General features: G+C 39.9%; 37 protein-coding genes, 2 long non-coding RNA genes and 3 pseudogenes across 61 annotated transcripts; 21 read left to right on the forward strand and 21 right to left on the reverse strand.

Moving 5' to 3' along the window:
* Positions 1-13,016: 13,016 nt before the first annotated feature.
* LOC117565329 (uncharacterized) lies at positions 13,017-15,471 on the forward strand. Its single transcript, XM_034244375.2, has 3 exons — positions 13,017-14,760; positions 14,812-14,908; positions 14,968-15,471. Exons 1-3 carry the CDS (start codon positions 13,177-13,179, stop codon positions 15,333-15,335), a joined length of 2,049 nt encoding a protein of 682 aa, XP_034100266.1. The 5' UTR covers positions 13,017-13,176; the 3' UTR covers positions 15,336-15,471.
* Positions 15,472-19,440: 3,969 nt separating this feature from the next.
* LOC117564775 (uncharacterized) lies at positions 19,441-20,475 on the forward strand. The gene is made up of 2 exons (XM_052003378.1): positions 19,441-19,728; positions 19,786-20,475. The coding sequence occupies exons 1-2, from the start codon at positions 19,539-19,541 to the stop codon at positions 20,370-20,372; spliced, it is 777 nt and encodes a 258-aa protein (XP_051859338.1). The 5' UTR covers positions 19,441-19,538; the 3' UTR covers positions 20,373-20,475.
* A 127-nt stretch (positions 20,476-20,602) lies between these two features.
* On the reverse strand, positions 20,603-22,493 carry LOC117564774 (uncharacterized). The gene is made up of 2 exons (XM_034243673.2): positions 21,468-22,493; positions 20,603-21,410 (listed from the first exon to the last, which is right to left on the reverse strand). The coding sequence occupies exons 1-2, from the start codon at positions 22,369-22,371 to the stop codon at positions 20,755-20,757; spliced, it is 1,560 nt and encodes a 519-aa protein (XP_034099564.1). The 5' UTR covers positions 22,372-22,493; the 3' UTR covers positions 20,603-20,754.
* Positions 22,494-22,526: 33 nt separating this feature from the next.
* On the reverse strand, positions 22,527-24,634 carry LOC117564773 (EGF domain-specific O-linked N-acetylglucosamine transferase). Its single transcript, XM_034243672.2, has 3 exons — positions 23,368-24,634; positions 23,094-23,311; positions 22,527-23,035 (listed from the first exon to the last, which is right to left on the reverse strand). Exons 1-3 carry the CDS (start codon positions 24,343-24,345, stop codon positions 22,657-22,659), a joined length of 1,575 nt encoding a protein of 524 aa, XP_034099563.1. The 5' UTR covers positions 24,346-24,634; the 3' UTR covers positions 22,527-22,656.
* Positions 24,635-24,997: 363 nt separating this feature from the next.
* Positions 24,998-31,833, forward strand: LOC117564042 (probable phosphorylase b kinase regulatory subunit beta). 4 transcript variants are annotated; one of them, XM_034242649.1, is made up of 12 exons: positions 24,998-25,156; positions 25,220-25,395; positions 25,926-26,278; positions 26,338-26,533; positions 26,595-26,746; positions 26,806-27,354; positions 27,778-27,804; positions 29,536-29,640; positions 29,703-30,275; positions 30,336-30,952; positions 31,008-31,280; positions 31,340-31,833. In XM_034242649.1, the coding sequence occupies exons 1-12, from the start codon at positions 25,137-25,139 to the stop codon at positions 31,623-31,625; spliced, it is 3,327 nt and encodes a 1,108-aa protein (XP_034098540.1). In that variant the 5' UTR covers positions 24,998-25,136; the 3' UTR covers positions 31,626-31,833. The 4 variants fall into 4 exon arrangements, with proteins under 4 accessions (XP_034098540.1, XP_034098541.1, XP_034098542.1 ...); XM_034242650.1 differs by lacking the exon at positions 27,778-27,804 and adding an exon at positions 28,542-28,556; XM_034242651.1 differs by lacking the exon at positions 27,778-27,804.
* Positions 31,834-31,925: 92 nt separating this feature from the next.
* Positions 31,926-32,603, forward strand: LOC117564043 (uncharacterized). Its single transcript, XM_034242653.2, has one exon. The coding sequence runs from the start codon at positions 32,116-32,118 to the stop codon at positions 32,485-32,487; it is 372 nt and encodes a 123-aa protein (XP_034098544.1). The 5' UTR covers positions 31,926-32,115; the 3' UTR covers positions 32,488-32,603.
* Positions 32,604-33,033: 430 nt separating this feature from the next.
* LOC117566187 (piezo-type mechanosensitive ion channel component) lies at positions 33,034-71,391 on the reverse strand. Of its 11 annotated transcripts, none has more exons than XM_034245705.2 (31): positions 71,031-71,391; positions 52,758-53,009; positions 51,718-51,982; positions 51,312-51,607; positions 51,126-51,252; positions 50,794-50,913; positions 50,558-50,720; positions 48,064-48,303; positions 47,323-47,520; positions 46,685-47,244; positions 45,983-46,628; positions 45,428-45,920; positions 44,567-45,371; positions 44,345-44,502; positions 43,480-44,156; positions 43,154-43,409; positions 41,711-41,856; positions 41,268-41,528; positions 40,537-40,905; positions 40,211-40,287; positions 39,459-39,758; positions 38,727-38,762; positions 38,185-38,388; positions 37,514-37,652; positions 37,050-37,411; positions 36,849-36,995; positions 36,647-36,791; positions 35,649-36,582; positions 34,935-35,460; positions 34,729-34,870; positions 33,034-34,671 (listed from the first exon to the last, which is right to left on the reverse strand). In XM_034245705.2, exons 2-31 carry the CDS (start codon positions 52,819-52,821, stop codon positions 34,453-34,455), a joined length of 9,075 nt encoding a protein of 3,024 aa, XP_034101596.1. In that variant the 5' UTR covers positions 52,822-53,009; positions 71,031-71,391; the 3' UTR covers positions 33,034-34,452. The 11 variants fall into 11 exon arrangements, with proteins under 11 accessions (XP_034101596.1, XP_034101589.1, XP_034101585.1 ...); XM_034245694.2 differs by lacking the exons at positions 41,268-41,528; positions 43,154-43,409; positions 43,480-44,156 and adding exons at positions 42,231-42,284; positions 48,977-49,033; positions 49,893-50,210 and having other exon boundaries at positions 33,037-34,671; positions 71,031-71,390; XM_034245698.2 differs by lacking the exons at positions 39,459-39,758; positions 41,268-41,528; positions 43,154-43,409; positions 43,480-44,156 and adding exons at positions 42,231-42,284; positions 48,977-49,033; positions 49,893-50,210 and having other exon boundaries at positions 33,036-34,671; positions 71,031-71,390.
* LOC127565288 (uncharacterized) lies at positions 38,743-38,998 on the forward strand. Its single transcript, XR_007954662.1, has 2 exons — positions 38,743-38,812; positions 38,882-38,998. It is a non-coding gene; the product is annotated as an uncharacterized LOC127565288 (long non-coding RNA).
* On the forward strand, positions 62,970-63,982 carry LOC117566190 (antigen 5 like allergen Cul n 1). Its single transcript, XM_034245709.2, has 2 exons — positions 62,970-63,589; positions 63,657-63,982. The coding sequence occupies exons 1-2, from the start codon at positions 62,994-62,996 to the stop codon at positions 63,877-63,879; spliced, it is 819 nt and encodes a 272-aa protein (XP_034101600.1). The 5' UTR covers positions 62,970-62,993; the 3' UTR covers positions 63,880-63,982.
* LOC117566189 (uncharacterized) lies at positions 66,933-68,667 on the reverse strand. The gene is made up of 2 exons (XM_034245706.2): positions 68,604-68,667; positions 66,933-68,549 (listed from the first exon to the last, which is right to left on the reverse strand). The coding sequence occupies exon 2, from the start codon at positions 68,516-68,518 to the stop codon at positions 66,962-66,964; it is 1,557 nt and encodes a 518-aa protein (XP_034101597.1). The 5' UTR covers positions 68,519-68,549; positions 68,604-68,667; the 3' UTR covers positions 66,933-66,961.
* A 517-nt stretch (positions 71,392-71,908) lies between the features above and the next one.
* On the forward strand, positions 71,909-72,589 carry LOC117564903 (acyl-CoA-binding protein homolog). The gene is made up of 3 exons (XM_034243856.2): positions 71,909-72,025; positions 72,101-72,215; positions 72,281-72,589. Exons 1-3 carry the CDS (start codon positions 72,011-72,013, stop codon positions 72,421-72,423), a joined length of 273 nt encoding a protein of 90 aa, XP_034099747.1. The 5' UTR covers positions 71,909-72,010; the 3' UTR covers positions 72,424-72,589.
* Positions 72,590-72,877: 288 nt separating this feature from the next.
* Positions 72,878-74,847, reverse strand: LOC117564902 (rabenosyn-5). Its single transcript, XM_034243854.2, has 3 exons — positions 74,005-74,847; positions 73,343-73,944; positions 72,878-73,242 (listed from the first exon to the last, which is right to left on the reverse strand). The coding sequence occupies exons 1-3, from the start codon at positions 74,666-74,668 to the stop codon at positions 72,994-72,996; spliced, it is 1,515 nt and encodes a 504-aa protein (XP_034099745.1). The 5' UTR covers positions 74,669-74,847; the 3' UTR covers positions 72,878-72,993.
* Positions 74,848-75,065: 218 nt separating this feature from the next.
* Positions 75,066-76,203, reverse strand: LOC117564175 (transcription termination factor 4, mitochondrial). Its single transcript, XM_034242843.2, has one exon. The coding sequence runs from the start codon at positions 75,998-76,000 to the stop codon at positions 75,131-75,133; it is 870 nt and encodes a 289-aa protein (XP_034098734.1). The 5' UTR covers positions 76,001-76,203; the 3' UTR covers positions 75,066-75,130.
* Positions 76,204-76,272: 69 nt separating this feature from the next.
* Positions 76,273-77,431, forward strand: LOC117564176 (androgen-induced gene 1 protein). The gene is made up of 2 exons (XM_034242844.2): positions 76,273-76,889; positions 76,949-77,431. Exons 1-2 carry the CDS (start codon positions 76,396-76,398, stop codon positions 77,280-77,282), a joined length of 828 nt encoding a protein of 275 aa, XP_034098735.1. The 5' UTR covers positions 76,273-76,395; the 3' UTR covers positions 77,283-77,431.
* A 133-nt stretch (positions 77,432-77,564) lies between these two features.
* On the forward strand, positions 77,565-82,064 carry LOC117564174 (probable serine/threonine-protein kinase yakA). The gene is made up of 3 exons (XM_034242842.2): positions 77,565-77,821; positions 78,210-79,522; positions 79,584-82,064. Exons 2-3 carry the CDS (start codon positions 78,383-78,385, stop codon positions 81,723-81,725), a joined length of 3,282 nt encoding a protein of 1,093 aa, XP_034098733.1. The 5' UTR covers positions 77,565-77,821; positions 78,210-78,382; the 3' UTR covers positions 81,726-82,064.
* Positions 82,065-82,438: 374 nt separating this feature from the next.
* Positions 82,439-84,150, forward strand: LOC117566117 (chitinase domain-containing protein 1). The gene is made up of 6 exons (XM_034245590.2): positions 82,439-82,534; positions 82,645-82,940; positions 82,997-83,192; positions 83,249-83,452; positions 83,504-83,903; positions 83,964-84,150. The coding sequence occupies exons 2-6, from the start codon at positions 82,677-82,679 to the stop codon at positions 84,103-84,105; spliced, it is 1,206 nt and encodes a 401-aa protein (XP_034101481.1). The 5' UTR covers positions 82,439-82,534; positions 82,645-82,676; the 3' UTR covers positions 84,106-84,150.
* Positions 84,151-84,407: 257 nt separating this feature from the next.
* On the reverse strand, positions 84,408-85,006 carry LOC117566121 (mitochondrial import inner membrane translocase subunit Tim17-A). The gene has a single exon (XM_034245597.2). It carries the CDS (start codon positions 85,004-85,006, stop codon positions 84,485-84,487), a length of 522 nt encoding a protein of 173 aa, XP_034101488.1. The 3' UTR covers positions 84,408-84,484.
* A 497-nt stretch (positions 85,007-85,503) lies between these two features.
* LOC117566118 (metallophosphoesterase 1 homolog) lies at positions 85,504-88,943 on the forward strand. Of its 3 annotated transcripts, none has more exons than XM_034245593.2 (4): positions 85,504-86,019; positions 86,086-86,590; positions 86,647-86,837; positions 87,046-88,943. In XM_034245593.2, the coding sequence occupies exons 1-3, from the start codon at positions 85,601-85,603 to the stop codon at positions 86,821-86,823; spliced, it is 1,101 nt and encodes a 366-aa protein (XP_034101484.1). In that variant the 5' UTR covers positions 85,504-85,600; the 3' UTR covers positions 86,824-86,837; positions 87,046-88,943. The 3 variants fall into 3 exon arrangements, with proteins under 3 accessions (XP_034101484.1, XP_034101485.1, XP_034101483.1); XM_034245594.2 differs by having other exon boundaries at positions 86,647-86,825; XM_034245592.2 differs by having other exon boundaries at positions 85,505-86,019; positions 86,647-88,943.
* Positions 87,434-91,916, reverse strand: LOC117566116 (sodium-coupled monocarboxylate transporter 2). Its single transcript, XM_052002982.1, has 8 exons — positions 91,408-91,916; positions 91,342-91,365; positions 90,129-90,223; positions 89,899-90,075; positions 89,645-89,804; positions 88,863-88,928; positions 88,743-88,794; positions 87,434-88,686 (listed from the first exon to the last, which is right to left on the reverse strand). The coding sequence occupies exons 2-8, from the start codon at positions 91,348-91,350 to the stop codon at positions 87,434-87,436; spliced, it is 1,812 nt and encodes a 603-aa protein (XP_051858942.1). The 5' UTR covers positions 91,351-91,365; positions 91,408-91,916.
* A 687-nt stretch (positions 91,917-92,603) lies between these two features.
* On the forward strand, positions 92,604-97,737 carry LOC117566115 (tripartite motif-containing protein 45). Its single transcript, XM_034245586.2, has 7 exons — positions 92,604-92,797; positions 92,854-93,983; positions 94,128-94,355; positions 95,277-95,504; positions 95,564-95,897; positions 95,952-96,100; positions 97,120-97,737. The coding sequence occupies exons 2-7, from the start codon at positions 92,868-92,870 to the stop codon at positions 97,735-97,737; spliced, it is 2,673 nt and encodes an 890-aa protein (XP_034101477.1). The 5' UTR covers positions 92,604-92,797; positions 92,854-92,867.
* Positions 97,738-97,786: 49 nt separating this feature from the next.
* LOC117566120 (heterochromatin protein 1) lies at positions 97,787-99,021 on the reverse strand. The gene is made up of 4 exons (XM_034245595.2): positions 98,805-99,021; positions 98,528-98,650; positions 98,356-98,472; positions 97,787-98,294 (listed from the first exon to the last, which is right to left on the reverse strand). The coding sequence occupies exons 2-4, from the start codon at positions 98,627-98,629 to the stop codon at positions 97,917-97,919; spliced, it is 597 nt and encodes a 198-aa protein (XP_034101486.1). The 5' UTR covers positions 98,630-98,650; positions 98,805-99,021; the 3' UTR covers positions 97,787-97,916.
* A 1,383-nt stretch (positions 99,022-100,404) lies between these two features.
* Positions 100,405-101,106, forward strand: LOC117566131 (DAZ-associated protein 2). The gene is made up of 3 exons (XM_034245612.2): positions 100,405-100,560; positions 100,617-100,675; positions 100,732-101,106. Exons 1-3 carry the CDS (start codon positions 100,542-100,544, stop codon positions 101,104-101,106), a joined length of 453 nt encoding a protein of 150 aa, XP_034101503.1. The 5' UTR covers positions 100,405-100,541.
* Positions 101,107-101,171: 65 nt separating this feature from the next.
* On the reverse strand, positions 101,172-102,617 carry LOC117566127 (eukaryotic translation initiation factor 3 subunit I). The gene is made up of 3 exons (XM_034245605.2): positions 102,478-102,617; positions 101,806-102,295; positions 101,172-101,744 (listed from the first exon to the last, which is right to left on the reverse strand). The coding sequence occupies exons 1-3, from the start codon at positions 102,478-102,480 to the stop codon at positions 101,257-101,259; spliced, it is 981 nt and encodes a 326-aa protein (XP_034101496.1). The 5' UTR covers positions 102,481-102,617; the 3' UTR covers positions 101,172-101,256.
* A 27-nt stretch (positions 102,618-102,644) lies between these two features.
* LOC117566128 (protein SCO1 homolog, mitochondrial) lies at positions 102,645-103,670 on the reverse strand. The gene is made up of 2 exons (XM_034245606.2): positions 103,100-103,670; positions 102,645-103,035 (listed from the first exon to the last, which is right to left on the reverse strand). Exons 1-2 carry the CDS (start codon positions 103,521-103,523, stop codon positions 102,674-102,676), a joined length of 786 nt encoding a protein of 261 aa, XP_034101497.1. The 5' UTR covers positions 103,524-103,670; the 3' UTR covers positions 102,645-102,673.
* A 192-nt stretch (positions 103,671-103,862) lies between these two features.
* On the forward strand, positions 103,863-105,575 carry LOC117566125 (DNA-directed RNA polymerases I and III subunit RPAC1). The gene is made up of 2 exons (XM_034245604.2): positions 103,863-104,115; positions 104,174-105,575. The coding sequence occupies exons 1-2, from the start codon at positions 103,979-103,981 to the stop codon at positions 105,036-105,038; spliced, it is 1,002 nt and encodes a 333-aa protein (XP_034101495.1). The 5' UTR covers positions 103,863-103,978; the 3' UTR covers positions 105,039-105,575.
* LOC127564989 (uncharacterized) lies at positions 105,012-106,162 on the reverse strand. Its single transcript, XM_034245607.2, has 3 exons — positions 105,710-106,162; positions 105,262-105,651; positions 105,012-105,201 (listed from the first exon to the last, which is right to left on the reverse strand). The coding sequence occupies exons 1-3, from the start codon at positions 105,965-105,967 to the stop codon at positions 105,106-105,108; spliced, it is 744 nt and encodes a 247-aa protein (XP_034101498.1). The 5' UTR covers positions 105,968-106,162; the 3' UTR covers positions 105,012-105,105.
* A 611-nt stretch (positions 106,163-106,773) lies between these two features.
* LOC117566129 (uncharacterized) lies at positions 106,774-107,862 on the reverse strand. The gene is made up of 3 exons (XM_034245608.2): positions 107,472-107,862; positions 107,026-107,412; positions 106,774-106,960 (listed from the first exon to the last, which is right to left on the reverse strand). Exons 1-3 carry the CDS (start codon positions 107,721-107,723, stop codon positions 106,865-106,867), a joined length of 735 nt encoding a protein of 244 aa, XP_034101499.1. The 5' UTR covers positions 107,724-107,862; the 3' UTR covers positions 106,774-106,864.
* Positions 107,863-107,983: 121 nt separating this feature from the next.
* Positions 107,984-136,487, forward strand: LOC117566124 (U2 small nuclear ribonucleoprotein auxiliary factor 35 kDa subunit-related protein 2). Of its 3 annotated transcripts, XM_034245601.2 has the most exons (6): positions 107,984-108,218; positions 108,277-109,074; positions 109,195-109,298; positions 109,425-109,581; positions 109,638-109,945; positions 136,305-136,487. In XM_034245601.2, exons 1-6 carry the CDS (start codon positions 108,205-108,207, stop codon positions 136,418-136,420), a joined length of 1,497 nt encoding a protein of 498 aa, XP_034101492.2. In that variant the 5' UTR covers positions 107,984-108,204; the 3' UTR covers positions 136,421-136,487. The 3 variants fall into 3 exon arrangements, with proteins under 3 accessions (XP_034101492.2, XP_034101493.1, XP_034101494.1); XM_034245602.2 differs by lacking the exons at positions 109,638-109,945; positions 136,305-136,487 and having other exon boundaries at positions 109,195-109,330; positions 109,454-109,553; XM_034245603.2 differs by lacking the exons at positions 109,638-109,945; positions 136,305-136,487 and having other exon boundaries at positions 109,195-109,330; positions 109,462-109,532.
* LOC117566130 (uncharacterized) lies at positions 110,108-116,273 on the reverse strand. Its single transcript, XM_034245611.2, has 3 exons — positions 116,145-116,273; positions 113,218-113,356; positions 110,108-111,045 (listed from the first exon to the last, which is right to left on the reverse strand). The coding sequence occupies exons 2-3, from the start codon at positions 113,354-113,356 to the stop codon at positions 110,483-110,485; spliced, it is 702 nt and encodes a 233-aa protein (XP_034101502.1). The 5' UTR covers positions 116,145-116,273; the 3' UTR covers positions 110,108-110,482.
* On the reverse strand, positions 130,749-147,220 carry LOC117565538 (protein bicaudal D). The gene is made up of 8 exons (XM_034244683.2): positions 145,882-147,220; positions 135,277-135,642; positions 135,081-135,218; positions 134,161-135,017; positions 133,876-134,093; positions 133,558-133,812; positions 133,325-133,499; positions 130,749-132,947 (listed from the first exon to the last, which is right to left on the reverse strand). The coding sequence occupies exons 1-8, from the start codon at positions 146,119-146,121 to the stop codon at positions 132,830-132,832; spliced, it is 2,367 nt and encodes a 788-aa protein (XP_034100574.1). The 5' UTR covers positions 146,122-147,220; the 3' UTR covers positions 130,749-132,829.
* Positions 147,221-147,531: 311 nt separating this feature from the next.
* LOC117565537 (S phase cyclin A-associated protein in the endoplasmic reticulum) lies at positions 147,532-181,821 on the forward strand. Of its 2 annotated transcripts, none has more exons than XM_034244681.2 (12): positions 147,532-148,259; positions 148,328-149,266; positions 149,327-151,006; positions 151,270-152,716; positions 152,776-153,033; positions 153,094-153,217; positions 155,304-155,443; positions 176,710-176,855; positions 176,985-177,077; positions 177,959-178,050; positions 181,190-181,516; positions 181,577-181,821. In XM_034244681.2, exons 1-12 carry the CDS (start codon positions 148,091-148,093, stop codon positions 181,736-181,738), a joined length of 5,577 nt encoding a protein of 1,858 aa, XP_034100572.1. In that variant the 5' UTR covers positions 147,532-148,090; the 3' UTR covers positions 181,739-181,821. The 2 variants fall into 2 exon arrangements, with proteins under 2 accessions (XP_034100572.1, XP_034100573.1); XM_034244682.2 differs by having other exon boundaries at positions 149,330-151,006.
* A 14,218-nt stretch (positions 181,822-196,039) lies between these two features.
* On the reverse strand, positions 196,040-196,317 carry LOC127565147 (uncharacterized). 2 transcript variants are annotated; one of them, XR_007954521.1, is made up of 2 exons: positions 196,240-196,317; positions 196,040-196,146 (listed from the first exon to the last, which is right to left on the reverse strand). It is a non-coding gene; the product is annotated as an uncharacterized LOC127565147 (long non-coding RNA). The 2 variants fall into 2 exon arrangements; XR_007954520.1 differs by having other exon boundaries at positions 196,040-196,193; positions 196,240-196,311.
* Positions 196,318-226,763: 30,446 nt separating this feature from the next.
* Positions 226,764-252,787, forward strand: LOC117565197 (insulin gene enhancer protein isl-1). Its single transcript, XM_034244201.2, has 9 exons — positions 226,764-227,711; positions 246,129-246,318; positions 246,999-247,129; positions 247,209-247,397; positions 250,157-250,277; positions 250,341-250,503; positions 250,567-250,782; positions 251,480-251,666; positions 251,755-252,787. Exons 1-9 carry the CDS (start codon positions 227,567-227,569, stop codon positions 252,030-252,032), a joined length of 1,620 nt encoding a protein of 539 aa, XP_034100092.1. The 5' UTR covers positions 226,764-227,566; the 3' UTR covers positions 252,033-252,787.
* Positions 252,788-253,565: 778 nt separating this feature from the next.
* LOC117564465 (39S ribosomal protein L13, mitochondrial) lies at positions 253,566-257,653 on the forward strand. 3 transcript variants are annotated; one of them, XM_034243252.2, is made up of 7 exons: positions 253,602-253,820; positions 253,884-254,007; positions 255,234-255,490; positions 255,649-255,797; positions 255,857-256,595; positions 256,657-256,985; positions 257,043-257,653. In XM_034243252.2, the coding sequence occupies exons 1-7, from the start codon at positions 253,797-253,799 to the stop codon at positions 257,509-257,511; spliced, it is 2,091 nt and encodes a 696-aa protein (XP_034099143.1). In that variant the 5' UTR covers positions 253,602-253,796; the 3' UTR covers positions 257,512-257,653. The 3 variants fall into 3 exon arrangements, with proteins under 3 accessions (XP_034099145.1, XP_034099143.1, XP_034099144.1); XM_034243253.2 differs by lacking the exons at positions 253,602-253,820; positions 253,884-254,007 and adding an exon at positions 254,818-254,947; XM_034243254.2 differs by lacking the exons at positions 255,234-255,490; positions 255,649-255,797; positions 255,857-256,595; positions 256,657-256,985; positions 257,043-257,653 and adding an exon at positions 254,250-254,689 and having other exon boundaries at positions 253,566-253,820.
* Positions 257,654-258,129: 476 nt separating this feature from the next.
* On the reverse strand, positions 258,130-269,252 carry LOC117565130 (uncharacterized). 2 transcript variants are annotated; one of them, XM_034244099.2, is made up of 6 exons: positions 268,902-269,252; positions 260,179-260,700; positions 259,907-260,101; positions 259,133-259,264; positions 258,782-259,067; positions 258,130-258,640 (listed from the first exon to the last, which is right to left on the reverse strand). In XM_034244099.2, exons 2-6 carry the CDS (start codon positions 260,500-260,502, stop codon positions 258,438-258,440), a joined length of 1,140 nt encoding a protein of 379 aa, XP_034099990.1. In that variant the 5' UTR covers positions 260,503-260,700; positions 268,902-269,252; the 3' UTR covers positions 258,130-258,437. The 2 variants fall into 2 exon arrangements, with proteins under 2 accessions (XP_034099990.1, XP_034099989.1); XM_034244098.2 differs by having other exon boundaries at positions 268,094-269,252.
* A 516-nt stretch (positions 269,253-269,768) lies between these two features.
* Positions 269,769-270,212, reverse strand: LOC117566019 (histone H2B). The gene has a single exon (XM_034245447.2). It carries the CDS (start codon positions 270,161-270,163, stop codon positions 269,792-269,794), a length of 372 nt encoding a protein of 123 aa, XP_034101338.1. The 5' UTR covers positions 270,164-270,212; the 3' UTR covers positions 269,769-269,791.
* A 161-nt stretch (positions 270,213-270,373) lies between these two features.
* Positions 270,374-270,915, forward strand: LOC117566016 (histone H2A-like). The gene has a single exon (XM_034245446.2). It carries the CDS (start codon positions 270,420-270,422, stop codon positions 270,792-270,794), a length of 375 nt encoding a protein of 124 aa, XP_034101337.1. The 5' UTR covers positions 270,374-270,419; the 3' UTR covers positions 270,795-270,915.
* Positions 270,916-271,296: 381 nt separating this feature from the next.
* LOC117566022 (histone H4-like) lies at positions 271,297-271,798 on the reverse strand (annotated as a pseudogene).
* A 1,821-nt stretch (positions 271,799-273,619) lies between these two features.
* LOC117566015 (histone H1-like) lies at positions 273,620-274,531 on the forward strand. The gene has a single exon (XM_034245445.2). The coding sequence runs from the start codon at positions 273,672-273,674 to the stop codon at positions 274,446-274,448; it is 777 nt and encodes a 258-aa protein (XP_034101336.1). The 5' UTR covers positions 273,620-273,671; the 3' UTR covers positions 274,449-274,531.
* Positions 274,532-274,918: 387 nt separating this feature from the next.
* On the reverse strand, positions 274,919-275,366 carry LOC117566020 (histone H2B). The gene has a single exon (XM_034245448.2). It carries the CDS (start codon positions 275,314-275,316, stop codon positions 274,945-274,947), a length of 372 nt encoding a protein of 123 aa, XP_034101339.1. The 5' UTR covers positions 275,317-275,366; the 3' UTR covers positions 274,919-274,944.
* Positions 275,367-275,544: 178 nt separating this feature from the next.
* Positions 275,545-275,995, forward strand: LOC117566018 (histone H2A-like; annotated as a pseudogene).
* Positions 275,996-276,487: 492 nt separating this feature from the next.
* LOC117566021 (histone H4-like) lies at positions 276,488-276,880 on the reverse strand (annotated as a pseudogene).
* Between the last annotated feature and the right edge of the window lie 1,091 nt (positions 276,881-277,971).

Genomic DNA, 277,971 nt, shown 5'->3' on the forward strand with positions numbered 1-277,971 from the left:
TCGAATGGAATGTCCAGTTTTAGTTTAAATCACAAAGACTTCGCTCCTCCATCAAGTATTTGAAATATTTGCTTTGAGCGTGAGATTTACGCTGCAAACAATCTTGAGTCCAACTTCCGTTTAATTAATTGCCAGACATTTGACAAACGAAAATAACTCTTCAAACCGCTAAATGAAGAAATCGAATTAAATTAATGTGCTGAGATAAATTTTATTTTGGCTTTGTGAATGGAAGAAATTTATCAACCTAATATTAAATTATTTTTTATTAAGGCAATTTTGTTTAATTCTAAGGACAGAATGGGAAAATATTTAAATTGGCTTTTGAAATAAATTAGTTAAAGGTTTAATTTTTAAATAAATAATGAGTGAGCGTGGACATTTGAATAGGGATTTAAGAGTATATACACAATATTGTTCTATAAACAATACAAAATAAAATCAAAACAAGTGTTTCATTTAGTTCGCAATACCACAATAACCAATTAGGTTAAATATTTATTAATAAATAACCCAATTAAAACATAAATTAACATAAACAACATGTTCAATAAAAAAAAGCTTCTGAAGTAAAAAGTTGTTGGTTCTTTTTATTTTGGGCTCTTTCAGCCGTAACGAGCTGCTTGCTAAAACTTGTCTATTTGATATGTGAAATACTAGGCGAACAGAAATCAGCAGCTTTAACTGCTTCGCCTAACAACTGAAAAAGTCTTAAGTCATCTTAGCAAATACCAGGCGAACAGAAAAGTGCAGCTAGCAGTAATAAAATTCAATAATACAGAAATTTAACTGTATAAAGTGCTGTCTCTATGAGAGGATCACAGCTATCTCTCATTCTCCTGCTCTTAAGATTCACATACTATAGCAAACCGTACCAGAAACTGACCAATTGAAACAAAGCGTTTTTGGCTTAAGCTTTAAAGTAATCCACTTGCTACTCTACAATCGCCGAAAAGTTGTAAATTATTATGGCAAATAGCAGGCGAACATAAATCAGCAGCAAACAATAATGTACAAAGGCACCACGTGCTCCCGCTCTGAGAGGATCAAATTTAAGCTCTCCTAAAAAACTGACCAATGGCAGCAAGGCATGTTTACATGCATATCCAAATCAATCCACTTACTTCTCGATTATGTTCGCCTGGTATTTCAGTGCCTCCACGTGGTATTTTGCAAGGAATCTTGAGTTTATTATAGTTTTTGTTTGGCGAATATAAATCAGCAGCAAGCAATAATACAGAAAGTCAATTCTACAAACTGCTCCTGCTCTGAGAGGATCACAGCAAACTCTCATGCTTCTGTAAGAGAAATTGACCAATCAAATCAAAGCATATTTGGCTGCATTTCTAGATTAATCAGCTTGCTACTCAGTTATGTTCGCCTGGTACTCCAGTTGCTCCAAGTGGAATTTTACAAGGGATCCCGTCCAGATTGTTGTAGTTGTTTTTGCGAACTTGCCTTCAACCAAATGTGCATAATGATGGAGGGAGGGTGGTGGGGGGATAACCTTACGATAGTGCAAAATATTACATGAGTAAGAGGATGACTTTGCACTTTTCCCTATGTCCGAGACCAGTCCTCCTATTGAGGTTTTGAGCCACAGTTTTTAAAATGCGCACTTTTTTCCTATGTATGAAATATCATTTACAACTGATTTTCTATTTTATGCAGAGTAAGTCTTTTTTTACTATATTATATTCGATTCGTACTTATTCGTCTCCATTGAAAATTCAACACAATATGCTTAGACGAAGAGCTTACTTTCGATAAAGGACTTAGGTTCTTTAGCCGTAGATCCTTAAGATCCTTAAGGATCTCACAATTTAATCAGGATAACCTATCGTTTAATGATTTTAAGGGAAATTATTGTAAAATTGACAAGAATTCCTAATTGTCAGTATCGAAAGGACCGTCGGTATTAGTTTTAGCATTCCTAAAATGAAAAATGTAGCATGCAAAAGCATTAAATATACTTATAACCTTAAATACCTCACTTACTTATCTTACATCTTTTAGTTACCAATATTTAGTTTCAGCTTGCGAAATAAAAACGCAAGCTCTAATTATATTTGATTTATTTAATGCCAATAAAACATATGTAACTAATAAGCAATATTATACAACACATATTTTCGTCATTGAGCACGTATCTTCAGCAGTCCACTTAAAGTAGCCAATAATCTAAGTTAACACTCAGCAACTGTCTCTATTCCCAGCATAATCCATACAACAAAACCTTTGGCTCTGAGAGGTTTCATCCCGTTTTCAGTTTTTCTCCGTTGATGGTGACCATCGTTGCTAATACGACGCATTGGTCTATCCCTCATAAGCATAGAGCAAATAGTCAAACAGTTGCAACTCAGCCAAAAGCTATAATAAAGTTGCGGAAGTAAACAGCAAAGCGAAATAAACAACAAGCGGCAGGCAGGCTTCGAGAAAATGGGAAATGAAATGAAAATCAACAAAAACATCAACGAGAGTCGCACAGGATTTTCACATATTTTTTTTTTTTGCCGCAATACAAAAAGGATACACGCACCAGGAAGCGAGAGGCTGCCAGACTGAAGGGCAGACAGTCATCAACAGCATAGACAACGTGGCGCCCACAACGAATAATATCTCATATTAAATTTCCAAGTTTTTCCACTTGTGCGTCGTTTTACTATTTAAACAAAGCGATTAAGGGTGCACATCCTGTGGCTAAAAGCATGCAGCAGAAATCACATTGATTGACATAAATGAAGAATAATCGAATTGCGCTCATAAAACTCTAAACTAAGTGCTCTTCCACGCCTCCACAGCCTCCTCCTCTTACTGGATGCGGCTCAAGTGTCAATCTGAAACACGCACAGTGGGACAGCAATTATAAATTGGCGCTTTATTATCTATAAAAACTTCAGCTTTGAAATAGAAGTAAAATAGATACTTTATATTTTTAGACAAAATTTGTAATTACAAATAATAGGATAAACATTTCTTCTATGCTTCCCACTGTGTTGAGTAGGCGTGGCTGCCTTCCCGCTCTCATAAATTGTGCGCAAAAAGTGTCAAACTTAGTTGACAGCCACGACAGCCGGAGTCTGGGAGCGAGTGAACGTCAGCGGTAATTAGTGCAGCGGCGCCCAAAAGTCAGCTTCAATTTCATCGTAATCATCATTGTGTGTTGTCTCCAAACTCAGTTACTTTGTAGCTTGTAGCTTCTGCACTAATTACAAAATAACTTTTTGCCGCCTTTTGCTGTGAGCGTTGTCATCTTTGTTGGGATTCCCCGTGGCGGATATGATGTATGGCTTTAGCCGACGGGGATGGAAGTTGGAGTTAGCTGACAGCAAAAGGCTTTCGGTTTTTAATTAACAACACTGTGCAGCTTTAAACCGCAAAGGACTATAGCAAAAATAAATCGCAAGGTTGGCAAAAGAAAAAGTTTCGCAACATCATCATCATCATCAACATCGGACTGGACAACGGTCTATCTGCTTGTTGATTTAGCAGATTCATGCTGTCAATCCACACGTCCACCCACTCAATCACAAAACTAAACGCTGCTCTACTCTCGATAAGCGCGTGCCACGTAAGTCTCACACCAAAAGACCGTAAACCGAAACCGAAGTCGAAGCTGAAACCTGGTAAAATGGTTTGGGTTCGCATCTCTTGCCTGGGGTGGTTCTTGCCGTGTCTATCGCAGTGGCACAAAACGATTTCGCTTTCGTCAGTCAGAGATTTAATATTTATTTTTGTTGTGTGCAAATAGCTGGAAGCGACACAGATATGAGGCAAAGAGGGTGCGGGGATGAGTGTGTGTGGATTGTCTGTTATTAGTTTTGAGACTGTGATAAAAATGGGCGTCTTATGGTTTCAATTCAACTGAAAGGCATCTAAGAGTAGAGAGAAGTAAAAGGTTATCATAGCTGTAAGAAATTTAAGTATCATAGTTAAATTGTAAATATATTCATTTTAAATAAAATAAATCATTTACATAAGTATTAAAACAATGAACATTTTCAATATACATATAAATTCATGTTTAGTAAAGTAAATTTAATCGACGTCTATATAATACATTTCAAAGTTAATTTCTATTTTTGTAAATTACTTTACTCATTTCGTTTAATTTTAAAATATTTTTCACTTCATTTTTTATAATTGTTCTTTCAAAGAGTTTCCTATTCAACACTTTCTGTATTTACGCTTGTTTAATTAGCATTTTGCCCATTTTGTGAATAGTGAACCCCATCAGACATATCCATTAGGCACAAACATGAATACATTCATATTTCTAAATGTGAACACAATGAATAACGACACAAAAGCCAAAGTGCCAACAACAAAGCGACGGCCGCCTGCAAAGCTGCAACTTTATTTTAAGCTAGAATGCACACACGTTTTGTCCTCCTCCGCCTCGCCACCTAACTTCTTCTCCTACCCTTCGGGCTTGCCACAACGGCGACACACCGGAAACGATGCTTTTGCGCCCCGGCGTGTGTCGGCTCTTTATGAGTTTTTGCTTTTTTTACCCTCAAAATGCATAAATACTTGTGTATATCTCGGTCTATAGAATGTCTTGATTAATGTTGGCGTACGTTGGCTTTTACCCCTACTCCGACTCCTCACCTCTCCGACAGTGGGCAATAAAATTGCTGTCACACATCATTTGGTGAGTAGATTATGTAAGCCTACGACTCTAGATCGAAGAACTGCAATTTACAATTTTGAAGCATTTAAAAATCAAATCGGAATAAAGCCAACCGGACACCTGATACACAGTCCTCTCTATAACTACGTTGCCTGGGTGCTTGATGTGCCTGCCTGGCATCATAATGAATCTAATCACTTACGCTCGAGTGCATCAATTATGCTGCCATCAAGCATCACGGCCTGAATGAGGCGATGACAGACAGACAGGCGACCAGACGGACCGTGGGCCAGACAACAGACTCTGACAGGCAGACAAAATGACTGGCGGGCTCACTCACTGACTCTCAGACTTCGAGACTCCCTGACTTCCTGACGCGCGTGGCGAATCCAAACAGGACGAAGGGAGCAACAGAAGCGACGCATCTATTCATTGTTAACTCACAAAATTTGTTTGCAGCGTCATCATCAACAACAAAAACGACAACAGCAGCAGCGACAAGCTCATCAACATCAAGTTGATAACTTTATGATATTGTAACTGCTGATGCCCGGCATTGTGAGGGATAACTTTGCGTATCTATGAAGAGTGATATAATTTGGAGCAGATTTGGAAGAACTAAAGATAAAATATAGCTGAGATAAGATTATATAAATAAAAAATGTAATGTAGTTTCTTTTCACTGCGAAAAGTTATCCCAACCAATTTAAATTTGAAATATTGTACTGCAGATAAATCCCAATTATGAAATAGTTTTGATTTTTAAATCTCTAATTCAATGTTTCTAATTACAATTAATTTTTAAATAATTTCAATGTTCCTTTTAACAATCATTCTTAAGACCCAGCAAAATCCCTTGCTTACTGTGGTCAGCTGTGTGATGAAACCACAAAAGTTGCCTTTGCGGCACTTTTGTGTCAAAGTTTTGCTCATTAGAAAAATATTAAATTTCATGGAAAGCTTTTGAAGTCAGTAGCTTGATACTAAGGACGAGGACCTTTAATTGTCGAGCATGTGAAGACTTAAAATTCGCCTTTTATGCGGTTGCCGTCAAAGCGAAACTCAATTAAGCTGCACAACTCCCCGCACTCACTCCTTGCCATCCGACATCCTCTCCGATTGAGACTTGTGCAAGTGATTTAAAACTGCTGATACGGCAACAAGGACATCAATGAGGATGCTTTGTGTCATGGTTGCCAGCCAACGACAAAATGCGTTGCGTTGCCCCCTTATTCAAAGGCATTTTTAATTGAAATTATCTGATGCTACCTTTTTCTGGCGCAAGTGAAATTTGTGTTTTTCTGCTTTGTTGCCTTCCCATTTGCATTCAGCACTTCGAATGTGATTGATATGTAGCCAAGGATGGAGGGAAATCTTTGCTCCGTGCTTGGCAAGTTGTTTACATCTTTTGGACGCTAATAGCGGCTTTAAGTCAGCCAAGGATATGCCATAAATCCATGTTAATAACGCCGAGACAGGCCGAGTCGATCGCCCCTTTTCAGTCTGCTATAAAATGTGCTTAGGCTGGCAAAAATCGTGCTCGAGTCTCCTTTGCCATCACCTCCTCTCTGTCACTATGTGTGTATGGTTTTTAAGAGGAAGACGCAAATTCAAAGACATTTAAGTAGATTAAGCGACTTTCATGTTGTCCTTCCTCAGTCGCCGTCGCAATCTGCCATCAACCCAAATGAACGTCGACAGTAAAACAATTCACGAGGCACGCCCGGTGCAAAGGACTTAAGCACGACGACTACAGCGACGACAGCAGGACATAAAGCCTGCAATATGCCCCGCCACTCCAGAGAGCGACTCTCAGATATGCAAATAGCTCTTCAGCGTGGGCGTGGCTCAATGGGCGTTGCAGCAGCAAACAATGAAAGTAAATGCCAAAACATTTTATTGATTATCAGCCTGAGTGAAAACTGAAACGACCGTAAAGTGTACTGCAAGCACAGTGGGGTAAGCTGTAAAAATCAAAAGTAGAAATATATTTTTGGATTTTCAAATACATTCAACTTTCAGTTCACATTTAAACTGCATGTATTATATACAACAAAAAGTATAACGGTAATCTAATATTTAATCCAAGATATTTATGGCAAAAATAATCAAATTCAATTTCCAAATAATGAGATTAAATATAGAATAAAATAAAATGAAGCATTTACAATTATTAATGATAATTGTAAAAAGAAAAAATGGAGTAAGCTATATACATTCGTAAGTTAGAAAATATATCCTTATTTTACACACTTCCCACTGTACTACATCCTTGTTGTCGCTACTTCAGTTGCCATTACGCGGCGCCGGCAAGTATGCTACACTTTTTGCCTTGTCTGACAATGAGTGAGAGGACTCTGAGTTGGAGTTCGAGGTGATGCTAGAAGTTGGAATTGGAGCTGGAGCTGGAGCTAGAAGTGAAGTCTGTGTGTGCGCGTGTGTTCTGGTTAGGGTAAGAGCATTGAGCATTTTAATAACCGCAGTGAAGCTCACAAACTCCAGCTGAAACGAGTGCCATAAATTATGCCACCCACCGACTAAAAAGCAGGAGCAACAGCAGCAACATTGACAATCGTGCCTCGCACTGTTTTGGCCGCCCGTCGAGCGATTTGTAATACACAACTCTACAACCGTGTCTCCCTCTTCTGCCTCTTCGAATTGCGCTTTTGGTAAGCAGAGCACAGTGGGTGCTTCCCCCTACAGTTTGATGTGCTTGATATATGGATGAAATTTAAACTTTGCAATGGTGTGCTCAAAGTGAAGACGAGGACAATGCGCATCAATTGATATTGTTGAGCACTTCACTGGTCAATGCGGCGTCATAATGCAATTGTATAATTTTCTTAAAAGCTCCACTCGATGTGAATACGCTCGTAGAGATGTCGCCAGGGCTCGAGTGCACTCAGGCAGAGAGCAGCAGCAAAAGATCACAAAAGGCATTAGAGAAATTAAAAATGCCCCAAATGGACGACAACTGGCAACTGGGTAACTGGTCAATGAACCCCAAATGTGTGATTGTCCAAAACAATCAGCCAAATGGCGTGAACTGGACACACACAACACACTTAAGGCCATTTTAGTTAATTGAAATGAGTGCAAAAATTGCGCCATGCAAATAGAAATTGAAACCGAAAGCAGCTTGCAAATATATAGTAAATAGAAATAAACGTGACAAATCCTTCCCAGGCCACAGCAGTCACGTTTCGCCGTGAGGCTTAGGCTTTAAGCTCGACCACCTGTGGCGCAGGACATGCCAGGACTCGGCAGGCGAGACCACACACCAAGGCAGCGCGTTCGCCGTATCACGTCTCAGGTGCAAATGAAGATTTATAAAATCGCAAATTGATTCAACGTGCAAGTCTTTTTTAATTTGTCGCAGCAGAAGACGCCAGTTCACTTAATCAAATTTTTATGCGTCCTTTGGGTACACACACATACAATCACACCCTGACACCTCAGTTACACACACACACACACACACACACTCATTCTATTTGTGGTCGTCTCGATTTCACCCCAGAGACCAACTGCCAGAAGCCACGTAATTGAGGGTTAAACTAGCGTGCGCCCATCAACAGGTAATTGCCGTTCAGATTGCCATTTTTATGACAACTTGTGGCTTGTTAGCGCTGCATAATTCATGAGTTCTTGCAGCAAGAACATCAGACATGAGACTTTAAGATTAGTAACAAAGCTCAGCCAATAAGCACTAACTGCTTGCTATTTATATGCTTCTTTTATAATAATGACTGCGTCTTAGACATTCTCATGTATTATAACTACAGAGAGAAGATTATTAAGTGTAGATTGAAAAATATACAATATATGTATGTAGAGAATACTAGATAAAAAAATCGTAGGTAAACAATATAATACCTTTCAAGAATGAGTTTTTAAATTTCAACCCCATTCAAAAATCAATTCGCTTTGTTTCAGCTCACACAAGAAATTCAAACCTGAATCGTCATAAGTTGACACAAAAGATTTGTTATCCTTATTGCATATATGCGTATTCCGTTATACTTTTCAGCTATTTTTTGTATGTAAATAATATTGGGAATCCTCCCCCAATTGCCAATTTGAGCAGCTTAGCGGCAAAAGGAAATTTGAATACGCTAACATTTTGTAGTGTCACGTTTTTTCTTTCATTTTCTCCAATCGCGCTGCGCATTTTTGATGATTTTTTTTCTCAGTTCTTTTTCTGTTTGGTAATTTAATACAATTTTTCTACAGTTTTCTCAACGCAATGCGAAAATTCAATTAAATGTAATCGCATCTACTTAGTTCGCCATAGATATGGGCATGACTGATTGGAAGCCGCAGAAAGTAAAAGAAAATTGAAAGAAACAAAAAAACGAAGAAAATTAAAATTGAATAAATAGCTAAATAAACACGCACTTTGAAAATAAATGCTAATTTCTTTTTCTCTTGTTTCTTGCTTCAATTGGCACTTCAAGAAGAAAACTGAAAATGCCAAGTGTCGATTCCTTGTAGCGTCTAGGATAATAATGTGCGAGCACGTGCCAGGCAAATCCTTTTAATGTGTCGCACAACTTCGAAATTCGATGAAATCCAACATTTTTTCATTTTTTATGAGTCTGAGTAGATTATGGCGGACGCTGACTAAATTGATGATTCATGAACATAATCGAATAGGGCATCAAACAAATATTCGCAGAATGAGAAATAAAAAAAAATTATTACAAATAAAAATTATGTAAATAATAATAAAACTAAAACTAAATTAAGTTTTGCTAACAATTTTTACACCATTATTTCCTTATAGAAATAAAGTCATTGAGTTCATATAAAAATTGCGAAAAGAGGTTTCATATATGCAAAATAAATAACTTCATTTTGAAATAATGCAACTATCAAAATTGAATTCAAGTGGCAGAACACATTTGCTTGCTGCTGAGCTTGCTTTCAGCTCTGGAAATCGAGTTATGTATGCTGAAAACATTTCAATTAGAGTCGAATTCAATTAATTACGTGGTAAATGATGACGGTATTTGGTGGCTGGTCTATTATGAGTTTGTCTAACCAGCTTAAAACCCGGAAAAAACGTTTTCAATTTAGTTTCGCAAGGGCAAAATACAAGGGAAGAGACGACAAATGGAAGCCAAGGACGTCAAGAAATTCAATTAACCTCGAGTGGTAGCTGCAGCATTGTGAGGCATAAAAACAAAACGCTGTGGCTTCAACGCGGTGGCATTCACATTCACATTCACATTCACACCTCATCAACATCAACATCAAGGGCACAACAACAGGAAGGACAGAGAGGGGAGGCAGTGTGACTTATAGTCACAGTCTCCCTCTCTCGTTCTCTCTTGACTGTTGTCCGTTGTTCCCAATTGTTAAAAAGCCCACGTTTGTTTGCCTTAACGCCGCACAGTTTAACCCCTCACCTCTCTTCGTCTTGTATCCAGGACCAGTAGCATCCCTGAGCTTAGCCTCAGGTTATCGTCGGCATATTAAACTTTGCCTTTGCCCGGGGTAGTCAATAAAAAGTGCTCAGAACTTGGTCTGATTAAGAGCTGAGCAAACAAATCAGATGCCGACAGTTTGTTTGCTTATCCTGTGTCTAAACAGCACTCTCGACTGTATTTTAAACTGTTTGCGATACCTCGGAGAAGAACTCTCCTTATGTGGCCTCAGCTCAGTCGTGTAATTAACATTTCAATTTTGTGCTCAGCGTTTCTTGTCCCCTTCCAAAATTCCCCCACTCCATTTGCATGCGATATCATCAGGCAAATGTATCTCTTCTGCTTCGGTACGTTCCGCCTCTAAGTTGACCCGCTATCCTGCTACTCCAGAATCCTCCTCCTTATGCGAATGCGCTGCGGCAATAAATAAATTGTTTTCCACAACGATTTCTGCCGCTGTTTTTGTTGACATATGCAAATTTCTGTTGGCTGCACGCGCACAACAAAGTTTTTTGATTGCTTTTAAGCGTTTCTCTCATTCTCTCTATCTCTTTGGAACTCCTTCTCTATTCGTCCTGTGGTGGCAGGGGAAGCTATGGATCAGTTTGACGTTTATACTCATTTTGCAGATGGAGTTCAATGGGTTTTGATTGTTTACACATTGCTGGTTTGCATGTTTATATACAGCTTCGATAAATAACTATTGTAACATAATATAACAAGCATTAAGTATACACCCGATAATTGCAATTACATTGCAGCAGCCCACAAACATTGCCAATATATGCATATAATTAAAAGCCTAAATATATGTAAAATATTACAGATTGGCCATGCTAAAGGTGTAAAATAATAATAAAATGCAAAAGCTTTAAAATGTTGTTATTAAAGAAAACTTGAAATACTAAATTACTTTCGATTTGAATTAGATATAATTCCAAACCTTATCAGTGATATAGCAAAAAATATAAAACTTAGAGCAAATATAAAACTTATCCTATAAATTTAATTCAATGTAAAACAAAGCGCAAGAGCATTCAATCAATATTAAATAAAAGTAAAAATTATTACAATATTAAATAAAACTGTATTTGTTTATAAAATTAATAAAAATAAAATTGGTAACTTAAAAAATTGTATACATTTTATTATTCCACAATAAAACATTAGAACACAATTGAGATTAAAACATTGAAATTTTTATTAATTTCGCTTCTGCATATTATAAGTACATTTTTATAATTTATAATTTTAATTGTATTAAAATCACGTTTCTTGCTTAATTATATACGATTATATTCAGCTTATCATTATTCGGATATGAATTGATATGATGTTGCTATGATATTCTTTAGGTTCAAATTTATTTAATTAGAAAATATAGCAATGTCATCAGATCCCAGATTGAGTAGATGACCGACGCTAATCTCTCCACTTCCATCACTTATAGCATCCTTTGATATCGCCTATAGCAGGCAAGCTCAACGCTCCAAGCGTCTGGAAGCTGCAGCTGCAGCTGCCTGCCAGATCTCGTCGAGCTGCTCCGTCGGCAAAGTTGTTGCCAAAGTTCGCGCCCGTTCCAAGCCATCGTGGTGATTGTAGTCGTGGTCGTGGTCTACTCCCCTGTTGGTGTTTGTGGTTTGTGTTTGGCGCCAGTCGCACGACTTACGCTTTTATAGCTGCCGCCAAAACCTGCAGAGCTTTCTCTATCAGCCACAACTCAACTCACCCCCAACTCAACAGCGTGTGTTGAGTTTCTCTCTGCTGTGTGCGTGTGTTGAGTTTGTGGGACGCAAAAGGCAACAATTGTAGCTGCCTAATTGGGTGTACGAGTATATAGAGAGATGATATGTGCTGTGTGTTAGGTAAACAGCTGCTGTCTATATAACGCCCCACGCTCGTGTGTTTTATCTGTGAGTGTGTGTGGGTGGCCTTTGCAAGGATACTCCATAGGAGGAGCTTCAATTTAAGCATTGCAATGGCTGCCGAAATGTGAAATTCGAAATGCGTTGGTTGAACTTCTCATTAAATGCTAAACGCATTTTTAAATACTAAAGACTCAAAATGCCTTCGCTGTCTAATCCTTAGCCCTGCCTGACTGTCTCTCTGTCTGTCTGTGAGTAAGTGATTAAAGCCATTAATGAAATTATCAAGGATTATAAAGATTTGTACTGAATTTGATGCGCTGCCACGTCCACCCATCTAACCCCTTTACTTCGCTAGCGACGCCGCGGGGTGTCTTGACTCAGAGACAATGCAATTTACCGTAATCCAAGGGCTTCAATTAATGGAGTGTCGACAACGTCGCTTCCCCAAAGGGGTTGCTGGGCAACCTGCTCACCACATCGACGTTGCTCAGAATGCTAACGCTGCCATACCGTACCGTAAACTTGATAATAATACAATGCAATGCATTAGGCTCGTCATCAGGGGGGTTGGGAGAGGTTTGTCACTCTTCTCCTCATGAGGCATTTCTTTCATTTGTCAGAATATTTGACAATTGCATTTTTGGCAAGCTCTACAGGCTGACATCACATCAGAAATGTTTCCACATTTGCTTCGCATTTGACGTCACCTTATGAAAAATTTCGTTGCATACTTTGCGGTGCCATCACGTTCAGCGTATAAAAATGGCATAGTTTGTTCGATGCCTAGTCTCTTGGCCAGCTATTAACTTTTATTGAAATAAATGAGAAAATTTCATTTACGAAAGGTCAACGCGTCACCGGCAAATGGAAAATAATGATCAAACTAAGTAAAACGCGTAATTAATCAAGCAAGAAGAACTATCTTCTAAGTACTGAATGAGGGCATAAAGAAAAGCTACAGAAAAGACTCTTGTCAAAAAATCAAATATTTCATAAAAAAAATACTATATAAACTATATAATCTTTGTAAAGATCTAAAACAAAGACTACACTTCATTGCAAACACATTCAAACTATGAATATCAAGTAACATAAAGGCTTATGTTCAATCTGAATTAACAGAAGTAAATAGAAACAATAAGTTGTAAAATACAAAACACAATATATAATACACAGACACAACATCACATATTAAGTTGTCACAATTCTAAACAATTTAATAAACGTAACATAGAAGAAAACAACAATGGAAGAAGTTGAACGTGAGTCAATAGCTGTCGCAGAAGAAGCTGGAGAAATTAGCGTCCCAGAGATGCCATCACTTCAAATTGACACAGGCATCAATGATGTTGAGCAGACCGAAGCAACAGTAGAGGGCGAAAATGTTGCACCTACTGGAGAAGGTGAGGACGTGGTGTCCACAACTGATGCTCAAACAGATCGCGAGAAGCGTCTACTGAGACGTGAAGAAAAGCGAAAGGCGCGTGCAATATTGGATAGACATTATGCAAAAACTGAGGAGACTGTGACACCGGCATCACAGCAGAACACAATATCGCAAACTTCGCAAGAGGATGATGGTGAGGGTGATGGTGATGCTAAAGATGATGGTTCTGGTGCTGCTAAAGATGATAGTGCTGGTACTGCTAAAGATGAAGGTGATGGTGATGGTAAAGATGATGGTGAAGGGGGAGAGGGCGTTGAGCCTTCATTATCTGTAGAAGAGACAAAACAATTAAGTCGTTTAGAAAGTACATTAATACCCGAATCAGACGATCTGCGAACAGGTGCCACCTCATCGGAAGAAGAAGACGACTATATGAGAGGACCACAGGGAGTATCCTTCAAGGATGATTTTCTGCAATACTTCTATATGCCCAGCATGTCGGACTTGAGTACAGAATCGGAGGAGCATGTAGAATCCAGCGTACTATCACGGCCTGGTAGCGCTGTGGAGGATGAGCAAGTGGATAAGGGTAAATTTGTCAATCCTCTAACAGGCCTCACCGAATCGTCCTCAAAATCGGTGGAGGAAGTGCCAGTTAAAGAAGAAATTGTGGAAGTCAGTACTTCATCATCATCCACAAGCAGTGAATTCGAATGGCCTTTCGACGATGACGAGGAAGAGTTCAAGCCGCAACCCATGATAGCCGATGCTGAAGATGTGGCGTTGGAAATGTTTCTCGATGTCCATACATCGCTCAGTAAGTCACGCGAACAATCGACCACAGCAATGGAAGCTTTGCGAGTCATACGCGAGACACGTCAGATTGCCTTTGAGTTCATAAACAAGATCATCGATCAGGCGGTGGATACAGCAGAGTATGTGGATCCAATCAAGGAGCTAGTTGGCAAACTGAACAAATCCAAACTGATGGCCCAATTGCAAAAGCTCTATAGTCAATTTCTAGTTGCGAAGCAATTTAACGTTGATGTGAATAACAAGATGTATGATTACTATCGTCGTGTGGGACAAACCCGCTGCTTTGACTCCTTGCCAGCCAAAGTGGAGCAAGTCGAGCACAAACGCTACATGGACGCCCTAAAGCTGCTGGATCACTTGAAAAAGAAAACTGAAGAGACGAAACGAACCAACAGCGAAGTCTTAGCCAGTGTCAAATTGGACATGGATTTTGTGAGCAACATTGCATTGTCCTCGGTCGAAGCACTTGAGAATCGTATGCGTGAGGTCCTGATTCGCAAGGATGCAGAGATATTGCCACGCATCGTGGAGAACGAGCTGCGTCGAATGCAACAAATGCGTAACGAAGTCAGCGATAGTCGCTTGTGGCTTATTACCAGACAGCATACGCTAGGCAGACTGGTTGAGGTAAGTCATTAGTCCTTATTCTTGAACTCTGGTTGAATGCTGCTTCCACAGCGCAAGCGTAAATTCGATCAAATTACTGAAGAGTTGACCATGGATACCTATCTGATGGCGCAACGCGATGTCACGGCACTAGGCACAAAGGTGGAAGGTAATCCTACATGAAAAAAGATTCAATTAAGATACTTGGTTAACAACGTCTTTTCTTAGAGCGCAATTACGATTTGAATCGCATGCGAGATCGTTGCACCAAGCACATGCATCAGTTGGCTTTCATTCGCGAAAAAACCAGCTTATCCTTAGCCACATTGATGCGCAAATCCATGGAGTTAAATGAGAAACTAAAGAAACGCGAAGGTCTGCGAGATGTGCTGCTCAAATTGAAACTCAAGCGCGCGCGTTTGAAGAACCAACAGTCCGATCTGCATGAGAAATGTGGCATTCTCCATAAGCCCGCACTTCTTTATGACTTCGATGCTACTGTGGAGTTCATTGAGACGAAGCGGGAAGCGGTCGCAAAACTGAAACAGACCATGCAAGATTTGGAGACACGCATTGCTGCTTTGGAGTGCATTTGACTTTTTAAACGACATACTATGACTCAACTAGCACACCTTCTTTTCTACACTAATACAAACACTAAGGCAAATTTTTCACCAGCTGTCAGTTTTAGTAAATAAACAGCTTCATTTAGATAGAAGATACACATACCTATTAAGTGGTCTTTTATTGATAAATTCATTTTCTATATTTCATCAATTAATTCACCTTGACAACAGTCTGCCACTTCAAAGCATTTATTCGCCATGGCCACCTTATTTTATTTAAGTATACATCTTTTTTTTTTGTCTGCATTATTGGCAGACTTCATGACGCTAAATTAACTTGCAGATATTTCTATTAGCTTGGCAATTGCCAAGCCAATTTACTCTTAATATATGCACGATGCTGTCCGCCTGATAACACTTGAAGTATATTCAGGGTAAGTCGAAGGGTCTGAGGGTCACATGGTTGCTGCGACAACGTGCTCTTCCTTATCTGTTCGCAGGCACGTGGAAAACTTTCTGGCTTTTGTCTAAATGAATTTAATGAAATGGAAATGAGACGGGAGATGGGAATTCAGACTGTAGATAGCCGGAAAAGTAACTTATATATGGCTTGGATCATAACTGGTAATGCAGCAAATGAGATGACATTTAAAAAAGTATTTATAATACAAAAAAATATATATAACATTACATATACATACAGGGAAAATAGTAAAGAAGTAATAAGTCAATTTACAATAACCCTTTTAAAGCGGCATCATGGAAAGAGCAACCGAAATAAACGTTGCCATAAATTACGCTTTTTTAATTATTACCTATTTTATAAAGTGCCATAGAAATCATCAACCGAAGAAGGCCAAAACGCGTTAAATCTGCTTCTGCAGGATATCTAATAGACAATCATTTACCTGCGGCAGCTGTCAATTGTACACATCAAGGCATCAGCGAGGATGCAACAGCAGCAGCAACAACAACCATGGAAATCATCCTGGGAAATGTTGCGCAGCAAGACGAACGCATAGAAGTCACCCAAAGTACCTTTTCACACATGAGTGCGCTGGGTATCCAGTTTGCCAACACCACAATCCCAAAGGGAGGCGGAGAGTACTGCTCTCCATTCTCATCTCTCTCGGTTGGCTTTTTGTTGTAAATCACAGAGTGAAACCGAAACCGTTAACGTGTTGCGGTTACGCTGCTGACTTTGCTGTGGCAAAGGCACAAAAAATGGGAGCAGACGAGTCGAAGGCGAAGGCGAAGGCGAAGGGAGACCAAGCGAGTCATTCCATTTGGGCTTTATTAAATGCGCCAGCGGGCGGGGCAGTTCCACAAGAGGGTTGTACATGTCCCCGTATATATATTTCTAAATTTGAGTGTGTTTGTGTGTGTGGGGAAGGGCAACGTCCTGTCTCACAGTTTTTTATTGCGAATTCATTTTTTTCTTCTGACTTTCTTTTTGCAATGTTTTGGTTTCGGTTTTTTTCTTTTTTGGGTGCGTGGAGTTTATCAAACTTCTTACATTTGTTTTGTTGTAAAATGGCAGCAACACACACATACTGAGAAACCATCCGATTTAATGATTGCTTTTGAGTGTTCCGAGTTGTGAGTTTGTCGAATCGATTCGAGGGGAAAGCCACACGGGTTTCACATTTCAACTGAAGAAATCTGAAATTGTTACAATTTTTTTTTTTTTTTTTGCCTGCAAAGATTTGTCAATTCCTTGACACAATGATGCATAACGTTATCTGAGATTTTGTGCCAGGCAAAACAACAACAACGACAGCTTTGCCGAATTAATCTTCTTAATGTTTTGCCGGGTTTGGGTTAAAGATGTTCGCCGGTTCCTAAGTAGAATACTTAGGTTTATTTTTCAATCACATAATGCGATTGTTGATTGTTGTTACGCAGCTTTAAAGTGGTCATCAGTAATGTGGGGGAAAGTGTAGCAGACTAATTGCGCTTGCCACACAATGTTTGCCTGCCCCAAACAAGTGCTGTTTGGTTTGGTTTTGTCACTATGGCCACGCATAATCATATCAGCTTCCACACGATTTAACAGCGACGCAATTGCGACCCGTTCGCATGGCAACTAGAGCAGCTACAATGTCCATATTCATGTTCTGTTCTGTCTCACATCCTGCTGCTACTGATGCTGCTGTTGCATTGCAAGCTGTCAACTTTCCTTCCTTCCGTTTGGCATTCGCTCAACACTTTTTATTTCCTTTGGCTTCCCATTGATTGCATGAAAATTGCGCAATTTCTGGCTAAAAGCATCGAACGAAAGCATTCTTGAATATGCCATTGTATCACACAAATTGCAGACTGCTTTGTTGCCATCATTTATTGTCGGAGTTCTTGATATTGTTGCTGTTGTTTTTGTTATCTTGTGGTGCTTCTCGCTGCCATGGAATTTAAGCAGCGATCAAAATTGCGTTCGATAAGCATTTTGTTTATAAACGGGGGGAATGAGTTCTGTTCTGTTGCGCGTGGCACAAAGCTGTTGTCGGGCAAACAACATTAAATCGATAGGAAAAGCAGCAGAAGAGAGGTCTGCTTCATGAAGGTTTACTGTAAATAGAGAAAGAACTGTAGTAAAAGAAGATATTCATTTGGAGCATTCTATAACTTGTTCGATTTCTGCAATTGTGTACCTATGGTAACTGTTACATTTACTAAATATTAACTTTAAATCATGTTAGAAATATAAATTATATATATTCTATGTTACCATATGTTATTTTCTTTCCATCATCATTGCTAATTGCAAAAGTTTCGCTTTACTTGTGCAAACTGTCGGCTACTTAATGCTTGCGCTGGAAAGTATGCAATAATTTGTGTCTAGCGAATTCGTATGGCATTTGTTTGGTGGCCAAGCAAAGCTTTGCTGGTCCAAGTCGCAAGCAAACCCAAGCCGAAAAACGAGCCCGCGTCAACCATGCATGTAGACACAGTCAGTCATAATACTCATTATGAACGGCTTAAGCGATTTCCCCTGGGTGCGCACTAAGCCTCTTCACAGTGATTGAGACTCCCACACAACAACATCTCCTGCTCCCACTTTCACTCTTACACATGCATATGCATACAATACACACTCGCACCCACACTCGCAATCATAATTTTTTCATTCATTTTTTCATTTTTTTGTGTAGTTGTCGGGGCAAAAGCAATCTGAATGAAATCCGATTTGCAGCCTGAGCATACTACAAAGTCAGCAAATTGGCAGCAGGCAAACGAATGCTTCGACTTTGATTGTTGTTGGTCGTCCGACACATCAATCAGTTGGCTCCCACACATATACATATATCTATATCCTGCCGCAGCTACAGCTTGCTCCTTGTCATGTTTTTTGACAAACATACAAAATGCGTAATAATTAACGTTCATAATTCTTACATGCCTTTTTTTAGCTCGCTCGGCACGTGATGGCCAAATGGACATCGTGGTTAATGAAAATAATCTGTCATCAAAGCCAACAAGAAAGCCAACCCTCAATTTCAACTGGAACAGGTGAGAGCTCTGCTCCAGTCACCCTCGCTTTGTGCTGTTGAATATGAAACTATTAACTCAATATATTAGAAAAAATTGCCGGGCTAAAAGGGTTGCGATTGCAGGAAATTGCATTTGCGCTGCCAAATCAGATAGCATTGAGCGTCGTCCTGTGCCAGGATATGACATTAAATGCGCATCACAAGCGGAAACTGTTGCTGTAATTACATTGCGTAGAGTAAAAAAAGCGAGTCAAGTTAATATAACACTCTCCCCAACCAACAACTTTCTTGCTGGTCATTTGCGCCCCATTCACCCAATCCCCCATGTCCGAAGAGCCGCTTTGTTTGGGCCATTAAATTAAATATCCTCGACCTTTGCTTCTTTGCAGTGTGCTGTGTGGACACAATGCGCGCAATTTCTGTCATTTCCTTAATAGAAATCTTATCTTTTGTGACGCCTTCATCGTCGTCGTCGTCTTCGTATTCGTTTTCGCATTGGAGTCAAGAGTGGAGCGTTAAGCCGGATATCGCACCTTTGACATCTGCTGCCAGCGGGGAGTCCAAGTGTGCCTAAGCGGACATTATGTCTCTCTGCTCTCTATCTATTTCTCTCCTTTTGTAGCAAAGCAACCCAAGTCAACAAAATCATTGTGGCATTTCTAGATTCCAGTTTCCAAGTTTCTTCAGACTGTTCAAATTCAGCAACATTTTTGCTAGACTGCTGCAAAATCTCTCGCTCTCTGAAATGAGCTGTCAATCCGCCCACACTGGCTGCAGTGGAGCACAAGCGTTGGCCACTGAGCAGCAGCATGAGGAGAACTGTTCGTATGCCTTAGGTCCGTATCCAGATGAAGTCATCATGTTGGCACTAGATCGCATACTTTACTATTCAGGCGTGACCAAAATCAAGCATTTGCTGCAGATGGCAAACTTTGGTAAGACATTAATCAAACAGTCTCCATCAACAAAGCGTCTTCAGTTTCCTCTACTAGGCACTCCCAGTCAGCTGGCGCCTCCAGTTTCCATTTCGACTCCTACCGCTCCGTCGGCACCTTGTAAAGTGAGCTGTGGCACTTCTACTTGCAACCTCATTGGCAAAATCGATGTTTCCAAGTACAACAGCAGCAATAGCAGCCTTTCGCACTTCACTTCGGCCAAGACGGGAAAGAGTATCAAAGGTTTAACACCCAGTTTACGCTCTCATACAGTGAATGTAAGCAATCTACGGCCCCGCACGCCTCATGTGGATTTTGCTAATCCGGTGGTTGACAATCGCCTGCCAGCTGGTCCTTCTTTCTCGACAAGTGTGAAGCAATCCTTGTCTGCTTGTTCTATTGCTTGTCGCCGGCTCAAGGTGAAGCTATCGGCGACGGCTCAGAACAAGGATCAGCGCTGGGTGTGGACACGTTTGGTCAGCTCTGCGAATGGCTGCAAAGTGTACGAAGTCTATCAAAACTCACAGTCCGATAAGAAGCCATGGAAATCGTGTGATCCTAAGCAACAGCCAGTCGTTGTCTTTCTGGTTATGCCCAGTGGGTATGTCATGGTCTTTGAAACTGTTTCGAGAAGCTTGTTATAATGACGCGAAATTTGTACGTATGTGCTTACCTTAAGAATCTAATTTTAATTCACACACAAAGTATTTTAGTGATATTAATGTAAATCTTAAATTTTAGCGAAAATTGGATTATAATTTATTTGATAATTGTTAAGATTAAAACACGGAAAGGAGTGTATAAATTACAATTAATTAACAAGTTTGGATATATACAAATGGTATGAATACAATTAAAAATGGAAAAGGAAAGGGAATCACTTGATTATGGACATGCTGGAAAATCGTTAAAATACATTACTTTTCTTCTTTAAATTCACACAAAATACTTTTAGCTTACAAGTTGTTAACTTTGTACTTAAGTGGTAAAAGAAAACTAACTTAAAATAGGAATCACAGCTTAGCTTTACGCTAGACGAATTTGCTTGCGAAACAGCACATAAACAACTCCTCCAGTCACCAGCATATACGAAATCAAAATAAATATTCCCTGCAATGAACTGCGCTGCATTGGCTCCAGAGACATGTTTACAAAGCCCGTCAAAAAGTTGGAAATCATAAAATGTGTTAATCCATTCATATTGAGCGATTCCACAAACGCTGGCAAATCCGTTGGCTTGCTCTGCGCCATCTGGGCAGGTCGCTTAATAGTATCCGGAATCAATAACGTATTTTGTCTAGCTATGACCAAAGCGAACTCAAAGAGGAAGGCGTAGAGCAGCATCAGGGACAGACAGATGCTAATCAACCAGATGACGTAGCCCGTGTTGAATGTAACTCGTGCAATGCCGCAGGTAAATGCACAGACGAAGACCAGCAGCCAACCAATAATGCAGAAGATGAACATGTGTCGCAGCTTGGAGCAGAACTGCACATAGTTGAGGTGATCTTGGGACATGTACCATTTGGCCACGTAAATGCTAAGCAAATAGAGCGCAATACAGCCAGGCAGAGCACTGAGTCCTTCGCGATTCGAGTCCAGCAAGCCTATGCGTTCCACACTTTGCATCACATACTCCGAGAGACTCAATTGTAAGATCAACTCATGCAGCCCCAAAACACCTGTTAAGAAATTAAAAATGTTCAATAAACTTTCATTTAAAGTACAGAATAACTCACCTAGACTGAGAGGCAGCAGCTGCTTATCACTTGGCGCAAGTAAGCTGACAATGCTTCCAAAGAGTTTCGTGAATCCCAGAGTAAAAAAGGCATTCAAATGCTTGCCATATTCACGCTCATCCTGATGGTAGTCAATCATGGTAATCACCAGAGTACGTGCTGAGCCAAGCACCAGCAATGGCAACACGACTTTGGGCAGCCTTTTAATATCCCCGAGGTGCCGAGATCGCTGCGAAACTAAACCCATGATGACCACAAACAAGCCAATTCCCATGTCCATGATAGTGGCACCAAAGTCTCTGCTTTTGCCATTGCCCACCAGGAAATGCTTGAAGTCAATGGCCAGGATGGCGGCACCAGTGCCCAGGTAAGCAGTGGCGCGTATTAGAGTGAATACAATGGGTCGCTTGCCCAGTTTAAAGCTGTAGTCCGTCGTCTCCGCTGGGAATCTTGACCAGACACCAGAGCGCCACAGCAGGTAGGCAATATAGGCGCCAACTAGTGTCACATAAAGCGCATTACATTCACTGGACAGCATCATATTACATACGGTGGGCAAAGAAACCACTATGAACTCCATGAGGAAACGTCGCGTCGAATGCAGATGTAAACGTTGGCACAGCAGCTGCGAAAGCGTAAAGCCCAGTAGTGTGGGCATTATCATGAGGAAACTGCTCAGACTGCTTCGAACCGACTGCCAGGATTTCTTGTCTGTGCGGTACTCCACCACTTCTACCAAGTCGATATCCACAACTGGAGTCCAACCAATTTTAGTCAAATAGCCTTCGAATATGTGAAGCGGCGCGGAGAGCAGGCAGCTGCCTGCAGGATTGTAGGCTTCGTAGTAATAGCCTTTGCCTGGCGTGGAACCAATGTCCAATCCCGGCCAGCTCATCGTCCGCATTTGTTAAGTTCACTTTGCTTTTGTAAATTGGAATTGTTGCGGCTTGGTCGCTGCAATGCGTTAGATAAACAAAAACAGCTGTTGCATGCCAAGTTGCCACCTTGGCAACTTTTATGTCGCGTTATGGGAAGTAAACAAAAACAGCTGTTATGCGGAGCGCTGCCACCTTGCGATGGTTAGCTCTTATACTGTTATCGATAACGATATATTGAAATGTCGATACTGTCGGTTAGTTTTTGAAATAAATAAATGCATTGGGTAAATCACAAAGCGCTAAAACCCTAACTAAAATTCGTCGTGCTGTGATGTTGGCGTTGTTGCTTGTGGAAAATCTTTGTGCGCACGCACTTCTGTTGCCGCTTGAGCCACAAGACGACCAAACTCCTGGGCGTCAAAGCGATAATTTGTAAACTTGGCATGAGCGCCGCCCTCAGGATGATGTCCCTCATCTTGTGGATACACCAAATCCGTTTGCTCCCAGGTTACATAGTGCACACCACGCAAGCGCGCCAGATCCTTGTAGCAATTGGGATCCTCGCAATTGTACAACTCAAAAAGGCACGCCCAATTCGGCAGAAAGAGCAAATGGGTCAAGCCAGCGCCATGCATGCCAATGAGTATATCGCTATTTCTGGTAATGGCCAATTGATCGCTGAAGGAAAGGCTGTGTAAGAGATCGAAAATTAAATAAAAGGTTGTTCGATTACGAATTTAATACTTGCCGCTCATAGGAAACACGTTGCACTTGATAATCTTCGTTGTCCTCTAACTGTGCCAGCAGTTCAGCTTCATTGAGCACCTGCCTGTATTTTGTGCGACGTGAAAGATAAGTGATCCTTAGCTTTCTCTTGGCCAGTGGCGGCTGATAGGGAATCTGCAGGCGATGTAATATGAACTCTGAGAAGGCGCGAAACAAGCCGCTGTTGGAGCAGCCCTGAATCTGCAAGAAGCAAGATAGATTACTAAACAGTTCTGGTCAATTAAATTGCTACTTACAATGGGTGTATTGTAGAACAAACCAAAGATCATGCGCGGCAGCAGCGGTAACACAACATTCCTAAAGCAGACCCGCTTGCCCTGCACATCACTCAACGTCCAAACCGGACGCTGACTGAATGCCTTGAATGTATCACGAAAAGGCGAATCATATGGATAAGTTTCCCAGATCAAAATCTGCACATCAGTGTTGAAGGCAGCAGGATGAGATTGGTTGACGAAGAGCGAGGCATACAGATTGAAGAAGTCACAGAAATGATGATACATATTGTAGGTGGCATCGATCTTCATGATGAACGTCGGCGCATTCACCACTAAGTCACAGGCGCCGCTCTCCAGCACCGGATGCGGGAGCACATCAAAGTTGCGCAGCTCCGGGCCCCAAGACTGCAATGCCGAACCAATGTGATCCATTTCAGCATTAAGGCGCGTGCGATTTAATTCACAATGGCCCAGCAGTTGGCCTGGTTTCAGAACATCCATGTGATAGCGTATACGCTCCTTGCGCTTCGGCACATCACGTAGATCGATTAGCAGATTCCTCCCGCGACAGAAGCGCAGATAACGTGTGCATTCCAACGATGAATCCGTTAGATACTTGGGCATACACTGAGGCGTCAATTCGTCCAGCTGTTGTTGAATGTAGCCAAAGTCCGCTTGGTAATAGAACGTTTGCACTTGCGCCTCCTTGCTCTGCACCCAGCCAGTGTGATCGCCGGGACAGTTGGGGGTTTGGAAACGTGCCTCAGGACTGCAGTTGTGCTCATGGCCCCAGCAGGCGCGAGATTCGAGTCGAGTTGTGGCATTTAAGGGCAGCTGGCCTTTCAGTTTGGGGAACGTGTTGAGGTAGCGTATGAGATGATCCGTGGGTAGATTTGGCAACGTCAGCGTGTGCTTCGTTTCGGCAAGTGAAGGGCGCAGTTGCAGCGCTAGCAGCGCGTTGAGTATTAACAGTTGCAGCATCATCACAAGACTCATTCAGTTTTCTTTTAAGTACTTCGTTTATTTGTGTGGCGCAGAGACTTTCTCATTGCGCTTGTAGCGGCTGCATTTTCACGGCCAACAATGGCATCAAGCTGGTCGATGATCTCACTTGCTCGACACGCTAATAGATGATTATGATTTACTTAATTCAAACGTCAAGCATCTGCCTGCCGTTCGTCAAAAGGTGCGACACCATAAAAAATAAACCTGCTTTGAGCGGGCAGCTGTTTTGCACAGCTGTTTGGCCCGGCCACAGGGTAATTCAAGCGCATCAAATAATAATATGTGGAAGATTACGCTGCAGTGACCCGCTGCTCGTAGTGTTCGCCATAAATGAATAAACAATAAATAACAAATATTATTAACTGCTTTTGCTGGAAATAAAATTTATAAACTGACACAAATGCACACACTACAACTTTTCCCGCTTGCTCACAATGACATGCATTTTGCAACTACTTTAACAGCACACTATCCTTACAGACTGTTAAGCAGTTGGTCTCTTTGCATATTTTAACAGCAACCAATTACAGCTGACTTAACAGCGTCTATGTAAATAAACATACTGTGACGTCACACACTCTTTCATTCCTATACACGCTATGCTACGCCACATCTCTTTACATTTTTGCACCCTTACAGTCTGTTAAGCAGCTGGTCTCATTGCATTTTGCGTGTTTGACTCTTTTGAAGGGTATATTTTTTTTCTTCTTTTGCGTATACATTTTTCTATGATTGCTGCGGTAATTAAAGCAACACAACGCGTTTAATTGACGACAACTACCATGCGTAATGTGCCGAAATCGTGCGTAATCTTTTCAACTCTTCAATAATTTCACAAGTGTATAAAGTATAATTTCATCAACAGTCTCGGCTTAGTAGTGACAACGCCAGGTGGAAGCGCGGCAGGCGGAAGTGCGGTGGACAGTGGCATATCGACAAGTGGGCGGCACAATAGCCTGGAAGACATCAATCTGGATCAGTTCCTGAAGACTATCAACTACGAGGATACAGTGAAGCAGCTGGACATTTACTATGGCATTGGTAAAGTTTCTTCATTTTTGCAAACTTCGAAATTCCAAAGTGCGACTGCTGCAATCCTTTAAATAACCTTGGGACACAACTGTGTAGGGCAGCCAATTTAGCATCCAATTGAGATGATGCCACATCGCATTGCTTCTATTTATAAACAGACGTGTAGCGAAGTCGTCGCAAAATTGTATCGGCAGTTGTTTGCTCGATTGATTGTTGCCTCTCTCTTGCCCACTCGCTCTCTTCCTCTATCTCTCTCGCGCGCGTTCTCAAGCGCTGTTTGGCGTTTGTTTATTTGCATATGTCAACAACAACATGTGCTTGAGGCAAAGCCATTGACAACTCTCGATTTTAATACAGCTGCTAATCTAATGTATACCCTGCACTATTTAAACGCTTTATGTCGGCATGCTAATAGAAAGTTAATGATGAAACGTAAAAGAAGGCATCTCCGGTCTCATAAAGTATACGTAGTATATAATAGCTCGGTTAATTCTTTTTAATTCGACTGCCTCCTAATCTTTACCTTGATCTCGTTTTAGTCAAGCGACAGCTGCTGCGTTATCAGAGCCCCATCACTGGCCTCTTTCCGGTGATGAGCACCGATCAAGTGGTGGGATCAGTTCGTGATAGCGTTTACTGTGCTGCCGCCGTGTGGAGTTTATATCAGGCCTACAGACGCATTGACGATGATCGCGGCAAGTCGTATGAACTTGGTCAGAGCACCGTCAAATGCATGCGCGGCATTCTGGAGTGTTGGGTGAAGCAGGCGTCGCGTGTGGAGCTCTTCAAGCAACGGCAATCCAATCAACATGCCTTGCACAGCAAATTCCAGCTGCATACGGGCGAGAAGATCTATCCAGATGAGTTCTACAATCATTTGCAGATCGACTGCGTAAGTAGTGAAATAGTTTTACAATATAACTTATCTGAACAAGCATTTTTGTCTTGCAGGTTTCGCTTTATTTGCTGTTCCTGGTGCAGATGATTACCTCGGGATTACAGATCATTTACACCCACGATGAGGTGGCTTTTGTGCAGAATCTTGTCTACTATGTGGAGCGCGCATATCGCACACCAGACTTTGGCATGTGGGAGCGTGGGTCCAAGTATAACAATGGCACACCAGAGATTCATGCCTCTTCCATAGGCAAGTCTAAAGAGTCACTTGCATTTATTTTGCTTATTAACTATTTGTACCCCGCTTATAGGCATGGCCAAGTCTGCTCTGGAGGCTATCAATGGCTGCAACTTGTTTGGCGAGAAAGGCGCCTCCTGGAGCGTTGTTTACGTGGACATTGATGCTCACAATCGCAACCGAAGCATCTTTGAAACAATGTTGCCGCGTGAATCGAGCTCCAAGGTAAATAAAACAATCAATCAAATAAAAATCTGTAACTAATACATTGCCTTTGCTTACAGGGCGTGGATGCTTCGCTGCTGTTGACGCTCTCCTTCCCAGCCTTTGCCTCACACGAAGATCGTCTGGTGGAGCAGACCAAGCAGAATGTTGTCAATCGTTTGCGCAGCAAAATGGGCTTTAAGCGATTCACGCGCGATGGTTTCCTGAGCAAAACAGAAGACAAAACACGACGCTATTATCAGGCAGGCGAGTTAAAGGAGTTCGAGGGCCTGGAATGCGAATGGCCGCTGTTCTTCATCACCATGATCATCGATGGCGTCTTCAAGAACAACAACGAACAAATCGAGGAGTATCAAAATGATCTGCGTCGTTGCCTGCACACTGATGCCAATGGTGATCCCGTGGTTACCATGTACTATGCTCCCGATGGCGACGGCTCCTATATGCGTGCTCCATCGCAGTCGCTGTTCCTGTGGGGCCAATCCTTTTTCATCATTGCCCAACTACTGACTGCTGGACTGCTGCACATTAATGAATTGGATCCGATTCGTCGCTACTTGCCCAGCTATAATCGACCACGACGTGCTGGTCGTTACTCGGCTTTTCAGGTGAGTTGGCTCTAAGAAGCGCGGGCGGAACTAAACGGGGAACTGATTGACAATGGGGAAATGTCACAGCAAAGTCCAAAGCTTAGCTGCCGACGCCGCTGCTGCGTTTCTGTGTCTGCTGTGTGTGTCTGCGTTCGCTGTCCAATTGGTATTAAGATGTATTTTTAATTGTAATTGTTTTCTTTCTATGGGTTAAATGACTTGATTGGCTGCAACTAAATACTACATACTATATTGTCTCTTTATATATACATATATTTTGTCCATTCTACTCTACTACCATCGTAAACTACTACCACTACTACTGCTACAAAACAATACAAAATCCCCTCGAAAAACTTTACAAACCTTCCACACTACTACATAAACGAAAATTAATTCCCAAACCTATTTTAATCGGTTGGCTTACAAAATTGTTAACAGGGCAAAGCTTTCGATGATAAACACAAAGTAAGTAGTCGATATTCCTATAAAAAAAAACCGTACCTAATACGATCTGTACATATAGATCAAATTGTCAAAATTCTTATAACTATTTTGTATACAAACTATGCTTTGTTTTTTTTCTTTAGATGTTTTGCACATTAGATCACTATTTAAATGCAAATTCTATTATTATTTGGCGACACACACACACGCACACACAAACAAAACCAAAAAAAAAATATAGAACTATACTACATATACAGATGTGACACTATTCCGATCCAGCCCAGCAGGAATATTCAACGATTTCAAGTTGACATAACACTTTAAGCTTAAAGGCTAAAAACATAAAGTATTTGGTTAATATTCAGGCTAATTGGCATGCAGTTATTAATTTAGAATTTTTATTTAAAGTGTTTTAGTAGATTTGAAGATTAATACAAGTTTATAATAACAATGTTCATAATAGATTTTCCTGCTGGGTTTCACTTCAAACACATAGACACGATCACACACACGACTTCAAAGCTACATACAAAAAAATTCAATTTAATAATTAGTTGCAAATTCTTATCAATGATATCATGGCTGTGTTTATTGTTTAACTGTATATAGTGGAAAACAAAACGAACCTCAACAAATTGTTGCTTATTTATTTTTTGTATCTAAATCAAAAGTTTTTTCTTTACTCTTTTCGGTACTGTTTCTTGTCTATAAATCTACTGCATATTTTGTTCCTACTACACACGCTCTATACATAGGCTAAACCGGGCACTGTAAGTAATGGATCACCACCACCAGATGTTGGGTTATTTCCTTCAACGTAGTTTTTCAGTTATTATCCTAAATTTAATATTATTCTGTTGTTTTTTTTTTTTTTTTTTCTTAATGGCTTCTCTTGATCTCGTTAACCGATTGTAGCTAACCATCACAAACAGCAAGCACTTAATAGCTAGAGACAAAATTTTGATTAATATGCAATTGTCTAAATTTAAATATATATACTATATATACTATTTTTGGGGGCAGCAACAGACTATCAAGTAGTGCGACCCAACAAATGTTTCTACTAATTAAAAGCCTATTGTTAAATGTTATTCTCTACTAAAAAAAACCAAAACAAAACAAAAAAACAAACTACAACAACATAATTATAGAAACCACGCATACCTCTAATATTGGATGCCAAGAAGGTAATTTGTGGTTGGATTGTCTGGGTCAGGGATTAATTTCCTAATGAAACGAATATTGAATGCGTTGTATAGGCAACAAATTGGCAGCTAAAAATGGAAAAGAAATTCGAAATTCACTTTCAACAATTCAACACTCTAATTTATTACTAAACTTTGTAAAACTCGCGAGTTGTATAAACATTTAAAATGCCTGAAAATACTTATTATTTTTATTTCGTATCTTGATTGTAAGTTATGTTATGTAAAACGTTTTCTCTCTCTCTCTCTCTTTTTATTTGTTATTGTTTGTGTCCGGCATGTCTAAAGTCCTGATCCTCCACACGAATTGATTTGTATGTTCCACATTCCCATCTCTCCCACACTCTCCTATCTCCCTCTTTGTCTGCTAGAATCCTTTATCCTTAAATTATTCCTTGCATTTTTGCATTTTGGCATTTGGTTAGTTCTCGTCATCACCTCGATGATAATTTCAGTGTATTTAATTGGCTGTATGCATTATCTAACTTCCTAAGCTTTCATACATATTTATCTTTGCTAATGATTGCTGTGTGCATCCTTGCAGGGCACCGCCACTGATTTGGTGGTACAAATTGTGCTGATTGCCGAGTCCATGCGCCTGCAGGCCATGATGGCCACCTACGGCATCCAAACCCAGACGCCACATGAGGTAAGCAATTTTAGATATTTATTTCAACTCTTTTGCTCACTTAATTTCTTGTCTTACTCAAGGTGGAACCCGTGCAAATCTGGAGCTCCACAGAGCTTATCAAGGTCTATCAGCATCTGGGCGTCAACAACAAGGTTGGCCTCTCCGGTCGTCCATCCCGTCCAGTTGGTTCGCTGGGCACCAGCAAAGTCTATCGCATCTGCGGCATGACTGTGCTCTGTTATCCTCTGATCTTTGAGGTCTCAGACTTTTATTTGTATCGCGATATGGCGCTGCTCATCGATGACATCAAGACGGAGTTGCAATTTGTGGGCAAATATTGGCGCCTCTCGGGCCGACCAACAGTTTGTCTGTTGATACGCGAGGAGCACATGCGTGATCCGCAATTCAAGGAGATGCTCGATTTGCTGGCCATGCTGAAGAAGGGCTATTGCGATGGCATGAAGGTGCGCATTGGTCGGCTGCAGAACCTCATCAGCAGCTCGTGCATTGAACATTTGGATTTCATGAACCAGAGCGATCTGACAGACAATGAGAATGCATTCTCGCAAATCAATCACGAGTACATTGGCTATCAATCCCTCACAGATGTGCCTAAGGCCTTGACCTATGTGGAGGAGAAGGTCTCCGTTGCAGTAAGTTAAACTATCAAATATGTTTGCTTCTCCTTGAAACTAATCTGTTTACTTCTACAGCACTTTGATAGCAAACCCACGCCCGATATTATCAATGCGCTGCGCAACACCGAATCCATCTATTGCCTCTGCCAGCTATGGGGCATTTTGCTGAACCGCGAGGGACCGCACTTTGAAGTGAATGGCCTGAATGTGAATACAGCTTTGACGCAGCTCTATCATCGCGCTGGTTCGCTGCGCTATTGGCGCGCCGTGCGCTATTGTTCCTCGTTGCTGCATCACATTGTGGACTCCATCAGTCCGTTTATTACCACCGTTCTGGTCAATGGCAAGGAGCTCACCGTGGGCATTATTGGTCAAAAGGAGACTGTCTTTGACAAGCCCATGACGCCAGCTGAGATTCAGAATGTCATGTACACTAGTGTGCAGCCGTACGATGTGATTCAGGCTGTGCTGCAGCAGGAAGTGGTTTTATATTGTGGTCGTCTCATTGCCACCAATCCGTCCATGTTCCGTGGTATTCTAAAAATACGCATTGGCTGGGTACTCGAGGCTATGCGCATCTACCTGCAGATCTCGGGTCAGCAGAGCATCGATGTGGATAATCTGTCGCCGTTCCAAGTGCGCATCCTACTGCAGAAGGTGCTCACAGTCAGCGAGTGGGCTGTGGAAGAGAAGTATGCGGAGGAAACTAAAATCAAGTAGGAAACTAATTCTAATCATCTCTTACAGATTGACAACGCTGCAGCGACGCCAACTCGAGGGCTGCTTGTGTCGTGTGCCTAAGCACTTTTATAACAAGATATGGGAAATTCTACAGCGCACACCTCAGGGCATCCTGACGCAAGGACATCATCTGCCTGCCACGCCGACACTGACAAGCATGAGTCGCGGCGAATTGACTTTCAATCTGCTCGTGGAGGAAACACTCATTTGTATCGATCGTCCGGAAAGGCGACAGATCACCGTCGAGCTGCTCTGCATTGTGGCCACGATTCTCAATCGGTAAAAGTAGCTTAATCTTGTGTAAGCGAACATAATACAAAGAGTTTTATATCTTACAGCAATCCGGAGTTGCACTTCAAGCAAGCACTCGATCTTGATGGCATATTAGCTGAGGCTTTTGCCATGTACTGCAAGGATAACAACATACAGCATCAGCCGCAGTCCACAGAAGCCAAGCAGGAGGATTTGACGGCCTTCTACTCGTTGCCGTACTCGGAAACAACTGGCTATTTGGCACGTGCTGCTGTTAACAAAGTGCTGCAGGGCGGGGTCTTCTCCACCGCCGAGGACGATGTGCAGCTTGATGGCGATCATCTACATGACGACAACTGCAAGGTGTCCTAAGCGTGCAGGCACAAAGTCAATGCCTTTGTATATAACGCAGTTTTTGCCATATCCTCGTTATTGTTGACCAAAATGAATTAAGCAACACTCTTAACTATCAAAGTAGCTCGAATTTGTAGCCTGTTCTAACTATTTTTATTGTATGTGTCCCGCTCTCCTTGTCTATGCCTTTAGTTGTTAATTAAATGTTATATATTATATTATATTATATTATTATATACTTTGTTGCAAACAACAAAACAAACGAGACAAGTAGTTACATCTACGGTCAGTGCTTAGTTAATAGGTCAGTACCATTTGGAAGGGTGGGAAACCCCATCGATTGTTGCATTTGACAAGGCCCTGTACCCACTTTATGCAATGACAACCGACAAATCAAGGTGTATCGATTATTGTGTCACTCTCGTCTCACACTGCACACAACTAACAACTATAAAAGCCAGTCCGCAAGTCTGTGCTCTGTTTACTACTATTCAAACATTTGGACGGCATGCGTGCACCGGAGTGGATGAGCAATGAAATGGCGCGGCTAACGCTCAAGCTTGAGCGTTACAAGCCAACAAACAGTGGATACAATCGCATACAATCCATTCGTCTGTCCAAGAGTGTGCAACATATGCTCAACAATCCATTGCCAGTTGCCAATTCAGTGAACGCAACTCAGAGGGATTCCCAGCAGCAGGAGAGCACCTTTACGACTCCACGTCGTCGGGGCGTGCTGAGCCGCAGTGAATCCCATTGGGAGGAGGTGTATCCAGCAGTCAAGTTCAGTCGGCAGCAGAGCAACGAGAGTGCCTCCAGCGCGGACAGCACAGAGAATAAATTTACACACTACCGGAATTGCTCGACTCGCATTACCTGAGCTCATCGTGGACATTTGGCAGCACCTATAATTCAATTTGCACTTTTGACGTAGTATCTAAGCAACATCATTTATAAAATTAAGTTATTAAAAGCAGTTGATTTGCGTTAAAGTTACATTATGATGATGATGATTATTATGATGGGGAAAATTTTAATTGTGAAGCAGGCATATTTATAATCTGGAAAATAAACAGATTGTGTAAGAAATCGAGAGAAATCAACTAAAAGATTTGCACTGAAATATGGGTCCATTATCTTTTAATATCACTCTGACATTTCGCTTCTTTGATATATTTTACACAACATTTGTCTCTAAAGTAAATTCCACTTGCCTATTTCGTCAGCCAGATCCAAGGTAAATATTCTGAAACCCTTTACAAATACCACACAGTGTTGGCTTTGTTAACTGTTTCACACCGCTAAGCACTTGAAACTAATCCGAGGGAATCCAAAAGAATGCAAATGTGTTTACCATTTAATACAATAAATTTTGATTCTCTATTTGTAATCATAGTAAGTAGTTTTGATTTTGTTTTGTTGTAAGCTAATTAAAATATTAAACGCTAAAAATAGGTACACTTTTTGTTATTAATTATACTTCTATGTTAATCTTTAAATATTGTTTGTTTCTTGGTACAAAAATTAGTTGATTTCTTTTTTGTTTCGTCAGTTTATTAATTCATTTCAATATGTATAAAATAGCACATAAAGTTTTTAGTTGGCGTGTGTGTGTGATGTGTATGTGTATTTAATCTAATGCTAATTGGAGATTGCCCATTTGAGATACATATTAGGTATACACAGGCTTATTTATTTCGGATTGATGACATTCAATTTTAATTAAGCAGAGCGTATTGTAAGCCTTTGAATTATTGCATTTTGATATGAAATTGCCGCTTATCCGTTAAGCAAATAATACAATTTGCATTCGATATACAAAAATATGTTAATGTGATATGCCTATAAATAAATTCAACGCTTTATATAAACATGCATGCAACATATACGCACTTTCCACTATATATCATTTTTTGTTTATATATGTACATAGCACTATAGATTATTTTCTTTTAACAAACATTTCCAACATATGCATACATAATATCAATTCAATTTAATATAGTTTTTCTAGACTTTTCATTTCAAAGGCAACATAAATATTTACGTACAAAATTCTTGAAGCTTGCGCACACGACACTTATTAAGTTTACATTTACATTTAATTCACTATTATTGTAAATACAAAACATTTATTTATTGTTATTTTTGTTTTTGATTTTGTTCACTGAACTGCTTGGATGCGTAGTTTAAGTTTTGTTAGTTGCAGTTGTTAGTTAGTTGTATTGATTTACAATTATGTTTGTTTTGTAAAATGCTAAAAATCCCTGAATATGAGTTCTCATTATTATTATTATTATAATTATAACAATAATTATTATAGAGTTTTTACACACATAAGTATATATGTAAGTATGACTTAGTTGATAACTTAAACAAATTATTACTCGTTATTATTTCGTTTATCTAATCGAACAGCAACACTTTTGCACTTAATAAATTAGTTACAATTGCTAGACTTAAGACATGCACTAGTTATATTTAGTTGGTGTATAGTTTTCGCAACGACTTTTACACAGTTTTCCCATTCACATGGCGGCAGTACTTGACGTTATTTAACTAAACAAATGTTATTATTGTAATTAACAGTAAGTGTGTTTTTCGTGTCGTTTCTGATGTGGTTGTTGTTGTTGTTGAGGGTTTGTTGTGTTTCTGTTTTCAGTTTTTGCATTTCAATATTCGATATTCGTTTATGTTTTTCTTTTTTCGTTCACGTTTTTTTAACTAATTTGCTGTATAAATTTAAAAAAGACTATGAAACCTACGTTAACGCAATAAATACGTACATCATTCATACGTAAACAAATTCCTAATTAACTCAAATATTTAAATTATTTAACCTATGTTATTGTTGCTGCTGCTGTTGCTGCTGATATTGATGCTGCTGCAGCTGCTCAGGGCGACGAACACTCATGCGACTGGGTATGGAGTCAGTGTCACCATCATCATCCAAATACTCCTCTTTGGGTCGCGTCCATTTGATCAGCGTTTCGGGCGAGCGATACAGGAAGAGCAGTTTGGCAAATAGATCCTCCTCTAGTGCAAACTCCAATGCCTCGCGCACCTGCCCAACAAAATGATTAATATTATGCGAATATTGAGTGATTAATAAAATACTCACCAAGTAGATGTCCAGGCAAAGTTGCAGCACACGATCCACGTAGGGCAGATCCTCGAACATGATCTTGCGATTCTGTCCACCAATAAAGGATTTCATGAAGCGCGAGGCCAATAACACAAACGTAGTGTAAAGACCAATGATGCTATAATCGAGAAGGAATAGATATGAAATACTTGATCGAAGATCGTAGCGCGCTCTAAACTTACCCGCCAGCTGTGAGGAAGCTGAAGGTCGATGGGAACTTCTTGTCGTTGAACGTGTACATCACAATGCCCGATTTGCAGTCGCTGTAGGCCAAATCCTTCAGCGTGTTATTGTAAAGGCTGTCATAACAATAGTCGCGAATCTCCCACCACATAGCCTTGGTGGCTTTGTCGCGATGCAGTTTAATGACCAGCGGTCGATACTCCTGCTCCTTGCCGCTCATCACAGTGGCAACAAAGGCGTCGCCCGAGTTCAGCACCTTGATAAACTTGGGTATCATGTTGGGCAGCACTACGACCACATCGTCCGCAGAACTGTTTGCGGATGTCGTGTTGTTGCCATTTGTGGTGCCATTTTCGTTGGTCTCTATTGGATCCAGGGTCTCATTCAGCATATTGATGAGTGCAGCGCGTCCCTCGAAGGTCTCGTCCAGCTTGATAACATGCTCATCGCCCACATTCTCCTTGAGACCCTTGGCCGGCGCTTTACGCGTCAGCGAATAGGAGAAGCGGGCTATTAATGTGTGATCTGCAAATAAAGTTGAATACAGATTTTAATTAAAACTCAGGTTACACATTTCTCGTAAATTGTGAAATTCAATGCAGAATTCAGTGGGGGATTTCATTTGAAAATCCCTTATCGAATTCAGTGAGGAATACTCTAACGAGTGAAGGATGGGATATAGGAAATGAAGGTACAGCAATTGGCCAACTTACTATTCCGCAGATCGTTGGTTAGCCGCTGCTTGTCCGGCGGCGCAATATTCCACAGCGAAGGCGAGTTGCCCGCCAGCTTAACTGCCGCCACATCGGTGGCATCGTAGCCGGCAATAAAGGTGAGCGCCTGCTTGTTCTTGAAGAAGGCATTTGTCATCTGAGTATACATTTTGGAGTCAATTTCAAAAATGCTATCGTAGTTGTTGGTCGTGTAGATGGGATCATAGGGTCCAATGCGAATGGACAATGACACCTGATAGGGCACATTGGAGCTGCCCACGGCATTGCCCAGGGCAAACAAGCAAAGCGGTCCCCAAATGCAAATCACAATTAGTAGCACAACAGTGCCACCCATGATAAGCTTGGAGAGTGAAGCCTTTTTCTGTGCGCGCATCGCCGGGAAATCGGTTTCCGATTGCCGAGTGCAGCGTATGAGATAGATGTTGGAGAAAATGTCCTCCATTTTGAGCCAATCAAAGATGGTCATGGTGCTGTCGATGCACACCCAATCGAGAATGGTGCGCAACTCGTAGAGGAAGGGTATTTGCATGTACACCTTGAACGCAATCATGTTGACCATCGAGAAGCCCTTGGTGAAAAAGTTGCCCAAAATGCGCTTGGGATAGCCCGACTTAATCTGATACGAGCTAAGCAGCATGTAGAAGCATTTAATCACATAGAAGATGATCGGTGGAGCCAGGGAATTAAAGGTGCGCTCCGTTACCGCAGGCACCACAAAGAACATCCATATGTGTATGCCAATCACCGAGAAGAAATGGAAGATGATCTTGTTGACCAGAGCTTTGCGTAAATACAGTGCACGATCGATGACAATAAGCAGGAACTGCACCAGCAACATGATCAGGAAGGGAATGGGCACCTTGTTCTCCGCCAGATAAGTCTGCACACCGCCATCGCTCTCCGTTTGTTGGGTCTGAAAGTGAGAAGATAGATTGGATTAGCGAGGTTTTAGTAAACTTAGGCAGCATTTTACTTACGCCAAATGCCGTAAAGCCAAAGAGCAGAACAAAAAAGTTGATAAAGTCGCAGAGGAACATCAAGGCATAGACATCGGTGGCCAGACGCGATTTGTGCACCAGACTGAAGAAAAACTTGTGCAATGACGAGGTGTATTTGGTACGTCTGCAAAAATAAAGATTTAAATGCAATTCAACATGGAAGTCACAACTCTTTACTTACTCCAACTGATTGATGGCGGACTTGCTGTACTCCGGTGAACCAGGCAACGACACTTGGCTAACCTGTAAGCTCATCTTCTGGGCCGCATCATCGTTCAATTGTCGCGAGTCAGGCTGCGACAGATTATCGCTATCCTCGCGCTCGTCTCTGCAAGATCTAGGAATTAATAACGTTTATATTAGGAATATTTCCAATACTCACATGCTAGCTGTGGGCTTGGTAAACTGCTGATCCACATCCTTGTAGCCAGACTTCCACAGACCCTGCGATTTTAGCAGATAACGATGCAGAAACAGCACCAGCAACAGTATCAAATCATAGACGGCATAGTGAGTTTTCATCTCGACGCCAAAGATCTTTGCGGGGGCCAACGGCTGATTGGGCAAATTGTTATAATTGGACCAGATCAGTTTAAACTGAAAGATGCACTTGATCAGCACAATGGCCTGCGTGTAGGCAATCAGTGTGACCCAGAAAGTCTTTGTAGGACGCGGCAGCGATAATGTGCCCCAGAGGAAGACCATGATGGGCAGCGGCAACGAAATGAGACTGGCATTGACCACCTGGAAAAGAAAAGTAATGAAGAAGAATGGATAATGTTTAAATGAAAATAAAGGACACAGACGGACAGACAGAGGAGGTTATATACCAGCTGCGTCACTCACCTGATTGATAAACACCACAATATAGCAGATGAGATCCGTATTGGCCAGTAGAGCATACCAAGAGGAGATGAGCACCTCGACAATGATGTGATGATCGCGTTGGGCAAAGTTCTCCTCCTCCAGATTGAATTCACCGGCGCTGTAAGTGCAATCAAAGGGTTAGAGGAGTTGTGCAACAAAAGAAAGGAGGGTGGTTGGATTAAAAGGGAATTACTTCATGCCCAAGTGCAGCAAGGATCATGTGCGCTGCATGCTACGCAATCTACATGCGTGTGCGTGTGTGTGTGGGTGTCTTGGATTTAAGGATTAAAGCAAAACCACAATACATACATACATACTAGCAAAGAACGCACATAGATTTGCATTGACTTAAATTAAAAATAAAATAATCAGCAAATACAAGAAATTAATTCAAAGTCAGCCACATACAGAGAGATAGTAGAGAGACAGAGAGATCGTTATAGTAATATAGTAATTAATAGGGTTAGTAAGAGAAGAGAGCGAGAGTTACGATGATGACTATGATGATCCCTGGGGCATTAGTTAGACTGAGACAAAGATAAGAACAACAGCAACAACAACAACAACAGACAGCAACAGCTCTACGAGTAATTGCAGTATTTTGTACGTGGGGGCGTATGAGTGTGTGTGGGCGTGGGCGTGGTCAATACCTGTCCACGTGCTCGTAGGACCAATGCTTGCTCAGCGAGCCGGAACCAATGCTCGCCTGCTGTTGATGATGCGAATGCTGCTGATGCTGCTGCGGATATGAATGTGGCGTAAAATGATGTGGCGTTTGCTGCTGCTGTTGCCCACTGCGCTCCATAGATGGCGCTTTAATGCGTATCTCAGGCAGGCCGCAATCCGATTTGCGACTGTATTGCGTGAGCATATGTATGTGTTTGAATGTGTGTGACGAGTGTGAAGAGTGTATTCAAAATGCACAGTATAACAGTAGTATAACGGTTATAGTAGAAGTAGTTGTAGGATAAATGAAATACATATTTTGCGCAAGTATTGATTAGAAGTGTTATACGTAAGTAATTATTTACTTATAGTAGTAGTAGAGAAGAGATTATTGTAGTTAGAACACACACACCATAGATGTGTGTGTATATATGTATGTGTGAGTGGATTGGTTGCCCTTAGAGACAGTTATCGTTATCGAAATATTTGTGGACAATATCAATGTTGAAACTTGAGTTTTACTTACCCCTTAGTCGGCGGCAATGAACTGATTGATTGTTTTCTAAAAACATAATTTTCAGATGAGCAAAATGCACGCAGAAAATGTAAAATGTAAGAATAATAAATTAGTAAAGTTTCTTTTTGTTTCAATTTTAAATTTGCCTTATTATTTTTGTTTAGTATGGAAATTTTTCAAATGTTCAAATTTCTAAATGGATATTAATTTGTGAAATCAAAATTTTAAATAAAATTATGGTTTTTAATATGAAATAAAAACGATTTGTGCAGTTTATAAGACGAATACGAGTTTATATGGGTTATATCAGCTATAATTTCTATCTGCTCTAATTATGCTGTACCCAGCCAGGCTGCCATTATTTTAAACAAGTATACGCAATGGTGTCATTTTTGACACGTATACGCAATACTATATTGAGTTTTTATCTAACCAGAAAAATAGCCAGAGAACAAAATTTAATAATATAACATTCCATTTAGTTACATAAAAATATTTTATAGAATAAAAAGAGTCAGAAAAATTAATTTTGATTTGATAATTAAGCAGACAAATTGGAAAAAATAACTGAGTTCTGAGATCGCCAATATTGTAATAGTTTCAAAAGTAAATTGATCTTTCCAATATCTATAGATTTTCTCCCAATTTCCTTTCGCTGGGTACTGCATATGATCGAAGATGACGGAATAGGAATAAGGATTTGGGATGTAGGGATGTAGGGCGAGCTGTTTTGTCTTTTACCTAGAGGCTGCGGCATCAACAGTGTCTACGGGTATTTCGATGATATCTTCGCCAGCGTGGTGTGATTGGTGTGGTGTACTGGTTGCTGGTGGTGGTTGTGGTGGTGTTGCGAGTGGTTCTTGCGGTGAGAGCGGTGTGGTTGTTGTATTTGTATTTGTATTTGTGTTGGGTGGCGTGCTATAGTGTTCAGTGAGATTGTCTGAAGTTGTTGTAGCTGATGTTGTGGCTGACGGTATTGTTGCTGTGACCTGTGTGCGGCGCGGTGTCGATGAAGTAACGGGCTGCCCACCATTCTCATCACTATGTTCAAGACAATGCACGCACAACACAACACGATGAAGTGAGGTGAGTTGAGTATTTAATGTCGATAAAGTGTTGTGTTTTGTAGTTGTTTTTTGATTTTTTTTTGTTTTGGAAGCAGGTTCACAGTTTCAAACACACGTAACACAAAAGGTAACATATGCAAATAAATAAAAAAAGAAGAGAGAAAATCATATAAACAATAAATAAATGTTGCAATGTTTTCATTTTTTTTTTCATAAATTCAACACAAACGTTCAACAAAATCAAGAGTATATTTATGGTAACGACTAAACAAAATTCAAAAAGAATCAAGATTCAAAAAACGTTCGCTACACTAAAACGCACGTTTCCAATCTTGAAAAAATAAATGATAGTATATTAAACGCAAGCGGCGCACACTCCTCACACACACTTTGAGCGAGGGAGGGAGAGTGACGCCTACTAAATACCTCTCGAGATTCGATTTCAGAAAGTGGAACATGGCCGCAGCACTGGAGAGTCCAAGACGGTTCAGCGAACTCGATTCCTGCAAATAAATACAAATATTTATTAGAATATGAGCTGTAATTGGGACTCAAGATAGTTTGCATTATTTTGTAGTGCAAAAAGGCTGGGTTCGTTTTAATTAAAAGCCTACTTTAACGTTCTTAAAAAGAGCAATCGGTATGAGGCTCTAAAATTAATATCTTATCTCTGACTTCCACAGAAAATGCATCTAGAATGAAGTTGTGGATAAGCTTTCTAGCTTGCTTCATTTATTATTTATTGGACTTACCTTGAGTGTCTTCTTTTCACCAGCCAAAATGCGATTGACAAAGCGATAATTGCGCGAAAAGCGATTCAGACGAATGGTTAACGTAACGAGGAATCCTTCCAGCAAACGTATAATGGGATTCGTATCGAAATCCTCATCAGAGTCCTTGGCTGTGACATCACCGCTGTCCAGCTCCATTTTGGATTTACTATCTGAGGTTTCCTTCGAGGTGGCTTCACGTGGCGCCGTCGTCAAAGCAGACGTTGCGGGTAGATCGGTGAGATCCTTTGTGGGTTTGGGACTGCTCATGCTACTGGCCGCGGCATCACGTTCCTTGGAGACTCCTTTGCTGGTAGAGGGGAAAAAGTCCGTGGGCGCATCCTTGGATTTCTGTGTGGGGCAATAGAAAGAGTTGTTAGCGAAGTCATGACTTATTTGTGTTGCTTTTCAACATCGACACGCAAAGAACGAAATAAAGCTGAGGTAAAAGTTAAAGATATGTAAATCTTGTATATATATATATATAACATATGTATAGAGAGTATATAAAGTGTGCGCCAACTGGTTGGTTGTAGTTGTTGTTTGCAGCGCATTTATAACGAGAGTGAATTACATAATGAAAGAAACACTTGTTGTGCGCCAATTAAAGAATTTTCTTATTTTGTTTGCTTTTTGTTTTGTGTTTGCTGCACACTCACAACTGGATCTGGATCTGGATCGGGACAGGGGAACTGCTCATGTGGTGGAGATTGTATCTCGAGCAACGTCTGACTGCGACGACCAAAGTCGAGCGGCTCGGAGAGCGTTGAAGTGCGTATGCCAATGTCACACTCAATCGTATCATCGTCGTCATCATCGCGATCGTCGCGATCTTGATCCAATTCATCCAGTTCATTGATCTCCTTCTCAGCGTCCAGCTTGAGTTGAATGCGTGATCCCGGCTCGGAGGCATAGGAACGTTCACGCATATACAAATGACGACGATACTCGGCATCATTCAGATCCTTCCAAACCTTTAGCGATGAATGTATGTATGTCGCGCAAATATATTTTTTGAAGGGGAATTCACAACAGATTATAGGACATGCATTCACCATGCACATCGATTATCAAGTTTAATTTACAAATACATTCGTCACTCCACATTGCATTCATATTTCAATTTCAAATTAGTTTAAGTAATCTTTTTACTTACATCGTAGAGCGTCTTGCGTCGCTGCATTTTCATTTCGCTCTCGGTGATATTTTCCTCCTCCATGAAATCGATCTCATCGTGTATCAGATCCAGCTCAAACTTGTCATCCATCTCCTCGAACATGTAATAATCTCCAGCACGCGTAGCTTTCGATTTAGAAAGGATGCGAATAAAATAATATTAGACAATTTGTTGCAAATAAGTCGTTGAACTATTAACAACATTCAGAGATTATAGTTGTATATAGATAGATAGATGATTATAATTGTATATAGATAGATATAGATGATTATAATTTACAGAAGAGCACACAAAACTGGAGCTTATAGCCAACAATATTCATGCTGCTTTTATTGATCTTTTTTTTGGTATATTATATTAAATCTGCTAAAAGTTTATATACAAGGCAAAATATCGCAAGATATGGTATATATAGTATATATATATATATGTCGAGTATTTATGATATGAGGATGACACAAATCAAGCACAACAAATGAAATAATAAATAAATTTTTACCATGTGGATGCAATTTAATATCCTTCCTTCTGCGTACTGTTGGTGCAGGAAGTTCTATAATAAAACACACACATAAATCAATCAGATGTTAAAAACTTAAAAACCAAATTAAAATTAAATAATTCAAGAGTAAAGAAGAATACGTCATATAAAAATAAATTTGAAGTATTTCGTAGACTTTTCAAATTTATTGAATTTCATTAATCGCTTTGGAAAATTTAAAACTCTGTCTTTATAAAGACAAAGAATCCAAAATATTAATTGGAATTCTAAATAAAATTCCTTGTTAAATAAATTTCTGTTCCCTTTCTTCTAAAGATGCGAAAATAATAATAATTCTGACATTAAAATGCATTCTTAGATAAAATTCCGGTAGTAACATTTAAAGCCGAATTATAAATTTATAAAAATTTATATTTTAAAAAAATATTAAGAAAAAATGATTAATTATTAAGAAATTTCTGGAAATCACAACAATTTTGTAGCAGAAATAAAATGGATTAAAAGAGTCGCAAACGTTGCATGTAGCACGTAGCAAGAAGCACGTACTAGACTCGTACGAGTATTAAAGAATTAGCAGAAGAACACAGTTAGAAGATATAAAGTTTGTCGTATTTTACACTTGTAGAAGCGCGCATAGCTCTGATAGCGCTTTTTAGCATCGATTAAAGACACGATTAATCAATCAAGTAGAGAGATAATAAAACGATTAGGAGATAAAGAAGTCCGCTAAGTGTTATTTACAGATGTATTCCGTTTTGCAGTGAAAAGGTTTTTTGGATTGAGGCCTGCTACACACGACCTCAATGAGTTTTTATTACCCCCTAAAAGGGCACACACATTGAACAAGATCTTTATACAGGATAAAGGTACAAAATATAGTAGTCTCAAAATATATGTAAGTAATAAGATTCATCCAATACATGGTCCATGCAGCAGTGCGGGCTCATAGAAGGCGCACATCAGCGACTCCATATAGTAGGCCGTACCCACGGGTCCCCAGCTATGCGGTCGCTGGGCATAACGCATTGCAGCTTCATCCCTGGCCCCTGAGAGATTGCTAGCACGTCGCATACGCGCCTGTGCCTCGTCTAGGGAGTAGCTAGCATTGCCCATGCTCAGATGTCGGCGATGCAGCGACTTTTGACGCAATGTCACCAACTCCTCGTGTTCCGGCGACTGAATGGATAAAAACAGAGTGTGTGATCAGCGATATGCCTGCTGCATTTATTCAACTCTCTGTGTTTACCGCATGTTGCTTCAGGGGCGAGTGCTTGATGGACACCGTTTCGTTCCACGACACAGCCGCATTTGTCGACGATTGTCGTCGATGTTGACGTCGCAAATTGGGCGTCAGATTCACCGAGCTGGTCGCACTCGAAGCCATCGCTGTGGCATAGGCAGCCAAAGGCGGCACAAGCGTCTGCATCGTGGTAATCTGTTCCGAAGGAGCCAGTCCCAAAGAGATGCGCTTGGGCTCCAGAAATCCCTCGGTGAGCAGGGCAGACAACGCATCCGTGCTTGGCGTCGTGGCCTTCGAAGTGTGTAGTTTAAAGTGACATTCAGCTGTTGTCGCCAGTGTGTCGGGTTTAGGTTTGGGTTTTATGGGAGCTGTGTCCTCTGGCTCCTCGCTGGCGGATTGCACATCCACATAGTCCATGGCATCGTCGCAGAGCATAATATTGATCTCTGGCTCAATGATGACAGCTGCATCGGCGCTATCAACACTCTCCACGATGCTGCTGCTGCTCGAGAGCATCGAAGCACGCGCTGGCGAGGATGTGCCCGATGAGCTGCCTGAGCTGTTGCTCTTAGAGCTGGTGCCATCTGGCGTCTGATAGCCGGAGCCCTGACAGGAGACAAAGCTGCTCTGATGCGCCAAAGGCGCAGCTTCCGACAACGATTGTTCCAAGGGCGTGGGTTGCCCTTTTAATTTTGATTAACATTAATTAAGAACACAAAACACACGCGCGATTCGGCAAATTTCCGTCAACCAAAATGCAAAAAATGTTGGGAAAATTTGCGATAACAAAAAAACGACACGCGATTGGCGAAACAAAACAAAGCGCGAAAAGTGAGCAGACAAATTTTGCAGTTGGAGGAAGCCAACTTACCATCGAAGTGTGTCTGCTTGTCCAGTGGACGCAGCATCTTCTGTTGTGTGGCACGAATGCGCTCCATCTTGCGCTTGATCTTGTGCAGCACCTGCTTCTCATGGTCATGCCGATGGGCAATCTGCTTCTGACGCAAGCTCTCAATGATGTCCGCTCCTCTGTAGTCAAAAAAATGCAAATAATAAAGAGAGAGACAGGCAGACCAATTAGCAAAACTCTCACCTGGAGGCCAGTATGTTGTTGGCCTTGGTGTCCGTGATGATGTGACAGAAGTAGTGCGACTGGAAGATGCGCAGCTGAAAGATGATAAATGCAAAACAAATCGCATCCCACAGCAACACAACTTGATGCGTCATCTTCGGACAGCCTGTGGAGTCCGTCAATACTTCTGCTTCGTCGGCCACGTGGAGCTGTTCCTTGATCACATTGCTGGTGCAAGTGATGCCCAGCATATGGACCAACCAACAGCAGTGTGTGGTCAACGGCGTCATAAACAAACAACCGGCCATTTGGAAGCTCGTCTTGATCAGTATGTTGGCCACATTAAAGGCCAGCAGCCACTTCCAGCGACTGATGATGGTTGCAATGGGGCGCAGATAGAAATCGGACCCCTGCCACAGGAAAACAAAGGCGCCAATCAAATAGCCCAGAGCCAGCAGATCAGCGATATTTGTGCCAGCCAAAAAGACGACAGCCAAGGTAAACCAATAGAAGCCACACAGTATGCCATTCTTCAAGATGTCTGAATAGTTGCGAATGTACGAGCAGAAATCATGGGTGGGATTATCGAAAGGCACTCGACCCAACTGGGCAATGTCTGCGATGACGCTACGATTGCTGCCACCGGGGTAATCATCGTTGGTAGCGTAGCGTTGCTCAATGCAGAAGATGCTCTTCTGGCGATTCAAGATAATCAGCACAATGAAGTCAAAGATGAGCTTGGGCACATGATTAAAGTGCAGCTGACCCGGCAACATAGTCCAGCGTTGTATGCTCTCGCCAAAAGCGCCATCATCCCAAGGATAGCCTGCAAAATAAGTTAATTAATCAAGGCTTTTATTACATTAAATACTGATTACGTACTCATGCACCAGCTGGGCGGCAAACCGACCAACACAATATACTGCAGCAGTATGGAGATGGCAAAGAACGCCTGAAATACGCCCCACATTTTGGCACATTGCGAACGCTTAAGCAGCAGAAGCACCACCAACCATACAGCATACACTACAGCCACAATATCCTGACGATACGTGATCGTCGAGACGAGAGCAATCAGCGAGATCTCAATGCCAAACTTGTAGAAGCCAAAGTTGAGCAGATATTTGACCAGGCCAACCAGATCCTTCTCGGCATCGGCACGCGTTATTTGCTGGAAGAGCAGCTTTGGCTGATTGGCGGCATTCTCGCCAATCTTGACGCGCATCTGCAGCTGACGCAGCGAGATGACTGCATGCATAGTGACGATGACCATGTAGATGATGTAAGTACGCAACAAACCCATCAAGCCGCCTTCCAGTTTGTCCGCCTTGTTGAGACCAATCCACTCGGCATTGTTAGCCGTGCGATTGTCGCTCTACAAATAAGAAAAACGTATTAGAAACCAACAAATAAAAGAGACAAACTTCATCTACTCACGCAGGTAACGCTGTATTGATTGTGATCCAAATACTCGATTTGATAGATCATCTTCGACAGCACAATGATGGTGACAATGAATGAGATAAGGCGACTGATCACCACCTGGACAGCTTTGCGCGATGTGGCGCCCAGCACACAGAAGCCCACAAAGATAATGTGCAGCACACACACCTCGCTCACGCTGCACACAAAGGCCGCAATGTAGACGGCCTTCATGATGTGCAGCTCGAGGAAGCGCCAAAAGACGGTCTTGAATCGCTTGAAGATGTACTCAGACTTGTTCTTAATCTTGCGGAATGAGATGCGCACCAAATCACGCACAGATGTCTCAAAGTCTGTCGTCGTAGCACCAGCTGCAGTCCCGGCTGCTTCCGTGGAACGCTGCCTTATGGAGCTGGCGCTGCCTCGACGCTTTGATGGCGCTGCCTCCAAGGCAGCTGTCTCTGTGCGCTTCTGCTGTGCGTTTGCCGCCGTTAGTTGACTTCTCGTGCCCGGTGTGGTGGGCTGTTGCTGCAGCGAGGCAATGAAACGTTTGTGGAAATAGTGCACCTGTATGACAGTGAGTATCACAATAATTGTGGGCGACACCAGATGCAGGAACAGATCCTTAGTCTTGTAGAGCTTCAAGCCAATATCAGCTTGACTGCAAAGATCGTAATGATTAGCAGAAACAACAAAAATCAACTCTTAACAACTTACAGAGTTTGGGACACATTGAGATAGTCCTTCCAGTACATGTCGAACTTATCGAATTGATATGTATAAATCAATATCAATATGGACATGGCGTAGAAGATCAAGAAGAGCCAAAAGCCATACATAATCTTGACCCACGCCTTGGACGACGATTGAAATACCAGCAAGAAGAATAGGAACAATGCCATGTAGCAGATGCGAAAACCGGTCATATCATCGCCTGTGATGGCGCACAAAAAGATGACCAACACAAGCAGCCAGATCCAGAGGCGCACCAACAGATTCTTGATCACATCGCCCGCTTTCTTTAGGAACTTTGAGGTCTTCTTGCCATCGTTGATGAGGTAACTGGAGCCAGCCGAACCCACGGTAATCTGCAGCGGTGCAATAATGTCAGCCAGTGTGCTATCTCGGCGTCTGTCGCGCTTCTCCTTGAAGAACTGACGCGACGTCACCCAGAACATTAGCACAAACGCGGTCTTCACAATCAGCGGCACACATGGACGCATATGATTCTCAATTGGTCGCTCGAAGCCAATTTGCTGCAAATTAATGCCCGCTGTCTGCAGAGATAATCGAAACGAAAATGAAATAAATATTTATTCACTTAAATTTGCAAGTTAAGCTGCTGATATACTTACAGAAACCCTGGTTGGCAGCTCGTTATTATTCAGATCCATGCCATAGATGTATTGTGCCACCAGCAGTAGCTCAGCGTAGAGTACAATGAATGGACTAGAGCGCATCATGGCCTTGCGCTGATTGGGTATCATCCACAGCACGTTGGCCCACAGCAGCAGCACAAAGGTCAGCCAGCTGTGATAGACTATGGACCAGGCCTGCGAACATAAAGTGCCAGGCAAAAGCCAAAGCAATCACATTTAGTTGAATTAATTTTTGCAAACGCTCAAAAGTATGCTATACAAATTTTCATAGTATTCATTCTAATTGGACTCGCTCGTTATAGGTCAACGGTCAGTTTTAGCCTTGCTCTAGTTCGCACTTGCTGTTTTGTTGGTTTGTGTCTGCACTTTGTGCAACCTGTCGCCATTTATTGTTATCGATTTGCCAGCACAGCTGACTGGACTGCGACGCATTTATCGCATGCGACAAATGCAATTTCTTGCACTACACAATTTGGAGATGTGTCGTGTTAACAAATATTCTTAAAGTAACTAAATGTTTAATTGTAGGTGATATAAATATTTAAAGCTTATAGAAATTTATGTTCTTTTGATATTATTTGAAGTTCAACTATTAATAAAGGAAACTAACTAAAATAATAAAATGTATAGCATACTTTTCAGAAAACTTAACATTTCCGTTTCCAACATAACGTGTGCAAATGTTGTATTCTACCATCATTTGATTTAGAAACTCACCATCATCAGTATATTGGTGAATATATAGCTATTCTGATAGATAAATCCGCCGACACTGACAAAGCCGTATGATATTTGATCCAATATGGATGTGGTATTATTCTCTTGCTCCGATCGACGTTCAATGGTGTCCAACTGTATATCATTGCCACGAGAGCCGCTCGGCGCCGTTGTCGCCGCCGCTGTCGTGGACTCCAGAGCCTGAGGAGTGCGTGCCTTTCGAGTGCTCTGACGCACCAACTGAAGAAATGTCAACAAGATGTGAGTAAGAAAGCCATAGCAAGCATAAACATATATACAGCGATACAGTGATATATATATATATATATATATAGAGAGAGGGAGCGAGAAAAAGATCAAGAGTGGAGCAAGGGGGGTCGACTACATGCTACGGGTGTTACGGGTTAATGTACGAGTACTATTCGAAAACTAGGTGAATCTTCTTTGCACTATATTTAGTATTTACAGACGAATTTTGACTATGCCCAAAAGGTTCACATACATACGGAGTACACACACACTTACGCAGAATATATTTATGTTGAGGGTTAAATGTTGTTACAGAGAGACAGAGAGAGAGAGATACATAGGTTAAAGTTATGAGATATATAACTGATAACTGAACGATTCAACTAGGCAAAGCGATTAGTAATTAATACGATCGTGGTTAGACAAATACAATTAACGTTTACAAACATGACGAAACAATTTAAAGTTGAAGAGAGATAGAGATATAGATATAGATAGTTATAGTTATATACACACAATTTAGAGATAGATATAGATACAGGAATGTTGAATAGAGCTAAGCTAATGATCGGATGATCGACAATTGGTTAGTTATAGTTTAGTATTTTTAGGGCGGGGTGGAAGGAGGCAACTTAGTAGCGAATAGTGGAGTTAGTTTACGTACAGGCGTCGTCTCAGTCGGTTCATTTAACGTTGCACGCTGTTCACGCCGTAAAGAAACCTAAAGCAGGAGAAGTAATAAAAGAGAGAGCGTAAAAACAAAAATCACAAAAACAAAACAAAAATTAAAAAAAAAAAACAAACAACAGAGAAGAAATTAGAGATAGGGCGAAAATAAGTAGAAGAAAAGGAGAATAGGCAACAAAGCGCAATTCTTCGACACACACAAAAGAGAAAGGACTAAAATTAAATATTAACCAGCTGCTGTTTTTAGCAATTAGGCGCAGCTTAAAAATTAGTTCAAATCGCCAAGCATTTCGGTAAGTATAGCATAGGTATTACAAGGCGTATACTTAATATTCTGCTTAGTTATTAAATTAGTTGCAAGCTTCCGAAAACTTTTTGTATTTAGTTTTTGTTTTAAATCATTTCATTTTGTTAATAAGGAATGAAATTTTAAATAATGTTAATTAAGTTTCATTTCAAATTTAATAAAATAACTAAAATTTGTTTAGCACCAAGAAATAAAGGTATTTAATAACCTTTTCTCAAAGGACAAGTTTAATGTTTGCAAAGTGCATTTTTTTCACAGCAATTTGATACAAAGAAGACAACGATTTCATTGTCGTGTAAAAGTTTTCGTAATGCTCGAAAGTTGCAAGTTTTCCCGCTGACTAGTTAGTTAGTTTGTGTGTAGTTAACACAGGTATTAAGTCAGGAGACAAAGTTATTGCTGTCGCTGCTGTCTTGCTTGTAGGTTATGCTCTGTTGCACACAAGATTGGAAAGCCCAAGCGTCTGTTTTTTTGTGGACTGTCAAAGTTATCAGAGTGCACTTCTCTTACAACAGACACACTCACATACACACTCGCACAACCTCCAACACACACACACACACACTTGAGAGACACACAAGCTTACACTCAGACGTTGTGTGCGACTTGTTGTGGCGCCTCCAACACCGACAGCGACAGTGGCATTGACACCGACACCGACACCGGAGCTATCTTTACGATGGCCACCGGAGCTGGAGCCGGAGCCGGAGACGCCGCCGCCACTGCGTGTTGTCTGTGACGTGAGCAGCGATAGCTGTCGGTTGAATCTGTTGCCAGTGTTGTTGCTATTGCTGTTGTTGATGATGTTGCTGTTGTTGATGTTGTTGCTGCTGGCATTGTTGATGTTGCTGCTGTTATTGCACTCGAGTGTCTGTCCAAAGGCGGTGGCAGGCTTTGGCTCCAGCTGATAGCGAGTATTTCATTTGTTTTGTGATGCGAGTTAGTGACGAGAGTCAGTGAGATGTTTTTATGTAGTATTTATCGTAGGCGTGCATTACAAATAAATTCAAGTATTATATTATGTTTTTTGAGGGGGGAGTGAAAAGAATTAAGAGAAACCGAATTGAAGGCAAGCATCAGGATAGAAATATTCGTCCAAATGCAATGCGAGCAAAATGCAGCAGAGAAAGAGCACAAAAAAAGTAGAGCAATTCATGTTAGTTTTGCACTAAACCAAGTTACAAAATATACAAAAAAAATAAAAAGAAGAAGAAAAAAGAAAAATCCACAATGCAAAATTCTCTCACTTACCCGCGGCTTAATCAGATGCTTTGTGGTCAGCGCCAGTGCAAAGTAGGCGAAGAACAAAGCAAATGGATTCAGATACGAGTCCAAGGACAAGCGATTGTTGTACAGCAAAATGCGTATGTCGGGCACGCAGTCGGACTCGATGAGCGGCTCCAGGCCAATCAGGCTGCATGAACACAGAACAGTCAAGAACTCAACAAGATAATTCAATCTCTTTTCTCTCACTCTCGTGGACTTACCGTGCTGCGAGACTGGTGTGATTGAGGTGACTCTGCATCCAGGGCGTCTGATAGGAAACAATGCACAGCGAATGCAGCACAAGGACAAACATCACGCAACGCAGCAACAAGGCAAAACCCCTGAAAAGAAAACACAAAACAAAAGACAAATTACAGCAAATGAATCGATTTTGTATAGAGCTCAAAGTTTTCGCCACTTTCAGTCACTCGTAATTGAAATATTGTTTCGCTTTCTTTTATAACAAAGTCAAATTTTAACTTAAACATTGTATTGATAGTTGAATCAGTCAGTCAGTAAGTCAATGGAAACAGTTTAAGCTAAGGTCACGCACCGTTGCAGCGTCTGGCAGGTTGCCCAGTAGGTGCCCGCCAGCAGAAAGATGAGAAAGTAGAAGCCTCCAGGCACTGAGGGACGCAGCACGGCGGCAAAGAACAGTGTGGCCAGGCAGAACAAAGGAGCTGCAAAGATTATACAGAGATTAGTAATCTGTTCTATTTGTTATTTGATGATTACTTACAGATCTTAATCAATCCCTCAAAGTGTATGTGCTGGCTGATCATGGAGACGCGTTTGCGCAGCTGCTGCTGTTGATGTTGCAGCGGTGTTGTCGCCGTCGCCTGTTGCACATCGCTGCCATTGGCATCCTGTTGACTGCTCACTTGCTGCTCCGACTGCGAATCGGGCAACTCGCCGTTCTCCAGCTGCTCGGCATTGATATTTTGCAGTGCCAAACGCTTCACGCTGAGAAACGCGCCCAACGACGTGGCCAAGACGAGCACTTCCGGTGCCAGCCATTCAATTATAGCCAGCGGTCTGCAGAGAGAAACAGTTTAAGATTAATAAAAGATTAACAACAATTTGAAAATTAAAATTCTCACTACTTTATTTCATTACTCGTTCGCTTACATTACTTTAATACTCACCGCAGATCCACGAAGCTCACGAATCCAATGTGCCGCAACAGACGCTCGCTAAAAGAACAATTGTAGATGGGCAGCGCGGTGCTCAGCGCCAGCACCTGGAGCGCAATGTGGCCAAGGAGAACGAGAGTGCTCAACGCCAGCAGAATGATAAAGAAGGCGGTCACCGAGCCCTTGAAGTTGCGGCGTGTGGCCAGCGGCACAAAGGGCGACATGAAGAACATTAACATGTACACGAACGAGATGCCCACGGGTCGCATGAGTGATGCTGCAAAGAGAGAGCGCGGAGAGAGAGAGAGAGAGGAGAAACAAAGTGAGAAAATGCATATTGCATGGTACAGGGAATATAGCTTCAAACGAAATAATTTTTTAACTCAATGAGCTTCACCGTTTTTTCCATTCGTAAATTTACTTTTGTTAAACTATTCGATCTATTTCAATTTTATATTTATTAGGCAGCTTACTAAATTTAATGATTGTAAATTTAAGTAATTCGATATAAATGTATAAAGTTTTTAGCATTTGAAGATTTACTTTTGTTAGAATATTAGAAATATTTGAATTTTCTATTTGTATAAAAGTACAAAATGTAATATTAAAAATGTACACATTTAAAAGGCTTTACAAAATGTATTCAAAATTTAAATGATTCTATTAATTTCACAGTTTTTGACATTAAACTATTTTAATTTTATTTTATTTTAATTTTAATCTAAAAATTCAATTTCGAAATATTAAAATTTGTAATAATTGTTTTTTGTTTTGTAATATCTCGGATTCTTTGCAATGCTGTAAAACCATCTTAAAAACACACTCAACTATGAGCCAAAGTTATATAAACTAATAAAGCTATCAATTTTCGTAACATAACATTTTCCTAATACATAAATAAACTATTAAATACAAAGTTGTAATTCAACAATTTCAGTTTGCAAGCAAATATTGGCTGCATACAAAATTCCTCCTAATAATGGATGACTGTTTCATATATTCAATAACTACTGTAAATATATGTATGTACAGAGTGTGTTGTTGCTACTTACCCAGCACCAGGACCGCCGGCAAGACGACACGCTGCAGCACGAGGCAGGCATAGCTGAAGGCCATTGTGATGAGAGGCTGCTACTCCAACAACTGATGTTGTTGCTGCTGCTGCTGCTGCGGCTATTCACGTTGCTGCTGCTGCTGATCCTGTGCCCCGAGTCCGGGTCCGACTCATTCATAAAACTTGCAGGCGCTTGAGAGCAGCTGCAATTTGTTTGGCCACCGCTGTGTGAGGACGCAGCGCAGCGCAGCTGGAAGAAAGAAAAAAAGGGAGAAAATAAATTAGAAATTATATTAGATAAGGCGTCGTCAACTGTGTGCTTGTGTGTGGCGCCCCCTTTGGGCCAGTGGTGGCAACTGTCAGAACATGTCGCGCCTAATGGCAACTGGCAAGAGGCAGCAACAGAGGCAGCAAGTGCAGCCAAGCAAGTGACTGCGCCTCCTTTATTCCTTGCTCTCTCTCTCTACGTCTCTCTCTTTCTCTCTCGTCTAAGGATAACTTTTTTAATCTTTGACTTATAAACATTAAGTTGGTTTTAATTACAACTAAAGAACAGCCACAACGAAAACCCTAAGAAGTGCAAACAGTTTTGGCAGCCGAGGAGCGTTGGGTGTGGACGCGATAAACTCACTCACACACACACACACACACACACACACACACATACACTAAGATAGTTGCAATTTGTGGGCGTGGCAGTAGCGAAGGGCTGCCGTCTGGCCATAAAGACACAGCAGTCACACGCCATTCTAACTTGGGTTGGGTTAGTTTCAATTTTCCTTTTCCGCTTTTCCACTTTCCACTTTCGTTTGCCTGCGCCTGCCGGGGATTGGCCTCCAGGCGCCTTTATTAGTCGCGCAATTGTGCGCCATTTCATGGCTTGACTTTGCCCCGAGGAGGAGACAAAGACAGAGGGAGAGAGGGAGGGAGACAGCACCAGGACAAGCTCGTTTCGCTCTCTGCCTTCCGCTTTATGGATAAACGTGTGTAATCGACATTCAATGGCACATTATGTGGCATTTATTTGCATGTCCTTACGATAATGCCTGCGAAATTTGTTTTACACGCCGCAAACGGAAACGGAACACATTAGAAGCCCAACAAGTGGATGACGAGCGAAAGTTACGAGATATATCGACATATTACAAAACAACTTACAAAGCAAATCGAACAACTATTAAAGAAAGTTCAACAGACGATTCACACAAAAGTTTGGCACACAAACATAACAAGGATCATAACATTTTGTGACTTATAAAATATAAATGTATCTGTATGAACTTCTAAAGAGTTTACTTTAAAAAGAATGATATCACAATTTGTCAACAACAAAGTATTAGATACATTTTTAATTTATAGTAAAAATGCCTTTCACTTGCATTATAAATTAAATTCTAATACATTACAGAAAATGAAAGTTTATTTCAAATAGTATTTAAAAGCGCACAAGCATTTGAATTCAGTATAAATTCAAAAAGAACAAACACGATGCCAAACAACTCATAATCAGCAAACCATGACGTCATTTTGGCCCCAACAAAAGTTTATAATTCTTCAATTTTCTCGCTAAAAAGAACAACAATGAATAACAGACTCACGCACACACACACGCGCATCCAAAAGGTGTGAGTGAGTGTGTTTATGTTTGTGTGTTCCGCTTTGCATGCCAAATGCCAAAACCAAAGCCAACGACGACGCGTCGTCTCCATTCAAACACATCAACATAATATGGGCTAATGAGAGAGCACAAAACGAAAAACAAAAAAAAAACAGAAACAAAAACAATTCACACACACAGACAGACAAAATATGTTAGGCACAAAGAGAGCGAGAGAGTGGGAGAGCAGAGCGAGTGGGCGACCGGCAAAACTCAAGTGCTGCCTCCCTTACACACATTTAGACAAACAGACGGCGACTAGACAGAGCCCAAAAAAGAAAAACAACAAAAGAGAAAGAGAGAGGAAAAAAAGTAGCTAAAGCTGCCGGCATTACGAATGCTCATAAAAAGTAGTAGGCATATGAAAAAGTAGTTTAGTAGTAGGCAAGCAGACATCTAATGGCGCAATAATGAGACACACTGTGGGTGCGGCATGGCATCGAATGGGACAAACACACACACACACACAGATATAAGTAAATGAGCACTCAATGAGCATTGCAGCAAGATAAAGCTATTCAAAATACAGTCAGAAAAAAGCATCATTACACTAAATACATACATATATACATAACTACTCTGGCGATGGTCATTTCAGATAGTATAAATATTTAAAAGAATATTTCGACAAGGCACAACTGTTGAACGTTGTTGCAGAAAATTAAATCTGCTTTTTGCATAAATTAGTAGGAAAACTACTTTACTATATTAACTTTGCAATTAAAAATGTATTTTCAGAGAGGATGCTATCAATTATTTAATTAACTCAAAACTTTTCTATATTGCACTGAATCATCTCAGGAAAATATATGCCAAGGTATATTCTCGTGTCCCATTTCTATATTTAGGTTATCAGCAAAGTGTGCTGTCGACGAACTATTTAAACAAATGCCCCGCATACGAATTGTTATTTAAAGAATGCTTTCAGCTATAGATAGAGTCTGGGCATTGATAGACAATGTAGTTCTAAGTCAGCTAACTATAGTTCTACAATGAATATGTTTATTCAATGAAAGCCTCTCTCTTATGACTCATCTTGTTTAATTAACTTTTCTCTCTCTCTCTATTATAGTTTGCTTATCAAATTCATATTTCATATTAAACATACATTATTCATTTGCGGCTAGACATGCAAACGCACATTATTCTATAGTAATTTTTCGCCAAAACAAGTTTATTGCATCATCGCAACTTTTGCTGAAATGCTGTCAATCTGACAATGATTAATCCAATATACATTCTATCATATATATATGCTTAATTATCTGCACAAAGTCTCGCAAAGTATGTGTCCAGATGTGAACTTCAAGAGTGTGAGTGTGTGGCAGTGGCAAGACCATGTGGCATGTGGCACGTGTTGCTGCTGTGGAGTCATATTGTCGCTTGGCTACGTAATCATAACAATGGCCTCCTCCCTATCCCCCTATCCCCCCAAATGCCCAATTCCCCCAACTTTCTCACTCAGATATTTATACGTTGAAATGCCAAACTGATGTTTAACTTGATGCGTGCTATTTGCCAGCAATTCATTTGCCGAGCACGCTTCGCATTTGCCTATGAAAAGCATAGACGAGCTACTTTAATATGTATGCGTATGCGATATAGCCTATATAGGGTATATATACGCTATTCAATATGGTATAATAATGGCATGCGTGTAGTCGATGCGGTTCGCCAGATGTTCTCTATCAGCAGCCAATGATTATTTGGCTTGTTGCTAATGCGATTACAATTTCAACTTGAATGTTTATTTTGGTTACGATTTTGATTCAAGCTCGATAATATACAGACAGTTGAATACCCTAGAAAATAAGTTTAACAAATTAATAAAATCTGATTCTATAAATCACTTTTTAGCTTTCCCCTGAATTACACATTCTTGCAATTGTTTTTACATTTGTTTCGCTAACTTGTCTCTTGTCTTATTTACTTGGCATACATTTTGCATTGAACATTTCATTGGCACTTTTTTCGCTGTCTTGTCACAGTAAAATAGGAAGCAGAAATAGAACAACATGTTGCGGGTGGAATGCAATATAAATGCAATAATATTAAAATGCTTGAAATCAACATTGGCATTTACTTGAACAAACCATAGAATGACTTATTTTAATGCATCCCATGTGTCGTATACTTGATGCGCATAACCTTTGAGTGCCTGTAAAAGCGAGTGTTAACTTTAACGAGACTTTATGCCAATTAACGTGTGTTTACAAATCAAATATTACAAACATGTTGTTCACATATAATATTTGTTGCTTTTGCATGTTGTGCTAAATACGTATACGTAATTTTAGAATTCGCGTCTTTCTCCTGAACATTCTGTGGTAATTTTCCTTCACCCTACTCACATTTCAAATCGTTACTTATACTAATGCCAACTTATTACAGTTAACTAACTTTTCTACTGTCTTATAACCTGTTGACATGCCCATTTATCTATTGCCCGACTGGCTGGCTTCATGTTAATGTCAGGTCATAATCCATAGGCCACCTGCCACGTTGACACTCATTTGACAGTCGACTGTCATTGACACATTCCTCAAACTGACTCGCAGGCGGGCACAAAACTGTTGCGTGCAGTAGTAAAAAAAAAAGAAAAACTTTAGCTAGACATACGCGTTGTCCAGCCCCAATAAGATATATGAAGATGGATGGTCGCAAGCAGGGTAAAAAACCATCTAATGAAATTACTTTGTAGTTAGAGAATTTCACATAAAAATGACGAAAGTTTCTGTTTTTATGACAGTCAAAAAAAATGAAATGAAATGTGAAGTGTCACGTCAGGTGTGTCCTTAACTTGGCTCATTTCCATGACATTTGCCACGTTTTGCTGGACGGTCAGCTATTAGGCTCCATTAAAATTCACTTTGTTATATGTTCTGGCGACATTTAACTGGGCGTAGTAATTGCGAAATAGTGAAGAGTCAAGAGTCAGCAGCATTGAGCATGCGTTTCGTACGTGTCCTTTTAATAAATTAAAAAAAAAGAGCGAAAGAAAATTTACGACGCGGAAAAACCGCGTTCAACACGTGCCTCTAACTAACAACTAACATAGCAAACTGTGGAACTGGAAGTGGAAGTGGAAATGGAGTGCGCGATAAGCGATGCGAGACCATGTACATGGGGTTTGTCCAAATGCATCAGTGAAATTGTTTGTCAATGGGGCTACGTGTAGCCTCTTAATGGGCCACTGACATCAACAGTCAAAGCGCAACACATGTCGTATGTGTAATATTCTACCTACCCATTCTATTCACTCCAGCTGTGCACTGTTACTGCAAATTTATATGTTACCAACGGGACGAGAACAGTGGGCTGTTTGCAACAAATAGTACACAAAATACTAGAAAACGTTCAAGCTATGAATTTAAAACAATTTTGTAACTGAGGTGATTTCTAAAATATGTTTTCTTGCCTCAGCTGCTGCTAAAATGTATTTCACTTTTGTATTTCAACTCTTTTGCTTCACTGTGCGCTTGTGGGTGGCGGCCAAAAAGATAAATGTAGGCCAAGAGCAGCTTGCAGCAAACAGCAAGCGATATGCATTTTGCCTGTCCGTCTCTCTGTCTCTATGTCTCTCCGTCTCTCTCTTTCCAAGTGTCCATCTGTTTGTCAGTTTGAGTGAACCGAAGGCGTAGACGCAGCTTGCCGGGCCATTAGCTAGCTTTGTGTATGCCACGACAGATGGGGGAGACTGGGCGTGGCCGAAGAGGCGTAACCACTTTGAAATTAATTTCCCTAGTGAAATTTACGTATACGTAATATATAGAGAAGCAGCCCTATGATGACACACAATTGCCCCCTCCCCCCGAAAATGCAAGCTCGTTGCATGCACCAGCACGTTGCAAAGACCACAGACTGACCCAAATCTTGGGCAGCTTGCCTCGCCTCATTGCACAATTAGTGGGTATTACATGGGCCAAACACGGAGATTTATGACACACTCACACACACACACACACACTCGCAATTTATATCAATTTTTCAGCCCATTTTACTTAACGATGCATTCGCTTTAATTGAATTAAGAGACCCAAGTAAGTATAAATTTTGATATCAAGAAACACTTTGTGACACCACTTTGAACTGTCATTGACCTCGCTCACTCTTCTCTCTCTCTATCTCCCTCCCTCTCTTGAGCTATACAACTTCTTGGCAGTTTTATTTTAATTGCTATGAAAATTGGTTGCACATTGTTTGGAAATTGTGTCTGAAAATGGAATTTCTTTTGCGTGTCACTTTCGAGACAGCGTCAGGTCAGTCGTGAGGTCAGTTGGCGGGTTCAATGTGATTCCCTTTCCCCTTGCCCATCCCCTTCCCAACTATCACAGCAAGGGGTTAACAATGTTAGCAATAGCAACACTTAGTTTGTAGTCGTCGTAGTCTATTGACATTGACAATCATTGCATTTGCCCATTGGCATGACCACGCATGACGTCACCGGCCAAAGTAGATTAAAAGCAAAACGCGTGACATGTCAGAAGAAAAAAAAACCAGCAACAGCAACAAAGAAAACAAGCCCCAATTTCGCACCCCCGCAATCGGTTGGCTATGCATCAATATTGTCGCAGTAACCCGGAACGATACAATTGTGCAAAAAAATAAAGAAAGAAAGCGCGGCACAAATGTTTCAGCTATAAATAGCCGAAGGGAGCTCTTAAAACGAACCATCAGCTGCCCCAATAATCCGCAGATTACGACGTTTTACAATCGGCCAAACTACAAAAATAAAACTAGTCAAAGCGATGGCCAAGGAACTTTGATGGACTGCAGAATATCCTGTAAATAGCTGGCATGAACAATATTTTCAGTCATGCTAAGAAACACAGATCTTATCTTAATTGCAAGTTTTTTAAAATTTTGGACATAAATAAATTCACAATCTTCCGTTAGTTATAAAATAAAATGTAGCAGGTTTCTTAGATAAGTTCTTAAAGAAGTTGAAACAACACAATCCTTATAACGCAATATAAATGTAACTATATGTATATATTACTATATATAACTTAAGTTCATGAGTTGTTAAATAAATAAATATCTAAATACTATATGTCTTCACTTTCAATGTCTCTTTTTCCTAACTTAAGTTTAATACTGTTAATAGAAAATTTATTCACATAGTGTGCTCACTTTTCAGCCTTTCTAAGCAGTCGAGCATACCCTTCAGGAATTTCACATAGAGTACAAAATAAAGCAAAGCGCGCTAGTCTGTGACGATGGTAATTAATGTGAAATTAATGGCCAGTAGACACGCGGATCGCAGGGATTGCTCGGTGGTAAGGGTAACCAGCCACTAGATGGCGCCACCTGTCGTCCAAAAGGGCTTTCGAGGAGAAGGGTGGTGGTTGAACTTCCTGATTTGGGCACTTTAAAGCGTGCACCGCGCACCGTCAAGAACTTTGTCAAGTGCATTCAAGTTGCAAGTGCACACTCTACATACATACATACACACATACATAGAGATATACATAAAATATCACAAGTTTGCCGGTGGCCAGACAAAGTTCAAGTGGTCGCCAGACATGGAAATGAAGATGCTAATAAAAGAAAGAAGCGTCAGGGAAGTGGGCAAAAGGGTTGTGGAGAATATCTTGTCTGTAAAAACGCTGATAGCGATTTGTCTGGCTGAACAAGAGTGAAACACGAGGCGACTTGCAAATGCATTTCAAGATTGGATAATAAATTCAAATTGGTTTCCCAGTCTACGTCTGATATTTGCGTAAGCGTATAAATAACGGAGAAAAGAGGAATCAATTTTGCTGTCTCAAAAGTTACAAAGTGATGGAAATATTCAAATTTCATTTGCATGCAAATAAAAGAAACTGCTAAAAATATGAATCATAGAGCAACGAGAAAGATAAATGAAGAGCGGATGCTGAGAATAGAAGTACACTGTAATTATGCTCTTTATATTCATATAATTATACCAATTATTTTAAGCATCTGTTGAGTGATATCACTTAGTTGAATCTCAGTTTTATTAATGCCAAGTGTGTGAAAATTAAAACAGATTCTAAACTTAGTTGTCCAGTTTGCTGGACTATAAGTTACCCTATAGCTATTTTAATCAAATGAATTTAAACTTTGACCACATCTATGTAAACAACAATTTTTTACAGAAACAAATGAGGTCAGAATACCATGAATAATGTAATCAGTGAATTTGAAGTTTTTTTTTTATAAATATATTGCATGCAATTGTGTTTAGGAGCTGGCAGAGTTCCCAGCTCATTGATAATAATTTTTCAACATTTTCGTAAATAGAACCTTAGCATTTAAAATATACTATGCAAATGTTACGCGAGCACAATCGCTTATCTTGAATAATTTTCCCCTGCATATAGAAATGAATAAGCGAATACTATGTATGAAATGTGCTCTGTAAATTGTTGAGTGGCGACGAAGCGTTGCAATAAGCAGCCAACGCGTCATTGAGCACTTGGATCTTGGAGAGATCTCCCAGGCATATCGACTATAATACTTACAAAGTATTTGTAATACATGCGAATAAATGGCAACGAAATGCTTGAACATAAATCTCAAGAATTTGCACAGAGAACGCACGCATTGAGGCGTTGTCGAAATCTAAAACTGAGAATTCTCTCACGACCTCCACAGTGAGATTCACGCATGAGAAATCAACGACGCCCCAGAAAATATGTCTATATAGCTATATAGCATAAAAACTAGCTAACTCAATTACGATTGTCGCCAACATATATATATAGAAAGATAAATATTATACAAAGAAAAAAGTGACGAAAAAGTAAAATTCATTTAAATTAAAAATCGCGATAAATTTGCCATTTAATTAAAACAATTAAAAACGAACGAGATAAAATGAGGACACACTGACCGAGTGTGATCGACTGGGCGCTACTTTGTATTCGAGATAACTATTTAATTTATGTGAAACATTTTGGGAATATGCCAAATAACAAATTCGGGTTTATATAGGTCAAAATGCAAGTTCTAGACAATACGGGAGATAAGCAGATTCAAGGTGAATGAAACTTCAATGATATGCACAATCTGAAAAGACGCAATTCTTTGCTATTGTTTGCGGTATCCCAAAAGAAAACCACTTAACATTTATGATCTTTCCATGGAGAGTAAGAGTATGACGGTCTCTGCATGATAGAGATTATCATCTTCTTATTTTTACCGTATGACCACTGTCAAGGGTAATATTATAAATATTTAATATAACTTAAAAGCCACATCAGAGTTTGATTACTCTGCTCGGTGATTGCATGTTTTTGCATAATTCTTTTGCTCATACTTGTGCTGTTATTAACAATTAATAAATCGCCAGCATTGTTATTATAATTAGTGACGATTAGCTTTAAAGCACGTTTCTTTCGAGTGGATTTTCTAATTTGCTTCTGCTTTTTATACTCGTTGTCTCAAAAGGTAGAAGAGTCTAGTCACTTCATGGCAATGTATGTAACATGATTGTGCTTCCTGCCTGTCTGCCTGTCTGTCCGTGCTTTTAAACATGAATATCTCAGCGTCTATAAAAGTTACAGATTTAAAATTTTGGGATAATACTTCTACTATTAAGATATACATAAATACAATTTAATTTTGTATTTTATAGGTTTATTTATGAAAATAATATTTTTTGCTACTATTTATCTATCTGTCTCTCCGTGCCTTTAAATATTTATATCACAATGAAAATGCACACTTTTGATAACAATACATAGAAAAAGATAAAGTTTAATTTATAATTATTGTGGTTTTCCCCAATTTTATCCACAATCACAAGTTTTTTCACTCCTTTACGACATAGATATGGGTAATGAGTATTCCAGAGTCGATCACTTCCAACTGAACTTGTTAACCAATGACTCCGCGGAGTCAACAATTAATCCCCAACACGCCTACTTATCGCCATTGTAGTTGCCTTGAAGCGAGCATTTTTCCCACAGTTAGTGCTTGATTACACCATTTACATAAAACCCAATATATTGCGCTGGGTGATGGGCAGCAGTCAAAAACCTGTTTGCTAATGCACAACAAAAGTCCGGAAGACGATAGTACTACGTCTGTTTTCTGTCTGTTCTGCACAAGAAAGTACTATGACCAGGGCTGCAGCAACAGCAACAGTAATACAAAATATAATTGAATTCTAGTTGCTTTAGAAGAAACTTTAAATAATCTACAACTTGAATAATAAATACAAAGAAAATTACCCATATTTTACTTTGCATTTTTAGAATAATATCTTGAACGATAAAATGCCAATGTAATTCTCACAAAAACTAAGAATTCGAATAGAGTAACAAGTCAACAGCTTTCCCAGTTCTCTCGAAAGTTAGTCGATGTCTGCCCTTCCCCGATTCGTAATTTATAACTTTGCGAGATGAAAGGGTATTAGCATATAAAGCTGCGAGGGATCGCAATGCAAATCTTCAACCCTGCTGACGCTGCCGCCGTTGCCGTTGGCGTCGTCGTCGCCGTCGCCGTCGACGTCTCAGCCAGCCTCAACCGCTGACCAGACGAGACCAATTCAATTCATAAGACAAAATTTATTCACGGCCGGAGCTCAGTTGCTGACTGACTGTCGCAATGCCGAGATTGCTATTAGACAAGTGCACCTTTGATTGCTCAGGATTGCCCAGGGCAATGCTGTCGACGCTGTTATTAATTATAATCGCACATCTAAGCGATAGCTCAACCATCGGCGACTATTGTGCGCCTTCGTTGTGCGAATTCTACAATGGCAGCCACATTCTGCAGGAGACAAACACGGCGTGTGGCAACAATGGCAGCTTTGGCGAGGATTGTGGTCCCAAGCCCAAGCTCCTCTACATGAGTCCGCGACGCCGTCAACTGTTGCTGGACATGCATAATCTGGTGCGTGACAAAGTCGCCGAAGGAGGCGTCGAAGGATATGCGGCAGCCGCACAGATGCCCATGCTCAAGTGGGACGAGGAACTGGAACACATGGCCGAGCTGCATGCGAAGCGTTGTCGGTTTGCCCATGACAAGTGCCGGAATACGCCACGCTTCAAGTTTAGTGGACAGAATATTGGCTACTTTTGGATTGGACGCGATTTCAAGTCGCATTCCCGTCGCATGAAGACCTTCGTTTTGGACTGGTTCAGAGAGTACAAAGATGCCAATCAAAGCTACATCGACAGCTACCACTCGCATCCGGAGGGGTGAGTCTATCTATCTACTTAATTCTTAAGTGCAAAGTCAACTAGTTGAGTTTCAATTTCTGTGCAGCAAAAAGATTGGACACTTCACCATGCTAGTTGGGGATCAAGTGCGTCGCGTCGGTTGTGCTGGGGTCAAATTCCTGGAGCCCGACGAGAATAAATTTCTGTTCATGTTGACCTGCAACTACGACTACAACAATATCTACAACGAGCCCATCTATGAGACGGGTCCAACAGCTTCAAAGTGTGTGGATCCTGTTAGCAAAAAGTATCCTGCACTTTGTGATTGACGAGTTCTAGAGGAACAGATGAAGGATGACGGCAACACACTGGACAACAATATAGCTGTCTGAACTAAGGGCAGAGTGTGAGAAAGTTCAAATTCAAGTGAAAAGTTATTTGAAAGTGTTTTATGCGGTCTACAGCATTAAGTGAATAATAATAGAAATATATTTAGGAAAAAGTGAACAAGTGCAGAGTGAATGGGATTTTGTTTTGTATTAGACTTTAATTGATAGAAATATTTCATTGAAGGTGCACTTAAGGCAAAGAATATTAATGTTCAATCAATGATTGTCATTATGAAACATTGATTTTAAATTGGGTACAGAACATCAACAATATGTATCTTAATCAAATTTCAACAGCATAGCTGTAAAATTAGTTCTTAAGGATAGAAGAATTTATGGCTACATTTTTAAGCAGGCCCGCACCTTTATCTTTTACAAAAAGAAAACATTATAAAACATACTTTTACACATATGTTAATTTTGATTCCGTTTCAAAGTATAATGCGATGAGTTTGTAATAGAACCTTAGCAGAACGAGTTTTCGACTAGCCGGCGAATAACTAAAACAAAAAACACATCTAGAAAACCAGACTTGAACATTTTCGACGCGAATTCAAAGCTGCTATCTGTAAGCGCGTAACAATAAAGATTAAGATATATATACAATATATATGTAAAAAGTACATACATATATGCTACATATGTGTTATGTGTTCATTTCCGTGAGCGATGACGCAACTGAAACAACGCACTGAATGCTGAAAAGAAATTCATTTTGAGTTTGTTTCGTTTTTATTTTTTGTATTTTTGTATTTTTGTTGAAGCCCTGCAGCATTTGCTGGATTACTATTCAAATGTTTGTGGCTCTAGTAAATGCCGAAAACTGCGAGAGAACGATCTGAAACAGGTAACAACAACTGGTAGCTAAAAACATAGCCAACAGCTGCCCAAAAGGATGTCCATCTACCTGGTCCACAGAATTCACTAAAAACTAAAAACGAAACATAGACAAGGGCAGGTGAGGTCGGAGAGAACAGTTACCAAGAGCAGCTGTAGATAAGCATAGAGAAATAAATTCAGTTAATTTCTTTTTGGGCGCGTCGGAGCATCGTGTCCAGGAACTAGTTCAAGGATAGAAATGAATGAAAGATGATGGACACTGTGTGTAAAAGAAATAAAAACAGGCTTAAGAATATTCTTTTTTAAAAGCTCTATAGAAAACTCATCGAATAGGCAAAAACCACTCTACACCATCAGCTAAATGAATTGAAAACATTTTCACAAACGACCAAATCAAATTTGAATTCATTTTCAATTTTTTCGTTTTATGTTGAAATCGAAAATCAAATATCTTGCATTGAACTGAAACGGAAGCACATATAGAGGCAAACAAATAAGAATTTAGGGAAATTGAGACGTCGCAATTTAGATGCTCTATACGGTGAAACATTTAAAATATTATATATTAAACTTATAAGAACTTCTATTATTATTGAAAATTATAAATTAGGTAAAACTGTAAATTTAATACGACTAAAACTAAAGCAATGGCAAAATAATAAAAGCGTAGTAAATATAATATTAAAAATATAAGTGTTCAAATGTCCAACTGTTGATTTAAATAATAGATAAGCATTGTGAGTGTTACATATTTGATAGCATAGCTAAAACACACTGTTGGAGAATATTAAAATTGCAGCGGCATCAATGACAACAAACAAGCTGAAAAATAACTGCAGCTGTTGCAGTTTTATAAATGCGGTTGCCCCCCACCTTTTGGGCCAACAACTACCCCAAGCAGCTAACCAACTACCCGACCCGACCCGACTACCAATCCATATACATATTTTAGTCATATATAGTATATTATTTGTATGTGTGGTATGTAGTATTCAATATAATGCTGCGATGTGTGTTAGTGAGCCCTGCAATAATGTTGAGGGCGCATTTTTAGGCGCACGCCTGAATTGGTTGCCAACCTTTGCAAATGTTGCAAATATTTCGAGTTGCTTTCGTTGATGATGTTATTGCTATTGTTGCACGGTTGAGGTTCAGGTTGGGTTTGGGTTTGGGGTTGAACTGCACTGAACTGAACGGAACCAAGCTGAAATTTGGCTTGCCAACTTTTTTGGCCAACTGAAAGGTAAGAGACGAACATGAGCACGAGGTGGAAATGGAGGAAGAAGTGAAGGTGGGCAGAGTGCGGTGTGTGGTAAATGACTTTTAACGTTGACAGTGAAAGCTGTTGGCCAGGCTGGCTCGCAGCGAACTGGGCCAGGCCAGCTGGGGCAAACTAATTGCAACTACACTCTGTTTGTTTACTGTAAATGAGAAAATAAAAGAAATGAATGGATACAATATAGAAATAGAAATAAGACAACCAATGACTTTGATAAATGCTACATTTTGTGCAATGTCAGTAAACTGATGGGTCTTTAGTGCTTGTACTATAAAGTATTTAAGTCTTCCCCATGATAGATATGATATGACGCTTTATATCAATTCGCAATTCGCAATTCAATGTTGATAACAACAAAGTAATGGAGAAAGACAATTGAAATACTGAGGTAAATATTCGCTAATAAAAACCATTTGTTTGTTTAAATTAGATAAACATTTCTGCATGTTGCAGTTAAATTGAGGATGCTGCCAATGGTCGATTAATCGCATCAAAGGCCTGAACTTTGATCCGATCAACAAATCGATTCAAATACAAACATCTTCGAATGCCAAATGAGCCCAATAAAATGCCACAAGTATTCTACGAAAATACAAAAATTGTTTAACAGCGAAAGTGAGAAAAAATGGGAAGAAAAAGAAAATTCTCCGTATTGATAAATTATGATTAATTAGATTGTACAGAAAACGAAAAGATTAAAGACTATTAAAGCAGTAGTAAAGATATATCACATATTTTTCACAACTACATTAATGAGTATCTCAATCATTTAAGCTATGATACATTTTGTTAAATTCTAAATATATATTAATTTTAATATATTATACATAAAATATTATATGCATATTAGAATACATAATTATTTATTTCACCATCTAAGTTGAGATCATTTACATATCAATATTACATTTGCCAGTTAATTTCATCCTCTGCGACTTCCTCAGAGTTCGCTGTCTCAACCAATTGAATATTCGAAGGAACACTAACTGCTGCTGGCTTTTTTCTGGTGGCAATGGGAGCTGCAATTGTAGTGCGGCGTGTGGGAATCGGTGGCAATATTGAGGCAGATCTTGGCAGCGCCTTCGGACGTCGCAAGTTGTTTGAATTCAGCTGCTTGTTGTGCGGTAAAAGTGGTTTCTTGGTCGTTTGGGGGACACTACGAGATGCAGGCAACGCAGTCGTATTGGCGAAGGAGCTGGGATCAGTCAAACGAGATTGTTTCTCCTGCAACTTGGTTACCCAACGTTCGCTGGCCCGGCGACGTGCATTGGAGAATATGTTATCACTACCGCTGCTGCTCATCTCCGCATCATTGATTGAAGTAGCGTTGACTGAAGTAGTGTTGGTTAAAGAAGTGTTGGTTAAGGCAGTGTTAGTTAAAGTAGTGTTGGTTAAAGTAGTGTTGGTTAAAGCACAGTTGGTTAAATTGTTGATTGAAGTAGTAGGTAAAATAGTGTTGATTAAAACAGTGTTGTTCAAACTATTTTTGATAGTATTACTGTTGTTGGAAATATTGTTGATTAAGGTAGTGTTGGTTAAAGTAGTATTGTTTAAACTCTTGTTTATAGAAGTATTGTTGTTGGAAATATTTTTGATTAAGGTAGTGTTGGTTAAAGTATTGTTGATTGAAGTATTGTGGATTGAAGAATTCTTATTCATCTGTGGCGGCATAGTATTGGGAATGCTGTCGAGGAACTTCATGTACGAATGTACCGGTGGCTTGGGACGCCACGTTGTTGATGCCACACGTGGAGCGCCAAGTGCTGGATGTCGTGGGGTCTTCGATAAGCAATCCTTTAGCTGTGACTCCCCCAGATCCCTGCGACTGCTCTCATTACGAAATTCGTAGACCAAATCATAGATACGTTGTATGGCCAAATCAACGGTGGCCACATTTTGTGCGGTCACCGTAATGCTGCCAGTCGCGAAGATCTTGAGCGTGGCAATCGGATCAGTCATGCGATAAGTGACACCCGGATGCAGTTCCGGCTCGTAGCTGGCTTGGTTGCGATGATGCTCCGAGAACTGCACAATGCGAATGGCCCAGGGCATGGTGCAAGTGCCCAACACATTGTAGATGCGAAAATTATGAAAGCCCACGGGAAATCCCAGTTTCTGCAAACATCGAGCATAGCGACGAGCGGCAATCCTGGCATCCTCCTCCGATGTGGCACCTGTGCAGGTAATTCGCCCCGAGGACCATATCGACGCCGTGGTATAAGGACGACGCAAACGCATCGTGAGCATGGAATTCTCTCGCCTGTACTCTACATTGACGCCAGTTAAAGCAATATCGTGCAGATTGAGATGACACTTCACACTGAAGGAACACACGACATTGTTGATGACAATGTCCAGCTCTGCTTTGCCATCATCATCACCAATTGCATTCTGCTTGTCTACTATTTCAGACTCTTGCTCCTGAGACACGTTCAACAAATTGTTCACTTCTAAAGACATTTTATATTCCCAATAAGACAACAAATTGTTTCTAAGAAAAGCGATTGTAATCAATAAAACACAATTTTTTCAATACAATACAAACTTCTCCGACACTGTCTCCAACTCAAATGACACAATAACAGAAAACCTAATTTGAGGAGCCCCCTCAAAACGTCAAAGCATAAATGTCAAAAACATGGTTACTACAATTCAGAGCTGATTATTTTACTTGAAAAATACTTCTTTAAATATACTGAAAGTATCTACAATAGGTATATTTCAAATTTTGTTGTCTTCAACGTATTTAGTTGTAATAAATACCTTTAATGATATAATTTTATCATGTTGGTTCTACATTTGGTTATGACTTTAAGTCATTATGCTAAATTTCAACATAATAATCTTATCAAAATATATACATATGTATATACATATATTTATAATGTTATGAACCCTTAAATCAAAAATATAAAATAGCATTCCCATGGGAAACATAGCAAATAAATAAATTTCTGAACATAATGGTAAATAAGAAAAATACTTCGTCAACGCTGCAAGTAAAAAGCGATATAAAAATAATAAAATAAACAAGTAAAACTTGATAATGACGGCGAGTCTAGACGATGTTTATAATAGAGGGGTAGAGAAAGGGGTTCAAAGTACGCGTCATTATTGATTTTCAAGTAAAAGTCGCAACATGCGAATTTGCAAAAATCCACACAAAGAAATCTGAATCATCCGGCACATTTAAAATCCACTAAAGATAAATCTGAAATACCTATGAGCTTAATAATGCCAAATATGCGTCAGCTAAGAAATCTAACGGAAATTATCATAGATTGTTATACTATTAATAGTATTAACATTAAAGAAGATAATGTCAACCCCATGGTGAAGTGCATTTAAAGTGCATGATCCACTGATAAGCTTGTCTCCTCAAGTGTTAAACACTTTTCTTTTCTTTTAGGGGACTAGGTCAACTTTTATCAAAATCAAATTCCACTTGAAATAAGCTTTACCAATGCCTTATCTCTGAGGGTCTGGAGGAAGCAAAAAGAAGCGTGCAAGGGAAATGTAAACAACTATGAATGAATGAGATAATGATGGATTGTGTGTGAATATTATCATTATTTATGCATTTATTAGAAGCAAACCCACTTGCTCGAAATTAAAAGCTGCGTCGTAGTGTTGCAATTGAAGTGTGTTAATGAATTTATAAATAGAGCAGCACAACAGCTGCATAAACACATCAAGTGAAAGCGAAAGTGGGAAAAGGGTAGAAGAAGAAAGAAAGGAACAGAAACGATTGTAAACGAGGGTCGCTGAAAATGTTAAATTATAAACAACAACAAGCTTACGAACAACAATAGATTCGATCTCCTTTCTTGTAAAAATGAAGAAAAATCATATCTTTTGAAAAATATGATGGATTTCATTTTCAGACAATCTATCCTTTATCATATTTATTATCAATTGTACATAAGTTTAAAATTCCCAAATATTATACTAGATAAAACATTTTTAACTATTTAAGTAAAAGTTGTTATAGAAATTCTTAAAAATAATATATTTAAAAAAGCTAGACTACAACCAACAGGAAACATCTTTCCGCCACAAATAGAAATGATCGATTATGGCATAAATTTATAGCAAGTCTGCATTTCAAGAATAAACAGACCAAACGGGTCCCACATGAATTATAATAAAAATATAAATACAAATGTATGTTTGTATTTAACAAAATAAATGCATGAAAAAAAAAACAACAAAATTCCAGAGCTTTCCATATGAGAGAACAATTCATATATAACATTCGCAGATATGCCAACAAATTGCCAAGAATTTATTCAAAGCGAAAACAACTGCTCTCTCTCTCTCTCTCTCTCTCGCTCTTTTGTGTATATATGTGTGCATTTAGTTGACGATTAAATCTACCAAAAAAGAAACAATAAATAAATAACTAAAATAAAACAAAGTTCAACACAAACGAAAACGAAACCGGCCGAAGACTGGTGAGCAATGAAATTGGAGGAAGAGGAAAAGTTACGAGAAGGCTAGAATACCGTACATGAATAAAGAAAAAAATCAAATGGCGGCATTGTTATAGTTGTTGTTTGCTTTTCACACTTCAGTTACTGTTGTTGTTGTTTTAGCAGTAGCCGCTGACACTAGTAAAATTTGTTTGCATTGTAAAACACACACACACACGCGTGCAAACGCACAGAGTCAAGCGTCAAGAGCAGCTGGAGGCGATTCAATGAACAATGCTAGCGACGGCGAGGCTATCAATTTATCGCATGATAGAAAAATCTCAGCCGGCACAGGAATGTTGTTGCTCTATGCAGCAATCGATTGAATTCGCAACACAAACAGCTAGCACTTAAAAAAGTAGTGGTCGAAAAGAGTTACGTGTTGCTGGTTCTGACCAATTAGCATTACCCAACGTGTGTAAATAAAATTGATGTTTTTTAATTCTAGTTGCTAGGTAAAGTAAAAGAGACAGTAAATATAAGTAAAAACATAAGCATACCACATTTGCATAAGCAGCGCGTTGCGCGCTGAAAGACAACAGAAGCAACAGCAACAATAGTGTACCAAGAACACAACACAAAATTTCTAGCAATAACAAATCACTTTGGCTTTGGCACTTTCTCTTTGATTTTCTTTATTTCTTTCTTTTTGAAATGCGCTTCGATTTAATATTAAGATCACTTCAGCTGCATTTAAGCACACACTGCACTGCACTGAATATTAATAATTTACACACAATTCTTGTGTTGTTCGGGCTATTATTAAATTTTTTTACGATTTGATTTCGATTTTTTACAAAAATAAAGCGACGCCCCCGCGTAAACACGTCCGTTCGCTACGCAAGTTCAACGCGAAATTACAGCTGTAAACAAAATTGGAGCTGCAAACCAAGTATCAGACTGTTAAATATAGTGCTGTCAATTCAGCTGTTTTTCCGCCAAAACTAGCTTGTACACGTAATACTTGGCAATTAATGAATGAATTCAATTCTCGTCACTTTTAATTCCTTGTACGTATAAAATTTGTCATTGTGCATAAACCTGTTTAGCAAATTGAGTCACATTTTACGCACATTTCTTAGCAAAAAATAAAAGTTGGCAGTTTAGGCACTGTTAATTTACAGAGCCGCTCTCTCGGCCAAACTATCGTTAAATTTAGCGGTGAGCTGTGTTGGCAATATATATCGAAGAATTTTTGTATTAAAAACAAGCATTTTATTTAAATAATAAAGAAGTATACCGTTTAATATTCAAGTGGTGCACATACTGAAGTCTGGGAAACGTAATTGAAATTGCAAACAAATTTAAATTAAGATATATTAATGTACGCCAGTCTACATTGTAACGGCCACGCATTGCTGTTATTAACATTTCAGCACTCTGTTAACTTGAATTAAATCATAAGTATATTCTCGCGTGGAACAGTAGTTCAATTTAGTCAGTCACCGGGAGACGATAAAAACCATTGCCAAGTTACAACATGTCGGAATTACAGGTAAATAATTTATTCATGAGCCACTTTTCGTGGGAAATGTGACATACGTGTGGTCTTATATCCGTATTTATATAGGAATTCGATCAGGCCGCCGAGGATGTGAAGAACTTGAACAGCACACCGTCTGACAACGATTTGCTGGAGCTCTACAGCCTCTTCAAGCAGACCAAAGTGGGAGATTGCAATACAGGTCCGAAAATTATTGCGTTGTAACTGAAAAATAGAGACTTCAGTGTAAAACTATTTGTTTTATAGACAAGCCCGGTTTCCTCGACTTCAAGGGCAAGGCAAAGTGGGAGGCGTGGAACAAAATAAAGGGCATGAGCAGCGCCGACGCCCAAACAGCTTATATAGCCAAAGTGAAATCTCTGATTGCTGCCGTGGGTCTAAAGTCCTAAATAATACAGCCATCCAGATGAGATGCTTCGTCTTTAAAGATCTATTTCTGCATTTTCTTTGTGACATTCAATTCACTTCACTACGTAATACGCACAAATAATTTCGCTTCATTAAAAAAAAAACATTTGCACAAAATACACAAAACTCTAAAAATGAAACGAATTTCATTTAAATTTGCATTTATTTAGTCAAGTCTGTTCGACAACAGTCGAACCAGACCTAATTAGAAATTATTTAAAATTCAGTTCTTTTTAACAAGCCCTTAAAAGTACACTCGTATAGGGAGTTTAATTTTCAAAAATCAATTATTTTGAAGGCGCATAAAGTAACGTATTAAGAACTACACGAATGTGGTCAACCAATTTGATATAAATTTAAGATTTTATCTACCTTTTACATTAACTTCTTTTTTTGCTAGTAAATTATACTACCTTTCTACCATTTGGGTAGCGGGTATAGCAAATTTGTTTGCATTCACATTTATTTAGTCAGAAAGCGGGAATGAATACACATATATATATACTTCATGTATATTTATGCTATGTATAAGTATTTATACTAAAATTTGCCTAGCTATTGGCTTGTGGCGTTGTCGCTTTGCTGCTGTTGCTAGACTGCCGTTGTCGCTCGTAAACCTCACGCTGCAGCTCACGCAGATTCAGCTCCAGCGTCTCGACCACATCGAAGTTCATGTCCTGGCGTGCCTGCTTAATGTAGCCCTTTATAATGTTGATTTGCTCGATGAGCGGATCATCTACACTGGATTTTATGGTAGAAGCCTGTGGTGCTGACCAATTGTTCAACGATTGCAGATCCGACTGAAAAGAAAACATTGAAAAATTAGTGAACAGAAGTTATAACGATCTCTATCGTTAATCAAGTTCCAGCTTGCTTCTTGCTGTTCCCTTCTCTACTCACTCCTTGGGCGAAGTTGCGATTCTCCATGCTGACTCCCACTTGGGTGGCAGCACCATAGCGCTCATAAGCCTCCATGGCCATGCGCTGCTCTGTAAGAATACGTTGTTCGGTTTCCATGCGTTTACGCTCTTGGATCTGCTTAATTAAGGCCTCATCCGGCAGAGGCGGCAGCGAGAGCATGCGTTCCTTAATCATCTGCACACAGCTCAAGCGTATGGCCTTTTTCAACGCCTCCTCGCGGCTGCCTGGTTCCGAGTGGATTGTTAGAATGCGTTTGCTGCGCAAATCAATTGTTTCCGCAACTTGACCAATCTTGCCACGCAAGGCGCCCGCATCGGCAAGGGTAAATATAGATTCACCATCCAACAGACTGTTGATAATCTTCGCGTACATCTCCAAGTCTGGTGCAACTTGTTTTTGTAGCTGGCGAATCTCATCGTACACCTTCGCTAATAGCGGATGGCAAGTGCGGCTCTCGTGCATGTCCTGACGCGTGTCCAGCAACCAGAGACAGTGCTGGCACAAGCGTATGGCGCGATCCTCGTGATGTTGGAGTTGCTGGAGTGGATCGCTGCGTGTCGAGGACAAGCTGGCCAATTGCACTATGGGAAGAAGTGAGTATCAATAAATTGCAATTGTAGACAAATAAACAAGCCGCTTACTTGCATTCTCTAGCTGAAGAAAGCGTGAACAATCGTTGCACATAATTCCGCCACAGAGGCGACAATGATGCTGTCTGCGCGCAAAGTGAAAACTCTTGGCGCAACTGGGACACAACTTGACGGAACTACCGTCGAGCCAAGGCACCGTTTGCTGTTCATGCTGCTTGCGCTGCACTGCATCCGTGGGCAAATCCTTGAGCAGACGATGCAGGCGTATGATCAGCTTATTCGTCTCACTGGCATAGCGTTCCAGCCGCGGGTTGCGTACCGATTCAAAGTACTCGAGATGCCTACGCTCAGCTCCAACGCTTTGCTTCGTCAGCTGGCTGTAGATGTTGTGACGACTCTTCGCATTGCTAGTTCTCGCTGCCGACGCATTGGACGCACTTGCCGCGGGCGAGGAAGCTGCAGCAGAAGCAGGTGCAACACGTTCCCTCTCGTCCTCAAAGTTATTAAGTATCTTCTTTTTGGCTTTGGAGAAGATATCTTTAAAGACGGATTTTAAGGCATCTTCCTCCTCGGCATGCTGGCGGGCGAAGTGTTCGGTTAAATAGTCAATGGACTTCAAGTCTGCACGGCACATGGGACACAGGAAACCCTCCAGTATCTCATCATTGGACGCGCTAGGTTCCTCATCGCTATCGAAGGGATTGGTACCCGACATCTTGTCCAGCAGTTTTTGCTAATACTATCTTTGGTGGGTGTATTTGTTGTTATGTGCTGCGCGATGACGTCAGCCTGGACTTAGCCATGGAATGGGGTTTATTGTGCTATCTATTTGGTTTTCATTTAATTTTTGAATAAAACTCTCCCAAATATGCCTCCCACTTGCAAAGAGATAAAATAAATTGGTTGCCATTCACTTGCTAACGTCACTGTCAACTTAACAGACAGCCAGCTTAACTGCAACGAACTTAACAGCGTATTATTTAGCAGTGTTACTCCACACTGTTGTTAACAGCCATTCAATTTGCGCGCTTATAACTGCTCTCTAGCTCTATTACTCTGCAGGTTCTGCGAAGACTATTAAAAATTAAAAGAAGCAAAACCAATCAAAAATATTTCTTAACAATCTCTTTAATAAATTTAAATGTAATTAGTAAAACAAAGTACAACTTAACAATAACTATTTGAAATCTTCATCCTCACTGAATTCTTCATTATCCGCTTTTTGCTTACGCGACTTCCTCTCCAATTCTTTCGCTAACAATTCCTTGAATGCCTCATATTCGGCCAACGTGACATGGCATATTTTGGTGGCAAACGCCTTCTCTGAAGTGTCTGTAATCTGATAGAGCCTGTTATTGGTGGTCTTTTCATCGGGATCTGCTTTCAGAGCACGCGGCTTAAATAAACCCAAACGCAACAGGAAAGTATGACGACAGCGTAGCTCATCGAAGGGCAACGACATGGCAGCTGACTTAACAATCTCCGGTACTTCAAGACGCATTACGTCAATCATATAGTTCAACTTTTGTTCCATGCTATGTTCCGATTGCGCCAATAAATCCGGGCAATTCATCAGAAGTTTCCACACATTTTTGTTCGTTGAAACGCGACTCTTCAGATAGGCGTTTAGTGTGCGCAATTCGTGTGCATTATTGACATCAAGTAACTCCGGATATTTTGTCAACAGCAGATGCAACAAATGCTCACCAAACTGACAACTGCGCCAGATCTCCAAACTCTCAATGATGCGCTGTGGGGTTCGTTTGAGCACTGCGGGATTGCCGGTAACAATGCGTAGAAAGTTTACTGTCTGTAGTCCATGATTTTGAAATGTTGCATGGGCACGATGCCACACATCTGGCGTGTAAATGGACAGAGTGGGCTCCAATTTGATGGCTTCATCGATATGCTCCTGCTCCAGTTGCAGTAGCTTAGGCGCTGTGGCTTTTGCTGCGAACTGGCGGACTGATGTCCATTTCAACTCCTTTGATCTCACTTGTTGATGTTTTAATGCATTCGTTGTGGGCAATATTATTTTCTTCCACATGCTTAACAATGTACTTCCTCAACTCTTCCGTAACAAAAACAATCAACAGCTGATTGGTTTACAGCTGCTCTACCTATCGATGACTCTGAAACTATCGATGTACATTTCATCACAAGTTGACCCGCACACAACTTCTTTAAACTGACTTGTTGCTGCTGATTTAACATTTCTGTCGTGTATAATTATTCTTGGTTTACACATATCTAAAATTATGTGATAGTTGACAAAAAGAATTAACAGCTGTTGGCTTTCCGATATTTTTCTGAATTCAAGTGCGCTCACGTTGCAATCAATGTTGGCTCTCAAAATATCGATGTGCGTATATATCGAAATTTCCCCATCACTCATCAAAATCGCCGCGTTTGTTTATTACACTGTAATTTGTTTACATCAGCATGACCAAGAGCAAAAAACAACTGCGCGAGCAACACGCGGCCCGCGAAGCTGCTGAAGCGAACACAGCGAGGCTAGAAACATGCAACGATGCGTACACGAGCGGTGCATTCCATTACCTGCGTTTCTTGGTCCATCTGCTAGCAGCGGCACAATTCTCGTATGGCATTTACTACTATTTATTCAAATTGTATTGGCCGAAGGGTCTGCACGAGGAAGAGGAGCTAAAGACGCGATGGGGCGGCAAGTTCAAGTACCTAACATTCCTCGATGTCGTCCTACAGGCAATATATCACACCGTGGCCCTTTTAAATGATCTCTTTGGCGACAACTCAGTCACCGGTGTGTCCAAATCGTTGTTGAGACGATTGCGAGATTACTTCTTTGCCACGTTTGCATTCCCTATAGCGCACAATGTGGCCACCTCATTTTGGGTCATCTATTTGTGGGATCGAGAGCTCATCTTTCCTGCTGAACTCGATGCCATTTTTCCCAGGTAAAGTGTCGTAACAAATTCTATTGTTTATTTTATTATACAAACACTGAACTTTGCAGTTGGCTGAATCACGTGGTTCACACGAATGTTGCCCTTTTGGCCATCATGGATTTGTTCACCTGCTTCCGTCACTACCCAAGCCGCTTGGCTGGTGTCACTGGCAACGCCGCGTTCATGATTCTTTACGTTATCTGGGTGCATATCGTTAAATACTTCAGCGGAGTTTGGGTTTATCCACTTTTAGAGGTGCTGTCAATGCCCCTGCGTTTTGTAATGTTTGGTGGCTTGGTAGGATTAAGTTTGGTATGCTATTTCGTCGGCGAATTCATCAACAATATTGTGTGGGCACCGGAGTTTAAGCTTCTGCATCAGAAAAAGGTTAAACAGGGTTAAGAAAAAAAACAATTGACTCCATTTACAAACAAAGTAGAGATTTGCATATTGTCGTGTTTGTTGTTGTTCCCAAAGATACTCAGTTATTTGTAAATCAGGAGATTAACTTAAGCAGACAGTTTTAGTAAAATTCATATTCTGTAAAATAAAGTCTTTAAATGTTGATGTTTATTTAAATATTGCGCCCAATGCTAATGCATTTGTTATCGATTAGTCGATTGTCGATCAGCAGTGCAATAGAAAATTGTTTTGGCAGCTGCTGCTAATACGGTGAAAACAATTTGGAAAATTTTCGCATAATTTTTTGTACATTAAACGAAAAAATATTACGCGCTGCTAAGCAAGAAAAAGATGAATGGCAGAGTGTAATAATTAATCGCATTCAGTTTGCGGGATGCAGATTTTTCACCAATTTCTTCACATTTTGTGGCATAAACATTGTCAACTCTGGCGACGGCAAGGCGAATGAGAAGAAAATTGGCTAAACAGCAAGCGCCGTGTTGAACACAATGGAATTGTGTTAACCGTTAAACGCACATGTAAGTTGAAAATCGGCATAATCAAAGGAAAACATGCTTGAGCTGTGCAGATATTTGTTAATAATTGAAAACTGTGTGCAATACAGTTTTCCCTAAAACAGGCTTTTTGTTTGTTGCTGGTTTTGCTTTGGGTGCGTGTGTGTGTGTGTGTGTGTGTGCGTTTGCGCATGCAAGTGCAAGCGAGATAGCATTACTTGCATTTGTGTTGGTGTCGTGTTGGGACTGCCAACTTGTTTATGGCTGCGTTTCACAGCTGTTTCACAGTTGCAAGTGCACAGCACACAGCCACAGTTTTGCATGCCATTGGGAGTCTACTAGTGATGATGATAATAAATGAGAAATGTGCGCAGTAAATATTCAAATGGTGATTGTGTATTTTCTTCTACAGAAAAATGCCAGTCGCGTCGCCAAGCTAACTAGCCGTACTCGCTCGTACCCTCATCAACAGAGGCCGCCAGCCTTGCATCTTGCCCCCATTTCACGTATCTTTCGCTCGTCTCGCTCTTCAATTGCATCATTCGCCCGGCATTTGTTCACGGAAGGCCGGGCAGCAAAGCAACGATGCCCATGAGTGATGTGGCCGCCGCTTTAAACTACACAGAACAGTCCAACAACGCTGCCACAAAGCACGCCAAGACGTCAGTAGGAGCAAATGCAGCAGCCATGACCAACTCTTCCAAGTCGGATGTGATTGTGGGCAGTGCCGCCGCTGCCGCTTCCCAGCTGGGCAGTATGCTGTCTCCAACATCCAGCCTGTCGTTGGCTGCTCTTCAAGGTCAGAAGTGGCAACAGGTCTTTGATCTGGACAAGATGATTAAGCAGTTGCGTGCCGCTGAAAAGACACAGCTACGTGGTGGTGGAGGCGGGACCCGTGCCGTGTTGCAGGTGCAGCGTTTAAATGCCGCCGACATGGGTTACTATGACATGGTGCCAAAGCAGGCAGCGCGCGACATTGTGGTGTGTAATGCCTGCAATGGCAGCTACACCAAGGCCGGTTTCAACAATCACATTGCACTGCAGCATCCCAGCATTTGGGATGCGGTGCCCAACAAACTCAACACGACGGAGACGACGTCGACGACGTCAACATCACGTTCCTCTCAAGCCGCAACGCTGGCGGAGCAAAACAGTCAGGATGGTGTGCGTGACCCGGCGGAATTGTTAGGTTCACCCACAGACACATTGTCGGCCACGATGTCCAGTTGTTCGAATGGATCAAGCAGCTCTCTGGCTGCCATCAATAATAATGCAACACATGTGTCGAGCAGCTCGGCAACTTCGTCGTCAACGTCCTCATCGCGTCACAAAAGCAGCAGCAGCAAGAGTAGCAGTTCCTCCAACAAGACGAGCAGCAGCAGCACAAGTCGTTCGCGTTCCAAGTCATCCAAAAATCGCCATCACTCCGAGTTGCATCACAAAGTAGCAGCAGGAGGTGGCTCCAAGAAGAGCGCCAGTGCCATAGCAGCAACAGTTGCAGCAGCTGCCGCGCCGCCTGTGGCTGTCAAGGATGATGTGGCCGCAACAGGCGCAACTGCAGCCATTACGGTGTTTTCCTCTTCTTCCTCCAATTCATCCTGCTCGCTGCCCACAACGCCCGCTGCAGTTGCTATCGCCGCCAGCAATGGCAACGAGAATGCCAGCAACAGCAACTACTCGCCTGCTCCCAGTTTGCTGGAGGAGACGCAGCCAAGCAAAAAGAAGGTTAGTTGCAAATCCGTACATTACAAATCCTATGCTAACTTTTTTCGCAATTCTCTCTCAGCTGAAAGCTGCCGGAGAAGCAGCTGCAACGCATCACCGCAGCAACAAACCCGCCAAGGAGAAACAGCAGGCGCCACTTTACGAACAGCAGCATCAGCACCAGTTGAGTGAACTGGATCAGGCCGTGTCCTCGATAACAGGACACGAGGAGCAGCAGCAGCAGCAACAGCCACGCCAGCATCAAGTGGATCTCTCGGCAGTCGCTGAGGAACCGCTGCCCATGCACAACACCTCCGATGACAACTCGATATCACTGACACTGGACGAAATGCTCGACAGCAAGTTCATCAATGAGATTCTTAACACCGTGGAGTCGGATATACCATTCGATGAGAGCGCATTGGACACCTCACAGTCGCATTCACAGCCACAGCAGCAGCATCAAGCGGCGCAGCAGCAACACCAACTCCAGGAGCAAAATGCGCCGGCTACAAAACGTTTGCGTTACGATGACGGCACCATTAATGCGGATCCCAACGAATATGCCACAGCGTTGTATCAACAGCAGCAGCAACAGCAAGTATTTGGAGAGGATTCGCAACACGAGCAGGAGCCACAGTTAACAGCCATAAATGCGATGCAGCTGCAGCAATTGATCTACCAGCAGCAACAGATGCTCGAAGCAGATCAACAACAACAGCAGCAACATCATCAGCAGCAACATCAACTGAAGCAGGAACTCAACGAAGAGGCAACAGCACAATTTAGTGTTTATGATGTGCCCTCGTTGACGGATGATGCTGAAGTGACGACAGCAGAGGTGAACGCAGCAGGCGGAGGAGCAACGACGACGACGGGAGATGAGCATATGATGCTGCCAAGTATTATTTATGAGATTACGGACAATAATCAGGTGTCGGTGCTGGATCAACAGAGTCAGCAGCAGGTGATTGCCGAGTTTCTCACCCAGGCGGGTTACGACAATGTCGATGTGAATGTCCTCACAACAACAACTGGAACGTCAGCTGGAGCGGTAGCTGCAACGGATGCCAATCATTTCAATGATGAACTAAGCGATTTTGACTTTACGAAACTGGAGACTGTTAGCGCGGCGGAAGCCAACAACAACCATACAAAGACTGTCAAGCTGGAAGCCCAGCCTCAACCACAACCAGCCACCAACAACAACACAACCTACAATAGCTACGAGAGTGAACCTATAGCGCAACCACATCGCCAACTGGTCAATGCCAAATATCACGAGGATGCTGCCACCTACTTTAATATGACACTCTACGCGGGACCGCCACGTCCGCTGGCCATGAACACGTTTGGCCTGGTCAAGTTGCCCAACGGCATGGGCGCAACCCTGCGTAAGAATCTGCTGATGACCCGCAAGGCGAATCATGGCCTGCTCTCGCTCAATGGCACCAATGGCAATGGCATTGTGGGCACCCTAGCTCGTCCACCGCCACCGCCGCCGCCGTCGTCGTCACACGCTGGCCACTGCAATGGCTCCAGTAATCCAACAACAGCTGCCCAACAGATGCTGATGCTGCCACGTAATCCTGCCCAGGGCAAAACGATATATGCACAGAAATGCAGCATCATTGCGCAAGAGCGTCTGAGATGTAACAAACGCACGCTGCTGAGTCGCCTGACGAATAACAGCAATAGCTTGACGGTGAAGCGACTCAATGAACTGCTTGCTGGAAAGTTGAAGCCAGAAAAGTTGGAGCACAATGATGCCAGCGATCAGCAGCAGCTGTTGGAGCAACTGCAACAGCAGGAGCAGCACAAGCGCATGCACAGTTTCTATGAAAAGAGACGCAAATTGCTAGCCTCACGTCCACAACGTCACTCCCCGGTTGGCAGCAGCAGCAACAGCAATGGCGGTCATAGCCATGGTCGACCATTGATGCGACAGCGTCCGCTGCACTTGCCACTGCAGTTGCAAAGTGGCGTCGGCGTCGCTGTCAATCCTATGGGCAATGCGAGTCCGCAGCATCAGCTGCTCAAGAAACAATTGCTGCGCACACTCTCCGATAACAGCAACATTTGCAGTGGCGGAGGTAGTGCAGCCATTGGTGTTACAGCAGGCAATGGGAGCAGCGTCAACAACAACAACAATCCATGGAAGAGCAACAGTTCCACGCCGGGCAGCAGCTCGGCGAGCAGCGACTTAATGCGTGTGTTTGTCTGAATCGAAGGAGAAAGCTAAGCAAGCAAACAAATGATTATAATTACGATTAGTACTATGATTACGATTAATTCTTAATGTTTACGTAGCGCTATTGTTTTATTCTTTATTTAATTTGGGAAAATTGTATTTAGCAATTTGTTGTGTTTTAAATCAATTAATTTCATTTTTTTTTAAATGATAATTATTGTCGTTTTGGTAACAAACAACAACTTCGATTGTAGATTTTCGGTTAGTCTAATGCAATAGTTTTAATTTTAATTAATTTCGATGTTAAGTTAAAGCAGCATTATGATAATAATCCCCCTCCCTTTAATTTATACCGTATAAAAGATTTAAATATAATATACATAATATAAATATCGATATAAAAAAGCATTTTAGTTATGTTGGGGAAATATAATTAGAAATTAATAAGTTCGGACATGAAAGCACTTGACAAACTCTCATAAACAATACTATTTATTATATTAAATAAAATCAAAATTACTAAAAAGTACATATAAAACGAGGTAAAAGAGTTAATGTGGTGTTTTTTACTGTTGTGGTTATTCTCGTTTTTGTTATTATATTTACTTTGTTTTAATTTGCTGATGTAATTGTTAAAGTTTGTTTTGTAAACGCTTCTCGAATTCTTTTTTGGTTTGAATAACCGCCGATAACTCTGGTCAATTAACCAACCACCACTAATGAGCAATCGTCATCGAACGATAACGATAAGTAACTGAGGACAGAGCCGGTGAATTGTTTTTGCTGGCAGCAAATTTTGTTTATGTGCAATATTTATACATTTTTAAAACTGCAATAACCCGGTAAGCATGAGTAAAAGTATTTGAGTCGCAATGATTGCCATTCCCTATTGGTGGCACCTGGATTTAATTGATTTTTTTGTCGTTTTCTCGATGGGTTCGGAAACTTTAAGGTTTTTCTTGTTCCTTATCTTTGCTAAACGAGATGAACGTCTCATGTGTACACATTATGCTGCTGCTGCTACTGTGTAGCCAGCAAGCAACTGCCACACTCTCGCCAGATAGCAAATCCAAGTCGAAGCACAAAGAATCCAAGTTCTTACGTGGTCCACAAGACAGCGATGTGTTTGATTTGGACTTAGTGTCATCAGAGCCGCTGCCGAAGGACATTCTTATGCATCACGATGCCTACTATAAGGACACTGCGCTGCGGCATTTCAATGGCACCACGCTAGGCTATGTGACGCCGGTGAGCATGAACAAGATTATCCCCTTCAAAACATTAACTAATTAAGAAATTTACAGTGGAACTCACATGGCTATGATGTGGCCAAGATCTTTGCCAAAAAGTTTGACATAATCTCGCCCGTCTGGCTACAAATTGTGAAGCAGGGCAACGAGTATGCCGTGGCCGGCACACACGACATCGATGCGGGTTGGCTGACGGATGTGCGACGCAAAGGAAAGGTACAACAACAACCACAGATGCGCACAGTGAAAGGTTCCCAATGAGTTTCCTGTTCCCACAGTTGCTTGACTATGCTCTATCTTTTGCAGTGTTTCCTCGTATTATCTTCGACCATTTCACTGACCGCGACATTAAACTACTGCTGAGCGATGCGAAGGAGCGCACTAAACTGAATGACCTTCTCATCAAGACGTGCAAGCAGCATGGTTTTGATGGTTTGGTGTTGGAGGTTTGGTCGCAGCTAGCTGGTCGCATAGACGACCAAATCCTTTTTACCTTGGTGCTGCAAATGGGTAAAACAATTTAATATGAATTGCAATTAAATGCTAATTACTCATTTTTAGTCAAAGAGCTGCAGAAGCAGCAGTTGCGTCTCATCCTGGTTATTCCACCGCAGCGCAAGGACACTCCAAACTTGTTTGGCGAGAAGCACATGAACAGGCTGTATAAGCATGTTTACGCCTTCTCCCTGATGACCTATGATTTCTCCAGTGTGCAGCGCCCTGGCGCCAATGCGCCGCTCTATTGGGTGCGCAAAGCTGTGGAGCATATGACGCCAAATGGCTGCCACGACATGGAGACGAAGCGTTCCAAAATACTCCTGGGCTTAAATATGTACGGCAATGATTATACACCTGATGGTGGCGGTCCCATCACTTTTGGCCAATACTTGGAGCTAGTCCGGCATGTGAAGAAGCATTTGACCTTTGACGAGCGCGACATTGAGAACTTCTTTGAGATCAAGTGAGAAAATTAATTAATGATATGCCAAATTTTCTAGCTAATCATACATTTATTTCTCAGATCTGAAACTGGTCGTCATATTGTTTTCTATCCCACATTGCACTCAATAAATGAGCGCATTAAGCTGGCTAAAGAGCTGGGCACTGGCATCTCCATTTGGGAGCTCGGACAAGGACTCAACTATTTTTACGATCTCTTTTAAACTAATATTATTCCAGCCACAAATGCCAAATAAATAACAATTTTGATACGACCTTTGTTTTTAAACTGCAGCAGCTGGTATATCGAAGCCTTCGATTCGAAGGTACTCTATGAATTTTCGGTATATTATGATTGATTTACACTCTATTGATATAAATTAAATACTATGACAGATTGCGAAGCCCCAATTAAATCAATAATTTTTAAACATTCCTTTGTTTTTAAACAGTTTGCAGCAATCGTTACATCGATAGGCAACAGCTAAGCTCTCGCTAGCTCAATTCGATAGGCATTCGGATTCAATCAATTTGGACTCTCGGCTTTTATGATTAAATTAAAATCTATTGTGCATATACAAATTAAATAAAGTAATAACATTTTCATTGATATTGTTTATTGTTAGACGTGGGATTGCCAAACGAGAAACTGGAAGGGTCACCCAGAGCCGCAGGATCTTCGGTGGGAGGAGACGGGTTTTTGAATTGTTCAGCCGATATTCTTGTGAACAAAATGCCCACACCCTCAATGAGAGCGAGCAGCACTCCTCCAATGATTGCACTACCAGCCATCGCCGGTACACCATTCCTAGCTGCCAAGATGCCGCCCGTTGCCGCGCCACTTATTATCGAATTCCAGGGATCCTCCTTTTTGCGAAAATGTACAAGGGTACAATCGATAGTACTAAACATGCCACCCCACACCGCAAAGTTTCCGGCAATGACGGGTGAACGTGTCTTGATGGCCGTCAAACTGCCCAGCATTCGTCTGCTCATGCCCGATGGAGCGTTGCGGAAACCCTTGATGGCCTGAAAGACACCGCCACCAATACAGCCCATAGCGAAAGCGCCACCACAATCATCCACAATACGGTAGGGGCAAGGCTCACGTGTATATTCCTCCATCGTATGTCGTTATGTATGTATGTTTGTTATCTGCGAAAAACGCATGCCGTTAAAATTATGTAAAAGAAAACTCACAATTATTGTAAATGTCCTTGAATTATTTTACATACCACAACTATATACAAGCACAAATATTCGTTTGCTGACGAAATATTTGTGTAAACTTAAATAAATTCTTATTAATTACGACCAATGGGAGAGCAATTTGTTTTTCTTACGAAACAAACTTGCTGCGTGATTAACCAAAAGTGAGGTGCTGCTGCCCTGGCTTATCGAAATGGTTTACCAGCCCTGAGTTTACATTCGCGGTATCGCCGACTGATACAAATTTAATTATTTTTGTTTGTTTATATAATAACGTTACGCTATTTTGCAAATATGGTATCACTTTAATTTAGAAGGTATCGTAGATTGCTTGTGAACCAACCGCTAAAAGTTATTTGTCCTTTCCTATGAATCAAACTTGCCGCTCGCTATTTGGGCCCTGGCCTATCGATATCGTTTGCCAGCCCTGTAATCTTTTGTTTGCGTTTCTGCTGCATTCGCTAACTCGCCGGCAAGTGGAATTCTTATTACTATTATTGTTTTTGCAAAATGCGTTGGCTTTATGCCTGTTTTGTAATCTTATTGTGTGCGTTGATCTTTTGCGAATACGTTGCCGACTTTGTGGTATTACAAAAGTGCAAATGGCCCGAGATACGACGCAAAAAATATGTGGACGATCCGTTAAGGGCTATGATTATTGCCGATCCGCATTTGTTGGGACCACATCGCGGACACTGGTTGGACAAACTGTATCGTGAATGGCATATGACACGTTCTTTCCAGGCAGCATCTCGTTTGCTCCAGCCCGATGTGGTCTTCGTGCTGGGCGATCTGTTTGACGAGGGTGACATGGTCAGTGATAAGCAATTCCAGGAGTACGTTTGGCGTTATCTGCAGATGTTTAATCTGCCTGCTGGCATTCCGCTTATCAGTGTGGTTGGCAATCACGACGTTGGCTTCCACTACAAGTGAGTTAGCCTGGAATCTCTGTGTTATTTACAAATGTAATGTGTTCATTTCTCTATCTCTTTTAGAATGCATCCATTTTTCATGTCACGTTTCGAGAATTATCTAAACTACTCCAAGGTTCATCTTTACACCATCAAGCAAATACATTTTGTGGTTGTCAACTCTATGGCCATGGAGGGCGATGGCTGCTTGTTCTGCGCGGAAGCGGAGTCCGCTCTCAAGAATATATCAAGAACACTGCACTGCATGCAACATCCTCATGAGGCGGAATGTGCACGGACTCGTCGTCATCCTTACAGTCAGCCCATAGTCATGCAACACTTCCCCACTTATCGCATATCGGACCGGGTTTGTCGAGAACACGATGCACCCCATATTGAGACATTCCGCGAACGCTATCATGTGCTATCTAAAGATGCCACCGATATGCTGGGCGAGCTTCTGAAGCCACGTCTGGCGTTTGCCGGGCATTCTCATTATTATTGCCATAACATCAATCGGTTGGGCATCGATGAGTATACGGTAGCATCGTTTAGCTGGCGCAACAATGTCAATCCCAGTTTCATGCTGGTAAGCAAACGAAATCACTTTTATTAGACTTGATATTAATTGCACATTTTTCGTAGGCCACCATTACGCCGGATGATTATGCGGTATTCAAGTGCAAGATGCTGCCACAACAGTTTGTCTTTAATAGCTATGTGAGTGCTGCAGTTGCCTGCCTAGTGTTAATTGCATTCCAGTTGCGAAAGTATTTTGTGCGACGACGTCCAGCGACGGGAGCGGAGAAGAAGCACCACTAAGTGTAAATATATGAGTACGAAGTATTCAAAGTATTTTTGTGATTCACGGCCAAATTAGGGGCTAACATTTTAGGTAGCATAATGCTAGGATTGCTCACACTCATAAAAACATTTATCACATTTTTGCGGCATATCAATTAACAATTAACAAACGCAACAGCCATTTGCTGATATATAGTACATAGAAATATGTATGTATATTTATGAATACTTTTATCACAGACATAATGCTTGCTAAGTCCACACGGAATATACACACATCGGGAGTCTGCCGACAAACAAAACAAAAATGCCAAAGAAATTATACAAATGGTTGAACTGGATGCAAAGGAAACACAAATTAGGATTCAAAACTAAATATAAACATGATTTACATACATTATGAATGTGAAACTAAACAAAAAAAGGATATGCAGATTCATAGATTCCTGTACCTTGTTACAATGTGCGCGCCCATTTTTTGTTCTTGCAAAATCAAACTGCAATTTGTACTACTAGACTAAAGATAAATTAAGCTACAACTACACTTATAACTACACTCGATAATAGGAATATAATATTTTGGCTAACTACTTGCTCTTCTTTTTTGTGTGGAAGTGAGACGTATTGTCTATGATTGACCGTTCAGCAGGTTCGTTTGCGCCTGCGCATGATGATTGCGTCCCACGAAGCATTCCTTTGGCAAACATCTATGCAACACTGGCGATATCAGATCCGGATCCAGTGATTTCAGCTCTGTGGGTTTTGTGAACAGCGAGACAATGGCACCAACCACAATAACCGTAGCAACACCAATGGGATTGATCCAATGATATGATAGTCGATACAATGGAAACACTTGCTCCTCATCCACCCAAACGCTGTCGGGCAATGTGACATTCGCTGCACAGTTCTCCACGGACACTGGCAACTTCTGTGAATTAAGTCCACCCGCTGCTATGGTGATTTGTGTACCAAATGATATCCAGCCCGCGAGCAAAGCGCCAGCAATACCCCCTACTGCTGTCCCGATATTGTTGGCCCATGGCACCAGCATACCCAGCGTAAACAGACCAAACGTGGTGCCCGCAGCAATGGCCGTCATGGAGGTGCAGATGCTCAGAATGCCGCTCAACTGCTCGAGCACCAGGACCAGCGAGAGCGCCACCACGCCCAGCACAATGATGGACGTCTTCACAAGCACCGTGGAGGCGCGCTCGCTCGGCCGCATCTTGAAGCAGCCGCGCACAATATCCTCCAGAATGACCAGCGATGTGGAGTTCAGCACCACGGATAATGAGCTCAACGCGGCGCCAAAGATGCCCGCAATAAAAAGACCAGCAATGCCAGGAATATGCCCCACACTCTGCACCACATACAGTGGCAACAGCTGATCGTCGTGAGTGATGAGGCCCGCGCTCAATGGGTCACAATCCTGATACATCTCAAAGATCAGCAATCCTACATAGCAGCAAACCGAGACAAAGGCAGCCACACCAATCGTAAATATGGCCATCGATGCACGAGCCTGCTTTAGCGATGGCAGCGACATGTAACGCTGCACCATTGTCTGATTGACGGCATTAAACGACGTCCAGTATGAGAATCCGCCAATGAGCACGCTCCACACGGTGTGTCGCACATAGGGCGAAGGATCCGTGTTCGAGAATATCAAACGACCGCCCTTGGCAGCATCGCCAAACAGTTTGTCCCAGCCGTTGGCATAATAGGTGCCCAAGGCGGCCACAGCCAGCACAGAAAGGAACATTACCAGTGTCTGCCAGGCATCCGTGTGCACCACCGCTTTAATACCGCCCACAAAGGTGTAGAAGACACACACGATCACAATCACCGCCGATATCACATGCAAATTGATGCCAGAGACTAGAAAACGTAAAGAGAGTCAATTGAGATACTTTAAATGGCTTAAGCTCAGTTACCTTGGTTAAGAGCTATGGCCGGCACATAAACCACAAAAGGCAGAAAGAGTATCTGAAAAATAATAAATAAAAAAAGAATTATGAATTAAATATGAGAGCATATCTTCACCATTAACTCACCTCATCCAGAATGAACATAAAGGACGCGATGCTGCGTATAACCGAATGGAAACGCATTTCCAGATACTGCAAATGCAAAAAGAGAATACGAAACAATTAAGTAACCTATTTAAATAAAATCCACTTTGAAAATATCCGCTACAATTAAATCAACTGCTCTTAACCTTTTACTAAGTAGCAATACATCAAATAAACTCGACTTTGACGTTTACAAAAAATGTAGTATGCCAATTTATTGCCTGGACAACAACTGTCAAGTGCGAATCTAATTTACATTATTAATCATGGCAAAAATACTACGAGCTGTATACATACATTTATTGCCGACCAAAGTCCAATATTGAATGAGTCTTTGTGATGTCTTTGCTTAATTAAAATGTTTGCTACAATTGGCACCGCTTCTGTTTCCAGTGCAATGACGAATCGTAAGCTAATGAAAATTCCAATCGTGATAAACAAAAAATTGATCTTTGAATCTTTGTTTTCTATGAAAATACTCTCAAGACTTGGCTATAACTTAAAATCTTAGATCGTTAAATATTTTTAAACTACGATTGTAAATGATAAACTCAATAAATCATAATTTGAAGTACAGGTAAATCATGCCCGGCTTTATACGCTATTAAGTACGTACTATAATTTAATTGAATACCATTCAACGGCGGGCCTCTTATCATTTATTTTGATTTCCTTCAACAACCTATTATCGTAGCGTATATGTTCCACATTGGTTTCATACTCGCTAAGGGGTCATTAGGTTTATGAGGGAATTCGAGACGTACCTCATATGACGAGCCGACTTGAAGAGTTGCAAATACGGGAATGTAGATGTAGGAGACGGCAATTCCCTGCAGTATGATGGCAATCGCTATAAACCAGTATTGTGTGCCAAAATTGTATATCTCGGATGTAGTGCCCAGTATTGTAACGCCCGATACATAGCTGTGTGTAGATAATAAACCCCCGACAGTGAGATAAGTTTGGTATTATGAGAGTGATATAATTCTGCGAATAGTATATGAGTTTTTATTGTCACCTGGCTATCAGACTCATGGCAACTGGAAATACTTTTAGTTGTCGCGATCCCAACAGATATTCGCTCATCTTTTCTGAACCAAAGTCATGTTTTCGAGTCTCCATGCTGCTTGTGGTTGTAGTGCTAGTTGTGGTGGGTAGCGTTGGTTCTACATCGTCAATGGATTTCTTGCTCTTTCTGTTAATTATTTAATTAATGTTTTGTTAGAGAAAAGGTTTACTTCTTCTTACTTGATGCAGCCAAAGTAAATGCCTGTACCCGTGGACAGGACAATCATGCCCAGAAATACAATGTAGTCGACGCTACCAAATCTGTAGCTTTCCGCCTGTAATAAACCATTTATTTAATATGTGTTCGTATTTATAAACATGTATAGATAAGAAATAAACTTGTTTATCTCTGAGGAGGCGTCGAATGACTTGTATAAATTAGCTATAACCAGAATGATGAATGCGGTGTAGTAAAGGTATTTTCATATCAGCAAAATCTGTTCCAGTTTTATTTTATATATGAAGTTGACTTATAAAAGGCGCTGTTATTATTTGTACCCGACACTTAGATCATAGAAGTGTATTTTGACTTAATGCCAAAATGAACAATGCATGAAAAACATAAGGTCGTTTAAAAATAATTGGTTTACAATTTTTAAGAACTCAAAAAAGAATTTCAAAACTATTACTTCATAAAAAAGTATTACAAATTGAAATTTTTAAGTTTAAAAAGTTTTCATAAGTTAAATTAAATTTAAAAATTCTACATATTTTATTTTAAGATGACACCAATTTGAATTAGAATTTGAAAGTTTCAAGCCATATTTTATATTATATTTTATAATTATTATTATGATAATTCGAATTTTAATTGTATACTTATAGACAAGTGACGGTATTTCAAAGTCGAATATACTAAATTTTTCACTTTGTTTTAGAAATATGTTACGCTTATCTTACAGAAAGTTTATTTATGTGGAAATTAAATTTTAATAGTTGTAAAATTAGAAAAGGCCAAAGTCTAAAATTCCCTGCACTTTCAAATCGCAATATTGTTTGAAGGTATCAATAAATACACGTTGAATGGCCGATAATAATACCAGGTAATCCAGTGAGTTAGTGACGAGTACTTATCATGTGAATGAACTAAATTTTTGTTTTTTTTTTTTTTTTTTTTTTTGATAAACCAGACTGAGAACAATTCAACGACACGTTCGTATACATATCATATAGTATTTAGTTAGATAGGGCGGGCATAGGGCAGAAACAAAATCAGAATAAAAATCAGAGGGACTTTAACCTTTTGCGCAATGGACAACCAAGCTTTATCACGACTGAACTGAACTTTGGAGCTGATACTACGTAAGAACTTTGCATAATTTTGAAGGCAGATCTATGTATGAACTTACATACGTATGTATATTTGGAATACCGGCTAGTTAGTCATGCTTACCACTTCCATGCTGATTATTTATTCGCAAATGTCACTCGAAAGCGAAATGCGGCGCAGAGAGAAAAAGAAACGCCGCCAAAAACGCGTCAAATGCGAAAATAAAGATGAAAGCGAACACAGCAAAAAGTTAAGTTCCAATGGAAAATTTGTTTTGTAATGTTGTTTACACGCTAGCTGTTGCTGTTGTTGTAATTATCTAGCGACGCGTTACTGACACTGACCGATTAAATAAGATGAGAAGAGGCCTTACAATGTATTGTGTATTTGCAATTTGCACGCGTAGTTCGAAATTGCAAATGTTACCGCACTCGAAAATGCAGCCAAAAACAAAACTCAAAACGAAAGCGAAAACAAAACATAAAGACACAAAATAGAAAGTTGTTCACGTTGCTGGCCGCAAGTTCTGTGTCTACGTCTGTCTCTTGTTGTTGTTTGCCTGTTGACCGATTCTCAAAAAGCTAAATACACGCGTCACCCACACGGCGCACGAACGAAGCGAGCGAGATGTGATGATGTGCGAAGCAAAAACAACCGTTAACAACGTACGCACGCCGCCCGATGCCAAAATGCACTGAGGGCTTGCTCCACTCGAGCGCCTGCGTTGGGTCTGAGTGGGGGGCCGGCCACGACCACCAAGGCGAAAGCTCACTCTCCCGCGTAGGAAGAGAGTGAGAATGTGAGTGAGCGCACAAGAGCGAGCAGCAGCAACGGTTTTAATTTTGCGTAAAAGCTTCTACATGTTTACAAACACAACACCAATGAGAAGTGAGCGTGTGTGTGTCTGATCGACGTTTGAGAATTTTTGATAACAAAGAAGATTTCCTGCCGTTATAAATGGACGCATTTAAAATAAATAGCTAATAATACCAAATAATACTTATGCAATTGTAATGCATTTAAGAACAATATGCCAAACGCTTGAATTTCGGTTCGAAATAAAAGCCTCGTATTGTTAGGTCATAACAATCGAATTCAATAATCGAAATCGATAATGAATGCAAAGCAATTGATATTCAAAATGTTATCACAACTTGTAACGTATTTGAGTTATTAAACTATTTTATAGGTTCCCATATGACACTTAGTAGTTAATTGGAAACACATAAATGCAATCGCCTAGCAAAAATATATTTTCCGCGACACTTGTTGACAAGTTTAGAAATAACTAACTATTACCAATTGCACTGCGGGCGCAATAAACTGACCTAACAATTCTATTCCGCTGTGGAAAGGGTGTTAAACACAACTGGCCATGTCAAAGAGACTTGTCACAGTTGTAGCAAGCACTTTACCGCATGCATTTACATATCGTATTGAGTATTCCGAGTAATTAGATTAAGCATACGGCACGTTGCCTGCTCCAGCCATTTCTTTCATGATGAATGAACAGTTGGCAACGAAACGCGCAGCTGTCGAAGTGGATTTTCACTTGGTACTTGGTACGCTCAACTCACAGGTAAGAGAACATAATTTGATTGCATAATGTGTACGACTTTAGCTCCCTATCCCTAGTAAAATCTCGTGTAATGAATAAAGCGAGCGAGAAAACACAAACTCGGCAAACGAAACTCACCTTTAAGCGCGGTCCCAAGACATCATCACCCAATCACATTGACTATGAGCGTATACAGCCAGCACAAGTGCAATCCCAATACGCTGTCGCAGCTCCAATGTCAATCAAGGCTGCAACATCGCCAGCTGGCAAAATGCAGCTCAAATTGAGCGCAAGCAAAATTCGACTGCAACAACAAACCGTCCAAGTTGAAGGCACTACGGATGCTGTACGTCGAAAGTCGGCGCCTCAGCTCTTCAGTTTTACCATAGCGCCCAAGCTTGGCATGTCTACCGTGGGCGAAGCTCAAATGGTGCCACGTTTGCCCGTATACGAGCTGAGCCACTGCATCCGACGTTCGCGCACTCTCGGCTTGCCCGAGGCGAGGGTCATTCCGACCACCACGGACAGCAACAGTGAGCCAAGCAGCAGCAGCTTGACGGGCGGCAGCTCTACGTCACCTGAATCGCTGCTGGATAATGTGCTAAGCGGCGCCTCCTCCGTCTCAGTGCAAAGCAGCAGCGCCAGCGACATTACAGTGGCACCTCCACCACCACCACCGCCTCCTCCAGCACTAAAGTCACCGCTGCTGGCCAAACCCAAACGTGTGCTCAGTTTAAAGGCTTCTCCGGAGCTTCGCATCTCGCCACCTACGCCGGATAGTGGCGTTCAACCGGAGATTAGCACACTACTTTTGCCCGGCATGGAACCGTCGGATACACTCAATTCCTTGGCCTCCAGAACCAGCTGCTCGCCCTCACCTGTTGGCTCGCCCATGGTATCGCCCTCGAATAGCTTTCAGTTACGCAACGATGCCAGCAGCTGTGTGAGCATTAGTTATCCCGAGGATCTCAAGTGCGCCATCTGCATGGATGTCTACACCGATCCGCGTACGCTGCATTGTCTACACTCATTCTGTCTGCAGTGCCTGGCGAGTGAGCAACTGCGCGAAGAGGTCAACTGGGAGGATCGCTCCAGCTACAGTATGCGCTCCTCGACGCCTGAACTCGCAACGGTATCGCCGGCCCGGCAGCGCGGCGCCAGCTTCAGTCTGCGCAGCAAAAAGTCCATGGATCGCATGGTGCTACGGGTAAGTTGCAAAAGAAATAGGTAAATATATCTATTCAGCCTCTCAATTTATTTTGTCAGTTGTGGGCGGTACACAATTAATTAGATTACTCCAAAAATTATGATTATGTATACCTTTTATATTCCTTTAATGCTTTTTCTTCAGACCAAGATCGATGCCAAGAACTCTGCAAGCTTTGCCAGCGAAGCGGATAACATGCGCTGCATAGGCTGTCACATCTGTCAATATGTCACGGAGCTTCCAGCAGTGGGTGGAGTGCGTCAATTGCCGCAGAACTTTATGCTGGTGCGACGCATTGAGGCACTGCGTCTGCAAGCTGGCGACGATGTCATCTCGCGTGTGTGGTGCTCGCTCTGCAGCGATGAAATTAGCGTGAGTCTGCAAGTTTCATTATCATTAAGTGAGGTCACCTAACGGCAAACAATCTCTTAACGACATGTTATCTCGTTTAACGGCCACAAAAAAAACAAGTAAGAAAGTTACACTCGAGTGTGCTCGACTGTGAGATACCCGCTACCCATTTTTATTAAAGGCAAAATATTGCGGTATCATCTTCAAAATATACCGAAAATACTAAAAACAATACTAAAAATATACCAAATGGTATGTTTGGTATATCGATATAGTACACCATTCAAAATATACCATAGACGGCACAATATGCCAGATTGCCGGGCAAAGCAACTCAGACCCCTAGTAAGTAGGCGTTTTTGCCCATACAAAAGTATTTCTTTAATAATTTCCACAATTTTTCTTTGATCACAACCAAATTTTCAGGAATCATAACTACTACAGTAATTATTGTATATACCAAAATTCGTAGCTCTAGCTTTAAAATTACACTTGTTATTCGATTTTTTGATTTGCGGGGGCGGAAGTGGGCGTGGCAAAAATTTGAAACAAACTTGATCTGCGTGCAAACATAACAAATGCTGTCGAAAAAAAATTATAGCTCTATCTCTTATAGTCTCTGAGATCTAGGTGTTCATACGGACGGACGGACGGACGGACAGACGGACAGACGGACAGACAGACAGACGGACATGGCTATATCGTCTCGGCTGTTGACGCTGATCAAGAATATATATACTTTATAGGGTCGGAGATGCCTCCTTCTACCTGTTACATACATTTCCTGCCGGCACAAAGTTATAATACCCTTCTACCCTATGGGTAGCGGGTATAAATAGGAAAAATAATCGTATACGTATCATTTTTTGGATACCAATTGAAGCCGCTAAGTGAGATATGTATATGTCTAGTATAAAGTAATCACACTGTGTTCTTTTCTAGGCCACCTATCACTGCATCAGCTGCACCCTGAATCTGTGCTCGCTGTGCAAGGAGGCGCACGAAAGGCAGCGCAGCACAGCCAATCACCATCTGAGGAACATTATGGAGCTGCGACGTGCACGCAAGCAGAAGCAACAGCAGTTGGGATTGGGAGACAGTAGTCATTTGCTGTTGAAGTGCGGACTACATGGCTTCGAGCTGAAGGCCTTCTGTGTGCCCTGCCAGCAGGTGAGACAATCTTCCGCCCACTACGCAGCGTTTCTCCTCATCTATAGAATGTTTCTTAGCTGGCCTGCTCGGATTGTCTGGTGCTGCAGCATCGCAATCATCGCCACGAGACTGTTGCCAAGGCAGCAGTGCAGTTGCAGGTGGCCAAGCAGCTGCGAGAGGCAACGGAACAGACGCGTCCACTCTGCCAATATGCGGAGCATTCAATTGAGCGTCTCAACGAGATTGCACGAGGCATAAATGCCCGATGTGATGACATCCAGGCGCAGGTGGAGAGCTACATGAATAGCTACTTTGAAGCACTGCAGTCGCATCGCAACACGCTGCTCCAGCAAATTAGTCGTGCCCGAGAGTCCAAGATTGAGCTGATACTCAATCAGCAGCTAGAGCTTGGTAAGCATAAAATCTTATTTACAATTCTTTATTATTAATGCCTTAATCCTTTAGAAAAACGCACGCAGCAAGCGCTGGATGCCATGCGCTTTAGCCAGGAACTGTGCGATATTGGTGCCGAGGTCGAAATATTGAGCTTTGCTCGCATTCTGCTGCGACGCTTCGAGTATTGTCAGCAGTTCAAGCCGCCAGTGGATCCTAAGGTAAGAATCTATCATAATTTTAATAGATAAGTGTTATAGCAAAAGTTGAAATCAACCTAGCAAAAAAATAATATTTTTTAAAGAACAATTTTAAATAGTTTTGACAGAGTGAGATCCTGTAATTATTGGGTTGCCCAAAAAGTAATTGCGGACTTTTTAAATGAAAGTAAATGCATTTTTGTTCAAACTTAGAATGAACTTTAATCAAATATATAATTTCCATTTTGTTCGATAACCTTTTGCCATCTTCCCGGCAAATTTTGTATTCCACGCTCATAGAACTTCTGGCCTTTATCGCCAAAAAACTGAACCAAGTGCGATTTTATAGCCTCATCATTGCCGAAAGTTTTACCATTTAAGGAGTTCTGCAAAGATCGAAATAAATGGTAGTCTGATAGTAGTAGTCAAAATATACCACACCCTTCCAATCCCATGGCTCATCTTTAAGTGAAAAATCTCCATAACGGAATTTGCGAAACCAATTTTGACAGTCTTTCTTTTAAGGCTTTATCACCATACACATCACGTAACTTTTTAGCAACTCTCTCTGCGCTTTTTCCTTTACGGAAATAATAAAGTAAAATATGACGAAAATGCTCTTTTCTGGACTCCATATTAAAAAGGGCGCCAATCAAACAAATGTAAACAAAATTACGCGCACTTTTTTCTAAAGCAAGCTAATAGTAACAGCTAATAACTGACAAAAGAAAGAATGCAATTACAGAGTCACAAGCAGTTAAAAAAATTATAAACGCCGACTATATGAAAAATCCGCAAATACTTTTTGAGCAACCCAATGTATGCATTTATAGTAAATATAAAATAGAGTCCCAATTATCATAGAATTACAATATAAAATATAACTTGTTGAATTTATAAAACAAATTTGATGAAATTACAATTACATATAGTAAAATTGTAAGATATATTAGTTCTAAGTTCCCATTTGACTCAGATTTAAATGTTTTCACTAAAAAACAGACGAACTTTAAATAAATTATTTATTCCGAACTTTGCAGATCTCTGACTCGCTGCATTTTCTGTCAAAGATTCGAGCGCCCGCCACCAAGGAGCAGAATGACATACCGCTCTACGGCATCATCACCATGCAGACGGTGGAGCCCACGCTCTGCACGCTGCAATGGGAGGGCTTCTCGCAGTTGCGACTGCACAGAACAGTGCAGCTAATGCTGCTCTCCAGGGATCGCGATGGGGTTGCCTTGTGTCACGGTGGCCTAGAGATCAATTGTATGATCAAGTACAAGGAGTTGAATGCCAAGTTTCTGCCCATCGATGTGGCCGATCATCGCGACGGCACCTACAGCATCGCCTTCACTCCGGACACACAGGGCACCCTCATGCTAACTGTCAGCATCAACGATCGTCAGATTAAGGGCAGTCCATACACCTTCCATTGCCGGCAAGTGCGTCCACACACCGGTATCTATCACTGCTGTGCTTTCTGTTCTGGCAAAGGGAACAAGAGTGTAAAGTGTTCATGTGAAGGACGCATGCCAGGCTACAGTGGCTGTGGCCATGGACATGCCGGACATCCTGGGCGGAGGCATTGGTCCTGTTGCGGCAATGTGCTCGAAAACTCCGAATGTAATGTGGCTAACAAGCTGCTGAACTCGTAAGCAGCATATTGTCAACATGTGGTGAACAGATTGGGACGTCGAAAGCGTGTAGGGTATACTTTAAGACATGCAGTTTATTTCAACATAGTTTATTTTTTTTGTTGTATGTTGTGTGAAACTTAGAGAATATAATGTAAGCGGACTTCAAAATGGGATGCTGGAAATGCTGTCATGTTACTTCAATCCTCGTTGTCCGAGTACCACGAAAGACGCTCCTCGTAGAAGCGAATGACCATTTGTGGGATTTTTACATTCGCCACTGTCGATGGCACCATTTCCGCTTGATCCACGCCCTTGAATTGAATGAGGAATGTGAGGCGCCCATCATTATCGGATGCGCCCAATATCTTTTCAGCCTTGAGGCCACGATCGAAGCCAGTGCCGCCAGCTGGTACTAATACTTCGGCACGCTTGGTTTTGCTAGCTGGACCTGGGGGTTCCTCGGATTGGCGCTTGTTGTTGCTGCTGTTATTGGTGGTGCTGGGAGTGGATGAGCTCGAGGCATCCTTATTCTCGGCAGTACTGCCGGGACGATCTTTTTTAGCCGTTGCATTAGCCTGTCAATGATTATACATTACGCTGATGCAACATATAAGAAAAAAAAACATCTGCACTCACCTCATCCTTGCGCGACAACTCGTATTGTTGTATTAAATCCTGGCAGTCGAGATTGCCCTCGGGCTCCCAAGTGTTTTCTGTTTCAGCATAACCCTTCCACTTGAGATAATACTCAACCTTAAGCGGAATAAAATTAATTCAAATGAACATATTAGTTTTGTGTAATACGAACCTTTCCTTTGCGCACGCGACGGTCGAGAATCTTTTCCACGGCATACTCCTCCTCTTCCTCCTCTTCACCACCAGAGGATTGCGGATCACCCCTTTTAGACATTTTACTTAAAATTTAAAAGAGCTGCATGCAACAAAAAAAAGTGGCGCAGGTTTACAAATATTTTTGCATGTATGTGTGAATGTGAGTATATTTATACATTAACAAGAACAGAAAGCATAGTCCATGCAAATTTTAAACACGAAGATTATGCACATTTCTGTAATGCAACACTTACCACAAACACAATTCTGTTTATAAAACCGACAGATTCTTGTTGGCTTTTGCTTGCCCAAAACCGATATTGAAAAAATTAGAGAAAAAAGTGCGCGTTCTTGGGATAATGCCGCTGCGAATTAGCGTTGCGCTCTTTCCGATAAAGTATGCAAAAAATGCTACACCAATTAGTGCTGGTAAACGTCTCAATGACAATTATCGCGATTTTTGTACTATTATACCGTAAACAGCATTGATATACAAATACTGAAAAGTACCAAAAGTGACTATACTTTTTGAAAAAAAATATAATATATAAGGGAATGAGAATTGAAGGATATCAACAATATAACTTAGTTTAGACGATTTAATATGTTATTGAACATATAATCAACTAGCCATTTGAAAATATTTATACCAATATTCGATATAAAGTGTAACCAGGTGGTCATTCTATGTATGTACGTCAAGATAGCTCCGCAACTTTAGCGTCACATAACAAAATATCGGATAAAAAAAACATTTTATTTTCGTCTTTTTACGTAATATTTAGTCTTAAATTAAAAAATTTAAAATGCAAAACTATAGAAAAATAAATTATCTTTCTGCAAGTTCTGAAAATGTGAAGAATAATTTGATGATAGCGTTAACATAGTGTTTTGCCGCTAACAGTGGTCAAGTAAACTGCAAAATTATGATTTAAATAGGAATATAAAATTGCGTATATTTATTAATATATAATAAATTAATATATATGCAAATAGAGTATTTAAATGTAATGTTAAATTATAGTTATAGTTGTTTCATTTAGTTATTTTCTGCAAGTATTTAAAGTCCCGCCAAAGTCCAAAGGGTGTTATTTAACACTAAAGTCTTCCGATTTGAGTCGTCTCTGGCCTGACTGGTTCCAGTTACTTAATGCACCTGCGAAATGAACTTGTTTTTGCGGGTTAACAAAAGGGCAATTTTCTCAAAAACGGCCTAAAGGATTTCAACCAAAATTGCCACATATCTTCCTAATAGTTGTATCTACGAAAGTATAATGTGAGCTATGGCCGACAAGAAAGTCAAAAAATGTTATGGTCATTAATCACAACATTGATTTGTTGTGCTCATTTTGTATGGGGCTGGAGCTGAGATTATTGCACTTTTCCCGAAATATCTCGAAAACGGCCTAGAAGAAATTTATGATTTTTTGAGGGTATATTCATAAAACAATACTCTATAACGTGTCGTAATTTGGCTGATTTGGACGACAACTCGTCAAAGCCGAGATATTGGCAAAAATGTTGCTACCCCAATTTTTCATTCACGATTTTACTGCATGCAATTTGACGAACATGGATTTCATAGAAAGATAATTTAGTTTTCTATAGTTTTGCATTTAAACTTTTTTAATTTAAGACTAAATATTACGCAAAAAGACGAAAATAAAAAGTCTTTTTTATCCGTTATTTTTTTTCGATATGTGACGCTAAAGTTGCGGAGCTATCTTGACGTACATTGATTTACCAAATTTTTCACCACCTCTATATTGAAAATATAAACATCTAGATACATTTTTTTTTTGTTTGCTTGTTTTGGAAAGTTTATTTTTATTTAAACACTTAATGCTTCAACAATTTCAGTATCATCGAGAAGGAAGGCAACTTTTGGCAACTATGAAATCATCGTTATAAATATCGATACCTCATCGATATTTCTCGATCTCTAACAAATAAATCATAATTTGTGAAGTGATAAAAATAAACAAAGAAAAATGTCTCAGCCCAATGGAGGTAAAGAATAAGATTATTTCCTACCACAACTAATTCAAAACGACTTCTTTCCACAGAAAAAACCTCTCAGCCAAGTGCGCCGCATTACGATTTTCAGTATGACACGAATTCTATGGTTTGTATGATGAAATTAAAGTTAACTAACATTACTATAACTTGTTTTTTACGCAGAGAGCACCACCACCAACATATGAACAAAGTCAACAGCAACCAATGAATTACGCACTGCCGCCGGCTCAAGCACCCCAATTCTACCACCAACCTCAACCACAAATGCCCAGCAATCAATATTATGGAATGATGCATCATCAACAATTGCCACAAATGATGCATCATCCTGGTCTCGGTTATGGTTATGGACCCAGCACATCAACAGGTGCACCACGAGTGTTGCAAATGGATTCACGTGCAGAGCTGCGCACCACAGCAGCAGGAGCAGTTGTTGTGCCACCGCCGCCTCCTGGTTGCTTGCCAACTCCAGCTCAGTTGGCTGCGATGCAGGGACAACAGGTTGTGGTGCAGCAGAAGAAGCGTTCTTTCTTCTAGATAATCGAATCTATACCTCATTAAGCTTTATGTACATGTTACTCTCTTAAATTAATAAACGATAATTCGTCTTGTTCTCGCGTATATTTGAAAGAACATGTTGTTGCTAGACGCTAAAAAACTACTTGGAACACTCAGGAACTTAGACTACTACTCGAAAAAGTTCTCAAAGTATGTACTATCAAATGTCTGGACACGCACAAAACCATCTTCACCGCCCGATGCATAGCTCTTGCCATCCGGATGGAAAGCCAAACTGTTGATGGGACCAAAGTGACCCTTAAGACGGGCGAATTCCTCTTCGTAGATTAAATGGAAGAATCGTGAATCGAATTTCCCTGCCTTTGTGGACGTTGTGGTCACCTCCATAGCATCTTGACCACCACCCAACACCACATGATCCAAGATGGGACTAATGGCAGCCGAATTAACAGGTCGCTCAGTTTTGTACGACTTCAGACACATCAGCGATTCGGAATCGAAGAGTTTGGCTGTGGTGTCCTTGCAAGCGGTGACAAACATGGTACCATCCTTGCTCAGCTGCATATCATTGATGCCAGCGGTATGATCGGTGCCCGAATCCACGACCTTCTGTCCCTTGCGTATGTCCCAGATGGCAATGTTGCCATTGTCGTGACCTGTAATTAATAAGATTAAGATTAATATTGATATCTTAAATGATATTAAGTCTTGTCTAGCCTGTTATGATGGTCTCATCTAAAGGTCCCCACAACATCGATGTGATCTTGGACTCCACCATAGGAATGCGCAGTGTAGGCGCCTGCTCCGACAATGTTGAATCGGCATTGCGCACATCAATGATGAACAGCTCACAGTTCTGTCCCATTGCCTTGTCAGTGGAATAAGCCGCCTGATTTCCCGAGAAACTAAAGTTGCTCGTGCGCACCGAAGATTTGGCCGCAATCGAAGCAATCACTGAGCCGTACTCCACATCCCAGATCTTGGTGGTCATATCACCGGCACCAGTGATAAGCTTGCGACTCTCCCAATCCACATCCAGACACCAGACAGCGCCCTGATGTCCATCATAGGTTCCCAGACGTTCGCCGTTGAGGGAGTACCAAACATTTGGTTTCTGATCCTTGGAGCTGGAGAAGAGCAGATCACCCTCGCGATTGTATTTAATTTGCGTTATGGAACGCTCGTGGCCTTGCAGCATCAACGGACGCTACAAAAATAAAAACGTATGTTAACACAATATTTATTTGCAAATAAAATTTCAGCACGAAGCACCGCCTTTTTTTAGGTTATGTTTGCCGACTGCAGCACAAAAATTTCGCACTATTGTTGCATTCATGTCAGCATATGTTAAAATGTCAAACGCAACGTGTTTATAAATTATGCACACACCATTTTGTAATTTATTTAAGATTTATTGCAAGAAAACAAAACAATTTCTGCAATATCCACGCAGCACAAACGTCAAAAAGAGCGAGCGAATTACAAGCTAAATACAGGGTTGTTATATTGTGTGTTTGTGTGATGCGCTGCTAACTCGATACAAAATAGAATATTTTTAACAAAAACAGTCTGGCAACGCCAGCGCTTAACTAAACCAGCCCTTCTTGTTTAAAGAATTCCACTTGGCGATGTTCACCAAAATCGATGCCACACACTGATCCTTGTCCCGATTTTGTCCATAGTAGTCTACAAATTCGCCATCTGGATTTACCAGGTACATAATGATCGTGTGATCTACAATATAATCGTTGTCCTCGTCGCGTGGTCCGGCGCTAAAGTAAACTCTAAAAGCTTTGCAGACATTGCGAATTTGATCCACCGTGCCTGTTAACCCAAGCAATTTAGGTGAAAATTCCTTAACGTACTTGCCCACCACCTCTTTAGAGTCGCGCTCTGGATCAACGGTTATGAATATAGGCTGAACTTGTGGTGTTTGTGGTGATTGCTCTGTAATCGAATAATAGGCATTCAATTGTTATTTAATTGGGAATTTATTGTTTGCCATACGTACCAATTTCATTGACAACCAATGCCATCTTTTCCAGTTCGTCGGGACAGATGTCAGGGCAGTGAGTAAACCCAAAATAGATTAAAAGCCACTTGCCTAGAAAATCTTCCGATTTGCGCTTCTGACCATCGGCATCAATTAATTCCCAACGTCCGCCAATTGCTGCTTTGCCCAATTGCCGCTTACGTTCTTTGAGCAGTGCCTCATCCTTTTCGCTCTTAACATACAGCATAAAGCCCAATCCTCCAGCGCCTATCGCACCAATCACAGCCAAACTTTTCCATGATATGGGACCTTTCCCTTTCGTGGGATCTTTTGCTCCGGCTGATAAGTACCGTTGTTGCTGTAGCGTTTGGAGTTGGTTGCGACAGCTCAATTGCGTCCAGCGCTTACAGCTGCCCACTAAACGTTGTAGAGCGCGCGACATGTTTTTGTTTTTAATAAAACTTTTACGTAAACGCTGCGCAGCTGGAGAACAAATTTCGCCGGTCTAGCAGAGGTGGAGATATGTCGATGGCACAATCAGCTGTCAACGTTGGCAGCCCTGCACTATCGATATATAGTGCTAAATATAAAATTTCGCAATTTGTTGCTAGTAGCTAGAGGTGTCAAAGTAATATGTAATAATAATAATAATTTGTTATGAATAGCAATCAGCACAGTCATCGCCCAAATGAATACCTTGTGAGCATCGTTAAATACTATAAATACAGTATATTTGATAATTCTATTGGCGATATATCACTCGATACTGCTATCGATGTTTGTCCACATCTAATTGGCGGCGAGCATCTCGAATTGTTTTGACACCACCACGTGCCGAGCGAATCGTTATTTATATTTAATTAGTTTGTATTATTGCTGGATTGTAAGTGTATAACAATGCCAGGTAACACAAAACAGCCACTGCTCTATTTGGAAGAGTACAGACTAAAGCAAGATCCACAAGATTATGGTCTGGCCGATGAAGTCTTTAACATGAGCGCTTTCAAGAGCAAACTGCAAGTGGTGATTGTCAGGTGAGTTTTTGATGCATTTTGTCAATTACAAATTAATTAATATATGTATTTCTTGTAGGAATGATGAGGAGCAAGGCTTGGAATTTGATTTAATTGGTGTTTATCCAGCCATTGCCAATGCTTTTCGGCGCTTGATGCTAAGCGAGGTACCCAGCATGGCGATTGAAAAGGTCTATATCTATAACAACACCTCGATTATACAAGACGAAGTGCTGGCACATCGTATGGGATTGTTGCCGCTCAAGGCGGATCCACGACTCTTTGCCTATCGCACCGAAGAAAGCACTGAACAGGGCACAGAGCAAGATACGTTGGAATACGAACTAAAAGTTAAGTGCACGCGTCGTAAGGACGCCACCAAAGATCAGTCGAACTTTGATGATATCTACAAGAATCACAAGGTGTATTCGGGTCATCTGAAGTGGCTGCCCAAAGGCAAGCAGGGACAAATCTACAGCGAGAGCAGTGTTAGCTGTATACACGATGACATTTTAATTGCACAATTGCGACCAGGACATGAACTGGATTTGCGTTTAATCGCTGTGAAGGGCATTGGCAAGGATCATGCCAAGTTTTCGCCTGTGGCCACCGCTTACTATCGACTATTGCCGCAAATCACGCTTAACCGAGAGGTCTCTGGCAAAGACGCCTATTTGTTGCAAAACTGTTTCTCGCCCGGAGTGATTGGCATAGATGAGAACGATTGTGCATATGTGAAAGATGCGCGATACGACAGCTGCAGTCGGAATGTCTTTCGCTATCCGCATTTGTCTGATGCTGTCACTATGGCGCGTGTGCGGGATCACTACATCTTTAATGTAGAATCTGTAGGTGCTCTGAAGCCTGAGGTGATATTTCTGGAAGCTGTTAAGGTGTTGAAGAAGAAATGTCGCGCATTTATTGATGAAATTGAGGCAGAATGAGCCGCAAAAGTTAGTTATATTTGTGAACATTATTAGTAATAAGAGAAATAACCGATTAGCATTCTAATTAAAAACTGAGTTTTGCTTTACGCTTCAGAATCTTGAGACGAAATTCTGTTAATACCACTTGTAAACGTTCCTGGCAGAGCAGCGCATCTTCCAACTACAAAAAGAGTAATGTTAACTTGCTGGATTGATTTTAAAGTGAAAACATGCAACTTACATCCATGTGATTGAGTTGCAATGAAACACTGTTGCCAAATAGATCAAATTCGCTGATGATGTTGTCATCCATTATAATTTCATCATTCGTCTCGTCCATTTTGTATTCCGGCATCAACATCTCTTGTTTTATGTTTTGTTCGTGTTCGTGCTCGTGCTCAATCACCTCTTCAGTTATCTCGTACTCCTGCTCGAAGCCCTCCTCGTTCCCCAACAAATCTTCTAGTATGGAATCGTTGGAGCACGCATCCTGCTCGATTGGCGGCTCCGGGGGATCAATCTTTTCGACCTTGATGCGTTTCACCTTTGGTTTCTGCTTTGCTGCAAAAAATTTTGGCGGAATTGGTTTGGTCTCGACTCTGGCCATAATTTGCTGTCTCATGGTGGGAACCTAATTAAGAGATGCGAAATTTAGTTATTGGGACATTTGTAGTTTCATTGAATTTTACCCCTGGTATGTAGGATTTCATTGCCTTCTGATGCTTCACGGCATTGTTGTGTTGTTTAATGGATGCGAGACGCGCTAAAACATTCGCATCGCATATTTTACAGTGGGCCGAATAACCGTCGTCTCCCCGACAAAGCCATGGTGCGAACGATGGAAATCGTTCCCAATCCTCACGATATTTCTGATGGTACAGTCTGCGCACTTTGTTGGGAGCCATGGTTTGCTTGGGTGCTATGTCTTGTGGACCGACTGACAACATTATTATTTTTTTTTTAAGTTGAACTTTTAATTATTTATTTGGTGTTATCTTTGAATTATATTGAGCGCCAAATTTACTGTGTTTCGCGTATTTTATTTGGTAATTATTTTTAGTATTTACATACACATATGTTTGAGAAAAAATAGACCACGAAAATTGCAGTGCGACCGTGTTCGACAGCCAACGCGTCAATAATAACATGAAAGTGAGCTGATATAAAATTTCCTAAAATATACCAGAAAATCAAGCTGTAAAAGCGAAGGTCACTGACTTTACAGCTGCTTTCACCGCAAAAACAGTTGAAATGCATAAGGTAAATTGTCATATCAAAAAAGATAAAGTATATTTCCTAATCAGGTTATATTATTGTTGCTGGCGTATGGCAAAATTGAAGAATAAAAGTTAAATATGTATGTGTTTATTGTTATGTTAACAGCAGACTGCTACATACTGTAATTGGATTGGTCACACTATGTCCACAAAAACCAATAGATAACAGAAAGCTAAGGAAATGTAATAAGTTTGCAATATATTCTTATAAAGATCAATAATAATTTGTACTTTTGTTTTCTTATTTTGTATTTCAATTATTATTGCACATCTCCAAAATTATTGAATAAATACCATGTTATAATATATATATATATATATAGCTGTTGTTATAACAGCTGTTAACTTCATATGGAAACATTTCCCCTATTTGGTCACACTTGAAGAACATAAACAAATGAGACACAGTCATATGTGAATTTAATTATATACAAGAAGTTCAGAAAATACTTTAATAAATTTCAAACAAAAGTGCTATTATATTTTATTACTGATTTCAGATAATTAGCGTTTTAACAAAATACATACATTAATATATGTACAATATATGCTAGCCTTAAATAAAAATTAAAAACTGCGTTTTGCTTTACGCTTTAGAATCTTGAGTCGAAATTCTGTCAACACAACTTGAAGTCGCTCCTGACAAAGTAATGCATCCTCAAGCTGCAATTCAAATGTAATTTTTAAATAAGTATTAAAATTGGGAAAAACACTCAACTTCAACTTACCTCCATGTGATTGAGTTGTAGAGAAAGACTCTTCCCAAACAAATCAAATTCGCTGATAATGTTGTCGTCCTCGAAATTTTCCTCGTTAGTTTCGTCAATTTTAAACTCATGAATTGTCTCAGGTTTTATGTTGATCACCTGCTCGCCCACCGAATGCAAATACTCTGGCTCGATGTCATCCTCGTTGCCCAACAAATCCTCCAGTATTGAATCGTTAGAACAATTGTCTAGCTCCATATCCATTTCTGGAGGAGGAACAGGTGAAGTAGGATCAATCTTTTCCACTTTGATGCGTTTAATTTTTGGTTTTGGCTTGACAATAACAGCTTTCTGTGGCACAGGTTTCGAGGACTCATTCTTCAAATTCTCGGTCTTCATGTTTTCAATCTATATTTGAAAACCGTTCGATTGTCAATTTAGACTTTGCAGGTGGCAGCTTTGCTTACCTTTAGGCCCGGATTATAAGATTGCATTGCCTTCTGATGCTTCACGGCATTGTTGTGTTGTTTAATGGATGCGAGACGCGCTAAAACATTCGCATCGCATATTTTACAGTGGGCCGAATAGCCGTCGTCGCCTCGACAAAGCCAAGGTGCGAAAGATGGAAATCTTTCCCATTCTTCACGATATTTCTGATGGTACAGTCTGCGCACTTTGACAGTAGTCACAGCTTGTGCTGGGGACAGATGGCTGTTCATTTTTGTTTTGAACTAGCGCCAAGATTACGGCTTAATGTGTATTTTATTTGGTAATTCTTCTAGTATTTACTTATAAAATAGACCAGATGTTGAAGTGCGTCACCTAATGGCAACACGGCAATAATCACAAATGAGAAGCAAAGATTTCTTAAAATACCAGATATACCTTAGGCTTGACGTAAAGTCGAAGGTCGCTGACACTGCTGATTAACAGCTGAATATAACAGCAAACTAAAATGTTAACTACAGTGTAAGTTAACAAATGTTTTGGACATGATTGACAAAGTTTAAAGTAAATTTAAGAAAACATACAAATATCAAATGCGCAGTTGGTGTATATATTAAATACACCATGTGTGTTAACAGCTTATTACATATAAATATATATCTATTAATATATAATAGCAAATGAGAATGGTATGCTGTTACGTGGAACTTGGTCACACTCCGCGCACAGGGTGTTTCAATTGACTATACTAAAATGCCGGGTGAGCGGTAAGTTTGCAATATATTTGGGTTGTAAATGTTTTTGTAAATAATTAATCCAATGTAGTGCTTGGCGAAAGATGTTAAAGAAAGAGCAAAGAAAGCGCCGTCGACAGAAATATGCACGTGAGAATGAAAAACAACAAGAGGAAGATCCCGAGTATCAGCAATGGCTGAAGCAGCAAATGGAACTGGAAGAATTCCAACGATTAGCAGACGAACGCGTACAGCAGGATGAGGAAATAGAGTGGCTGCGTCGCGAGGCACTCGCACAACGTCAGTTCCGCGTAGATGCGGCTCAGCTGCGCCAGCAAGAGATGGAAGCCGAACGCTTGCGTGTCCGTCAATCCGAAGAGTTGGCTGCATTGCAGCACGAGCAGCATAGGCGGCAAGAAGAGCGAGATAGACTGGCCACTGAGGCAGCTGCGGAGTTCGATGCAATGATGCAACGCATGCAGGAGTATATGGATAACGCAGAGCAGCACACTCCTCCCTCTGAATTACGACGTGTGGTTGAAACGCATCCCGAGGAGCGTTTATGCGAATTCTTTACGCGCACTAATTGCTGTCGCTTTGGTCAGGCGTGCACCTTTAATCACCGTCGTCCGATGCTATCGAAAATCATTTTGATTCGCCACTTCTTTATACATCCATTGCTGCAAGTTGCAGACACAAGAACTGAGTATGCCAAGTCTGATGAGCACTTGGAGTTAACAGATCATGACTTGCGTGTCGACTACGATGAGTTTTTCAAGGACGTTGTTGGAGAACTGGAAAAGTTTGGCAAAATTGTAAATTTTCGTGCTGTTCGCAATACGCTGCCCCATCTCCGGGGCAATGTTTTTGTCGAGTACGCTCAGGAGCGGTAAGTAAACTTATCTATATATTCTGTATGATGAATAAGGCCTAGGAGTTTGTAAATTGTAATTAGCACAGCTTAAGATGCAGTTCATACTAATTTAATATTTTTATGTACATTTTCTAGCTTTGCATTGCGTGCATTTGTCAATTTGCAGAGTCGTTACTATGCCTCCAGACGGCTTAATGTTGAGTTCTCCAATTTGAACGCTTGGCGTGGCGCTATTTGCGGTACGTGAACCGCTTTTGAAGAGCTGTATCCAGTATCCTTTGCCAAACACAAAAATTAGACTTTATATTTAATGCTATATCATAGTTCTTTAGATTAAGCTCTATCAAACTTGTTGCTTCTTTAAGGTTTGTCCTTAACACGCAAATGTCCTAAGGGTTACAGCTGTGGGTATCTCCACTTATTTCGCAATCCCAACAATGTCTTCAATGTCAACTTGGAGACACATACCACTCCAAGCAGTGTTCGATCCCATAGTAATACGCCCAGATGCAGAGCACCTAGGTAAGAAGTTTTAATTGCATAAGTAAATCTACATTTATTTAAAGTTCTTATTACAGCTGGAATGATGATGAGAAGGAATCTCGTAACTGGCGTTGGTCAGAGAGTCCCGAGTTGGAGCTAAAAAATTCTAAATCAAAAATGAATAGATCACATCGGAGTAGTGAACGTCGCCCTAGATCCAAAGAAGATGACAAAAATAATAGTCAAAAATCATACTCCAGACGAGACCATCAACCGCGAAGTAGTAATCGAAGTAGCTCCCATAAATTAAAAAGCCATAAACTTGATAGAAGTCGCTCCCGTTCACCAGGTCGACATCGTCATGCTTCACGCCATCATAAATATAATCGTGAAATAAATCAAGGTACGGTTTAAATATTTTTGTTTTTTTTTTTTCATTTTGATGGATTTTTACAACATTTTTATTGAATCTCTTTGTTTTGGGCGGCAATAGAAATTAGTGCTGAAGAGATTTCCGTGTAAAGAGATAGAGAGTAAAGTGAGAATTCCAGCGAAAACTAAATACTTAACAATTTTAAGATTTGTTTTTATATTATTTACATAAATATAAATACAATTCGACGTGTAAAATTGGCAGTTTCGAAAGGATAGTTTTGTGTGAATTTTGAAGTTTTGCAAGTGAGGACATTCCTCTCCCAAGTGGAGAGTGTGTGCCTGATGTGCATGGAAAGATGTGTATATAGGTGGTAAGATCGGTGTGTGAAATTATATAAATTCTAAAGTCTATTTGTCTTGCATTCGTCGTACACACACAATTTAAACAAAAAATTATACAAAAAACTCATTCAGGGAGTATTATAATAAGTAGTTTTTTTTTTTTTTGATTTAAAATTACACAAACAATACGAAGCTTTCAGCTTGATCAGCTGCCGGAAACAACTTATAGACGAATGCCGGGATTTGTGGCAGCCACATAGCGGAGCAGCTCCTCGTTATCCTCACAGATGACAGGCTTCTCGTGGTAGCAGGCAACGTCGTGCCATGCGATGCCATCGTTGTACACGTTGTTCAACACCGACAGACACTGTTCCTTGGTCTGGTTAATGTCGTACTCGGCATTGTCGGGCTGTGGACGCTTCTTGTGACCGGTTTGCGACCATGGGTTGTAGCCCCATCCCTGTGGAATGCGGTTGGTGGCCTGGATCTTCTCGCGAGTTGCGGACCAGAACCAACCGTAAACGTTCTTGGGCTCCAAATCGGGACGGTTCTCGCAGCCAGCGAAATCGCAAATGCGGCCAGCGGTCCAGATGTAGGGCACATCGTTCTGTTGGATGACACGGAAGATGAGGTTGTTCTTCTCTTGGGTCTCCAGGGCGACCAGATCCATGCAGTATTCGCGGCACAGATTACGGCCATCCAACCAATCGACCTTCCTGTTGGCCAGAGCGGGCACATGGGTGCTTAGGAACATGTTTTTGCCGCGGTAGGAGAACTCCTTGGGGCCTGTAAGAGTCGAAAGCAGATTGATGGGTCAGTCAATGTTGTTGTAGGTGTGCTAACATTGAGTTCAATGCGATGGCTGCTGTTTTGCTTGCCTCATGATTGGCAAAACATGCCACGGATGCTTACACAACTTCCCCCACAGTTTTGCGTTGCGCAATCTCTGCAGCAATTTATGCAGCTTTATTTTTATTTTTTTTTTTGACTGTCGTGCTAAGCTGAGCTGAGCTCTCTTCACTTCGTCAGCAGCAGTCTTCATCGTCGCCCTACCGTCTTCTGCTTTCCTTTGTCTGTGTGTCAAAAGGTTTTCCGTTTGCCAAACAACAAAAAAAAAAGCCAAGTCGGTAAAGCCAACAATGGAATATTCCCCCAGCCTCTCTTTGTAGTGCACTGCAACAGCTTTGCAGCTCCTAACACCCCAGCAGCATCACCTCCTCCTCCTCCCGCTACTACGTAACTAGTTTCACATCGTTGCCTCGCTGCAACAGCAACAGCAGCAGCAGCTCCAGCTGCCGTGCATCGTCCATTTGATTAGCTACTTTGGACTTCGAAGCATTATGTTTGTTCGTTTCTGTTTTCGTTTCCACATTACTGTGCGCTGCTGTTTCGCCAGTGATTTTTGTATTTTGTATTTTTTGTCTTAACACGCCCGCCTGTGCCACGCCTCTTTGGCGGCGGCACGCGTCATTAGGCGCGCTTTAAGCCGCTTTAAAGCTGCCATGTCAGTTTCGATGTTGCTGCTTGTTGGCTGCTGTATTTTTGCCGCCGTCACTTTTGCAATTGCCTTTGCCTGTTCATTCGTTCATCACTCCCCACCCTCCTCTGGCTCCCTGTTGCCGCCTTCATGTCTCACTTCACGTCAAATCAGCTTAAGTCTAACATAATGACCTTATTTGCCATTGTTTGCACATTATTATTATTTTTTGCCGATGCTGTCTGTTGTCGTCTGCTGCGGCAATTTCCTCACTTTGCGGGTCAAGGCAATAAAAAAATCTCTGGGCGTCACATTAGCGCGCGCATTAACCTCACTTTCTTTCGTCAAGTTTTCCTGGCTGCAAATTGCGAAAACTACAAATATCTGTAGATTGCCTTGCAATTGCATCATTCCCAAACTAGCTGGCAGATAAATATCGTTTAATAAGCTGCTTAGGCAGCAAGAATCTCAGGCTTGGGCTTTAGAAAATCGGTTTTTTTTTTTTTTTGTGTTGTTTAAATGGAAATTAATAAGCAGGCGAATAGCAGTTTGCATGCCTGAAAGTTGTTATTAACAACAAGACGACGAGTCGCGTCTATAGAGAGCCGGTAATTAAGTTTGAATAGATAATTAGTTTATTTAACTAAAAGTTGTGCTTGTTGTATAACTGGAAATTTCTAAAAGATGAAAGATCTAAGCCACAGCAAATAGCAACAGTAAAATAGCGACTTCAAACTGGCTATGCAACTTTATTATGAGCCGTCACGTTGCGACGTTGCCCAAAAAAAAAAAATATACAGAAAAAAGTTAACTTGCATTTTCTATTCAAACGGGATGTACTCTGTATATGTGCAGCATGCATGTGTGTATGTGAATGCCTAATTAGTATTAGCTGCAATGTGTTTATTAATGTACCGGATATGCAGTGATGACGCTATTGTTTGAATTTTTTTTTTTAAATTTCGCAATCGCGCTGCAGCAGCGATGACGTGCAGTTGCTGGCTGTTTTATAATTGGCTACTTATGAATGCAACGAGGTGGCAACGCTACCCAGTGCTACCAAAGGGAGTCCATAGGTGCGATCTAGATGAGTGGCAGCGCTGTCAAGTGCAGCAAGACAGACAAAAACTGATTGCTCTAGCAAGCGAAGAAAGTGTGTAGGTGAGAAATGCAAGTGATCACGTCACCCGACCTGCCTCTACATTCATTAAACAAAAAAGTACAATCATCGCAATTGAATAAATCTATTTGTATTGTGTGTGTTTGCTTTTTATTGGGGTAACACCCACACGTACCACGTAGCATTGCCAAACGATTTCAAGTGCAAACTTGGCAAATCGTTGGATGCGCACTATTTGTTATTCTCCTAACGTTTCACACTTTTACTTTTTGTCACACACCGCGACCGGTCTCAGGCCCATTAAGGTTAAAGTATTTTACATATCAGTTTATTTATAGAATAAATAAGTTTGTATACTTACGGCTGGCGCACTTGGCGGGCACGGGCAGTGAGAGGAAGCGGCCCGGCTTGGTCGCTGTGGTTGTTGTGGTTCTGCCCTTTTGGGCATCGGCACAGGCGGCCACCAGGCAGAAAGTCGCTAATGCCAAAGTGACTTTCATCTGTTAATAAAGAAAATAGGAAACAAGAGCGTTAAATTAGAAAATGTAATTATAATATACGCGATAACACAGTGCGTATGCGTAATGCGTGTCACATTGACAATGTGTGTGAGTGTGTGTGTATTTGTGTGTATTTATCGAAGATGTAACTTGGCGCGCGTGGTTTTTATGTCAAGGATGCTTCGCTGGCAAGCCAACCGGTTGACCGAGGCGTTTCAAGCAGCACAGCAGCGGCCACTGACACACTGCCTCACTGACGACAATAACAACGACATCGTCGACACTTGAAACTTTATTTTTATTGTAGCTTAGCGTCGGCAACGTGATCAGCATCAGCATCATCGGCTTCGGCAGCGGCAGAGACAGAGACAGAGGCAGAGGCATCGCCACATTATTCATAAATAAAAATTCATTTAGCATCTGCTGCAAACATGTTGATTACACAAGAGACACGCCAACGAGTTGGCCAGCCAGCCAGCCAACCAACCAACCAACCAGCCTGACCTTAACTGGTTTTATTGACTTTTTCGCTTTAGTGTCTTTGCGTTTCGCCTGGCTAGAACCTTCCACGTCTTTAGCATATCGATTAATGCCCCCGCCAATCGAAAAAAAAAAAACAAAGCGACGCTTCTTCCTTGTGAATATACTAGATATTAAGTCGAATTCGAATACGAATACGAATTCGAAGTCGAAGTCGATGCTAATGCAATGCCATCAATCAAAGCTCAATGTCTGATGGTGCTTGCTTCAGTTTGAATAGATTGAGAGATGGCGGAGAAGAGGGAGAAGGAGACGGAGAAGGAGAAGCCAGAAGGAGATGGAGATTGAGAGGGAACATATAAATTTGAAATTTCGCATGTTAATTTGATTTCATTGCTGCGGTTGATCTTTATCGCCAACGTATTCATGAGTTGCCCCCACCAAACAACAACAGACAGACGCGGTGTCTTCAGCTTTTGGAATTGGATTTGGCAACATAAATCATTAATGGATCGCCTAATGGTTGCAGCGTCAATTTTGCCGCTGGGCAAATGTTTAAAGCTGAAACTTTAGCTAAAGTTAAAGCTTATCAGCAAGCTGTATTTGGAAATTGAAAACAATTTCGTGCATAATGAAAATTTGATTTGATTTGATTTCAAAAGTTGCGCTATCGATTCGATTATTAATTCGTTTTTCGACTCGACATTTTTGTCTTGTGTGTGTTTAAAGTGAAAAGTTCAAATCAGCTCACGCCTGTCTTAGGAAACTCGCATGCGTGTGCGTTTTGTTGTTATTTAAAGTTGCGTTTTGTAATTTGTCCATCGGCGCTATATTTTGGTTTTTTTTTTGTTTTTTTGTTTTTTGTTTGCCGTTTATAGTTATTTGTTGTTTCGTCGGCTCATGAATGTTAATCATTATCAATCAGTCGACCAAACTGATGATGCATTTCATTATAACGAGTCATGTATACAATATGCATAAGTATGTACAAACATACCGTATTTGGAGATATGTGTGAGCACCTTTATTTATGCGCCCTTTTGTGACTTTGCCTGGCCAATTCATATATTTATGCATACCCAAGACGACATACATTTTATGTCTTTTGTTTTCCATAGCCTGCGGCCACATTGACAAAAAGAGCATAATGGCTTTTGTGTAATTGTTAGCGATGGTCCAAAGACAGTTGTTGCCCTATAAACTAGCTGTTTTTATGGATCGCCATTAACAATAGAGTTAATACCGAAAGAGAGTGAGATGCATAGATCTAATATTGATATTACTTTTTTCTGATATGTGGAAGTTTTAAAATCTATTAAATTATTTTTTATATTTTAGGCTTTCAACCTTTGATCTATTAATATAAAAAGTGGCCTTTGTACTTTAAATTCATATTTGTAGTTTCCCAATTAATTAAGGCAACAATTTTACTAAACTCGCATTTTAAATTCTTCAACTAAACGAGGGAATTCTCCAACTAGGTGAAGCAATAATTTCATTAAATTTGAATTATAATTTGTTGAATTAATGCAAGCCACAATATTATAAATTTCATAGTTAATTGAAGCAAAAATCTTATGAAATTTGTATTTTATATTCTCGGAAAAAATGAAGTAATTTCATAAAAATTGTTTTTTTACGAAGTATTTTCTAGTCGTGATTTCTTCGCTTTGTTTCCATAATTTATGTATGAACATTTTGTGTGTGGAAGTTTTATGTTGCTGTTTCGAGTTGCGCAAAGTTTTCCGTTTAACAATGTTTTGAGTTGTATTTATAGCTTCGTTTTTTAGTGGTTTACAAAAAATGCTCAAGATGAGGATTTAAAGATTAGGAAAAGCGTCTCAATAGCTTCAGTCAACGAACTTTAACTGTAAAGTCAGCATTCCGAAAAGAACTTGTCTTGACCACAAAACAATGTTTGAACAACGAAGTTGAGTTTTGAAATCGACACACGAATTCTATTGAGGAAAATTGTAACAATAAACGAAAGACTTAGGCAACGAACTTGCACAAAGCGATCACACTTTAACGAAACTGTTTGACACGAAATACGTTTGAAATTGTTCTTGCTTTGGATAAATCCGCATTAAATCCAAAATTGTCAGCATATCCTTGCAGCAAGGAGCAGCACACAGATCACTTTTTTATATATTTGATTTTGAATCACATTTAGCCACATTTTGGGCTGTTTTTGTAAGTCCTTCGATAGTTGAACAACACAAGTAAACACACAAAAACACACACAGAGAGTGATAGAGAGAGAGAGAGGGAAAGAGGAAGAGTACGAATATCCTTGAGCGCGTCTTACCTTTGCTATATGTGTGTATTACGATAACGATAACTTCACAAACTGTTTCGTTCCCCTGTGGTCCAACTCAGACTCCGATGTTGCGTCGGAGACAAAACCAGACGAGACGAGACCAGACGTAAATGTGAATAGCAACGAATGCTCTGCGCTGCTGTTGTGCCGGCTTTTATACGTTCCAATTGCCCAAATGGGCGGCTGCCACTCCCCAATATTAAATATAAAGAGAGACCCTCACACAGAGAGTGGGGGAGACAGAGACACACACACAGAGAGAGAGAGACAGAGAGAGAGAGCGCGAGTCAAATTTCCAAGTCTGAGCATTTGCACTGTGTCAAAGCTTAAGCTCTCGCGCGCTCTTTGCTCGCTTATTAAGCTCGACTTGACTTCGACTCCCTCTCTCTCTCTCTCTCCCTCTCTATCTCTCTCTCTGTCTCTTGCTCACTGTGTTGCTCTCTCTTTCGCGCGCATTGATTCGCATCTCGCATATCATAAGTCAGTTAGTAGTTGGAAATGATGTGCAACATTATTATGACCAAAAACTAAACATACAGTTTTCAAAATGGCGCATCCCAGTGAACAAAGAGGAAATTTTTCAATTAAAAGAGTTCTGCTTACCATAGCAATAACCATAATAATAAACACTAACAATAAACATAAAATATATATATAATGAAAATAAAAATAGCAATTGCTGAGAGCCAGAACATCTTGCTTAGACAATGACAACTTTTTGTTTATGAATATTTATAACTGCCGCGACGATTTGATTTTATTTATTTACTTAGGAATTTGAGGCAAACAACAAAAAAAAGCAGAAAAAGTTTTTTTTTTTGTTTTGGGTTTGTGTTTGTTCTATTCTGGTCTCTCAGGGCAAATCATTGTTGCTGCTCGGCTAAAACTGTACTACGATCATCATAATAATTTTAATAGCTCTATCTTCAGTTGTAGTTGTTCTTGCTGGTGCTGTTTGCTGTTGTTGCTTTTCTAGATTGTTGAGTGCCTGGCACTCAAAACAAATACCGCGTATTTCAAAATTTATGCAAACACTTGGCGCACCTTTTACGCATCATTTCGATGACGGCTTCGATGGCTTTGGGGCTTGCTTCATATATCAATTTATCAAGTGTTGTTGCTGCTGCTGCTGATGCTGATGCTGAGGCTGCTTTTGTTGGGCCTTGATCTTGAAAAGCCTTTCGAAATGTCGCCGTGGGCTCTGTGCTTTTTGGCTTCCGCGCGGCTCTTCGCACGCGCTCAAAAGTAGAAGCCAAACACAAATTATTTGAATTCGATTTAAATTTTGATGACTGCTTTTTTTCGTTTTTCAAATTTATCATTAATTGCCATGTGAATGAACTGGCAGAGGCAAAGGCAAAGGATAAGCTGTGCGTATATTGGGCATCTGTTGCTACTCTCATAAATATCATTTAACGCGCCAAAATCCCCTCCCTCTCCAAACAGCTGGTGCTTGGCAGTGCCAGCCGGATCTGAGATCTGAGAATATAGCCAAGCTCAGGCGTTAAACTAAGCCGAGTCGAGTCGAGCTAAAGCTAAAGCTCAGCTGAGCTGAACTGAGTGGAGTATTGAGTTTTTAGGTTCTTAAAATTGACATTTATGTTAGCGTTTTATTTTCGCTCATAAATATGCAAATGAATATTTATTTGCTTGATTATGTAATTTATTTTGTGTTTGGTGTGAACACAAAAAAAGCAACAAAATCAACAAAAAGAGTTGCGAGATAGAAACTGGAACTTGCCATTTGGCTTTCGAGTTTCATTTCAAATAAAATCATGATAAAAACAAAAGCAAAATAGATCCTTTTTAATAGCTTGGCCTAACCTAACCCCACCACACACAGCACACACACACACAACACATTCTCGCACACTCACACACAACATTGACATTTTGGCCAGCTGAACTTGTGACACACGACTGCGATCTTCAGGTTGACCTTATGGCCAGCGACTTGCTGACTTGATTTCTGTTGTGTTGTGTTGTGCTGTGTTTTGTCTGCTAATTGGCCATGAAACTGCACACACACACACTCAACCAAACTACCAAAATACATTTCGGTGTATTTGTGGTTTTTGTTTGGGTGGCGCCTTTGTTTGCCATTTAGTAGCATTTAATAGAAAACTAATTTATTGAGCCGTTTCGCAGGCCGACGCCTCTCACATGGTCTCCTCTCTCAACACACTTTTTGGTGGGCCAAAAACCACTTGAAACAAAATCAAGACAGTCGACAGTCGACTGTGGACAGTTGAATTCCCCTCCAAACTCCAGCTGTGTATTTTGTTTGTATATTTTAATTAATCTCATTGATTGCCAGCCATGTGCAAAAGATCTTTTTTTTTTCGTATTCCTCTTTCATCTCTTCATTATGCCACATAATGTAGTATATTTCTTTTATTTTTGATTTGGTGGGCCAATGAAAATTAACACCAAGTTCGAATTAATTACATTTAGCTGAGTTGTGTTAAAATTTGTGTGAATTTGTCTGTTAACTTTTATTGCATAATCTCCAAGTGCAAGATTGCCAGTCGGTGCCAGCTGCGCAGATTATAACCCTTGCAATCACGGAAGTCTCTCTCCTGATTGCGAAAGAATTCCCCATTTGCCTACTTAGAACCACACACATACATAAATTTATTTTTATTGCATATTTGCTAATTGTTTTAAACAAAGCTGGCGTCTGAAAAGGAAAGTGATTTTCTGTTAGACTTCAAGTGCAAATTGTTTAATAATGCCGGATTTTGACACTTTTAGAATTATTATTACTGTGACTCATATATTGAGCTGGAGATTGAAATAATGTATATTTGGCAATAGTTGTAAAGAGACAACAAACAATAACAAATTAAATATTGAGCTAAAAATTAATTATAAAATTTTGCAATAGTTTCAAAAAGTTTAATTAATTTACTGTCAATACCCGCAGAATAATTGTTGAAGTTATTTTTATATTTTGTACTTTTGTATATTTTAAATGTAGGTTAATATACCATATAATGCCTTTGGTATATATTATATTATTTTTGTGGTATATTTATTTGGTATTTTTAAGAATAATACCAACTGTTTTGGCTTAACTAAAAATTCCTATTGGATATCGCGCATACTCGACTAGCTGCAAATCATTTTCTGTTTAGCTAACTCCACTTATTTCAATTCCTTTTTTTATTGTGGTACTTTTTTCATTTTAAGATTATTGCAATGAAAATATTAAACTATAAACAAAATGAAACATATCTTTAATTGTATTTTTATCACATAATTTATTTCATAATGATCGCGTAACATCAAACGTAATTTGATTCACAATAAAGATGAATGAAAAGCAGAAGTTATTAGAATTTTTTAATGCTCACAGGGTATCTGGCGGTCAAGTATACTCGTTCTTATGCGCACTTTGCTCTTTGGCTTGACCACTGAATGTTTGGGGCCAAGAAAACAGCAAGGCGGTGGCAAAAGCAATCGATCAGTTTATAGCCTTGTTTGTTTGTTCGCTTGACTTGGACTGGGTTAGTCGAACAAACAAACAAGCAAGCAATTGATGCAATCAATAGAATACTTGTTAACATTATGCAATTTACTGATGTTATTGTTGTTGTTGTTGTTGCTGTTCGACTTCTTGAACATTTTGAATGGCCCTTTTGGTGATCTTGGCTCGTTGAATACATCCGCAGTTTGGTGTTACTTGTTGTGCTTTTCGCACTTCGTTTATTGCAATTGCTGCATAAATCAACATCCGCTGTGCATAGTTGTTATTTTGCTTCTTTTTTTTCGTGTGGCCTTTTTAATCATTTTTGCCCCAGTAGCGGGTTTTTCTTACATGCATTTCCTGCGATAGTCAGCAGCACTTTGACCTTGAGGCAGTTCAGTTGATGATTCCACGAAGCGATCAATCGATCGATCGCCTGCTTAGTCAGCGATCCTCAACTTGCGTTCGCTTCAATAACAGTCATCGGGTGTTCTGCTAATCATGGCAATTAAGAATCAAGTTGATAAGACTTGTTCAATATTTGTATGTTTGTATGCAAATTGCGCATACGCGCCGTGGGCTCTTTATGCCACTGCCACTGCCACTGCTCATGTTCAGATTGATTGACAGTTTTAATGCGGCCTTCGAGTGACTAAGCCCATCATCCATCGTTAGTTGGTAAGCATCCATTCCATCAACATCAACAGCATCAGCATCAGCATCATCGTCAATAGGCGTTGATCTTTAAATACTTTTGCTCACATTTCCATAAAACGATGCATATCAAATTCAAATACAAAGCAATCGTAATCAAATCGAACAAAAATTTAAACAAGATCACGAGCTTCAAGCGCCGGAAGCCCCCATCAAATGGCAATAGCAACAATAACAACAAGAGCAAAAAAATAAAAAAAAAACAAATTCAAATAAACTGAAACTCAAATTCAAACTGAAACTGTTGTTGATGCTTCCGCGAATGCGCTGTCCGAAAAAATCAAAAACAAAAATAATAATAATAATGAGCCAAAAGAAAAAAAGAAGGCAAAAAATAGAAGAAGAAAAAAACTACAAATCCAACTTAATCAACAATGAACATGCTAATTGCCAAGAAACTAAACCAAGCAGCAGAATAAAGAGCTACAAATATAATCAATCTGCTTAGACAACAGAAAATTTTCGGAGCTATAAATAAACAAACAAACCCCAAGAAGAGAGAAGCATCACTGACCTTAGCTTGAATTATGATCTCCATTGCATTGAATTGAAGTCGAAAAACGAAAAAAGAAAAAAACTAAAATTCAAATTCGAATTGGAATGGAATGGCAACGATGTGAATGGAATGAAATTGAATTCAATTGGATTGGATTAAATATGATTTGATTTGATTTCATTTGATTGAATGGTTCAATTCACACTTGCGGTTTTCTCCACCACCAGAGCATTTAATAAGCGTGGGTGAATCAACAAATTCCACAATTTTGAACAATTTTTTATATAGAATTAAAACGGATTAAACATTTACAATAATTAACAGTTTTTAAGGAGAAATGCAAATAATATATAATCTTAGTTGCTTTGGATGACAATATGGTATATTTAGAATGTAGTACTATATCAATTGGTATATTGATATATTTTTGATATATTATTATTATATTATATACTGTAACTCTCTTACTTATTTTAGAACTATTTTAAAATAGATTGATCGTAAATGGTCTTAAGCTTTCTAAAGTATTTATTTCGGTTAATAGATATAATCTAAGATATGTGTATAAGGTTATTTAGAGATACTACAATTAAGTAAGATTTTATATTATGATTTATAACATCATTTCACAAAATAAATTACTTCATATAAATGCTTTTCCTTAAAAGGATATCTTAAGGGAAAACTTCAATATTTAATCAATATTACAAATTTAATTTGTTGAAATTAAAATTCGTGTTCTATTCATCAACAAATTCGTATTTATTTGACACTGGGCGTCCTTTCTTACTTAAGTGCAGTCAGATAGTAAATGCTGTGTAAACTGTCGATAAGCGGACTTGATTGATAAATTAATAATTAGCATTAATCCGATATGCGTGTAGTATCCGATGCGAAAGCCATAAAACCGTTCATTAGATTGTGAATGACCCTCGTGAATTGTGAATAGATTCAAAAAGAAAAAACACACACATACACTATAAGTATATATATTGTTGTTGTACAAAAAGCGGGCGCATAGAATTTTCGAGCATTAACATTGAGATGCTGGCGATGAGTCGAGTTTAGTGGCAACTTGGACTCTGAGGTGAAGTTTTGTTTTTTAATTTTTTTTTCAATGTTTGTTGTATAGTCTCTCTCATCGGGGAATGCGTGAAGGACAACGCGTATACGCAGCGTATGCGCACTCACATTGGTAATTGCAATTTGTATTTAAGAAGCTCTGTCATGTTTGAAATGCCTTTTAAATGCTGATGCTGATGATACGTAATGAAATGAAATGTTGCCAAATGTGACCCCCAAGAGGCCGTCGTCGCATGTTCATTTACACATTAGTTGAAATTTAAATTTTATTTTTTATAAACACACACGCATACTCTATGTATGTGAGAGTGTGTGTAATTATGTACATTTAGTTTCGTTGTTTCGTTTATTTGTTTGGAGTTTGGCATCGGCATCGGCTTTTGTCAAGCGACAACAAAAAGTGATTGGCAACAAATTAATCAAGACCTTGCCAAGACGAGCACCAAGACCAAAAATTCAGTCGCAACACCAACACTAAGAGCCAGCTATATATAGACAACTCGATGTGTATATAAATTGACTTGAATTGGGCGCTATAACTGAGCCGAGAGCTCAGAAGAAGAATCTATCGAGTTTGCAGTTGCAGTTGCTGCAGATGATTACGCAATGAAAAAATGATTGATGTCTGCAATTTAGCGCATCTGTGTAAAGCGACAGCAGCATCAAACAACAACAACGACAATAACAACATTAACAGGCAGCCATTTGTTGCAGTTATCATTATTGTTATTGTTGTTGTGTGGTGTGACACAAAAGAATTAAGTGCCCAGGCACATTTTAAATTCGTCACGGAAAACGTGACAAAAATTTTCATATGCGAAACACAAACACAAGCACAACACAACACAAGAGTTTTTCAGATTGAGATGGTTGCAAAATTTGACATACATTTCACACACAAACAGCAAGAATCTTTTTAGCTCTTTTATGAATGAGCTGCAGAGTATAAGAGTTCAACTCTCTATCGAGTTTGTCTGCCTCGTGTTTGAACAATGCAACATAAACAAGCCGCAGGCTAATTGCATAACAAGAGATCTGCAAAACTGCAAACTGCGAACTCCGAACTGCATCATTTAGAATCGCCAGTTGTCTAATCAACGCTCATAAATCTGACAAATTATATAAGAATGAATGCTTATGAATAACATTCATATGCGAGTATGAGTGCAATTAACAAATTGTAGGAGTGTACGGAATTATGATGCCGTCTTGCTGCCTGTTCTAGGGGGCAGATGCGGATGTGGCAAGCGAATCGACTGCCCATAAATATAAATAAATTTCGACTCGTTTATAGAATGAGTGTGAATGTTGCAGCTGAATATGCAATAGACTTCACTTTGCATAATTTGTGTGTTTTACATTCAGATTTTTTACATCATCATCAGCAGCAGCAACAACAGCAATCGACCAGACATTGTCGTGGAGGAAGTTGCATATTTATAAGCTTTTTGTTTTTTTTCTTTATTATTATTATATTATTTGATTTTCTTCTACTTCATCTTCTGCTGTCTGCTTCTTCTTCTTCTTGTTTGGCTGCTGCCTTAGGATGGGGCGTGTGCAGTGTCATGCTTATGAAATCAATTGAACATATGTTTGGCTCCATGCTATGCCCATAAATCACAAATGCTTAGTCAGAGCGAGCAGCGCAGCGCAGACAAAATTTGTGCTTACTTCGATTTGTTCATTTTGATGAGAACAAAACAAAAGACTTAGGCAACGAACTGCGATCTTTGTGATCCCAATTGCTTTCAATCATCTTTTTTTTCATCTCTGTGCTGTTTTGTGCTAATTGCTTTTGATTGCTTCGGGCGGGCAGCTGAGTGGGCGTGGCCAGCTGTCTTCTGTGTATTTCGAACTAGTTCATTCAGTTCCAAAACTTGGACAAATTTCTTAATATTTATTAGCATTTTTATTACTATTAAAATAAATAAAATAAACGTTTAGAAATAAATTATTTTGTGTATCGAAAAAAATACAAAAATTGTCTTTGTTTATGCTATTAAATCTTTTATATTTATATTTATTTATAACAGTCTTTAGCAATTAATGTCAAATTATGTGCATTGTTATTTTGGATAAAATAAATTTCATTAAGTAATAAACTGGTTCTAGGGTTTTCCCCAAAGATGAGTCTTCAACTGATGGATACATTTAAATACAAAGTTGCTGATAATATCGTCTCTTAAGTAAGTCTCATATAATCTTGTTTATTTTATAGATGTTGTCCAAGATAAGCGCTTACAGAAAAATTTGAATAATATTAATTTATTGCACAAGTTCCGCAGTTTATTTTAATTATTATTTAATCTATCTAAAAAACTATGGAAATTATTGAATGCTAATCACGTGATTCTTAAAAGGCGTAGAATATAGTCTAACCACAATTTTTTCTCCTTTTTTGTTGAGCTTTATTGATGTTCCACTTAAGTTGATGCTAAACAAATTTATGCCTAATTTGAAACAAGTTTTTCCCACAGCTTTTGAGATTCTACTTTCAGATCAACTTTTTAATGTTTTGCCATTAAATTTCGAGCAACGCAACACAGCAATCATTTCTATATAGATCCATCGAAGTGTAGTTTTTGTGGTTTGATTTGTGGCATCACAAATAGCCAATGAACCGAGCAAATTCCTGAATACCCCGCACACACACACACACACACACATGCACACGCACAGATACATAGGCGAGTGGGCCTTCCCACACTTGAGACGCGTTTATAGAGATGGAGACCAATGACCCATCGCTTGACCCAGCAGCCTTGGTTGCCTCAACCAAAAAATATCAACAGAAAACGAAAAAAAAAACAAATGCTGAGCAAATTAAGCAAGCTGCATGTGCAACAGAAGTGGCAGTGGCAGACAGCAACAAGTTGAAGTTGCAGTTGCAGTTGAAGTTGGAGTTGCAGTTGAAGTTGACGTAGATGTGGTTGTGGCTGTGGATGTGGATTTGGATGTTGTTGCAACGCACAGCGCCCCATCACAACGTTGTGTAAAGTTCATGGGTCGTTGCCGTTGTGTAAGTTTCGTTGCAGTTCGCTTAAGCTGGCAACAGTTTCAGGGTTGCCAAGTTTTGTGTGAGAGTGTGTGTGACTGCGTCACATGTTGGCGTTTTGGCGACCTCATCTGTCAACAGAATTAGAAGCGACAACAACAGCAACTGCAGCAACGATTGTGGCAACAGCAACCACAGATCAGTCAGTTTTTGTTTTTTTTTCGTTTTGTACGTTGCCAGTTGGTCTCACCGGGAGATGAGATGTGAGATGCCCAAGTAAAACTCAAATTATTATTGTTATTACATTTTTAAAGCACACCACACACAGGCCGGGCTAAGTGACTGCAACAACAACAGCAGCAGCAACAACAACAACAACAACAACGACCTGTCCGACTTGTTGTAGTACGCGGTCAAACAAGTGCACTTTAGAAATTGCTCATAAATCATAAAAAAGCAGCAACAACAACAACAATGTGAGCTGAAACTGAAACTGACAACGAGCCAACTTTGAAAAATGTATGTAAAATAAAATGATACAAAGCTGTAGCTGAAGAAGTGCTAAGTGCAGACATTGCCTGCTAAATAAACACATACTTCTCATCATTATCATGAACATAAATATTATTTTGTATTTTTTTCGTTTTTTTGGTTTTTAATTTTATATTATCATTTTTATGGCTTACAGTACTCTCGCGTACTTGTCGTACAAAACAGCTTTTGATCTGCCCGATTTGTTGGCGCATCAGTTCAAGGGCAACCAAACTGACTGACTGACTGACAATGATTATTATTATTATTATTATTTCTGTTTCTGTTGTCTACCAAAACTCTACTCTAGCTTAACTAGAAAGGCTTCTAAGTAAAACACACACAAATGGTGTTGACTTCATTAAAATGCTTAAGCTTATGGATATGGATATGGTTATTAATTAATGCATAGAGACTCGTGCCAAGCAGCGACAACCAGCAGCAAATACTACGATAACTACTATAACAACAAGTGATACTACGCTTAAGAGAGACTCCGCAGATGCTGTGACTGTGACTGTGGCTGTTGATGTTGCTGTGGATGATACCCAGTACCAGTTTGCCTCAACCTTGAGCCGCGACAACAACATTTTTCGTACCCAGTACCACTGCCAGTACAACCGCCGTGAAGAGCACTTCTTGAGCCATCCATTTGGCTGTCTGTCTGTCCGTCTGTCTTTCCGTCCGTCCGCCCGTCTGTCTTTCCGTCTTCGTCCGCCTCATCAGTAGCAGTGGCACTTTTGTTGTGGACGCACAAGATACGCGGATGCGAAAAAAAGTGAATGTAAAACTAAAACCACTTGATGACGTTGTCCAGCAATGTCCGCTCTTTGCTGTTGCCGTTGCTGTTGCTGTTGCTGTGTATCTTCGTTTGTATGTCCGAGCAAAGCGAGCCGAAGTTAAAGTCGTCGTCGTAGTCGAAGCGCGTGACAGAACAATAAACTAGCTAGGGGAGCACAGCATGTGACTGGTTCCGCTCTGCACTTCAACTGTGATGTATTTGGATCGATTTCATACTGCTTGGGGGATTGCTTTGCCTTTGGCTTCGCCTCTGCGCCTACGAATGAATGCCCATCACAATGTTGCAACCGGCCATGACTTTGATGGTGTATGGTCATCAAGCAATCAATGAATCTTGTCATTGTATATTATTCATTTTGCCACTTTAAAAGCGATCTTCTTGTGGCTTAGTGGATTCTTAAAATGTTATTATGCTGCTGCTTCACTGAAAAGCGATGACAGCACGACATTAATGATAGATTAAACATAATCAATCGATTGACTCTGCTCAAAGTTCATTCATGGTTTTGCATTGGATGGTGGCAAAAGCTCATCAATACGGCACTCGGCATGGCAGAGGAAGTTTTCGATAGCATAAGGATGCCGATAAATATCGATTAAACATTAAAGATTACAGAGCTTCAATCATAGCAGTTGAAAAAAACAATCATGTTATGATTTTAAATTACAAATGAATTTAATGGATTTTTGGTGATTATGTCGATTATTACAAGTCATTAAATATCCCTTCAACAGCTTACAACCAGATTGCTGGATAAGACAGAGCAAAACAAACATTTAAAATTTGCATTATCTCAGCTGTTTGGGTTCCTTGCCTTATTAACAAGGTCTTAAAATGTTCCTCATTGCACATCCAGTTTATTATGTATACGAAATAAATCAGTCAGTTTGTTTATATCACATTCATACATTATGCATATCTACGGATTCAGTCATTCTTCTTTTAACTGTCGTAGTATAATTAGCGCAACATATTTTCATAATTGTCCAGTGGCTATCAATTCATCTTAGTAGCATATGTAGTTTTTTAAATCTGTTAAATAGTGTAATTAATTTTGAATAATTTGACGACATTATGATGGACAGACAAGAAGTTGACACATTCCGTCAAAATTCGAATGGAGGTCGCAGATCGCACATCACAACACATCGCACATCGTCATCTGCGAAGTATTTAATTTTTTTTAATGTCATTTGGAAATGTGTTAAATATTTGCAGCTGTGGTGACCTCTCTTTTTTGTGGTCAGTCCAAATATAAACATAGCATATAAATATTAATTTAAGCCAATTTTAGGGAATGTCTGCACAAGCAGCAGAAACTCGAACGCAAAAGCTCAACGCAAAGTTCTGCTCTTAGCACGGACATAAACCATACAAAAGCGCATGCAACACAGCTGCCAGCTCAGTCTAACACACATGGGCTCAGAGCAGTGCACTATATCTGTCCTGCTCTAGAACGCGTTGAAAATGTACAAAAAGCAGCTGCCTAAAAATGCTGGGCGCCTGTTAAATGACGCGCGATACAACAAATCGCACTACACAAATTTACTGTCATTGTTTGAAATAAAGAAAAAAATGAAAACAAAATACACTCGCAGTTCTCTCATGAGACAGTGTGCGTCTGTCGGTGTATTGCATTATGCTAGCCGTTGCCATTTTCCCAGCGTGAAGAAAACTTGGCGCCCACTTGTTGAATCCGAGCTGTGAACTTGGCCTGCTGCCTCTTCTTGCCAGCCCTTTTAATGAGAGTGAGAGAGAGGCAGAGAGAAAGAGACAAAAAGCCAATTACAAATATGTACCTACTGTCAATTTAAGCCATCGCCAATAGGCCTGGGCCCTATCATCGAATAAAACAACAGCAGCAACAGCGGCAGCAGCAGGTGAAGGAGGAATAGTAATGGCCAATGCGATATCATTGCCAACTCCACCCACATAATTGGAAATCCTGTACAGTAATGCAACTGCCTGCAAGTGTACGTGTGCAAATGTGTATGTGTGTGTTCAATTCCATTCGGACAGTGTCCAGCCTATAATATTCAGTGGCCAGTAAAAGTCAATTCCATACAACTCCATACATATTTAAATATGAGAATTTGCAGGTGTGTGTGTGTGAGGTGAATTATATGGGCACATTGGCAGCGCCGTCCCCTCGATTAGCAATGCCCATGCATAAAATCGATGTCACAAGCTAATTAACAAAGTTGAGTCACCTCAGAATTATATTTTTATTTATCGAAATTGCAGTTAATTATATCATTTATACGTCCCGCCACAATATGAATTGCCCATTAAATTTGAAATCGATACCAGCATGTGAGTTGTCGTCCCTCTCTAATATAAACGTAACATGTGCATTGGAAAAAACCTAAACGTGTGTAATTACTTTTTTTGTTGCACCAAATGGAGCTTTAATTTAATTTTAATTGAAGTCATGCGCAGCTCATGTTGACAATTTAAAGTACATAACTGCTGTTACAAGCAAGTTTGATTAAGCAATCTATTCATATTTAAACTTGTGCAGCAAAAAATAACAATAACAATAGTAAAGTATGCGATAGACACTTCAACTCCACCCACATAATTATCGAAAATGCTAATGTGTACACACTGAAGACGAACCCCACAAAGCATCATAAATTACAGCAAAGGTAACGCGAATTTCAGTGCTGGGGCGGTCTGCAACTATCAGGCAGGGGAGGGCAGTGGAGTGGTGCAGAATCAATGTATGACGACAGGCCAGTTTTTGAACTGATTACTGGCCATTGGGCTGGTCTTTATCCCTCTTTAAAGCATTTCTGGTTGGTCTGCGCCTGTCGCACCAGTCACATTCACAGTAACAGTAACAGCTGACTGCCCGGCCGCTATCATTTCAAAACAATACAGCCACACACACACTCACACAGACGCGCGCGTGTGTTTGTGTGCGCACGTCAGCGTTGAACGCGCCAAACGACAAGCAGCTGAGACGGCAGCCAATAAGAGTTGCCATCCAACTATATCATGGCAAGCACCTGTCACAAATGCTGCGCGCCTGATGTTCGGTTTGTGCAATTCGACAACACAAAATTTTCGAAGTTCCACTGGGCGACGGCTCACCAACCAATAAAGCGATATTCCCAGGCGCGTAGCCCACGAATTTGTGTCGGGGGTTGAACATAATGTTGGTTCAGTAAAAAAATGATATTCAATCAAGTACAACGAAGAATTCGATTGCCGGATGGTGCTATTAAATTCAATGTGTTCCGCATTTGCGACTCTATTGCTGATTTAATAGCGTAGTTTAAACAAATTCCATAATACGGGTCCACCAATAATATTTTGTCTATCGCGCTTGGATAGGGCAACCCCCTTGCTAACGTCACTGGGCTTCTCGTATAGAAACAACGCTGCAACCAACCACCAACCAAAGCAGCGGCAGCAGAAGGCAAAGGAAGGCACTGACTCAGCATTAAATTTCGTTTCTGCATGTGCCATTGTGTGTGTGTGTCTGTGTATTTGTTGGTATATTAAAGTTTGTGCAAGTGTGTGTTTGTGCGCGCGGGTTTGCTTGTGTTTGCTTGTTTGTGTATACGGGAATTGCCTGCCTGTCTGTCGTGTGTATCGGTTTTGTTGTCGACTGTTCGATAGAGCATCGTCGAGCAGCTGCTCTTTTATGTTCGCCTGTCTAAAATATCGGTAGTTTTGCTCGCCGCGTGACGATGGCGCGTGACTTGACATCGCCATTGATTGGAATCGGTATCGATAACGTGACGCAAGTTGGTCGGTTGGAGTTTGGGATAATTTCACTTAATGCAAATGGTGAGTCAAATTATTACAACCTCTTCCGCTTTACAAGCACTCTGCGATAAATATTTAATTTTTGTCACACAATGAGTGAGATATAGATTGGCAGATCACTGTTTATTTGTTGTGTGTACTTGCTTTTGGCGCTTGCGCTGTTTCAGTAAACAGTTCAGTTAAGATGCTCTTAATTTATTGAATATGAATGCCATACAAGCTTAATCGCCCGTTCGAAATATTTGTAGATTGTTTGTGGAAGTCTTATAGAAAACTGTTGCAATGACTCCGAAATGTTCACTTAATAAATATTATAGCTAATCCGTTTTGGGTGACCATCTTACTGCTTTCGTGACACGACGTGACACGACTCACGCACGATTAAACAAAGCAGGCAATCATTTTATTCGTAGTAAAGTGTGCAACGCCTTTAAATAGTTTGAATTTGACGTAGTTTTGTAGCCCAACCAATCTGTAAGTTCCAAAAATTGTATTTAAAAACAAACTAAATATTTTTTTTTGCTAATTTGTTTATTCTTCACATATGTATAATTTATATTCATTTCATTTGTTTCACTTTGCTTTTTTGCATTTCTCATATGTATGTTTGTTTGTTCTCCCATTGTGGCCAAGTGGCAAATTGCCTTTTGCCACGTCTTTCCATTATCATCATAAAACTTATATTAAATATCTTTCAAATCTTAAATTCAATTGCTTTTACTTTATGTTATTTGTTTGTTGTGAATAGAAAACTATTATTTTGTTAATTGAAATATTTTCTTGAGTTATTCATATGTTTTTCTTGTTTTTGTTTTTTTTCTTTTTTTGTTTGTTGGCTATCAAATATTTTGGCTTTGTTGGGTCGATCGATGCATTTATCATCAAATGGATGTAGTATGAATGTTGAATGGATTGTAAAGTATGTAATGCTTGGACATGTAACTTAAGGTTGTATTGTTTCGTGCTGTTGCATAAATAGACTTTGTTCTAATTCGTTTTTGCAAAAAGGGACGGTAAAATTACAATAAAATCATTGTGAAATACTATGTACGAGTTTTATGTTATGTTTGCACCTCTCCTCTTTACAACTTCTCTCATAAATAATTACTATAGGTTATTCTCTGCTTTAAAGTGAGTGGACGATGTATGAGTGTATGTGTTTGGGTGTAAAGATTGTGAGTGTGTTAGTGTGTGTTGTCTTAAATATAAATTCAATTTAATGGCTCGGTAAATTTACACAATATACGTTACTTGTATATTTCAATTTGCAATATTCAAGTTGATCTTTTCCCATTTGAAATGAAACTCAAAATTGAAGCGAAAAACACATTTTGTTGGATAGTGTAAAACAGCTACATACGATTCTTTTCTGGAGTTTCTTTGATATTTTTTTGGATTAAAACGTGCTCGCTACTTGAGTGTGTTTAATTAGCTACTATAATAATAATCGTAATCATAATAATGATAATAATATTCGTTTAAACATTAACGCTTCTCATTATTGCTATTTTATGTTGGTTAAGCTGCTGGTTAGTCATAATAGAATATTCTATTTGTAAGGCTGTATTCCTAGGCAAATCATAAGAACAACTTGTTTAACCATCGTCATAAATAAATTATGAATGCAGGATTTAAATCAAATCAAAAACAATTGTTGCTAACAATAATCTCTTAGTATTAGTGTTTATTTATTTTTTTATTTGTTTTGTTTTAATTAAATTAAATAATAATGCACAAATTAAACGCTATTTCTGCTGTTCAAGCAAAACAATTAAAAAAAAACTAAGTTTTTTCTGTTTCTTTCATCTGTTTTCAATTGCAAACAATAATTAATTTACTATAATTTCAATCCGAAGGCGGCCCGAGCCGTCTTTAAGACGCAGACCATTGCTACACATAGCACAATAGTTGCTCTCCACATACATATATTTGTATATTGTATATGTTTTGTATAATTTACATTTTGGGTCAGACTAAAAACTCCATTCGTAGTGGGTTTTCTTTTGGTGCTGCCCTTAACAAAGTTTTCTTGTTCTTCTTCATTTTACGTACACAGATCGTGAAAATACTCGTTTAAAGTACTATATAGTTTCTTTTTATCAGTTTATCAGGCCAATTAATACATGGTTTCCATTGCCAATATCAATATCAATATTGATGCATTTATGCATCATTTCATCTCAACATCAAATGTTTGTTTTATGTTTTCATCAGTTTCGCTTGCGCACAGCGTTGTTAACAGAACGCGAAAGTTTTTTAACAAAACTCAAAACTTAAATCAAACGTAAGACATTAAATACATTACATTTTCGTTTGAATACATTTTTCTCATTGTTGTTTGTTTGTTTTTTTATGTGTGTGTATATAGAAAAATACAATTATTCATGTTTGTTATAATGTTGTAAATGTATAATTTTAATTAAATTAATTGGACGTTTAAGTAACTAACCGTTAATAACCTTTTGTTGCGTGATTCGCCTAACACAAAACTTTTCGTCTAACTAAACTCTCAATAAATACAAATAGAAACAGATACAAATAGTTATCATCATCATAGGATAGGAATCAATTAGATAGATACGTTAGATAGAAAGATAGCTATAGCTTCGTTCACAAAATACAAAAATACATTTGCAGTATTCCATTTCCAGTTTTCGGGGACGAGGTGCTTGCTAGGGCGGGAGGGAGAGGAGGTGGTCCTTCCTTCCGTGACTGTCGTTCCAACTGTCCAACGTTTTCAACGAATTTACAACTTAAGCAAAGTATAAACTAAAGCCAAAAGCTTACGCTGCACGCTGATTTTATGTTAGAAGGGATTCGCATTGCTGCTCGCCGGGTTTCTGCTCGATGGACGTGTGCTGAACGAGGATTTGCCACTGGTGCCGCGCTGCGGTGGCATCGGACGGCGCACATGACGCATCTCGCTGTGGCAAAAGATTAAAAATAGAAATTACAATTAGCAAAAGCAACGACAACCATACGTTCAACTTGAATGCAGTGTTAATTGAAAGCTCATCAACAAATCAACAAAGTATTATTATTATATATCGACTACACAATCATGTAAGCTTAGTTCCTTTATTGGCGGTGTTAGGCGGATGCCAGCAGCAGGTTAGCGGGGGGCGGGGCGCGCACATGCAAACATGTTCTTGCCACAGTCAACAATGCTTACCAGGGCTCTTTTTTCTTTAGGTTTTTTTTTACAGGGGATATATTGTTTGTATATTGTGAGACATAAATATGATTTTGATTTGTGTGTGGTTGTTTGCTGTGCTGCAATTAACGACCCAAATGCACCCACCGATCCATTTCCATCTCCTCCAGACGTTGTGTGAGCGCCAGCTTCTGCTGCACTGCCAAACGCAGCAGCTGATTGAGCGTTTTCTTCTCCTCCTCGGCAGCCTCCAGCTGGCGATTCAGATCATCCACCTGGGTCACATACTCCTCGCAGCGTGCAGCGAACATTGCGCGCAAGCCTGTGGACAAAATATATTTTAAAATGGATTCACAAATTGCTGTATTACCAGAACTCACTTGAGAAGGTGGCGGCATCCTCTTTGAGCAGACGCAGCTCGTTGCGCAGCTTGGACATGGTGTCGCTGACAATGATCTTCTCGTTCTCGTACTTGGACTTGAGATTGGTGAGTGCCACCTCGGCGGTTTGTTTGTTTGACTTGAGCACATTGCGCAGCGTGCCAATTTGTTCGCGCTTCACGGACAGCAAGCTCTTAAGCTTGACAATCTGTTCCTGCAGTTCCTCCAGCTCCTCGCTGTTGGCCTTCTCCACAGCTGGAAATGAGAGTATAACATTAACGTGAATGCTCTTTGGATTGAATGCTATTCTTGACTTACTCTCGCCACCTTCGGCGCGCACTTTGTGCTTGTTCAGATCGATGGTGTGCTCCACAGCTGTCTTGAGATGCTTGATCTGATCACTGACCGTGTCCACATACTTCTTGATCTCCACCGAATCGGCCAGACCCTGCAGATCCTCCACAATTTGCGGGCGAGCAATGAAAACATCAGACTTGAACTGCGATTGAATGGCAGTCAGCGAATCATTCTCAAAGCTGCAATAGAAAGTGTTGCAAGTTTAGATGGAGTCTAACTATATGTGATTTATATTTAAATGCCAACCTCATATCGTCGCTCTTGTGATCCAGCAGAACACGCGTGGGCGTCTCTCCGTTGACCGTGCAAACGAGATGATACAGCTGCGCCAGATCATCGCTGAGTGCCACCAAAGTGCTGCGTGCGGAGCCCAAACTTTGGCCAGCATTCTGTGAGATGTGCGTTAGCGTTTGCACATCGCTCTGCAGATCTAGGGACTTTTGTTCGGTGGTTAGCAGTTTGTTCTTCAGATTGGTCACCTCGTTGCGCAGCGTGGTCGTGGCATCCGTGTAGTTGAGACCCTTCTGCAGCTCGGCAATGTCAGTCTTGAGGCCATCAATCTCCTTGGCGGAAAGCGTAAACCAATTGGCATATTGTGAGATTATTGCGCGTAGCTGTTGCTGCAAATGTTCATCCTTCTCCTGATCGGTGCTGTTTGCCTTGGGATCCTTGAGCTCAACCTGTTTTTTCAGCTGCACCAGCGAGTCCACATGCGCGGCCAGCAACGCCAGACGTGACATAAAGTTCTGCAGTTCGTTTTGAGACTTGTCCAGACTTGTTTGGGCCTCCCGCAAATTGGTCGTCAGATGGGATTTCTCATTCTCGATGCTCTCCAGCTGTTTCTCTAGCTTCTTCAACTCATTCAGATGGATCTCCGAGAACAAATCACACTTTGTGCCATCCGGCGACTTAAGTTCAGTGCTCAAGTCTGCCTCGAGACGTTTCAGTGCCAGATTCTCCTCCTCGCCATCCGAATTGTTGCTGGCGTTGTCCTCCATGTTGCTGCGTATGCTGTAGGCCAGATTGCTAATGTGATACATGGACTCGCGGTTCAGATGACCGTCCAGCTCCTTCTTCAGCGCGTACTTGGCCTCGCGTTCGCCCTGTTGCGGAAACAAAAGTAATTAATTGGCATTCTTTAAAGTACGATTGCTTGGGACACTTACCTGCAGTGCCTCCAGCGCCTCCTCCATTTGCTTCTCGGCAATCTTCTTGAGGTTGGCCAGCTCATCGACCTGTTGATTCAGCAGCTCCACCTCCTCGGTCAGACGGCGAATCTCGTGCTTGGCACCTTCGAATTCCACCTGAAAATATAACGAATTATAGCAAACTAAAATAGGGTAAAATTATTTGTGGACTCACCTGCGAGCTTCTCAAGCTAGACACTTGCTTTTGCAGCGATATGTTCTCCTCCTCGAGTTCCGAGTATTCGCTAAGCATGCGCGTCTCGCGAAATTTCAAATCTTTCAGCTCGGATTTGAGACGCAGTCGCTCCGCCTCATTGTCGCTTTTGTCCCGGCCAATATCGGAGTTCTCCTGCAACATGCGATCCCTCTCATTGCGCACACGTTCCAGCTCATGGCGCAGCTGCTTGATCTCGTTCTCCAGATCAAGTATCTGCAAATTGAGCGACGTTTCACGAGCGGCCGACTCATTAAGCAGCGTCTCCTCCTGCTCTATACCCGTCTTGTTGGTGACCTTCTGTGAGGTTTGAAATTTGGTAAGAGCCTGCAATGCAAAAACGGGAATGATGGTTAATAACTATGAAAAGTCTAATTAAGAGTGCAGAGAATTCACTCTATATATGGCTAAAGTATGCCCTGTAAAGTGAATGCGAAATAAATGGGGAAACTGTTGAATGCACATTAAAGAATATTAGAAGTCAAATTAAGCGGAGCGAATTGAGCATGCATGATTGTGACATACCCTTTAAGGAGAAGTGATTTCTTTTGTAGACTTTATTCACAAAAATTTAGTTTTGTTGTGCTTCATGAACAAAACAGTTCTTAAGTTCTATGTTCCCTTTGTTTCCGACATTTAATGCAAATATTATATACCCTATTCTCTGACTCTGACCTCTCCAGGGTATAACAATCATAAAAGTTGCCAGCCTGCCATTTTTATTGCAGTCATTTGCATGTGTAAGCCAGGCGTGTAGCCGGAGATAGATGCAGGAAAGAGAAGGGCAAGAAGATAGAGAGAGAGATATAATGGGGGCGTCAGTCAGTCACTGGGGAGCTTGGCTGGCGCTTGCTGTTGCTGCTTACGACGACGACGACGTCGACGCCCCCACTCTTTTCATTCGCTTCACTTGGTTACATTTTTCATTAAATGACGCAAATATCTTTGCTTTTTTTTTGGGGGGAAGTAAAATTTTCTTTTTATTATAGATCTCCCAGTGGATAGTGAGCTGACTGAAGAAGAAGAAGAAGTGGACAGGGAGCAACTGCAACCAAGAGTGGGAATATTCGCACTCAAAGGCGAGCATTTATTGGATTTCTGTTAATTGCGATTGGCAGTGTTGGAAAATGTGCCATAGACGCACGTACACGTCAAGCTTAACGAGCCCAGGACACGCCCAGGACATAACCAAAGGTAAATAAAAGTTAACGCATACTGCGAGAAATTAATAAAGACATGAAATATATGCAAATAAACGTTAATGTTTGAGGTAATACAACTGAAATTATAGGACAATTAAGGAAAGAACAAAATATATGGATTCAAAAGAAATTTTAGCAAGTTAAAACAAAATAATATAGATAAAACAATAAATTATTAATAAAAATAAAAAACAAAAATGAAAAGAAAATTTAACACAAAAATAACGAATTGTTTCGAAATTAAAGAAAATAAATTAAGTTAAGTTAACTAATTTATAATAAATAAGAACATGTATTAAGTATAAATAAAAATATACATTATTTAAGTAAATAAAAAAAACTTTTTTCGGGAGAAATTCAATGGAATAAAATTAGTTTTTCCCAGTGTATTTTGCCATTTATGAAGTGTGCGGGCCAAGCCTTTAACTGTGCAGTCATAAAAGCCGCTGATTGAAGGCATGCGACGTGTCCATATGGCCAGGAGTTGAACTGGAACTGAAGAGAATTGAGCTGAACTGAACTGAGCTGAACTGAACGGAATGCTGAAACTGGGTTGGGCCATAAGCGTGTACAAGGCTTTAATTGAAATCTCGCCGGGCAGTCGTTAGTTTTTCTATGGCCATTTCGAGTACGTGCTTCACAGTGAGTAGAGTTGCCACTGCCACTCCACCTGGCATCGTTGCTGCCACTTGAGCAACAGCGGGTGGGAGGCAAACAGACATACAGACATACATAAGAAGTGACCACAGAGAGTGGAGGAATGCGGGCTGTGAAAGGGGGTGGCACAGACTGCTGGCTGTGTCTTTGAAGTATTTTTAAATGCTGTGTAATTAGCAAGCAGCAATCTTTTACAGCGCTGAATGCAACCCCAAAATTATAACGGAAATAGCCTGAAACTGCAGCCCTTTATCCTTTCTCCCTCACTCTCTCTCTCCATCTCTCTTTCTTCGCGGTCTTATTGTCAAAGCCTTGGGGCGGCGTCAGCGCCTTTGTTGCTGTAGTAATCTCAATTTGAGCATCGCACAACACACACACATACACGCTAACACCTACAGTCAGTGAGAGGAGCTTGTGGCAAGTGCATTTCGTTAATTAGTGTGGATGAAAAGGCAATGGAAGGCAAACAAAAGACCGAGACCGAGACTGAGTCTGAGACTCTAACTTGGAAATTTGAGACCTCTAATGCCGCCAACGTCACCAACGTCGTCGTTGTCGTCGTCACACACCAGGCAAGAGCTGCGAGTGTTTATTTTGTGTGCCACTACATAGCACAGTGGCGCCACCTAGGCTACGTATAGACAAACAAACCCATGCCATTAAAGAGGGTGTTTCTCTAAGTGCTGCAAATTGTAATGACTGAACTACTTTAAATGGATCTAATGGCCTCTTAAAATTCCGCACATTCAAGTAATTTTAGAAACATTCGAATTAGGTTTTGTATTCTAGATATACATACAAAATCTTTGCGTAAGAAATTTCTTTTCGATTTATAGAGCAGACAGCTAAAAATTATATCTTTTTGGGTTTTACTTTTATTTCATAACAACTTTTCATTCTAGAAGAACACCCTTTATCTGCCAAGTGACTGCAGGAATAATATGCGTGGGGGTGTAAAATAAAATACAAATAAAAGTCAGTTGCAAAACAGACTTTGGCAAGAAGTTCAAATGAAATTCGAGCTGTTAAAAGTGCCAACAACATTGCAACAATGCCAACTGACAACTCTTTGCTTTTAAATGCCTTTTAAATATAACTAGTGCACACGTGACGTCATCCATATATACATGAGCTATAGAGTAGCACAGTAAATCTATATGCAAATGATGACACTAGACGTGAATCTCTAGAGCAGACGTCGGGGTGAAGTACGTCTTGAACTTACCACGAAGTTCAAGCGCATTACAAAGTGAAGAAGTGTGAACTATGCGGAAGCCAAATGAAATCGTGAACTAAAAATAGTTGAGCTTACAGGTTGCAACTTTTAGCAAATGGAAATTTAATTTGTGTTTAAGTAACATTTCAAGGAATAAGTATGAATATATTAATTGTTAATTATAATTAATAAAAATGCAAATAAAATTAAAAGAATATATCTATATTTTGTTCCAACTACAGAGCAGTCAGACAACTTTGATATTTTTCGAGTTCAAGTTTGCTTGGCAGTGTATTGGCGCCATCTATGGGTCAGCAGGGGCAACAGCAAGCGAGCGACTGACTGCAGACAACAGGCTTGCCACAACAACCGCAATAAATGACACCATGACATGAACTTTATGCAAATTAGAAAAGATTTTTAATTAAGTCGAGCAAATATTAACACAACCAGGCGTGGCTGGCAATGCGACCGACCAGGAGGAGCAGGAGATGAGAGCTTAACAGTTTAGGTGTGTTTTCTCTTCCGCTCCGTTCAATGTGCAACGCACATTGCTGTTGGCTGTGGTGTGTGTTTTGTATTTGCGGTTGAATCTGATGCTGTGGAGTAGTCAACAAAAATGGTCTAAATGGAGAGCTGGCCCAGCATCAGCCAGAGCATCAAATTTAGCCGTGACAACAGCTGTTGCAATGTTTCCGTGTTTGCCGGCCACTAAAAATAGAGCAGATTGCCCACATTATGATGGCAACGAGTAGCGGAATTTTGTGTGCGACTCGCTTAGGTGGCAAACGTGGGCAAATGGTGACGGCGACTGCGACGGTGACAACGACAACAGAAACAGCAGCAGCAATGGGCAATGGGCGACTCATAACAATTTCCCCCCGACAACCAAGAAGAGAGGGAGGCAGGGAGGGGAGAAACAAACACGATGTTGATAAAGTATGCCATGAATGACTGAGCAGATTGTTGGGCCACGCCAAGCGACAATGACAACGATGACGACGACGACGACGACGCCATCTACAGCTCCTCTGCCACGCCTCATGGAAATAACAATCAGTGGCAGGCAGCACTAACAAATGCAAAGCTGTTGCTGCTACTGTGTTGCTGTTGCTGCTGTTGCTTTGGCTTTGCCTTTGCCTCGGTTTTGTGTTGTAGGTTGTCATGTAATTTCTTAACTCACACACTCGGAACATGGACATGGGATGCGGACGCACTTGTGGCCTCCATGTCAATGCACGCATTTGACTCTTCCTCTCTCTCTTTCCATCTCCATTTCGTCCGCTTTCTCCTTCTCTATCACACACTCCTTCATTCCCCTGCTTTGTTAAATTTGATTCGTCGCCAAAATGAAAATAAGCAAAACATCGCGCGACACTGCGACTCGGAGAGGCTACAACAGGCCGCTTCCCTTGGCTTCCCCCTTCTGGCCTAAAAGTAAAATGTATAATTCGAGCATGGAAAGCGTGCAACACAACAAAGCAACGCAAATTAAGCTCTCAACTAAATGGAAAACAACTAAACTGTAAACTACAACTAAGCACAGCAATAAACAGGTGAGCAAAATACTCTATTTGAAGATTACACATTAGATATGAAACGTTGGCAGAAAGTCAACTCATAGAATAAGAAGTTGGCTAAAAATGAGGAAGAAATGTAGAAAAAGAAACTATCTACAGTGTGGATGTAGATTTTATACAAAGTAATGTTTCTTTTAATTAACATTCCTATGATATTTTCATTTAATCAATTAGGAAAGAATTCATTTTATTTTGAAAACAAAAAATATGTTTTAGGAGTTAGTATTATATCGGGTAATACCTTCAATACTCTCTCTGAGACACAACTTCAACAGTTCACTCTGGAAATCTACTATTAAGCTATTAATAAAAAGAGCTTTCAATTTTTGTAATATGTACTTTCAAATTCTTTTTACATACTTTTTGTTAGAAGTTAGTTTGCTTATCAACAGTTTTGTGTACAATGGATATACAAAGTTCTTCTTTCATATTCTTTTTCTTTTTTATATTCTTTTCATGAAAATTGTGAACAAAGAAATTTGTCTGTTTACTGGTAAAACATTTTCTAATCCGTTAGCTATGCAAACATAATAATTATTCAGTTAATATGTAATGTTCTCATTCTCTTCTGTTGCTTCTCTTATAACATAAAACACTCATGGACATTTAATGATATCGCATAGTCGTAATACCTTCCTCGGGGAAAAGAGAATAATGCTCATATATATTTCTTAAATGATGCTCTTAACACACTGCGAATATTGTGTATGTGTGGGAAATGTAAAAATGTGAAAATGGAAAAGCGTCCGCACAACATGTAAATCCTTTTTGCAGCTGCGAAAACAATGTATGCAAATGCACAGTAGGGATAAATGTGCTTCTTTCTGCTTCTACTGCTGTGTTGTCATGCCACACATGCCACACAGAGACTGTGTGTTGCATCATCCGTGTGTGTAATAAAAATCATTTGCAGTTAACAGGCAATCGGGGTAAGTCGTAATATTGTGACCAAATGCTCTAGTACTTGAGAGATGCAACCACACATTTTTGCATTTGCATTTGTGGGTCAACAATTGGCAGCACTCCAAGGATGCCGCAAACAGAGTCAGAGAGAGAAAGATAGCTTTTCGGCTTGGCTCATAAAATGTGTCTATGGGCCGAAACGACGCGGAAGCCAATCAGCGTGCCAAATAAGTTTGGTGCAAATAAATTGCATGACCATTATGGCCATGGAATTGCCACAAAAGTTCACTCACAAGTCTCTGCTGCTGTCCTTCCATCCAGCAAGCTGCTGCTGCTGCTGCTGGCAATGCTCATCAGTGGCACAACTGATGCTTTACATTTTCATTGCAGAGCCGCCTCCTGGGGACAGCAAAGCAGAGGCAGACAGCAGACGAAGGCGGGGATACAACAATATCTCTGTCTGTCTGTGTGTGTGGGGCTGGCTCGCTGGCAACATTTTTCCTGCTCATTTCCCTTGCAGCAAGCGAAGCCAGAGAGACCAGTCAGCAACAACAACAACCGAAACAACAACAACAAATGACAACTGCGACTGCAACCAAGTCGGAAACATGTTTTGTCAGTGCTCAAGCGCTGCATTTAACCCTTTGCCTCCTGCCACCGTCCTCCCTCCTCTCCTTCCTCTTGCCCGCATCTAACCCCAACTTGCAGCCCCAATTGTCCTTGTTGTTGTTGCTGCTGCTGCTGCCGGATTTGATTGCCGTAGAATTGCAATTTGCGCCAGCAGAACAGAACATCAGCGTCAAATCATTATAATTTCTTCGTCGGGATTTCCACGTTTTCCTTGCTTTTTTCCATTTTTATTTTTTTTTATTTTTAGTGCTTTGCAGTTCTTTAGTTGCCTCTGTGTCCTTTATAGTCTGCTTAGTTGTCGCTTTGATGTTGCTGTTGGTGTCATTGCAATTGCAAGTGTCTGGCTAGGATTTGTTAAACGGCTTTTCGCTGCACTGTTTGCCAACTCTTGCGAATCGAGGGATTATGGCAAGAGCTTTATTTGCTGCCACATTCGTATGCAATCGAAATAAAGTCTATTAAGTGCTTAATACAACAATAATTATAATCCAACTTATGTGTTATTAGTGAGGCTAAATTATGATATAATGTTGGAAATTAAAGGAATTCAAGTTATTTATATCAGTTAAGTTATTTATATCTTAAATTCTTATTTCTGTGGAAGGAATTATCGATGATGGCATTTTAGTTTTCAGTAGCTTAGTAGAAGAATTGATTAATCGATTTAACAAATTAGAGTTTATTTTTGGCAACAATTGTTTAGAAACTGTGATATTCAAATATTGTCTAACATTTCCATAAATAAACAGGTTAAAGGTTTAGATGACTTTCATATTTCATTCGCTTTTTTTTTTTTGTCGTATATCAGATTATTCATATCAATTATCTATGAGGAAGCTGATAACTTTGTTATTTGATTTAAGGTATTAGAAGTATATCTACATATATTGTTATTCAAAAATATTTATGATACACACAAATTATATGCGACTTTTACATAGTAACTTTTAGTTTGTAATTCAGTTTACATTTTTACAAACAAAGTTATGTATACCAAACTATTGCATAGTATCATTAATTCTTTTTACTATTTAGCCACATTTACATTTGTCATCCTCTATACACATTTTATTTATTTCATGCAAATTTCGCTAACTAAAATTAAATTATTTTCTATGTTTCCGTTATAATCCCCACGCCACACTAAATTCATTTCTATTTTTCGGAATATTCATTTAGCTTACTTTAAAATTCCACAATTTCCATAGTAATCTCTTTTTCCCTCTCTCTACTCTTTATTCGTTCGCTTTGCTCATTCATCATGTGGGTGTAGGGAGGGAGAGGAAGCGTAGTGCAAATAGGAGCATTAATTATTGAAGTTGGTATTAAAAAGTTTTGGCTTTTGTCATGGCCTGGCCACAGTAAAGTAACCAAGTTAACAACTCGCAAGCCGCAAACAACTGCACACAGGATACAGGACGCAGTGCTCAGAACTGACTGCAAGTCCCTAGGCGAAATGTCCTTGGCTGCTTCCTCTTCCTCTCTCCTCCCTCCGTTCACAGTCGAGTCATAAAATATGGCTAGCACATAAACACACACGCATACAATACAAACACAAACACACATATCGCATTGCGTTCGTTTTATGGCTCTTGTTTGTGGATCAGGAGGGAGGTTGGTAGGGGGCAGGGGAGGTGATTTTAATTGCCGCAGTTAGACACGTCCAAAACAACATGTGTAGCAAGCAGCCACGCCTCTCTGTGTCTACCTCCCACTCTGTCGTACCACAAGAACCACACAAAGCTAAATAAATAAATGGCCAACAACGGCTGACACCGACAACTGTCCCCTCTCTTTCTCCCCTTTTGCCACCACCCCTTGTGCTCTCTCCTAACCAACTACGCAAATATTTGTATCGACTGCAATTGCATTTTGAGCCAATTTACGATTATCCTGCTGCCTATACATACTACATCCATTCAAGCTGCCGCCAGCCAAAATGCAAAATATTCTATTAATTCTAGACTGGCTAATTTCATTTCATGATGATGACGTTGCGCCTGGCTTTGCCATTTCAGGGTTGTCGCCCACGGCCTGATATCTTGATTACAAGTGCAAGTGGAAATATGTCTCCCATTTTGCTACTTTGCTTCTTCTTCTTCACTTCTCCCTTACTCTCTCTCTCTCCCACATGCGCAAAATGCCCGCAGTGTCGTCGTCATCATCGTTTGGCGACGTTGCGAATTTTTTTTCCCCCTTTTTTTTCGTTTTGAAATTTTAAGCATGCATTAATCTGTGTGCGAGTGTGAATGAGAGAGTGTTGTGTTTGTATGTGTGTGTGTGTGTGCGAGTATGTAGGTGTGAATGTGCGCCTGTATTTGTGTGTGTGTGTGTGTGCTTTGTGTAAGTGTGGTATTTTGCTCACGGCGCTCTCGTTAAAGTTCAGTTGAGTTCAAAGCTAACAAGCTGGAAACTATCAAGCAAAGCGGGGACTATGGGCAGGTGGTGGGCGCCACCTGTCGGCTAATTAATCAACTTCTGGACGCAGATTGAATTCTATTTAAAAAAAAAAACTATTTGCAAACTTCTCAAATTAAGCGAATGCAACGAATAGTTAGAGGCTAGTTTTATGGCGTTTATTACTTGATGGTTAATATTGATCAGTAAACCATCTGTAAGCAATCATTTAAATTGTAATTTGATTATCATATTTGAATGATATATAATATAATATAATAATTTGTACAACATTCGTCTGATTACCTCATTCAAAATTACATTTTTAATACACCCTTCGTGGAAAAAGTTGCTTTTGTAATAAAAAGTTCTTAGAAATGATTCAAATTAAGGGTAACATAAATGATGTCATATTAAAGAACTTAATTTGCTAAAATTTGTATTTTTAGCCAACTATTCTATCAAGCTTGAGTGCGACAACTTAATTTCCCCTATTAGTTCTATTTTTCACATATAGAAAGTAATTCTTTGCTTTCGCAAACGAGTAATTAACGCTTCTGGTAATCGTAAAAACGAGGTAAAAAAACAAAACATGATAATGAGCCGCCAGGCAAAAGCTGCCCTTGCTTTCCCGCTGCCACACTTTTCCCTTTCCCTTTCCCTATTCTTTTTTTTTGTTGCGCTGATTTGACGAAGGACAAACTTTGTAGTTGGCTTTTCCGCATTGCACGTTGAAATTCCAGCGGAAATGCCAAAACAATTGGCATGGCTAATTGCCAGACAGCCAGCCAGGCAGTTGGCAAAAAGCAGAAAAAAAATACACAGCTAAACATAGGTGCAAAATGGAATGGCAGAAGTGCTGACTGACTGACTGACTAACTGACTGAGTGCTTATTGGCCATGTTGTAATAAAAACAGCAAAGGCAACTATTCCGCTGAATGGTGATGATAAAGCACAGACCAAATTGACCGTGATCAGGCAAACAAAGAGACCAAGGGAGAGAGAGAGCGGAAAGAAAGAGATACAGATCGAGCGAGTACCGAGAGACTAAGAGAGTGAGAGAGAGAGCGGGGGCGTTCACTGAGGCGGCGCCAAGTACCGCAAGCCAAGTTTATAGAACGAACAGCAAACAGCGAACAACATGTGACCAGCTGGCTGGTTAAATGAATCGTGATTATCAGAGCCGGACATTGCGACTAGACGACTACAGTGAATAATAGTATATATGCCATATATAGAATAAGTTGCATAAAATAAAATCAGTTGAAATACTTAATTAAATCAGACGACTACAGTGAACTATCTTTAAATCACAATAAAGTATAAGCTAAAAATAAAATTTAATTGGTTGATACAGAAAGGCAAATACAAAAAAATAATCCTAAAATAAATTTCTTGAGATGCAAAAATATCTGAGACCTGCACAATATAATCATGAACTTTTGAAATTGCCATAGCCACATAGCTACTTTTGCTTTTAATTTCCTACACATTTTTTATATGATCTTTTTAAATGAAAATAGTTGAAATATTAATAAAGTAAATTAAATAGAAATTTAAATTTTAAGGCAGTTGAAAAAATGCATTAACTGATTGCTTTTCTCTCAGACTCTTCATTAAATATTCTTAAAACATTTAATTTGTTTATGAAATTAAAATAAGTCAGCCAATTAACTATTTTATCTGTTAAAATGTTGGTTTTCTATGTTGTTCAGTTTAGGCAACATTCACTGTAGTTGCCAACAAGACAAATTGAAAGCCGATTGCAAAACTTTTGCTCTAACCGTGAGTATGTCTATGTGACTGGCAAAGAGTGTGTGTGTGTGTGTGCAGGTAGATAAGCGACAATTGGAATTTGCTTGGAAACAGTAAGCACACATACACATAGCCATGCACACTCTCACATACAGTCAGACAGCTGTTTGACTGTTTTTGGAAAGAAAGAGAGATTGATTAGTTGGTCAGTTGAATTGAGCTCACCTCCTGAGTTATGTCCAGCTCATGTCGTGTGTTGTCGTAGAGCGTTTCCAGCTCCTCGCATTTCTGCTCCAACGCTGACTTCTCCTCGAGCAGGGATAAGCCATATTGAGCGGATTGTGCACTGGCGCTGGACACTTGATCGAGTTCGCGTGTCAGACGCTCCACTTCCATGCGAAGTTCCAGCACTGTTTGCTGTTGTTGTTGGGCAGTGCCATCGTTGGCGTCGCTGGCGCTGGACATGATGGGGGGATTGGGGGGAGGTGTATAGGAAGGGAATGTGTGTGTGCGTGTGTGTGTCTGTATGCAGAGCTTTAAGGACGGTACCACACACACTCACAGTCTCTGTATATATGTATGTGTGTGTGTAGCAAGTGCTCCTGTTGCTTGGGCGGAATTATCTTTAAATTCTGTTTTTGTTTTGCTTCGTTTACTTGTTTTTTGTTTTGGAGGGAAATCAATATAGAAAAAATGCTCCCTTTATTTATTTTTACTGTTGTTGTCGTTGTTGTTTATGTTGTCGGACGTTGCTTGAGTGCTTCTTCTTCAGCTGCGGCTGCTGCTGTTTCGGTTTCTCCGTTTCCCACTCCGTAAAACAAACTCACTCCACTCACACATACACACGCAAGCGTGGTGCGTGTAGCGCGTCTGTGTGCGTGCGAATAAATATGAGTGTATACGTATGTATGTGAGTGGGGTATATGCCTGTGTGAGTTTGGCTCGTTTCACCTTTTCTCTTTTGTGCTGCTATTCACTGCTGGCACATTGGAGCTGGCCGTGGAATGAAAATTGAAGAATCTTTTTCGTTGCGTTTCTTTTTCTTTTTGCTTTTCTTTTACTTTTTTTATGTTCACTATGTTCCTCACTTACACCTCGAGAGGATCTCGCTCTTTAAATGCACATTTACTGCACACACTGTGCACCGTGGACGGGGGCGGCACTCTTTAAACACAAGTGGACAGAAGAGGACAGGAAGTTTAAATTAACAGAACGGTGGTCGACGTCGCTGCTGCTGCCGTCGTCGTTGTCGTTGTCGACATGACATCACACGATTTCCACTTTCATTTCTATTTTTCAATTTCAATTTGTTGCTGTCCAGTTATTGAGAGTTTTTGATTTATTTTTGGTAGCCAGCGAGCCACTTGATGCAATTATACGTATTTCGTTGCACGTTTAGACGGAATTTGTTAGATTAGCAATTTGCTAATTTAAAATTATAGTTTTAATCGAAAATTTTTCAAAGCGAATGGCAAAAACAAAAACTCCGCAATCACGGTCCGAGTGCGAGTTGAGTGTGTGTGTGTGGTTCGCCCCACTGTTTGTGACGGAATGCGAATAGAGGAGGTGACCGCAGATACGATTTAAAAATGTGCTAAATAAAGTCGCAAAGTTTACCGAAAATTTGGTATTCATGGTTACAGGCTGTCGATTCTTGCAATAATCCAAAAATGTTTGTATTATTTTTTTATATTTCAAGGTTTAAAGAAGCTAAAACTTACATAAAAATGTATTTTATATTGACATTACATCCAATTGGCGAATATGCATATATCAGGATATTGCCGATATATATCATCTGTGTAGCTATCGATATGCCACTACTATAAGCAAGTGTGTACACACTGTTCGATAGTCAGACTGCCAGCAAAACAGCTGATTGGCTGGCATGCAGTTCTTATTCTCGGTGCGTTTTTAAATTTATATTTTTAGTTTGTAATAAAAAACACCTGTGTAACAATTTGGCTATTCAGATTCATCCAATTGAGCTGAGTAGCCTGTGTGCGTGTGTGAGTGTTAGTAGACACAGCTAAACCAAAAATGTTACTTTCTGTTGTCTCTCATTGCGAAATTTTCAACGCGAGCAACAACAACAAGAACAACAATAGCAACAACAACGAAACCAACTTGAACAGCCGTTAAAACAAAGGCAGTAAAATAAGAAATCAAGCATAAAGTGTGCAGTAAATTGCCAGGCAATCAACTGAAGCATCTAAAACAGTGATAGTTTTGTTCAAGGAATAGCAATTGCTGTACGAATCACAATTGTTAACCTGTTTGAAATCTGCGAATTGTCAACTTGCGTGAACATCTGCGTCCAAAAAAAAGCGACTTAACGAAGTCGACGTAGGCGTCGACGTCGGCGTTGGAGTGGGTAGCTAAAAACAATAAAGAACTGAAACTGAAATAAAAAAAAGCCTAGCAACATACAGTGATGGAAATGCGAGAAGTGCTGAGTCGCGAGGGACGCGAGGCGAAAAATTTGCTCGTCTACCAGTTTTGCGATGAGACAACAACACACAACAACGACACGAGTGGAGGAAGAGGAGCTGGAACTGGAGGCGGCGTCGTCATCGACGGCAGTGTTGTTGTCAATGGCGACTGTAAGTTTTATTTGTTTTTGACACTTTACACGAATTGAAGTTTCACATGTTCTCTGTCCGTTTTTTAGGTTATCCAACGCCCAGTTGCCGCAAGCCGCCTGTGGCGCCACCAAAGTCACCCAACGGCGGCCAACAGACGCCCAAACACTGCCAATCGCCCACAGCCAAGAGCAGCAACAATGCCAGTGGAGTAGCTTCGAATAGTGGACCGCGTGTGCGCAGCGCTTCAACGGGACGCGACAAGAAGTCGGAGTTGCAAGCACGCTACTGGGCACTGCTCTTTGGCAACCTGCAACGTGCTGTCAACGAAATCTATCAGACTGTCGAGTGCTATGAGAACATATCAAGCTGCCAAGAGGCGATACTCGTGCTAGAGAACTATGTGCGTGACTTTAAAGCGCTCAGCGAATGGTTCAAAGTTAGCTGGGACTACGATTCACGGCCACTGCAGCAGCGGCCACAAAGTCTCGCCTGGGAAGTGCGAAAAAGCAATCCAACGCCACGAGTGCGTACCAAAAGCTTGTGTAGTCCCACAGCTTCGGGAAAATCGAGCCCAGCGCTGTTTGCCTGCAACTCGGGCAAAACGTCGCCCTGCTGTGATGGCCATGTGTCTCCCAAAAAGCTGTTGCGTGCCTACGATCAGTTGCCACGCGGTGCCATGCGCGTGAATGTGCGCGAATTGTTTGCGGCGAGTAAGCGAGCGACACAGGGTGGCGGAGGCGGAGGAGCTAACTCCAATTCGGACACTTCGCTGAATGCCAATCCATTGGAGCAAGCGCCAGACTTGAGCGCGTCAGACAAGTCGTATGTGCAGCTAAACACACAATATTCGCAGACCGATCTCGAGGATCCACATCTGACGCTGGCCGATGTGCGCGAGAAGATGCGACGCGAGGCAGCCGAAAAGGAAGCAATTGAAAGAGAGGCAGCTGAGCGAGAAGCAGCTGAACGAGAAGCAGCTGAGCGAGAGGAAGCTGAAAGAGAGGCGGCAGCACCAGCCACTGAGGGTATGAAATTGTCGACATTACAACTTCCTGTTATAGCTACTAAAAAATGTATTCTTTTAGCAGCTCAACAAGTAGAGACGGCAGCTAAAGAGGCAGTGGAGTCGGAGCAAATGCCACAAGCAGATAGCCCAGCAGTTGAGCAAGCACAATCAAAACCAGCAGTTGAATCTGTAGCTATTGTAGAGCCAACGGCTTTGCAGATGACTGTCTGCCGCATGGATGCCATGGAGAATCTTCTGTTGCAAGCGCAGGCCAACAAGGAGCCAACGCCACCGAGCACACTGCTCAAGCCAGTGGCGCCGCTGCCTGAGAATCCGGCAAAGAAAGCGCAGCCACTGAATGCGCTGAGTGGTGCAGCGAATGCAATGCAGAATAGTCCGCTAAAGTACTCCAGTGTACTCAATCGTCCAGCAGCTGCGCGTGGCAGCAATCCAAAGACACAGAGCACACAACAAGTGGCAGCAGCAACGGCGCCAACAACTGCAGCTAAACTGGGCACCACAGCAAAGACAACCACGTTGCCCAAGACGGCAGTTAATGGCTTGCGGCGCAGCAACAACAATAATGTGAATGCCAATGTCAATTCCAATACGAATTTAAAGTCATTTGGGGCACGCACAGCACGCAGCACAGTTTTGTCAGCACCCACAGTGCCGCCGCGTCCCTCTAGCAAAACCGAGTGCTATGGACCGCCCAGCAATGTGGCCAGCAGATTGTCAGCACGTTCGCGCACCATGATCGACATGAATGGCAATTCGGCGCCAGCTTCGGGAGCAGCAGCAGCAGCTCCAAAGCCATTGGCCAAACGCACGCGCAGCACTTTGCTGACCACAACAACAACAGCCGGAACAGTGGGTACAACTGTTGGCAAGCGTGTGAGCTTGCCCAGCGTGCGTTTAAGTTCCCGCGAGGACATTGCCAGCTCCACATCCACGCTAAAGGCGAGTAACGAACAGCTGAGCAGCTCACGCAGCACCATCAAGCTGGACGATCGACATTCCGAGCCAAAGCAGTTGCAATTGCAGCTGCACGATGCCAACGATGGCTGGCTGACAGTAAAGAATCGACGCAGGAGCAGCATGCACTGGGCGAATCGATTCAATCAGCCAACGGGATATGCTAGTCTGCCAACGCTGGCGCTGCTCAACGAACAAAAGGAAGAGAAGGACAAGCAGCAGCGTGAGAAAGCCAAGACGGCGGCCAATGCAAAGCCAACGGTGGCAGGTAAAGCGCCCGCTGCGAAAGGTGCTGCCAATAAGACTGGCAACAAGATTGTGGCGCCGCCAGCACCACGACCAGAGATTAAGAATGCCAAAGCCAAGGTGAATTCATTCCCAGCTCTGCGAGCAGCTACACAGGTTAAGAAGCAAGACAAAACCAGTGAGAAAGACAAAGAAAAAGACAAGGAAAACAAGGATGCAGAAAAAGATAAAGACAAGGAGAAGGAGAATAATGCAGACAAAGCGAAGGAGAAGCTCAAGGAGAAGGAAAAACAGAAACCAGCGACAACAACTGGCTTCTCACGTAGCAGCAGCAATTGTGGCTCCAATGTCAGCAGCGCCTTGAATGGACGCACCTCGATTATCAAGCGACAGAAATCGGATCTCACTGGACTGAAGATGACGTCGCTGCACAAGGAATACATGAGGAGCGAGAAGAATGCGCTGCGCAAGCAGCAGAAGGAGCAAAAGGAGCAGAGCAGCCATGACAATAGTGGATCTTCAGGCAGCACTTGCGAGTGTGAGTATGAAGAAAGGATTAAAGGAAATAGATTGAATCTTAAGATTGATAGTGAATGTTTGCGCTCGTTGAATAGCTTAAAAAATTTAGATTAATAAGTTATAGTGATATAAGGCAGAGAGATGTGTATCCATCGGTTTAATCCTTATATTAACAATGAAAATATGATATCAAATCATACAGCAAGATTCTCTTTAGATATTCCCGATATATTCTGTAATTCCAATACTAATGAAACCTCTTTCATCTCCTTCACTCCACAGCTAATAATGATGACCACAATAAGATCGACATTAAGATCCAGACCAACTGCGAGTTCTCGAAGACAATTGGCGAGTTGTACGAAAGCATTGCGCGCAGCAAGCTGCCGAATGGCTGTGTCAAATCGGGCTCCTCCTTGTTGAGTGCCTGCGATGAAAATGACGAGCAGAGTGCCGAGGATGTGGAGGAAGAACGCAACGAACGCATGCTAGTCGAGGTGCAGGAATCGCTGGAGCGACAGATACGCGAACTGGAGAGCACTGAGATCGATGTGGACACCGAGACGGATGAAACAGACTGCGAAGTGCAGCTGGAAGAGAATGAAGATAGTGCCGAACTGGGACTCGATGATGCGGGTGTCTTTATTACAATGTGCGACGATGAGAATGCCAGTTTGGAGCTGCGCTATCAGGCGCTGCTCTCGGACATGTCGTGGAATGAGCGTGCCGAGGCCTTGGCTACGCTCCAAGCCTATGTTGCACGTCACCCGGGGCGAGCACAGGAGCTTCATCAAAAGCTATCGTCGCCCTCGCGCCGTCGTTCACTGCAGGAGACGCTGAAGAAATATCAGGCGAAGCAGGCGCGTGCCCAACAGAAGCGTGCGCTACTCCAGCAGGAGAAGGCGGCCAAGTTGCAGCAGTTGTTTGTGCGTGTCGAGGACGTGAAGACTGCCAAGAAACAACTGATCGAGGATAAGCGCCAGAAGATGGAGGGACGACTGCAGCGCGCGGCCGAGAATCGAGAGATCTACTTGCGACAGATCATCGAAAAGGCGCACGACGAGGAGAAGAAACTGAAGGAGATTAATTTCATCAAGAACATTGAGGCGCAAAACAAACGTCTCGACTTGCTCGAGTCCTCCAAGGAAACCGAGGGACGTCTCCAAGATCTGGAGCAGGAACGACAGAAGCGCGTCGAGGAGAAGGCAGCCAAAGAAGCCGCAGTGGAGCGTCGTCGTCAGGCGCTAGAAAAGGAGCGTCTGCTCAAGCTGGAGAAGATGAACGAAACGCGGCTAGAGAAAGAGCAGCGCATAGGCAAGATGCAGGAACAAAAGGAACGCCAACGTCAGGCTTTGGCCAGGGAGAAGGCGCGCGATCGCGAGGAGCGTCTGCTGGCATTGCAAGTGCAACAGCAACAGACGGCCGAGGAGTTGCAGCGCAAGATTCAACAGAAGCAGTTAGAATCTGCGCGTCGTCACGAGGAGAACATCGAGCACATTCGTCAGCGGGCGTTGGAGTTGACCATGCCCAGCACCAGGCAGCAAGACGAGGCACGTGGTGAACAGGACGACGAGGAGGAGCTCTTCAATGGCAACGCTACAAGCACTACCAATGAGGATTGTGATCTGTCGTCGACTTTATCGGAGTTGGGTGGCGTCAATGGCAATCGCGAGCATTCACGTAGCTACAAAAAGAAGATGAAGAAGCTCAAACAGCGCATGAGTCAATGGTGGGTCTGAAAAAAGGTTTAAATGCTACATATAGTAATTCTCTCTTTACTCTTTACAGTGCCAGCGAGTATTTGGCCACTTTGGAGGCACTACCTCCGCATTTAAAGCGCGACAGCAGCGTGCCGAAGCTACTGAATCTGGTTGTCAAGGGCGGCGGTGCTCAGGGATTGGATCGCACCTTGGGCAACCTGCTGCGTCTCATACCAAAGGCTCAGACCTGTGACTTTCAAACGTTCCTGCACATGGATGGACTCGGTGTGCTGGCCACTCATGTGATTAGCAAGGGACTAGAGGAGAACACTGAGATCTCAAAGAAGTAAGAGAGAACTTGGATGTTGTTTTAAGACCTTCGCTTAAATGACTTTCCCGTTTTCAGATCCCTCACTCTGGCTGTGCAATTGTATCGCAATGCGTGCTCTGTTTGTCCACAGATTGCTCGTCATGCGCTGCTTGGCAACTCCATTGCCACACTCTTCGATGCCATCTCCAAGAGTTTTCAGGTGAGTCCCATTCGCGATTGCTCCCTCGACGTTGCGCGAACTTAACTTTTTCGCAAGTGTTGCCATAAAAATGTCGCCAATCTGTCGCCTCTTTGTGTTGCCATGGAACGCATCCAAATCGTAATTCCCCAATTGCGTCGCTCGCTTTAAACTTGGCTCGCGCTTTTGGCCATTGCCTTGTGCTTCCTCTGCTCTCCTTCTGCTGCCCTGCGTGTCCTGCCTCTTATCCACTTAACACTTGGCGGCCCTGCTTTGCTCATTCTTTTTATGTGATATACCTATTAAAAGTATGCGAGCCGATTGTAGGGTATTGTATTAAGTTTGAACTTTGAGATTAGGGATATTAGTGTTTTAGGTTCAAACTTTTTTAAATATTTGTTGAAGAAAAAAGAGGAAAACGTTTCAAGATTGATTTTATATTTATTTTAATATTCAATATAAATAATTTTATGAATTCAAAAAATGATATGCTCTGAAATTTTGAAGTATTATTATTATTTGTTGAAAATGAGGTAAGAATATTAGATATTAAAGATAATTCGTTAAAAAGTCATTTTTTTCTAGTTTATTATTTCGTAAATATTTCCTGTAATCGATAGTTATTAATTTAAAAGCCAACAATGAGTATCTGAATTTTACTACTACCTCAACTTACTTATCATTCAATTTCGAATGTTAGGGTATTTAAAAGTCGCATACTCAGTCACTTCTGTGTAAACAGCTATTCTCTTCAACTTGGCAAGTTTTAAAGTTTATTGTTCTCGTATTTTGCTCGCTTGTTTATTTGCCATTTCTTTGACGCTTTTGTTGGTATTCATTTTATTTATTTATTTTTATTTTTTGCCTTCTGCCTTGCTTTTCTTTTGTGTGGCATTTTTATTCGAATTTTATTTACTGGCCGTGGCGTCCTCTTTGACGCTTGGCCTATAAATTCGTCTGTAACTAGCCGCCGCCTCTCTTCCGATTGCCCGTTTTTCAATCCCCACCTCCCTGCTCTGCTCAATGTGTTTGGTATCCACAATTTGTCAGCATTTGGCTGTCAAGTTTTGCGTGTGCTTTTTTATGCTTTTATTTACATTTATGCACATAAATGTTTATTGTATATGTGTTTGCGGCCTGCTGTTAAATCAATCGTTAAAATGCGTAAAAAGCCACTCTTATTTTTATACCCTGTAGTCCAATTTGCAAAATGGGTGCTAATGACTAACAGGTTAGCTTTGTAGCAGGCAGCTTAATTCTGTAATAAGCGTTTAGTTTTAAAGCATGTCACAACATTTGCGTAGCAATCAGCAAAGATCAGCCATTGGTATGTAGAGCAAATACTTTATAGCAGCTAGCTTTTATCGCACAGCAAAGAAAAGCAGCGCAGCGATATAGCTGTAAATTGCATTGTTAGTGTTATCTCTGTTTGGCAAGCGGTTTTAACTGTAGAGAGTGTGTGAGCAATATTACAAGCTCTCTTTTTGCAGGGTATCCTTTGGACGCATATTCTTGTCAACAGCTTTTTCATTGTTCTTCATCGTTATCATTGTTGTTGTTTTTTATTCTATAAAATATATTTTTACTACGGCGTCGGTCGCACTTTCGTCGTTGTTGTTGTTACCTTGGCTCGTGTTTATTGCCGTGCTTTGTCTACATATCCCCTGCCCCCTCTCTCCACTTAATACTCATCGCTTACTTTGGCTGATGGATCAGCGCGCACGCCGCTTGTCATGTAATCAAGAAGAAGAGGAGAAAGAAGCAGAGGCAGCAGAAGGAGAGATAAAGAACGCGTCGCGTAAAAAACATCAATTAACATTTTGATTGATGTGAATGCTCAGCGCATTTGTTGTTCATGTTGTTATTGTTGTTGCTGCTGTTAACTTTTATAATTAATTTGAACACACACGAAAAATGTCGCTTAACGCCGCAAAGCATGCAACAATTGTGCTGCAACTAAAGCAGAAGCAGCAGCAACAACAACAATACCAACAACTCGAAAGTCCATTGACACGTTTTGACTTTTGATTCGTTTTTTGTTTTCTGAGCTTTTTGCTGTTTGCTTTCGTTCACAATTTGTTGCCGTTGTCGTCTCCCTATTTTGCAGTTACCCGAAGAAAAATCACCACAACATCCGGTCGAGTTATCCACGGAGCTAATGCTGGCATGCACCGAGGCGCTATCATCGAGCTATGTCAAGAAAAACACCCACCCTAAAGTCCCGGAACGCCTACCGGACATGATAAAGTGAGTACAACAACAAGAAATTTACTACTACCTACAACAACTACAAGTTTACACTGCACACACATACACAAACTCAAGCAGCATGGAGGGGAAATGTGCTTGAGTTCGAAAACCCAATTCGAATATGCGTGACTCACACTGCAGCGTGTGTGCTAGAGTGAGCCAGCGTTAGTGCTGTGCAGGGGCGTGTCAATATTGTGCGAGTGCGACAACTAGTCTGTACTCGCGTATGTATGTACTGTATGTGCGCAATTGTGTGACGACTGCATGGTGCAGTGACTGTCAAACTGTCAGGCAGCCAAGGCTGTTTACGATGCGGTAGTGGCTGTCAAACTGTGCACTCTTTCTTGTTTGAGCAAGTGCAGCGCCATTGTTGTTGCTCTTCCTATTATTATTATTATTGTTATTGTTGTTTGCTGGGGCGCTTTCAACACTCGCTCGCTAACTTTTCGCCTCTACGTTTTTATGACTGCGCCGTTTTACAGTTGCCGCTGCTGCTGATGCTGCAACTTGAAGGCATTGTTGTTGCTTTAATTTTTGGGGCAACAACTTTAATGTTTTTCTTTAATTTGTGCTCTCGCTTCGTGCTGTAGAAGTTTTGTGTGTATGTATGTGTGAGCGATATTTTGGGCAGTGCAAAAGTTTTAATCGAATTTTTGTTGTTATTACCCAAACAGACAAACACACACACACATATACGAATACAGGCAGAGAAGCCTCCGCAGTCGCCATTTTGTTTATTTTCATACAAATTGAATTTCACATACATTTGTATATTTTGTGTGTACGCGACTGTTGTATGTGTGTGTGTGTGCAAGTTTTTGTGTGTTCTCTTTTCATTGTTACAACTAAAAAAAGAACTTTGTTATTATGCATTTTTCCCAGCTAACGTTTTTGTTATTTTCGTTTTTTTTTTCGACCATTTGCTGGTTTTCTTGTTGTCATTTTAGCTGGCTTTTGTTTTGCTGCGGCACGCTACTGAAAACATTTTGTTTATCCTTTGTGTGCACCGTCCGTCCGCCCGCACTCTGCTTCTTTTACCCCCCTCGTTGCTGCTGCTGCTTCGTCGTTTTTCTAGTTCTTTTTGTTGATCAATTTTCGTTTGTTTATGTTTTCAATTTGCTTACAAAAGCTTTTCGTTTATTTTATTAGCAACCGCCGCCATTGTGTTTTCTCTCTCTCTCTCTCTTCAGCTCTCTGGCGAGTGCGTTGCTATTGTAGTTGTACGTTGTTGTTCTTGTTGCTCGCCTTCTATTTTTTTCACTTTTTAGTGTAGCGCGCTTTTCGGCGCTCAATTCAATTACAAAGCGTTGTGTTTTCTATTCTCTTCTGTCGCTGCTTCTTCTATCTGCTTACCATTTACTGCAAAATCAAATTTCTTTGACTATAATTTCCTCCTCTCCCCCTCTTTGCGCTCAACACAATACGTTGCTCCATTTTGGCGAAAAAAGTGTACAAAAAGCAAAAGAGAAATTCAATTCGCCGCACTTGAATGGGAAGCCAACCCTCCGCTCTCCGCCTTCAGTACCTCCTCCCATTTCATCTATTTTCACGATTTTCTTCTGGTTGCTTCGTAATTCAATTGAAGCATTTAGGAGACCAACTGCTGCTCCTCTAGCCAGCCAATCTACGTGCAGTTTTCCTTTCTTTACTTGCTTTTTTCCAGCTGCATAATTTAATTTTTGTTTACTTTTAATTGCCAAAGAAAGGAGTAAAGGAGGAGTTGGAGGGGGGAAGCAGCGAATGTCCCTTTTCGGGTGTAGAAATGTAACTCAAATTTGATTTCAATTTGTGCAAAGTTTTCTTTCCAATTTTTTGCTGCTTCAATTTACTTTGACTTTGCTTAAACTTTAATAATTAATGCATAAAAATAATTTGGTTTCTCTTTATATGTATGTGTGTGTGTTTGTGTGTGACCCAGTCGCCCACTCTGGGATTTAGCTGCGTCATCAGCATGCTAATCTTCCACCTACTGGATTTGATATTTTGGCCACATTTCTTCGTCCTTTTTGCCAGATTTGTTGTTGGTGTTCTTTGCTGTGCTATTTTTCCAGCTTTTCACATATTCTAACCAGGTTTTTGCGTATTCTATTTTCATGTCAAACGAATTTAGCAAAAATATGACGAGCATCCATTTTCTAAATTTAATTGAATTGAATTCAATGAATGTATTTTTCACTAAATGCAGTCGAGTTTTAAATTCAATATACGAAATAGAAATATTTATTTTTATAACATTTTATATTTTTGATAAATTTATTTCAACTGCATTGAACTGAAATATGCTGAAATATTTGTTGACAGTTTGAAGTTGATGTTTGGAAATTCATATTTTATAAATATGAAAGAGGTTTTCATTTGGCATATTTAAAAAACTGCAAATGGGCAAATTAATACATATTTTTTTGAGTACTAAAATCTATTTTTCTTTTAAAAATGTTGATTTAAAATATATATGGTTATATGGATTTCTTTAAAAATTTCTTGTATCAACAAATTAAAGAATCCTTGAGTGCCTTCTTTGACTTTGAAGTATTCTTGATTTATTGCTTAAAATACACATTGTATTTCTACTCAATTTGAACCTTTTAAATTTATGACCAAGTATTCTCATTCGTATCCTGTTTTAACCTGGCTTAACTTCTCGGTGCCCTCATCAAAGTTTCCCGCCCCCCAATCCTGACAATTATTTACCCTTGAACCGTATCAAATTTGATTTCTCAAATACACTTTCCAGCAGCGTGTGAGTGTGTGAGTGTTGTTAGTGTTCTACCTTTTTTATTACAATGTAATTGATTCATAATTAATCAACATAATCATTAGGCAGATCAACCCCTCGTTCAGTTTTCGCTCCCAACTCCCGCAACTAGCATAAAAAAGCAAATACATTTTAATCATCGTCTGATCATCAATTTCAAGGCGTTGTCTGCCTAAACAAATGCTCAAAAAATAGAGCAGAGGAGAGCGAAAGTAGGTAAAGGCAATCATAACGATGATTTGACACGCGATAAGGCGCACACGAAACAGCAGAGCTTCCTCTTTCTCTTTTTGAGCATCCGCATCCGCATCCGTAACGGCAGCAACAGCAACAGCAGCAGCCACATCCTCCGCCCATAGCAACCCCCTGTAGGACAATCAACCCCCCCTTCCTCTTGCTACTTGCTGTCATAATGAAATATGCATACAGCGAAAAGTGGTAACCAGAAGAGTTGAAGTGAGAAGCGAACTCTGTGATTCTCTGTCTGTATCTGTTTCTGTTGCTGATTCAGTTTCAGCTACAGCTTCTGCTTCAACTTTTGCGCCGCGTGTCCTTTTGTTTGGGTTATCAACAAGAGGACAACACGCTGAGTCGACTCCTGTGAACGTCTCTCTCCTGCTGTTGTGCAGTTAATTTAATTACCCTTTAAGTAACCATATCGAATGGCCATTTGGAGTTGCGCCTGCCTCTGCCTGCCAGTTGGGACCCCATCTCTCTCTCCCCTCATCTGTCCTTTCCCCGGCTCAGTCTCATTGGCAACTTCTCATGCACTTTACAGTTTCGTCCCGTCCTTAACTTTGCCTCAATTACAAGCGGCTCCTAGCAGCAACAGCAACAGCAGCTCAGACCCCATTTGAACCCAGAAACTCAGACTCCAAAACGACGTTCTCTCCACACACACATTCTCGCTCACACACGTGCTGTGGGTTTTATTTTACCATTTGCCAACGTCATGGACATATTAGTGCAACTATTTAGTTGCCACCACACACACACACACACACACACACACACACACACACACGGCCGCTCCCTGACGCTGTCCCTGTTCCTACCCATGCCACCAACGATACCTCACTACCGCAACTGTTACACTGAAAAATTTGGGGGTATACTACAAATATTTTTCAATATGTTGATCAGATAACTTTCATCAATATTATTATTATATAGCTGATGATTTATTTTGTAATGTGTAATGGTAATCTAAAGATCATATTGAAAGAATTTTTTCTCTAAACTCTTCAAATTTTGTTCAGTTTTTTATTTATTTCCATTGTTGATCAAATAACTTGCATCTATATTGTGTTTTAGCTGATGATTTATTTTGTAATATGTAATGTAAATCTAAAGATCATATGGAATGAATTTTCGCTCCAAATTCTGCAAATATTATTCAGTTTTTGTTTTTCATTCATTTCCATTTAATTTTGTAGTTATTTTACAATTCGTTTCAAGTCTTCATTTTAAAACAAATTTTGAGCTTTACTTATTATTATTTTTGCAAATCAACTTTTATTTTGTTCTTTATACATTTTTCTAATAATATTCTTCATTTGATATTTAAGTGCAACCTTTTTAATGAAATTGTTTGATAAATTCGATTAACCTTTGGGTTTGTCCAATATAAATTTTGGATTCGAACTTTACAGATTTTGTTCAGTGTAATCATTGCCCTTCTGCTGCTGCTGCTGCTCCTGCTGCAGTGTTGTCGTCCTGTCGTATTCATTTCAAGCGTTCGCCTTTGTTCGTTTCTGCTTGCTTTCTTGCTAGAATTGTTGTTGCTGCTGTTTGTTGTGCATTTAATATCCGATTTCATTTTTTTGTTGATTATTTTTGACAATGGGCGCAGGCATTGAACACTTCTTAGGCTGATACCCCTCCTCCCTCCCTCTCAATCCACTGCCCCCGTCCCCCAATCGCTATTGTCCTTGTTGGCGGCAGCGAGAAAGTTTTCTATTTGCTTAGTGCGCGATGTGTATTTATTTTTCGTCCTTTTGTTTCCCCTGCCGCTGATGCCGCGACGTCGTTCTAAATCAAAATATTGACTCTTAACGGCGTGTTTATTGATCCTGCCTTCTGTCACAGCCTTTGCAGTCGATAGGCAAGGCCTAAGTTACCCTCTTGTAGCAGTCAGCTTTTGTCCAAGTAATGCTCATATTTCTGCAGTCTTTTACACTGCTGTAGCACTCAGCTTTTGTCCATGCACTGCTCATATTTTGCGGGTCTATTCGTAATGAAATCTCCTCGGTTAAATTGCATCTCCTGCAGAATCTGCATGTTACAATATAATTGAATTCAAATCACGAAACTGTCACAAAACTAATCAGAGTTGTCATCTTTGTAACAGTAGCCGACAGTTAACAACAGCAGTAAGGGCAGCACCCTTCCCTCTTCATTCGTCTCTCTTCCCGACTCCTGTGTACACCCTCAACTCTCAACTGCAGTGCATTCCTCCCCGGGTACGCTTCATCTGTTCATTTTCGACATTCAAACTGTCAAAAAGTCAGCATCAATTACAGTTACAGAGACATCACAGCCCAACACAGAGAATGCGAACACTATACGAGAAATAGATAGAGAGAAAGGGCCAGAGAGAGAGAGAGTTAGAGAGAGAACAGCTCAAAGAAGTTAGCTTCAGATTTGCATCAAAATGCATTTGGACATATATGGACGTAGGTCAGCAAAAACAGCCAAAAGTTGGCAAAATACAAAAGCAAAAAATGGAATCCTGAAAATGCGAGAGTCTACTAAGCAACTCTTACGATCAAAGAGAAGAAGAGTTGTTAAAGATCGTTGAAGTTGTCGATGCTTATTCAAAAGTATTTTTCTCTAATTTAGTTGTTAGGAGAAAAAAAGTATAATTTTTATTAAATTGTCTGAGAAGTACTTTTAATATAATTTATAAGAATAAATTTATATAAAATTATAGTAATCTTATATTATTATAATCTCATATTATTATTTTGTTGTTGTAGTAAGAATATAGACAATACAGCTGAAGCCATAAACACATTTTTCTTTTTTAATATTTTATAAATTTCAATACTAATCATGAAGTATAGAATAGAAAATTAAATGACTAAAGAGCATTTCTACACTTATAGTTGTAGTTGAATCAAATCGAGTTATTAAATATAATATAGTTTCATAGGCAATCAAACTGAAATAATTGTGATATGTATATCAAATTGAAGGCACCCTTAGGAAACATTTGATTAGATTATTATAACATCATTGAAATTGTTTGCTTTATGGCCGCAATATGTGCGGATATTTAAATATGATGTGATGTTTATTTCCCGCTGGAAATGCAACAATCACCCCTCGATGGAAGTGTGCAAGGTTGAACTGAACGGGGAAGGGGATAGGAAAAGGGGTTATATGCAAAAGTCTGACATATGCGCTGACATTTTGCATGCAAAAAGGCGCAGCAGCATTCTCGAATGCTCTCTTGAACCCCTCTTCCTCCTCCTCCTCCTCCGGCTGCCCTTGTCTATCAGTGATGATAGTGCCGCCTGCTTTTCTTCTCCCCCTCCTCCCCTTGAATGTACAGTTGCATGTCAAAAGTTTGATGAGTGCCTGTCCAGCGCCGCATGTCAAAGGTAACGAACGGGCCGAGGTAGCGGGGAAGGGAGTGGAATGGAAGTCGGCTTTTGGGCTATTGAATTACGTAGAGTCCGTGCGGAGTTTCAGATCTTTTGAGTGCAAGCGCTTTGATTTTTGCTTGTTGCCTGTTGTTGTTCACTCAGCTTTATTTTTTTTTCTTCTTTTTATTTTTACCACTCGAGGGAATATTAACCAAAACCAACCAGCGAACCGAACCAACCACCCACCAAGTAGGCCAGGCAGATCTTAGGTGACATATGTAAAATGTGTAAAGTGCAGCCTCAGTGCCAGTTACAGTTAATTTAATGCTCGTCAGGCACTCAGCTGAGGATGAGGATGAGTCGTTGCTCTTCTTGTTGCACCCTCAACAGCAGTCTATGCTGTGCCATTATTCTACCCTGTATTCATAGAGCAGACGTGCGCTGATAACCTATTTGATTCCTTGTTTTGTGTCAATCGGTCTATCCGTCTGTGCTGTACTTTGATTGTAGAGACCGCTTAGACTAAAATCCTTTCGTCCAGCCGTCTGTCCGCTTGTTTTAATGCTCCGATCATTCAGGCTTTAAAGTTAAGATTCGTAATACAATCCTAATTTATAATTCTTAGCTTTAGCATTAGTTATCTGTCCGTCTGCCCGACTGTCCGCTTGTTTCAGGGAGCAAAACTTTTAGACTATTATTGTTAAGATCTGTAATACAATCCTAATTATTAATTCTTAGCTTTAGCATTAGTTATCTGTCCGTCTGCCCGTCTGTCCGCTTGTTTCAGGGAGCAAAACTTTTAGACTATTATTGTTAAGATCTGTAATACAATCCTAATTATTAATTCTTAGCTTTAGCATTAGTTATCTGTCCGTTTGCTCGTCTGTCCGCTTGTTTCAAGGAACAGATCATTCCGACTATTTATAATGCAATCCTATTTAATAATTCTTAGCTTTTTCATCAATAGAAAGTGCAGTTTTAGCTAAAGGTTGCATTATTCATAATAAACAGTTATTAAAAATTACATCTAAAGCAGTCTAGGGTATCTCGCAGTCATTCATTCTCCGCCCTGTTGTTCTGTGTCAGCATATCCAAACAAGCACATTATCTATGAAGAGTTTTAGTGCGCGACCAGCGAGCGAGCGCATCAGTCAATCAAACGGCAATTGTGAGGGCTTAGCACAGTGGTTATCTTCAGTATTCGCCCAAGGGCGGACTTAGCAACCCCGTCTCTTCACTCCTTGCTTTGTTCTGTGCAGTCAACCCCTGTTCTGCTGGTGCAAATTAACACGCTAAGCACTTGAATGCGCCAAATGTGGCGTGAGTAATGCCCTCAAGTGGCCGACAGATGGCGCACATTACAAGCCACTAATCCAATGCGCCTAAAAATGTGGATGTGTAGTGTTCCTCCTCGCCCACAAAAAAAAAAATGCTGTTAAAATTTATGACAAAAACTAAAAATCTTTGCATTGTAATCCATCTTGGAGGTCTCGTAAGTTCCAGTCCATAATCTTTTGCCTCCATCAATGCTTATGGCCATCGAATGCTATCCCTCCCCCTCCGCACGTTGGGCGCCATTTATGATTGCCAACTTAACATAAATTCTAATTTGATTTTGCCACTAAAGTGCCATAAGAACGCCATTTGACCATAGCATTGAGTTCGCTACCATTTTCCCCATTCTCTTTTATAGAGTCATACTCGTATGACTCTGAAATGTTCCTCTCCTCTCCTCGCTCCTCGCTGCTACTTTTTCTCTTCTGCCACACAGCAGTTGCTTTGCGGACTGAGCCAGCCTTACGTTGGGCATAATTTTTTACGATGCTCGGCGACATATTCGCCATTTTCCACTTTCCACTTTTCACAAAAGCCAAATCACAGGCGCCCATTTCAGCGCTCAAACCATCATTTCTAGCTCCCTTACTGTCCTCCCCAGCTAGCACGTCTATTTGTGCTCTTTCTGTGTGAAAGGGTATGTCAACTTTGTTGTGTACTTTACTGCAGCAAGGTAGAGAACTTAAAATGTGCTACTAATTGTATTAAAGCATTCAGTTTTAAAAAGGGATTTTAACTTTCATATCTTAAAATAGTAATTCTATAAAAAAGAATTATTTTGTTTGATTCATAATTAGATTTCAGTTATTGATATTCATATTAATTTTTATTAAAATATGGTATTCTCTAGAGAATCTAATTTATTGAAAAATCTTTTTTGCTATTTATAATAATTCTCATTGAAATGTTCTGTAAGAATCACATTATTCCACAACAGAAAACAGAATATATAAAAGTTCCATTCACCTGGGAAAACCTTTTCTCAGACTCCAGTTAACACTATTTTTAAATAGTAATTTATCTATAATATTTAGCAGCAATATGTTTTCTGGTTCTTATATTATAACAGTTCTCATATATATGGTATTTTAACAGTTCTTTGTTGCTCAATTGTAGTATATTTGATTGTTCGCCTTGCTCTATCTTTTTTTCCGACCTGTTTTAATGCTGTTTTCGCCATGATTCCTTATGTGTAGCTATGGTTGTGGTTGCTACTGTTGTTGTAGTTGTTGTTGCTTTATATTATTATATGCACTTTTCTTTTACAAAATGGCGGCAAACGTCGCCAACGATGTGGTGATCCTGAGCTGCTGTTGTTGTTGTTGTTGTGGTTGCCGTTATGTTTGCGGTTATTTGGCGCCATGTTTTTGCTGCCTCGCCTCGTTTGAGTTTTACGAGCGGCTTTACTTTTCGCAGCTATTTGGCGCTGGCTTTTTAACGGCCCCATTGCCGTCATCCTCATCAACAACATCATCATCATCAGCAGCAGCAGAAGCAGTAGCAACAACTTCATTATTATCATCAGCATTATTGCGGCCCCACGTGTGTTGTCCATTTGGTGACGTTGATTTCTCGCTGTTGTCGTGCGGTAGGCAGAACTCCGTTTTGTCACCCCCACCAACATCACCTCGCATCTCCTCCCTTCCTCTCTGCGCCTGTACAGCTGTGTCTCCTTTCGACGTCTGCTGCTTGCTGCTTCTTCCCCTCCTTTGTCTGCAACTTGGCCGTACTTTTGCTTTAGCCAAGTGACATTTCCCATATGGCAAAATCCGCTGCTGAAATTTTATTTTCAACGCTGCTGCTTCTGCTGCTGCTCGGTAATTGAAGACGCACTGCAGCCCCTCTTCTCTCCTCTCGTCTTCCCTTTATTTCTCCCGACATCTCTGCTGCCAACTGTCTGTCAAAATATATATGGTAAAAACGTTTACCCCGTTCAGTTTTTCCTTGAGGCAAATGGAAAACGCTTTGGGTGGCGTTTCTTACTAAGAAAACAAGCGTCCAGACTTTAGTTGAACCCCAAAAAAAAGAAAAAAATATTAAGATCTCCCTGGAACTCTTTTTACGTTCTACGTTCTAGACTGACGTCGACGTCGTCGTCGTCGTCGTCGATGACATGTTGATGTCGAGTCTGAGACGCTGCTGATGCTGATGAATTTTCATTGAAAAGCGCTCGACAGCGATTTGTTGTGTGTTGTCTGTTGTGTGTGTGTGTGTGTGATTGCCACATCCGTATTTTTTATTTTCTTTTAATTTTTATTTTATTTTGTTTACTTGTTTTAGTTTTTTCGGCCTACCGCATATAGTATTATGATGATGATGATCGCATGTGTGACAGCACAACATGCTGAGCTCACATTTCATTTGCATTTTTTTCGCGCACGGATTTCGCTTGAAATTGAGCAATGTGATTTTTAGCAGCTACTTGACTAGAAGTTCTCCCTTGCCCTCCATCCCCTATCCCCTTTGCACTTCTTCCCCTGTTATCCACACTTTAATGCGAATTTAATAGCTGGCAACACAAACAGAAAGCGAAGCATTGCTCATTTACGGCAAATGTCTTAATTTATTCATAAATTTTTTGTTCGTTGTACATGTTTATTAGACTGTGTGTGTGTTGAGGGTAAGGGCGGAAAATTGAAAAACCAGTCAACCCCTCAGACGAAGCTGAAACTGAAGCGAACGAAAGAGAGTCATGTGCATGTGCCTCAGCAATTTCCATGTTTTGATTTATGAATGATAATGCGCTGTGACATCCGCCTGCCGAAGAGAAGCAGAAGCAGTCATTCATTCACTCATCCATTCACTCATTCATTGCGCAGTTTTTAGGCATATGTCCGCATTGCGTTTAATTTGCATTAATGGGCGTGGTAATGGCCACCACATTCATGTCCTTGGCCTCTTCCTCCTCCTGCTCCTGCCAATGTCTTTTTACAGATTTCCTTTTTTTTTCGTTTTTTTCTGTAGCGTTTAATGAGGCGCAGCGCTTTAAAATATTAAGTGAGGGGTGGCAATTGAGAGGCAACTGTCGCAAATTTATTTGCATTTCACTTCCAACGTTACAGGGCGAGCAAGGGGGGTAGGGGGCGTGGCGTTCGGCAATAAGTCAATAACAAATAATTGTCATATAAATAACCCTTCATTAATATATCAACTCTTCAGCATATGCGTATTTAGGGGCTTAACCCCTAATCTCCATGCTAAGTCAAAGGGGTTGTGTTGGTGTGTGTGTGTGTGTGTGTGCTTGGATGGGGTTGACATTTCAATAAATTATAAAGTAATCAGAATTTGATGCGCTATTAAGTCATATTGACCGAAACGGGGAGCTTTAGTTTTTCACTTTACGGGATTATTATTCATACATATAGAAGTCCATTTTCGCGTAATCTTAATGTAAAGTTAATCTTCACAGTTAATATAATAATTCCTGCAAAATAATTGTTTTGATATAAATAATTTGCTGAATTTAAAAGTAAATAATCTTTTTACCATGCCTAGCAAGTATAAACATTTTAAAGTCATTTTGATTTATATTGTTTCTAAATATTTTCAAAAGAAATTCATTCGATAGGGAATTTTCTTAAAGATGCAACGATTAAAATCTGAAACAATTTACCAAGATGAATAACTTATTAAGATTCATACAACTAAATAAAATGATGTTGGAAAGGAATTTTCTTAAAGTCATACAACAATTAAACATGAAATTTAACAAAATCTGCAAAAATGAATACAAGATTTAGTTTTTGAAGTAGTGAAACAATTTAACATCAAATTTAAAACAATTGAAATTAAAATCGCAAAGATTTTCGAAGGTTAATAAAATAAAATATGAATTTATATAGCACAAAATAAATGAAGGTAAAAAGAAAATAATCGAAGGAGCAGTATAATAATATACTTAAGAGAGTTATCTGGCATTAAGTAGCTTCTGCCAGAGTCATAAAATAGTGGAAACCTATTTAGATTCTTACTCACCGAGTGGAGAGTATTTGGTATATAGTCAACGTTCTGGATGCATCGTTATCCATTTATTGCTCAACTCCATTATTGTTGGCTTTTTACGCATCGCTCTTGGCCGTTGTTTGTTGCTTATTTATTCGCATTCTTTTTGCTTAAATTCATGGCGCTTCGCTTGATAAGCGCTGGGGACTCGTGTCACCTGGCCGCATTATTTATGATGCGCCCAAAAGGCCAACACAACCACGCACACACACAACTACACACACACATACACGCAATCCTTTCGCTGCGGTTTCGCTAGCGTGGCTTCCATCTATCTGTCTCTTTTTATCGTTCGCTCTCTTCCATCTGCTGCTGTCGCTTTCGCTGCCTGCGGTTTGCGGTCATTCGCTGTGGCTGCTGTGTGGCGCCTGTCGCTGTCTCTTTTGCTCCACCGCGGTGCTGCTGCTGCTGACTTCTTCTCCCCTCCCCTCCCCTCGCTTTCCAACCAACTCTGCACGCTCTGTGAATCATTATGAACGCTAACCGAATTTGCTTGATTCGCATGTAAAAATGCATTTGCATTCATCAATTGACACGGCGAAAACCCGAAATTAATTATATTGTTGCTCTTATCTTTGGCACCGTTCCCTCTCAATCCCCTCCACTCACTTCCCTTCTCCCTTCTCTTCAGCATCAACATCACTTTTGGCTCTTATCAAGGTGCGTCTGCTCTCACAGCTGTATTCTGTATTTATTTTTGTTTCTGTTTCTGGTTTTGATTGCGCTTTTCCTTGCCCTTTCTTCAGTTTTTCCCGTTCCCAACGCTCTTTTGTTACGCTTCTCACGTTGATTTGTGCAACATTTATTTTATTTAATTCGAAATTTACAACACGAATTGGAAAATCTCTTGACTCGACAGCTGACGAAACCCATGTCCAATTTTTATGTTTTACTTAAAAAAACAAAATCAATTAAAAAACTTTTGCTATGGTCTTGAAATGCTTTGATCCTTTGGCTGCATTTTTATTTTTCAAATAAAAAATTTCGCTGTGGTCAATTTGATTGCAATTGTTGCTTCACCCTCCACTCGCTGTATAAATCGCCCTCCCTCTGCGCATTTATATAAGTAATAATCGCATAATACTCGTAATTGATGGCCTGTCATAGCTTCGGTAGCAGCAAGAGCAGTCGGACAAAGGGATAACTATAAGTAAGTGGGTTATTAGCGCCCCAGGATGCCCAAGGACCGCCCGTCTCGCCTGCAATGCACCCATTGCAGGACACGAGCGTCTTGCTGTGAATTAGGGAGACGCACGTACGTCCTTCTTACTCCTCTTATTGTTGTTGCTGTTGTTGTTGTTGTGGTGGGCGTTTCATATTAGTAATGCAAACACACACACAACAAGCCAGATTTACGCACGTTGAGTCCTAACTGAAGTGTTCGACTGAGGTATACCCTGTAAAGGATGTTTGAGGGTGTTATTTGTATAGTATGAAGAAAGTGATTTATGCTGATTTGATCTAAATTTTCATTTAAAGATGCGAATTTATGTACAGACTTTTGTATTTTCGCAAAGTGTAAATTTAATACTCAAAAGTAATGTAGTACAACGTGTCTTTTTGTTATTGTGATAATGGTATTTTTAATATACTAAAATTGAATTCAATAGAGGTAAAAGGGCATTTAAACAAATATTTAGTTTCTCACATTAGTTGCTTACAATATTTTTGTATTTATTGTCTATTTTATATTTTTTTTCTTCTACTTTTTTATAATGTTTAATAATGTGTCTTTTTGTTATTGAGATAATAGTATTTTTATACTAAAATTGAAGTTAATAGAGCTAAAAGTGTGGGCCTTTAAACAAATATTTAGTTTCTCACATTATTTAGTTGCTTACAATATTTTTGTATTATTTATTGTCCATTCTATACATTTATTTCTTCTACTATTTTATAAAAGCTTTAGTGTACATCTCCTTTATTTCATCACAAGTGCTATACACCCTCTCTTTAGATATTTTCCTTGGTATAAATGAATTCAAACACCCGTTGCCAATTGCAGTGCGGACCACAGATTCACTTAGTTCCCCTTTTTCGTGCCGAGGACATTTTGTGGGCCAATTGAAATTCATAAGAAGGCGTTTATTCTTCTGCTTGTCGTTGTTGCTGTTGTTGTTTTTGCCGTTTGTGCGTTGGCAACTCCATTAGCTAGAATTGAGATCTTAACTCGACTGAGCCTTATGACATGACGAATTGTCTTAGTCGCATTGTGACTCTGTGCTTAAATTTATTGTGGGTGTCATTTCTCTTCTTTTTTCTGTTCTGTTCGAGTGTGTGGATGGCTTTTGGTTGTGTCCAACGGATTTACCAAATACGTGACCTTATTCCTGACTCCCTCTGGTATTTTATATCACTGTCTCACTCTCTCGCTACACGCACTAATAAACCCAATAATTATGATGATAAAATGATGATGTTGCGCGTTGTCGTTGTTGTCGCGCTGTTAATGATAACGACGACGACGTTGGGTTGTGTTCCGAGTTGTGCGGGGCTCTGATAATGTTTATAGTTGATGTTACCGTTACTTAACTGCACATGCTAACATTCTGGATTGCCGTTGCCGTTTACCCATTAAAAGTGGGTCGAGTTGGCAGAGAAAATCAGTTAAAGCTGCTAACGATGCGGCTATGAAATACCCTGTCTACTTTGGGAGATTAATGTGGGAAATTGGTTGATCACTTTCAAAAGTTTCGTAAAAATATATTAACTATTTCTTTCTTTTCTCAAACTAACAAAATTAGTTTAAATTCTTTTTTTAAAATATTATTTTTTCTTTTCTTTTACATCTCTTTTTAATATCCTTTCTTTCTCTTGTTCAACTTTAATATTTAAATTCTGTTCTAGCTCAACTGACCCTTTTTTGTCGACTTTCATGTGGTAATTGAATATTTTGCAGTAGCTGTGCGTCGTTTTCGCTGCTGCGGTGGCTGCTGCCCCATTTGTGGGGTATGGAAACTTAATGGCCCTAAAGGGCAGACAAAAATACCAGGCGACTGCAGTAACAAAAAATATTTGACACGTCTAATGCATAAACATGGCCAAAAGTTTTGCTTACTGCCATGTAAACAGCATTCGGCAGTCAGGACTCGGCTACCATTTGTGCCCAGAGTCACCAGGTGTGCAGCCAGCCAGACAGACAGCCAGCCAGCGAGCGAGGAACATCATCATCATAATCATCATGTACAGCCACATCATCATCATCATTGGCATTGGGTTTTGCCTTTCACTTTCAATTACGATATTTTCATGGGCCTTATTCAAATTGCATTTGCCCAGAGGGTTGTTTGCTGCCACAGCGACTGCAGCCACTTGTGAGCAATCAGAGCAGCGAGAGACTGACTCGACTGCCGTCTACCGACTAGATTCAACTCAACTCGACTCGACTCTCCTCGGGGCATCCGTAACCCTAAAAATGCGGCTCAAGTTCCATTGTTTTGACATGACACCCAAGCGGAACGCGACAACGCCAGCTACAGATTCCCCTTAAACCAGGAGAGGGTCTGCTGTCATTGCGCCGACGTGACTGCCTCTGCCTCTGTCAACCCTCGAGGCAATGTGCCACATGCCGCATGCCTCTTGCCGCTTGCCACTGTGCCGATTGTCAACTGTCGCTGCGACTCGCTTCGGTGCGGCTGCTCTTAATCAAGTGTTGACAACCAGCAACAACAATTTCACAATTGCATTTTAATAAACTCCACCGTATACCCTTCCTTCCCTCTCTCCCTTCCTGCTCCTTGGGCTGCCTGTCGTTGCCTGGTTTAGTTTTCATTTAACACCTTTTTTGCTTTTGTTACAATTTTGTTGCATGTTGTTTTAGGCGCACCGCATCAGAAGCTGTAGCAGCAAAGGCAGGCACGCTCTGAATCTATTTCTATTTTGATTTCCTTTTCTAGTTTTGTGGCATTTGGGTTGCTTTGCAGCTTACAGCTTACAGCTGCCACCTTTGCACTGAGCCCTTGTTGACTTTGCCGATCGAATGATTTTCTAAGGCAATGAATGAAATATTCAATTAAATAAAAAGTAGTTTAGATATAATATAAATGTAGTATTATGATATATTGGTGCGCCTTTTAAGAATATCAATGCATTTAAAAAATAAAAAAGTAGCGTCAAATATTTGGCAAGTTGATAAATATATCCTGAAACTCTTTGGTAATAATATAATACATGGAAAGCTGCCTAAAAGATATCGTCCTTGGCTTACAAACGAATGACCTCTTTCGAAAATATGCCCTATCTCAGTCATATTGTACTGCATGTGCAAAGGACACGTATTGCTAGGGTCACAAGGATGAACTCTATCGATCGGCATTAAAAAATTATGGTGTCATCTAAGAATCCACCACTTGTAATTTTTTCGTTCGGGGGCCGAAGAAAAATGGCCAAAATTGCAATTTGCAGGATAACTCAAGAACTACAAGGACGATTGGAATGTATTTTGGCAGGATGATAGGCCTTAAAAATACCTTTCATTTGACACAGGACTCGCAAGGATCGGACAGGATATAACCGAGATATACGCTATTTTTTGTATACGAAAAAGTCCTTGTAACTCGGTTCCTTGAAGGATATTCGTCCTTTTGAAAATGTCAAACTGTTTGTATTGACTAGACCTATCCTTATGCCAAAGGACATCCCGATCGTCCTTCAAATGGCCGAGATACAGCGGATTTTCTGAAATTTTGACATTTTTCTATACCTACCCCTTGAAAAAATTTTGGATTTATTTTTGCAATGATCCTGGAAATTCTTGAATGCCAATCGATAGTCCTGGTTGCCATGATTAGAAAAATGCATTTCATATCGAGATCCTTAAGGACTAAGGCGAGTTATGACTAAAGAAAACTGATATCCTTATTCGAAAAAAGGCTTTATTTCGGACATATCCTGGCGCATTTTCAACGGAAACTTATTGGCATGACCGCAAGTACCAACACTATTGATTTGGGGCAGGATAACTCGAGGATAATTCAATTTTTTATTCGAACTTTATTTCACAATGTTTTGTAAATCTTTGAATGGCTTTTTGTAATCCTTGCTTTTATTACAAAAATTAAAGTTATTTGGCAATCCTTAAGGGCTATAGAGTTATGGCTTCCATAAATGGATTTTTGCTTGTAAATTCGTGTTATTATAATATAACCTATAAATTGTGTGGAGTCTCTTGATTTTTGCATGCATAGTTGTAAGGATCATGTTGGAATATTTCATACAAATACAATTTGACTAACTTATCATTAAACAGTGGCAATTGTATGTTTGAAGAATTGACAATTTTTTCATTCCCTACAAAATTATTTTCTGCTTCAATTGTAAATTGGATTTTTCCCCATTCCTGCAACGTCTGCCATTTTGCTTAGTTGTCGTGACATATGTTGCAAGGTTTCCACTTGCACCGGGTTCTTGTTAAGCGGCCCCGGGGCTAAAGGCCGGAAATCTCGCAAACAGAGTCCTCATCTCATTTGAAAACGATTTAAGCTCATTCTCCTCCTCACCATATTGCAGTGTAAGTTTGTTCGTAATCAACTTGAAATGACATTTTCCGACGAGTCCTTGTGTGTGTGTACGTCTGTATCCTTTCAGTGGATGGCAAGGTGTTTCGTTTCACATATCAACAACTTGTTTCGGCCTGCCACTGGACGCCTTTGCTACAAGCTGCAAGCTGCCTCTGTTGCTTGCTGCCTGTTTAACCTCGCACATTAACATGTCCTTTTTGCCTCTTTCTCTCACATTCTCTGCATCGTTCGCACTGCTTTTGTGTTGCTGCTGCTGCCCGTTGTCATTGTCAACGCAAATCTGTTTTGATTTTAATCCTGCTTATGCGCTCTGAAGCCGGCTCGACATCGGCAGCGACAGCGGCATCGTTGGTTGCATGCCATTGGACCTGCGGGGCATGCAACTGGCCTACAACTGACAACACATCCTGCGCCTGCTTCAGCCCCGCTGCTGTCGCTTTTCATTGTGTGTTGTGCAGCGATCCGTGTTGCTTGTTGTTGAACACAAATCCGCTGATGTCGTTGTTGCTGCCACGACGCTTGTATAGATGATGCTGCAGCTTCCGTTGATGATGATTATGCGCCTTAAGTGCCGAAATCAATGCACACAAATGGCCAAATTACATGGTCAACGGGGGGTTGTCTCTCTCTCTCTCTCGATTGAGACGGGGTGGTGAAATCATTGCAAGTGTCGCTGTTTTGTTTATTAATCAATTGAGTTTTCTTCTCTTTTTTTTGTTGGCGGTGTGAAGAAATGCAGCTGAAAAATAAAAAAATAAATACTGTAAAAAAATGGAGTGAAATAAAATAGAGAGCAACAACTTAGTTAAGTAGCGTGTGCATTTGACACTTGTTAAAATATTTGCGCCTGTCTGCAACACACACACACACACACACACACACACACACACACACACACACACACACACGCGTGCTGGCACAACACTTGAGATCCTTGATGGTCCTGGCGGGGTTGTTGGCAACGCCCGTCGACTGTCGCGTATTTAGCGAACGTGTTTTCACAACTAACAAGGTTGTTAATTTCGTTGTTGTTGTTACAGCAGTAGCTGCCACTGTTGTTGTTGTTTTTGTTGTTGCTGTTGCACGTCGTCCTTTTGCGGCACTATTTTTATTTTATTTCAAGCTTTGCACACCAAATGCCTTTTCACACCCGGCCGAAATGCTCATGTCCTGTGCCCTGGGTCTCGTATTTTATTATATACTCTGTCATTATGATTCCATTCGCTTTTAGTTAAAGAAAGTAATTCTAATGTGGAAGACTAGGGTTGGGATGCAGAACTACTTTTATTGGATATAAACATTTGAATCGGAAATGTCTCTTCTATAAATCTATATCAAAAATCATCCAAGATTACACTAAAAATATATTTTATATAAAAAAATATGTGTTAAAAATGAAAATATATGAAGTTTTTATAATGATAAGAATATGTAACTGCAATTCTAAATGAAAAATATAATTAGTTTTATGAAACCAGAACTTCGAGGTCTCCCTTTTATATAAACTATATTTTGGTTAACAAGTATTCATTGATGATGAATAAATCACATCTAATTCAGTCATTAGGTTCCATCAAAAAACTAGTGCTTCATCCTTTGCTTTGACTTTTGTAGTTCATACTTTAATAATTCCTTAAAAAACGAATACTTCCCTTAATTATTCCTTTTCAATACTTAATGCTTTAATTACTTTGCTTTTTATGATTATCAATGTATGTAGAGTATGTAATATTCGTTCTGTTGCTGGTCAAGTTTTGCGCTCGTATTTTATTTTTATTTTGACGCCATCGTTGATGTCGCTGCTGCTGCTGTTGCTGCCACTAGTGTTGCTGTTGCTGTTTATTTTACGGGCAGTGACGATTATGTGTGGCTGGCCGGTATGGGAGCCGGGCAATGTGCGGAATATGTGGCCAAGGCAAAAGGGAATAGAGCAAGCATGAGTTAGAGATGGAGGGCGATGGCAGGGGTTAAAGGAAACCTCAGCCACATCCGATACTCGTCGTCGTCGTCGGCGTTGGCCATTTTGTGTTTGGATTGATGCGCCCCGGCGATGCGAACTAAATACTTTGCACAAGCGATGTCCACGCCGACCACGAGGACGATGGCGAGATGGCGAGGACACATGACAAACGATGACAGGCCAAGGGCTGAGAGCAGCGGGGGAGTGGAGCAGGAATAAGAGGGAAAGAGTCTGCTGTTGACTGGGTAAAAGCATCCTTCACACAGCTTTGTGCTTGTTGGTTTAAGAAAATTATTAAGGATATTTTTGTGGTGCTGATGAGTTTGCCGAGTACTTTTTCGGATGGAACGTTGACTGACCAAGCAACAGACGGGGGGGTGGACCCCAAAGCAAACATCATGTGGGTGACGATGCTCTCGAGTGCGAGTGTATGCTAGAGTGTCTGTGTGTGTGTGTGTGTCTGGTTAAGTGTGCGGCCAGCGTTGCAAGCACAAATAGCAAAACAGGAAGCTCAAGTATGTTTACAGTTGACAACGCCAGAGGAGTTCATTCCCCTTCCTCCCCAAAGTTGAGCCCAATCGCAACGCAACGCAATCGCAGCTTCAGATTCGAGTTTTGGGAGTCGCATCCAAGGCACGTAGCAGGCAACAAGCAGAGGGGGGCAGCGGGCGTCTTTTGTTTGCCTCTACGATGTCCAAGTGGACGACGCACAGTTTGTGTGTGTGAGTTTGAGTAATGGACGCTTTTATTTGAGCTCCACATGCGCACACACACTCCACACTCACGTTGCAGCAGCTTGAAGTAGAGCGGCCCCAAAGTCTGTGTCAAAAGGGGTCAAATGCTATATATCCTTTGCTGAACTTATAGCTCTCGTTGTTGTTGTTGTTGTCGGCCATATTTGTTTGCTTTGGCAACGTTTTTGGCTTCATTATTATTTTCGTTCGTTTTTCGAACATTGTCATGGCGTATCAATCACTCATACGACGCGTACGCCACAGCAGGATACTCTGGGTCGATTGCTTGATGAATTCTGCACTTAAATAGTATAAATTTGTATGCCATTCATTTGATATGATGAGCGAGTGTGAGTGGCGATTGCAAATCAACGATTGCTCTCTTTACACAATTGTGTCTCGGTTTGTTGTAATTGATGATGATTTGTTTATTCTGTGTTACCCATTTATTATGATAAATCACGAATTGCAAAAGCCACTCGACCAGACTTCAGACCCAGACTCAAACTCTCTCAGTGTTAATGCTCCTTTCGATTCGTCGTCTCGTCTCGTTTCGTATCTGTGTTTGATTTTGATATTTTTAGTGTTTGTGATCAACAAAGCTCTAATTGAACGTAAGCACAACATGCGAGTGAAATATTTGCACAACAACAAAAATAATGTGAGAATTATCCTCTTCATCCCATCCCTTCTTTTTTGTGTGAGCTCTTCAATGCATGCCATGTCACAGACAGACGTCAGTTCTTCAGTGTTTTCAATGTCGTTCTGTGCGGTATTTGCTTACAAACATTTAGCAACATTTTATGCGAATGGCAGCAAATCGCTTTTTGCATTTTGAGCACGTTTAATGCCAAACGCGTGACTCTGATTACCATATGCAAGATCTACGAATACGAACACCAATATTAGTATTAGCATTGAAAATCCCTCTGCAATTGTTCACACTTCTCGTCGATAAGTGTGCCACAATTCAAATTCAAATAGCTATCACAAATTTTAGAGAAAAAATGTGCTGCTTTTTTCATAAATTATGATTGCCATTCATATATTATCTACTACTATTATTTGTGTCACTTTTAGGCACAATCAAATTGAAGATTAATTTTTGGATAAATAAGAAATATTATTTTCTATCTAATACTAAAAATTTATGTGTATAAAGTGAAAGTAATATATAGTATAAAATTGTATTTTTATCAAACTATTTTCTACATTCAATCCCATTTTGCATTCCAGCTTGGACAATTTTAGGCAGACAATTTAAATACTTTATTCATGTGTAGTTTTCTACTTTTCCTTTAAGAATTGGAAAATAACTCCCTATAATTTATATTCTACTAATTAACATCCTTTTCTCACTCTTTGCAGCTATGCGGTGATCACAGGATTAATTGGCATGCTATCGCGTCGTTGCATGAAAGTGCGCGAGTCCATTGAGCAGAACCAAAGCGTCATGTTGAGCCTGCTGACCACGTTGGGTTTCCTCACCCGCTTCATTGATGCCTGTCCGCCAGGTGAGTCACAAAGTCACAAGGCGGCTTAAACACAGACACAAAAAAAGTCGCACCTCTGCTTTGGGTAAACAGGACTTCTAATTGATGCTTCCTCTCTTTTTTTTCGTTTGTTCGTTCGTTTGCCTACAGGTCCTGCTGATCCCACACGTTTGCTGAGTACAGCCAAATCGACAGAGCTCTTTGGCACCGTCTCAATGCTCGCTGGCTGTGTGGTGCCCATTGGTAAGTTAACATTTACATCCATTGAAGGCTACTAAACCGAATCACAATTTGAAATCAGTATCGTTGCCGACCAAACAGTAGCCGGACATCTGCTTTGACTTTTCTCGAGGTGCTAATTGCAGTTTCTCTGCACAGGCTACGTGCGTTTTACTCCCGGGCGGAAATTAATCTTTGAGCTCTTTTTACTTTTACTCTTGCTGTTGTAAACTTTATGCTACTTTTTGTTGTATCAGTATTGAATGCATACCCTGTATTGCTAGCACCTAAAAAAGAAGTGTCTGGTAGTGGCAAACATTTTGGGAAAGTAAATTAAAAGGGGAATTTGCCTCATTAGAAAAGGGGAATTTTAGAAGTAATGCATAACTAGAAACTCGACTTAGATAGGATTGATTGCTCATCAGAAGAACGTAATTTGAAATTAGACAGAGGTAAAAGAATACTCTGTAGGTATATTTTGTCAGAGATGTTGTGGAGAATTTTGTTGAGGTTTCAGCCTTTTCAAACCACATTATTTCTGAACTTATTGTGTGTAAAATTGTGAATATATTTGATAAGGACTAAAGACCTAGACGATATTTCTAATAAGATATTTCTTTTATGTTAAAATAAAAATAAAAAAGTATTCAAAAGGATGTTAGTTTAGACTCTCTATTATCGGAATCAATAAAATAATGTAAATTTTCTAACTGTTGCCCCGTTAATTAGTAGTTACAGGGTGCTTTTGTAGTCGAGTAGACTCGGCTGTCATATTCTTGGTTTGTTTCTTTTTGTGTGGCTCATAGTGCATCCGTTTAGCGGTTGCTGCCACCTCGTCTACTATTTTACCGTGCTGCATTTGCCTCAGCTTCTAACTCATCTTGTTCTTTCATCTTTCATTGCAGGTGAATGCATTCCGTCGCGCACGACCGCATTGGCGGCATCGACTTTTAATCTTTACGTGTCGCTGGCTTCGGTGGATGTGAACACTTTTCAGGTGAGTTGTCAAGCTAAGCTATTCTACCTCCCCGTCCACTTCTACTTTCTTGCTAACTTTACTCCCCTGTCACGTGAAGTGGGCAAACGCTTAAACAAATCACAAAGTCAGCCGTTGAAAATTTCATTAGGTCGCTCGTTTGCGTTTTTTTTCGTTTTTGTCGTTTTATTTGTTGCGTTCTTCTGTTGTTTTTGTTGCGTTTTCTTTGCTCTGCACTTGTGAAGTTTGTCGCACGTGAAATCGCATGAGAAAATTGAAAGAAAAAGCCAACCACCAACCCGACTTTCGACTATATAGACTATAGGCAAAAGTTCGAATTCAGTTTGAAATGTTTAGGCGAAAAGTTGTCGCCGTTTTGCGGATTTGGCATCGAATACAGAGTTGAGTGTGGAGAGTGAAGTGATGGCTAAATTTGCATATTGGCAAATATTCTGACTGCCTGTCAGATGTCATCAGGTGAAAGCTAGTTGAGAGGACTGAAGGAGCGGGGGCGGGGTGATTTGTGGGGGTGACATTTGCACAAAACAGGCAACGCCAAATGACAAACAACATCAGCGCCATTGAACCGCAATGGCGGCGTTGCTGACATTTGGTTAACTTGGCGGATCGCTTGAGCAGTTGCCAATGTGGTTTACGAGTAGTGAGGAGAGTGGCGAGAGGGTGGGGTGGGGGTGTGGAGAGTGTTGCGCAAATATTTTGACACTTTAGTTTTGGGGGCATGTCGTAAGAACACACGCGCATTCCCCTGGCTTCCTCAGTGGCATTTGAAATATGCAGTGCGCAGGTTGCAAGATGAAACGGCATAGCAAAGTAGTGAATGATGGTTTGATTGACTGACTGACTGACTGAGTGAGAGACTGACTGCTTGGTTGGTTGGTTGTATGATTGCCTAACTGATTGCCTTGTCTACATTTCATTTCCTGCTGCGTTGTGTCAATATTTGTGCCCCAGCTTCAAGTCGTCTACGCAACTTCGCTTCGTCCCTGTCTCAACTCCCAATTCATTCTCTTTCGCCTCCCTTCGCTTCTCTTTTACTCTTGGCGTGCCCCGCAACGCACTTGACAAACTAATTTGTTGCGCAAACTTTGCCGAGGCACAGAGCCATTTCATGGATTAGACCGAAAGTTAGGCAAAACTTGCCAGCCAGCCAAACAGTTTATTTGTTTTAAATTACCACAAAAATAGATAAGGCCAGCCCAAAGCAAAACGCCTCAGCTGCTGCTGTCTAAAAAATATGTATAACTATGGCTGGCAAATAATTTGATTTGGTTTTAATCAGTGGAAGATACACACACACACACACACACACCCAACGCAGTGAGCAACTCAATTTTCAAGTGGTGGTGGTGATGATGCTGGTTGCTGGTTGCTGCTGCTGCCTCGCAAATATTGACTTTGTAAAATGAAATTTTCAAGTTTAACCCAAGCACAAGGCACATCATTCGGCAGCACACCCAAACACACACACACATACACTCACGCACACACACTCAAATGCACAGCCGAGCGCGTCCTGTTGGCAGACTGATTGGTTTTTGAAGGATGCCGCGGCATCGCATCGCGAGCATCGCATCGCATCGCATCGCATCGCATCGCATCGCTTGTTCTCTGAGCCATGCACAAATCCTCTCTCATATCCTGCCTCTGCCTACTGCTGCTGCTCCTGCTCCTGCTTTTGGCTCCTGTCTAATGCCGCCTCCCGCTGCCTGTCAACCAGCCAGGCACGTCAATTGTTTGGCTAAATATTTACTCAATGCTCGTACAAGTTGCCAGTTTCAGTTTTGGTTTTTTTTCCTTTTCTGTTTTTATTTTTTCGTGTGGATTTAGAATTACAACTGCCCTGGCACTGCAACGAGGGTAGCTTTAGATGCAATGCAACTCGTACTCGTGTCGAAATTAAAAGGGGTATCTTAATTACTTTGTAGTCAAACTTAAAAGTGCGTAAGATTAGCATAAAGTTAAAGTCTGTGTGAGTCAGCCTGCTTAGCAATGATGCTGTGTAGAATAATTGTTAGTAATAATAATATTGTACTGGCTGCTGGGGCGCCAGTACTCTCTTCTCTATTTAAATGTAGTATTAAATACTAGATTTAATAATATAAATAAATAATAAATATAATCAACACTATCACTACTGATGCCTATTTTTAGCAAAAATCTAAATTCATATTTGATTGCTTTTTTAATTGAAGAAATTTATTAGTACTGTTTGAAGTATACGTTTAGTATGTACTCTTATATCTCGCTTAAGGGCCATTCCATTTAGCGGCATGTTCACTTAGTAATAATTTCATATTTTCATGATTTTCTAGTTAAGGAAATGAGAGAGTTTCCTCTATTCTGCCAAATCTCGCTTAGCGACCACTTCTTTTATCACTATTTTCACTTAACAATCATATATCGAAACAAAAACCAATACCAATAAAATATCATAGAAAATTTCTTAGCTGATGTTTCATTCATTCGACCTGCATATTTACTTTTGAAATATTTCGAACAAGAACATTTTTTATTAAGAATGCATTTAAGTTATACATATGTACAAAAAATGGCATCGATTAACTTAGATTTCTTTCTATTTCTTATGGTAGATCCCAGCTGACCCTGTTAAGCGAACTAAAGTCTATAAATTTTGCTTTTCTTTTACTACTCACTATAATTTTTATTAATTTCCCATCATTCTTCTCTAGGGTATCGCGCAGTCTTTTTAACTCTTTTATTTATTTTGGGCTTTCTGTTTTTTTCTGTTTTGGCCTTCGTCGGTTGCCGCACGGCTGCCAATGCAAACAAATTAGAAGCGAGAGCTCATTGTCCGTCGCAGTTCGTCCTGCGCCGTTCCGCTATGCAAATAAATGTATACCCCACACACACACACACATACATACATCCACACATTCCATGTACACACGCACAACAAACAATTGAGCACTTCACTTCCTGCTCTAAACAAGTGCCACTCTTTGATATTTGCTTTGACTTAATTAAAACATTTGCACAGTGATTCCACAATTTTCTCTCTATTTTTTTTGTTTGTTTCTGTGTTTTGTTTAGTTGTTTCTGTTTTCTCTACGCTTCAAGTGTTGCCAATTAAATGACGCTATACCCTTTCTCTATAATATCTACCATATTTGTCCCACAGGAGGTGCTATCCGTTGAGGGTCCGTTGTCGCTCAAACTGTTGGATGTGATGACCATATTATTGAATTATAGCGTTGGTCAAACCAACGATGCAAAGAGTGGCGAGCGATCGACAATGTTGATCGATTTGATAGCATCGATCGCATTCTTTAGCATCAACAATCGTCGGCATCAGGATCTGCTCATATCGGAACAGTTTGCGGTGATCTTTAAAAGTCTGGCCAAGCTTCCGACCGAATTCCACCCAGTGATTTATCCATTTCTGGTCACCATATGCTACAACAATGCCCCAGCCAGGCAGGTCATATCACGCGACTTTGATCTAGGGGTGAGTACACATCGAAGTACTTTTAAGTTACTCAAAACACAATCTGTCGATCTCTTTCAGTTCCTTGATGAATACAGCAAATCGGATGCTGCGAAGCGCAATCGTTTGATTCAAATGATGCACAACAACAACAGTGGCAACAGCAGCAGCAACAACAACAAGAATAATGGCAATAAGAACCATGGCAATAATCAACAGCAACAGCCACAGAACAAGGCCTGATTTCTCCCAGTGTGTGACTCTATCTTGCTCTCCCTACACAAAAGTGATATTATTTTCAAAGAAAATCAAAAAAACAAACAAAACTCGAAACATTCGCAAGTGAAATTTGCTTAGGAATGCTGAATGAAAAATGATTTATAATATTTTTACAAATAATTTATAATCAACAACCAACCCAGATACTTATATATTCGGTCATAGTATATATATTTCTTATGCTAGAATTAACGCCTCATATATATATCAACAACAAATCTCAACACGCTCACAAATCACATTCAACAACAACAAATCATCAACTCGCATAGTTTTATCACAATTATCATCATAATGTATATTAGTTTTTGTTGTGGCAAAGTATTAACACATTCATTCAAGTATCTCTATTTAATCACGCAAAATACTCTTAACTTTTGCTTTATCATTTTTGGATTAACTTATTTCACGTAATGAAGTATTTTCTCATATCGTATTTTCCTTTTTGTACCAGCTAATAATTTATGTAAGGCAAGCTATTGTAGTTCTTTATTTTTTTAGAGACTTCTGTCCAATCAATTTCTATTAATAATATACAAAAATAAAGAATTACGAGAGAAAATTAAACATTTTTTGCATTATTCATTGGGAAGGATGTCAAATCGCTGAAATTGATTTTTGACTCAAACAGGAGCTGCAGCTATTGAAATGTAGCTTTGAAATGCATGGGATTCAGTATCAAGAATCCCAATTGAAATAGGTCTGCAAAGCTGGTAAACTTTCGATGTGATGTATAATATTTTTGGTTTAGTGTCTTGGCATAACAATTGGTTTGGATTTTAAACTTAATTTTATTTCAAAGTTTATACCCTATAATAAGAATAAAACTTGTGTTTGCTGCTTGATAAATTTATATAAAATGATGATCAGCATAGAAAACATAATTACTTTTATTTCAGAATTCAGTTCACAACAAAAAGCATAGCGCTTGTCAACACCTGTGTAAAGGCTTGTTGCTCTAAGAATAGTTTCATATTTATCCGAAAACGATTACGAGCAACTTGCTTCCTAATTAAAAAGGTTGACTATTGTAAAACTGACCTTTATTGTGTATTTGTTGAATACAGAATAGTATTAAAAAATCTACAACAACTTAGGAAGTGTTTCTTTTATACTTTTTAGAATATTCTAATTGAATTTTTGAAATTAAAAAAATGAATTTCATTTTGATGATTGACTAAATTTAATGTCGAAATATTGAACTTAAAAAAAGCTCATCGATTTCAATCTGTATTTAGTTTCTACTCCACTCAAAATAGATAATTGCTTAACATCTGGATAGTTACAGAATCCACTTCCTTACAAAAGCAAAAACCAACTCCACCTTCAAAACAATCATGTAATATTTTCGTATTTCAACCTGTGCCAGCCAGCCAGCCGGTCTGTATTTTACGTTTGAAGTGTTGCAAACAATGGCCAAGCAATGTTTGCAATTTCTTTTGGGGCACACAAATTAAAAACGACAATAATAATGTGCCTTAGCAATTTGTGGGCGTGTCCGGGGTAGCCAGGATGCGAGTGTACTACACAAGGATGTCAGGCAAACAAACAAAAACACACAGAGAACAGAAATAAAACTCATCAGACGACGACGACGACAGTCCTCACGGGTGACGAGTTGTGACGAGTCGCGTCTTTTGTCTTTTGGACTCTCTGCTCTCTAGCGTGGGCGGAGGGCGTGTGCGTTGAGCTGTCCATTGTCTCATTGTCCACGTCGTTGCACCTAGCCTGAATCATGTCACACGACGAGAGGAGTGGAGAGGAGAGGAGAGCAACGAATGCTGCAAGTGCAAAAAAGGGAGAAGTCGAGAACAACAACGACCGAGACGACATCTAATTTCTTTGGACATTGTACGTGTGGGTTTTTTAATGCTGCCATATGCACAACCCCTGCCGAGGGGGTTGGCGAATTCTAAGCGAAATTGAAAGGCGGCTGCGAATAATACGAAGTAATATACTCGCGATAATACAAGTAAAAAGCCTCAAGAAAAGGACCTCTACTCTCTGGCGACAGATTGAAGTCACTCAACCTGAAATGAAATGCGACAGCGGCTGAACAGTTGCACAATCAAACATCAACAGCAATGCCATCAATCGATGGCGGTCGGGCATATTTCCTATGCCAAGAGACTTGCGACAAGGCCAAACAAATTAATCAACTCGATTTTATCGAAAGCTGAATAATGAGTAGTAGGAGTTCAGAAATTGTAATAAATTCGTGAAAAAATGATCTAAATTATATTGGAATTATTTTGTGGTGCGATAAAAGCATTAAAAAATTGTTATACGTATTTCTGTGGAACTTATTATTAAAAAAATATTTTTCAATTGAAAAACAAAACAGTTTATAGACTATTTAAAGTTTAAATGCTGTAAAGCTTTTCCTTTTTTTAATACATCTGCAAAAGTTGCTATTAATTCTGTATCTATCGATGAGCATATATTTTAGAATATTTTTGTATAGTAAAAATAACAGTTCATAATTATTTTATTTAAACTGATTTATATGAAATTCTTTTGAAATTATTTCAAAAATAGTTTAACTAAATGAAAAGCTTTTACTACTTATTTCTTCACAATTTCATTATTATTGATTATATAGAGCATTTAGCTAGTCGGTGTTAAGTACTTATCTATTACTTTTTTGTTGATACACATTATTTTTAATTTGTAGCGCAAAATCAATGAACAAATTGGTGTTAGCAGAAGCCAAGTGCTTGACGGGTCTTTTGTTGGTCCCATCAAGGGAATGAGTCTCGATCGGGGAGCGGTGGAGGGGGAAAGAGTATGTGAGTGCTTAATATACGTATACAAATTATAGTAGAGCGGGGGTGTAGGCAAATGACAGTGCGTCAAACAACCCTTTCGAGCTTTGGATCCATAAAACCATAATTGCTATGTATAGTAGATGCGGTCGCTGGCTTTGCCTCTAATTGTTAGGCACAATAACAGCAACAACAACAACAACAACAATAACAAATATATATATAGAACAGTAGAGAGAGTGACTAAGCAGACGACAGTTCAGCGAGTAAGTCAATATATCACAAAATACCAATTTGGGCCGCATTGGCTCCTCAATCAAAATTATGACAATACAACAATAGACAACAGCAACACCAACACCAACAGCAACATCATCAACAGCAACAACAATTAGAACAACCCCTCTGGGAGCTGCGTTTTGTGTAGATTAGTTAAGCGTAGGCGAATGCCAATTAAAATGAAAAAGTGCCGGACGAACATTGCGTGCAATGGAAGCATAAGGTTTCAGCTTTACGACTGGGGTTCGCTTGAGCTTGGACTAGGGTTTGGGTTTGGGTTTGGTCAGTCCAAGTTTCAAGTCAATTCCTTCCTTCTGTTCAGCTTTAAGCCACAAAGTTAATTGCAACTTAAAGACGAGCACAACAAACTGATTTCAAGGTGTGGCCGACGAACAAACAACAACAGTTAAGCAAACAATTTTCGAATTTCGCGCCTTTTCCGCATGTCCAGGGAAAAATACGTACAGAAATAATGAAATGTTGACCAAACCAAAAGGTAAAACAAGAGAATATAGCAGACTTACCAATTATACTTTTTCCTTTTTGGTATAATTCACAAAATGTGATATTTTTATAGGAAAGAAATTCTGAAATGAAAATCAAGTTAAGAATTGTTAAGGAGTCTTTTCATATTTGTATATTATAAAATATTACTAAGGGTTCCTCAAATTTATATTTCTAGCAATCAGATGAAAATAAAATTCAAAATAATTAATTGTAAGAAAGTTTTTTAATATTTATGTATATAGTATAAAATATTGCTGCCAAATAAGAGTTCTTCAAATTAATATTTCTAGCAAATGTCTAAAAATAGTTGCAATTAAAATATCATTTAAATCAGACTCAAACGCTTTGCTGACAAAGTGAATATGCTCGCAGCAAGGACCTTTAAAAGTGAAAGTTGACGGTTCATTTAGCTCTGTGTATACATTTTTTTTACGATTTTGGCTTTTCAGTTTTGTTTGCTGCGCTGCGCTTGGCCCAAAATATACAAGATGGCCCAAAGACTGGGTCTATTTGAGGTCGGTGCTGTTCAGTTTTGTTGCCAACAAAACTGTCCGTCTGTCGGTTGTGCTGGACTTCCGGCCAGGATACGCTTCTAATTTGTTTACAAGCGACGAGGACGGAGGACCATTCCGTTGACGTGCACGGCGCACATTATGCGCGATGCACGGCCTCTGATAAGCAGCTGGACACTAAAGTCCTGGGGGTGGCCCAACCAACAAACACACAACACGCATTCAGCCATCAAAGCAAGGACTGCGACTGTGACTGCGACTCCGATTCCCACTTGAATTGCCAAGCAAGTGACTTTCTGGCGTTCTGTAAAAGCCGAACAATGATTGCGTGTATGGGCAACGCTGCTTTGCTGCTTTACTGCTAGCTGATGACCTTACGATGACACCCAGCTGATTATAAAGAAATACTCGTATCCTTTGGCTCCATCTCTATGCTTAGGGGTTGCGTGTGCGGCTCAAATTCAGCGGAAATGTTTGCAACAAACGTTAAATTATGTAACTAACACACACGACGGACTGAAACTGCCACAGAAACTAAAAATGATCCTGCCTAGCGTTGTGTTTGTGTCCTGAGCCCATTGAAAATCAGCGAACCGCAGTTGGCTAAGCTGCTGTTCATGTCCCTGCCCATGTCCAAGTCCTTTAAGCGGCTTTACCCAAATGCGGCTGCTCATTTGCACGTGAATCGCAAGAGACAGAGCGAGAGTGAAAGAGAGAGAAGGAAGAACTGAGAGAGAGAGAGGGGCAACGAAGCGTCAAGGCTTACCATGGTTGGCACCACGCGACCCATGGACTGACTCTGTGTGTGTGCAACTATTTGTGCCTGAATCCATTCGCGGGGCTTTGCTTTCAGCTGCAAATTTATGGCCACATAAATAACACAACAGTGAAAAACCAGTGGCAGCAGCCGTAGCCACAGTCGAAGCCCGAAGCGGCAGTAAAGCCAACTGATAAAATGCATATAAACACAACTATACGAATATTTCAATACACTGCCAATAAAAGTTGCGAGAAAATTCGTATTTTATTGAACAAGAATAGAAAATTGCTAATTATAAATTTCCATTCTTAGGACAGAATATTCCAATTAATGGTTTCAATAGGAAAACCAAATAAAAATAGGAATTAACTAAGATTATTTTAAATCTAACAGAATATTAAAATTAATATTTTAAAAACAAAATTAGATAAAAATAAGAATTTGTTAAGAATATTTCTATGCCAAATATTTACAAATCGGCATTGAAATTTCCAAATAAACAAAATATTAAATTTGTTAAAAAAAAAACTATGAAAACATGCTGACCTTTTGTTGAGCAAGTTAATTAAAGAAAATATAGTAAATTATTGTAATTTCAATGTCGATTAATAAAATATACTAAATTATTGCAATTTTAATGTCGATTCCCCTTTTTCCCTTTAGTTCTTAAACTATTTACTTCATAACAAAGTGAACTACTTTTATTTAAATATATTTAATTGTACACTTTTTCCATAAGGTATCTTATTAAATTAACCATCAACTGTTGTCCCATTCATTTGTGACCTCATTTGCATTGAATTATGCCCAATTCGCGTAGTGTATTTTAGTCATAAAATAAAAACCTGATGCCATTTCTTTATTTCATATGCATATTTATAGCTTAAATAAATAACAAATAATATGGCTATAAATTTGGGCACGCTCTTTGTTTTAATAATAACTAGTCAGAATTGTAAGCTCAAGCGTAATGCAGAAGAGAAGTGACGCGGAGACGAGGAGCAGAGAATGCGGCCACTAAAGCGTTTATTTGTTCATTTGAAAGATATTAAATATGCATAAATAATGAAAATGTACTAGAGCAAATGGTGTATGATGGACACAGAAATACCCAGTGATATTATTAAAATAATTGCTGTAGAAAGTATGCGAATAGATAAACAAAAATTGTAATTAATAGATAGCTCAACAAAGATTGAAAAATTCTTCTAATTTTTTACACTTTAGCAACTTTAAATAATTATAATGTTCTTGCTTCGGTAGAGCATATACTAAAATTGGAACGATACATAGAAATAATTATTGTACACTTCAAAATTTTGTACATTACAAGGGTATAAAAAATCAAATCAACAAATGGTTTAACACAATGTTTGCCGATGCCAAAGAACAAACTAATAAACTAACAAAACGGCTGCCTGACCCAGACGATGCTTCATTCAGTTAGCTTGGCTTTCGTCTGTTTTGTCTGGTTTTTTGTTGAGCTGGGGGCTCGATTGGGGTTTTTCTAGACATATACATAAATCAATGCCATGTGGTCGCTCAGTCTCTTAACTTTTTTTCTGCAGAACTTTATCTCTGAAAACAAATTGCTGACGCGATAAGGACACTGATAAGAGCATTGGGAAATTTTGGTTTGTGGCAGCCACAAAATTGTTGTAACGAAAACTATTTATCGCCGCGTCATGCACTCGATGAATATTGCAGTTGAATTAAAGGCATGTAAGTGGTTAATTAATCGCGTTGCCAACGAGATACTAAACTACTAAATCATAGCATATGTTTTTGCGCCGCAGACCCCTTCACTTCCCCTCGATTCCCTTCTCTCTACAGTCACTTCTAGATAAGATACTGAAGTCTGCTGTCGCATTTGTTATTCACTTCGATTCACTGGCCAACAAAATGCATCATGAAATATTCAGAGTACCAAAAAGAATTTCCATTCAACATTTTCATTTATGTTTTTCGTTATTTTTTTTGGTATGTTTTTATTATTATTATTTGTTGCTGGTGGGCAAAAAGAGCGTTGACAGCTTTTTTGTTCACAATTGCAGAAACGACCAAAAGCCATAAGAATCGTTTGCATTTATTTGAGTACCCGTACGAATACTCGTCTTCGTCTTCACTTCGCTTCTCGTTTTCGTCCTTGTTCTCTTCCTTGCATGCGAGTATTCGTATTCAAATCATCTACTTACTTATATCCACGTTTCAAGGCATTCAATTTTCATATTCGACTATGGCACAACTTTCGTATCTCTGCAAATATTTTGCTGCCTCTGTGTGTGAGTGTGTGGTTGTGTGTTGTGGTATGGTGTGGAGTGTGTGTGTGGGTGTGAGTGTGTGTGTCGGTGAACACATATTGCATAAATTATTAATGCCAACTTTTATTTTTTACATATTTCGAAGACAGTTGGCAGTCGACAAATACAAACACACACGCACATACATACTCAGCCACACTCACACTCACACACACTCACACTCACACTTGCACACACGATTGCGGAGATGAAGAGATATAGACAGTCAGACGAGTCAGTCATATTTGCGTGTTTGCATTTAATCATCGAAAACGTTGCAGGAGTTCTACTGCCACGCCCCCGCCCACTCCACACCGCAACGCACAACACACCCCCCCACACTCACACCCCCTCTGGTCTCTTTTGTCCCGCTCTTTGCTGTCAGGCCATTATTTGCATTTGCATAACATTTTTGTTTTTTGCCAGCATATTTATTTTTTTTTTTTTTTGCAATTTCATTTCAATTTCGAATACCCTAGATGTTGTATGTGGAATACGCTGAGCTAAAAATACTCTGTAAGAAAGCTACAGTCGAGTTTGCTCAACTAAGACACTTAGTGAGGCGTTTTATAATGTGCTGAGTGTAACTTTGTAAACGGAATACACAATAAAACTGTAGCAATAATTTCAAACTTTGCAAACACATTTACATAAACAATAACTTAAAGTTTTTTGCAAAGCAATGCCATTTATGTTGAATAATTATAAATCTCTAAAAAATTCCTAAAGTTCCATAAACTCTACAACAAACTAGTGTAAATAATTTGAGTTTAATTTAATATAATAAGAGTCTCTTGTACATTTTCACAGCGAATAAAAATAGTTCAGTGTTCTACATTTTCTATTAAAACTATTTTCAGGTAAAAATGTCAAAATTCTTGTTCTACATAGGAACGGATGACCCATAAAAAACTTAGTCAAGAACTAAAGAGAAATATATCCATATTAGTTTGCTGCACCATCACGTGTCTCAATTGGAAACTTGCAAAATTGGTTCAATATTTTTGTGACACAAATTTCAAGCTAGTTGACTGCTTTCAGCTTCTGCATGCCAGCTAATAATGAAGCTTATCAGTACAACTAGTCGTATACTTTATGAGTACTATATGCAGCAATCGCAAGCGGTGTGCTGGCCATCAATAATAATAATGATATTGAGAGATTGAGTGGCAACAGTTGCAGCACAGCTGCTCAAACAACAGACAACTCTGTCAATTAGTTATCATGTTCGGTGTCAGCACGTTTTTGATTTTGATTTAATTTTAGGGGACACTCGACTCGTCGAGTTTGCCATTTACTACATAGCATAGATAGATAGATAGATATGTATGTTATGTTATGTTGTATGTGTGTGGGGCACGATTAGATCTGGTTGGAACTGTGAACGCATATCAAATATGCTGACCGAAAAACAGTTGAATAATCACAGTCAATGGAATTCTGGCCGTAGTTTCTATCTGTTTACTCGTATTTGTGTGCGGCTGACAGGCAATCCACAATCATTCTCTGCATGTCCTGACAAATTGCATCAAATTTGCGTGTTTATAAAAAATTAAAAAATCTCTGCTCGGGCAAAGACCACGCCTTCGCATCTCCATTCAATGACAACGTAGTTCCAGCCATATTTTGATTAAACTTGGCTTTTACAATGTTGCCGCATTGTTGATGCCACATTGTTGTTATTGTTGTTGCTCCTGTTATTGTTGTTTTTCACATTGTTGTTTTGCGTTCGATGCGCAGAGCGAACACATTTGAAATTTGAATTCGCATTCGCATTTTCACAGTTCTTTTTGTACCCAGTAACTAAATGCAAAAAGAGGGAATTTGGTTTTAAGGGAAACTAATATAATAAAAAATAAAAATAATAATAATAATAAAAATAAAAAATAATAATAATAATAATAATAATAATAATAATAATAATAATAATAATAATAAATAATAATAATAATATAATAATAATAATAATAATAATAATAATAATAATAATAATAATAATAATAATAATAATAATAATAATAATAATAATAATAATAATAATAATAATAATAATAATAATAATAATAATAATAAATAATAATAATCATAATCATAATAATAAAAGATATATATATATATATAGTATAATCCTAATTTACAAACAAGATTAAAGATAAAGACTACAGATATAATACCATTATCTATTATGGAAAAGTGCTCCTAGAAATTTTTGACATAAGTAGATTCTTTTTTATTTGTTAAATGTATGTAATGAATTTTATTAACTCATTTTAATATTTAATTAAAAGTTTTTATAGCTTGCCCATGTTTTTCAGGTTAGTTTCACTTAATGAAAGTAATTATAAGATACTTTTATTTTAATTCCCGTCGCATTACAAAGTATTTTACCATTGAGTTGAGCCTGCGACTTTTATTTCTTGTGTTGTTTTCTTTCCTCGTGTGTGCGTTTTTTTTTTGTCATGTTTGTTATATGCTGTTGCCATTTGCTTTTATTGCATATTTGCATTTTGCATTGTTATTGGCCGTCGCTGTGGATTGTTGCTGTTGGTGTGGGCGTGGCAGCTGCTACGATGGGCGAGGCAGGGAGGGGGCGTAAAATGCGAGCACGGTCCGTTGGCTATTTGCATTTTTGCGGCCAACTGAAGTGTGTGTGTGTGTAACTCTATGTGTGTGTGTGAGTGTGTGGTGGGAATGAGCTCGTAGGAAAAAACTGTGAAAATGGCATTGGAGAGAGAAATGCGCTCGTACTTTGTTGTTGTTGCCCCTCATCTTTGTTTATTTAAAGCTGCCGCTATCCAATGCAAGTTGCATTCTCTTTTTATGTTCTTGTTCAAATGTTGTCTCTCTCTATCTCATTCTCTCCATCTCTTTTATTTGTGCACATTTTTTTGGTTGCACATTTGTTTGTTGCGACTTCTTTTGGGCTTTGTGTGGCATTCATTTATTATTATTATCTGTCGTCCTTTTGTTGCAAATTGTTACTATTTTGCATATGGCATAATGATTGCAAGTGATTTTGCAACATTAACGTGAGGCAAGTACATTAAAAATGCATAAAGCGCGTTTGGGTCATGCAACATACAAAATTCAGGGCCGCCAAAAATTGACGAAGTTGCAGCTGCAAATGCATAAATAATCCTGCATACAAATCCATTTGGCAAGCAAATAAAAAGCGACTTGTTTGTGATGATCTAGCGGAAAAATTGACTACTAAGAGATACCCTATTTGCAAGGTTGTAGAAATTCTAGTAAACAATCTATATTGAGCAGTTTGCCTAATATAAATCTTTCGATATTTATCCCATAAGCCAACCATTTGTGTAAACGGATGAGATGCCGAATTTTCGGAAGATGAACTCGATGAAGTAATAATTATGTTATTAATATAAGAATAAGAAGATTCATCTAAGTTTCAAAAGATAAGCAAATGTAATTAACTTCTTTTCGTTTATAGATTTCAAAGAATGAAGATAGTCTTAGTCGTATATAGAAGTTGTAGAATATAAGTATAGAATATATAATATGCCTTCATATACTCCAACCTTTGGGTGCATGTAATATTTATAAAGTGAATGGGGATGGGGCACATCAAGTTGTAAGCCTCTGTTGGTTGAGGCATCAAAGCTAAAGCCATTTTAATCAGTTATACTTTGAGCTTAAGCGATTTGCCGCTGCTGCTCGCGTATTTTGCGGTGCATTTGAAATGTCCAAGCAAACTGTCAACGTGGTGATCACAGCGTAACGCAGTTGACACGCCTGACGGTCGCCCACCGAGCATCAGAGAAATTTACCGAGCTGAGCTGTCAACACTGCATGCAAATCCCCTTTTGACACTTGACCAGTTGAAGGTGGTCAACTGCCCTGCCACCTTCTCCACCACCTTGCAACCTCCAACGCTTTGCTGCAAGTGCAGCTCATCTCATTTGCTTTATGGCATCGTGGCGTGTCATAATTTGTAATCCTTGAACGCCCGCCGCTGCCGCCTGTTTAATTTTCACACCTTTGGTGCTCTACGCTGCTGCTACGTTCAAAGTCAAAAATGCCTGACACACGTCCAGAGCAGGCCAGGGCTTAAATGGCCTTAGTTGGCCAGCAGTTGGATAACTGGACAATGGTTCAACTGGCCAACCACTTGAGCCCTGAGAGAGAGCGTATGGCACAAAAACACTTTACGCTCATTACCAAATTGTAATTATTTCGAGTTGAACTTCTTCTGGATTTGGTGCTGGACAATAAAATAATCTACAGATGGAACTGGATAAGAATTCAGTTGCTGATGGATTGCAAATTTCATACTCTAAGGATTATTATTATAAAATTTAAAAAGTGAATATCTCAAAGAGCAGTCAATTTAAATAAGAAATTAAAAATCTATTCAGAAAAGGTCTTTCTTTCCAATGTAAAGCTAAAAATATACTAATTCATATTTGAAGTAAATTCAAAATTAGCATCAATGGAAAAGCGTAAGTTTCTGCTTGAATTTAAATGTATCTATTGCTGACTTCCTTTTTAATAACCCAAATATAAGATTATGATTTAAAAAGATTGTAGTTAATCAGGAATACAAATTTTAAATGGAAAATCACATAGCTCAAATAATTTGTAAAATTCTACTTCCACATATATCTCAAAATTAATTTGTGCGTATTGCTGACACTATTTTAATAAAACAGAATTTAGGTTTAGAATTGCACAATATTTTAATAAATCTCAATTCAAGTTTATAATTTTAAGCATTGTTAAAATTTATAACTTGAACATTTGTCTCTTGAAGTAAATTTAAAATTGGCATCAAAAGAATTTTGGGAAGATACTGCTGCAATTTAATTCATCTTATATGCTTTAAGAAGAAGTTGTACTTTAGGTATAAGCAAATAATACACTAATCTTGCAACAATTTCGTAAATTCCAATTTTTGAAATTGCAATTTCAACATATTAACATAGTTGTATTTAGTTTCTTTGACGATTTTGTAATGACAAATAAGATTTGAACTAATCTCATTCTCCCGCTGCACTATGGTCCCAAATCCCGATTTGGTGGCATAAAGTCCAAATTTCATGGAAGAAAATCTGAATTTTTTTTTTATATATTTAAACTAGATACCCTAGATAGAAAGTATCAATAAATATTTTTGTCAAAAATGCAACCTTGCAATTTTTACAGATGTTTAAAGTCAGGTGATTGAGCAGCTGATTTTTGTGACAAAATTGGCGGGAAATTTTTAATAACTTTGAGCGCTTGGCAAATCTAAACTAAACAATATTTTTCTATTATTTAAAAAGGATATTGAAGTTGGAGGTATGTAAATTACGAATAATAAACACAGTTTGTGTGGTAATTTGTTTAACGTTATATATTTGTACTGTTTTGTGTTGTCCAAGGAAATCAAAAAGCTGACAAAAGTGTTCGTCTTCTGTAGAGGAAAAAAAGGTGTTCTGCGTATTTGTGCGTTGTTTAATGTATGTTAAACAATAGTAGACACTTTATATTAAATTTTAATAATAATTTGGTTTGCGGCTTTTTGCGGCTTTTCTGATGCTTTAATTATTTAGATGTGCTTGAATTCTGTCACGCCACGTTGCTGGACGTGTGGATGGATAGCGGGCGCCACTTTTCCGCGCTGGTTGAACTTGAATTTGGTCAAATAGATAAATGTACACTGAGTGACGACAAAAAAGAGAGCAATACATAAAAAAAAAAAAAAAAAAAAAAAATTTAAATAAAATATCACGTATACGTCATGATGTCTATATGGGCAATGGAGTAGGCGTGGTCAAACTTACTTAAAAGTTTGCTTAAATATTTAGAGTGGTCTATTAATGAAGTATGCCAAGTTTCAGCTCGATAGATGCAATATTCGATTTTATGCCACCAAATCGGGATTTGGGACCATAGTGCGCTGTTGAGTTGCAGCCAATGTCGCTCACCCTTTATAGTACATAGTTCTCTTTTGAGTTCCATTATCCATTCAATTTCAAATGCCAAGTGCTGCCAAGTCTTTCCTCCTCTCCCGTCTCTCTCTTCTCTTCGTCTTGCATCTCCTTTCAATGGCAACTGGCAACTGGTTGTCCGTTTTTCGAGCCTGGCGCTCGCCATCAAGTTGGCGTGTTTATGGGCCAAGCGGCACAATTAACATGTCGCGGCTTTTAGCGTCTGCCGCGCGGCTGCTGTTGTAGCTGCTGCTGCTGTTGCTGTTGCTGTTGCAACTTGGTCGTCGTCTCCCACTTGAATAGCAGCGACGTCAGCAGCAGCGTCATCAGCTTGCACAAAATGACATATGAGGCGCATAATTGAAACTTCAAAGGAGACGGGGCGCAGCCGGGGCATAAATTAGGCGGCTGATCGCTCGGTGCCAAGGTGAGCCGAGAGCAAAGATGATGATGACAACAGAGATGGCAATATAGAGTGTAACAGAGAGAGAGTGAGAAAGAGAGGGAGCATTCAAAGTTGTTGTAGACGATGATGAAGAGCAAGTTGCAAGGCGCTGTCTGGAAGACATCGCGTTGTATTCTGTGACTCGTCGTCGAGCCATTATTCCATTAGCGTCGTGTGGCAGCTTCCCCCCTTCCTCCCTTCGCCAGTCAACCGTATGGGACTGCCCATATTACCCATCAAATACGCCCCCTTGTCACGTTGCGCCCTTCCATTAACAGAACATTGACGAGCAAGAGAGAGAACTACAAAATACAACAACTACATATAGTTCCCACTCCTCAACGCGAGTTTGTTGTTTCAACATGAGAATCAATAAAAATCCGCGTGTGCGGCAGATCAGTCTGCGGATCGTTTGAGCATCTTTAAGTTTACTCAACCTAATCTCGCTCTCACTCCCTCTTCTCTCTCTCTCTTTTCTCCATCTCCCTCTTTCTCCTTCAGACGGCCAAGTTCAAGACAGCGCACTATGGTCCCAAATCCCGATTTGGTGGCATAAAATCGAATATTGCATCTATCGAGCTGAAACTTGGCATACTTCATTAATAGACCACTCTAAATATTTAAGCAAACTTTCAAGAAAGTTTGACCACGCCTACTCCAATGCCCATATATACATCATGACGTATACGTGATATTTTATTTAAATTTTTTTTTTTTTTTTTTTTTTTTTTTTATTTATTGCTCTCTTTTTTGTCGTCACTCAGTGTACATTCATCTATTTGACCAAATACAAGTTCAACCAGCGCGGAAGAGTGGCGCCCGCTGTCCATCCACACGTCCAGCAACGTGGCGTGACAGAATTCAAGCACATCTAAATAATTAAAGCATCGGAAAAGCCGCAAAAAGCCGCAAACCAAACTATTATTAAAATTTAATATAAAGTGTCTACTATTGTTTAACATACATTAAACAACGCACAAATACGCAGAACACCTTTTTTTCCTCTACAGAAGACGAACACTTTTGTCAGCTTTTTGATTTCTTTGGACAACACAAAACAGTACAAATATATAACGTTAAACAAATTACCACACAAACTGTGTTTATTATTCGTAATTTACATACCTCCAACTTCAATATCCATTTTAAATAATAGAAAAATATTGTTTAGTTTAGATTTGCCAAGCGCTCAAAGTTATTAAAAATTTCCCGCCAATTTTGTCACAAAAATCAGCTGCTCAATCACCTGACTTTAAACATCTGTAAAATTGCAAGGTTGCATTTTTGACAAAAATATTTATTGATACTTTCTATCTAGGGTATCTAGTTTAAATATATAAAAAAAAAATTCAGATTTTCTTCCATGAAATTTTGGACTTTATGCCACCAAATCGGGATTTGGGACCATAGTGCAGCGCAGTAAATGAGAAATGTTGCCTCATTGTCGGCATTTGTGTTTTGCGACGATTTCCATATTTTACGCCATAAATTAAACACTTGAACCCAAGGGCAGGGGAATACTTTATATTTTGTATTTTCTACTCCACAGTGTTCCACATCCACTTAAGAAATATTTTCACTTGTAAGTGGCGTTTTGAAAAACCAAATGTGAAATGAAAATTGAAATGTAACTGCAAGTAAAAAGCGCAGCTGTGCTCGATAAGGAAATGAGCATTTTGTCTGCAAGTTCCGTTTAATCAGCGGAAATCAAAACCAAGATATTTCGGGGTCTGCATGCGGATCTGTGGGAAACTCGGCTGGAAAATCAAAGCCGAAAGCAGAATGAGCTCAAAAGCGATGCGTTTCAGACACGCAACAAATCCGACATTTACCCGTTTCTCTGATTTCGATTGCCTAGAGCCACACACCATATAAAGACACCTTCAGCAACAGCAACAGAGCAACAGCAAGAGAATTCCACATTGCTACTGGTACATGACATGACATAAACGTGGACTGGACAAAGAGAAGACGACCAAAGCATCGCCAGACACGCCAATGGCAACAAAGTCAATAGCCAGACAAATGAAAAGCTCAGAGTTTGAAAGCAAGACAGCCAGAAAATGGCAGCTTCAACTGCAAAAAGAATTCAACAGACAACTAGCAGATACTACAACACAAAAAGAGTTGCACAAACACAAAGAATAGTTACAAATCTAGTTTATAGCAACTGAAAGGAAAAATAGTTAAGCACAAAATAAAGAACGGAGCCATAAAATAGCGAATATTATTAGTGTTTGCAAATACTTTAAATATTATGGATCAGCGCGCGAATAAAAAAAGAAGATATATAGAATTGCTGTTTGGGAATACTGCAGATATAAGCGGAAACATAATTAAGTGCAGAATAACATAAATAAATAACTCACATTTGATAATATTTGAAAATTGTTTGAGCCAGGAATGTAGAAATAAGAAATATAGATTTGATATATAATGCGAAACATAATTAAGCCAAATATAAATAAAGGAAACTTTTTAATTGAAAATATTAATAACATTTGATAAACGTGGTCGAGGGAAATGAAACAAAAATAAAGAAAAAGTATTTGAGACCACTTGAGAGATAAATTAATAAAGAAAAGGTAAAATTGAAAAAGTTATTTAATATTCTCCAATTGATATTTTAAATAGAATGTAATATATTTTTAATATTTTTGAAATAATAGTGAATTTTCCTCAGCATTAATAATGTTACTATCCTTAAAAATTGTATATAAAACTTATGATAATATTTGGAATGCTAATAATAAGAAGATAAAGTTTTTAGACATAGCATTTGAGTACCCTGAGTATGTAAAATTTAAAAAATTATTTGTAGTAATGAAGAATAGTTTAAATAATATAATGTTAATACTCAAATGCGAATGCTGAACAAAAGGTAGTTTAGACTAATCGAGACTAATTTATGCTATTGATAATGATAATTTTCACAAAAGTTGTATATAAAATTGATGTTGTTCTATCGTCTGCCAATGCTAATAAAAAGTATATAAGAAGATAACCTTTTTGAAAAGTGGACACATTACATAAGTTTGGTTTTTACATAGTTCTCTCTTGCGTTCTTAAAGAGCATAAAACGTCTCATTCCGCACGAATGGCTGAGCTGAAGGAGCCCAAAGGAAGTCGAATGGAAGTCAAAAGGAGCCAAGGAGGAAAGGAGTTAAAGGCGCAAAAGGAAATCCAAGCGAAGCGTAAACATTTTACACTTTTGTGTTGTGCCATGAATGCGACGCCATTTCAATGTGTGGGCGATGACGATGAAGGACTTTGGCATGAGGCTGAGCTTAAGAAAAGAAGCAAACGGATTCGAATGTCTGAGCTTTGGGAGCCCCGAAGCCAAAAGGACGCTTTATGCCATTGTGTCCAAGCAAGCACACATGAGTATGTGTGAATATAGCTACATATACATATATACATATATATCATACGATGGGTGTGCGGGGAGACTCGTAAAATCATTTGAGCTATGCGCATGGCTGAAGCTACAAATTTCATAAATTTGATGCAGTGGCGATAGGCCAGCAAAAATTGAAACTAAAACGATGCGAATGAGTGCCTGAATAAATGAGTAAATGAATGCATGAATGAATGACTGCGAGAGCTGCAAACGAAAATGCACTCGTTTCACTTTCTTATCGCGAATGTGTCGCGCAATTTGTCATAAATTCGCCAAGTTATAGGAGAAACCCTCGTAAAGCGCATGAAATATGTGTGTGGCGACCAAAAGGAAATTTTTTCGAGTTGTTGTTGTTGTTGCTTAGATAGCGACTAAGTGCGGCTGCATCCTTGCCACGTCGTAAGCCAAAATGTAAATGTAAGGCAAGCAACACCTAGCAAACCAATCCACACCGCACTACAGATGTTCTCCTCAGCTCCCCAGCTCCTCCGCTTAGTTGCCTCGCCCACCACGCAAAACATTTGCATTAATCATGTTTGCATTGCATTATGCAGCACAGCATACAGAAACATGCCTTCCTCCCTTTCTGCCTCTCTCTCTCCCTCTTGCCTACGAGTTAAGTGCTGTTCCACACGCCCCTCGCCACGCCCCCTCCTATGAGACACAAACAACGGCAGATGCTCTGCTGAAAATATGGGCATGGCTTTGACCCCCCAAAACACAAACACTAACACACACTCGCTCGCTGTTGAGAGACTCATGCATAAATATTTTTGCATAAACAAAAGTGTTGAAAATGCAATTTGCCAAGCCGCCTGCCCAAATGAGGAGCAGGAGGGGAAAAAGGTTGGAGAGGAGGCAAGGGAAGAGCATAGATATGGTGCGTCGCTTAGTGCGAGGTCAAGCCAACAATGGAACAACATAGAAACCTAAAGCAGAAGTTACCAGCTTAATAACTAAAACTGTGCTGAAACTAACGATTATTTTTGCTACTCTGCAAAATTGAGGAATCCTCAAAGCAAAGCTTTATTTGGTAAATGGACTCTACTATAAATACATATCTATGAGTTGGCTTTAAAATTGAAATTGATATCTCAGAAAAGTCAAGACTTTTAGATGTTAATGTTAGAAAGCTTTTCATTTTGTATTCTAAATGAAATCTAAAAGGAAGTGAAATGAAACATTCAAGTAACTACGATAAATCGGTAATATTTGGGTCTTTAGCATATATATTTTGGGATATGAATTAAGTTGACCATGACTTGAATACTCAAGATGATAAATAAAATGAATATAATAAACCAATAAGACAAATGTGTTGAATACTATAAATATAAATAATGAAGCCAAATGAAAACTATGTTTAATTCTCTTTAAATTATACATAAAAAGTTTAAACATATTTAGTTGAAGACAAAAAACGAACTGCTTAGAAAGAGTAAATTATAGTTTTTGACCCAGCTACAACAGACAGCACAAGAGGGCGGCCTACGTGGCGTATGCGTGTTGTGAGCGCGCTCGCTGAAGGCACATTATGTATACGCACAGACGAACAGTTAGAACGAGAAGTGAAAGGGGAGAGGAAGAGACACAACAACATAAAGGAATGAGCGACACACAGGACACATTTATATGGCAAACTGTTTTTAATGCTTTTAATGCGCCAAAGTGTTGTTTCATTTTCATTATTTGCACAAGCTGCCACACATTTAAATGCCAGTCCCCAGTACCCAGTAACCAACCAACCGCCGAACCAACGAACCAACCAGCAGTGGAAGGTCCTCGCACTCGCACTCTCTCTCATCCTCGTGCTCTGCTTTCGTCCTGGTTGCCAACCCATTCTGTATGCAGCTGTTGAGCTATAATCATAATTTCATAAAGCACATTTTCACAAAAGCTTTCAGCACCCTAAACTGCATTGTAATTACAGCGTCGGCCAGCGTAGGGACTGTGGCAAAGGCTGGAGAGTAGGGAGCAGTGTGCGCGGAGCAGAGAGCGGGAGAACAGAAGTATTCAACGAGCGCGCACATTTCGTTGTCGCCAGTCAAGGCGAAAGGATAACGATAACCAACATGTTGGCTGTTGTTGGTTGCCTCGCTGTTGTTGGTTTCGCCCGCTCGATAGGTTGGACTCTTTGCTAACCGAGAAGGGGTTGAAGATTACCCCCTCTTCAACCCCTTCTCGGTTAGCAAAGAGTCCAGAGGGGGCTGTGGGGAGCTTACAACTGTGCAGCAATTGCCGTTGTTGTTGTTGTTGCTATTGTTGTTGGGGCTTTCGTTCGCATTCGCCGAGTGTTGCGTGTTGATTTCAACGCATAAATATTGCAAAGGTTCAAACAAAATGGCGTCGACGCGCAATAAATACCGTTACTACTCCGCGTAAAATACAAATATGCTGTTCTCTGTGTGTGTGCGTATGTGTGATTGTGTGTGTGTTTATAGTGTGTCTCTACAGCACATTTTGTATGGCGTGCTGTAATAAAAGTGAATTTATGCAATATTTCTGCGCCTTTGTGCAAATATCATTTGTAATTCAACAACAACAACGTCAATGACATCAAGAACAACAAAGTGTAAAACAACAACAATAACAACAAGTAGCTGATAAAATGTCCTGCCGTTTGTTATGCTAATGAGGACCAAAAAAGGCGTAAGTGTTCAAAGTGGCAAAAGCTGACGAAATTCAGCCAAAATACTGCCAACCAGAAACAGTCGCGATGCGTTCATTGTCGATTGCCAATTAAATAATAATTAACACTTTGCATGAATTTAAATGTTTAAATATTGTCGACATAAAAAGAGTTGAGCTTCAAAGAGAATATACTGATTAAAGAAGAAGTCTACTTTATAAAATACTTTTCGAATGGAAAGAGAATTTAAACATGACAAACATTTATTTGAATTGAAAACAAAATGGAATTTGAATTATTTTTAAGGCTTACTTGCTCAATTTTGTTTTCAATATTTTCCCATTAAATATATTAAATTTCAGAAGACTTACCCGAACATTCACTCCATATTTGAGTTGATATTTATCTGCAAACAAAAATATAATTCTTTTTAAAGTGATTGATTTATCAACTCGCATTTATCTCAATGCTACATAAACATATAGTGCCAATGTGTAATTACGATTATAAGAGACTAAGCTCCATACTTGTGACTAGAAACAGCTGCCAACTGTTTGCCAGGCTCCACAGGTAAAACAACTCATCAGCCAAGGTGCCAAGACAAAGTTTCTCCGCAAAAATATTTAGAGAGAGAGAAAATCTCAAAAACAAGCTGGTGTCGGTCTGGTCCAAGGAACGTGAAGGTGAACAACAACGGAACCGCAGCGCACCAAACACAGTCTCAGTCTGTGTCTGTGTCTGTGACTGTGTTTTGGCCATCAGTCAGTCAGTTGGCCATCAGTTGGCACAACAATGAGCTGGCCACAAGGTATCAGTCCCGCATTGCCCTGCGGTGGTTTTTATCCACAGCAAATGAAACAAACCGCTTACAAGTGGTACAAAAAGCCTCGCGTTTGCTTGAGAGGCGTCGGAGGAGGAGAGCAGAAGTGTGATACAAGTGGCCAGAGGCCTACAAATATCATTTCAGGCTGTGCACAATTTCATGCGGGTTGCGTTGAGCTTGACTGAGCTTCACTGCGGCAAAGACGAAAGCTGAGGTTGCGAGTTGCGACTTGGGTTTTGGGTTGGGGTTTTCTCGGCTCGACTCGGCTCAAGTGCCAATGCTTTTCCGTCTTGGCTAACGGAAATCCATTAGGTTTGACGTTGCAGTTTGCATTTGTGTGAGATTTCCGTTTGACATGGCTGAAAACCAAAAACCCAATTCCCTCTCTTCCCAAAATACCTCCCCACTTAAAACCGCAAGTTGTCGCCGAGTCGGAGACTCGATACGTCTCCGAGTCAAAGTCCCTTTGTGTAATCGTTTATGAGAGTGTTGTTGGGTTCGCAATCAAGCGAACGTTTTGCATATGTTCCAGCTCCACGTTCACGTTTATGCGTTTCGATTAGCATAAATCAAATCTATGGCACGTATTTCGTTATATAAAACAAAAACTAAAAATACAAAAACTAACATTTGTACTACAAATAGAGGAACTGCTTTAGAAACACCTTTCGCCAAAATAAAGAAAAAAAAAAATTAACGAAAATAAAACATGAAACCGAAACCAGACTTGAGACCCAGAGACAGTAAACAGCAACAGCAACTGAGCCCAGGTGATTCGGCCTGATGAAAACATTAACATTATACACGAAAATTTTATGGCTACTTCAATTGTTGTTGTTGTGATATTTGCTTTTATTGCCTTTGATGGAGAATGCGCATGCGAGTGTACAATAAAATTGTTAAATATTCGCCGAGACTCGTAAAAAACCAAACCGAAAAACAACAACAACAACAAAAACAAACAAACAAATCTTTAATGACGACGGTTTTGTGCGGTTTTAATTGCTCGGCCATTTGACAAGCTGACAAAGTCAACTTGATGAATTCGCGACGCCCGCATCGGTCAACAACACCTGAGTGAAGCCCCCAAGAGCACCAACAGCGAGGGAGGGGGGTTAAACAGTTAAGAGCGGGAGGTGAAGGCAACCAAGGGGCAGAGAGAGAAGTCACCTGTTCAGCAGCAAAAGGCAGGAAATGCAGTCGCATACGTTCGTCAATGTCAGTGTCAAGTCCGCATTATGGAAATATCTCAATCTCGAATCTTAAAAGCAGTCGAAATATATAAAGTGAAGAGACGAAGGGAGATGAAGAAATAACTACAACGTCATGTGGTTCGAGTTGTCAGTCACGGAGTAACGCCAGCAAAACGGATCATGATGCAGCATTAACTCACTCTCTCTCAACCAAAAGAAAAAAACAAAAAAAATTGGCTCGATCGCAGACGCCGCCACCAGACTTAAGATCGGAATCGAGCTAAATATCGATGCGGATCGAACGGATCAGAGATCGTGGCAATTGTGACTGGCAGCTTTATATTCATTTTTTTTCTTCTTTTTTTCGAATTCTGTTTTTTTGGTTGTGTAAATCTGTAGACTAAGTACTGTGGGTTGAGCGACAAACGAACTGCGAACATTTCAGAACATGTGGCACAATTACTGCAACTGACAGCGACGATGTGTTATGAGAAATGCCAAAAAACGACAAACGAAAAATCTGAAAACGAAATAGTCAAACGTTCACTAGTTCTCTCCGTCTCTCCATCTTGCTCTGCGTATTTCTTTGTCCCTTTCGCAGTGCTGCTGCTGCATTTATCATGGACCTTGTTGCACTATATTTAGATGCTGGTGGTGGCAGCTAATGGATGCGGATGCAACAAGCCCAGCAAACACAGTAGACAGTAGACGGGGCAACGCAGGCCACACTTTCAAATTCATATTTATTGTCTAGGCTGCAGCTGAGTGCATTTTTATATATGGCAGTCCATTTGCTTGCCGCCAACGCTAACCAAAATAAACAATAATTGAACATGGGGCATGCAACAAGCCGCTTGCCGCTTGCAGCGGGGCCCCCAAAAAGGAAATGCAGCACACGCGTAAGTAAAAGTTTTGCCGACCTCTCTGAGAGGTAATCAAACGTCGAGGAGGGGAGGACAGACCTGTAAAATGCTTGGCATTTTAAAAGGTTCCACATTTTGCTCCACCTCTCACCCCCTCTCTCTCTCTCTTTACTCCTGTCTTTTATTATTTTGGGGGTCAGAGCAGCAACAGCATCGACGGTCTGGCTAATTGCATTGATTAGCTGACGGCGCGTTTTGGTGCGCATCAAAAAGCCGCATCTGGATTTGGAGGAAGGCGACGGCGGAGGCAGGCAGCTGTCAGTCAAGTGGCGACATGTTTACTTGGTAGTCAATCTATAGCCACAATTTACAACTGCACACTCACACACACGCACACACACACTCGCTCAATCGACTCACACCAGCAGAAACCCTTTCAAATATACGCGTTTGAATCGTGCCGCAAAATACACAACAACAACAACAACAGCAGAAACAAGATATTTGTTTGCATTCATATTTCAATATTATTTTTATATTTCTTTTCTTATTTTCTCTCTCCTCTCCTCTCGTCTCCTCTTCTCTTCTCAGTTATTAGAAGACGCTTGAGTTCGATCTCTGATGAAGATCAAAGGTCTTCAAAGGTGAGCGACGGCTAAAGGCAACGGCAAATTGACATAATGTGGCGTTTAACAAATTCCATCCCCGCCTCTGGTTTCGATCCATCAAAAACCTGAGCATAACTCTGATGTGGGCACCACACTCAAAGATGAACAGTCACCGACCACATTTGTCGATACAAACAGCGATAACAGTTGCCATCGCCCAGTTTGTTGAAATCAATTTGAAAATGTTCAATAGAAATTGAATGTGGCGATTTAAAGGTAATTATACAGAATGTTTAGAATCATATACACCAATAAATATGAAGTAAATAAAGAAATATGAAAGAAGAACTATGAAAGTTTAATTTGAGATGTACTAAAAAAATACAATATGATATAACAAAAGAAAATAAACATTGGAAAAAGGTACAGTTAAGTGTGTAAAATACCCACTGCATATTTTCAATAATAGAAAAACAGTACGGTTTATAAAATACATATATAAAATTCTAAAATACGCGAATATACTAAAACTAATATTTGATTTATTGATATACTATTACATTAAAAATATAATTGATAACAAAATGTGAAAAATATTTTCATTAATACAATTTTTCATTTTTTTTGTAATAACTTTTAATTTTAAAACGTTGAATTTATTGCAATACAATAAAATTACTAAATTCATTAAGAATTGGAGAATACTTTGTTATTGTAAACGTAAAGTATATTACAAATTAACCATTTTAGTAAACATTTTATTATTTTTAGAACGAGTTTAATAGGTTTTGCTACCATGAAATATAACAAAAGTAAATTATTCAAGCGATTTAATACCAAATGTAAAAAGAACAATAATCATTATAAACATTTCGTTTGATAGACTTGTTGAAAATACAATAGAGTTGACATTGAAAAGAAATCAAGTAAGACTTCAAGTATTTAATCTCACTTTTAATGTGAAATATATATTAAAGAGACAAAATTAAAGAATTCTGCATTAAATTAAAAAATAAAAATAAAACAATTCAAGAGAACAATAATAAAGAATCGAATTTCAAAAGGACTTTAATCAAGATGTCTTGGAATTGAATATTTAAATAAAATTAAGCAACTGACGAACCTGAATTCGCTAGCTGACATAATATTATTTTCATTAGATTGAAATTGGAAACCGAAATTGAAGAGTTTAATTTATGACGCTACCTTTCGACTTATTGCATTGTTATTAGCCATAAACCGTGATAGATCACACAGCGAGAGAGACGGGACTCATACATACAATTGAGTCATAGCGAAAGAGAGACAGAAAGTGGATAATCTTGAAAACGTATCTTCGGGGCAGCTGCAAGCGACGGCTTTCGATCTGGACGAGCGATAAACAGACCCATAAAAAAAGGTGTAGAAAAAGCAAATGACATAATGCAGCATCATCATTGAGGATGATCGCGGCAAACATCTTTGCTGTTGCTGCTGCTGCTGCGGCTGATGCCAAGAGGGGCTCAAGGGGCATTAGGCTAATCGGATAGGCGGCTTGTGAGATAGTCGGATAACCACATACATACATACAAACACACACACACACGTACGTACGTACACATTCTCATGCATAGTTGGGTCCAAAGGAAAAGTGCCGCCTTTGTCGCCATCGCTGCGCTTTTCACGCCTACTGCCAACAGCGAGCTGAACTGAGCTGAGCTCTGCGGCTTTGTATTTGCCCAAGACGCGTTAAATGTTGCCTAAGCTGCTTAGCCAAGAGCTAGTTCACCGCAGAGAGAGAGAGAGAGAGAGTGAGAAAGAGAAGCGTGTGTGTTGTGCCTGCGGCAGCCAAAATGCGCTCAAAAGATGTTTTGGCCAAGAGCGCCAAGACACGCACAATTCGATTTGCATTTTCGTCGCGATACCATACGCCTAAACGCGTTAATCACTTTTGGCTGGCGGGGCGTCAATTGAATGGCGCGTGCCGCGGCAGGAACTCGGCAATTTTCGGGCATCTCGAGGACATCGATCTAAATCTACAAATCGACTGCTCTAATAAATTGTTGTTGCAAGCGGCCACTCGACTGTGTTACCACACACACACATCCTTGTGGGTCGTCCTTGGCAACGCCTTGCACTTGTCCTACCATTCCCCACTCCACCCCGCACCGCACCGCGCCGTCCCGCCCCGCTTAACTTTGCAATGGCCGCCACGTGTGCGCACAATTGTTGTTTATACTAACAATTTGTGCGCTAAGGAAGCTGCACATTATGTGGGGAGAGAGAGGAAGAGGGTGAGGGGTTCACTCATCCTTTGGCTGCCGTTTCCTGATTGCCCAACGTTCAAGAAATTTTGGGTCTATTGTTTTTCGTTTTGGTCACGTGACCTCGTCCACGTGGCCAGCCGACGACTGACTTCGACTTCCCATCGAAGTTTCCCCTGGGGAGGAGGGAGGATACTCTGGCACTTCATCCTTCAGAGTCGCTTCGTTCCTGTTTTCATTATGGCTGCACGTGTGCCCCCAACTGCCGTTACGCGCTGCTCCTTTTTTGTGTCGCATGCAATCGTTATTCTCGTTGTTGTTGTCCTCTGCTATTTTCATTGGTTAATTCACAGGCGTTGATCCTTTGACTTTAATGCTCAACACTTTCGTGTACGCTTCCTGGGAAATTGTTTTTTGTCCATATTTCTTTCTTCTTCTATTTTTTTTGTCACGCTGTCGTGTCCGGCGCGTGCAACACTTACAACCCCCGCCCTCCCACCTGCTTCACCCTCCACCCTCTACGCAAAATGCTTATCATTTTTTATGCGGGGCGTGTTTTGTGGCTAATATTTTCCGTCTGTGCGGCGTGTGCGGCAAAATTTGCTCATTAACGGCTTGTCGGCACAGCAGTGACACAGGATACAGGACACACAGGACATGGCACACATGCGGTGCACTTGCAACATCAACAGCGTTTGATGATGTTGCTATTCCCGTGCCTGATTGCAAGGGAGTTCACAGGTTTATTGCTTGGGAAAAAAAAGTTGAAACCATCATGACTTTGGGGAGTCATTTTTTGATTGCGAAACTAAGAGCCGGGAACTGAATTGAATTGAATGGAATTGAATTGGTGGTGGATTATGACTCTATTATGATTGCGCATTACATTTTGACTTTGCCATGATTGGCACAACAATGATAATTGCTGGACTAAGTGATTTTAACTGTTTTTTTCGGCCCCTCAACTACTTTTTTTTCCTTTTGTCTCGCAGCTCAGAACTAATCCATTTGAATGGACTTTATAAGGGAAGTCGACAAGTAATTGATTATAAACTTCTATGAATACTATAGTAAAATTATAAAGGTATTATTAATAGCAAATATTTTTAAATAGCTTTTAAATAATAGCTCACTTTTGGTATACGGAAAATCAATGAAAAATATTTATTTTATTAATTCTTGAATGAAGAAAATTCTGACAAGTTGTATTTCAGTTTAAGCATTTACTACCTTCGAAAAAACAAAGTGTTGAAGAAGTGAAAGAGAAAATTTTTGGTAAATATTTTTCTCTCAAAAATTGTACATTATGTTGTTACTTAGAGAAACTAAGATAAGATGTTTAAGTAGAAGAGGGGAAATTAACCAGTAATTATTTTTCTTCTCTTTAAACTTTCACACTTGAAATTATACCTCTTTTTAATAAAGTTTTCAATCAATGAAATGTAATTAATTTGTAATAAGTAATATTCAAGGTATTTTGAAATTAATTATTCGTGAAATAAGTACTAGTAATATTCATTGTAGAATTTGTGTAATGATTTCTATTGTTATCACAAAAATAACTACCAAATTTAGAATAGAGCAGAACAAATCTTCTCTAACTTTCCCTTAAGTACCTCCAACAAATTAAAACACAGTCTAACAGATGACTCAACTAACTGCTAAGCTTCCCGAACACTTGCTGTAGTCTAATTTACGGTTATAACATTCAAATACCGATTCAAATACTATATCATTTCCACTCAGTTGGCAACACAATGCAGCTCTGCAAAACTGCCATTAAAGTGTCTTAACTCAGAGGCTTTCACATGCTTAGCCGTTCTGGCCATCAGCTGCTTTTTGTGGCACGAACTACACGAAAAACTCCACTTGAAGGGCAGGAAAGTGGCAGCCAAACTAGTTGAAATGCTCGTAATCGTAGTAGCATAGCATAGCTCTGACTATAGTAGAGCTACACTCGGTAATTCTCGTGCCAGGGGTTACAAAATTTATGATCCTAGTTGCAGTCGTCGAAATGACGACGAACTTTTTCCACTGTCTGCTGCTGCTGCTTCTGCTGTTGCTGTTGCTGTTCGATGGCAAAATAAATTGGTATGGGGATGAGCAGCTAACTTGGCTTGCTGCCCTTTGACTGCCTCTAAAGTGGCGTGTGTTCTATGTGTGTGTGTGTGTGTTGCACTAGTAGCAAGTATCATCTGCTTAATCACCAAAATAGCCACCATATGGCATCGCACACGACAAATAATGCCGTGTCCATGTCCCGTGTTCTGGTTGAGGGTTGTCCCAGCTTTGACTATGACTCTCACTCCCTCCCACCCCCCTTTGCCTCTTCTTCCACTCTTCTGTGACTGCTGCTCTGCTCCTGTTGTGTGACTTCAAAGGCAAAACTCGCCAACGCATTGCCAACTGTGGCTTTGACTCCTCTCTGACTGCCTGACTGGCGCTTTGCTTTTTCCACGCACTCTTTTTCCATGTGTTGTGCGTGTGTTTCTCTCTCTCTCTCTGTGCGTGTATGTGTGCCAATAATTTATTCATATGCGCTTACAAGTCACTAATGTTGTTGTTGCTACTGCTGCTGCTGCTGTTACCACAGACAATTTATGCACGCTTTTGGCAAAGGCCGCAGCCGCCGCATTCGCATTCAGTTTCGTATTCTTATTCACATATTCTTTGAGTTTTTCTGCGTCTAACTTAAAGACTCATTAAAGTGTTGAATCAGGAGAGCGAGAAAAACAATCTTAAATATAATTCATACTCTATTTCCTACTCATATTAAGGAATTGCTTCATTAAATTGTACAAAATGTGATAAGACTTAATTACAAATAAACAAAATAGGAAGTAATTTAAAAATATTTAAGAAAATTGTGTAGAGCATAGATTTAAAAATGTTCTTGATATATTTACTATATTATATTTTTAGCAATCAACTTCTTACGAATCTTTTCACTTCTTTTTCTATACTTTTGAAGTAAATAAAGTTAGTTAGTTAATTGTTGGTAATTCTATTAAGTGGTTTAAATTATATAATTATAAAATTTATATTACATATTGATTTGTATATACATATGTAAAATTGATTGATCAACAAGTTAATGAGAGCTCGCATAAAGATAAATTGCACAAAGTAAAATCAGTTATTTCTTTTCTTATAAAACCTCAAACAAAAACTAAAACCAATATATTAATATTTTTAAAATTTTGCAATATAAAACAATACCGTTTTTCTCTCTCTATTAAATTTAATATTTATATAATATTTAATATTTATATAATTTTAAATATATATATATATTATAATAATATATTTGTATGTTAAAATCTTCAATTATGACTTTGTTTTACGAGTTTCTATAAGGACTAAAATGCACTGAATTTTTCGCCTTTTAGTTTTACGAAATTAATAAAAAACATTCGTTCTTTCTCTCTGGTTCTTTCTTTATCATCAGGTTGCTCTTTTTTCGACATTCCTCCCTCCTTTTGTTTCGCCTGAGAAGCGCTTAATAACTTTTGTGTGGTGGGGAAAAACTTTTGAGCTGGCAGCTGGGAGTTGCTGCTGTTCTTGTATGGTTGGTTGGATGGGGTTTTAAGCTGCTTAGGCCTAGCGCCGTGGAGAACGTTGTCGATAAGCTGAAACCTTGAAGGTGAACCAATAAATCATAAGGCAAAGTGTCCAAGCGACGCGACGCGACGTCGCAGTCGCCGCTGCTGCTGCGACCACCGCTGACTACGCTAATGTGCTTAAGGAACGCTTAAGGTTGTCCGCACGTCAGGAATTCGCGTTGCAGCTGATAAGAACACTGCTGCTGGGCCACGCCAGCAGTTTTACCTGTGTGTGTGTTGAAATCGAAGACATCGGAGACGAAGTCGCCGTTGTCCGTTTGCAGTTTGCAGCCAGTCAGAGACGAAGACGGAGACACGCAATACCAGAAGCCCAAAATCAATTGCGTATTTATTGGCCACAATCAATGCGGCGCGACAACAGCGCTGACTGGACTCAGTCCAAAAGTAGCCCTAATGATCGCCCACAGTGCCTCGACATTGCTGGCGAGTCAACCGCAATAAGCCTCTGGCGTCAGCGTCTCAGTCGCTGTCGCCGTCGCAGTCGCAGTCGCTGCACCCATTTCATTATGAGCGCATTTGACTGAAGATCGCTTGTTTGTTTATTTGTTGTTGTTGCTGTTGCTGTTCTTGTCGCTTGCTTGCGATCCTTTGGCTGTCAGTTGCGTCATGCGTCATGCCTTTGGTATGCCAGCAATTCGAATGGCCTCTATACTACTTTCTACCTGTGCCACAGAGCCAAACTCTTGCGGCACATTGTCTACATCTAACCAGTTATAAATCACTCATCTAGGAAGTGCTCGCAGCGTGCGCTGTTTCCTGTGCAAATTAAGGATTACTTTAATATAAACAAATAGAAGAGTTGAACTAGGAAACCTTTTTTCTTAAATGACTCTATAATTGGTGAGTTGATATAAGAAAAATGTTTCAAAATGTGACTTTTATAAGTCATACGATATTTAACAGAGTTAGAAAAATAGTATCTGTAGTAGTTTTATAATATAAATATAATTGAGTTTCAAATTATGTTCATCAAAACAGCATAAATAGAATAGTATTCATAAATAATCCAATCTTATATGGCTTACATAGCTAACTTAATAAGATTCCACATAATATTCCCCGTAAACTATCAACATTTTCAAAATTGTTTTAAAACACTGCGTGTGGTCTTCTGAGCAAGTGTAAAATTTTATTCTGGCCCTAAAATAATATCAATTATTTCATTAAAAAAAAAGAAATTCTATAAATTGTACTATTTTTATGAAATGCAATCATTATTACCAAATCTTTAAAGAGCTGTAGAACTAAATGTTTTATATTTTTAAAAACATATCCAATTAATTGTATTCTTCGTTTTTTTATTATTATATTAACAAAATGCAGACAATGTTACTAAATCTCAACGTATTTTTTTATTTAAATTACCCTTAAATATAATTTACTTGTGCCAATGCAATTATAATTAAAAAGTAGTTGTAATTCCCTCCAGATACGTTTTGTTCACTTTGCAGAGATTTGCAAATGATGCAGTCGAAATTCGGCAGCTGCTATTGATCCGCATATATCATAGTTAAGTAGTCGAATCGGTAGCACAGTTGCTCACATGACTCACAGTCGAAAACCACTCTCAGATGGGCATGGGACTGGGACAGAGACTGAGACTGAGGCGGAAAAAGGGGCATGGGCAACCCTTTTGGGATACAAAAATTATGAAGTGCCACGACAACAACAGAGCGTCCACTTGAAATCCATTAAATATTTGTAGAAAACCAATAAAAGCAATATATAGAGCGCACAATTTCAATGGATGTGCCAGTTGTTGGCAGTTGATGTCGCTGTCGCTGCTGATGTTGCTGCTGATGTTGCTGTGTGGCAAGAGCGACCACAAAAATGGCAACTGTGTGTTTCGAGTGTTCGCTGTTCTGACTGTGTGTGTGTGTGTGTTGTGTGGCTGCTGCCACTTAAAGGACAACACGCGACTCAGTTCAGCTACAACAGCAACACAGCAACAGCAACTGCCACTCGACGTGCATCCTTTACAAAATCAAAAGTGTGGAAATTTTTGACGAGTCGAGCAATAAACATTGAAATATGCTGCAGTTTACACTTGCCCCCACCTCTCCACTTCACTCGATACCACTTTCCCTACCCCCTTTTTTTTCTGTAGTCTGTGGCAGTAGCAGCTGCTTCCATTGGAAGCTGCAACAACGCATTGGTCAGCTGCTGCTGCTGCTACAATACGCCTCAAATTTCGACCGTGGCGCCTGAATGTCAACATTTGTTTCATATTCCACATTTTCCATATAATTTCCATGCATAATCTATTTACAGCTCTAATCTTATCAATCAGCACAACACCGCATCCTCGCTCTCTAATCACAGCAACCGAAACATGCTATGATTATAGGGCTTAGGTCGAGACCTCAGTTTCAGTTCCAGTTCCACTTGCAAGTTCATCATCATTGCTGAAACTGTTGCTCAGTTTATGTCCTTGGCCATTAATCAAACTATTAGCTGTAAATTGCACTGCACTCTGTGTGGACACACCCCTTTTTTATGGGGGACTTGTAGTTCGGAAAATCCCTGGCCGAAAGATTTTATTCAATTTTCTACGGCACTGACTGAACTTATTTATGGATGTGCTTCGATGTGTTCTGTGCCTGAGCTGCTAGCTGGGCGAACATACGCGATAATCACGATAATGCGTCCTGTAATCAACTAATAAGGCTCATGTCAAGGCAAGGACAACCCCACATTAAGCCCGAGAGACCCCTCCATAACATCGTTTCCTTCTTTGGGGTGTTCTCAAAATTGAATTTAACGCGCAATATTTTGTGCATTTTCAATGTTGTTGTTCGGGGTGTTGTCTGTGTTTTGTGTGTTGTGTGTTTTGCTGGGGTGTTGCCGAAAATGCAATTCATGTGTTTCGCGGCAAAGTTGCGAGTGAAATTTATGACTTTCATAGGCCTTGGCTATTGAGAGAGGTTTTTAGTATTCAGTGCCCTGCACTCTATATACTCGATGTATTTGGTTTTTGCCACTTCTCGAGGGGTGCAACGAAGCAGAGTGAGTGGAGTGAGTTGGATGTATTTAGTATGCGGGGGTCACGCTATCAGCTCATAACACATGTCACGAAAAACAAGCCAGCATCGACTGCACGGTGTATTCCATATTCCCCCTCTCCACGCTCTCCTTTAGTTGGTAAGGACCATCAACATGCCTAAGTGAGTGTCAGCCATAAAGCTATAAGCTGTAATTAAGCCGTCCTTATCAGTAGTGAAAATATTGTAGCATATTGGATTACACCATAGATAACATTGTCGAGGAAAGAGCTTCTAAAGTTACGGCTGCAATTTTTGTATTATCACGTAAATATACAAAAATAATATACCACAAAAATACTGCAATATATACCGAAATGTAATCAAAGAGAAGAGCTTCTGGAGTTACGCCTGCAAATTTTGTATTATCCCTTAAATATACAAAAATGATATACCAACAAAAATACTGCAATATACCGAAATGTAATCGAGTAGAAGAGCTTCAAGAGTTACGCATATAATTTTTGTATTATCACTTAAATATACCAAAAATAATATACCAAAAAAAAAGACTGCAATATACCGAAATGTAATCGAAGAGAAGAGCTTCTAGAGTTACGTGTGTCATTTTTTGAATTATCACGTAAATATACAAAAATAATGTACCAAAAAAATTCTGCAATATACCGAAATGTAATCGAGGAGAAGAACTTCCAGTGTTACGCATGTAATTTTTGTATTGTCACTTAAATATACCAAAATAATATACCACAAAAATACTGCAATATATACCGAAATATAATCGAGGAGAAGAGCTTGTAGACTTACGCATGGAATTCTTGTATTATCACTTATAGCAAAGAATACTGAAATATACCGAAATCTATATTTGGCATTTGCAGAAGAACAAAATCTATATTCTTCATTTTGTTCTAAGTAATAAAAGTTAAAAAAGCTCTCAGACAAAAAAGCATTTCATTAGGTACAATTTAAATTTTAATATTTAGATGATTCAGATACTATAAAAATACGTTGTTTTATGATGTTTCCCCACAAGCCATTACTTTGATTAAAGCTGTGAGCATAGGTCAGTTTATCTATCATCTTGCTTTTTGATGAACATCTTAATTCAATTCATTAACTGCATTTAATTTTCTTTTCAACATTTTTATGATTTAAACATTTAAATAGCTATAATTCCTAAGCAACACAACGCAGCCTTCCATCAAAATCAAAATAATTCTTATAAAAGACACGAAAATTTATTACAACCAAAAAAAAAAAAAAGTTCTTTAATCTTTTGAACCAAACGAAACAAAAGAATTTATTTTGTATTTATTTGATGTGAAATATATGTATGTATGCAAACGTACTACAATTAAGAACTGTCTGAAAGAATTCAATGACTTTCTATGTTTGGAAGACACATCACATCAACTTTCCATAGTTCCAAGTCATAAAAACAAATTATTCCTTTGTGTGTTGTACTCTGTATGTTGTGTTGTGTTGTGCTGTGCATGTGTGTGTGTGTCTGTAATACATTTACATGGGCTGACCACTGGAGTCGGGGTCTTATCAAAACGAAAATTTGTACACTGATAAGACGTACAAGCGAAGCGGCAGCAAACAGCGAGACAACAAATGGAACTTACAGGCACCAGAGGTAAAGACACGGTCATTGGAATACGCTCGTCTATTCAAATGAGCGCCAGCCGGCGGCTCGGGTCCGGCGCAGAAATTAGGAAAGGTATTAAGATAAAACAAAAAAGAAAAAGGAACCAAAAACAGAGAAGTGACTGACTGACTGAGCGTTCGACTGGCGGCCGTAACAAAATGAGAGAAAGACTGAGAAAACACGCCTCGAAATGGCGACCTCGGCATTGGGTTTGGCTCCGAGAGAAGATACGTAAGTGTGTGTGTGTGGTGTGTGTGCTGGGCAGCTGTGTGTGCGCCGTCGATTGCATTGGCGCCATGTTTATCTAATTTGGGGACATTTATGCATGGCATTCCGCGCGGTTGTTTATAGGTTCGGTTAAACCTGCACTGATAACAGCCCCAGCCGCAGTCACAGTCCCTGACTCCGACTTCGACTTCGACTCCGACTCCGACTCTCTCATCAAGTCTTTTGGACTGGCCACAAACTATTGCAGACCGGTTGCTGCTGTCGCTGAGTCAGCAGACTTTGACTTCGATTTTAACTCTGCGTCGGCGCAACGTCCCAACAATAAAAAGACAAAAAACAAAAAAAAACAAAAAACTATAGCGTCGTTCGACAATTAAAGCGAACCGTCGGCATCGTCATTTTGGTTTTGCTCTGGGTGTATTTTTAGTTCTCTTTTCTTTCTGTATCTGTTGCTCTGTGTTTCGGTTGTTTCCACGTTTTTATTGAGGCATTTTTACCTAAAGTCCTGCGCCTTATCTTTGGAATGTAACTTAAACTTTAAGGATTATTGCCTACAATAAATTTGCGACTCGCAGTTTGCCTTTTAAATCTGTAAGTCAATACACCAGCCCCCTACCTTGGGTTATTTTGGTTATGGGGACACAGCTTGTCTTTCATCATTAGCGCTAATTAAAAGTGTATAAACTTTCACTGTGAAGCCTTCTAGGCTGTTTTGTGCCACGTGCCTGTTGCACGCTCACCTGGCGCCCCCAAAAAAACACTAATGAGCAAGGATTCTCTTTCAATGAGGAGACTGTCAAGCGATGCGTGATTTATGGCACACAATTGAGGGGTCAGAAGTCACAGCAACAACAACAACTAATAACAAAGCATCCAAGTGGAAGCTGGAGAGGATGTGCCCTGTGTGCACACACTTGACTGACCTACGCCCAGTCTCTGGTTAGAATCGCAACAGCCGCAGCGTGGCAACGCCTTCTCCCAGGCATTTGACCAGCAACCAGCAAGAAGTCGAAAAAGGCAGCGAGGCGTGCTTGATGCGATGACGCGACACAACGACACTTTTTCCTTCCTTTTTTTTTATGCGGTTGTCAAAAATATACTTTTATTGCCACCAAAATGACAACACTTAGAGCCAAGAGCCAAAGCGCAAGTTCCACTCAACTGTGGGTGTTGACGGCAACGCTCGCTCATTCAAATCTTCCGCTTGATTAGGCGTCAATTCGCACAAAGCAAAAAAAAAAAGAAAAGAGAAGAGAAGATGAAAACCCCGCATATAAAGTGGGCGTTGCTTCGCCCTGCAATTATGTAATGTTTGACTGCGAATGCGATTGCGACTGCGAAAGAACTATTATGTATTATTTTGGGACCTAAGGGTTGCACATTGCCGCTTCAACGCATTCGCAAGTCACAATTGCTAAAAAGGATTCAAAGCATTTAAACGGCAACACGCGACGTCGAATCATGGATTTTTTTGCATTGCATTTCCAGTAAATTTGACAGAATTGTTACATTTGCCAGCCGCATTAAACTTAATGACAATATGCCACTGATAATTGAACGACCTGCAGCGACAACTCCTTCTCCTTCTCCTTCGCTTCTGCTTGCCTTACATATGTATCTGGTTGTGGGCTAAGCCCTGGCAACAGTTCAGCCCTGGTCTGGGTTTAAAAAGGGTTGTCAAGTCGTCGGCTAAGCCCCAAGTTCGCAATCCTGAAAACCGAAATGATTTTGCTTCTGGCAAGCCAAACGGTTTATCTTTGGCATTATGTTTTATTATTACGCTCCTGCTACAGTTCTTCTTTCTCGCTTCCTTCTTCTCTGGCAGGCAGCTCAGCTTATTGCTGCCCGAGGGACAAAATTTTCCCCAATCGCCAACGTTTATGGTACGTTCAGCATCTTTTGCCTTTGCATACCCAACTTTTTCTCATTCCCATTTACAGTTTTTTCTTTCTTTTTTGCTAGCCACATTTCTGCGCTACACTCACAAAAAGGTCGAAAACTAGCCGCACTACTGAAAGGAAGTTTTTGTCTTGGCTTTAAATTGATTTAACTTCTATTTTCACAAATCAGAGATATCAAAATTAAAGATGGTTAGATGATTAACAAACAGAAGAAGAAAAATTAATAATTAATATTTTTCATAATAATTCAAAATTAATTTCTGAAATTTAAATTCTTGGAAAAATTGTAAAAATATTCGATATCTTCAACTGATTTTCGTTACGTTACAAATCGATAATAATAAAATTAAATTTACTTGTTGAACTGTATTCCTAATCAATATATCGATTCTTTAAAGAAATATATTTCTGAACTGTATTAACAAGAACGGTAAAAAGTAGAAGAAAATTCTATCTTAATTTAATTAATCCTATCTCAACCTTAATTTATAAATAAGAGATTCAAATACAGATATTTACACATTTCATTTCCTGCTCATCACTTGACTTCTATTGTGCTATAAATCTGTCTTAAAAATGCTATATATAGTGTGTTTTAAAGTACATCAATCAATCAATCTTCAAAATTCTTTAAACAAAGAACACGAATAGTTTCTCAAATCGAGTGTGCAAACTTGGCAGCGCATTAAAATAGTCGCTTAGGCCCAACAACGCCATTCTTGTTTCTGCATTGTTCTTATTTTAACAAATTGTTGTTGTTGTAGTTGCTATTGTTATTGTCGATGTTGTTGTTATTTTTGTTGTAGCTGCGCACTTTTGTTCACCATTTTTGCTTTGGCCAACGCGTCGCTGCTTTTGCTTTTACTGCTCTGCATAAATTTCCCCTCAAGAATTGTCGTTGCTGCTGGGTTAGGGTTTGCTTCTGGGTCTTATGCTGAGTTTAGCTGGGGGGTTTTGGTGAAGCAACACACACAAACACACACACACACACACTTGTATAATAGCTCTGGGCGATGGCGCGTCGAGTCGCAGGTGCTGGCAACAGCAACAGCAACGTTAGCGACGGCTTCGAAAGGGTAGCAGCGACAAGTGCAATGGGGGCAGGTGGCCAAAAGGGTGATTCCCTGTAAAGAATAGAAGAAAGGGAAAGAGGAGACTGCTGCTGTTGCAACTTGTCTAGCAGCAACGTTTATTGTGTGTTTTGCCTGACAACAACAACAAGCAAGCGCTTGCCGCCATTTTTAATATGGCGCACAGCAAACACACCACATCAACACACACACATACACACACACACACACACACACACACAGAGTAACACCCACACAGTTGTAGAGTGTTATACCTCAACTTGAAGGTAGAAAAATGAGCTGCCCTTTGCCATCCGCCCGCTGCCTTTTACTTTTATGGCTCCTCTGTTGGATTTGCATATAAAACATTTGCAAATGTATGCGCGCGCACACACACACGCACACCCACATAAACCTACAAACACATTCACACACTCACAGATATCGCATATGGTATTTGCATTTGCTTCGAGGGCTGTGGCTACTGTTGTAGGAATGGGGAGGGGAAAAGAACGGGGGGGGGACTTCTGCTGCTGGAGCTCTGTGTGCGCTTTACCGTCATATAAATTTTCGATTGATATGCAAACTTAAAAGGAACCGCAAAAATTATGCTCCACTGAGCTGGTTGGACTACGGAGCTCCATCTGCCACACACACACCCCCGTATATGTATGGGTGTGTGTTGGAGTGTGTTTGTGTGTGTATGAGTATTACTACAGAAAAACGCTGGCGAGGGATGTTTAGCAAATACGTAAGTCAAATATTCTTTGGGAATCCTACATTAAAAATTCTAATTGCTTAAAAGTGATCAAAAATTGATCAAATTCTTCTAAATTTAAAATTGGAATTAACCTTAAAACCGAGTTTTTTTAATTTGCGAGCAACTACTGTATAATTGTTACAGTACTAAATATTTTCTTGAAGCTGGTTATTAAATTTCAGTAATTGTCTTTTTAAATAACTTGAAATATTTAATAAAAAAGATATAATCCTACAGATATAGATAAGTTACATATTGAACTATTAATTAAGATTGGCATTTTATATTATTGCAACACATTAAAATGTAATATAATGACTAAAAATTCAGATCAAAATAAATAATAATAAATAATAATAATAAATTAGTATTAGTGAATTTAATTGCCCAAATACACGAGTCGGTAAAAACAAACAATTTAAAGTATTACAAAAATGAGATTCAGTGAATATTGAATTGGTAGAGGTTATGCAATGACAAGTGCTGCCCTCGCATATAGACAAAACTTTAGCAAATAACTGTGTAATCCCGAGTATGTACGTGTATTAATGTGGGAGTAGTTGTCAGTGTATGTGTATTGTATGTGTGTGTGTGTGGCCACGTTATAAAAATTCAACGAGCTGCTGCTAAGGCAGCCCGCCAATGGAGCAGCTTAGTCCAACGCTATACAAATAGCTCTCTGGTTGGGTTTTGAATGCTGCTGAATAAAATGTGGCCAAAGAGCGGGGATATTGAGCGGGGTGAGGAGGGGAGGCCAAGTGGAATACCGAAGCTCGCCCTAAAGCATCAATGGGTACTGGAAACCAAAGCCCCGCTTAAACATTTAACAAACTGCAGGTCAAAAGCTGCACTGGCCGCGTTTGACTGACGTTTGACTGTTTTGCCATTTTTGTTGCAAATGTTGTTGCTGTAACAGTTATTGTTGCTGTTATAATAATTGTTGTTGTTGTTGTTTTAGTTGTTGTTGCTGTTATTTTCTGGCCATGCATATTTCAATAGATTTGACGCATTGAACACAGAAACCAATGAAATATATTTCCAATCAAATTGAAATGCAAACATGTCAATGCTGTCGATGTTGCAGCAATGCATGTGGCAAGTGCCAATGTGGCAATGTGGATATGTGGATGCCGCACATTCGTATGCTGCCAATGCCGAAAATTGGAATTGAAAAAGTCATGACAACCAAAATTGCATGCTCTGTGACTTTGAATGACAGATGAGCTGCTGCTGTTGCTGCTGCTGCCATTCGAGTTGCTGTTGCACCAAGCATAGCAACAACTGCAACAATAACTACGACAACAACAGCAGCAACAAAAACAATGGGACGCAACTAAAACGACGATGGCAACAACAGCAAATGCAGCAAAGCGTCAACAATGAAAATGTCGCGTTCGCGTTTGCCAAAAAGAAAGAAAAAAGATACGAAAACAATGACAGCTGCAAAATGGCAGTTCGCAATAACAACAACGCGAGCAACAACACCAACGAGAACAACAACAACAACCTTGTGTGCGGGCGTTTGCTGGCTGGAAACTTAATTCAAAATCAACAATAACAACTGACAACAACAATGAAATGAAACAACTGCCAATCGCAAAGCCGAAACTTGCTTACACTGACCAAAATTATGGAGAACTTTTGTAATTTGAAGACAAATCAAATCTAAATATTTGAGTTAAATGAATACCATGAATAATCTTTCATAGCAACTAAATTGAAAAAGTGGTAAATTAAGTTTGTCTTGCAAACTATGTATTATAAATATAATATATTCAATTAAAGTTAATTTTAAATCTACAAATTAACGTATTATCTTAACAAATAAAAAAATAGAAAATTATTTAATTAAGTTTAAGAGGAGTGTACAGAATGGAAAATGGAAATGGAATGGAAAAATATTTATTATAAATCTTGCTTAAATGATTTTGCTGTAAAATGAAAACTAGTTTTTATAGAATGCTGGTATGTAAAATATAATTTTAGATAAACTTAATCACTTTAGAAATAATATTTCCTAGTTTTAACACACTTGTTTAATATTTCAATATTTGCTTATGATAGGAAGAAATGAATATGAAATGAATCCTTAATATGAAAATATCTTTATTACGTTACAAGCTAAGCGTATTAGCTAATAGTGTCTAGGTGTTGTAAGTTGATACTCAACCTGTTCTGGCAGACGGAAACGGAAGTGGCAGCCAGCTACAGCGCCAAAGACGCTCGCGACAAATGGCGGTCTCAACAAACTGCGTACAAGAGGCAACTGAATGAATGAATGAATGAGTGAGTGAATGAATGCATGACTAGATGACTGGCTAACGAACTGAGTGGTTGACAGAATGAATGAATGACGCTGTTGATGTTGATGTTGTTGTCGGCCTTTTGGGCTGCTGCCTGCCTCTGCCTGCCTGCTTGCTGCCTTTGGCTCAACTGACTAACTAACTGACTGACTGCTGTTTCCGCTTTTTACGTTCATTGCCTCTGCCACAATTTAATTTTCCTAATGGATATCGATCCCAGTCGTCGGTCGCCCAACAACAACAGCAGGAACAACAATAACAGAGTCCTCGACGTCGTCGTCGCTGGCAAAAAGGATAATAGACTTCTTTATTGTGCATGCGACTCTATAAAAGTCAACTCTGGACTTTGTTGTGTGTGGCGCTGCTCAGGTCTACGGACTGTGGACTATGGGGCGGACTGCCTACAACAACGGACTGACACACAAACTGAAGCTTACACACACACAGAGTCAAGCACACCTCAACAACCTCACACAATAAATAAATGCTACGTCATGCAGCGAAAACAGTTGGCAACTCTCTCTCGCCCTATCTTTCTTCCTTAACTTTCTTAGTCTATTCATTTTTGAAGTCCTAGCTTTGCTCTTTAAAGCACACACATTGAAAATTAGATTTTGCTGCACGCCTATAAAAACCAAACTGACCATAAGAGTTCACATTAACCCACTCTGCTTCTTTCTGCTCTACAATTTTCGAAGCTGTCCGCCCGGCAAGTGCGAAAATTAAATGAACCGCAAGTCGAAGACCCAGAATTTCACATGCTGTTGATGAGCTCCAGCTAGAAGCGTTCTCCTCTGCTCCTCCTCTCTTCTTTTCACCGCGTTTTCCCTCCGCTGACTTGCCATATTGCCTCATGTTTGCGTAGGTGTTTTGCGTGTTTCTATTTGCATAAATTTTCGCTATTTGCTTTGGCTTGGCAAACGTGACGGGGCCAAAAGATCCAAGCCAAGTGAGCTAGGGCCAGAGCACGCTACTGCTGTTGCCCTGCTGCTGCTGCTGTTGCCACAGCTGCCACAGTCAGAGATTGATACTAGGAAACTAACAGCGGTAGTAGAAGCTGCTGGGCAGAATGCCGACGACTCGTATTTGAAATTGAAATTGGAATTTGGAATTTGCATTTCGTTTGGTTCGGGTTAGACAACAAAATAAAACGGGTTTCAATGGTTTTTTTGTTGTTGCTTTTGATAAACAGTCACATTTTATGCTAAATATTAGCAAACACTCACACTTGCACCCGCACTAGCACTCACATTCATATTCGTATTCATTCCCCTACCTAATTCTATCTGCCACTTTGACGCGCTGTTTCAAAATCACAATAATAGTCAACAGCTTTAAATTAGCAGATCACTGGTAATCAAAGCAAAAACATTTAAACGATTCAACTAAAAGAATTTTAAACAATCGTTCGTTCAATTATAATTATAAATATATGCAATTCTCTTTAAAAATATCTGTCAGCATTGTTAACATTTCAATAAGTATATCTGGAATAATTCAATAAATTTACTGACAAATTGATATATTCGAAAAAAAAAACATTTGTAGCTGATATTTTCAATTGACGGACTTTGGCGTAGACTTAACCTTATTTATTGACTGATTAGCAAACTATTTGCATTAAAACCCTTGATTTAAGATATCTGAAGAAAAATTTGCAATAAATTCAAAGATTTATGTAAGTTATTACAGAGCTTTTAAATATGATTTAAATGGTTCACTTACCGGTGCAATAAGGAATCTGAAAAAAATATAAAAACAACTTTTAATTTGAATAACAAAAAAATTATACGGCATTCGAAAGTAATACAGTAGAGAGACTTTTACTTTTGATGAATACCCCCGATCCCAAATCAGTTTGGCATTGAGCAAAGCTGTCCAAGTTTTAAAGAGAACGCTTTAACTATGCAGGAAGCACAACAAAACCAACATCGTAGAGCAATATCTTATCGGAAAGAGAGCAATATTGAATTGTATGTTGTCTTGAGTAACTGACAACCAACAGGACTGCCAAATTGACTACTGATTGGACGACGCCTCAGTTGTTGGGCAGCAAAGCAGCAGCTGCTAACCTTAAGCTGTCCATGCCACATGAGGCAACATGGAGACAATCAATAGCTGAACCTGACTGTGGCAACACACACGAGAAGCAATCAAAGTGCAAGACAGTTCAGATTTACAATGGGCGCAAACAAAATGTTAGTTCTGTCCGACATTTCTAATTAACTAGTTAAGAGCAGAAGCTGTCAGTTAAGGGAGCAATTCAACTTGTTACAAAGTCGACTTGCAGCTGCAATTGATAGACGTTTTAATTTTTAAGTGCAACTTGAATATCGTTATATTGTAGGGTAAAAAAAGACGTGATGCAACGCTCTTGGGGAAGGTGGAATAGAAAAGCAGGTGGAGCTTTATTGGTTTGCATGGAACTGTGGGATAATTGAAGGGAATATATTACATTGTATGAAATGAATTTGGCGATTTAGAATTTGATTCGAAATGTTTCTAATTTGAATTTAACCTTAAAGTTCTTAAATATCTTTATACTTTTTAAAAAATATAAGCAGTTATAAATATATTTTAAAATATATGTTTTATGGTCTTTACAATAATTAAAACTAAACATAATAGAATAGAAAATTCCGACTCTATATTAATAATATATATCTTTAAAAAAAATCAAAAATTTAAAAATTGCCAATGGAAAAAGTCTATTAAAAATAAGAAATTGATGTTCATTTTAAATGTATGAGTGACATTATTATTAATAATCGATGTATTTGGAAAATATAAGTATTCTATAGAAAGCTTATCAAAAAATAAGCAATTCCTGTTTATTTAAAATTTCCAGGGAAATAGAAAGCAGAAGTAAAATTAACTTAAATCAAAGGCAACTGGGAGACAAAAGCAAAAGCGATAGATTCACCAACAAGTTGAAAACATTTCATTAAGTGACAAAATATAAGGGGAATATGCAGTGGGAGGAAGAGTGGGAGAGGAGAGGTTTGGATTGTGGCTACTATGGCTTGAGTGACATGTCCTAAATTTGAAAATGCGCTGCTTCCCATCATCATCGCCGCCGACGCTGTAGTCGACGTCGTTGTTGCTCGTCCAGACTTTTACCGGCATTTCAATTAACCCAATTAATGGACGGCACCTAATTAAATTTTGAAATCATGCTGCCTTCCCTGCACACACACACACACACACACACACACACACACACACACACACACACACACACACACACACACACACACACACACACACACACACACACACAGACACAACAGCAACATGGCCAGACATCAGTCAGCTGTTTTTGCTGTTGGCCAGCTGCGTGTGAGCGAGGGTGTGTGTGTGTGTGTGTAAAGGAGATGGCGCGAAAGCTTTTACAGTTGCGGCAGCGATGCCTCACAGTGCGATACGTGTAGCGAGTGTATGTGTGAGCGACTGTGTGTGTATGTGTGTGAGCATGTACTAATGTCAGCGTCTGGCTAACTGCGAATGCGACTACGACTGAAGCGAAGTGGCCCAAGCGGAGCTGATGACCTTGATTACAACATGACGAGCCCTTCACCTCCTGCCACACCTACTCCCCCGCCTCCCATCGCATTTGACGACGTCTATTTCTTCTACATCTCTCTCACTCTCTTCTCTGCTCTGCTCTGCTCATCCACAGCGGAAGCAGCGGCAAATAAAAACGGTAAAAATAATGGCAACTGGGGAACAGCAGTCAGCAGTCGGCGAGCCAGACAACCAACTGGCAACTGGCAACTGGCAAACTGTAAGCGGGCAACTGGCATCGTCGCCACATACAACAAATCATGAGGCAAAGCTGGTGAACTGGGTGCCAAGTCAACGAACTGCTAACCGCAACAAAACACACACACACACGCACACACACTCACACGGTGTGCAGACATACACATTTTGTGGGCGGTGCGGCAGGCGTGGCAGATGTCATTAAAATTGCAACAGAGCCTTGAACGTAGACAACAAGCCTAAGCACAAGTACCCAAGTATACTACAAAATCAAAAGATCAATAATTATTATGATGTTGCTACGAGGCCAAAAGGCGACGTTGCCACAGCAAAAGCAAAAGCAACTGCAGCAGCATCAGTTGAAGTTGTAGCTGTAGTTGTAGTTGTAGTCGTTGCCACAGCCGCAGCCAAGAGTCAAGACAAGGTGCGGCTGTGGCTGCCAAAAACTTCGACAAGCGCATTACACAGCCAACAATTGCAGCCAACAAGCAGTAGAAGCAGCCTGAGTTGAGGGGGGAGGAGTTGCGCACCCAACACGAAAAGGGAGAGCGGAGCGGGTTGGCAGACGAGCGGCATTTGCTTACAAGTGCAACCATTTTGTAGTACAAACTTCGAAAACCAAAAGCGAAATTGGCAAAACAAAGGCAAAAGACAGCGAGGCAGGCAGGCAGCAAAAGGATCGAAGAAAGCAAAAGGGGTGCAAAGAGGAGAGGGAGCAGCGACGGGGACGGGGACGCAGCAAGGGTGCGCTGACTGCCTCCATTTGCCTGTGGATTGCCAAAACGTAGCGACGGCAAAATGTTGCAACACACAAACACACACACACACACATCGAGTTTTACTACAGCTGGGCTGCCGCCACAGTGGGGCGACTCATGCGCAGTGGCGCCAACCGATTGGCCCGCTTGGACGCCATTTAGAAAACGTGACGAGCGAGACGGCATGCGGCAAAGTGTGCGAGCAGCGCAGCCAAACACCTGTTCCTATATGCGCTACAAACTGCTGTGACTGTGGTTGCTGCTGCTGCTGCTGTTGCTGTCGCTGCTCGGCTGCTGCTTCTGATTCTGCTGCTATTTTCGAAGTTCGAGACGCCCCAGACCCAACACAAAAAGGCCAAACCGGTTGCAGCTGCTGCAGCGACGTCGCGTAGTCAAAACACTAGCTGCACTGCTCACACACGACAGCCCTGCCGGTGGCGTGTGAAGAGTGCAAAGCGTGGCCAACCAACGAGGGGGTAGCTGCGCTGACGTCGCTCGACGTCGACGTCAGCAGAGCGCACGACACGACACGAAACGAACGATGACGACGACAACGACGAGCGACGAGGCGTGTGCATGTGCATGTGTGTGTATGTGAGTGTATGCCTGTAAGTTTGCCTGTGAATCCGAAAGATACACACAGTCAGCCGGTTTAGTCGTTCAGCAGTCGCAGCGTCGTCAGCATCGCTAGATACGCGTTCCGTATATTATTGTAGTCGTCGTTGTCGTCGTCGTCGTCGTCGTTGTTGTTGCTGCTGTTGTGCGTTACGTTAAGCAACAACAACATCAGCACACACACACCCTAACAATTGTCGGTTGTCGTCATCGGTAACTGCCGTCGCATTCGCATTCGTCGTCGTCGCTGTCGTTTTATTTGAGAATTGAGAAACCAAAACGGTTTTTTGGGCCGTCGCCTTTTTGGATACGAGATAACCGAGAAAACTCTGCGAAAACTCCCTACCTATGGCGTTAATACATTTACCTGTTCGCGTGTGTTCCCAACTGTGACAACAACAACAACCAACATCACCAACCAACAACAAGCCACATCCAGCAGCTGCAACCACAATCTCAACCACATCGTAGGCTCAGCTTAAGTCTCCCCCGACAAAAGAGTGCGTGCAAGAAAGTAAAGTAAAGCAACAAAAAAAAGCTAACAAGAAAATAAGAAATATATCTCGCTATATACCGCAACAAGATACAAAAGTATCTCAAGCTAACTAAACTGTATCTGTACAAAAAGTGCCTTAAAGCCGTAGTCGCAAACGCAATCGCATTCACATTCGACGGAGTCGCAGCGTCGGATCCAAATTTTTGGGAGAACAGAAAACGTAGCAACAACACAACAACTTTTTGCTCAAATGCACAAAAATCATTTGCGCGATTTTTGAGTTACCGACTTTTTTGAGTTTTTGTTCCGATTAATTTCTCAATTGTGTTTTGGGTGGTTGCCGGTCTATAAGCCAAATATATGGTAATGGCAGAGATTGGTGGCCATTTGGCTCACCAGCTACCATTGCACAATCATAATCACAATCACAATCAAACTGGATTACAGCCATCGCTGGTGATGAATCATCACCTGGATTTGGATTGTCACGGCCATGATGTGATAAGTAAGTACAACAACAAAACAATTACTACCTTCTCCCCAAATACTACGTCCATATATAGTATGGCAGATATAATCTCAAAGTGCCCATAAATCGGTTCATGCATCACATTCTAATTGCCCCCAGAACAGCCGTCGGTATTTCCCACGTCTCTTTTTCGGTTCAAATAAAAACCAGTTTAGAAATCACAGAAGCCGGCACAAATATCGCAAAATCTAAATGAGAAACTATAGTAAAGATCAAGTGGAAGATACAATATATAATACTTGTTATAATACACTTAACAACACTTTCTAATTAAAAACAATAGAGACCAAAGAACTTTGTTTTGAAAGACCAAACAAAATTGAAAAACATTTTCAGTAAGTCCGAAATATCTTTAAACCTTTTCTGAATACTGTTTGGTTTTTAATACTTAATCAGATCACATATTTGTTTAAGTACCACTTATTTTCACTCTCACCTGACGATCAGATGATTACCACAATTATTTTGCGATAGAAGTAGTTTATCGAGGCGTATCTAAAAGCTAATCCTTAATTATAGCGATCATCACTGAACAATCGAATCATTTAACTGGGGCAAACGAACTCAATTACTCACATTACGACTAACAATGTAGTCATAGAGCTAGAACCTCCACTCATCACAACTCGTATCATATGCGACTAATAAAGCTATTTAAACGAGTTAATGACTTATTTATTGTCATTGTCGCGGTAAAAACAAATTAGACAGAAAACAACGAAAATTTGCAAATTAAATTGCCATTAACCTTTCGAAAAATTAACAAAAAAAAAGAGAGATCAAAGTTAAAAAAGTTAATATAATCAGAAAATTGACAAGTAAAAGCAATTCGTTCAACTGTAAAATAAAAAAGACTCATCCATATTTTGTGGAATTGTCACATAATCAAATACAGAAAAAACATAAATTTGTTGACATTAAAGGCTAATAAAATGACAAAAGGCGTTAAACATTTTGATTGCTTGGTTTGTCTAATAAATAGACAACTCAGTTTAAATTTTTGTTAGTTTGTTTATAAGGTGAAACACTTGTGGCATTTAGGAAGAAATCTTAGCAATTTAAAGTTGATAATTTAGGTCAAGGCTAGCATTGTAATCGAAGTTTAAGTTCTCTTTAAAATAATCTACATTTAAATTGTACCTCATTATTGCTTTATCAATATTAAAAATACTAAAATGGATAATAATCAAAGCATTAATCTGAATTTCTTCGAGGTTAAAACAATTATCTTTAATGCAATTTAAAGTCAAAAGTTAATTTAGTGAATTCACATTTTATATTCAAGCTTCAGAGAATAATTAAGATTTATATTTAAATATACTTTATTTGCGTGCACTGATTAAAATTATAAAAGATAATTGGAACGTTTTAAGAAACAAATTATTGTTGATTTATGCCATCTCCCAGGAAGCCATAACTCGCATAATGCATCTTAAAGATACAAATGCATAACCATATATCAGATATATTGAATTTTAAGTACACGACGAGAACTTAAAGCCCTGCTATCTGACAATTACACTCGAGATGCAGTCCGAAGATTATATGGCAACAAAAAGCTGATTTAATGGTTCCTTTTTTTGGAAGGTCAACCAAAAAACCCTTAGACTTTGGTCGTTTATTGCTGTTATTGTTTTGTTTTTGGGCATTGTGGCGGCATTAACTTTTAAATTATAGCTGTATTTTATTTTAAAGTAGAATATAATTTTTGTGCCAGCCGCCCAATTAATGGTTGAATGACATTTTAATGCGCACCGCGCAATTAAAGTGCGCGAATGCAAAAAGTAAATTTATCGCATGCGATAAATGCATCAATTTTACAACTGACAAATTTTTTCGGCTAGCCCGGAAAAATGTTGACCATATTTTCATACCACTGAATTTCTAAATTATTTTCATGCATTTTTAAATGCTTGCCAGCCAGTCCATGAGTTAACCAAAAGTGTCATTAAAAAATGTTCATGTGTGTGTTTGTGTTATGAATGTGGCAAAATATATTTTATTTAAATTTTATTTGACGCTAAATTGTGACAAATGTTAGCTGCCAATTTTCTAACCAGACAAAAGACCGCAAAAACATGCAGAAAAAACAAGTAAAAATGTTGTACGTTAGACGAGAATACACGACTAACGTATACTCAGTGTCATTGCTATAAAAATAATATAAATATTGTTGATTCTACAAACAATGCATTATCTTTGAGGAAACAGAAAATTGACAACATTTGGTTGATTGATTGAAAAGCCAAAGTTATATTATTTTCTCTCAAAATCTTTATATTTTAAAGTGTAGAAGGGACTGCAGAATACAGAAAGACAGTTGCACAAACAACGAGAGAAAGACGAAAAATCATAATCATAAACACGTTGTTCATGCAGTGGACACTGAATAATAAATGAGCCAAAAACACCAGCAACGACTCTAGTGAATGCTGTAGATACATTTGTATCTAATAGACAGTGGCTGGATGTTAGCTGAAAGTGTAAATGCAACTGTCCAAAATGCAGCCGCATTGTAATTTCAATTTTAATTAGTTTGCACTGCGCACACACTAAATATTTAATGCAACTAAATTTTAATTTAAAAACTTTGCCAAAAACTAAAAGTTTGTGCTCGAAACCAAAAAAGAGGGGGGAATAAATTGAAACTTGCGCACAGAAAACTAACAAAACTGAAGGCAAAAACTTATTGCTCGCTCGTCTCGAGTTGTGAGTATTTCAGATTTTGTTTTTTTCTTTAGTTGAATAATATTTGAAATGAAAACAATTTCAGTTGCCGTATTTTATTTTCATTTTCAATTTTTGTTTTTCAACTCGTCTGTTTGTCTGTCTGTCCGAGTGTTGCTTTTGTTGGTTTGTTGATTTTGTGCGCCTGTAAACATTTTAATGAGTTTTTCATGTCACAGGCCCATTGGCTTTCCCCACAGCTAACCCCCTACCCCCCCTCTTTGGGTAGCTCGCTCGCTCGCTCGCAATATAACCGGGCACACACACATGTCGTTGCTAACTTCTCAAGTAGTCGTTAAATTAATTAAATATAGTAGAAGGAAATACACAAAAGCCGCTCGAGTTGAAGTTTTGTTTACACAAAGCGACACTTTTTTTTCCTCATTTGTTATTTTTTGCTCGGCTCGAGTGGAGTTTGCCAATCTTCAAATGAAGCAGAAAATAGTGAACCGAAATTAAGTGCGTTGTGATGATATCTACACATTGGATTTATGAAAGAATACTCTTCGAAGGGGGATTAATGAAGGAATGAAAATAGAAATACAAAGAACTTTTCTTTAACTTTTATAAGTTCTAAAATGATTTTAGTTACAAAAAATATAAGTTCAAACCATTTACTGATCTTATTTCATTCTTTTGTTTATTTCGAAAAGGATTCCAATCACACACCATATGAACTCCAACGTTAGAATCCCAATAAAAACTTTCCGGATTAATATCTAAAACAAGCGTTCAAATAATTTACAAATTTTGTTGCATACTTCGTGACAAAAAAAAAAACAGTTTTGTTATTCGTTATGTTATTGGCAGATTTCCCCTCGTTCTTGCCACTCTTGATCTGGTTTTGCCGGACGTCTAATAAAATCCATGGTTTTTATGCCAAACTCGTTAAAAATTGACAATTATTTGCGGTCATAAAAATCAAAACGATTTTCATTTTATAGTTTGAGGCCAATTGGCCTCAAAAATCTGCATGCATCGCGATGCTATGTGTGAGTGAGTGTGTGTGTAAATTTGTTTACCATAATTTAATTAAAATTAATTAGATTTAAATGATTCGCAAGCTAATTTAAATTTGTGAATTATAAAAAAAAACTTTGGCAGCAGCAACAACAAACAACAAAAACGTTAACAAGTTTTGAAAGTTAATTGTGAAAAATTGACTGGGCAAATGTGCAGACAACAACAAGATGAAGCAAAAGCTAAAATAATTTTACAAATAATCGGTTAAATGACAAAAACAACATCAGTAGAGCTAAAGAGAAATGTGACTTTAAATGTTTTGGCCATAAAAGGCAAAGTTGTTTTTTTGGCAAAGCTGTTGGAGAATGGCACAAAGCTTACGGATGGGATTGCGAGATAGAAACGGACAGCTAGATGGATAGATTAACTACATATATAGTAGTAGTAGTAGTATGTAGGGTGGCTGGTTATATTTATAAAGTGTCTGAGCGTGTGACAGTCATAAAGCTTCGTGAAAGGCGAATGGGTAACAGATTGCCTCTCGTGGCCATAAATGTTCTACACACATCATTAATCGTACATAATTTGATTTTGTTCAAGATACGAAAAAGTCTCTAAGAGCTACTTATAAAATACTAAATGCATACAAGCTTCTTGATTACCTCTTCTTCTTTTTTTCTGAGATTCAAGTCACACTTTAATATGAGCTGTGTGTTGAAGGCTAGTGGAGCAAAAGTGAAATAAATCGATTTGAATTCAAATAACTTATAGAGATTGTTGTTTAATTTTTCATTTCAACAATTTACTGCCTTTGTAATATTAGCAATCTATAATTAAATTTCTCTGCACTTTAAACTTAGCTTTGGAATTATTTTAAATGGAATTTTCTGTTTGCTCATCTACTTCGTAAACTCAATTTTCACATAGATTTCGAATTGTAATTCCAACTAATCTGCTTCCTCTCTGTATGCCAATTTTAGCCCCTTCCTTTTTTTATTATCATTCGATAACTCATTATCATTTTTACGTTGGCTAATCAGTAAAGCAAATGGGCAAAAATGTTTGCTGCTGTTTTGATTTTTTTGGTTTTTTTTGCTCATCTGTGAACGGAAATTCCAGGCATAATTTTCTAATTTCACAAGTCAAACGGACGCTCCAAGAGCTGTTAATTAAAGACAGGCTACAGACGGAGGAGCTACGAAAACAAACACAACAAATCTCGAGCAGCATTTACCTGAACTCAAAATCAAATTCTACTTTTGCGTATCTCCTCCAACTGTCTCACTGTCTGACTGTCTGTCAGTCGCCTGTTCGAAGTCCCTTTCAACACACAGACTGAGAAATACATGCGACAAATGCATTTCAAATGTGACAACAGGCGCAGGCGCACAGCTGTCTTTCGGGGTTCTCAAATTGTGGTTCGGAATCTGGGTCCGGTATTTATTTCGTTTTTGTTTTTGTTTTTTGTTTTAGTCCCCCGTATCAAGCGCAGCCCGCACAGGTTTCAGGCTAACACACAAGTATATATATATATTGATCTAGTGCCGGACCCAAGTGCAAAATCAGATAAGCTTCGTTCAGGGTTCTCAGTGTGTTTTTTTGGAATTTATGATTTGCGCCTAAATAACTTTATCACCCTATGCAGACAGCCTGACAGCGGGAGCAGGAACACACAGAGCAACATGAATAGAAACTGGAACGGGAGCGGGAATGGGAAATACACAGTGGACAGTCGACAATCGACATAGTCAGAGACAGGACAAGAATACCTAATATCGGGCCGGAAACCCGAAAAAAGCAAACCCATAAAATATAGACGAAATTTTTAGCGAGTGGCGCATAAATTTTGTCATGTGGGTGTGTCAAAGGAGACCATTTCAATGCCCTATAATCAAAAAGGGTTAACGCTGCAAATATATTTCACACATAGTTTATATTTATGTCAGTCGAACATGACAAAATTAAAATGCCAGAAAAGTTAGCTTTAAATATATGGCTGTGCGATTAATTGAAGAATTTTTGGCAGGAACTTAGGAAAGTTTAACAAACTTTATTAATGCAAGCATTTTTGCATAAACTAAGAAAAGTATAACGAACATAAATGGTGAATAAACATTTAGAAAATAAATGCAATGCAAGTGTTTGATAAGCTTTACTTGGAATATAGGAATTAATAAAAAGAACTTTTAATTTTGAGAGAACTTCTTATTGTGAAAGTCAAAATCAATAAAGAAAAGTTAAATATGAAATAAAAATAAAATTAACAATATTCTCATGCATGAATTAACAGTAAGACTTTTTAGTTTGAAGAGAGAACTGCAAAATTTATTAAAATTAACAAATATTCTTATTTACACTTTAAAGAGTATCTCTTAGACAAATACTAAGTTCTAGCATTGTAAAGTCCCTTGTTGTTTGAATGTTGCATTCTAAGTTGTAAAATATTTAATGCATAAGCTCGAAGGCTGCAGTTTAACTCGCTGTATCCGACAGATAGTACGCAGCTTAAAGACCAAATGGTGTTGTGGCCTAATTACAGCGCGTGTGTTCAAGTGCGAGTTCGAATGGAGTCGCTGTCTGACCTGGGGACCCAGGCCTGGGCCTGGGCCACTGGGCATATTAAAGCAGACTAAAGCGGACTATTAAAGTGCAATTAAAATTGTGAGCTCTTAAAGTTCAGTCAAGGTGTCAGCGCTTGTCAAGCGCGCTCAGCTACTGTTTACCGACCAGGCAAAACCGAATATTAAATTTCAAAAAGAATAAAGAGACAGAGACAGAAAGAAGAAAACAAAATTAAAGAGATCGAGCGCAGGGCAGGGTAGAGAGCGACTGAGGAACTTGCATTTTGAGCGAGTTGCACATAAATCAACTGATAAATAATGCCAAAATTGGTTTTTGCCTGGCCAGGGCTTGTTGCATGCCACGCCCGTTTATCGCGTGTGCTTTTTGAATGGCCAGCAACAGAAATGAGAACCAGAGTCACAGTCGCAGTCGCAGTCAGAGAATCAACCACCAAAGTGAAACTCCACAGAGTTTCGTTGTTGTGTTGTGTCTCTCCAGGCGCTCATTAAACGGCGCCTTTTGGCGTCGCATTTCCCGCTGGGATTTTCGGGGGGGCGCATGTTAGTTTTGGGCTGCCGTTTCAACTGGGCTTGGAACACCCGCTGCGCCATATGACACCTCTCTACAGCGAGTGTGTGTGTGTGTTGTGAGTGCTCAGGTGCATTCGTCTGACTGTCAGTTGGCCAGCAATGGAGCTCTGCGTCACTGTGTATTGCTGGCGTGTTGCATGCAACGCGCCACAACGCTTTAATGGCGTCGTTTTTAAAGCTCTTTTGGGGGGCGCCTCGCAGCACATATATCTGTCTCTCTCGCGCTTGCGCTCGCGTTCTCTTGCCTCACTTTTTACGAGTGTCATTTTTATAACCCGCTTTTAATGACTAATTAAGCATGAGACAATAAAAACAAAACAAAAAACAGTAACAGTAACTGAAACAATAACAAGAGAGCAATAACTTCCAACAGGATGCAACTACAACGCATTCTCAATGTTAGATTCTTTTAAACGAGAGCAAAATCCCGAGATTTGGTTACATCAAATAAAAATAGAGCAAAAGTCGCCGACAAGTCGCCAATGTGACGATTGAGAGACGCCACCGGCTCAATTGATGGCGTCAGCTGAAGTACACCAAATCAAAAAAAAAAGAACTAAATTTGTAAGCGACACTTGTATGAAGTGGCAGCAGGACTTGCCTTATATAATAGGCATCTAAAGCAGATATATCGCATTACACATCAACTACTTTTCCGCATCGAACGAGAGAGAGAGAGACATTTAGCATGTCGCTTGTTTGTAGTGAGAGCTCTTAATCTCAAGTATCGTCTGGATATTCCAGCCAGCCAGACGAGAGGCTATCAACAGGTTGACCGCCCCTCACAAGCACTCTCTCTCTCTCTCTCGCACACACTCTCGTTTCCTTACTCGCTCTCTCCGACCGCTTGCTGTGACGATGTCGAACGTCGGAGGGTCGCGCCGCGGGGCAACTCATTCAAAAATTAGATGACGACGTTGCGGTCTGGAGACTGGAATTGAAGAACGAGCGTAGACCGTAGACCGTAGACAGAGGCTGGCAGACAGTAGCCTAGTCTGGCTAATTACCGTTACCTGCAAAATATTTTGACTTGCAGCGAGGATATTATATCGTTATATGCCTGCCTGCCTACCTGCAACTAAATGTGGCTCATTATGTCAAATTGAAATGTTGCCAGACATCAAACTGGCCAAACAAGTTGCACATCTCAATGTTGCCAACTTTGGTTTATGTGACACTATTATTTCGACCATGGTTTATTACTGTTTCCCCTTCCACTTCCCCTTCCCCAAAACAAGACAATAATTTGTTGTCATTTCGTACACAACACAACACAACACAAAAAAACCAGAATTAATCAAATCAAATAATTTGTGAGCGAATAACGAAACAACGTCACAATTATGAAACATAAATCAATGCAAAAACAGAATGCTAAACTCTTTAAACTGGTTTCGAAAATTTACACAAAACTTGTTGTCAACTAGTTATGGCTATTGAGAGCTTGTCGAAATATGAATTCGTTTTCATAATATTTATGATATTGCCAGCGTACAGAATTTCCGATTATTGCAGCTAGTTAATAAAAGAAATAGTTATAAATATATCAGCAGATAAATCAACATCAGAATTGAAGTTTATTATTCATCTGTGTAGATTTAACAGAATTAATTCAATTCAAAATTCTCTTATACATACTCTGAGGAATTTAAAGCAAAAACTTTTAATTTCATTTAAAAATTGAAATGAAAATACTTTTTATTGGCTTTAATATTTTATCAATATATCAGAACACAAGAATATTTCTGTACATGAAGCCATAAAACTGTTGGCGGAAAATTTTAAAGTTATTTTAATGCCCATGGAAATTAATAACTTACGCATCAAATTTAAAAAGCCCTGTGAACATAATTTGTACACATGTTTTCTTCATATGTTGAGACTGCTAAGATTCTAGTGTTGGCATTGGTAGCTTGACCATCTGTGGTTATGCCTACTGGTAACAAAATGTAGCTCATTATGTCAAATTGAAATGTTGCCAGCGAAGTGTGAAACTCGCTGAACAAGTTGCAGTTGGTAGGATATATAGGGTAAAAAGGGGATTCGTCTTTAGTTTTCAGTCTTTAGTCGTGCCGAAGAAGTTCCCCTTCAGCAACGTTTTGTCGCCTAAGTGGGCAGCAATAAGTCTTCGAAGCCAAGGCAGAAGACAACGTCGTTGTCGATGATTACGACCACACAACGCCAATGAATCATAGCATCAGGTGTGAGTGTCTGTGCCTAGTGCACAAAGCAGCAGAAGTGAGTGCAGTGTGGAGACCTCAAGCAGGACCATAAAGCAGGCCTACTTAAAACGCCATAAAACCAGCAATTTATATACCTTCATTGACCAGTTTGCCGGCATCACAGTCAGAGTCGGACTCAGACTCAAACTCTGACTAAAACTGAGACTGAGACTTGCAGTTGGACTCGAGTTGTTGCTGCTGCTGCTAGCAATCAACGCCGCAGATCCGGGGACAGTTCAGGAACAGTTCGAACATGCCGCAGCGGTGCAATGCTCCTTTGAAATTCAAATTTTATGAAGCTCATTAAATATAAATTTGTCGTTCGTTCGTTCGTTTGGCGGTGTCCAAAGATGCAGATGCCAAGAGGGAGAGAGAGACAGAGAGGCAACGCCAACAACAACGACGATTGCAGGCAGCCACAAGGCATGTCAACAGCAACAGCAACAACAACAGCAACATCAACCGAGATCTGTGGCTCTCGCTTGTATACGACACCCAAATAAAATAATATAAATTAATTAACAAAACGAAGCCGAAATGAAGTTAAAATTTGCATGAACAACGCGCAGCCTTTGGCGGCCTTCCTTTATTTTGTGAGCCTGACTCCAAATGAATATTTTGATCGGCAACTTTAGACTTTAGACCATTTCTGCTGCGTTCGTTGCGTTCCGTTGCGTTGCGTGCGCGTAATCGACCAGCTTCAACTTTATGCACATATAAATATTCACAACATATATACGTACATATAGTATATATATTTTGTAGTTACTCCCAAGCCAAGGCATATAAAAGGACCACAACGAGATGCCAGAACTGAGAATGACTATAAGATGACGGCGTTAAATGTTCAGCGCGATCTTCACCAGCCATAAAGCAGCGGCGGCCTCTTTTAATGAGGTCTTAAGTTTTATAACGGTGCACACACACACACACACACAGTCGTACTCATACGCACTGCGCAATGTGCATAGGAATGTGGCTTTAAGGCACACCTCAACTCTCAATGCGAGGGCCAAGTGAGCAAAGCAAACGCTTAAAGGCATCTCTAGAGATGAGCACTCGAACGCATGCTTAAATTTAAGCATAAGCAAAAGTTCTTAAAAGCTTAACAAAGTTGGGAAAAAAATGTTGAAAGTGCGAAAGAACAAGGGCTTCTAAAAAAGAAAAAAAAAATATTTAAAGTTATGCTGAGAAGTTGGCGGCATAAAATTGAAATAATCAGGAATATCTTACTTTAAATATTATATTATAATTTTAACATATTTTCAATCTTATTGATTGCAACAACTTGAGTTGAATATTAATCATATAAGACTGATAAAGTTATGCAGAAATAAAAACCTCTAAAATTATTCAACTTAAGCTTGAAGTTCTGTCTTTATAAAATGATTTTTTACACTATTAAATTTGAATAGAAAAGTTAAGCATTTTAAACATATTTCGAGTAAATATGTTCTTTAAATGAATAGAATCTTTTTCAAGAAATTTATTTATATTATTGTTTACTAATTGGAATATTTTGATTGATTAAAGCTTAATAATAAACTAAAACTTAATAGGAAGTTCTTTAAAAAGAGAAATATGTACATATATTAATATTCAAGTTTAATCTAACGAAGTTATACTTGAACTGTAGTTATTTTAAGCTTCCTTTGCTCCACACATTTCACATCATTAATTAAATCCCATCCTGCTGTTGATTTGCTCCTCTCTAGTTGCAGCTTTTTGTAGAATTTGCAGCATTCAAGTGATATTTTGCCGACTGCTGCAAGTATGTTGCTAACGCATGTTGCACGCTGCACGTGTAGTCGATGGAAGGGGACTGTGGGGGATGAGTGGGGGCTCTGAACAGCACAATGCAAGAACAGCAAAAGCAACACCAAGAAACAACAACAATCGCAAGTGCAAAAGGTGCGCGCATGCGCAACAAAAACAGCAACAACGACAACACAACTTGAACATCCCCGAAGCCCGAAATGCAAACAAGACAAACGTAGTTGTTGTTGCTGCTACAGACAGCCAAGAGTTAGCTGGAGAAGGAGCTGCCCGAGAGAAGAGGAGAGCTAGGCCAGAGAGGGGGGAGTAGGAACGAAAGGGAGCTGCTTCGCTTGCCTGGCCATGTTTGCGCAATATTTGCGACAAATAAAGCATAAAAACTGTTAAAGTTCACACGCGCCAGGTCAAATATTTACACAAGCCGCCTGCCATCGAGAGCAAAAACAACAATTGCAAACATACCAACAGCAACAACAACAGCAACAACAGCAAACAAACTGTAATGCAACAATGTGCCACACGCAAATCCCCACAACAAATCTTAAACTCACATAATCTTGGCCAAAAAGCAAAACTGTTTTGCTAATTAGTCGAAAAAAATGGAAAAAGAACACGGCAAATGCCAAACGCATTTATGATAACAGCAAAGCAAAAACTGCAAAACTAGTTGAATATGTAAATTCGTTTATATTTGGTTTTGGTTTTTCTTTCTTTTTTTTGTGGGGCGTCTGAGCTGTCAGCATTTGCAACATGTTGCATGCGGCCTTAAAAGGTTAAACTGCATTTTGATTTCCAATTTGGATATCGAATTTGTATTTGAATTTCAATTTGTTGTTTAGCTTTAATTGCTTTTCTTTATACACCGCGCAACATTTGCTGTGATGTGACGCGCGACTTTTTCGAGGCAAGTTTTCGACGTTCAACTTGAAGTTGAAGTTGAAGTCGAGTTGACGTTAATTTGACACTTTTTGACTCTTTACTGACGCTGAGCCGTCAGTCTACAAAAAATTGGATTCGAATTGAATCGATGGCTTTCTCTCTGTGAACCTTTCTTGTCGCTTGTGTTTTATTGTTGACTGTCTTTTTTGTTGTTGTTAGGGATTCCGATCGTTGGTTTATTTCAAGGCGCCTTTTTTTTTGGCCATTGGCGACACTTGTGTTAAAACACCATAAATAAATGTCGCGCGCTTATCAAACAGAGACAAACACACACACTCTTACACACAGAGTACACACCCAGTGGGATCCTTGCGTCGGCGGTTGGGCCAAGACAAATGCGTTGTCAACGCAACCTGCCTAATAACCCATCATGATCATCACTTAGCCCGCGTGTCCAAGATTCTCTCTCGCTCTCTACTTTGTTGCCGTACAATCGAGCCGGTTGTACAAGAAGCTCAGAGGAGCTCAGGCTCCGACACTATCGCGTCTTGTCATCTGTCTGCGCCAAGCAACACGCAACACGGCAACAGCCACAGCAACAACAACAACAACGGCAACAATCTGTGGCAGCATTCTGAACCGCAGTCGAGAAGAACTCGGTCGGTTGCAGTTGCCTCGTCTCGACTCGTCGGCATTTTGTTTCACACACATACACACACACTCACAAAAAGGTCATTTCCGTTGCTGCTGCTGCTGCTTGCAACACCACTCAAATATCTCCCAGTGTATGTTTATGTGTGTGTGTCTTTTGGCTGGCATAAATTGTGTTGCAGGCCCATGTCCATTTTGAGTCCAGGCACTCTTTGATGTCGCGGCATTGGCAGCTTCTGCCGCGCTGCTGCTTGCTGCTTGCTGCATGTCTCGTATTCAAATTTGGCTTCAATAAAACGACAGCCAACAACTACAGCAACAACAGCAACCACAACAACAACAACAACGATCGGCCAATACGAAAATCAAACACTTCAAAGTGTCTACAGCCGGCGGCTTCTTTTGGTTTCTTCTCCGCTGCTTTTTTCATCTCCAGTCTCTGTTTTTTTTTTGTTTTATTATTTCTTTAGTTTTATTTTTTTTTTTGATTTTGGAATCGATTGAATTGATCGAGCCGATTGATTCGAATTCGAAGCCAACTGTTCAGTTCTGTTATATTTATATTGACTGCGCTTGGGATTACACACATTCATTGGAGAGTTTGAACGCCACGCGCGTGACACGAACAAATCTGTCTATCAATCAAATTGGTATACAAATAAAGCTTAAAGTTAACTAAAGAAAGCAGAAAAGAGTCTGAATATTCAACACACGAATAGCTATGCTCAAATTGTTGCAAAAATAGCTCAAGAGTTATGCGAAATTTAATATCTTAATAGCTAGAGGTGGAGGCTCAAATTGTGTCTAGCAAAAAAAAAAACAATAAGAAATAACATTTTGGATAGTAATCATAAAAAAACAACAAAAAATATATGTAAAATTTCAATAAATTCTGAGTATCTCAAATTGCTTCCTTATTAGGCTTTAAATTCTAGCTCACATTCTCATCTCTGGTTTTTAATATCCCAATTAACAAAAAAAGCAATAACAAAAATTAAGAAACTTTAATACAGGGAATCTTCTAATCATAAGAAATCTTTTATTTTTTAATTGTCAATCCAATCGCTGATTATTAAGCCGACGCTGTCATCTCTAGTTTTTAGTTTCCAATATCAAACAAAATAAATCTAATCTCATCACTTATATTTTCCGCCATACAATTAAACTCATTTTGATATAAGTTCCAACAGAATTAAAATCTCTAATATTAAAAAATTCGGAACATTTTTAAATGATTTCAAAATGAAGCTCACGTTGTCATCTATAGTTTTACAATTTACTCTTTCGCTTCATCTGTTTCACGGCCTGTATTTGTTTTATTATTGCTGTGTGTTCCCCCAACCGAAATGCTCTTTGGTGTTTTGTGTAATTAATTAGGCAAATTTATATGTACAAACATACATATTTATGTTGTATGTAGTATGTATGTAGGTACAATGTATATTTATGGAGCGGTCTGTTGTTTTTGATGTGGCCCATAGCAAAATGAAGATTACGTTGTCATTGTCAAAGCAACTGCACTTAATTAAGCCAACTTAAGACACACAATCAGCACGATTGGGGACTGCAGAAACCCCAAAATTGCAATACACAGAAAGAGAGTGAAAGATAAGAGAGAGAGAGAGCGGGAGTGGAGGAGGAGGCTTGGACACAGACAGATATAGAGGGACCACATAATTGATAGGATCCAGCAAGCAGAGACAGACAAACAAATCAAAAACCACAAAGCTTCCTTCCACACAAAAACCCAATGACCAGCTGGACAGACAGAGAGACAGATGAACACCGAAAGGGAAGTAACCCAAACCCAAACCCAGCCCACGCAAGCACAGCAAAACAATGACCAACGAATGTTGCCTAATCAGTGGAGAACGTCCAAAAGGACCGAACTGAATGGATGGACAGAGAGAGAGAGAGAGAGAGATAGAGGAAGAGAGAGAGAGAGAGACGGAAAGGAAGGAGGATGAAGGCTGCGTTCGTTTCGTACTATCTACAAAATTGATGAGTCTGTCAAAATGTGAATTCGAGAAATCGAAATCAGCGGTCGATTCCGTGCATTCGGCACGTGTTCCCAAGCGCTGCTTGCTTGTCATCATTAATTTTTTAAGCGTTTCGCTTTGCAGGCCAACTCAAAACGAAAAAAACAAAACAGGTAAACCATCAAGGAGAGGAAAAAATCGGTTCGTTTTATTCCTGGAAAAATGACAAATTTTCGTAGAAGTCACGCGGCAGCAATCACGAAAAAGTTGATAGTTTTGCCGTCGAATATATATTGTGGGGGCGACTTGTTGTGTAGCTTGTAGCTTGTATCTTCGGTGTCGCTCGTCGCATTTTTATGAGCATGTGAAATTCCTAGTTTTCGGCGGCGGCACTTGCTTTTCAACTGTCAGTGGCTGCGCTTTGTATTTCATTCAACAAATGCGCCATAAATCAAAAGGTAGCTGCTGCAGACTCCACACAAGCTACACACACATACACACAGACCCCAATCAGGCAGAAGACCCGAAGCAGACTTAAACAGTAGTTGCTTTTGAAATCGCGCGCATATCCGCAGAGCTTCCATAATTTTTTCGTACCTCAACTGGGTGCTGCGTACTGAGTGCGCTGGTCTCTCCTCGTTTTCGTTTTCGTTTTCGCTCTCGCTCTGGCATTTGTATCTTATCGATGCTTTGCATTTTGCATGTTGCTGTTGTCGACAACAACAACATGGCTGCAAAAGCGATACTGCCAACAGAGAGCACAAGGAGCAAAGACTGAGCACAGCCATTGCCATTGCTGAAGACAACAAAAAAAAAAAAAAACTGGTTAACTCTGCTTGCATTTACTCTTCGTTTTTTTTTCGAGTTTCGATTTGGACCTTTTGAAAGATTGCCGACTGTGATAAGGCAGCTGCCGGTTAGCTGCACATCTCATACCATTTTGGCCACATTTTCGATGGGCGTTCATTATTTTGCCATGATATGTTTATTGCGAAATCCGTCAAGCTAGACACAGCACAGCTTATAACTATCCATCAAGCAAGCACAAACACTTTCCTTTCTCCTCTGCAACTTCTACACGAACGAAACGCGTGTAATTAGATAAAAACGCTTAAACGCGCCAGATACACGTTATCAAATCTATGTGCTGTTAGTTAGCAGCCAATCTTGAGATACTGTTAGCTTCATGTTGTCTATGTATTTACAAGGACAAATTGCTAGCTTAAGTAGAAATATATTCTGGCGTTTTTTACCTTTTTTTTTAAATTGGCAATAAGGAAAATAAGGTTCATGTATGGTACAACTATTAAACAATTTAATAACAAACCAAGCATTAAAATTCAACTTAAAGCCAAGATCACAGCGAGAGCAAACAGCAATGACATTGGACAAAAAACAAACACAACGTGTTGCCAGTTGTTGCTGTTGTCAGTTGTTTAATTGAAAAATTTATAGCCAAAAAATGGCAAAGACATGGAAAAATGACACGCAGCTTGCAAATGCTGCAAAATGTTGCAAAATGCTGTGCCGAAGCATTGCTCGTTAAAAGTGAAAAAGCCGCAACAGCCGCATGTGCCACACCTCATACACCCTCGCTTTGCCTCCTCCTCTGTCTCTTCCCCATTTTTGGATCTACACTCTCAGACACACACACACACATACAGCGAAAGCGTTGCCGCAGTGGCAAGGAAAAATTCATAGACGACAAACACGGAACGAAAATTGCATTTTTGCCGCCACCATCTGTCCATCCGTCCGTCTGCCAGTCTGTCTGTCTGTCTGTCCCAAAGTGTGCCGCAAAAAGCGCCGAAAAACGAAAAATCGCGCAAACCACGACGCGCCAAATGCCAAAGCCATCCCCCGCAGTAGCAACAACCCCCAAACAGTTTTTCGGGGGTCGGTTTTGGGACACACAACATGCAAAAGATACGCCGCAAAAGCGGAAAGACCCCCGAAAAACTCCCCAGCAAAAAAAAGATACAAACACAGCGGCAACGTTGGAGTTGCGCTTAAATTCCCATTACGACTCGTAATGGCTGCGGTGTGTGTGCGTGTGTGTGTATGGGTGTGGGTATTGGGGGTGCTGCAGAGGGGAGCAAAAGAAAAATGAAAACGCAGTGCGCAGGATCATTAAGGCAGACAAACACCAACACACACACACATACAAGCACACGCAGGCAACAAACAATGAATGCGAAATGTTAGTCAGCAAAAGATACGCAGCCTGGAAATTTATACAAAAGAAGCTGTCCAAAAGCAACAACAACAATCAGAACAGTAAACAGTTCAAGCAATAACAACAACGAGGAAGAAGAAAAATGGTGGCCACGCACACACAACAATAACAAGAACAACAACAGCAACAACAACACATGACTGACTATATAGGGTAGCTTTATAGGCAATGCGAAATGCGAGCGAAAGCGAGATCGCACGCATTTTGGCGCCTGAGTGTGAGCGCAACAGCAATGTGAACAGAAAAAAGCGCACATGCCACGCAAAAAGGCAAAGGCAAAGGCTGAGGCTGGAGAGCTTCAAGCATGAAGCTTTGAGCTTGAGGGCTGCTAACGAAGGCCGACTGCTATGGGAGTGTGAGACATGAGTGAAGAGAGTGGAGGAGTGAGAGAGCGAAGAGCGAACGCAGTGTACATGGAAGTAAATGCTGGCGTCTGAAGTGCTTGGAAGCATGAAAGCAACAAATACACACAAGCAAAACGAGAAACACAGGCGAAAAAAAACTCGCCAAAAACGAAAAAAGAAAGAAGGCAAAAACAACTATAACAACAACAACTACAGCGGCAGCAAAGAAAAAGGAACAACAACGAACAGCAGCAACTTGTCTGCTCCGCCTTTATAAATAATTCATGTGCAGAGGCTGCGAGTGCGAAAGATACGCAAGATACACACACACACTATTACATTTATATGTATGTGCGTATACAGCAGCCGCTGGCTGATATACAAATACAACAAACTGCGATACGCAGCCACGTTTAAAGATACAAAGAGGAAACAGCCACAAAGCTTCGTGTGTGTTTCTCTCACTCCTCGTCTGTGTGTGTATGTGTGTTGATGGGGCGGGGACGAGGGGGCCTCAACGAAACATTTAAAACGTGCTAAACGCGCGTCAAAGTTTTTCTTAATTTTTCAACAGGCTAAAACTTTTTCCTGTTGCAAAAGTTCTTTTTACGTTTTTTTTTTCTTGTTTCGTTTGCCCTGCCATGGATTACAGCCCCACACACAGACACACTCACATACATTTATACAGAGTACTACAAGACGGAGGCTGTAAAGAGAAGGTAACGAGGAGGAAGCGAGAGGGCGCGAACTGGCTCTCGTACATAATGTGGCAATGATTGCATTGATTTTTTCTGCTATTCGCGAGAGAGGACAAGAGATTTGGAGACGGGGGCGACGCACGAAAACTTTTACCCCGAGTTGCAACTTAAATACTTGAAAACTGTGCGCGTCGCTTGGCAGATTTATGAATTTTTCAAATGTTTTTCGACAAAAGTTTTTGTTGTTCTTGGTTCGACCCCCCTGCTGCCGTGGATTATTTGGTTTCAGTTTTGTTAATTAGCGCCATCTTTGTTTTCCGTACTTACTTGTTTATATTTGCTTACAGTTATTTTCGGACGCCGCATAATTGGCAAAGAAAAAAGTGCAGCGCCAGCTAAAATACAATTTAAGCGTTATGCACACGCTTTGCATTTGCCGTCGGCAATAAAGCACATTATCACAATTCACAATACAATCACTATATATTTAAACACATTATTTATAAAAAAAATTGGTAATTTTGTTACGTTTGCCGCGCGCGATCGCATTTTTTCACTTAACAGTGCGTGGAACTGTCAACTTAACAGTGGTGTTAGAAAAAGCTTTACAGCTGATGTTTAAGTGTAAAGCGAGTGCCATAGTAGCGAGCTTAACAACTGCAGTCATAGCAATGAGCTTATCAACGGTATTCAAGCAGCTGTAATTAAAATTTCAAATCCAAATGCATTTCTAACGGATATATATTTTCATTTTTTATCATTGCAGAAAAACAACGTTTATCACATTGCGTGGGCTGTGGTGGGCAAATACACGATCAGTATATATTGCGAGTCGCACCCGATCTGGAATGGCATGCGGCGTGCTTAAAGTGCCAGGAATGCAGGCAATTTCTGGACGAAAGCTGTACGTGTTTTGTGCGCGATGGCAAAACCTATTGCAAGCGTGATTATGTTAGGTAAGTCCACAAGAGAATCAATTAAAAATTGCCGCAAATACACTTCTCGACATTCCTAAGCATGTTGTAATCGGAATAATTAGTTTACTCTGACAATTTCAAATACCCTGCTACACGCTCCATTGAGCTGCTGATCATGCGCTTGGCCTTTTTCAATAGAAAACGCTTGTTGGCCATGTTAATTAGATGGAGCATGCCAACGGTTATTGTGCCAACCAGTTGTTGGGGGAGGCAGAGATTCTTGGCAACAGCTGTTGCTCTCACGGGTTTCATCATTTTTTGCGCTAAACTGTGTCTATGACGCGCGCAATGAGGTTTGAATAGTCAGTTGACTCTATTGAAGTGGATATGCCAAGTCTAGCCAAACTACTTGTATTTTGTGGTATTTGCCAGGCAAATCTTTGAATAATTGATTAGCACGTGCATGGCTATAAATTAACACTTTACTTGCACAAATGATTGATGTTCGCAGCGCAGCAGCCGCTGCTGCTGTTGATATTTTATTTTTATTTATTTTTGTATTTGTATTTGTATTTTTTTTATGTTATTCAATAGCCATAAACAAGAGGCGGTCAGCACTTGAACTTATTCAAGGCTATTTACAATACAATACATTCACATTGCCAGCTAATCATGAGACTAAAATTCACTCTCTATATACATATTTGTATTTATTGCAGGTTATTTGGTACAAAATGTGATAAATGCGGTAACTCCTTTAGCAAAAATGATTTTGTGATGCGAGCCAAAACGAAAATCTTTCACATCGAGTGTTTTCGTTGTTCAGCGTGTGCCCGACAATTGCTGCCAGGTAAATACTTCACATCTCCTCGCAATTTTCCCCTCCTTCTTTGGATAAACAATAATATTGATTTCCCCCTTTTTTTTAGGTGATGAGTTCGCGTTACGCGACGCGGGCGCATTGTATTGCAAGGAGGATCACGATGTGCTGGAGAAATCATCGCAGAGTAGTCTAACATCATCATCGGTGGAGAGCAACAACAACATTAGCAGTAGTAACAACAATAATACAAATCTTAGCAATAATAACCATTCCAGCGAATTGGGTTCAATGTCAGGTGAGTGACATCAACAACTACTTTAAGCCAACCTCACCTTACGACTACCAAATAACAAGACATTCAAGGCCTATATTCATCTCTCATTTAATTGACTCAAGTGACTTTTAAGTTGTCACTTGAGTTCGAGTTCGACTTCTCGTCTTGACATCGACTTGAAGTGCGTTTTATTATCCCATTGTTTATACTCTCAACTTCAGTGAATCTTGTGGGTTACCTTTAAGGGAGGATTTCTTAGGGATGTTTAGGTGATTTACGTGGTTATAGTTGCTGAAAGATTAAGAAACTCTTTTCTTGACTGAAATAGAATGCATCAATTTATTTGAAGCTGAGAAATGATTCTAAAACATAATTATCTTATGCTACAAATAGATTAGGTACTTTAATTTAGGAATTACTTCAGAAATTCCTTAAAGAAATAATGGCATCTCATTCATATTTGTAGTTACAAATTAGCTATTTCTAAAGGCTTGCTTAGCAAGGTTTTAAGATTTGCTTTAACATACATTTTCAATATTATTATAGTATTATTTCTTTTCTATCTACTTTTCTTTCAACTTTATTATAAATTCTATTTATTGAAAGTTATTCCGCTTTAGTTGAATCTCTTTTCTTCTCCTCAAAGTTCCAAAGACCTTCGCCAAAAAGTTCTTGCAAATTTATCAAAATACTATCCATAAATATTCAGTATTTTCAATCACCAGCAATAAGTTGCACCTGTCAAAAACGCAGTGAACGCTGCTTGGCTAGTTTCCAAGGCATAAAACTATTGCCAATTAGCGTTAATTGCGAAAAACGACGACGACGACGACGGTTAACAGTGCTCATTGTTGTGGCCTAGTTATTCGCATAGATTGCAATTGCATCCTAATTAGGCTAAATAGCTTTTCACTCAATGAGGTAGTAAGATAAGGAGAGAGAGAGAGTGAGCATGAGAGAGTGGGTCGGCAGGTACAAAGGGTTGCGGTCGTGTTTTATTCTTAGAAAAACAGCGTTACATCCTTGTAAGCGATACGAGAGTCAATAGAAATCGGCAAACGTCAAACGTCAAACAATGTACGACAATTGTCAAACCATATCGTCAACATAATCTCATTGTTTAACCTGAAGAAGACGCAAGCAGTCAGCAGAGTGGAGAGTGGAGAGGAGACGCTGCAGTCGTCGAACAAGCCAACAGACCTTATCAACATGCGGCGGTGTTGTCAAAGTCAATGAAGCTCGTGTGCGGGCTCCAAGCGAACACACCGATAGAGAGCAAGACAACAACAAATGTGAGGGGGGAGGGAGTGAGAAAGAGCGAGTGAGAGGGAGACTCTAGGTGCCTAATAGTTTGACGGGGAATTCGCAAAAAGGTGTCAGGGGAAGGGGCAGGGGCAAACAATATACTCGGCATTGCACTGAAGCATTCAAGCGGGCAAACATTGACAACTTCTTGGGAATTTTTCGTTTTCGTGCTTAGGAGTGAATCAAGTTTTGGGTTCTACGATCGGCGGATCTTCGATCTCTTGCAGCGCCTGATCAATCAGCTTCTTTCCGCCCGTGACTGCCATTCATAGGTTTTGCTTGCTGCCTGCCCACTTGTTGTTGTGCCTCTGTTTGCTCTCTACTCGAATGCGGCACGCAGCGATGCCTCAACCTCAACCTCAAGTGTGTTTGCCAAACTGCGGGCCTTTGAAGTCAAGTTCCCCTAGTGGAATCTCCATTCGCAGTTTCCCAACTAATTCTCTTGGTTGCTTCTTGACTTCAAAAGTTTCCTAAGTCATATTTACAACTTCCTTTTTGCTTTTGAAATTCCTTTCAAAAAATGTGAAGTAATATTAGTTCTCTCCTTTCATTTGACAACAAGATCATTAGTTTTACCTTTACTATTTCCTTGAGAAGTTATCGATCAGATAATTTCCCTAATTTACATGTCAGTATTTCCCTTCAAAATACTACCTTGATATTCTCCAAGCTCGCTGAGAAATTTCCTAATCCTTAGAGAGTTTTGTTTTAGATTCTTCCAAGTGTGAGAATTTGTCATATATAGTTTTTTGTACTATTTATTTATTACGAAATAATAAGTTGCGCTAGTTTTTTATATCCTTTGAAGGATTTATTTTATTGAATTCGTCAGCACAATTTTCTCAGTTAGTACTTAAAGTACTTGAAGTTTCTCTATTGGAAAAATAGGAAAAACAATTTGTGCGTCAAGTTCGTGGCCTCTTTGATCTTTGCAAGCGCATCTCTTTAATTTGTATAAAAGTTTTTGGCAATTTGGCATGACTGAGCGACAGACACAACTGTTTACAATATGTTTTTGTCAATATTTTGGAAGGCGGCTGCACCTTCAAACGAAACACCGCACCTACGATGAAAGATATCGCGATCGAGATCGATCTGCTTATATATTTGTTGGTGACTGGCGCTGCTTTTCATTCATCGATGTGATCTAAAAATTAGATAACGATAACAACTTGTCCCGAGTGTTGTGAAACACGACTTAATTACGACCCCCAAAAAAAAACTAAAAACAAAAACAAGAACTTGAAGACTGGAATCACGCATGAATTTTGCCCGTGCCGCCGTCGAACATTCCAATTACCGCCTCAGGGAGGCTGACAAAAGAAGGGGGATCTATTTTTGGGGTGACATTGGAATTTTCAACTCATTGAGCGAAAATTTATCATTGCAACTTCAAAGCGTGTGCGAAAATAGCAAAAATGATTGCGAATCCATTGGCAACAATGCTTTAACTCTCCATTCTCTCTCTGTTGCAGATTCTGGCAGTGAATCGGGCTCACATAAAAGTATTAGGGAAAAGCGTCCCTCGGGTCCATCGGATGGCAAACCGACGCGAGTGCGCACCGTGCTCAATGAAAAGCAGCTGCATACGCTGAGGTAAGTTTCTACTCTCCTCGATTAAATAATGCAAAACTTAACAAGAATATATATATATTATAGAACCTGCTACAATGCTAATCCGCGACCTGATGCGCTCATGAAGGAGCAGCTGGTTGAGATGACAGGACTTTCGCCGCGTGTCATCCGCGTGTGGTTCCAGAACAAGCGCTGCAAGGACAAAAAGAAGACCATTCAAATGAAACTGCAAATGCAACAGGAGAAGGTATGCATAATTTATTAGACTGCATTAATAGCTATTAATATTTTTGTTTTTTATATATTTCAGGAGGGTCGCAAGCTCGGCTATGGCGCCATGCAGGGCATCCCCATGATTGCCAGCTCGCCGGTGCGACATGATTCGCCTCTCAATCTGCAGGGTTTGGACGTGCAGACATATCAACCGCCATGGAAAGCCTTAAGCGATTTTGCCCTGCACGCCGATCTCGATAGCAATGGGGCCATCAATACGCATACGCCCGCATTTCAGCAACTGGTCAATCAGGTAAGAATAATAACTTCAAACACTTTTTGATAAGAAAGGGGGAATTAAGAGAATTTCATTATTTTATGAACGTTAGAGTCGATAGCCTTAACAGCTAGCATTCCCTTCTTTTAGTTATTATATTATTTGGTATAATAATTAACATGTAAATAAATAAATAATATAAACGGGAAATATCCTGTAAAGGCAATAACTACTTCAATACTTAACACAATACATAAGTATTTGAAAAGAATTTAGATTATTTGGGTAAATATAATTTGGCGTTTTTAATAAGCAAACTAAGTTTTAATATTCAAATATGCCAAAAGGTGTTAAAACATTTGTGTAAGTGATTTAATTTGAATACATTTATAATAATCGGAAACATATTAAGCATAAATATGTTTAATTACATTCTCATTGTCTCATTACAAACACAAAATTAACACTTGAAACGTTTTCAAAGAGAGTACTGGCGCCATCTAGCGCTCGTTGTTTAACAGCTGTTGCATTTTATACTGAAATCGGTGATGAAAAGCTTCCTACAAAATGCAACAAATGTGTCTATATAGATATGAACATAAATATATATGTATATGTAAGGCTTATATAAAAAGTATGTACTATTTAACATCATCATGGGACGTTTTTTTAAATAACAAACTTATAACGATTTAATTAAAATGTTGTGTTACTTGTTATCTTTGCATTACAGATGCATGGCTATGATTTGAATGGAATGCCGGTGCTGCCGCCGCATCCGCCGCAGGGACCACACCCACCACCGCCGGGTCAGCAAATGAATGGGCCGCCCGGGGGCAGCAGCATGGACTCGGGCATAACGTCGCACCATCATCCGGATAGCACAGACTCGTACGTGACCTACCTGGAGAGCGATGACAGTATGCAAGGCAGTCCATAGGCATAACATGTCTATGTCACGAAAACAAAACAGATCGAATCTAATCTCAGCTTCTTTTGTTGCTCCAGAATCCAAGCTGGCGCTGACGCCATCGTCCTCGTCATCGGCATCGGCAGCCACATCGATCTCATCGCCGCCATCATCAACAGCTGCTGCCGGTGGTGGTCTTGGCGGTGGTCTAGTGGGCGTGGGCATGGGCGTTGGAGTGGGCGTGGGCGTGGGTGTTGGACTAGGTGTGGGAGGTAATGGTGGCGGTGTTGGTGGTGGTGGTGGCAATCAGTCGGCAACGGAGCAACTCATGCAAATGCTGCAAAAAGTAACCGGCTCGACAGCCTCAGTGCTCTGAGCGCAAGCGAAACTTTGTCAGCTGACAGCAACAGCAGCAGCGACAGCAACAGCGATACAGCTGCAGTTACAGTTACAGTTACAGATAGAGATACAAATGCAGATGCGGATGCAGATACATTTGTAGTTGCAGCTGCTGTAAAACAGCTTGCGGGCTTTTGTGCAATGTTGGCGCAATTTTACTCGTCTCGTTACGTTTTTTTTTTTCTTTATAATGTTGTTGATTCGGTGCCAAAAATAGTCTGTAGGCCATTGGCTGGCTTTAAACTGGGTTCTCATCCTCCTCCTTCTCCTTCTGCCCCTCCCTCTCCACCCGCCCTACACACAGCCCCACGGCGCCCTGCTCGGCAGCAGAAACGGAGACAGTTGCAAGTTTCATTTTTTTGCTGTTTCTTTGTTATGTAATATACACGATTTTTGTTGATCATTTTTCGAATTAAATTAATTACACAAAACCAGAAGTAAAAACAAAAAAATATACAAAATGCTCATACACTTGAAAAGTTTTAACAATAATTTCGCATTAAAAAAAAAAACAAAACAAAACAACAAAAAAGCTCGTCAAGTAGGGAATTTCATTAAACACACAAAAATTGTACATAACTTTTATATATAGAAACAAAAACAAATCATATACATATATTTTCATTAAAAATGCAAACAAAAAACCTAAATGAAAGCAACAAAAAAAAGAAACACACAAAATTCATAAGCATACATAATAAATGGAAATGAAAAAACGAGAAAATTGACTATAAAATAAAAGAAAACACAAAAAACAGAACCTCGTGTGTATTATATGGTATATATATCCCTTTATATATATACGACAAAAGTAAACTATAAAACCGCACTTGGCAAAGAGTTGTAAATCGAATTAATACAAAACAAAAAACAAAAAAAGCAACTACGTTAAGTTCATTAAATTGTATTGCATTGCGAATGAAAAAGAAAAAAGAAAACATGGAAACTTATATAAGTGAGAAACTGTAACTAAATCTAGACTTATTTGTTAGTTTTTTAATATATATACAAATATATATGTGTATATATATATTTCCATTAACACAAACAAAATAAAAAAAAATATAGTAAATAAAACGAAAGCAAACTGTAAGGCAGCGAACGTACCAAGGATGTTTATAAATTGTTTCGTGAAACAACTAATGTATTTTCAATAATATTTAACTAATATTAATAATAAACAGTGCATAAGTAATTTTAGTAACTATAGAAAATGTTTAAATGAAATTACAAACGAAAATAAATAACAAAAATCATCACACTCTGACGTTGTTTTTCTTATACACAATTTGAATTTGGAATTTTACGCGCGCAGCACGTAATCCTTGCGCTTACCAGTGCTGCCATTTAGAAAATCTACGTAAGCGCAGCCAACCTTAAGTTGGTTCGCATTTGCGTCAACAGCCTACTTCACGTGAGTCAAAAATTGCGCACAGCCTACTTCACACGAGTTAAACATTTCGCAGTCTACTTTGAACATTTTGGAATCAACCAGCATTATTTAATGCATTTTCTGTCATAATTTTTAACTATTATTTCGAAGAAATTCTAATTTTTTAATCAACCAAATTTTTTACACATTTATAGTAAGACCAATCAGAAGTCAATCTAGTATTATTCTCTGTGTATAGTTGTATTTTTAAATTTGGTGCTAACGGTCACACTGGTTATAGGCACGTAAATAAATTGTAGTCTTGTCTTAGACTGTTTTTAAATTATTTTCAATTAAATTGAAAGAAACATGTCTATAGCTAAACGTGTACAGGTATGTTTGCAACCAAACATTTTTTAATCAATATCAATAAAATTAATTGATGTTTACCTACAGCAATGGGCCACATTTGCCAGACAATGGCACATTTACGATTGCACTTGGCAAAATCCTTTCGAGTCCGCTCGGCTGGTCAAGACACATCTGATGGGTCTGCACAAGCCCATCTATCATCCAATGAGTAAGTTGAACACAAAACCAAGTTTCATTATAATAGTTTTAAGTGAAAACGCGTGAAAATACGTTGTTCATTTTACCCGCGTTACGTCACGAGTGTCGCGTGTTTTTGTTACTGTTATTGTGAAGCCGGTCGAAGTGAAATGCAAGTTGAGAAGATTTCCACAAGTTGCAGCAAGTCTAGGTTAGCTTTAAAGAGCCTTTGTTTTCCACAATCAAGTCTAAATCCCAAAACATAAATTGCAGATGATTGCGGCGATCATGTGGTGCTTATTAACACCAAGGAAATAGCGCTACCTGGCGACGAGTGGGTGAAGCGCGTCTATTTCCATCACACAGGCTATCCAGGTGGCGCTTCGTGGACACTTGCTTGGCAACTGCACGAAAAGGATCCCACTATGGTCATGAAGAAGGCCGTGTACAATTCAATGACTGGCAATCTGCAGCGTCGACACACAATGCAACGTTTGCATCTGTTTGCCGATGATCAAGTGCCTGAGGAGATTTTGGCGAATGTCACGAATCAAATACGCACACCACGTACTGTGCCGCAACGACTAGATCATATTGATAAGGAAACGCTGGAGAACTTTCCCGCAATTATGGATTATCCCAAAGATTATGTGCTGCGTTAAAACTGTATTTATTAAGCAAAATATACAAATGGAAAAAGTATAAATCAAGAAGGCGCGACAATTACTTTCACAAAGCACAGGGTGTCTCCGATAGAATTTTCGATTTACTGATAAAGCTATCGATATATTGTTTCAGCCGGCGTGTCGGTAGGCAGTGTGACCAATGGTTGTATATGTTTAGCTTTCAACAATATTCGCTTGAAAAATATTAGCGTTTGCTGTTGAATTCTTTCAATAATAGACGAATTTCGCTGGAAATCTGTTTACATTTGTATTGTGTGGCAAATTGGTGTAGACGCGTTGATATAAGTAAGTTGTCTAAGGTTTACGGGTATATTTGGTATATTTTGCGATTTATGGTGAAATATGGTTCCGGTCACGCTCAATTTTTGCAACACCCACACAAACTTGAAGTTGTGATTGTGTGTGATCTCATTACTTGCAGTTTTTAAGCGTTGTTCCGCGCCAAACAGCTGCTAACATTGCATTAATTAATCTATTAACCGCAAGCCTACATTGTTGATCGTGGGCAACGCCTTTTATCTTATCGCACAACTCGAACTAAAAAGCATAAACGTTTGCCTTTTGTTTGCAGTCTTTCGACGAAACTTGTGCACAACACAACAGCCGGCAATTCATCATAATAGTTTGTCATTAATACCGATTTATTCGCTACAACAACGCCGAAATATGGGCCGTTTGGGTAAAGTTGATCCTAGCAGCTACTCGCAGCCAGAGCTGATAACCACCGAGCACAGCGCCATCAATTGGCAGGTGGACTTTACTAACACTAAGTTGAGAGGCAGCGTCCTGCACAAATTCAATGTGCTGAGCAATGAGCTGGACAAGATCGTAAGTAGTTGAGTTAACATTAGAATGTTGATAATCTCAAATCCCAGCTGGGTATAAAATACAACAAATTTAATTTCACATTGCGGATTTTTGCCTGATTTTAATATTGACATTGTATTCTAATTAAGCTTCCATTAAAACTTCAATTAATTTCTTAGTTATTGGATGTGCGCGATATTGAGGTGAAGAACGCCACGTTGCTAGCTGGCGGCACTGAAGTGCCCATCAACTACTTCATCAGCGATCCCGTGGCCGATATCGGCCAAAAGCTGACGCTGGAGTTGCCAGCCGGCACAGCAAAGGGCAGGTGAGTGCGATAAGTAATCTTTATGATAATTGTAAATAATCCATGCTTATCCTTATCAGTTTAAGCGTACGCATTGATTACGAGACCGCAAACAATGCCAGTGCCCTGCAATGGCTGAGTCCCGCCCAGACACTGGGTAAACAGCATCCCTACATGTTTTCCCAATGCCAATCGATACATGCGCGCTCTGTCATTCCTTGCCAGGATACGCCTGCTGTCAAGTTCAGCTACGATGCGGTTGTTGAGCATCCCAGCGAGCTGACGGCGCTGATGAGCGCCATCATTGACAAACAGGAGGCGGGCAAGACTCACTTTAAGCAAACGGTGCCCGTACCAGCATATTTGGTGGCCATTGCCATTGGAAAGCTGGTGTCACGTCCACTGGGCGAGAATTCAAATGTGTGGGCTGAGGAGGGCATTGTTGATGCTTGCGCCCAGGAGTTTTCGGAAACATCGACTATGTTAAAGACCGCCTCGGATTTGTGCGGTCCTTATGTGTGGAAACAATACGATTTGCTGGTGATGCCTCCGTCCTTTCCCTATGGTGGCATGGAGAATCCTTGCCTGACTTTTGTCACACCCACTTTGCTTGCGGGCGACAAGTCGCTGGCTGATGTGGTGGCCCATGAGATTGCGCACAGCTGGACGGGTAATCTGGTGACCAATAAGAATTTTGAGCATTTCTGGCTGAACGAGGGCTTCACGGTGTTTGTTGAGTCCAAGATTATGGGTCGCTTAGAGGGCGACAAAGAGCTGGACTTTAGGATGCTGAGCAATCTTATCGAACTGCAAGAGTGTGTAAGTACCTAATGATGTATAAGCTACTTTTATGTGAATTTAAATTCCAATTCGTTTGCAGTTGCGTTCACAACTCTCTGATACACCCGAACTCACCAAATTGGTGGTCGATTTGAGTAACTGTGGACCCGATGATGCCTTCTCGCAGGTGCCTTATTATAAGGGCTCCACATTCTTGCGGTATTTGGAAGATCTGTTTGGCGGTCCTTCAGTTTTTGAACCTTTTCTGCGAGACTATCTGAAGAAGTACGCTTACAAATCGATTGAAACCAATGACTTTAAGGAAGCGATCTACGACTACTTCAAGGATTCAGCGCAAAAGGACAAGCTGAGCGTTGTCGACTGGGACTTGTGGTTAAAGGGCGAGGGTATGCCACCCATTATTCCCAAGTAGGTGCAGCTTAAATCATATTTTATAGAACTCGAGAATTAATAATTACTTTTTAGATTCGATGAAACGCTGGCAAATGTCATCAAGGATTTGTCGAATTTGTGGAGCACCCAGACCGTTGAGCAATTGGCCAACAACCCTGAACTGAAGAAACCGATTTCGGTGCATCAACAGATTGCTTTCTTGGGCAAACTGATTGAGAGCAAGGACATTGTTGAGCTAAACGCCCAGAAGATTGATCTGCTGGAGAGCACTTACAATCTGAAGCAATCGAAAAACGCTGAGTTGCGTTTCCGCATCAACCGTTTGATTATTCGTGCTCGTCTAATTGATCGCCTTAATGACATCATTGATTTCGCCAACTCCAATTATCGCATGAAGTTCTGTCGCCCCATATATCGTGATTTGGCTGCTTGGCCCGAGGCTAAGCCCAAGGCTGTGGAGAACTTCCTGAAAGTGAAGGATGAAATGATGGCCATGTGCTCGTCGCAAGTCGAAAAAGACTTGGGCTTGAAATCGGCATAAAGTTAATGTTGCATCGACACGTATATCATTTTGAGAATAACACCTGCATTTTTGAGAATTTAAAATTAAAAGAGAAAGAAAATTTGTTAGTACTCGTATTTCATTCTTGAATTATTTGTTTTTATTAAAAAATAAGCAAAACTACGTTTATAACAAGTTGATTTCCATTTCCATGCTCATTGTATGCAACCCACTCTCTATTCCCCTCTGCTTTCTCTTGATGTGAAATTGCCTTCCCTTTGCTTGATTCGTTTTTTTTTTTTGGGGTGTTTTTGAATTTTGCATTCGAATTGTCGAAAAATTTGTGAATCGCTTTTTGTGCAATTGGCCCAAAGCGTTGCCAATTATTTATAATTTCTTCATATTTTTTTAGCCCAGTTTCGTGGCCTTCTAACATTTATTATTTTTGTACAACTAACCAAATTGTTGTTTACGTTTTGTTTTGTTTTGTTTTTTATGTTTGCTTCAATTTACGAGTCCTAGGCGACAATTTGTTGTTATACATTTAACTTAAAGGTTGTTTAATCTTCAACATTCTTCATCGCTTCTTTTTCTGTTGTCATACAATTTGTTCTTGTCTTGGTTTTAAATTCTTTAAATTTCTGCTCGTAATTTACCTTGTTTTTTTTTTGTTTATACACACACACACAGATATTAAATTAATTATTGTTGTTGCTTGCGGTTTTTGTTTTTGTTTTCGTTTTCCAACTTTACGTTTTGCTTTGTTGTATTTTGTTTTTGGTTTTTTGTTTTTAAACTAATCAACAATTTGTTTTGTTTCTGCGACCCAAAATGCAACCTCAACTTTTTATCTATCGCTGACATTTATAGTGGACAAAAATTTGAGTTTTTTAGTTGTGGTTTTACTATCATCATATAAATTTCATTTTCTTGTTGCTGTTGTTGTTGTTGAGGAATAAAAAGTATCACGCACTAGAATTATCATTGGAACGGGACGTGGATGGACCGGCACCCAGATCATCGCCTACGACGAATGTGGGACTCTGGCGGGACGTTGACGCAACCGGTTGGTAATGATAGCCCTCGCGATAACGCTGATTCGGTTTAATGCGTGCGGTTTGTGTGTGACCCAATGTTGGACGCTGGTTCAGCTCATTGGGTCGTTTGGCTGCAAGTGGATAAAAGCAATAAGTTAATAGGATTCAACTCAAGATATTCTGAAAATTTCATAACAATTTAACGGTTATCAACGCAGTTATTTAATGATAAAAGTGACCAATTGGGGTATCTATTTAACTGCATAACTCACCAGGTATATAAGGCTTTTGATTATAGGACGATTGTTGTTGGTTATATGCATCGGCCGCCGTTGCATTGCCGTTGGTTTGGCTGCTGTGCTGATACTGCGCCAGGCTGTGATTCGACTCTGGCTGCAACTGCAGATCGGTGCTATTAATGGGACTCATCGGCGTCATCTCGCGATCCTCGATGAACAGCTCGCTGGCATCGTCGGGCACCTGTCGATACTGCGACCAGGGCCACGAGGCGATGCCCGACAGCAGTAGCGCCTCCAAGGCGCATATATAGCCAATCAGCTACAATATATCAGAGAATATATATAAATCCTAGAATATATATTTCACATATTATATTTGCTTACGCCTGTCGCTAGGAGCGTGTCCCTGGAGTGCTTGGATACCCATGTGTACTCAGTCGCATACAGCACCATGTGGACGAGGAGCGTGGAGCTCAAAATAAATATTAAACCAATGCTCAGGTACATCCACGTATTCTAAGCAAAAAATAAATGCAAGTACAAATGAATTAAATAGTTTAATTCACTTATTGTTATAGTAGTTAAAAAAAAGGTTTGAAATTTGGATACTAAACATTGCATTATTTTTTATTGCTTGAATTTATTTTGCAGATAATTAATTAAATAAAAATAAATATTCCAATTCGTTTTCAGTGAGTTTATTAAAAGTTCTGACTTAATGTAATACATATATAGTATTATAAGCCACGTCTGTCTATGCAATAACTAGATACATATATATAACTAGATAAATAAATGAGCAAATTATAATAATTTTCACCTTTGTAATTGATTGTTTTATTTAATTTTTTAACAGTTTTTGAAGTTGGAAATATTTTATAAAATGCATTATTTTATATAATATATAATAGTACGTTTTGTATATTGAAAAAATACGTCAAAAGGTTAGTAGTTAGTGCAATCTAATCAAACAGAATGATGGTCAAATCGGAGCAACTTTTTTTTTAAGGTTTAAAGGTCAATTAATAAAGCTTTAGACATATTCTTAGATATGTTCATTTTATAAATTAAAAAAAGAAAACATTTATTACGAACTCTTATATTCAATTTAAATAAACAATAATCTAGTATAGACTATCTTTCTTTATTCTAGCTTACCACTTTCGTCCAGTTGAATGGGAACATTAGCGCTATATGCGATATATCGAGAAAGATCATGAGGCATGTGATGAGTAGCGAGAAGAGCGCACAGAAGACCATCAGCCTCAGGCGTCCGATGAGTGGCAGTAGAAAGAGGCCAACCTGGACTGTGCCCGCGGAGCATTCGCAGGCCAGGCAGACGGCCGAGGATAACTGTAAAAGTGTATAAAAAGAATTTAATAATACCTTATATAGTATACACTCGACAACAATGATTGACTCAAACGTACCACCAATAGTATGCGCACAATCCCTGTAGGCGTTTTCAAGTGTTGCGGATCACAGTGTAGGGCAACGCCCCATGGCAGCGGCGTTTGTTGTTGCTGTTTGTAGTTGGCATGGGAATCCCATGAGGTGCATGTGCCCAATGGCGATTCAAGGGATAGCGAGAGCTCGCCGGCCCTGCTGCCAGCTATTTCAAAGTCCTGCTCATCGTCCAGCTGACAGCAGACCGGCTCCAGCTCCAGCTCACGTATCTCGTCCAGCAGCAGTTCTATCTCGTCCGTGCCATATAGATCAGATACAGACGGTATATAACGTTGGGGTTGTTGCATCGCCCGTTGCGGGATGTGTCCCACATCACCGTTGCGTCTCCTGGGCGTGCAAAATTTGATGCCTCCAGCGGCGCTGACTTTCTTGTCTCTCTCTCTCTCTCTCTGACTCTTCTTTACGTCACCTGTATTTCACCTGCTCCGTTTTGATGTTTCTCTATCTCTCACTCGTATATCTCTCCGTTTCGTTTTCGTCTGCTTCTGCAATAGGTTAACAAGAAAAATATGCCATCAGTTAAGAGCAGTCGATACTCCCTTGTCGCTCATTAGTCGTTCCCATGTTCACATAACCATAATCGTAATTTGATATGAACTGTCACTCATACGCCGCGTATGCCAATCAGCTTTCACTTCATGGAGGTGTCAGGGCTTGTCAGCTATGACAACAAAGTTGCATAAATAAAAGCTGATTTAAGGCAAACATCAAAATTAGATTACAATTGTGAAAAGCGAACTAAATCCTGATAAGTTGTTTATGAAATATTATTGATTTAATTAATACTAATAGTATCGTTTTTTACTTATTATTATTATAATTTTAGGACACTTTAATACAAATCTACAACAAAATAAAGAAGTTTCAATTTTGTGAAGTTTAATATCTATTTTTATACAAGTACTTAACAATATGAAGTAACTTTTATTGAGTACTGGACTCAATATAAAATATATAAAATATTTGTTTGGGAAACTTCACGAGTTAAATGTCAAAACTCCATTAAAAGATCTCAAATTTAGAAATTAATTAACTTAATTGAATTAATTATTGACTGGAAGTTCGCTTAGTGATTATTGATTTAAACGTAAGCAAAAAACAAAAAGAAAAACATAACTGCAAAGCGACTGAGAACACAGCGACAATTAATTGCCACGACTTAACCAACATGGCGTATACTTAATGGCCATGCAAAGAGCATTTGGATGGCGGTCTGTGCACGTGCACGCCTTTTCCGAGCATTCAATTTAATTACGTGTGATTCGGAATGCGATATGCGAGTTGTCGTGAGTTGTGAGACGTGAATGTTGCTGCCAACTCGAAATGAAATCAATTTGATTTCCCTGACTGTAATTCGAATTGCCCCTGCGCGTATGCAATGCTTTTTTTAAGAATACGTTTTTTATGTCACACGCCCAGGCAATTAACACAGATACAAGAGCATGCCATATGAGGCTGTGTGTGTGTGTGTGTGTGTGAGATGCCTACATGAAAGCGATTCCATGGAGAATATAGTGTACATATCGAAAGTCAGACTGCATTTCCTTGAGTTGTCATAATCAGGACATACAAATGAAGGTGGCTGTCGTTGCTGCTGTTATTACAGTTACAGTTATTGTTCGTGTTGTTGTTGCTGTTTCTGTAGTTAGTGCAGGACAACGACTCGTTTGCTAGCAGCAGGACAACAAACAGGCAGGCAGCTGCAGCTGGCCAGTCGACCTGTGGATAGAAGAAGCAAAGTGAAGATGCCACAGGCAGCTGTGTTCCTGCCTGTCAGATTTCTGCCTCACTGCACATATGTCTACATGTAACTCTCTCTCTTTCTGTCGTTCTCTCTCTTTCTCTCTAAGTTTGCTGTCTCTCTCGTTGTCGACAGTCGACAGGCAATGTAACCATTTGTGCTCTCATTCGTGTTATTTTTATGTGAAGTTGTTGCTGCTATTGCTGCTGTTGCTGCTTCTGCTGTCGCCGTTGTCCTTGCTCCAGTTTGCGCGCGAGGTTGTCGCAGCTTCCCCGCTCTCTTCCTCTCTTTCTCTCTGTCCCTCTCTCTTTCTCCTTCTCTATATGCTTATCTAAGGCTGTTATCGCTGCACATCTGCAGCTGAACTGAACTGAGCTGAGCTGCAGCCAAAGCTTCAAGTGTCTAATGAGTGCGCTCTGCTTTCAGCACATCATCTTCATCCTCAACAAGCGGTTCTCCTCCTATGCCTCCATCTCGACCTGGACGTGTGCTATCTATCGTGGCATCTGCTGCTTATGCCGTTAAGCTCTTCACTGTCAAACAATAGAACCAGCTCGCTCTTAGTCCTCTCAACCCTTCTTCTGGCTTCTTGTTACCCATTTGAAATCAATTATGCTCATCTGCATATAAACCGATTTGGACCTGGCTTCCAGTCGAAAAAGTTCCCTTTCTCCCTCCATGCGCACGTAACGGAAGTGCTTCGCATGTAAATTTATTGTCAATCCCTTCTGCTTGTATTTGCTTCATAGTTGAAGCCTGCTACAGTCTCGTGTGTGGGGCGTCGTGGTCGTCGTCATTGTCGTTGGGTTTGATGGAGGTGCCAACGTTTGCTGCATTTCCTATTTATGAACATGCATAGACAATGACCTGACACTCCTCTTGGCCTGCCTTCCCCCTCCCTGCATTAGAAGCACTCCTCGTAGCTTTATATTACATAAGCCTAGATATATTCATAACGGATACTTGGCTGCTCGAGCAGCTGCTGCTTTTTGTTGCACTCAATGGACTATGATGTGTGTGTGTGTGTGTGTGTGGGTTTCACTGTGCTGCATTGGCAAATAACTTTTAATAGAATTTCTAATTGGCTGGACTTGGGCATGCTTCACACTTGTGTGTACATTGAAGCACTCAGTTGTTGGCATTAATAATACCTACATATGTATATTGCTTCTATGTGTATTCTGTTTTAAATCAATGTTATTGAATACGAATTCTATTGTACTTTAAGTGAATATTGTAAGCATTGAATTCACACTTTTCCGCTTGAAGAATTTAATTTATGGAAAACTATTGGCCCTTAAAATTAGCTTGCAAATTGATGAGCACTGAGCAAGAAGCAATAGACAATTCACAATTTTAAGTTTTGTTTGGGAGTTGGAGATGAATGTAAATATATTTTATTTGCTGTCTGTGATGTTTACCATCAATTAGTTGAGACATAAGGAATTTTATAATGGGAAGCTAAACATGGAATCATTTAATGTGTTAATGCCGAAGTTGTTTCCGATGTATGCATGCTAGTTACTAGAAGTAAATGCAACCGAATCCACTTCTTCTTCGCATGGTCTCGCCTTTAATTCTATTGACTGATAAAATATTTACTGAACCAGAACTGATTTTCTACTAACAGTTAAGCTAAGATATATTTGGCCATTGCTCTCTATCAATGTAAACACCACTCCATTTAGAATCCATTTTAGAATCGAATGCAAATAAGTGAAACTATTCCCTTTATATAAATTATTATTATGAAGAATTCCGACTAGCCAGCATATGTTCTATATGTCGCTTAATATTGATTCTTGGTTTGATCTTACAAATATTTAAAAAGGATCCTGCGTAAATATAAATTTAAATCATATATAATTTATATTATTTAATACATAATTATTTATAAATACATTTTATTCTTAAATAAAAATATAACATCCTCATACATCTTAGCATTAATATCATTATTGAATTTCATTTAATTCGCAAGCATAAAGCGATAAACTCGCTAATGATAAATTCGTTCTGCTTAAATCGGTTGCCCATGCTTCGATGTTTGATCATTGTTATGATAAATGTTTATTTTATGCAATCGAGAATATAATATTCCACACACACACACAGACAGAGAGCAAAATTGCATTTTTCGAAGGGCGATTTAGACTTGAGTATCTGATTATGTTCTCGCTGATGTTGATGACGATGATAATGATGATGGCCTGACCGACCTGGGACAGCACCACTTATAATATATACATATAGACGCCTATATATAGAGCACTCATATCACCGTTGCGCCATGTGGCCAATGAGGCAGCATAAAATGTGCTGTCGAGCAAAATGCTGCTGCGATTTATGCCGGGCCAGGCGTCGACTTTTGCCCTGCAAGTTGCGTATATAAATTTGTGCTAAAATATTGGAATTTTATGTTGTTTTGGACGAACTGTTGTTCGGTCTGGCCTGCAGACAACTTGACTCTCGTCCTCAATTCGATGGCCGTGCTCAATGGCGACACGCTCAATGCGGCAGTGGAGCATTGGAGCATTGGAGCAGTGGCAGTGGCAGTTGCAGAAGCCTGAGCTGCCAGTTGCTGTTTCGGATTTTGCCTTTGGCTTTTGGCTTATTATGCCCAGCGCTGGCTGCCCTGGTGCGGAATTATCGATTACGAATGAATATTTCATTAGCAGACATGCAGAACAGGCATTGGGGGCAAATCGTTTGCTACCTTAATACGCTCGCTCGCTATGCTATGCTTTGCTATGCTCTTTGCTTATGCTGACTTCATTGGCTTTCATTTCCGGTGATGGTTCCGGGTCGAGACATTTCATGCCATTCAATTAAAATGCAGTGTTTTTTTTGCGTCCATCTCCTCTTCGCATTTGCAAATGCATTTGCCAAGTTTTTACTTAATGCATAATTCCATTTTTTTCCGTTCCTTCTTTATAATAATTACCAGCAACTGGGTAATTAATGCGCCATCGCGTTGGATGGTGCCAAATGAGCAGCGCGGCGACCAACTGCAGGTCAGTGAGGGGCAGGGGCAAAGTTGGAGTTCAAATCAGGTTAATAGTCGTATTCATTATAAAGCCATCGCAAAGCGGCGGGTTCTATTTGAATTTCGGTATTATATTGCCAGAGAATGAAGTTTGATTTTTAAAAAGTTTTGTGACTACCATAAGTATAGCATACATTGTTAAAAACCTATGATTTATCATAGAATATTTTAAACAAAATGAAGCAAAATTATAGAAAGCGAGCGTAGAGTGCTCTTCTACAGTCCAAGAATATGATATTATAAAGTATTTATATTATAATATAATATTAGAGAAATTAAATTAGGTAAAATATGTAGAAAAGAAGCATCTGCCAAAAGTTAATATTTTAGAATTTGACTCCAAATAAATAATGGAAATTACAATTTATTACAGCTTTAGTAACATTTAAAATCTGTACACGCAAAATATACTATATAAACATAAATGAGTTAAATTTTATGATAGCTCGAGCACGAGAATGTTGAACGTAGAATCATTTTTTTATAATATTTCTTAAGAACTTTTTGTATCCGCCTTTTTCTAAATATTTCAAAAACAATTTTTCTTTATATATTTAGGTTTTTGATTAATGTAGTAAACTTGAGAAGCGGATGCCATTCGTTTCGTTTTTTAGTGCAAATTTTTGTATCAAAGGAATTTTTTAAAGTGTTAGTGCTCGATACTGTAGGTAAGTTGTGGCTTGTTGTTCATCAAATAAATGTAAGATGCTAATAAAATCTGCAATTTAATAGCGAGAGAGCCTTAAACTTAGTTCGTGTTGACGCAAAAAGTATCAAGTAAGTACTCCCAAAGCACATTGAACATGTAGCTTAATTACAAGTTTTCTCTCCCTTGTGTCGAATACGAAATTCAGCCATTTATTCGTGAAATTCTGGCACTGTTGTCTCCACAGATTTTCTGTATCGCCGGGAAGGGAATAATACTTATTAACAAACTCATGACAGATCTATTAGGGACTCATTACCCACTCACGCATGTTCACGCATTCTCACTCTCGTTGTGCCCAATCTCTCTCTCTCACACTCTCACTCACACTCACACTCTCACTCTCTCTTTCTCTCTCGCTTCGCTCTCTCATTTCATCTGCTTGTTAAATCCCGTATAAAGGTGTTTAGAAATAATTATATAGGCAGCTTTCGGGCGCAGATGTTGGCGCTTACGTAAGCTCCTAAAGGGATATTTAGCCACTGGGTAAGCGACTGTATATATGAGTGTGTGTATATGTGTGTGAGTGTTTTATGCATATCATTGTTTTATGTGTGTTTATGCGCGTCTCTCGCTCTCTGTCTGAAATAAACACCTCAGCGCCTCAGCAGTGGCGAAAAGGCCGAAGCTTGTCCGCTCTGTTTGCTCCCCAGACACGTGAGCTTCTCGCCCATAAGTTATACTGTGTATACATATATATATATATATATTATATATATAAAGTAGACCTCGCCATGTCATGGACATGAATGCCGCGACACGCAATCCCCACAAGTCCCAGAACTGCCCCCCGCAACAAAACTCCACGGCCGCATCGCGTTTTCACTTTTGTTAGAAATCTTCGTTTTGGCCTTTTTGTTTTTTTGTTTTTTTTTTTGTTTTACACTACATAAACAGGGGCATTAAATGTGAATGTGAGTTGTGAGTTGTGAATTGTGGATTGGGAGTGAACGCAAATTGTGGCCACAGCTGCGAGAATTCCAGCAGCAAACGTTTGACCACGTCGTGGTCCCAATTTGCGCCCCTCTCAAAAGTGGGTGACGAAGGCGGTGCAACAACCTCGTTTGTAGCCATAGTATTTGATTGCTGCATGCAGCACGCGAATGACCTTGAACCAGTTTCATTTCTAATACGGGCTTGTTGTGTTGCACAAGGGGATGATGTAGCGTAGCAGGCCAACTTAAATGAGAGTATTAATAATGACCAAGAGCCTAAATGCAACTTAATTGCAGACACAAGTGGTCAGTATATTTGTGTAAGTATTTTAGTGTGGGTGTGTGTCATCCAATTGTAGGAATGTGCGTGCGTGTGTGAGTGGGAGGTGAAAGTATATATGTGTGGCAGCTACTATGACAGCAACTAAAAATAAACAAATGAGCCAGCGACTGTGAGTTGGAGTTGAATTTGTAAGCAAGTCTTCGCGAGCCTGTGAACTATGAGCTATGAACTGTGAACTGTGAACTGTGAACTGGAACTAACCAACTAGCTCATGCGACTGCGTGGAGAGAGAGAAAAAGAGTACAATAAGAGGGAGAATGAGAGAGAGAGAGAGCGAGAGAGAGTGCGAGCTTAGCATACTAAGCGGAGAGCGAAAAGGCTGCAGCTGCTGCTTTTGCTCTGCTGTTGTTGTAAAGGATTTCAAGGAAGTAAAATTGCTGCAGACAGGAGTTTGCACAGTTTGCTCTCCTCCACCCCTTCTGCCTAATTCATCCCCCTCGCAGCCCGCCTGTAACTTCCTGTTCTTTTGTACGTCTGTATGGCTGTGTGTGTGTGTTCGAGCATTTTGTTTGTTAGAAAACACGTTGGGCCTGGCCTATGTACCACAACTGCCGCCTCGCTTCAGCGCTTCCCACTCTTTTATTTAACTTTTCATTTTGCTCCAGCCCTGCCATTGCTCCAGCCCTAAACCTACTGCCTGATCCCACTCCATCACTGCTTCCTCTGCTTTCTTTCTCCTATTCCTAACTCCTACTCCATGCTCTCCACTCTCTTCCTTCCCGCTACTCCCTCACTACCCTGCGTTTGTTCCACGCTACTTCAAAGTGTTATATTGACATTTGGCTACAATTTGAGCTGTCCAAAACATAATGATTTATGCTGTTCTGCATATGTACACACACACACACACACACACACACACACACACATAGACACGCAAACACAACTAATGTATGTATGTGTGTGCCATGTAATCGTTGCTCTATTTTTGGGCAACGCTGCAAAACATGCTATGCGTTTTTTTTTTTTTTTTGGTGGATTGTGGGTGTTTCGTTCGCATTTCGTGTATATAACTAGTTAAAATAAATTTTTTGCTGTTTTTTTTTTATGTTTTATTCGCATTGCTTTTCCATTTTCATTTCGTTTTTCTTTTTGCACTTGACCCACCTTTTTTTTGCTTGTAGTTTTATTTTCAACTGCTGTGTGTGAGATTATGGGTTTTTGTGTGTGTGTGAAATGCGCGGCACGTTCCAAAAATGACAAGTTTCTATTTCGGTTTCGATATTTCTATTGCTTTGACAAGGGCACAACGGGAAATCTATGAAAATGGCCTTTTTATATGCTTTTAAATGTTGACTGTGTGCGAGAGCTTGTGTGTTTAATGTGTATGTGTGTGTTTGTTTGTGTTGGTGTGTGGGTGTGCTTGCGTTAGCTATGCTCGTCAAGTTTTATGTCAGTTCATTCATCGGCCAAATTTCGGGCACAGGACGCAGGCTGTTGTCGCCTCTGCATGTGTGTGAATGTGTGTACTGTGAGTGTTCTGTGTGTGTGTGTGTGTGTGTGTGTGTTTGTGTGCGTGCCTGCTGCTGCCAATGTCAGATTTGTATTTCAGCGTAGTCGCTTCGCCTGCCTGCATATTTTCATTTTCATTTCGAAGCTTTTCCTTTTCCCTTTTTGTTGTTGCTTTTAATTTGCATTAAGCACTTGCAATTATTGGATTTTCCTTTTACTTTCGATTATTCAATTTGTAATTCGCATTTTCTCTTTACTTTATTTTTTTTCGTACTTTGTGCTGTGTTGTGTTGTGTGTTTTATTTGTATTTCGTATTTTTCACACACGCAGCGGGCACACAAAAATCATTATTCGGTGCGCCCAAAAGTATGCAACGTTTTTCAGTGCTGTCTTTTCGGGCCATGCTGCTTTCAACATTTGCTTACACACACATGCACATAACACATAGAAAGACGCACTCACGGACACAAGCACACAGGCTCACAGGCTGTGGCACACACACATACACCCATATACACAATAGGCAGAGATAGCCTAGGCAGCAGACACACGCGTTCGTTCGCGGCACGTTCTGCCTTTTGGGTGTGAGGTCGGAGCGCGACAACGACGACAACAACGACAACAACGACGACGACGACGACGACGACGTGCAACGCAAAGTAGCAGCAGCAGCAGCGGCAACAACAGCAGCAACAACAACAACAACAGCGACAACAAGCCACGGGCAGCGAGGAAAATAGCCTCAAAGAATTATCGAGTTGGCCACGAAAAATTGACGACAACCGACAACGTTGAAAGCCAGCAAAAGACTGAGAGCCAAATTGCCAATGAACCGCTGTAGCTTGCAGCTGAGACCCAAAGCTAAAGAGAGTAAGAAAGAAAGATACTGAGAGAGAGCGAAATCCTTTGCAGAATTCAACTGGTTCCGGAACTTGGTAATCGTTTTGCTGTGCGGGCAAATTAAAAGTAACACGGAGACGTGCATTGTGGCGATTTATTAATACTCTGCATAAATTTATGTATTTAGTTTTCATACAAACATTACTACGATCCCAAACTTAATTTAAATTATAAATAATAATATAAATTATAAATTTGGTCGCGAATATGTTATTATTGCAAGTCTATAGCAAAACCCATTCTCTTTTGTTACAATTTCTGAAGCTGACTACTACGAGCACTAGCTCTGTGATCATTGGCTATCTTGTTGAGATTTGCTTTAATAACTGACGTCTTTATACATTTACACGTATATCTAACATATATTTACATTTAAACTCTTTGGATAGGTAATTTGTGGCCCTGAAAAGGGCCTTCTACTTTAGGTGTGTAGGTTGTGCAAAGAAATCGAATTACTTTGAGCTCGTGTACTTGGTGACAGCCTTGGTTCCCTCACTGACAGCGTGCTTGGCCAATTCTCCAGGCAGTAAGAGACGGACAGCGGTTTGGATTTCCCGACTGGTGATAGTCGACCGCTTGTTGTAGTGAGCCAAACGGGAGGCCTCGGCAGCAATGCGCTCGAAAATGTCGTTCACAAAGCTGTTCATGATGCTCATTGCCTTCGATGAGATACCGGTGTCAGGATGGACCTGCTTCAGCACTTTGTAGATGTAGATGGCATAACTTTCCTTCCTCTTGCGCTTCTTCTTCTTGTCATTCTTGGTGATATTCTTCTGCGCTTTGCCAGCCTTCTTGGCTGCCTTTCCACTAGTCTTGGGCGGCATTTTTCAAATTCACTTTAAAAATTCACTTCACTGATATTTTGCTAGAGATCCAAAACACGTCCAATTTATACTTTTATTGTAGCAACGCTTTCCGTTAGACGAGCTCTCATCGAAACCGGTTATCAGCAGCAGCTGTCATCCCTTAACGGAACGAGTAGGTAGCTCGGAAAAGTATAAATAGCTGGCAATGAATTCATGTGTCCACAATATTCGAAATTTGTGTGTGAAACAGTGAAGTTAGAAATAATAAATAAAAATGTCTGGTCGTGGTAAAGGTGGCAAAGTTAAGGGAAAGTCAAAGTCTCGTTCCAACCGCGCTGGTCTTCAGTTCCCCGTTGGCCGTATTCACCGACTGCTTCGCAAGGGCAACTATGCCGAGCGTGTTGGTGCTGGTGCTCCTGTGTACCTGGCTGCTGTGATGGAATACTTGGCTGCTGAAGTTTTGGAGTTGGCTGGTAACGCAGCCCGTGACAACAAGAAGACTAGGATTATCCCTCGTCATCTGCAATTGGCCATCCGCAACGATGAGGAGTTGAACAAACTGCTTTCGGGTGTCACCATTGCCCAGGGCGGTGTTTTGCCTAATATTCAGGCTGTTCTCTTGCCCAAGAAGACCGAAAAGAAGGCTTAAATTCAAATTTAAACTCGCATATAACACAAATCAACTAAAACCCAAAACGTCCTTTTCAAGACGACCAAATATTTATTAAAGAGAATCATTTTTTTAATATACTTAAGTAATTATATCGATATTCGTTCAGAAATGCTGTATTGAGTATCTTCACATGAGCAAAGAATCTACACTGCTCACGTGGTACAGTTGTGTCAAAAAGTGTCTTAAAATGTCGATTTTCACATAAGCAAAGTATTTGCACTGAACACGAGGTACAGTTGTGTCGAAAAGTATCGTAATATGTTTAACACGCTGCATCGGTAAACTATAAAATTTTTTTTTGAGGATTTTTTACTAATGAACACAATATAATAAATTTTTAGAAAAAATGTTAAAAGCCATTAAATTATTTACAAGTCGCCGTGTAAAAACAACTTATTTGTTTGTATCGTAGAATTTAACTGGGACAATCTGAATGAAATTGAGGAAATTATTCTTTCTATCTACAATTTTTAGTGCTGTTTTAGTTTCGTTGTTTACTTTTATTTAATAGTTAAAATATATTGATTATCTTCTCTTTTAGTGAATGTTTTGGTGGTCCTGAAAAGGACCGATTGATGTGGGTTTTGAGTTTGTACTTTGTAGTAGATACAAATTTTCTTAGCCGCCGAAACCGTACAGAGTGCGGCCTTGCCTCTTCAGAGCGTACACAACATCCATGGCTGTGACTGTCTTCCTTTTGGCGTGTTCGGTGTATGTGACTGCATCACGGATAACGTTTTCCAAGAAAACCTTCAGCACACCACGAGTTTCCTCATAAATAAGACCAGAGATGCGCTTCACACCGCCGCGACGAGCTAGACGACGGATAGCTGGCTTCGTGATACCCTAGATGTTATCACGCAACACTTTGCGATGACGCTTTGCGCCACCTTTTCCCAAGCCTTTGCCACCTTTACCACGACCAGTCATTTTTCACTCTTAATATTTTACTTTACACTCACCGAAGTCAGAAAGATACTGTTGTTCGGTCCGACTCAAACGCCTCTATTTATACTCAAAGATACAAAAACCAGAAAGAGTCAGCAATATGTATCTACGTGCTGCTCGCACGCTAACACGCTGGCACGCTGGCATGGCAACAACAACCCGATCGCTCGTTCTCGCTCTCGCTCGGCAACCCACCACCAGTTTTACTATAAATACGAGAGCCGAATCGCTTCGTCCGATTATTGTGTTTTAACATTTGCTGTGTGAAGTAAAATTGTGAAATAAAAATGGCTCGTACTAAGCAGACTGCTCGTAAATCGACCGGAGGCAAGGCGCCTCGTAAGCAGCTGGCAACTAAGGCGGCTCGTAAGAGTGCGCCAGCCACCGGCGGTGTGAAGAAGCCTCATCGTTATCGCCCCGGTACTGTTGCCCTGCGTGAGATCCGTCGTTACCAGAAGAGCACAGAGTTGCTGATCCGCAAGCTGCCTTTCCAGCGCTTGGTGCGTGAAATTGCTCAGGATTTCAAGACCGATCTGCGTTTCCAGAGCTCTGCCGTGATGGCACTGCAGGAAGCTAGTGAAGCCTACTTGGTTGGCCTGTTCGAAGATACTAACTTGTGCGCTATCCATGCCAAGCGTGTCACCATCATGCCGAAAGATATTCAGCTGGCCAGACGTATTCGTGGCGAACGTGCTTAAATTGTGACAACGTTGTGCGTTGTGCTTGTCAAGCATCAAATTATCAAACAATCGGTCCTTTTCAGGACCACAATTTTATTGAAAGAAGATTTACATTTTTCTTTAATTACTTTAGTATTATATTAAAATAATGTACAAGTTAAAAATATATAAATAAGGGCGTGCTTAATGATTCTCAGATACTATTGTATCTACATTTATATTAAATAAAATTTAGCTAATGAAAATAGCGCCGTCGCTGTTACGCTGTTGAAATGTGGTTTTATTTGCCAAACAATACTGCATATTGAAAGAAAGATACACTTCAAACCAGTGACAATTTCTCTAGAAGATACATTAAATAATTTTAATAATTTATTATAGATCAGTGTATATGAATAAAATAATACATTTAAATGAATAATAATACGAGAACGTAAATATTTATTAAATTTCTTTTGCATTACACTCTTCATACGTTGAATGTTATGTATGTACATATGATTGTACTTACTTTGTACTGTCTAATGGTAAAGATGGTTTAATACGAATGAAATGCATATTAAAATGATAGAATTTTGTAGATATTGAACAAATCGTTTAAGAAAATTATATTAAATAAGTAATATATTTAAAAATTCTATTTTTTACATTTATTTCGATTTTTCCATATCAATTTTCAATAGCTTATAACTCTATGAGGTCGCTTGGTTTTCACTGTACATGGTCAAGTTTGAACCAAAATTAAAAATATGAGCAATAAATTATATTTATATTAAATAATACATTTAACAACATAATTGTTCAAAGAACTTGTTTTCAGATTCAAATATTGTATTTTTATTGTTTTTATATTTATAAATTGAGTTTTTTATATGATAATTGTTTTTGTGTAGACACAAAGTTGAATTTAAGGTGAAATTTTAAAACACAGTGAGTAATTGTAGATGAATGCAATTAATTTTATTTGGTTGTTCGAATATTTAAGCAAATATTTCGATACATAACTATTAAAATATCAAACTATTAACTATAGTAAATATTAAATAAAGAATAGGTTAATGGCAAACTTGTTTGGCGGAAACGTTCACCGCTGTAAACATTCGCGTTGCGCCTTTCTACTCGATTCTCACAAAATCGGGTGACCAACCAAATTCAACCACCAACTGTAAATTCCGTTAAAATTGATTTTAGTGTGAAAGTAAAGCAAAACAAAGTGAAGTGAAATATGTCAGACTCCGCAGTTGCAACATCCGCATCTCCTGTGGCTGCCCCGCCAGCGACACCCGCAGCCGAGAAAAAGGTGGCTGCCAAGAAAGCAGCATCTGCATCGAAAGTGAAGAAGCCGGCAGTTCCTCCATCACATCCTCCAACTCAGCAAATGGTGGACGCATCAATCCTGAACCTAAAGGAGCGTGGTGGCTCGTCGCTTATGGCAATCAAGAAGTACATCAGTGCCACATACAAGTGCGACGCCCAGAAATTGGCACCATTCATTAAGAAGTACCTGAAGAGCGCTGTTGCTAGTGGAAAACTTATCCAAGCTAAAGGCAAGGGCGCATCTGGTTCGTTCAAATTGTCTGCATCTGCCAAAAAGGATCCGAAGCCAAAAGCCAAGGCTGCCTCAGTGGAGAAGAAACCGAAGAAGGTCGCTGCATCAGCAGCAGCAGCTAAGAAGAAGACTGCCGGCACCAAGGCGAAGAAAGCAGCTGGGTCCGCTGAGAAGAAACCAAGCAAAGCTGTAGCAACCAAGAAGACCGCTGAAAAGAAGAAGGCTGAGAAAGCAAAGGCTAAGGAGGCCAAGAAGAGTGGTACAGTAAAAAGCAAGCCCACAACAGCAAAGGCGGCGGCCAAGTCGAGTGCTGCAAAGCCAAAAGCACCAAAGCCCAAGACCGCAACTGCCAAGCCGAAGCCAAAGAAGGCAGCAGCGGCAGCATCGCCAAAGAAAGCCGCAGTGGCTGCTAAGAAACCCAAGGCAAAAACTGCAGCTGCAGCCAAGAAATAAGAAGAGAGCACAAGGACATTGAAGATTGTCGTGCACAAGTTTCAAGACTATGAAATTTGTTATTTAACAAAGCCCTTTTCAGGGCTACTAATTTTATATCAAAAGAGAAATGAGTTTTCAAGTTATGTGATATTAAGAGATGACTTTTATGACTATAACAGAATCGTATTTTTAACACAAAGCATCATTTAAGGCGTGAGCCAGGTAGCTAAATAAAAAATCCCTATAGCAAACAATAGTAATATAAGAAACTCAACCTTTCGACAACACGCAATACCTCTTATGAAGTTCTCTGTTCTCACTAAACCAAAAAAGTACAGTCCCGTCTCGGTTGAAAATTTGTAAATGCTGGTCTAACGCCGTATTTTTAGGTATACCTTCATTATGCACTATTATTAATATTTATATTTAAATTTCAACTCTTTGGATAGGTAATTTTGTGGCCCTGAAAAGGGCCTTTTACTTTTAGGTGTGTAGGTTGTGCAAAGAAATCGAATTACTTCGAGCTCGTGTACTTGGTGACAGCCTTGGTTCCCTCACTGACAGCGTGCTTGGCCAATTCTCCAGGCAGCAAGAGACGGACAGCGGTTTGGATTTCCCGACTGGTGATAGTCGAGCGCTTGTTGTAGTGAGCCAAACGGGAGGCCTCGGCAGCAATGCGCTCGAAAATGTCGTTCACAAAGCTGTTCATGATGCTCATTGCCTTCGATGAGATACCGGTGTCAGGATGGACCTGCTTCAGCACTTTGTAGATGTAGATGGCATAACTTTCCTTCCTCTTGCGCTTCTTCTTCTTGTCATTCTTGGTGATATTCTTCTGCGCTTTGCCAGCCTTCTTGGCTGCCTTTCCACTAGTCTTGGGCGGCATTTTTCAAATTCACTTTAAAAATTCACTTCACTGATATTTTGCTAGAGATCCAAAACACGTCCAATTTATACTTTTATTGTAGCAACGCTTTCCGTTAGACGAGCTCTCAACGCGACCGGTTTTCAGCACCAGCTGTCATCCCTTAACGGAACGAGTAGGTAGCTGGAAAAAGTATAAATAGCTGGCAATGGTTGCATGTGGCAGCAACATTCGAGTTTTGTGTGTGTGAAACAGTGAAGTAACAAATAATAATAAAAATGTCTGGTCGTGGTAAAGGTGGCAAAGTTAAGGGAAAGGCAAAGTCTCGTTCCAACCGCGCTGGTCTTCAGTTCCCGTTGGCCGTATTCACCGTCTGCTTCGCAAGGGCAACTATGCCGAGCGTGTTGGTGCTGGTGCTCCTGTGTACTTGGCTGCTGTGATGGAGTACTTGGCCGCTGAAGTTTTGGAGTTGGCTGGTAACGCAGCCCGTGACAACAAGAAGACTAGGATTATCCCTCGTCATCTGCAATTGGCCATCCGCAACGATGAGGAGTTGAACAAACTGCTTTCGGGTGTCACCATTGCCCAGGGCGGTGTTTTGCCTAATATTCAGGCTGTTCTCTTGCCCAAGAAGACCGAAAAGAAGGCTTAAATTCAAATTCAAACCCGCATATAACACAAATCAACCGAAACCCAAAACGTCCTTTTCAGGACGACCAAAAATTTACTAAAGAGAATAATCTTTCTAATATTCAAAAATAATTATATTTATATTCATTCATTCTTGAGCAAAGTATCTAAATGGCGCACGAGTTACAGTTGCGTCAAAAATGACTTTCAAATTCCGATCTTTACAAGAGCAAAGTATCTGCTCTGTACAAGGGGTACAGTTGTGTCAAAAAGTATTTGAATATTTTGATCTTCACATGGACAAAGTATCTGCAGTGTACACGAGGTACAGTTGTGTCAAAAAGTATTTTAAAATGTACAACACGCTGCAGCGTTTTTTTTTTTTAATATTAACATCTCACAAATGAACAAATTTATTTATTTGTATCTTAGAATTAAATTCTACAGAATACCAGGGGCAATCTGGATGAATTTGAGGGAGTTATTCTCTAATGTTAATCAAAATATAGTTTTTAGTTTCTTTATTTTTGACAATATATACATATTGATTTTATTCTCTTTTAATGAATTTTTTGGTGGTCCTGAAAAGGACCGATTTATGTGGGTTTTAAGTTTGCATTTTGTAGTAGATACAAATTTTCTTAGCCGCCGAAACCGTACAGAGTGCGGCCTTGCCTCTTCAGAGCGTACACAACATCCATGGCTGTGACTGTCTTCCTCTTGGCGTGTTCGGTGTATGTGACTGCATCACGGATAACGTTTTTCCAAGAAAACCTTCAGCACACCACGAGTTTCCTCATAAATAAGACCAGAGATGCGCTTCACACCGCCACGACGAGCTAGACGACGGATAGCTGGCTTCGTGATACCCTGGATGTTATCACGCAACACTTTGCGATGACGCTTTGCGCCACCTTTTCCCAAGCCCTTTGCCACCTTTACCACGACCAGTCATTTTTCACTTTTAGTATTTTACTTTACACTCACCGAAGTCAGAAAGATACTGTTGTTCGGTCCGACTCAAACGCCTCTATTTATACTCAAAGATACAAAAACCAGAAAGAGTCAGCAATATGTATCTACGTGCTGCTCGCACGCTAACACGCTGGCACGCTGGCATGGCAACAACCCGATCGCTCGTTCTCGCTCTCGCTCGGCAACCCACCACCAGTTTTACTATAAATACGAGAGCCGAATCGCTTCGTCCGATTATTGTGTTTTAACATTTGCTGTGTGAAGTAAAAATTGTGAAATAAAAATGGCTCGTACTAAGCAGACTGCTCGTAAATCGACCGGAGGCAAGGCGCCTCGTAAGCAGCTGGCAACTAAGGCGGCTCGTAAGAGTGCGCCAGCCACCGGCGGTGTGAAGAAGCCTCATCGTTATCGCCCCGGTACTGTTGCCCTGCGTGAGATCCGTCGTTACCAGAAGAGCACAGAGTTGCTGATCCGCAAGCTGCCTTTCCAGCGCTTGGTGCGTGAAATTGCTCAGGATTTCAAGACCGATCTGCGTTTCCAGAGCTCTGCCGTGATGGCACTGCAGGAAGCTAGTGAAGCCTACTTGGTTGGCCTGTTCGAAGATACTAACTTGTGCGCTATCCATGCCAAGCGTGTCACCATCATGCCGAAAGATATTCAGCTGGCCAGACGTATTCGTGGCGAACGTGCTTAAATTGTGACAACGTTGTGCGTTGTGCTTGTCAAGCATCAAATTATCAAACAATCGGTCCTTTTCAGGACCACAATTTTATTGAAAGAAGATTTACATTTTTCTTTAATTACTTTAGTATTATATTAAAATAATGTACAAGTTAAAAATATATAAATAAGGGCGTGCTTAATGATTCTCAGATACTATTGTATCTACATTTATATTAAATAAATTTAGCTAATGAAAATAGCGCCGTCGCTGTTACGCTGTTGAAATGTGGTTTTATTTGCCAAACAATACTGCATATTGAAAGAAAGATACACTTCAAACCAGTGACAATTTCTCTAGAAGATACATTAAATAATTTAATAATTTATTATAGATCAGTGTATATGAAT

The sequence above is a fragment of the Drosophila albomicans genome, chromosome 2L (assembly GCF_009650485.2).
Source record: "Drosophila albomicans strain 15112-1751.03 chromosome 2L, ASM965048v2, whole genome shotgun sequence".
Taxonomy (NCBI): Eukaryota; Metazoa; Arthropoda; class Insecta; order Diptera; family Drosophilidae; genus Drosophila; species Drosophila albomicans.

What these genes read in the sequence shown, in the direction of transcription:
- LOC117565329 (XM_034244375.2), top strand. Translation starts at nt 13,177, where the DNA reads ATGGAAGAAGTTGAACGTGAGTCAATAGCTGTCGCAGAAGAAGCTGGA. An exon ending in CGCTAGGCAGACTGGTTGAG is followed by an intron (nt 14,761 to 14,811) that starts GTAAGTCATTAG and finishes CTGCTTCCACAG; the next exon opens with CGCAAGCGTAAATTCGATCA. An exon ending in ACTAGGCACAAAGGTGGAAG is followed by an intron (nt 14,909 to 14,967) that starts GTAATCCTACAT and finishes GTCTTTTCTTAG; the next exon opens with AGCGCAATTACGATTTGAAT.
- LOC117564775 (XM_052003378.1), top strand. Translation starts at nt 19,539, where the DNA reads ATGAGCTGTCAATCCGCCCACACTGGCTGCAGTGGAGCACAAGCGTTG. An exon ending in GCTGCAGATGGCAAACTTTG is followed by an intron (nt 19,729 to 19,785) that starts GTAAGACATTAA and finishes TTCCTCTACTAG; the next exon opens with GCACTCCCAGTCAGCTGGCG.
- LOC117564774 (XM_034243673.2), bottom strand. Translation starts at nt 22,371, where the DNA reads ATGCGGACGATGAGCTGGCCGGGATTGGACATTGGTTCCACGCCAGGC. An exon ending in GCTGCTGCCTCTCAGTCTAG is followed by an intron (nt 21,411 to 21,467) that starts GTGAGTTATTCT and finishes ATTTCTTAACAG; the next exon opens with GTGTTTTGGGGCTGCATGAG.
- LOC117564773 (XM_034243672.2), bottom strand. Translation starts at nt 24,345, where the DNA reads ATGAGTCTTGTGATGATGCTGCAACTGTTAATACTCAACGCGCTGCTA. An exon ending in TGTTCTACAATACACCCATT is followed by an intron (nt 23,312 to 23,367) that starts GTAAGTAGCAAT and finishes TGCTTCTTGCAG; the next exon opens with ATTCAGGGCTGCTCCAACAG. An exon ending in CAACGTGTTTCCTATGAGCG is followed by an intron (nt 23,036 to 23,093) that starts GCAAGTATTAAA and finishes TCTCTTACACAG; the next exon opens with CCTTTCCTTCAGCGATCAAT.
- LOC117564042 (XM_034242649.1), top strand. Translation starts at nt 25,137, where the DNA reads ATGCGTAATGTGCCGAAATC. An exon ending in GGACATTTACTATGGCATTG is followed by an intron (nt 25,396 to 25,925) that starts GTAAAGTTTCTT and finishes ATCTCGTTTTAG; the next exon opens with TCAAGCGACAGCTGCTGCGT. An exon ending in GATTCATGCCTCTTCCATAG is followed by an intron (nt 26,534 to 26,594) that starts GCAAGTCTAAAG and finishes CCCCGCTTATAG; the next exon opens with GCATGGCCAAGTCTGCTCTG.
- LOC117564043 (XM_034242653.2), top strand. Translation starts at nt 32,116, where the DNA reads ATGCGTGCACCGGAGTGGATGAGCAATGAAATGGCGCGGCTAACGCTC.
- LOC117566187 (XM_034245705.2), bottom strand. Translation starts at nt 52,821, where the DNA reads ATGGCCTTCAGCTATGCCTGCCTCGTGCTGCAGCGTGTCGTCTTGCCG. An exon ending in TGAGGGATTGATTAAGATCT is followed by an intron (nt 51,253 to 51,311) that starts GTAAGTAATCAT and finishes TAATCTTTGCAG; the next exon opens with CTCCTTTGTTCTGCCTGGCC. An exon ending in TCCTACGAGCACGTGGACAG is followed by an intron (nt 37,653 to 38,184) that starts GTATTGACCACG and finishes TTGCACTTACAG; the next exon opens with CGCCGGTGAATTCAATCTGG.
- LOC117566190 (XM_034245709.2), top strand. Translation starts at nt 62,994, where the DNA reads ATGCCGAGATTGCTATTAGACAAGTGCACCTTTGATTGCTCAGGATTG. An exon ending in TACCACTCGCATCCGGAGGG is followed by an intron (nt 63,590 to 63,656) that starts GTGAGTCTATCT and finishes ATTTCTGTGCAG; the next exon opens with CAAAAAGATTGGACACTTCA.
- LOC117566189 (XM_034245706.2), bottom strand. Translation starts at nt 68,518, where the DNA reads ATGTCTTTAGAAGTGAACAATTTGTTGAACGTGTCTCAGGAGCAAGAG.
- LOC117564903 (XM_034243856.2), top strand. An exon ending in AGTGGGAGATTGCAATACAG is followed by an intron (nt 72,216 to 72,280) that starts GTCCGAAAATTA and finishes TTTGTTTTATAG; the next exon opens with ACAAGCCCGGTTTCCTCGAC.
- LOC117564902 (XM_034243854.2), bottom strand. Translation starts at nt 74,668, where the DNA reads ATGTCGGGTACCAATCCCTTCGATAGCGATGAGGAACCTAGCGCGTCC. An exon ending in TCTTCAGCTAGAGAATGCAA is followed by an intron (nt 73,945 to 74,004) that starts GTAAGCGGCTTG and finishes TTCTTCCCATAG; the next exon opens with TGCAATTGGCCAGCTTGTCC. An exon ending in ATCGCAACTTCGCCCAAGGA is followed by an intron (nt 73,243 to 73,342) that starts GTGAGTAGAGAA and finishes TTTTCTTTTCAG; the next exon opens with TCGGATCTGCAATCGTTGAA.
- LOC117564175 (XM_034242843.2), bottom strand. Translation starts at nt 76,000, where the DNA reads ATGTGGAAGAAAATAATATTGCCCACAACGAATGCATTAAAACATCAA.
- LOC117564176 (XM_034242844.2), top strand. Translation starts at nt 76,396, where the DNA reads ATGACCAAGAGCAAAAAACAACTGCGCGAGCAACACGCGGCCCGCGAA. An exon ending in CTCGATGCCATTTTTCCCAG is followed by an intron (nt 76,890 to 76,948) that starts GTAAAGTGTCGT and finishes TGAACTTTGCAG; the next exon opens with TTGGCTGAATCACGTGGTTC.
- LOC117564174 (XM_034242842.2), top strand. Translation starts at nt 78,383, where the DNA reads ATGCCCATGAGTGATGTGGCCGCCGCTTTAAACTACACAGAACAGTCC. An exon ending in CGCAGCCAAGCAAAAAGAAG is followed by an intron (nt 79,523 to 79,583) that starts GTTAGTTGCAAA and finishes ATTCTCTCTCAG; the next exon opens with CTGAAAGCTGCCGGAGAAGC.
- LOC117566117 (XM_034245590.2), top strand. Translation starts at nt 82,677, where the DNA reads ATGAACGTCTCATGTGTACACATTATGCTGCTGCTGCTACTGTGTAGC. An exon ending in TACCTTGGTGCTGCAAATGG is followed by an intron (nt 83,453 to 83,503) that starts GTAAAACAATTT and finishes ACTCATTTTTAG; the next exon opens with TCAAAGAGCTGCAGAAGCAG. An exon ending in GAGAACTTCTTTGAGATCAA is followed by an intron (nt 83,904 to 83,963) that starts GTGAGAAAATTA and finishes TTTATTTCTCAG; the next exon opens with ATCTGAAACTGGTCGTCATA.
- LOC117566121 (XM_034245597.2), bottom strand. Translation starts at nt 85,006, where the DNA reads ATGGAGGAATATACACGTGAGCCTTGCCCCTACCGTATTGTGGATGAT.
- LOC117566118 (XM_034245593.2), top strand. Translation starts at nt 85,601, where the DNA reads ATGCGTTGGCTTTATGCCTGTTTTGTAATCTTATTGTGTGCGTTGATC. An exon ending in GACGTTGGCTTCCACTACAA is followed by an intron (nt 86,020 to 86,085) that starts GTGAGTTAGCCT and finishes TATCTCTTTTAG; the next exon opens with AATGCATCCATTTTTCATGT. An exon ending in TCAATCCCAGTTTCATGCTG is followed by an intron (nt 86,591 to 86,646) that starts GTAAGCAAACGA and finishes CATTTTTCGTAG; the next exon opens with GCCACCATTACGCCGGATGA.
- LOC117566116 (XM_052002982.1), bottom strand. An exon ending in TTATGTTCATTCTGGATGAG is followed by an intron (nt 88,795 to 88,862) that starts GTGAGTTAATGG and finishes ATTATTTTTCAG; the next exon opens with ATACTCTTTCTGCCTTTTGT. An exon ending in GGCCATAGCTCTTAACCAAG is followed by an intron (nt 88,687 to 88,742) that starts GTAACTGAGCTT and finishes TACGTTTTCTAG; the next exon opens with TCTCTGGCATCAATTTGCAT.
- LOC117566115 (XM_034245586.2), top strand. Translation starts at nt 92,868, where the DNA reads ATGAATAAAGCGAGCGAGAAAACACAAACTCGGCAAACGAAACTCACC. An exon ending in TCTGCAGCGATGAAATTAGC is followed by an intron (nt 94,356 to 95,276) that starts GTGAGTCTGCAA and finishes GTTCTTTTCTAG; the next exon opens with GCCACCTATCACTGCATCAG. An exon ending in CAATCAGCAGCTAGAGCTTG is followed by an intron (nt 95,898 to 95,951) that starts GTAAGCATAAAA and finishes TTAATCCTTTAG; the next exon opens with AAAAACGCACGCAGCAAGCG.
- LOC117566120 (XM_034245595.2), bottom strand. Translation starts at nt 98,629, where the DNA reads ATGTCTAAAAGGGGTGATCCGCAATCCTCTGGTGGTGAAGAGGAGGAA. An exon ending in GTCGCGTGCGCAAAGGAAAG is followed by an intron (nt 98,473 to 98,527) that starts GTTCGTATTACA and finishes ATTCCGCTTAAG; the next exon opens with GTTGAGTATTATCTCAAGTG. An exon ending in AGTTGTCGCGCAAGGATGAG is followed by an intron (nt 98,295 to 98,355) that starts GTGAGTGCAGAT and finishes AATCATTGACAG; the next exon opens with GCTAATGCAACGGCTAAAAA.
- LOC117566131 (XM_034245612.2), top strand. An exon ending in AGTATGACACGAATTCTATG is followed by an intron (nt 100,676 to 100,731) that starts GTTTGTATGATG and finishes TTTTTTACGCAG; the next exon opens with AGAGCACCACCACCAACATA.
- LOC117566127 (XM_034245605.2), bottom strand. An exon ending in AGATGAGACCATCATAACAG is followed by an intron (nt 101,745 to 101,805) that starts GCTAGACAAGAC and finishes TATTAATTACAG; the next exon opens with GTCACGACAATGGCAACATT.
- LOC117566128 (XM_034245606.2), bottom strand. Translation starts at nt 103,523, where the DNA reads ATGTCGCGCGCTCTACAACGTTTAGTGGGCAGCTGTAAGCGCTGGACG. An exon ending in ATTGGTTGTCAATGAAATTG is followed by an intron (nt 103,036 to 103,099) that starts GTACGTATGGCA and finishes ATTCGATTACAG; the next exon opens with AGCAATCACCACAAACACCA.
- LOC117566125 (XM_034245604.2), top strand. Translation starts at nt 103,979, where the DNA reads ATGCCAGGTAACACAAAACAGCCACTGCTCTATTTGGAAGAGTACAGA. An exon ending in CTGCAAGTGGTGATTGTCAG is followed by an intron (nt 104,116 to 104,173) that starts GTGAGTTTTTGA and finishes TATTTCTTGTAG; the next exon opens with GAATGATGAGGAGCAAGGCT.
- LOC127564989 (XM_034245607.2), bottom strand. Translation starts at nt 105,967, where the DNA reads ATGTTGTCAGTCGGTCCACAAGACATAGCACCCAAGCAAACCATGGCT. An exon ending in TGAAATCCTACATACCAGGG is followed by an intron (nt 105,652 to 105,709) that starts GTAAAATTCAAT and finishes TCTCTTAATTAG; the next exon opens with GTTCCCACCATGAGACAGCA. An exon ending in TGCAACTCAATCACATGGAT is followed by an intron (nt 105,202 to 105,261) that starts GTAAGTTGCATG and finishes CTCTTTTTGTAG; the next exon opens with TTGGAAGATGCGCTGCTCTG.
- LOC117566129 (XM_034245608.2), bottom strand. Translation starts at nt 107,723, where the DNA reads ATGAACAGCCATCTGTCCCCAGCACAAGCTGTGACTACTGTCAAAGTG. An exon ending in CTTATAATCCGGGCCTAAAG is followed by an intron (nt 107,413 to 107,471) that starts GTAAGCAAAGCT and finishes TTTCAAATATAG; the next exon opens with ATTGAAAACATGAAGACCGA. An exon ending in TACAACTCAATCACATGGAG is followed by an intron (nt 106,961 to 107,025) that starts GTAAGTTGAAGT and finishes TTTGAATTGCAG; the next exon opens with CTTGAGGATGCATTACTTTG.
- LOC117566124 (XM_034245601.2), top strand. An exon ending in GTCGAGTACGCTCAGGAGCG is followed by an intron (nt 109,075 to 109,194) that starts GTAAGTAAACTT and finishes TACATTTTCTAG; the next exon opens with CTTTGCATTGCGTGCATTTG. An exon ending in TTGGCGTGGCGCTATTTGCG is followed by an intron (nt 109,299 to 109,424) that starts GTACGTGAACCG and finishes TGCTTCTTTAAG; the next exon opens with GTTTGTCCTTAACACGCAAA.
- LOC117566130 (XM_034245611.2), bottom strand. Translation starts at nt 113,356, where the DNA reads ATGAAAGTCACTTTGGCATTAGCGACTTTCTGCCTGGTGGCCGCCTGT. An exon ending in GCCCGCCAAGTGCGCCAGCC is followed by an intron (nt 111,046 to 113,217) that starts GTAAGTATACAA and finishes CGACTCTTACAG; the next exon opens with GCCCCAAGGAGTTCTCCTAC.
- LOC117565538 (XM_034244683.2), bottom strand. Translation starts at nt 146,121, where the DNA reads ATGTCCAGCGCCAGCGACGCCAACGATGGCACTGCCCAACAACAACAG. An exon ending in GCGCGCCGAAGGTGGCGAGA is followed by an intron (nt 133,813 to 133,875) that starts GTAAGTCAAGAA and finishes TCTCATTTCCAG; the next exon opens with CTGTGGAGAAGGCCAACAGC. An exon ending in GGATGCCGCCACCTTCTCAA is followed by an intron (nt 133,500 to 133,557) that starts GTGAGTTCTGGT and finishes TTTTGTCCACAG; the next exon opens with GCTTGCGCGCAATGTTCGCT.
- LOC117565537 (XM_034244681.2), top strand. Translation starts at nt 148,091, where the DNA reads ATGGAAATGCGAGAAGTGCTGAGTCGCGAGGGACGCGAGGCGAAAAAT. An exon ending in GGCAGCACCAGCCACTGAGG is followed by an intron (nt 149,267 to 149,326) that starts GTATGAAATTGT and finishes GTATTCTTTTAG; the next exon opens with CAGCTCAACAAGTAGAGACG. An exon ending in TGGCTGTGTGGTGCCCATTG is followed by an intron (nt 177,078 to 177,958) that starts GTAAGTTAACAT and finishes CTTTCATTGCAG; the next exon opens with GTGAATGCATTCCGTCGCGC.
- LOC117565197 (XM_034244201.2), top strand. Translation starts at nt 227,567, where the DNA reads ATGGTAATGGCAGAGATTGGTGGCCATTTGGCTCACCAGCTACCATTG. An exon ending in TGCAAGCGTGATTATGTTAG is followed by an intron (nt 246,319 to 246,998) that starts GTAAGTCCACAA and finishes TATTTATTGCAG; the next exon opens with GTTATTTGGTACAAAATGTG. An exon ending in AAGCAGCTGCATACGCTGAG is followed by an intron (nt 250,278 to 250,340) that starts GTAAGTTTCTAC and finishes TATATATTATAG; the next exon opens with AACCTGCTACAATGCTAATC.
- LOC117564465 (XM_034243252.2), top strand. Translation starts at nt 253,797, where the DNA reads ATGTCTATAGCTAAACGTGTACAG. An exon ending in CTATAGCTAAACGTGTACAG is followed by an intron (nt 253,821 to 253,883) that starts GTATGTTTGCAA and finishes GTTTACCTACAG; the next exon opens with CAATGGGCCACATTTGCCAG. An exon ending in GCCCATCTATCATCCAATGA is followed by an intron (nt 254,008 to 255,233) that starts GTAAGTTGAACA and finishes TTTTGTTTGCAG; the next exon opens with TCTTTCGACGAAACTTGTGC.
- LOC117565130 (XM_034244099.2), bottom strand. Translation starts at nt 260,502, where the DNA reads ATGCAACAACCCCAACGTTATATACCGTCTGTATCTGATCTATATGGC. An exon ending in CATTCAACTGGACGAAAGTG is followed by an intron (nt 259,265 to 259,906) that starts GTAAGCTAGAAT and finishes TTTTTTGCTTAG; the next exon opens with AATACGTGGATGTACCTGAG. An exon ending in TCAAAAGCCTTATATACCTG is followed by an intron (nt 258,641 to 258,781) that starts GTGAGTTATGCA and finishes ATCCACTTGCAG; the next exon opens with CCAAACGACCCAATGAGCTG.
- LOC117566019 (XM_034245447.2), bottom strand. Translation starts at nt 270,163, where the DNA reads ATGCCGCCCAAGACTAGTGGAAAGGCAGCCAAGAAGGCTGGCAAAGCG.
- LOC117566016 (XM_034245446.2), top strand. Translation starts at nt 270,420, where the DNA reads ATGTCTGGTCGTGGTAAAGGTGGCAAAGTTAAGGGAAAGTCAAAGTCT.
- LOC117566015 (XM_034245445.2), top strand. Translation starts at nt 273,672, where the DNA reads ATGTCAGACTCCGCAGTTGCAACATCCGCATCTCCTGTGGCTGCCCCG.
- LOC117566020 (XM_034245448.2), bottom strand. Translation starts at nt 275,316, where the DNA reads ATGCCGCCCAAGACTAGTGGAAAGGCAGCCAAGAAGGCTGGCAAAGCG.